Source organism: Micromys minutus (genome assembly GCF_963924665.1).
Source record: "Micromys minutus genome assembly, chromosome: 2".
NCBI classification, from domain to species: domain Eukaryota; kingdom Metazoa; phylum Chordata; class Mammalia; order Rodentia; family Muridae; genus Micromys; species Micromys minutus.
Window position 1 is genome coordinate 29505436 of NC_137971.1, and position 248208 is coordinate 29753643.

At 41.9% G+C, this 248208-nt stretch overlaps 4 protein-coding genes and 1 pseudogene across 7 annotated transcripts; 1 reads left to right on the forward strand and 4 right to left on the reverse strand.

Annotated features, from left to right (window-relative positions):
* Positions 1-15995: 15995 nt before the first annotated feature.
* On the reverse strand, positions 15996-20904 carry MBL2 (mannose binding lectin 2; the record flags this gene model as incomplete). Its single annotated transcript, XM_080913632.1, has 4 exons — positions 15996-16369; positions 17054-17122; positions 20028-20144; positions 20730-20904. The coding sequence occupies 4 exons, from the start codon at positions 20902-20904 to the stop codon at positions 15996-15998; spliced, it is 735 nt and encodes a 244-aa protein (XP_080769758.1).
* A 59548-nt stretch (positions 20905-80452) lies between these two features.
* GLDC (glycine decarboxylase) lies at positions 80453-141995 on the forward strand (the record flags this gene model as incomplete). Its single annotated transcript, XM_080912900.1, has 23 exons — positions 80453-80679; positions 81931-82008; positions 88338-88384; positions 91600-91735; positions 97636-97800; positions 102901-102978; positions 103650-103797; positions 104128-104324; positions 105731-105827; positions 107716-107821; positions 109203-109342; positions 109856-109936; positions 113930-114072; positions 119537-119612; positions 124029-124154; positions 125848-125997; positions 127067-127179; positions 128307-128448; positions 131094-131205; positions 138627-138722; positions 140504-140676; positions 141429-141509; positions 141852-141995. 23 exons carry the CDS (start codon positions 80453-80455, stop codon positions 141993-141995), a joined length of 2856 nt encoding a protein of 951 aa, XP_080769026.1.
* Positions 141996-145472: 3477 nt separating this feature from the next.
* UHRF2 (ubiquitin like with PHD and ring finger domains 2) lies at positions 145473-209790 on the reverse strand. Of its 3 annotated transcripts, XM_080913232.1 has the most exons (16): positions 209363-209790; positions 200085-200315; positions 183054-183313; positions 166911-167129; positions 164233-164342; positions 163120-163306; positions 160237-160360; positions 159896-160003; positions 158290-158394; positions 156483-156589; positions 152606-152768; positions 151541-151681; positions 150116-150212; positions 149349-149506; positions 147187-147285; positions 145473-146389 (listed from the first exon to the last, which is right to left on the reverse strand). In XM_080913232.1, exons 1-16 carry the CDS (start codon positions 209513-209515, stop codon positions 146243-146245), a joined length of 2409 nt encoding a protein of 802 aa, XP_080769358.1. In that variant the 5' UTR covers positions 209516-209790; the 3' UTR covers positions 145473-146242. The 3 variants fall into 3 exon arrangements, with proteins under 3 accessions (XP_080769358.1, XP_080769359.1, XP_080769360.1); XM_080913233.1 differs by lacking the exon at positions 200085-200315; XM_080913234.1 differs by lacking the exons at positions 183054-183313; positions 200085-200315; positions 209363-209790 and adding an exon at positions 170164-170261.
* A 12334-nt stretch (positions 209791-222124) lies between these two features.
* On the reverse strand, positions 222125-222773 carry LOC308417509 (GTP-binding protein Rit1-like; annotated as a pseudogene). Its single transcript has one exon. The product of its transcript is annotated as a GTP-binding protein Rit1-like (transcript).
* Positions 222774-235203: 12430 nt separating this feature from the next.
* On the reverse strand, positions 235204-235896 carry TPD52L3 (TPD52 like 3; the record flags this gene model as incomplete). Its single annotated transcript, XM_080911685.1, has 1 exon — positions 235204-235896. The coding sequence occupies one exon, from the start codon at positions 235894-235896 to the stop codon at positions 235204-235206; it is 693 nt and encodes a 230-aa protein (XP_080767811.1).
* Positions 235897-248208: the final 12312 nt, after the last annotated feature.

Consider the following 248208-nt stretch of genomic DNA (forward strand, 5'->3'; position numbering starts at 1 on the left):
TCTTCATGAAGCACTTAGGATTACCTTGGTTTATAGGAGAGGAAACCTTTACAGAGAATGTCAGTGATTTAGCAAGGAACTCAACAGACACAACTCAAATTTGAACTCTTTGCTTTACTGGGGTATAATGCTGCTTTTCACTGAATTTACTGTTTTGTTTTTTTTTTTTTTAGACTTTGTTGCCTCCTGAAATCATAATATGTAAGCATTTAGGAAAGCAGTGTTTCCTGCCTCTGAATATCCATGGACCCTTCACAGGAAACTTCTATTACATTGAAGTATTGACCACAATAGGAAAAGTAATTTTACTGAACATTTGTTATGAATCATACTATTCCTCTTCAGGCTGAGTAAGTTTAACATGTCTACTGACACACTTACATTGGTGACACTCATTTTTTCATACTTCTAATGACATTTGAGGCATTACATAGTGAGTATCACACCAGTCAACATCATATAATAATGGTTTAAAAAATATTTTCCTTAAAAGAGATGATAAATCAATTTTTTTTAAATTTTGAGGCAGGGTCCTACTATGTAGTCTTGGCTGGTTTTGAACTCATTATGTAGATCAGGCTGGCCTTGAACTCAGAGATCTTGACTCTGCCTCCTGAGTGCTGAGATTAAAGGAATTGGCCACCATGCCTGTCTGGATAAGACAAGCATTTTATTTGATCTTTTTCTTCAGTCACAAAACATGAAAAAATAACATTTTTTATTTCAATAATGGTAGTGGCTTACATTGTTAGAATGTTATCTGTTTTACTATAACAATAAAGATACTGCAATAATCTCTTAATTTACGTCAACAGAAAATTTTTAATATAAATTTATCAAAATTTTAATGTAGATTTATTAAATCTAAGATTATTTTTAAATTTGTTTTATTATTTCATGTGTATGAGTGTTTTGCCTGCATGTGTGTTTGTACACCATGTGCATTCAGTAGCCAAGGAAACCAGAAGAAGGCAAAGAATTCCCTGGAACTCAAGTTACCATGTGGGTGCTAAGAATTAAACCCAGGTCCTCTGAAAAAGCATCCAGAGCTCTTAACCACTGAACCATCTCTACAGCCCCACAAGATGATATTCCTGTAACATGTAAATAAAGGCAAACATCATTGAGTTGATATGACTAAGGAGGACTAGTGTTAATTTTTCCACTCTTAGACTTCAATACAATTTGCTTTACGTGCTATTCAAGTGATGGAAAATACCTAAAACATACATGGTAAACCACTAACTTTGTTGACTATCATTTATCTTAACACAACAATAGATCAATATTAATTACAAATATCATTAATGAGTTTGATACTGACATCTAGGGTAGCAACCAAGAAGACAAGATCAGAACATTTGTGATTATTTCTGAATCCAGGCTCTGGGGTTTGGCTCAATGCTGGCTTTGCCATGTACTAGACTAGTAACTGTAAAAGTCATATTAAACTCTGACCTAAGGTTTTTCACTAATAAATTGGAATTTATGTAATTTGTAACACTGGATATCACTAAATCCAGACACATCGTGCATTAAGATTGACTCCACAGCACTGAAATTCTGATTTCAGGTGGCCAGAATGGGACAAGCATCTCACATTCTTTCTGGAGTTTGGTCCTATCTTTCCTCAGACTTCATAGACAAACATATTTTCTCTGTTTCAAATAATTAAGTCAACGGTGAAATTACACGTGTGAAATAGTTGGAAAATATTCCTCCAGCCAACCATTTAAAACCTGGGATTGAAAAGTGATCAGGGAAGGAGAAAATGAGGAAAGATCTAGAAAGGACTGAGGATAGAAAAGGAGTTTTCCCCAAAATAAGCAAGGAAAATAAATTTAAACACCAGTTTTAAAGAAAACGTTATTGAATACAACTAAAGTGTGTGTTAGACGTGGGCACATAGACAGTGCTCTAACAGGCACCAAGCTCCGATTTCTCTCTAGTTTAAAAGACTGTTTAAGCTCCTGTCTTCAGGCCTGTCTTCATCTTGTGTTTTGTGAAATTTAAAGAGATAGATGGAAGAGGACTTATTAGCATTTCTTTCTAGGCTCCGCACTACAGTTACCTGACAACAGCCAGGTATGCCTGACTCGGTATAAATGGGACTGCTTGCCCCCTCCTTCTCACTTTCTGACTCTCTTGCCCTCTGACCCTCTGACTCTCTTACCCTCTCTGTCCCTTTTCCCCCATTCCCCTCCCCCCTCTCCACTTGTTCATAGTTGGCCTCTACTGCTACTCCTCTTCTCTCTCTCTCTCTCTCTCTCTCTCTCTCTCTCTCTCTCTCTCTCTCTCTCTCTCTCCTTCTCTCTCTCTACTTTCTCCTCACCTCCCCACCCCATGCCCTAAAAAGACTCTATTTCGTACTATATTTGTCATATGGCTGGTACCTCAGAAGGAAGGGATGCCTCTGCATGGTCCAGCCGAGGCACCCCTTCCACCTCATCATACTGTGCCTCTACCAAACATATCCTAGTTCTGTCTTTCTTTTTTATAAAGTGCAACAGGAGTTGTGTTCAAATTTTAAAATCTCATATATTTATTTGGCTTTCAATTTCTATATGAATTTTATTTTAAATGTAACACAGAGACAAGAAAACACCTCCAATCTCTGTTACTAAAAGAAGGAATGCTAGCGTTATCATTCTTTGTGATCCCTTAAATTAATGCACAAAGGTAATGGCTATCAAGAGTTAATAATATTATAGAAAGAGATAAAACTAGTTTCCATTCAAAATAAATGAAGACCCTACAAAGTAGCCCTGCCAGAAAATAATACTTAAATTATATCTATGGTTTAATCATAGTTAGCAAGAGATGCAGGGAACACAAATATATGACAAATGAATTAATAGAGTTAAAATCTGCAAAATTCAAATCTCCCTCTCCCACCCCGCCCTCCCCCCAAAAATCACTAGGGCCTGCAGAGATGGCTCAGCAGTTAACAGCACTTGAAGCTCTTGCAGAGAATTGGGTTCAGTTCCCAGCACCCGCATGATGGCTCACAGCCACCTATAACTTCAGCTTCAAAGAATTCACACTCTTCTCTAGTCTCTGCCAGCAAGCACATGCACGGTGAACTACATATATCCGTCAGACACGTGTGTGTGTGTGTGTGTGTGTGTGTGTGTGTGTGTGTTTAAAAAGCAACCAAGCAAGCAAGAAAGCATTCCAAAAAAATAATGCTTTTCATCAAACTGAAATTTTAACATGTTCTAATGTGCCTATAGCCCTTGTTAAAAGTAGTTGGGCTATTTTTTTGTTGTTGTTCTTGTTTTATTTATTTACATTCCAAATGTTGCCAGCCTCCGCAGTACCCCACTCCAAGAATTCTTCACCTAATCCCCCTGTAGATTGTCCTGAAGCTGTTTGTATTTTAATGTTAATTCCACTTCCCCAAGAAGGGCTGCTCAGTCACATACTCAAGTGGTGACTTCATCTGAACCTTCCCATTTTAGTAAAAAAAAAAAAAAAAAAAAGGAAAGCCAGTGACTGGGCAAGGTGAGAGAGGTGGAGAGGAGGGGTCTGAGGAGGTCAGAGGACAAGGGTGGAGGTTGTCACAACATGGAGGTTCCCAAGGACCAGCTAGACCCAGGTGATATTGATTGGCATTAAATAGTTATGAACATTAAGGATTTTATAGGTCTAATATCTCATATAGAAGGGCAGTTTGTATCTTTGTCTATTGGATGTAATCTTGTTGTGTAGAGGGTTTGTGGATTGAGAGTTGAATATATAAACCTGTATGAAAAGCTATCGGGCTGTAGAGTTGTATCTATGTGGGATTTGGGGGTAGAGAAACACCCCTGGCCAGAGGCAGAGAACAGTTGGTAGAAAACCACCAGGGAAGAGAGTTGTGCAAATAGAGTGAGATCCGGGTGGTGGCTCAGACGGGGTGACAGAACAACTCCGAACTAAAACCGGACCTGAGGAATGAGACCTCGGGGCCGATAAAGAGATAAATCATTTTTGTTTTTTAATATTTACTGCAACATCCCCCTTCCCTTTTGCCTCTGACAGGGTGCTTCCCCAACCCTTACCCCCACTCCCTCACATCCCTCCCCTTCTCCTGTATTACCCTTCCCTCGGGCATCAAGTCACTACAGGATTAGGTTCTTCCTCTCCCACTGAGGCCAGACAAGGCAGTCCTCTGCTACATATGTGCCAGGGGCCACAGACTAGCCCCTGCATGCTCTTTGGTTGGTGGCTGACACTCCAGGAGCTGGCAGGGGTCCAGGTTGGTTGACACTGTTGTTCTCCCAATGGGATTGCCATCCCCTTCAGCTCCTGCAGTTCTAAGCTAGTTGGGGCTTTAATGACATCAGATATGCTTTGAAATTTGTAGTTATAGGATCTTAGGAGTTGTTGCGGATCATGGCACATTGAAATAAAATAAAACTTATTTGTTTACAAGAGAGGAAGTGGTTCTACACATGAACTGCAACTCCAGAGACCTGAGTATCAAGTGCAACAAGCTGGGAAGAAATCATAACAGTATTAGATAATCAGACAGAATTACTTTATTTTAAGTGTTAAAAGAAGTGGTGGTACTGTTTTGTCTTTGTTTGTCTGTTTTTCATTTTGCTTTTGTTTTAAGGAAATGTCTAATCTAGTCCAAGCTGACTCAGACCTGCTATGGAGCCAAGGATGACTTTGAACATCTGGCCCTCTTGCCTCCACCTCCCAAGTGCTAGAATTATGGGGTGTGCCACATCATGCCTTGTTTGTGTGGTATTAGGATTGAACTGAGGGCTTTGTGCACGTTAGACTGGCATTGTGCCAACCGAAATTCATTCCAGCCCCTTGGTTATCATGTATAAAGAAAGGATTCTGTCAGATATGATGGGTCACATCAGGATTTTCAGCATTTGGAGGGCTGAAGCAGGAGGATTATACACTTAGGACCAGCCTGGGCTACATGGTAATCTCAGTTACTATGAGTTAGAAAATGACAGATTGTTTCAAAGGACCAAAAGGGGAGGACAAGATGAGGAGGAGGAAAGGAGAAAAATGGGAGGAAGTTCTTGTTCTGAAATATGTAATTTACGGTAGGATTGATAGGATATAAACTGGAATTAAAAATCATTCAGTTTGGCCAGTGGAGAGAGGTAATGGGGTATCAGTAGAAGTCAGTGAATTCATCATGAATTTAGGGTTTTTTGGCTTTTTGTTTTGAGGGAGGTTGATTTGGGGTTTTGGGTTTGTTTTGTTTTGTTTTCAGGAGGGTTAGTTTGCTTTTTTTACATTATGTTAATATTTTTCCATAATAAAATTTTACCCGAAATATTACTGGACCTATTTGCAACAATCCCAGTTTTTTAGTTTCTCCCAAATTTTTTCAACAATTTTCTCTGGGCATAAATAAGTAATTTATTATTTTGGAATACCTGTAGCTTTCATGTTTCCAAAACCAACTGAGTTAAATATAAATATCACACTAGTTACTTAATTGTCAAAATCTGTTTTCCTTGAAAAGTATCTTTTTGAAGTGTATCACAAAAGTAATTTTACTAAAATACAATTCTTGCTACATAGTGAGCACCTTAAAATGGATTTCCTAGTAGCTTGGGTAATTCTCCGGGAGGAGAGCGCCCTCTGCTGTCTTTATGGAAATTGTCACAACAAATAAGGCACAATCAATCGAGTGCCTCCTTGATCGATTTCCAGTATGAGTCATTCTAAATAATAATATGTAGTCAAGCTTGAGAGCAGAGCTGGTCAATGTTGTGGAGATTAAAAATAAATATACAAATGTTCTACTGTTGTGGAGATTAAAATTAACATATAAATGTTCTAGGTGGTTACACCTCTTCTATATTCTTTATTCCAAACATGCTCCAAAAATGAGAAAACCATTTTTTATTTGAAGAAAGAGTTCAGTAAGTGTTGTTTTTAAATTTCTTATGATAAGGCATCTGAATTTTTGTTATAGTTTTCTTTTGGGTGGGATGAATTGGTTGATTGGTGGGTGGGTTTGATTTTGGTTGTTGTTTTACCAATTTCCCACCTATAACCTTGGGCAACAGGTCAATATATATTTATCAATGTCTGTTAGACCTTTGAGCCTGACAGAACAAAAAAACTGTCAGTAATTAAAAACAGCTACCACTGCTAACCACATTGGATCTCAGAACATTATACTGAATGTCCATGACTATATCAATAAATACACAAAGTCGGATTCCTTGGGAAATAAAGCGTATTAAAAATGATACAAAATGAAGTTTAAAAACAAACAAAACATTGGACAATCCTCCATCACCACCATCAGGAGTCTGGTGACACCGGGGGTCGAACTTAGGGCCTCTCCTATGCTGGGTGAATTTTCTATTACTGAGCTGTATCTCCCACATTCACGAGCAGAGTTTCCACAAACAACATCAAGACCACTTAGGAATCGTGTCTGGAATCATGCTTAAGCACAGACAGAAAGGTTCATGACAAGCAACACAGCCTGGTCACACCGCTCCAGAGCTAGTATGAGCTCGAAATTCCTTCAAATCCTCTCCTGTTCTCCACAGTTGTCAAGGCGCCCACCTTTCTGAAGATGCCCCACTCAGACTCAAACATCACTGTATCGAGTCCTCAAAACTTAGAGTGTATAAACCTAAACTCCACACATACACCTTTCAACCAACTTACTAACCAGTCCTATACAGTAGGTCTCCACTATAAAAAAGGTTTTACCAAAATGAGCTTTGCATCAATACATGTAGATTCTGTTTACAGGTCTTTGATTGATCTCATGTCCGCTGTCTTCATCTTCCACACTACATATCTGGGAGACGCGCCACGGTGATTAGAAACCTTATTTTATGTAAGAGTATGTGGTTTGTCAACCGACTTCATATCGCTACCAAAGGCATGATCACGAGGGGGAGAAAATCTTTACATATCCAGCCCCCTGTTCAAAGCCACGAGTCGGAGAAGCTGCAACTCAGAGGAGTAACATGAATGCAAGCTAGCTCAGCACAAAGTGCAGATCAGCCAAAGTGAAGTGTGGCATGGGGGCGGGGTGGGCAGAAACAATCCACAGTGCAAGCAAAAAGGCTGTGGTGGTCTAATTGGTCGCAGAGACTGATTGGTTCTGTTGGGTAGGTGGGTGGATGAGCCAAGTGGATATCTGGTAAGAGTGGCCAGAAGGAGGCAGCACTGAGCAAAGCTGAAGGGCCTGACCGGTCTGACAGTAACTACAAATGTAAATGAGTTGAGTCAATAACAGCCCGTTAGCAGGCATTTCTTTCCGTGGCAACCATTTATTGGTCATTGTTCGTTGTATTTGCTGGCAGTTCTCAACCTGTGGCGCAAGACCCCTTTGGAGGTTGAACGACCCTTTCACAAGGGTCACCTAGGACTATCGAAAAAGGTAGATATTTATATTATGATTCATAATGGTAGCAAAGCCACAGTTATAAAGTAGCAATGAAATAAATTTATGGTTAGCGGTCACCACAACACGAAGAACTGTATTAAAGGGTCACGGCATTAGGAAGTTGGGAGCCACTGCTCGGAACTTATCACTGGGGCTGATGGTTTATATGACCACCACTCCACAGTCCAATAATTTCAGTACTAGAAATTGGCATGTTCTGGGAAGAATTTGGGACTTAATCTTTTGAAATGTGCTTCACCTTGAGATGAGTCCTAATCACTGAGGCTGGCAAGACAGAGAATTGTGTTCTTCTGTTCACCATGGCCTAAGGTCTGGCTGCAGTACACTGAATGACTCAGGGCCCGTGCAACACACTTAGGAAAGCTCACCTCTGCTCCTGACCAGACCCAGAGCAAGGTTCCACACTTCACACTAGGTGGAGGACAAGCCAATAGAACGAGCTTAGAGCTTATGCGCTCTTCCTTCTTTTTACCACAGGGCTGCAAGTGCTAAGCTAGGCATGGCTTCTGAGATGAACAGGATTCCTTACATGGGTGCTGCTATGATTCTGTATTACTGGTCAGTGAGGCCATTTGTGGAAAGACCAACTTCAGAGTAGAGTGGAACTCTGGGGCAGATCCATTTTCAGGTGGAGCAGAGCCTGGTCTGAAGCCGGGGTCTACCATGCAGGTGCTGATTGAGCTTCTGACCTCTGTCATTTGACTGAATCGATCACCACCATTACCTCATACTCAGAATTCTCATCTCCCACCATGTGCCAACATCCCCTCAGAATCAGGGAGGACACTAAGCCTTGGATCCATTAACAGACACAAAATCCTAACAAGAGAACTCAACAAGAGTCTAAAATTTAGTACTCTCCTCATCCCAAAGGACAAGGCTATAATGCAGCTTTTTTTTCCCTGTTTTCCCCAAATCTTAGCAGCATTGCAAGCCCCAGAACCTGAACTCCAACACCAGTGCCAGAAAAGGAACAATGAGCCAGTAAGAAGGAGACAAGATGAAAGGACTCTGTTACACTCTAAGTGCCACAGCTCCACAAGTCACTAAGACACACCTCAGACAATGCTGTTCAAAACCTTGAACAAAGGTCAAGTGTCAAGCAGAAGCCCGGAGCCCAAAGAGTAAACCTCAAGCAAATCCCACGACCCTTAACTAGAGAGACACAGAACTTGACACTGCCTCTTCTTCAGAAAACCAAGATCACTGTCCAAGCTCAGCTTCCATAAGTGGAACCAAAACCCAGAGCCGGGACCACAGAAGCCAGAGCTACGACCTGAGGTGGCATCATAGCTGCAAGTTCGAAGCTATGATTCTTCTTCCCAGTTTCAACTCCCTAGTCACTGAGGGTACAGATACTGCCCAGAGCTTGTAAGTGAGAGCTGTGCATTTTGGAATCCAGACATCAGAAACACAGACCTAGGGGGATGATAACTTGGACTACTCTGGCTGGAGCTGGACCAACACTGGCGTGATCTTCAACCTGAGACACTCGGTGCCTGCAGGGCTAGTTAATGGATGCCCTTTCATTTATCCCCATTACATCTGTCAGGTATTTTCACAAAGAATCTGGTTTCAAAGACAAGACACACCACACCGATCAAGCTTTGCTGGAATGTATCAAAAGCACAGCCATCTTTAGCAGTTTCTTCAGTAGGTGTTATGTTCTCGGTATCAGAGGAACTGGGTATGTAATAGACACCGCCTGCTGTTGGACCATGTAACTAGCAGAAGGCTGTCTATCAGACTGGGTAGCTGAGGGGCACTTTCATCCTGTGATGTACTGTGTGGAGATTCAGGAGGCTCACAAGGATTATATGGCAAAGTATCAGATGATGTCACACTGTTCCTGGGTAGCAGCAGGAGACACTAGTACATGACAGTGAGGTTTTATGTTAAGTATTCACTACAGCCAAAGGAAACCTTTCCATACAGAGAGACAAGTTGCATGCCAAGAGCCATGCAGCTAGACAAAACAAAACACAATGTCTACATATTTCATTCTGTAATGGAAACAACGAAAACCTAACAATGCTGGCATCCTGTGCCCGCATCATGGATATCTCCCAAATTGTAATTTAAAACCAACTTCAGTGCTGGAGAGATGCCTCAGTGGTTAAGAGCACCTGCTGCTCCTCTGAAGAACCTAGGTTCAGTTCCAACACCCACATGATGGCTCACTACCTCCTGGTCCAGTTCCAGGGGCATCTTACATCCTTTTCTGGTACCCATGGGTACTCTATACACAGGATTCACATACATACACTTGGCCACACATGTACATATAAAATATGTCAGTAAGTCTATAAAACATTCTCTGTTTTATAAAAAGAAAACACACAAATGTTCAGGGGGAAAAAAAAAGAACCAGCATATTTATTAACTGTGGGATAATAAATAGTTATGTCAAAACAAATAAAAAAGGTAAGACATGTTTTTAAAGTACTATAGGCAGCTGGGAAAAGAATTCAAGATTTCAATATCAAACTCTATGTCTGTGTAGAATGCCTGGTGTTGACTTTGTGGCAAAATTAACTCAAGAATGGGGAATTTGCAGCTTCCCAGGAGAGGAAATATTAATTTAGAAGGAGTGGATGGAGATTAGTCAGCTCTGCATCACTGTAACAACACACCTGAGGCTGGATATGAAATAAAGAGGTTTATGTAGATTGTATTTCTAGGCATTTAAGCCATGACTCCACTAATCTGGGCCTCTAATGAGAGTGGCAAGATCCAAAGTATCTCCTCATTGTCATGCTAAGGACCAAGCCTTTACCTTAGGACCTGTGAGAGACAACACCTTAAGTACAGCAGAAATGATGTTGGTGACCGGGCACAAAGACATTGAAAGGAAGTGAAGGTTAATGATCATTAAGTGGCAAGATCTGAGCCTACTTGATCTACATAACAAATTCCAAGTCACCCCGGACTATGCAGAAAGACCTGGGCTCACCACCCTCTCCAAAGGTACAGAGGATAAGGAAGAAGGGTGAACCGCATAACAATGGACTGAGCGTCAGGCACATCTAGGAGCATGAGAGCAGATGGAGAAGAAATAAGTCAGGGCTAATGGGTTGGATGCACTTAGGACTCTTTGGTAATAACTGTCACAGATGACGGCAGAGTTAACTAGGTCAGCTCTCCAAGCTCAAGCAAGGAGATATACAGCAGACTATAAACATGGCTGAGGCCCAATGGTTATAATTAACCGTGCTACCTCTGTGTGTCGAAGGAAAGTAAAGCTATATGGACCACAAGGGACAGTTCCAAGATGAAGGGCTCGAGGCTTGCATGCCTAGGAAGTCTAAAAGCCATTGGAATCTGGTGCCAGCCCAGAGTGTGCTAAATACTAATAGGAGAAAGAACGGGACTGCACGGACTTCTCTATGCGGCAGTCGGTCACTGTACATGGCATTAGAAATCCAGCTCAGCGAACCCCAGGCGCTCCATTGCTAAGTGCTCACCTAACCACCAAGCAGGACTGTGAAGTGCCTAGTCAGTTCCCACCAGAATGCATCCCTATTAGGATCCTACCAGATGGTTCCATCCAACCAGGTAGGACCACAACTTTGGAGGAAGGTTCAGAAGTAGGTTTATATCATATTTCAGGCATGCTTTCTTTGTTTTAAGTTTATAACCTCTTCTTCCTTGAGCACCAGAGAACACTGGATTTAAAAGAGATACTCTATAGGTAAAGTTTCCAAACCCCCACTATCCTACTACTAAAGTTGATGTTAGATTAACTTCCTGGCTCCCTTGGCCTGGAATCCTGATAAACGTACAATGTCAGCTGTGTAGTGACCATGGGGAAAATGGCCTCTCACAAAGGGATACAGAAAATGTGGTACGTTTATGCAATGGAGTACTACTCAGCTATTAGAAATAATGACTTCATGAAAGTTACAGGCAAATGGATGGAATTACAAAATATCCTGAGTGAAGTGACCCAGTCACAAAAAAACACACATGGTAGGTACTCACTGATAAGTGGATATTAGCCAAAAAGCTCAGAATACCCATGACCATATGAAGCTCAAGAAGAAGGAAGGCCAAAGTGTGAAAGCTTCAGTCCTACTTAGGAGGTAGAGGGAGGGAGAAATCTGGGAGGGAGAGAGAAGTGGAGAGAGAAAGGGGGGCAGGATGAGGTGTGGGAGAAGACAGAGGGGAAGAAGTACAGAGGGTCAGGAAATTGAACAGAAATATGTATGGGGGGATGGGGAACTGTGGGTAGCCACTAGAAAGTCCCAGATGCCAGGGACGCAAGAGGTTCCCAGGACCCAACAGGGATAACATTGGATGAAATATCTAACAAAGGAAAGAGAGGATCTGTAGAGACCATATCCAGAGGTTAGGCATGGCCCCCAGTTGGGTGATGGGGCCACTCACCCTTCTCAAAAATATTAACCCAGAATTGCTCCTGTCTAAAGGAAAGATGGAGACAAAGTGTGGAGCAGAGACTGAAGGAAGGGCCATCCAGAGACTGCCTCACCTAGGGATCCATCCCATATACAGTCACCAAACCCAGACACTACTGTGGATGCCAAGAAGTACTTGCTGACAAGAGACTGGTATAGCTCTCTCCTGACAGGCTCTACCAGAGCCTGACCAGTACAGATGCAGATGCTTGCAGCCAACCATTGGACTGAGCACAGGGTCCACAATGGAAGAGTTAGGGGAAGGACTGAAGGAGCTGAAGGGGTTTGGAACTCCATAGGAATAACAACAATATCAACCAACCTGACCCCAGAGCTCCTAAGGACTAAAACACCATCTAAAGAGTACACACAGAGGACCCATGGCTCCAGCTGCAAATGTAGCAGAGGATGGCCTTGTCAGGCATCAATGGGAGGAGAGAGCCTTTGTCCTGTAAAGGTCAATGCCCCAGTGTAGAGGAATGCCAGAGTGGCGAGGCAGGAGGGAGTGGATGAGTGGGTGGGTGAACACTCTCATAGGGGCAGGGGGATGGGAGGGGGTTTTTCTGAGGGGAACCAGGGAAGGGGGTGACATTTTAAATGAAAATAAATAAAATAACCAATAAAAACAAAACGAAACAAAAAACTGACCTCTGACAGGAAGGAGAGAATGAAGTAAAAATATTAGTTTAGGAGCCATAGTTTGGGCTTCCCAAGTGTGACTCTGTGACTCATGGGTTCTTTACAAGTCCTGGGAACTGCTTATAAAGCTGGGGTCAGCTGAAGTCTTGCTAGAAGAACTGCTGTGTAGAGTGTAGTCAGGTGTTGCTTTACTGTAGGACAATTCTCAGTGCTCAGTGGTTCCCTCATGCCAGACTGTCTTTAATCTTTCTCCTTGCTCCTACCCCTCCCGTTTTGCTCTCCCCGCCTCCTCCATCTTTTATAGGCTTTGGTGGTGGTGGTGGGGGTTGATTAGTTGATTTTTTTTTTTTTTTTTTTTGGTTTTGTTTAGGGGGGTGGGAGAAGAAGTGGTGTTTTGTTTTGCTTTTATCTTTGGTTTTGAGACACAGTCTCACTATGTGTCTCTAGCTGGCCTATAACTCACTACGTAGACCAGGATGGCCTCAAACTCATAGAGACCTGATGTTTCTGCCTCTCAAGTGCTGGAATTAAAAACTGTGCATTCCCTTTCGTTCTTTTATTTTTTTTTTTTTTTTCATTTTTTTTTTAGAAAGAACTGGAGTGGTCAAAGGCAGGAATTATATTGGTCTGTGAGGATATATGTGAGGGTTTATATATATTTTCTCATACATGTTGACTTGGTATGTCTCCTTGGATGTTTCATGTGTGCTAGTGTGTGCCAGATGCTGCTGCAAAGGCCTTCTGTGCTGTTTTCCAGCATGAACCATGTATGTGCTCTGATTCTACTTTTTGCATCATAGGAACACTACCCCTGGGGACACTGGGAAAGATGGACGAGGTTATGTGGTGTTCAGCAGGAGGAAACCAGCAGTCACTTAGGTGATCCGGCTGCATTCAGATCACATGGCTATCTGTACAGAAATATCTGTGAGCCTTTATAGTTTTATATATAAATATGTATATATTTAATGACTGCATAAAGTAAACTAACCATGTTTCTACATACAACAGAAAAATAATAATTACTAAAAATGTATTTTTAAAAAAGTTTTAATACCACTAAAATATGTTATGACACCCCGCCCTGGCTAAAACATACAAAATATACCAATAAAAATTCTTTTATATTGTTATATGATATCCTTTTATATTTATTAATATTCCAAAATATAGCAATAAAAATTAGAATCCTGGTTAAATTAAACTATTAATTTGAGACTTAGTAGTACATTGTTAAATCTAAGTTGACTGGAGGATTAATGTTGCAATAGTGAAAACATCGGATTTTTATGGTAATTGAAAAAAACAGTTCTATCATTTACTTTGATCTCTTGTAGCTTTAAAAGAAAAGTCTGAAGGGCCGGGTGCTATTATCTGCCACAGCATCAGCAAACAGAGCAACGTCAAATACACAAAGTCCAAAAACTAGTCCACACATACTCACCTAATCTACAATGTGCCACTTTAATTTTAATGTAGAAAACTGTCAATTAGCAGTGCTTTACCAATGGATACGTATTAGGGACAGTCAGAAAGTTTAACGGTAAAACTTCAGAAGAAACATGGGAAGATATCCTCATGAGAGACAAGAGTTCATCTCTCACAATATTAACCTCAAAGGAAAATATTAATAAATGGGGCTGTTTTAAGAATTAAGGTAAGGAGGTTTGTATAGAAGGAGTTGGAGGGTAGAAAGGGAAAGGGGTTGTGTAATTATATTATAATCTCAAAGAAGGTAGAGTGTTCCTTGGTGTTGGAGCGCTGGCTCAGTGGTTAAGAGCATTAAGTGCTCTTCCAAGAAACTGGAGTCCAACTTCCAACACTTACATGGCAGGTCACAACCATCTGGAGGTCCAGTTCCAGAGGATACTTTAGCCTTTTCTAGCCTCCTTCATCAGCAGGCAGCCGTGTGTGGTATATGTCAGACACACAAAGCAAAACACCCAGACACATTTAGAAAAAATATATTTTTTAATTAAGCTCTTAAATTGATTGAAAAGCAATACTGGGAGAAGTAAAAACCTGAAAAGGTACCTATGATGACTAAACAGAGGAGATTTGTATTCAGGATGAAAAACTTCCTGTCAGCACAGAAAGTACAGCTCGATTGAAACAAACTACAAACACTTTGAACAGGTAGCTCACAGAAGATGTGTAGATTATCAGTCGCCATGTGGAATATTTTCATTGTTATAACACACAGGAGAAATAGAATAAAAAATGCAGGACAATATCACTTTACACCTACGAGAATGGCCAAGGTCAAAAGAATCGATGTGCAGCCTCCTCCCGGAGATGAAGAATGTATACACCAGATGCACACACAGGTTACCGGCATGTGATTCCTTTTCCTCGAATCTAAGTGCCTGCTTTTCCCACCACCACCACCAACCAGCCAGCAAATCCGTGCCCATATCTACCAAAAGAACGTTCATGAGTGCTTCTTTTTTACAATTTGTTTTCACTCTTTTTAACCTTGTATATTTGTGTGGGTTTGTACTCATAAGTGCAAGTGTTCATGGAGTTTGAGTGTCAGACCCCTGTAGCTGGGGTACCAGAGTTTGTGAGCTCCCTGATATCAGTGCAGGAACTTAACTCCGGTCCTCTGCAAGAGCAATGCCTGCTCTTAACAGTGGGGCCCTTTTTCCATCCCCAAAAGGGTTTTTTTCCCTTAATTATAACCAAAATTATAACCCATTCAATTGTGTCCGTTGCCCATAAAAAAAGAAAAACTATGATGTTTTAATACCAGGGAGCTCTTTATAGCAGTAAGAGGCATAAATCACTACTGTCTGTAACATTATGAATGAATATCACATGGTTAAGTATGAAAGAAGTAAATATAAGACATAAAACAGTACATACAGTATGATTCCATCTATATGAAGCTTCTAAACGGATAAAATTAATTTATTTGATACAGATCAAAAATCATGCTTATCTTTGGTAACAGTAACTAGGAGACGTAATTAAGTGGTTTCTAGGGTCAGAGAGGTGTTTTGTGCCTCTACCTACAAGATGGATATTAGACAGACAGACACATAGATGAATGGTGGATATAAGGGTGATATTATACATGTGTGAGTGTGAATTTATTGATCTGTTCACTTGAGACTTATATTCTGTCCATAAGAAGTACGTCTCTGAAATAAAGCTGTAAGTAGACCCATTTAACACTTGAGACTGGGCTGAAAAACTATGGAATTAGATAGGGTGACACCACTACCGAAGGAGGAAAAGAAGACCCCACAGAGCACAAGTTATCAAGTGCTCTGAAGTGAAAAATAAGCTCGCTTTATTTCCACACCTTCAAGATGAACACTATTCTGAAAAGTGTTACAGTTTCACTGGGTGGTCAGTATTGAATCATTTGTTTGTTTTTTTGTTTGTTTGTTTTTTTGTTTTTTGTTTTGTTGTTGTTTTTTTGGGGTTTTTTTTGTTTGTTTGTTTTTTTTTTTTTTTTTTTGCACATTTTATTTTTCAGGACAAGCTGGGGCCTTATCGAGTCCATTAAAGTACCAAGAAGGGCTGAGAAACAAGCACCCTCAGTCGGAGAATTCACAGACGGCCACGAAAGGGTCTGAGCAAGGGATGTCATTCCACTTGCCGCTCGTCAGGAGCACCACACAGTTCTCCCCGGAGCCCGAGTTGTTGGGCTCGCCGTCGTTCCAGTTGGTGTACTGAACTCTCTTTCCTGTCAGATCCTCAAAGACGTTCTCAGTCCTCTCGTCTGTTATGCCCAGGTAGGCGATGTCGCTGACCAAAGTCTGGATGGCCTTGTTTTCCTCATCATTCCTGGGAGTGGCCACAGAGCCCTGGAGTTCGTAGCACAGAGCCTTCACTCTGTTAAGACTCATCTTTGCATCATTTCTCACGAAGTACTTCTTTCCCACTCGTTTGGTCTGAGGGAGGAACACCCCTAAAAGGTAAAAAGGTGGGTGACACCAGCTTACCTTCTAGACCACTCGTTGTGTGACGTTCAAATGGAACCAGGTATACTCCATTTTCTCTGGTGGCATATAACATAACGGGTGTCTTCACTCATGTGACCCACCATGAAATGCTCACACAAACCAACGAACACTCCTTGTCACCTAAAGTTCTAGTTTAACTGTTATCTTCTTGCTATTTTTTTTTTTTTTTTTTTTTTGCCTTTAAAAAAGGAACATCTGCACTGTACAGCACAGGTTATCTAGAATTCTGAATTCTACCGTTCTGTTAACTCTCAATCAGACAAAAAATAATGTCTAGGTATATCTGGCCACAGCTAGAAGAAACATGATTGGTTCCATCCTCTGGTCTAGATCCCAGGATTACAAAGTAGCCCACATTCTATTTTTAGTGAGCAAGATCTGACCCTACAGAACTGGGGTTCTGGAGTCAGACTCATTGAAGCTTATAAACTGGTTCTACCACTGAGCTCTGTGAGGTTGAGAAATAATTTAATTCGAATTGCCTCTGTTCCTGCAAATGATTGTTGGGAGGATCCCAGGGGATGGGAGTGGTTTTCTCAGGCCCTAGGAAATCATACACAGGCAGTGAACCGTCTGCCTTCCACTGTTCCTACACTGTAAGCTGTCAGAAGAATGAGGGGGATACTTACACTTTCTCAGGGCTCTCAGCTCTGATCGCAGGTCTGCAATTTCTGAATTAATTTCGCTAGTATCAAATTCTAGAAAGTTAAACAGTGAAAGGCGGTGTGAGTGTGAGGACCTAGTCTGGGCATTTCAGGAGTGTGGTATCCTTTTCAGAGAAGAAGGAGGAGGAGGAGGAGAAGGAGGAGGAGGAGGAGAAAAAGAAGAAGAAGGAGGAGGAGGAGGAGGAGGAGAAGGAGGAGGAGGAGGAGAAGGAGGAGAAGAAGAAGAAGAAGGAGGAGGAGGAGGAGGAGGAGGAGGAGAAGGAGGAGGAGAAGGAGGAGGAGGAGGAGGAGGAGGAGAAGAAGAAGAAGAAGGAGGAGGAGGAGGAGGAGGAGGAGAAGGAGGAGAAGAAGGAGGAGGAGGAGGAGAAAAAGAAGAAGAAGGAGGAGGAGGAGGAGAAGGAGGAGGAGGAGGAAAGAAAGAAAGAAAGAAAGAAAGAAAGAAAGAAAGAAAGAAAGAAAGAAAGAAAGAAAGAAAGAAGAAAGGTTCGCCTAAAAAGAAAATAATCTGTTTTTATGTGGCCTAAAACATCAATCTTTTCCTTTATGTAAAAGGAAAGGCTAGTGCCTCACACACTGCCTTTCTAACCTATCTCATCCTCTTCAAGGAAGACAGTGCGAAGATGTCCTCATCCAATTCCAGGAAGAGCAAATTCTCTCAAGACGAGGCAGTTACCCATGGCCAGGCAATACTGTGGGAGCAGGAGTGATCACCTTGTAGGAATCAGACTGGTCCCCTCAAGTGATGATGGCAAGAAGGACTTTTAAGACTGCCTCTCTGGGACAATCATCAGTGAGAGCACACACAGCTTAATTGTAAATTCTCTCTGTCCCTTGTTCTCTTTGTTTCTATATGTAAGCTTGAAGACAGATTGAAAAATCAATAATCCCCTTATTTATTCCCCTCTCAAATTCACATGTGTTTAGTTGGCATACGGTAACATGTGACCAATCCTATCTTTTTGGAGCTGTCCAAGCCCAGGCTTTTTATCCTAAAAATTCTAGTCAGAGCCAGAACTGATGACAAACGTCCTTCGGGCAGAGGCAGGTGGATCTCTGTGAGTTCAAGGACGCATAGTCTATATAAATGAGTTCCAGGCCAGCCAGAGATTCACAGTGAGACCCTGCCTCAGAAATTAATAAATTGATGAATTAATTTAATGAAATTCTGGTCCCCTATACAAAGATATTTAATGTACATGTATGTTTCACTAGTACAATCATCTACTCACTCAGTTACATAGTGTGACAGCAATCCAGAAGTGAGATCTTGACTATTTTCCCAAACTGCTTTATTAGGGCTAAAACAGATCTCTGAAGATGTTATCATTGCTTGTCTCAGGGTTTCTATTATCCATGTGAAGAGATGCCATAAACATGGCAACTCTCACAAAGAGAAGCATTTAGTTGGGACTGGCTTACAGTTCAGAGATTCAGTCCATTACTGTCATGGCAGGAAGCATGGTGGCATGCAGGCAGACATGGTGCTGGAGAAGAAGCTGAGAGTTCTACAGCTCGATCTGCAGGCCGAGGGAGGAGACTACCACACGAGGCCTAACTTGAGCATGAGACCTCAAAGCCCAACTGCATGGTGACATGCCTCCTCCAACAAGGTTATACCGCCTAATAGTGCCATTCGCATGTGGGTCTGTGAGGCCAAGTATTTCTGAGGACCATTCTTATTCAAATTCCCACATTGATTAAAGCCATTCAAGAGATTTTTGTCTCTAAGAGATTTTGATTTTTGTTGCCCTTTGGTTGTTTTGTCCGTGGAGGTAGCGGTGTTTGCCGTTTTAGTGGTTAGGGTGTGTGTGTGTGTGTGTGTGTGTGTGTGTGTGTGTGTGCCTGCCAAAAGTGGCTAAGTATATATTCTGAGCTTCACAGAGCCTTGAAGCTTCTGTGCTAAGAGATGTATAATCGCAGGGTAATGGTGGCACATGCCTTTCATTCTAGTACTTGGGAGGCAGAGGCAATCTAATCTCTCTGAGTTTAAGCCTGGTTTACCAAGTGAGCTCTGGGACAGTCAGAGCTATACAGAGAAACCCTATTCTGGAAAAAAAGAAAGAAAGAAAGAAAGAAAGAAAGAAAGAAAGAAAGAAAGAAAGAAAGAAAGAAGGAAGGAAGGAAAAAAGAAAGGAAGGAAGAAGAGGAAAGAAAGAAAGAGAGAAAAAAGAAAGAAGGAAGGAAGGAAGAAAAAAAGAAAGGAAGGAGGGGAAAGAAAGAGAGAAAGAAAGAAAGAAAGAAAGAAAGAAAGAAAGAAAGAAAGAAAAGAAAGAAAGAAAGAAGGAAGGAAGGAAAGAAAGCAAGAAGGAAAAGAAAAAGATTGAATAATTTTTACTACCTAATCAATCCCTGGACAGCCTATAACGTGATAAGAATCTCATGACTGGCCCTCTTTAAGGCAGCTGATCCCCCACCCCCACACAGAAGACAGACTGGGGAGCAGAGCCGCTGACCATCTGTAGAGCACAGGCATAAATGCGCTCAGCTGAAATCAGACCTTTTGTGGCTGATGCACTGGATTATATTTAAATAAATGGTTGTGTTGTTAACCTCCTGAGTTTTGGGTTGGTTTCTTAAAGGTGACAATTTACATGCCTGGCAATGTTAAAACAGTTGTAATAGGTAAGCAGACATAATAATCCCACACTGATACATAGCATTGTCTCCTTGAGGTCAGAAACTCAGCTGAAGGAGACTGTTTAAGAGAAAAGAGAATCTGGACCCCCACTCTTTACAAGGTATCTGGAAACAAGAATTCCTCAAAGATTCGCAAATATATACCTAGCCATTGATGGAAACCCACTTAGGCTCTGCTAAGGGAACTTGACCGGGAAGCTGGGCATCCTCCCATGAGTGAGAGAGCACCACATCCCACCAGCATCCTGTGTTCTAAACCCCAAGTGCCGTCAGCCCAGACATTCTGAAATGATGTCCTCACCTCCTCTCTCTCCAGGGTCTCCTTTCAGCCCCACTTCTCCTTTTGACCCCGGATTTCCCGGGGGTCCTGCAGGTCCTACTTTTCCGGGAGGGCCCTGCAAGCCTCTGAGCCCTTGACCTGAGGAGACAAAGAAAACACGGCTCAGTATCTGTGTTGTTGTTGCTCTTTTTTTAAAGTTTAGTCCCCTGTGATGAGGTAAGTTCCCTGTACTCCGTGAGACAGAGTAGCATGAGATCCACTGTCCTGGACAGGCAGGACAAGCCCACACTTCGGTGTGGCAGCCCGGAGTGCCAGAGAACTGGACCTGTATCTGTTCTGAGTTACAGTACGTAGCTGCTGAAAGTACAATATGCCTAATAAGACTTTACTCACCCGTACCTGTAGTCAACTTCCTCTAGAATGCTGAACCGGAGAAAGGAGCTGGAGAGACTTCTCAGTGGTTAGAGCACCTGCTGTTATTGCAGAGGACCTGAGTTCAGTCCCAGCACCCATGATGAATAATAGCTCACAACTACCTGTAACTTCAGCTCCAGGAGGATACTATGTCTTTGAGCTCCAATGTAACCTGACTTTGAATGCACTTGAGTCTGCGCAGATCCACACACGAGTGCGCTCGCGTGCACACACACACACACACACACACACACACACACAATTAAAACCAAAATATTTTAAAAGTAAAGAAAACAATTTTTTGCACACCTGGTTCTCCCTTTTCTCCCTTGGCACCATCATGTCCATCTTTGCCTGGGAAGCCATTCAGGCCCGGACAACCGCAGGTAATCACAGGGCAGGTACTTTGAGTACCTTCAATTAAGGTCTCTGCATGAACTACTGTCACCACACACAGCAGAAGGAAAGATGTGAACAGGGACATGGTCCTCACCTTGGTGTAAGAAAAATTATGAAAAATTACCTCATCCTTTCAGTATGTATGTACCAACCTTGCCTTTGTCCTGTAAGTTGGGGACAGACATTGTACATATGAATTAGTCACAGTAAAGGTGATGTCCAGATTGGGTATTTTGAAAATTACACATTCCTGGTGATACTGTGTGGTTAGCATATTAACAGAAATAGGCAAAACAGCTTGCATGCAAGAGTGGCCCTCCTGAGGGAAGTCACTAGTGTCCTCTAATGTCATTGCAGGCAGATATCTCTCACAGAAGTGAGAGCAAAACAAGTTCCCACTGCCAACTCACCGGTGTCTGATGGCCTTAGGGATTGAGAATGAACAGAGACACGATGTTCCAAAGGATCTCACATGTATGCCACCGTCTGCAGCCCAAATCCTATTTTCACACTGGAAAAGATGGTTTCTCTCCAAGACCAGTTAGACACCCTTTCCTCAGTTCCCAGCAATGAACTATAGGCTAGTGATTAAAAGAGACAGGGTCTGACCCCAATATCATAGTAAGTCTATTAGCCCAGCCCTGAATAGACTTAAGTGAACTTCCTGATAGTGGGTTTCTAGACTGACTGGTTTGGGGTCAACTTGACACAAGCTGTAGTTATCATAGAGAAAGGAGCCTCCCTTGAGAAAATGCCTCCATGAGATCCAGCTGTAAGGCATTTTCTCAACTAGTGATCAAGGGGGGAGGGCCCAGCCCATTGTGAGTGGTGCCATCCCTGGGCTGGTAGACCTGGGTTCTATAAGAAAGCAGGCTGCGCAAGCCAGGGGAAGCAAGCCAGTAAGCAACATCCCTCTATGGCCTCTACATCAGCTCCTGCTTCCTGACCTGCTTGGTTTCCAGTTCTGACTTTCTTTGGTGATAAAGAGCAATGTGGAAGTGTAAGATGAGTAAACTCTTTCTGCCCCAACTTGCTTCTTGGTCCCAATGTTTGTGCAGGGATATAAACCCTGACTAAGACAGCTTCCATTTAGCAAATCAGAGTTGCCAGGAAAAACAACTTCCCTGTACATTTCTCCCTAGTCGACTCTCTACTCCCTAGACTTCCCCAGGCCCAAATTGCTGTCAATTAGACAAACTGCCTTCAGTCCTTCTCGAGACATTTTATCTGTCCTTCAATATTTTCCTCCAGCTGTTCCTTACTAAAAAATCATTAACAGCCTAGGCTTAAAGTGTCTTAGATTCCATGACATCATCTTCGTAAAGTCATCTTTGCAAACAAATAGTTGAGAAAACTCTCCCATGCCCAGGCAAGCGGAGAAAGTGCTACCAACAACATGATTTCAGGCTGGCATGCCTCTCTCCTCAGGCACACCTCTAGAGTTTAATCAAATCCCTAGACTTTGGGCATAGGAACCCAAATCTACTCACTAAAAATGGTGTTCCAAGGCTTTGGCACAGCAAGAATTCGGGGGCAAGGAAATTTCTCTTCAACCCGGAACTCTAACAGATGCCTCAAAGTGAGGGCAGAGCTGAACCTGACTTTTAAAAGGATAATCGAAGCTGACCTTCAACCCCAGATTAATAAGCAACTCTCATTGGAACTGTGTTACATGCTTTTTAGGAGGATTACCCAGAGTCCTCCAGTGAGTGCAACATGTCTGTCTACCTTAATACAGCACCATCTCCCCTTCAACTGACACCCACTTTGCTAATTTTCATGACTGAGTTTCCCTAATAAGTAGGTTCAAGTGGTTAATCATGTTAATTTCCTTGCTTACCATACAGAAACACACATATACCAAGGCACATATATGTTCTGTGCACACTCACTATATCCACATGCACATGCATACACTCTAAGGGACAGTGGAGATCTTGCTGCTGTGTATAATAAGAAGGCTTCTAGACTCCACATTATTGTCCTCAGCCTGGGCTATCCTGGTTCTTTAGTACTCTTCTCTCAGACTTTCTCTTCTATTCAAAGATTCTTGTCTCTGAAAAATTTACTGTGATCTTATCTAAAATAGTTATACCCGGTCTACTTACTTTAGGCTGTGTTTGTTTTTATTAATTACAATGTATTGTATATTAGCCATTTTCATTGTAGTAAAATGTATATAGCATGCCATTTTGACAATTATTAAATGTGTAAGTCAGTAAGACCATTTATGTTTGCCAGAACCCATCTCCAACAATACTTCATCATCCCAAACTAAAATGCTACACGTCAAACAATCAAACTACCCAATTCTCCACTCCTTACCACCACTGATAATAGCCATTCTATTTTCTGTCTCTAAAAAGTTAAATATTTTAGTTGGGGCACATTGTTGGAATCATGCAATAATTACATATGGGTCTGGTTCATTATTTTTAGGATACTGTCTTCCAAATTTATCTGTCACATGATTTCACTCTTTTCTTTTTGGAAGCAAAGTAATATTCTATGTGTGTACCATACCATTGGAAGCTTCAGTTTTGTAGCCCAAAATACTAATAACAACGCAATCTTCTTTCACCTGTGAATGAGAAGCTGATGTGTTATACAATGGAAAAAAAAATAACTTACTCATACAATGAAGGACAAATCTCATGGGCCCTATGTTAAACTAAAGATGCTCAACTTTAAGTATCTATAAACTCTATTACTCTATAAAATTATTAAATTAAATCCATGGAGAGCAAACTATTGGTTGACATAGATCTCTGGATGGTGTAAGTTTAAAGGTGTATAATCAGAACGGTTTATAGGTGAGGGAACAACTCATATCTTAGCTGTGGTTGCTACATAAACCTATGACTTAATTTTTTAAGTTTCATAGAACTGAATACCAAGAACAAGGGGCACATCAATAATTAACCCCCAAAATCCATATCCAATTATTTTATTGTCCCAATGCACTTTGTAGTATTGATATTTGTCCTACATGTCATATATTAGAACCCGTGGGTAACTGATAGATGAAGGAACAATGGGAATTTTCTGTAATAATTTCTCAACTTGTGTGAGATTAAGATGATTTCAAAAGAAGGGGATTTCAAAAAGAAGGGCTATAAAAAGGATCTGTGAGTTTCATGATCCCTTTAGGTTCAGTTTTCTTCACATTTCAAAGTGTGACTAACCGGGCACATGGACTGAAAGGGAGAAAAAAAATCTCAACACTATAAAGTCACCATGGACTCAGACAGGGACATCTGTCTGACAAGGGACAAAATATCCGCCAACCAGCAGAGCTTATAAACTGGGTGGACTAAAGACTTCAGATGTTCTCCAGGGTTTTCAGAGAAACACCCCCACCTCCCGCAAACAAGAAAAGAGAGATGTCCTTTTTTTTTTTTTTTTTTTTTAATTTGTAAGATTAGTTCTGGCTGTAGTGAGGAGAAAGATCAAGTAGAGACAGAACTGGACACTACACCAGAGACAGAAAGTTCACGACCCTCTAAGTGGCAGATCAGAGTGGCCAGTTGACCAATTTTAGGATCATCTAGGAAGTATAAATGGTTGCTCTTGGGAACTGACTCAGTGTCAAATGACAAAAGATGAGAAATTTATATACAAGATTTTGACTTGAGTGTCTAAGGCCGCTCAGTGGAGCTGGAAACCAAGGCAATGAAAGAGCTGTTAGGGAAAGACAATGAATGTCTTGTGAAAAGGTCTTGTTTCATTGGCCAATTGGGACAGTAGAGTAGATACGGCACAATACTTTAATGAAGTATGTTCTGAAATACATTTATGATTTTCTCATTTATGTATTCATGTGTGCCTGTGTGTATACACGCATGTGTGTGTGCACACATAGAAGCCAGAAGACACTAGATAGTTTGTAGAAGTCTTTTGCCCGCCCCCTCCATATGGGTACTGGGAATCAAATTCATGTAATCAGATTTGGTTACAAGTACCTCCAGCCACTGAGCCATCTCACTGGCCCCTGAACTACAATGTAGCTGTTTTTCTGTGTCACTCCACTTCTCCCTGCTCCAAGAAAATACATGAAATAACTAACTGGTAAAGAGGAATGAACATCTGTCCCTCTTGCTTCTGTGCCTATGATGGGGCAATGTCTCATATAGAGACTTAAAGCAGAAGGGAGCTTATCTGACAACCAGAGAGAAAGAGGGAAAGGCCAGCTTCCCACAACCTACCTAGAAACATTCCTCCAGTTTCCTAAAACCACTTACCAGGCTCCCTCTCTTAATGATTTCGCCACATGTCAATGGTGCCACAGGCTGGATACTAAGTCTACTTAGTAGTAAACTACAAGAACCTTTGGAGACATCCTAAATCTAAATACAGCAGTTACTGTGGAAAAGCTTTGTTCACTTGGAGAATTCAGGGAGCCCCCATGAAAGCGACATATAGAGACTGGGGGTGGTGTGGTGGAGGGTCACAGAACAGCAGAAGTATGGTTGAGATACCATTACAGGCCCCTTTCTATCAGACTTGTGTTTGTGAAGGGCCTAGTTTCCTTATTTCCTGTTGACACATTCCTTGTAAAACTGTTCAGAGTGGTAAACAGCCAAATGTCTGTTGCTTCTGGGCATAGAAAAGGCAGAAGGCATCTTGTCTTATGACTCTTTGGTATTCTTCTGTTTCTTCATTATTTTCTGTAGCCAGAACTTCCCCCCGATGCTGATGCAGTGACTGAGGTAAAATCAATAGTTGATACCAGGTCACACTGCTGTCTTTGATTATGGTGTCTTTTTTTTTTTTTCTTTTGTGTACACTTAGACCCAAGGTCAGAAAACTGCCCTTCAGACCCTGACCCTACCATTCCAGGAAACATCCTATGAAGTGGTGGACGTCTGGACGGGCCGTCAACCTGCCAGCTAACTATACAGCTAAGTGTTATTCCCACGGACAGCTTTTCCTCCAGCCTTTCTTTCTTTTTATCAGATATTCTCTGCATTTACATTCCAGATGTTATCCCTTTCCCCCAATCCCATCTCCCCCTCCCTCCTCCAGTCTTTCATGCGGCTGTTCTGCCACAAGAGTTCCCTGTCCACATATATTACCAGCTGCTTATTCACAGACAAGGTGTGTGTTTGTTCTGGATCCCAGGACCTTTCTGACATTGCTTCCACTCTGGTGGCCCCACCAGAAGTCTACCTCACCCCAACAGGCTACAAAGACAATAACCCTACACGAAAACTGCCTGCTCATCCTCTCTTTACTACAGTGTGATCCCAGCTCTGACATTTCTGGTTGTGTTACTGTGGCCAAGTTCTTTCAACTTAAATACTTCATTCTGTGACAGAGGACACCACCTTGGCTGGCATGTGCACTTGTTGGGTCCCTTACAGGGACAGCCTATGAAGATGGAGTCTTCACCTCCTCCAGGATGACTGAGCAATTTTAGAGACTACCTGAAAGGTCCTGCTTGAGACCTAGGATCAGAAGACTTGGTTTTGACTCATGCCTAAAAGTTTAGACAGATGAAGTATTCTCGATGAACTTTCATTTTTGCATTAAAAAAAATAAGATTTTGAGCTTTGATCTCTTTCTACAGATTCGTGTCCTCTAAGCAGAGATCATTAAGAATACACATATACTCAGAGTTTAAAAAGCTATTTAGTTTGGGGTTTTAGTTCTTCTTTTCTCGAGCTTGATACGGCAGGGGTACTATGCACAGTGATTTACATTGGGGCTTCTCAGCTACGAATTCTCAAAAGATCTTTGTGGGATTTGGCTTTGTTCTAGGTGCTCTTTAGGGGTAAGTTTAAGAAGAGAGCCTGCTCTGTATGGGCTCTGGTAAGAAGCTAGACACTGTGTGGTCGAGGATCTCAATTTTACCTAGGACAAAGCAAAGTGAAAAGGAAGTTTTTGTACTTTGTAAAACAGTGGCAGATGTTCACACCTAACAGGACAGGGTTGTTTCCATGTATGTGATGCACAGGATGGCCCCTTGTTTGCTTGTGTAAAGTGATTTCAGAATGCTTTTGTGGCTCATAGCAGAATGGTTTTGATTTGCATTGCTGTTCGGTGGGAAATCACTGTTGTTTGGCTTTGAGAGACAGCAGACAGAGGTGCTCTTCCTGTCAGTGGGGTACAGTAGGTATACCCATCTCATCTCCACACATTCTGTCTTGTATTCTTTTAAGTCTCCATTTTAGGAGAATACGGTGAAGTTAGAGATGCTGCAGACCCCTTCCGCAAAGACAAATAACACAGCCACACCTTCTGAGTTCAGCCATGGGTTCCCATGTCCCTATTCCTGTGAACTGGGAGCGATTGCATGTGCCCATAATGGGAGACCATACCTGCCTGCAGCATGGATCTGAACCTCACAGGGTGATTGTAATACAGGGAAGCTTTGAAGGCAGAACAGCAAAGGCCTGCCCCATTGCCATAGCAATGGATCTTTGACCTCTCTCAGACATTCATTCTCCGTGCCCTGCCCAAGGGACTCTACCACGGTGACATCTTCTCTTGGCAAGGGCATCTGCTTCTCTCAAAAATATTGAGAGCTTTCTGGCAAGTAGCAACATACATTCAACTCATTTATCTGTCTCCATAACCAGGGGCATTCCTCATCCTGCCTCATCTGGAAGATTACAGAGCAAGACCTGACAGAGGGCATCAGGCAGATGCTGACACCTTTGAAACACAAAGGTCACTGATGTGAGAGGCGAAAGGGATGCATTCAGCACAGCAGAAAGGAAAGGGCCAGAAACTCTCACTAACTGAAACAAAATCCTTAGAAAGGACTGACTAGTAACATAATTAACATTGACCAAGAAATAAGTGAAGATCCTGGTCAGCCAAAACAGGCAGGAGATGACATAAAAGCAATGGATGAGAAATATCAAGATGAACAATAAAACAACTGAAATCCTAATCATAACCAGGGTGGATTTAGCTGAAGAACATATCGGGAAAATGGGGCTTAGTGCAGAGCGAGATATGTTCCAGGCTTACACACTTGGACAGGTGAAAGTTGGGTGGTGAGTATTAATGAAAAAGGTAACAGTGGGGATGGGGCTACACACCTTTGATCCCATAACTCGGGATGGGGAGACAGGCAGATCTCTGTGAGTCCAAGTTCAGTCTGGTCTACATAATGAGTTCCAGGATGGCCTGGGCTATGGAAAGAGGCCCTGTCATAGATAGATAGATAGATAGATAGATAGATAGATAGATAGATAGATAGATAGATAGATAGATAGATAGATATAGATATATAAGAAAGGAAAAAGAAAAATAATAAGAAACACACACACATACACACACACACAAACTGAACTGTACAATTTGTATTCAGCACCTTAAACAGTCAGAGGCAAGTGGGAATGAAAGAAACAGGGTGGTCAGTGCAATGTGCCTGGTGCCAGAATGCCAAGTAGATGCCTCAAAGGTGCATTGGCCTTCCTTTAAAAAAAAAAAAAAAGTATTTATTCCAGAGGTCCTGAGTTCAATTCCCAACAACCACATGGTGGCTCACAACCACCTGTAATGAGATCTGATGGCCCCTTCTGGTGTGTCTGAAGACAACTACAGTGTACTCAAGTACAAAAAATAAATAAATAAACCTTTTAAGGATTTACTTACTACGTATACACTGGATGGGAAAATTAACACACACCCAAAGCATCTTCCAGTATCATTCAGCATCATACGGTCTTCCTTTCACCTCCATCATCCCAGGACCAGAAGCACAGCATTTACCATAGCACTATTGGACTAAGTGAATCATTAATGTGTGAAACCTCATACTGGAGACTTAGCAGATATTCTCCTTCTGTAGCTCAGAGTCTGTGTGAGAACACCCACTTGTATGCACAGGCATACACAGTGCATGGTTAAGTCTAGGACTTTTCATACACGGTACCCCCACTGTGAGTGTACATATAAAATGCAGCTTCACGCCTATGAAAACATTCAGCACAGTGGTGCCATTTAGAAGCTAATGATCTAAACTGGTTAAATTTTAATATGGAGAATTATGAAACTGTGATAAAAGTAACTATAAGACATGACAAAAATTTCTATGACTCAGACACGATTGAACGTGTGCAAGGACTGGAGCAATGTTCCAATGATTAAGAGCCATGGCAGAAAAGGTTCCGAGGGAAGAAATGAAGGAGGGAATTATATAATTGTTTTACATTATATGGTGTAATTATGTAACTATATTCCATTATATTATGTAATATATGTGTATTGTGTGATTATGTAATTCTATTACATTATATCATATAATTATGTAATTATATTATAATTTCACAAAATAAAATGTTATCTAAAATTTTTAAAACAAAAAAAAGGTGCAGTTAAAATCTTAAGATTCATATGAAAGCACAGAATATCCCAGACAGCCAAAGCAATGTTCAACAAAAACAATACTGCTGGCAGTATCACCACATGAGATTACATAACAGAGCCATAGTAACCAAAACAGCATGGTACTGCCCAAAAACAAACACACAAATCAACAGTTCAGAATAGTGAACCAAGATATAAGCCCACACTATAATCACATGATATTTGACAAGGATGTTAAAAGTTCATACTGAAAAGAAAAACAACTTCTTCACAAATGGGGCTGTGAAAACTAGATTTCAACACACAGAAGAATGAAACTCTGTCCTTATTACTCACCCTACCCAAACCCATCAACTCCAGACAAAAATAAAAAACAAAATAAAATAAAAGACCTCAGCACTAGATATGAAACTCTGTAACTCCTAGAGGAAAATGTAGAAAGTACATGTCAACCTCTAAGCAAAGTAAAGACTTTCAAAACAGGACTCCAGTTACTCAGGAAGTAAGACTGGCAATCAATAAATAGAACCTCATCAAATAAAATGCTTCTGTATAGCAGCCAAAACGATCAAGTGAAGAGGCAGCCTATAGAGTGGGAGAAAATCTTCATCATCCACATATCTGACAGAGGATTAATTTATAGAACATCCAAGGAACTTAAAAGACTAACAGAAAGAAATCAATTTTAAAATTGGATATGGGCCTGAGAAAAGAGTTTTCAAAAGAAGAAATAAAAACAGCTAATAAATTCCTTTGTGTCTGGGTCACCTCACCCCATCCATTTGTCTGCGAATTTCATGAGATCATTGTTTTTAATGGCTGAGTAGTACTCCACTGTGTAAATGTACCACACTTTCTCTATCCATTTGAGTCAGCTCAGTCAGTCAAGTTCTCCAGGGCAGGAGCGATGATTAAAAAGAAGAAAAGACAACTAGACAACACTGTAGCATGACCCCAGCCAGTTCAGAGGCTGAGGCAGATTTCTTTTTTCCTAATCTTTTGTACCATTTTAATTACATGCAGATAATAAGATCAATTCTAGGTTAAGGAACAAGCAAGACAATAAGCACAAATAGTCAAGGAGCAAGCCAGGCCAGAAACAAAGTTCTGAGATCACTGTTTCTAAGGGCTTATCAGGATGACCAAGACATCTGAGCCTACTTCCTGTCCTAGCCCAAAGTCATATTCTTGCCTGAAGCCTACTTCTTTGTGCTAGCCCCAAATTAGATTCCTGCCTGAGCTTACTTCATTGTCCTGTCCTAGCCCAAAGTCATATTGTTGCCTGAAGCCTACTTCTTTGTCCTGGCCTAATGTCAAATTCCTGCAAAACTGCCCCAAAAGCTCTCCACATCTGATGGCTTTCAGCTCCCTCCCCATCTCCCCACCCCTTCACCCCCGCCGTTGAGTCCCCCAGCTAAGTCAAGCACTTAGCAGCCACTTGTTCTCAGCATCCAGGTCAGTCGGCAGTCTCTGTACTAACCATTCCCTATGCAACAAGAAGTTTTTCTAGCAGAGAAAGACAGACCTCAGAACTGATTGATGGAAAAGTTAGCTCTTTAAAGACAATCCCTTAGCAAAGACATGTCCCTTAGCAAGGCATCATTGTTCACTGCCAACTTGACAGACTAGAGTGACTGAGACAAGGACTTGCGGGCATCTCTCCTGGCTATCAACATGCAAAGCAGTTTTCCGGTATTAGCCGCCTCCATCTCAGATTGCAGGCTCTCTGAATAAACAGTGACATAAAGATGTGGTTCCTCTCTCTGTTCATTGGCCTTTGTGGCAGCAAGGATCATAGCTCTAGTTTTCTAGGTGTAAGTATTTGTTTATTTATTATATGTGCATGTATGTGTTTAGGTGTGCAGTCGTGTGGGAGGCGCACATACTTGTGGCTCACCCATGGAGGTCAGAAGGTAATTTGGTCGGTCCTCAAGGGTTTCCATCTTTGGCTAGAGACAGGATCTCTCATTGGCCTGGACATGACACCATAAAGACCAGGCTAGCTGGCCAAGAAGTTTCCAGGCATCTGCCTGTTCTGTCTCCCATCTAGGCATCCCCTGGGTTACAGACTCATGCTTCCATCCCTGTCTTCTTCTGGGTAGCAATGGGGAGTGGGATCTGAGCATCTTAGCTCATCTCCTAATGCTTATGAGAAAAGCATTGACAAGCTGAGTCACCTCCTCAGCCTCACTCAGGGTTATAAGTTGAATCTGTTATACCCCGAGAAATTATGATACAGAAAGGATATTTTACACTGATCTCCATCATTAGCCAGTAAAATGGGTTTAAAGAGAACATTCAGCATCTAGAGATGTCTTAAGAGGAAGGACTATTCCCCCTGCTCCCAAGAAAAGCACACCCTTGTAAGTCAAAAAAGATTGCTCTCTGGGATGGAAGTGCCTGGGTGGACTGACCAAGAAATACTTATCTGTGTTCTGTGTTGATTCCTTTGTTAAAGGACCTATAGAACAGTGGCAAGGAAAAATTTTTGTCCTCACATGCTGCTTTGTATTGGCTCTGGGAGGCAGGGTAAGGGGTGAGTGTCCCTGCCCTACAAAGCCCTTTGAAGAAACAAACTTGGTTAGTGTGCTTCACAGGATGCTATGAGTCAAGCCTGCCATCTTCTGGCCACATTGAGAGCTGCACTAGGCCAAAGATTACGGAGAGCATTTATTAAGTACCTAATACGTCTTTCTTTGCTGTTTAATTTGGGAGCAATGTATCATTTAATTCATGCAACACCATGAAATGGTGCATAGTACATCACATTCATCCCTAATTTCTGGAACCCACAGAATTACTTACATGATCCAATACGTATAATATTTGTGGCCATAATTTGTAGACAGATACAAAACAAAATGAGCAATGAGAAATAGCACATAGGGTAAAGTCCAAAGGAAACCAGGAGCCCCCTTCTGAAAGCCATTTCCTGTGTAGTTAGAAACTACATTTCTCGAACAATAAACTGAGAACTGTACCCTAGGGAAAGTCATTAGTCTCGGTGTCCACAGGGTTTATTGATAAACTGACATCAGAGGCGTTGTGACAAGATACTTGTTAAACCAACTTAAGGAAGAAGTATTGATTTTGGCTTGCAGCTTAAGAAGAGATAAAATCGGGCGGGGGGGTGGCTCTGTGGTTAAGAGCACTGACTGCTCTTCCAGAGGTCCTGAGTTCAATTCCCAGCAACCACATGGGGGCTCACAACCATCTGCAATGGGATCTGATGTGTGTCTGAAGATAGCTACTGTATTGTACAAACATACATAAAATAAATAAATTTTAAAAGAGGGAGAAGAAACGGAAGAAGGGATAACATCCGCCACAATGGGAGGTAGCCATTCACACTATATCCTGGTTCCGGAAGTCGGTCAGGGTTCCGGAAGCAGGAAGAGAAGAGTGCTGGTGCTCTTCCGGTGCCTTCTTTCTTTTCTCCATTTTGTTTATTGTAGTACCCCAGCCGATGGGGAGGTGCCACCTCCACTCAATACAGGTCTTCCTTCAACTAAACCTCTGGAAACTCCCTCACAGTCGTGCCCAGAATGTGTCTTGAAATCCAATCACGATGATCAAATCAAGTCACGAGGAAGATCAAGCACCTCGGCATGACAGACACCTTCCGTATGGCATGTACCAAAATCCCGAACTCCTGGAGGGACAAGAGGACTTTAGCATGTCCCATTGTTCACAGACAGTTTAAGTTCAGTAAAACATTTTTCTAAACTCTGGGGATGACGAGAACTCTAAAAATTCAGGTTCCTGGTGGGAAGATTCTTGATGGGGTTTTGTTAGTTGGTTTGTTTAAGATGTGGGGGTTGTTTGTTTGCTTGCATTGTTTTGTTTTGTTTTTTGAGGGAGGATTGGTTTTTCCAAGACAGGGAGTCTCTGTATATCCCTGGCTGTCCTAGAACACACTCTAGACCTGGCTGGCCTTGAACTCAGAGATCTATCTGCCTCTGCCTCCCAAGTGCTGGGATTAAAAGAGTGTACCACCACCACCCGGCCCTGGTGAAGTTTTGATAGCAGCAACCAAAGTGGGTCACAGACAGACCTAAATTAGCAGAGTGGTCACTGATCCACTGCTGTAGCCTGGTCAAGCAGAGCTATGGGGACATCAGTAACACCAGACACTGCCTGACAGCTATGGGAGGACTTTACACATGCAGAGTCCACTTTTGTGAACTGAGGTCTTGAGTACCTGGGATTGAAATGGCCCGAGGATAATGAGCTGCAGGCCTCTGCCTCTGCTGTCAACAGAAGCATGGCCACAGTCGAGGGAGAACATGGCAGTGTGCTTGGGTACATTGCAGGGGGTAGCTGAAGTGCTGAACCTTCCTCTGGACCCAGGAGAAACCACTCAGTAGGGAGAACAAAGACCTTCTTAAAGAGACAGTATCTCTTGGGACTCTGAAGTGCATGGGGAGAGCACTGAGTGCCTCTGTGAGGCTGTGACCATGTGCCCCAAATGCCTGGCTCCCTTCAACTCAATAATGTGATCTGTTAGGGTTTGACATTACTGCGACACTCCTGTCATTAGTGTGAACTGCGGGTGCAGGTGTGAACTGGGGATGTAAGTGTGAACTAGGGGTCCAAGTGTGAAACAGGGGTGCAGGCATGAACTAGGGTTTTCAGGTGTGAAGTGGGGGTGCAGGCGTGAACTGGAGGTACAGGTATGAGCTGGGGTGCAGTTGTGAACTGGGGGTGCTAGTGTGAACTAGGGGAGCAGTCCTTATGAGGATTAGCGGAAAGGTGAGAACAGAGAGGTCTTCCCAAACTGAGAACACTCTGGGAATTGGCTTTCTGAAACCAGAATAAAGAATTAAATGGCCACTGTGGAACCTTCTTTGTGCCCAGCCCAGTGCTAAGCCACCAGAGTTTTTTTCATCTTTAATCTTCACAACTCTGCAAAAAGGAGGGAGTTGGAGTCTCTATTTCATAAAATGAGACCCTATCTCTAAAACTGAAGCAAACAAATAGAAAAACAAAAACAAAACAAAAAAAAAAAAAAACAAAAGCAAAAACAGAAACAAAAACACCAGAAGCTGGGGCTGGAGAGATAACTCTGAGCTTAAGAGCACTGGCTGCTTTTCAATGGGACCCACGTTCAATTCCCAGCATCCACATGGCAGCTAGCAACCACCTGTCACTCCATTCCATGGGATCTGTTGCCTTCTTCTGGCCTCCACAGGAACTGCATGCACATGGTACACAGACATATCACACAGGTAAAACACCCACACATAAAATAGAAACAGTAATTTTAAAAAACAGCCTAGAACACAGAGTCTGTCAAAAACACTTACAGGACTGGTTATTTTGTTTGTCTTAAAACCTTTCTGAAAAGGATTCCAATGACACAGGACACAACCCCAAGAGCTGACACTTGAGAGTACATTAGAAGGCTTTCCCAGAGCAAGCAAAGACGGCCTCTAAGACTGGTATGGTGGTGCACACCTTTAATCCCAGCACTCAGAAAGCAGAGGCAGACATATTTCTGTCAGTTCAAGGCTACTCTGGTCTATATAGGGAATTGCTGGCCAGCCAGGGATACATAGTGAGAAAACCTCAGAAAAAAAGAAAGTGGAGAGGGGAAAGATTTCTAGTTATTACTTCAGACAAGGAGTTAAAATCTAGATAAGGATTTTTTTTTCTTGAGGGTTAGAGAGATGGCTCAGCAGTTAAGAGCACTGCCTGCTCTTCCAGAGATCTCGAGTTCAATTCCCAACAACCACTTGATGGATCACAACCATCTGTGATGGGATTCTATGCCCTCTTCTGATGTGTCTGAAGACAGTGACAGTGTACTCACATACATGAAATAAATAAATAAATCTTTAAAAAAAACTTTATGAAAATATTTTAAAAATTATTTTTGAACCATAAACCCTAGAAAAACAAAGTTGCTATTCAATAAATAGGCAACTGAACAGAACAGATGGTTCTCAAAAGAAACACAAATGGCTGGTAATTTTTAAAATGTTTGATGGCCTTAGCCATTTGTCAAATGCAAGTTAAAATTACCTTAAGATTCCATCTCACCCACAAAGACAATGAAATTTTATCCAGCCAAACATAAAATTGAAATTATGAAATTTGCAAAAAGATGAATGAATCTGGAAATTTTTACATTGAGTAAAGTAGCCCAGATTCAGAAAGAAAATAATACATGTTCTCTCTCAAATACCGATCTTAGATTTTAATTTTTATATGTGTGCATATATGTGGGGGGTATATAGCATGAAACTCAAAAGGAGACCAAGAAAAGAGAAGTCAGGGTTTGAGGAAGCAGGTAGGGATGAAAACCTGGCAAAGAGAATACATGTGACATGAAATCGAAGAGGAGACAAGGGAAAAAGAGGGAGGGGAGATTACAGGGGGGAGGAGGGGGAAGGGAGACTACAGGGGGAGGAGGGGTAAGGGAGACTACAGAGGGAGGACAGGAAGGGAAGACTACAGAAGGAAGAGGGGGAGGGGAGACTACAGAGGGAGGAGGGAGAGGGGAGACCACAGGGGAAGGAGGGGTGCAGGTGGGGGCTAAGAACAAGGGAAAGGATGGACTGATGAGGGTCATGGGAAATTCAGTAATAAAACTTATGACTCTATACTAATCAAGAAGCAAAGAGGGCTGGAGAGGTGGCTCAGCAACAAGATAAGGCTCACAACCAAAAATACAAGAATCAAAAAGAATGATCATTGGAAAGTGTCTTAGTCAGGGTTTCTATTCCTGCACAAAACATCATGACTAAGAAGCAAGTTGGGGAGGAAAGGGTTTGTTCAGCTTACACTTCCACATTGCTATTCATCACCAAAGGAAGTCAGGACTAGAACTCAAGTAGGTCAGGAAGCAGGAGCTGATGCAGAGGCCATGAAGGGATGTTACTCACTGACTTGCTTCCCCTGGCTTGCTCAGCCTGCTTTCTTATAGAACCCAGATCTACCAGCCCAGGGATGGCACCACCCACAATGGGCTGGCCCTCCCCCCTTGATCACTACTTGAGAAAATGTCTAACAGCTGGATCTCATGGAGGCATTTCCTCAACTGAGGGTCCTTTCTCTGTGACAACTCCAGCTGTGTCAAGTAGACAGAAACCAGCCGGTATAGTAGGGAAAGGCTGAATTGGGTGTTGGAGCCATCACTTTATCACCTTCCAGAGTTAAATCCCACGGTGTGAGGTAGGAAAGACTCCAGAGACTCTGGGCTTTGCGATGGAGCATTGCCCCTGCCTGACAATTATCTCTCGCCTTGTTTTGAAAAGATGTTCTATTCAAATTGTATTGGAACACTGTCTAGCAACAAGCAAGGGTGATCACTGATTTGTTTCACAAAATGAAAATTCTAAAGACAACTCGTATAGAATACCTCTAGAAGATCACAGTAAAGTTTTATATGATGGGGGAGGTTCTGTCCTTCCTTTTAATCTTTTTTTTCTATCTTTGTTTGGAGAAAGTTTAAGTAGATGTTTCAATGTCCAGCCTTCAGTTAGAAGTTTCCCTCTTCTCTAGAAAAATAGGTTTAATGGAGATCAGCAATATGTTGGAACACTCTGTTACTAAAAGGCTTCACAAGAAAACAGCAAGTTGGGGGAAATGTCTCACCCTGATGGTACAACTAAATGCTCTCTGTGGCTTCTGTTCCACTTTTGTTTAAAGAGTTAAATGTATTTCCTGGATCTTTGTTGCCATTTAGAGATAAATAAATTATTGGCTTTTTAACATGAGAGAGAATAATTGTATAACTTATATTTTAAAATGTATGCCTTAGTCAGGGTTTCTATTCCTGCACAAAACATCGTAACCAAGAGGCAAGTTGGGGAGGAAAGGGTTTATTCAGCTTACACTTCCACATTGCTGTTCATCACCAAAGGAAGTCAGGACAGGAACTCAAGCAGGTCAGGAAGCAGGAGCTGATGCAGAGGCCATGGAGGGATGATACTTAGTGGCTTACTTCCCCTGGCTTGCTCAGCTTGCTTTGCTATAGAACTCAGGTCTACCAGCCCAGGAATGGCATCACCCACAATGGGCTGGGACCTTCCCCACTTGATCACTAGTTGAGAAAATGCCTTACAGCTGGATCTCATGGAGGCATTTCCTCAGGGAGGCACCTTTCTCTGTGAGTAACTCTAGCTTGTGTCAAGTTGACACAAAATCAGCCAGTACAATTGACCCCTTGTCAACTTGACACACAAACATATTTCCATTAAGCCTCAACCCTTACTTTCTTATTCATCCCCAAGATCTAAATAATCTCAGTCTTTACAAAATCTTAAATATTAAAATTTCAGTCCCTTTAAAATATCTAATCTCTTTTAAAATTCAAAGTCTTTTTTCAAATTAAAGTGGGCTCCACTTCTTCCTTCCAGAGGGAAAAATATCAGGGAACAGTCACATTCAAAAGCAAAATCACATTCTAACCATCCAATGTCTGGGATCCACTCATGAACTTCTGGGTTCCTGCAAGGCCTTGAGTCACTTCTCCAGCTCTGCCCTTTGTAGCACATGCCTTGTCTAGGCTCCAGCTGCCTGTTCTCCACTACAGCTACTGTTCTTGGTGGTCTTCTCATGGTACTGGCATCTCCAAAACACTACTGTCAGTCCTGGGGCACTAATTGCCTCTGAAACTGTACCTTCACCCGTGGCCTTCCATGGCTTCTCACAGTGCCAAGCCTCACCTGCTCTTCATGACCCCTTCATGTCTACAAAGCCACCTGGGTGACTCACACATTACCAAGTACAGCTGCAGCATGAGGTACAACCTTGGTTATCTCTGGAACAAAGCTTCTTTGTGCTCTCAGAAAACACTTCCCAGAAGATTTCACCTCAATGATGCTGCTCACTTCTTAATTGCCACTAACTTTTTAGCTCCAGCTAACCAGCACCAGTGGTCCTGAAAGACTCCTGGACTGGGGAAGCCCCTCACTCTAGTACCAGGAGAACAAGAACCCAAGAACTCACAGAGAGCCTATCTTGCTGCAATCAGGCAAGAGGTTTTATTCAAGGGGATGGGGGAAGCCAGAGCTCTGGGGACAACACGTATCTCACGCAGGAGATAGAGGAGTCGACCCCAAACTCAATTAGGGGGACAAATTTATAGATAAAATTACATAGGCAGTTAGCAACAGGCACATAACAATTTCATTGGTTCATTAAAATTGGCACGCTCTGTCTGCTTTTGGATATGATTCAACTCCAGATCACCCTGTTTTGGGGCACTCTGATCTTCATACTAGTTTTTCTCAGGACTGCAGGGTCAGACCTTATCAAGACCAGGTGGTCTGTGGTTTTTGTTCTCAGCCTTGAGACATACTTGTCCTCAAGGCAGAGTTAGTGGGGGCTAACTTGAAATTTTAACTCGTTCAGTCCCAGTAATGCAATGATTTTGCTTTAGTAATTCTGGTATCTTGTTAATCACAACTGATTCTTCAGCCCCAGCTAACCAAAACCACAGACTCTTCACAATCAAAACAGCAACAGCCCTGACAAAAGTCTTTAATTTTCCCTTTGAAATTTCACAAGCCAGGCCTTCATCTTCTGCACTGTTCTCACCATTATCTTCCAAGCTCCTTCTAAACATCCCACAGTGCTCTTAATATCTCAATGCCTCTTCTAGCTCAAAGTTCCAAAGTCTTTTCACAGTCCTCCACAAAGCATGGTCAGGTTGTCTCAGGAATACTCCACTCCCAGTACCAATTTGTCTACCACCTGTTCTCCACCTCTGTCCCAGGGTATTTCTGTACCCCAAAATTTTACATAAACACAACTCTACAGCCCAATAGCTTTTCATACAGGTTTATATGTTCAGCTCTCAATCCACAAACCCACTACACAACAATATTACATCAAATAGACAAAGATACAAACTGCCCTTCATATAAGATGCTAGACCTATAAAATTCTTAATGTTTATAGCTATGTAATGCCAATTAGTATCACCTGGGTCCAGCTAGTCCTTGGGAACTTCCATGTTGCCATGACGTCCTTCGCCCTCTGTCCTCTGACCTCCACTGAGCTCCCAACCCTCTCTACTTCCCTCACCCCACCCAGTCACTGACTTTCCTTTATTTTACTAATTAAAATGGGAAGGTTCAGTTGAAGTCAAGTGACTTTGAGAAGTGGAATTAACATTAAAATACAACAGCTTCAGGAAATCTACACTCCCTCACCCGGTGATCACTAGTTGAGAAAATGCCTTACAGCTGGATCTCATGGAGGCATTTCTTCAAGGGAGGCTCCTTTCTCTGTGATAACTCCAGCTTGTGTCAAGTTGACACAAAACAAGCCAGTAAAATGTATTACCCTAAAATTATTTAAAATTATAATATAAATTAAGTCATAAGCCCAAAATATAATATTTATGATAAGTTAATGCAATAGTGAGTTCCTATCCATTTCATAATATTGAAAGAGTTAAAATTTCAAGCTAGTCCCACTAACCCTGCCTTGAGGAAGAGTATGTCTCAAGGCTGAGAACAAAAACCACAGACCACCTGGCCTCGATAAGGTCTGGCTCTGCAGTCCTGAGAAAAACTAGTATGAAGGTCAGTATGCCCCAAAACAGGGTGATCTAGAGTTGAATCATATCCAAAAGCAGACAGAGTATGCCAATTTGAATGAACCAATGAAATTGTTGTGTGCCTATTGCTAACTGCCTATGTAATTTTATCTATAAATATGACCCCCTAATTGAGTTCGGGGTTGACTCCTTTGTCTCCTGCATGAGATATGTGTCGTCCCCAGAACCCCTTGAATAAACCTCTTGCCTGATTGCAGCAAGATAGGCTTTCTGTGAGTTCTTGGGTTCACGTTCTTCCAGGTGAGGGGCTTCCCCAATTCGGGGATCTTTCAATATCAACATAATTCTCATGACAATGTATTTCTGTCCCAGCTATAATCTTATATCACACAAATGTAAAACTGAATTTCTCCAAACCTAATTAAATCATTCCTTTTCTGACATCCTGCCATGAAACTGAAAGCAAATATTTTTCCTATGATACTTATTTTTCTTTTTTTAAGGCAATAGTTGGGCATTGGGAGCACATGTTTTTTATCCCAGCACTTGGGATGCAGAGGCCAGTGGATCTCTGAGTTGGAAGCTAGTCTGTCCTTCTCCAGGACAGCCAGCCTACACAGAGAAGCCTTGACTCAAAACAAACGGGCTGGAGAGATGGCTCAGTGGTTAAGAGCACTTAGAGCTTCTTCTAGAGGTCCCGACTTCAATTCCCAGCAACCACATGGTGGCTCACAACCATCTGTAATGGCATCTGATATCATTTTCTTGTGTGTCTGAAGACAGCTACAGTATACTCATATAAAATAAGTAAATAAAAACTTTTTAAAACAAACAAAGAGCAATATAAAATTATTTGTGTTTCTACACAAATATTATTTGCATGTGTCCCCATATACACATTATATTACCAGATGTATTGTAGTAGCATATTTTATATTAAGATGGTATATAGTATGACAATTCTCAGTCAAAGGAAAATATAAAACACTGTGTTACGGTTGATTCCACTCTTGAAGAACACAGATGCAGTTTTTCAAATGTTGGCAATCGAAGCTTTCTACTGTCCATTCAGATGATTCGGGGATTGAAAGAGATTTGTAGCAAAGAACTTGCAGGTCTTGCTTACCCTTGAAGCTCTAGGTAATTGGCATTGAAAGGTTAAGCAAGTTTTATAAAAACCAGCCAACTTGACTCCTTTGAATAGACATGAATATTTCTAAAGTGGTAAAAGATGAATGATGTTTTAATTTAGAATAATGCTAATGATAGCCAACTTATCTGCCCCCTTTTCCCCTAAATCACTCATTTATTCTTCATAGATAGACATCTGTTCTTTTACAAATGCCCATAAAGAAAAAGAGAAGAAAAAGAATGAATTCATTTGGTTGGAAAAAGCTTTTTTTGCCTGTTCTTGAATTGCAAAATATAAACATTTATATGAAATAAACTAGCAGTTTTGTTCAATGATTTTTTTTCCTGTTTGTTTCTTGTTTTTTTTTTTTTTTTGGGAAGGGTTGTTTTTGGTTTGCTTTGTTTTGTTTTGTTTTTGAGACAAGATTTCTCTGTGAACCCCTGGCTACCCTGGAACTAGCTCTGTAGACTATGCTGACTTTGAACTCAGAGATTTTCCTGTCTCTGCTTTCTAAGTGCTGGGTCTAAAGACTTATATCACCCACCATTCATGGCAACAAACAAGTTTCTTAAGGAAAGCAAAGGCAGGGCTGGAGAGATTGCTCAGTGGTTACAAGCACTGACTGCTCTTCCCGAGGTTCTGAGTTCAAATTCCAGCACCCACATGGTGGCTCACAACCATCTGTAATGAGATCTGATGCCCTCTTCTGGTGTGTCTGAAGACAGCTACAGTGTACTTAGATATAATAAATAAATAATTTTTTTAAAAAGGAAAGCAAAGGCATATCTAAAAAGTTTGAAATAATGTTCTTATGCAAATGTGGTCCTTTTAGAAATCACAAAATTCCTACAGAGGAGCTTTAGTAAGTTTGCTCTCTCTTATCTTCCTCTTGGGAGTAGAAGCCACCACAAAGAGGAATTTACAGCAATCCTCACTCCTTGGATGCTTCTACTATTAGATAAATGAGAAGGCTTAAAGCAGCTGTCTGTATTGTACTGTACAATATAGTATTGTATGTAGAACTCTCTAGTTTGGCAGGGGAGGCTGTTTAGAGTCCCTAAAGGATCATGAATGAATCACTTTCCAAAAATGGTTTCTCACCCATTTTCCTAGGATCCCAGATTCTACCATTACACACAATGGTTTTTCTTCATGTGAATGTCCTTTGACCTCCTGTGGCAATTCTGGACTCTGTAATATCCTGTGGTTATTCAAGCAAACTATTATGGAAAAAAAACATACATATTAGGTAAACTGTGGGCTTGGTTATTGTTTACGTCAGATATAACATGTCGACATACCTCTACTGCATACATACCTGCAACCTGCTCTGTCTACTGAAGGACCTCCACCCCTTTCAGTGACAAGAAGATCTTTAAATCTCCTCCTCACATGTATGGTTATGATTCCCACCTACAATGGAAAAGTCTTGCCCAAGTAACCCAGTGTTGAACACGGCATTGGCAGCCATACCGAACAGTCTTCAGGATAGACCTCTGAAAAAATGAGACCTGAGCAAAGTAGATAAAGAGATTAGATAGAAAGCACTGTATGAGAACGAATGTTCCAGGCAAAGAAGGTGCTGAGGAGACTCCAGGACATAGAGTATGGCCAGTGCAGCCTAAAGAATGGAAGTAGAGGTGAGGGCTGTTTGGAAGGCTGCACTGGGTCCCTAGACTTACCACTCACCTCCTCCACCTTGATGTGTTCTTGTTCAGTGTCCCCTGTGACTTTGAGGCACATTCCCTTGGATATGGTTTCTTCAGCACAGGTCATACTGGGTAGTCACACAGCAGTCTGTGCCTCCCTCACCTCCCTCCTATAAGAACCACATGTGGTGGTTTGAATATGCTTGGCCCAGGGAATGGTACTATTAGTAGGTGTGGCCTTGTTGGAGTGGGTGTGGCCTTGTTGGAGTAGGTGTGGCTTTGTTGGAGTAGGTGTGGCCTTGTTGGAGGAAGTGTGTCAACATGGAGATTGGTTTTGAGACCCTCCTCCTAGCTGCCCATGAGCCAGTCTTCTGTTTGCTTTTGGAACAAGAATTCTCAACTCCTCCTGCACCATGCCTGCCTGGATGTTGCCATGCTCCTACCTTGATGATAATGGACTGAACCTCTGAACCTGTAAGCCAGCCCAAATCAAATGTTGTCCTTATAAGAGTTGCCTTGATCATGTGTCTGTTCACAGCAATGGAACTAGCTAAGACACCACACTCAGTCCAAGTTGTCCATGGCCTTTTCTTTCCTTCACGCTTGAGTTGGTTTGGGGTAGAAGTGCATAACCCACTTACAATTCTTGCCACTTGGTAAGTGCGGACAGTGGCTCTCTTGCAGTGGTCCTTCCTGAAGGAGGAAGTGGCAGAAAAGACAAGGCATCCTTAGCTTACAGTGAGCAGTAATGCTAGAGGAGTAATGGCTGCAGCCACTCTGAAGTCATGGGGAAGTGACACCAACATCCGGTTAGTGATGGAGAGGCAGGTGGCAACTGGACCACTGAAGACAGTGCTGGGCAGCCAAACTAGCAGCTGAGTGTGTCTGGCTCTTGAATGTCTCATCTTTACATGCCTTTGTGAAATGAGCCAGGCTCACACTACAAAGTCCACTAGTGCTCCCAGCCACTGGATTCCTAAATGTGTCGGCCTTTGAGACTCATTATGAATTTTATTACCTCAGCTAGACCCTTGAAAGTCAGGGCGATGTGTACCATTCTTTGCCCAGGGAAGCAGCTCAGCCATGCTGCCTGTCTGATGGTGTCTGTCTGTGTCCCATTTGGAAGCAAACTCTGATGGGCTAGGGCTTTGCGTTCCTGTGTGCCTAGAGCCTCCAAATGGAGTCTTCCGTGTACCCCCGGCTCCCCACATGAACAGGTACTTCAGCCGAATACCTCGGAATTTCTGTAGTGCAGATGCTGTGTCCAAGCCCTAGTGACTTCCCAGCTGTCAGACTTACACACCTACTAGTCCCCGGCTGTTAGTGAGTTCCCTACCTGCCCCCTGCCATGGCTGATATGGGTTCACTACAAAGGGGTGGAAACATCTCAGTGTGCACTCTCTTTCTAACTGGAGTGTGCAAAAGTTGTGGAGCAAGGCTCTGCTCCACCAGAGAGGATTTCAGGAGTGATAAATGCAAGACTCTGACCCTACTCTGTGAATAGGGACTGTCAGTGAAGTCACACAGTGTCTTAGTTTGCTTCCTATTGCTGTGATAAACATCACGACCACAAGCTGCCTGGGAAGGAAAGGGCTTGTTTGGCTTAAAGGTTACATTCCTTCATCAGAAACAGAGGCGTGAACCTGAGGGCAGGACCTGAAACAGAGATCATGAAGGAACATTGCTTAGTGTTTCTCCACCCACATCTTTGGAAGGATGCTTTCTTGTACAACCCAGGACTGCCTGCCAAGGGCCTGACTGTCCACAGTGGGCTAGGCCCTCCCATACCAATCATTACTTAAGAAAAGACTCCACACACTTGCCTCCAGGCCAATCTTATGAGGGAATTTTCTCAGTTAAGGTTCTCTCTTCCCAGATGACCCTAGCTTATGTCGAGATGACAGAAAGCTGAACAGCCCACATGGCGATGAGTCTGTGTAATCAAGCAAAGCGGCCGAGGGGGGAGCTGAGTTTGTATGACTGGGAAAGGCAGGCAAAAGGGAGCATCACAGAAGAAACTCATGCCTCTCTCTTCCCTTGCTTCAGAGCTACCAGTGGCTGCTGAGTCTCACACAGTCCAGTGTCTGGCTATCCAGAACATGCATGGTTCTAGAAAAAGTTGAAGAAACACTTCCGGCTGTTACTGGCAGGGCAATATTCTGAAAATAGCTCTTACATCCCAAGAGAGCAGAACTTCTGCTGGACCTCACAGCCAAAGTCAATGATTTACCTTGAAGTCACTTAAGACTGCTAACCTACTGTGTACTCAGCCTGATTGTCTCACCTGCCTTTAAGAGAACAATGTACCAACCAACCTTACTTGCCTTGAGTTTCCCACATAACCAGCTTTTACAACCTAAGTTAATGTGTAGCTGCAACCTTAAGTCATGTACTCTCTTGCATGCTCCTAACCCAGAACAATGCATGTGTATCAATCTGCTGAAAACAGCAAATAGATAAACTGAAAGCAAACTTCCTAAAATCTACCATCCATCTATGGGCATTGGTGGATAAACAATAGTATCTGTTATCTGGGTCTGTTGGGGCAGTTGGGGCCAGCAACTTAATCCCTGTAAAACTCTGTTAAAGATTTCTGTAAAGTGCCACATTCTTTCCCCATGTGATGCTCTCTGTGGTGTTCAATACAAAGCAAAGGCCTTTGTTAAAGACACACACACACACACACACACACATACACACACAAATAACCACAGACAGATATACACAGCTCATACAACAGACATCATGCTCACAGAGAGACAGGCACAGGGAAATACAGATTCACAAGACAGTCTTTGGGCTGGCCAAGATTCAGACTCATGGAAGAGACAGACAGAAGATGGAGGACAGGGAGCACGAACTAGAAAATGCAAATCTGCACTCCTGTGTAAACCACTCCAAGGGGAAGCGTTTTTTTGTTTCTTTCCATAATGTGACATCAAGGCATTACTGGTTCATCATAATCTGTGCACACCACCGCCCTGCAGACCGGATATGGTTCTCCCTCCCCTGAACCTGATGTAACATATGGAAAGTACCTTCTAACAACATGAGGTTGGAAGCTGACTTCTAGGACTCCAAATCCCACAGCCTCTGTGCCAACACTTACCCTACTGTGAGTGATTAGTGTGAGGATCAAAAACTCTGCATAGAAAATGACCAATGCCCGCCCTGTGCTCACGTGACTTGTTCACTGATAAAACTAGCACAGAAATGAATGCCTAGTATCCACTGTGCAGTAGGTGACAAAATGAGACACGGCTTCAGTTGAAGAAATCAAAGGGAAGAATCTCAAGATTACAGGCTATACTGCAATCTAAAGACCTATTGTATTGGGGTGTGGGGCTCCAGCTCTAGGATGATTCCAGGTCCTCACACATGTTTGGTGAACAAAACCCCCAGTCCTTGGCTTAGTTTTTTTATTAGGAGAGGAAGGGTAAACACAGAGCGTTGAATCCTGGGCCTTATGCATGCAGAGCAAGCACTCTACCTCTGGGCTGCATCCCACAAAGGGTTTTGATGAGCGGTGGGTGGTCTACACAGTGCTGTGAGCTCGGGTTCCCATCTCACTTCAGTGTCTGGTACCCAAAACCGAAATGGTACTAAAACGGTTCTTGCTGGGGATATGCAATTTGAGAAAGCGAACACTAGATGGCAGCATTCCAGCAAGATGCTCTGAATCTGCCCAAATTCCCTGCTCAGGTTGCCCCACAAAGCCCCCCACAAACTCGGGACCCTTTGGTTATCTGGAGTGCTTCAGTTGGAACCTCAACTGAGGGGAATTGCTTCAAAATGCAATTACTATATTATGAGAGAGAGAGAAGGGAGTAATGAAATGTTTCTGACATTTGTGTCCAACACTCACTATTCTAAGCACTTCTTTTTCAAAGTGTAAATTAGGCCTTTGGGGACCCAATAGGACTCAATGAATACGCCTAGATGTAAATGCATACTCCCATATATACAAACATATAAGCATTTCTTCTACCAAGGCAAATAACCAGAGTTAGGTATAACCTCACAGTAGTGAAAGAATCATATATTCTTAATCTCATTTCTCTTATTCTTGTTTATATTTTCAACAATGCTCTTTTCTTTTATATTTCCTTTTATATTTATTTATATTGTTGTATATATGTGATTGTTTTGCCTGAATGTGTGTATGTGAATTGCCTTTATGCCTGGTGCCCAAAACAGCCAGCAGTGGGTGTTGGACCACTTGGAACGAGTTATAAATGGTTGTTAGCAAGCATTTGGGTGCTGGGAACAAAACCCAGGTCTCTGCAAGAACATCAAGTGCTCAAAGCCACTGAGCCATCTTTCCAGTCCCTCAACAACTATTTCTTAAGTATACTGTGATCAAGGTATTAAGTGGGAGCCACTCTGTCTTAAATACAAAAACAAACTTCAGACAGAGGGTGTCTGATCTGCTTTAAAGCCCTTGTTGTAAAACCAATGCTGCAAGGAACAGTGAGGGAAAGGCTCACCCCAAGCCTGAGGCTCTGAGTTTGGTTCCTAGACCCCCCCCCCCATGGTAGAAGGAGAGTACCAACTTCCACTAAATGCCCTTAAACCTCCACATGCACACACACACACACACACACACACACACACACAGATCTCTGTGAGTTTCAGACCAGCCTGTTCTACATAGTGAGTTTCAAGACAGCCAGAGCTACAGAGTGAAACCCTGTCTCAAAAGAAAAGCGGAGAGAGAAGAGAGTACACACAGATTCACATGCACATACATACATATGTGTAAATATGTAAGGGGGCATTGTGATATGATAAGTTTCTGTACTTAATTCCAGAGGTTTTGAAGGTAAAGGCAGGGAGGCAGAAAGATCCTGAGTTCAACACCAACCTGGGAAATATAGTAAGACCTCCACTTTTCTCCCCCAAGACAAACCAGATGTATTTTCCAGAAAGTCAATATTAAATGTGCCTTAGAGGATAGTAGAGTTGTGATGGGCCAGATGAAAATGTATCGAGGCATAGCCTAACAAAACACATGAAGTCCAGAGAGTGTGGGGCTGAATAGCAAGTATTAAGTGTGGTGGGAAAACGTGTAAATAGAGCCTGTTCCTGTTTTGGACAATGTATTGCTAAATAGCCCAGGCTGGCTGTGGCTCATATTGAACTCATGATTCTCCTGTTCTAGTGCCATAGTGTACAGGCTGGTTGTGTGTCAACTTGACACAAGCTGTTGTTAATCACAGAGAAAGGAGCCTCAGTTGGGGAAATGCCTCCATGAGATCCAGCTGTAAGGCATTTTCTCAGCTAGTGATCGAGGGGGGAGGGCCCCGCCCATTGTGGGTGGAGCCATCCCTGGCCCAGCCCATTGTGGGTGGAGCCATCCCAGGGCGTGTAGACTTCAGTTCTATAAGAAAGCAGGCTGAGCAAGCCATGGGAAGCAAGCCAGTGAGTAACATCCCTCCATGGCCTCTGCATCAGCTCCTGATTCCTGACCTGCTTGAGTTCCAGTTCTGACTTCCTTTGGTGATAAAATGCAATGTGGAAGTGTAAGCTGAATAAAATCTTTTCTCCCCAACTTGATCCTTGGTCATGATGTTTTGTGTAGGAATAGAAACCCTGACTAAGACTCATAGCCTTCCAAATACTGGGTTACAGTTACACATCATCATACCAGAATAGCAGCCATTTTAAAATTTTGTGTATTTTGAGATTATAATATAATCATATAATTTCCCACCTTCTCTTTCCTCCCTCCAACCCCTCCTATATAACCCCTGACACTGCTATCTTCCACATCCATGCATTTTTCTTCTTTGTTGTCTCATACATACACATACACATAAACACAGATTATTTATTCCTAAATATATATATAAAAACAAAGCCTGCTCAGTCAATGTAATGCTACTTTGAATCTGTGGTACGAGCTGACCATTTAATATTGGTTAACCAACCGGCATGTTCGTCTTTGGAGAAGACTTTTTCTCCCACTCTAAATGTAGCTTAGTTGCCTAGTTCTTCTTCTAAGGTTAGGCCTGGTGAGCTTTTCCCCTTCCACGTTATCATGTCTGTCAGCGTCCTCTTTGTTCATGTCGTGTTTAGATAGCCATGTTGGTAAGGTTTTATGGGTAGCATCTCTGGCATTTCTGGAAGACACAATCTCACCACCACCACCACCACCACCACCCTGTCCCCCCCCCCCACCGTTTCTCTCGCTCTTACAATCTTTCCACCTCCTCTTACACAATGATCCCCGAGCCCTAGGTCCAGGAACCGTGTCGTAGATGCCTCAATAAAGGCTGGGCTCCACTACTGCGTTTTGGTTGGGTGATGGCTCTCTGTAATGTTGCAGAGAGACACTTCCTTGATGAGGGGTGAGTACTACACTCAAGTGCAAGAGTAAATAGAATATCATTAGGGGTTTTGCTGGCTTTTCTCCAAGATCCATAACTTCATTAGCCCTGGGTATTTATTTGGCTAGGTTTGCAGAACCAAACATAATTTTTCTCTCTTTGAGCAGGCCTTAAGTCCAATTAGAGAAAAGTTAGTTATAACCAAGGCATACATGCCACTACTGTACCCTTGGGGTTTTCATGCTGTGCTGGTCACTGCTGTGGCTCATATGCATCAAAGATAGGGAGGTCTATTGGTTCCTTCCCTCCTTAGGAAGTTTGCATGGCTAATGACCTCTTTTCTTTTTAAGCAGAAAAAACATTTTAAAAAAATATCCCCTAAGCCAGATGTGAAATTGCATGCCTATAATTTCAGTGCTCTAGACCTGATGCAAGAATTGGCAGCTCGAGATTAGCCTGGGCTATGTTAGAGAGACTATCTCGAAAGCAAACAAATAACAAAACTTCTCAGAGGCAAGGGGATGCCTACAAAGTACACCACGCCTGGCCTTATGTGCACTGTCTTAATGTTTTCCTTTTGCTTTCAACAAGCTAAGATAGAAGAAGCCTGAGTGGTTTGACTCACTGGTTGAGAGTTATTTGATTCTCTGGTACCCCATCGATCTTGAGTGAAGGATTGTCAGCCAGGCAGCCAGCAAGACTGCCTGCATACCTGGACTGACTGTTTCAAACACTCCATAGCCATCTTGAGGAAGCAATACAATAAGTACAGGTACTTACTGCTGAAGAACATCTTCCAATAGATACTAACACTGTCTCAAAACAGCTTGCTTCATTCTTTTTCTTTTCTTTTTTTTTTTTTTTTTTTTTTTTTTTTCATTGCAAGGCTCAGGGATATCTAGATGACCTAGAATACCTTGTAGTTACTTTCCCCACCACACTAGAAGGAAAGTAATTGGTCTGATACACCAACAAAAGACCCATGGTTAGCACTAGAACCCTCTCTCTTTTGCATTGAGAAACTCTTCCCAGATAGATGCAAACAGTCCTTCTAAGAACTGCTGTGTCTTGTGCATCTGCCTAGCCACATTCTCCCTGCTGGCTGGAGCCAGCTGGAAGCTGAGTGAATTAGCACACATCTGCAACACCTAGTGGTGGAGACCCCTACCTCCCAAGGCTTGATGCTGTAAGCTTCTAAACCCACCAGTCTTGTCCCAAGCCCAGAACACTAAAGAATCTGAGTTTCCAGCCATGAAGGGCTTCTCCTGGTTTCTCTGTCCATGATTCCTCTCTACACAGAACAAAGGGACCCAAAGCAGCTGCCTGGTAACACCGGAATAGTTTCAATTTCCTCAGACGTACACATCTTACTCTGAAGGAAACACATCCAAGTTCAGAACTGTGAGGTTTATGTATAATACAAATGCCAACTGTGGAGGGGGCTCTCTGCTGTCAACCCTTCCCTCTGGACTGGAGGTTCCAAGAGAAGAACATTGGGACCATCTCCTTGTCATTTTGTTGTACACACAAACTGCTGAAAGTGTGGAGTTTCCAGTGTGTCTGAGGAAATTGAGCATAAGAGCTGTGAGACTCCCCACCCCCAAGGCCGTGCAGCTGCTTTGGAAGATGCAGCAACAAACACTGTGCCGGCCACTCAACAGACACTGAACACTCACATACCGTTCAGTTACTGCCTGGGCACAACCTGATGCGGTGGAAGTCTTAAGGTGCAGAGTCTCTGCTCTATCTGGAAGGATTGTGTTCAGTCTCTGACCAGCCTTTTGCCCTTGTGATCCTGAGCTTTGATGACCCTCAGTTGCCTCTCCTGCAGGGCTGATTGACTTGGAGGGGATAGAGTGTTGTGAATGATTAATAGAAAGGGATTTGGGGTGCCACTGCCTATAAACTGTTGCTGGAACAGGGCCCTACAGACAGTAAATGAAGTCTGCACTGAGGGACAAACCTTAACTTTAAAGAAAGAACTTCATACGCCAGCACTCAAGAATTTCTGCAGAGGGTAGAGCTGAGGAAAAGATTTTTTTTCTCTGTTTTTTGTTTTTATGTTTTGTTTTAAGACAAAGTCACAGGTTGGCCTCTACCCTCTGCCTCCCAAATGCTGGTACTACAGGTGTGTGCCACCACTCCCAGCCTTATGGGTTTGGTTATGGATATTGTTTGAGTCAAGTTTTTGCCCTATATTCCAAGCTGGCTTCAAACCTAAGACAATCCTATCTAAGCCTCTTCCATACTGGGATTGTTTGTGTGTGTGTGTGTGGAAGCACACACGAGATAGATAGATAGATAGATAGATAGATAGATAGATAGATAGATAGATAGATAGAGAGAGAGAGATCTTACCTAGCTGGAAAACTATGCTTAGACTCTGAGTTCATTTCCTGCTATTTCATCAAGAGAGAGGGTTTGGGAGGATTAAGAAAGCTTTTGGCTTCACAGTAATTACAAATAATAATGAAATACCTTGGTGTGACCCTAACAAAGCAAGTGAAAGATCTATATGACAAGAACTTGAAAGTCTCTAAAGAAAGAAATTGAAGATCTCAGAAGATCTCCCATGCTCATGGATTGGCAGGGTTAATATAGTAAAAATGGCCACCTTGCTAAAAGCAGTCTACAGATTCAATGCAATCCCCATCAAAATTCCAGCTCAGTTCTTCACAGGGAGCCCACCTCCCCAAGAAGCAGTGAGGAGCTCCTAATGGAAATTTGCTCCATTCCTAAGGGGTGCTTTTGTAAGAGCTTAATAGACCCCTGCAAATTAAAAGTCCTCTGGGAAATCTCAGTCAAGGTTAGAATAGCCTGGAGCTCAAATAAAAGAACTAAGGTAGGAAGAGATCCTGCCTCTCTCCCAGGTCTATCTACAAGTGCATGTTGGTTGCTGATTCATCTTTTTTACAGAGACTGTAACAGTGCCTCAGACAGGTAGAAAAAAGTTCTGACTCAGTTGAGATCCCCAAACTGTCCCTTTTTCTCTCTTAAGACTCTGTGATTTATAATTAAGTCTAGCTTATGCATGTGTTTTAGTTGATGGCTTAGTCTCTGTGAGCCCCCATGGGCCCATGTTAGTTGACCCTGTAGGTCTTCTGTGGTGTCCTTGACCCCTCTGGCTCCCTCAATCCTTTCCCTGACTCTTTCACAAGTCTTCCAGGTTGTACCTGATATTTGGCTGTGGTTCTGCATCTGTTTCTATCAGCTGCTCGATGGAGCCTCTCAGGAGACAGTTATGCTGGGCTTCTGTCTGCAAGCATAACAGAGTATCATTAATAGTGTCAGGCATTGGCTAACTCCCATTGAATGGGTCTCAAGTTGGGCCAGTCATTGGTTGGCCATTCCCTCAACCTCTACTCCATCTTTATCCTCACATATCTTGTAGGCAGGGCAAATTTTGGGTTGAAGGGTGGGTTGGTGTCCCCCTACCTCCACTGGAAGTCCTGCCTGGCCACAGGAGGTGGCCACTTCAGTTTCCATATCTACACATCTATCTTCTGTCAGCTGAGTTTTTGATCTTAGCCTTTCTGACTGGTGTGAGGTGGAATCTCAGGGTCGTTTTGATTTGCATTTCCCTAATGACTAAGGACGTTAAATGTTTCTTTAGGTGTTTTTCAGCCATTTGATAATCCTCAGTTGAGAATTCTTTATCCCTGTACAACATTTTTAATAGGGTGATTTTGTTCTCTGGAGTCTAACTTCTTGAGTTCTTTGTATATATTGGATATTAGCCATCTATTGGATGTAGGATTGGTAAAGATCTTTTCCCAATCTGTAGGTTGCCATTTTGTCCTATAGATAGTGTCCTTTGCCTTACAGAAGCTTTGCAATTTTATGAGGTCCTATTTGTTGATTGTTGATCTTAGAGTCCTAGTTTCTAAATAGGAGATCAGCTCTTTGGAGCTTAATTTCCTTGCTCAGTATGGGGTACTGGAGGGGAAGGGACAATTTACAAGCCTTATTCTCTGGCTCTAATTGATGTCTACAGTTTGATATGAATTTTAAATAAACATTTATTCTTGGCTTATGTGTATGGGTATTTGCCTCCATGTATAATCTGTGCACCACACACATTCAGTACCTACAAGGACAGAAGAGGCCACTGAATCCTTTGAAACTGGAATTGGAGAGTGTCGTTAGCTCCAGTGCTGTGCTGGGAACAGAACCCAAGTCCTCTACAAGAGCAACAAGTGCTCTTAACCCAACTCTCTAGCCCCTTGTTACTGTAAGACTCAAAGTGAGCCTTAGCTACCGGGAGACCCCCAAATGAGACTCAAGAAGAGAGTTCAAGGGGTTGGAGAGATGGCTCAGTGGTTAAAAGCACCGACTGCTCTTCCAGAGGTCTTGTGTTCAAATCCTAGCAACCACATGGTGGCTCACAACCATCTGTAATGGGATCTGATGCTTTCTTCTGGTGTGTCTGAAGACAGTGAAACATACTCATATACATTAAATAAATCATTAAAAAAAAACATATTTCAACGCAATAGCAAGAGGTTTATTGTTCCAGCATGCTGGGGTATCCTGCACTCAGAGAAGAGGCAACCCCTTCTCTTTCTTTCATAAACTTTTTATACAATTATTTTTAGGGCAGATTATAGCAACAACAACTAGGCACCTAGTGATTGGTGGTCCTGGTGAGCTTTACACTAATTGGCTGGGCAGGGAGGGAGACTCAAGGACCTTTCCTAAGTCCTGGTGGGAAGTTCCAAATTGGGGTTCTCTCTCATTACATTTTTTTCCTTTTTTAGTCTCAAACTTCCATCTTTCCTCTCTCACAATTCTAGCACTTACAGCAAGACTGAGTATTGGTTGACCTGTGAGAGATTTTTATTCTAGGCCAAGAATAGAAGTGATGGGCTGGAGGATGTAGGGCTGTGACCACTTGGGGAGGCAGAACACAGGGAATTTGACCACACTTACCCCACGCTGCCTCCAGGGTGGGTGCTAGGCTATAGGGAAGAACAGAGACACTGCTTCAGGGATGGGAAAACACAGTCTTAGGTGTGGGAAGCCAGAGCTGGTTTTGGGTCCCTATGGCCCTAAAGTAATGGGCCCTTGAGTAGTCTTCTGTGGCCAGTTGTCAACCCGGAAACCAAATCCTCTAAGCTGTACTACCGTTTCTTCAGCCAATCTGCATGGCTCCTTATTTTCCATACATTGGATAAGAAGACCAGAATCTGGAGACTGTCTATGGGACACTGGGCACTGATAACAATAAGGCTGAAGCTTTCCTTTTGTAAAGAAGATTTAGTTTTATAAATGAGATTAGCGTTTGTAAAGGTATCCCAGAGTTTCTCTAAAGGCTTGTCCACAGGGAAAGAGCAGCTTAGAACTCATAACCTTTCTGAACAATCCTGTCCACGGCACTGCCCCTGGTCAGCTCCCACTGCTTCCCCCAGATGCCTTAGTTTATCACAGGATACTTCAGAAGACCTCATTTCTAACTACCCCTTTGCATTATTCGGTTTTCCGGTGAGTTCTAGGGAGATGTTAATGTTAATAAACCAGTTTGTTCTTGCTGGTTTGTGAGGCTCCAGCTGGAGAACCTAAAACCAAAGGAGAAAGAAAAAAACAGGATCCACAATGTGAAAGGAAAGAACTGGTTCTCTCACATTGTCCCCTGACTTCTAAAAACAAACTATAGCATGTGTACTCATGTGCATGTGCGTGTGTATGCACATGTGCAAGTGCACATTAATTCAATGTAATTTTTATTTTCTTATAAAAATAAGATAAAATAAAGTCTCTAAATCTAAAGTGCATGGATTCTAAAACACGCAGAAGAGGCCCAGGCGCTCTTCCCGAGGTCGTGGAGATCATGGGCCATCTATGTTTTATTTGTTCTTTTCACAAGCTGGCTACAAATGACCTTTGGAGTTGACTCCCTGGGACCTGTTGGTGTAAAGTTCTGGCCAGTGAGTACTAACTTACATCACAGGCCAGCAGCAGCCGTGACACCCCATGTGGAGATGAGTCCAGTTAGAATGGAACATCGAGAAGACACGGGAAAGGACATTCTCCCTCCAGAGTTTTGTTGAAGCATCTCCAGCTGATTTTCTGTGAAGAGGCAACATTTCTTTTATGTAGCTAGAGTTTTAAATGGGTCAGAGAAAATTTCAACAAGCTATGCTTTGGCCTGAGTGCTATCCTTACTCCATTCCCACATTTAAACCTGAAATCTTCTGGGATTCTCGCAAATAAATCTGGAAACATTGCTTGCCATAAAAAATGTCTTGTCTTTTGCATCTCTTCTGACTTTAGTTTGGATTTATCAGTTATCATCTTATCCAATATATCTTAGGGACCACAATACAACTTTTTGCAGGACTCAGGGTCACAGACTGGTCTCCAATAAGCTAAGTTCAGGATAAGCCTTAATTAAAAGAGTCAAACTAATAGTAAAAAGCAGAAAAGGGAGAATTATTCAATGTGGATATATGGGAGGGGAGACAAAGAGACCCAATGACCCCCATGAGTCCATCTTCAGGATGCTAAGAGTAAGGTTAAATAGGTGAGAAATCTGTATCCCTAAACGGTCCTGCCAAGATGTGCCCCCGCCCCATTGTCTCAAGTCTTTCTTGCATAATCATCTGACAAATTGTAAATGTCCTAGAGGCAACTTATTCCTCTGGTGACCCACTAGTGTTTTCTTCTTCCAGCTAGCAAATCTATTGTTGGACTAGCCTGACAACCAAAGAAGGGCACACATGTTTTAAAACCCAGTGTAGGTGCTGTAGAGGTAGCTCAGTGGTTAAGAGCACTGACTGTTCTTCCAGAGGTTCTAAGTTCAAATCCCAGCAATCATGTGGTGGCTCACAACCATCTAGATCTGATTACTTCTTTTGGTGTGTCTGAAGACAGCTACAGTGTACTTATATATAATAAATAAATAAATAAATCTTTTAAAAAATAAAAAGTGTGCAGAGTGAGAGACCTTGGAGCACTCAGAGTTAAGTGATATGTCTTTATCAAAGCTCTCCCCTCATGGCTCTAGGAACCGTGTAGAAGAAGTAGAAATATTGTAAGGCCCAGAAGGGATAGATAATATCAAGGAAGCAGTATCTTCCAGACACAGCATGCCTGAAGCATGTAGTTTACACGAGCTCTCATTCCTAATCAGGAAGGAATCTCCAACTGATAATTCCTCACAGGAAAAATTAGTTTCTTCTAGGGTGTCTTTCTTTGGGTGTACAAATCACACCTAAGGGCAGGCCCCATGCCCAGCAGTAAATGACCAACAGAAGATGAACACTAAGATACTTTTGAAGATTTTTTTTACTACTTTTGTATTTTTATGGGTCTTGTGTATGTGTTTGTGTCTTTGCAATGTGTCTATACATCACGTATGTGTGCATTTCCCAAGCTCCGTATGGCTTTGTTCACTTTGCTGTGTTCTGTGTTCTTGTTTGTCTGTTTCTATTTGCTTGTTTGTTTTAAGGGAGAAGTGATTGAAAAGGTAGAGAGAGGGGGAAAAAGAAGGGGAATGATGAGGGACAGGGAATCATGATCAGATTGTAGTATGGACAATCCTTTGGTTTGAATTTTAAAATTTTAAATTCACTTTGTGTGTATGTTTGTGTCTGAGTATATGTATGGATGTATCTTACCTGAGTGCAGGGAGCCCACAGAGGTCTGAAGATCCCCTGGAACTGGAATTGTACACGGTTGGGAGCTACCATGTAGGTACTGGGAACTGAACCAAGATCCTCAACAAAAGCAGTAAGTGCTCTTAACCACAGACTAATCCTTCAACCTAAAGAGACATGTGTCTCTTTACCAAAAAAGAAAAGAAGAAAGTTCCGTAGCAAACTTTTGATGCTTTACAATTTTTTTCTTTACTTATATGTATTTATATGTTTGTGGGCTGTGTGTGTGTGTGTGTGTGTGTGTGTGTGTGAAGCTTCAAATCTTTTTTATGTGGCTTATGTGTATGAATGACTTGCCTGTGTGTGAATCAAACCTGGATTCTCCAAAAGAGCTGCAAGTGCTTTTTACTGCTAAACCATCTCTCCAGTCCTTGAAGCTGGGATTCCTGACTCTGCTACACAAAAAGAATTTCAGGATGGAGCAGAATTGCAGTTTATTATGAAGAGATTCTAAACTATCTTAAGAATGGAAATTTAAAAGAAACAGTTAGGGAAAGGATAAACCCAAGTGTGAGCAGGTGCTTCTCAAACAAAAAAAAAAAAAACAAAAACAAAACTGATCAAGCCCCCTCCGGGTTCTCCAGCATTGGAGCAAGGATTAAAAAGAGACAATTAGACAATACATGACCCCTAGCCAGTTCTGAGGCTGAAAGGCAGGTTGAAATTTTCCTAGTCTGCTTTTATACCATTTTAACTACATGCCAGTAAGAATAAGTTCAGTTCTAGGTTAAGGGAACAAGCAAGACAATAAACACAAATAGTCAAGAAACAAGCAAGGCAATAAACAAAGTCCTGTGCTCACTGTTTCTAAGGGCTTGTAAAGAGGATAGGATTATCTGAATCTAATTGCATCATAGGCCAAAGTGCCAAAGTCATACTCTTGCCTGAAGCCTACTTCTTTGGTCCTGGCCTAAAATCAGATTCTTCCTGAGCTTACTTTTCTGTCCTAGCCCAATGCCAAATTCCTGTCTGGAGTAGCCCTACTTCCTTGTTCTGTCCCAATGTCAAATTCTTGCCAAGTGACCCCAAAAGCTCTTCACACAAAACAAATGAACAAAAAACTAGATTAAAATGTCTTTGCAATAACCACATATATAATTTTGGTGGCTTCTAAAGTTATATCTCAAAAGATTGCTTAAAAGAGGAAATGGTATCTTACACCTGTAATCCAAGCACTGAGAAGGTTGAGACAGGAGGATTGCTGTGGGTTTAAAGCCAAAACTGGTGCTATAAAGTGAGTTTCAGAACAGCCTGGGACTCATAAAATGAAAACAACAAAAAACAGCAGATTGGGGAGCTGAGATGGCTCAGCTGGTAAAGGGCTTGCCTTCAAGCCCAGTGACCCATGATTCATCCTGGGGACTGACGTGGTAGAGGGAGAAAACCAAATCCTGCATACACACACACACACACACACACACACAAATAAATGAATAAATAAATAAATAAATAAATAAATAAATAAATAAACACAACAAAAATAATAACCTTGTTTTCCCAAGGTTGAGCACAGTGCTCACAGCACTTTGATTTTCAAGTCTCACTCCTTTCAGAGCCAGACAGTTCATGTGTCTTCCTGCTTCATCATCAATATGGAGTGTCACAGAGAGGCACATGGTCAGGAGCACTAGCTTCCAGTTTATCCCATCAAACATTCCACAATCTCTCCACATTTTTTAATTCTCATTTGTTTTACACATATGAGTGTTTTGCCTACTTGAGTGTGCCAGAGCAGCAGTATTCCTAACTGATGAGACTTTTCTCCAGGCCCCCTCTCCACTTTTCAAACTACTTTAGCACTCCATTGGTTCAATTTGAGGCTGCAGTTAAAAGGTAGGAGACTATCTGCAAACCTTGGTTAGAGAATTTTCATCCTCATCCTGATAGAAAGAGTGAATAATCATGTTGCTCCAACAAACTTTAGGGCCCAGAGTTCTCTTTCCCTTCCTCCCTGCCTCACTCCGTTACATTCATCTTCTTTTTTTCTACCTCTAGCTCCTAAAGACTAGAGTTACAGAAATGCCTCACCACGCTTGGCTTTATATCTGTTTCTTTTTCCCATTTTAAGGCTGTCTCAACACCCTTCTCTTTGTCCTGGTTCTAAGGATCCAGGCTGAAAAGGAAGAGTTTCCATGACTTGCAGATGTAATTGTGTAATGTAGCTCTGACCACACCAACCAAGATGCACCAAACAGGTAACAGCTTAAATATATGATTCCTTAGTTTCTTAACCCTAGTCCTACTTTATAAATATTGTTTTATATTTGCCTGAATCAAGTCATTAGTAAAAAGGTTTTAATATAGACTTAAGCACAGGTATTGGAGCCCAGAGAGGTCTTTTAGGAGAAGGACAGTGTTAAATAGGTTCAGGCATGGTCGGAAAGGTAATTTCAGGGGTGGGCATCCACCCAGCTAGCTTATTGTCTGTGTTTGTGCTTGCTGTTTCTTCCTCAGAGTCAAGGGGCTAAGGTCATGAAATGTTGGTTTGTGGGATGGTCAAGAGGGAACCTGGAAGAAATTAATGAATTGATTTGTAAATAAAGGTTTCTGGTCTTATGAGATGAGCTGGCAGTGAAGGATAGCAGTTCTTCAGAATTTTTTCCTAGCAAGAGCTGAGCTGTCTGGAGATCTCTGGAGAGAAAAAGAGCTCTTGGTCAGAAATCCCAAGAATGGCTTTAGAGCTAAAGCCACTCTTTTAGAATGCTTTCTAGCAGCCGTCCAGAGAAGGATGCCTGAAGAACAAACACAGCTCTCTTAAAATTTTTCTGGCTTTCTGATTTTGATCAGAAATCCCAAGAATTAATTTTAGAATTTCTAACAGGATTTCTGACTTGCTCAGAAGATTAAAATAAAATTATAGCAACTTTTCTGACGCTGGTCATGGTCAGAAAACCTATGAACTATCCAGAGAGCATTTAGAATTGTCTCAAGCGAGAGAGTGGGACATCTGGCTAAGAGGCTGAACAGTTGTGGTGTTGACCAGCCTGGGTGGAATTTAAAATGGAGGATGCTGAAAAAGACCAGAAGATTTTTGTTCAGAATGTGCCCAGTGCCACACTGTGGAAAAGGGAGACAAGCATGAGACTGGACCGAATCTTCATGGTCTGTTTAGGCAGAAGACAGGTCAGGCTGCTGGATTCTCTTACACAGATGCCAACAAGAACAAAGGCATCACATGGGGAGAGGATACCCTGATGGAGTATTTGGAGGATCCCAAGAAGTACATCCCTGGGACAAAAATGATCTTCACTGGCATTAAGAAGGGGAGAAAGGGCAGATCTAATAGCTTATCTTAAAAAGACTACTAATGAGTAATTTCACTGCCTTATTTATTACAAAACAAATGTCTCATGACTTTTAATGTATACTATAATTTAATTCATACACCAAATTCAGATCATGAATGGCTAACAATGTTTTTGATGGACAGTCCTGATTTAACTAAAACTGACTTGTGGTTTAAAAAAAAAAAAAAAAAAAAAAAAAAGAATTGTCTCAAGCAGAGAGAGCTGTCTGGAGCAGACTACAGATCCAAGAACTATTTTCAGAGAGCTATCTAGGGATCCATCTGGAGCAAAACACAGGCCATCAGCTTCTAAAGCACAATTTGACCCCAAGTAATTTGTTTGTGCAGCTCCCAGACACCCCTTCCTCAGAACCCCTCTCCAAGGTGAGGCTGGTCCTTGGCAGGAATTAAAGACGTTCATCACATTCTGCTCAAAAGACCATTTTAAAACATATCTATGCATGCCAAAAGGGAGGTCCAGACTGAGCATGAATGTGTCTTTTTTATTCACAGCTCAGCATGGAACCTTAATCTCGGTGACATTTCTAGAGCTTAGAAAGGCAGCAGAGTCTGTTGGAGGCAGGGAATCCACATAATTAACAAACTGAAGTTGTTTTCCTGTTTGCTTGTCTTTGCTTCAATTCTTCTAAAGAGTTGGTACTCAAGCTTGTTGCTCTTTCACTCTGTGGAGGGAGTAAAAGACCCTGAGTTCAGGTCTGGAGAGATGGCTCAGCCGTTATGAGCATGGACTGCTCTTCCAGAGGTCCTGAGTTCAAATCCCAGCAACCACATGGTGGCTCACAACCATCTAGTAATGAAATCTGATGCCCTCTTCTGGTGTGTCTGAGGACAGCTACAGTGTACTTATATACAATAAATAAGTATTTTTTTTTAAAAAGAAGCTGAGGTCAGCTGATGTTTAGGGCTAACAGACAAGTTGTATTAGTCGGGGTTCTCTAGAGTCACAGAACTTATGGGTAGTCTCTATATAGCAAGGAATTTGTTGGTGACTTCCAGTCTAACTCCCTAACAATGGTCAGCAGCAGCTGTAAAGTTCCAGGATCTAGCAGATGCTCAGTTTCACAGGGCAAGCAGACAAAGAGAAACAGCCTTCCTTGTTCCAATGTCCTTATGTAGGTTTCCAACTGAAGGTCCTTTCCACTTATGTAGTGGCTATTTCTGGTTGTCATCTTGACTATATCTGGAATGAACCACAATCCAAAATTGGGAGGCCCATCTGATCTTGAAGCATAGAGGCTATGAATCTCAGGACTCTAAGGCAAGGAGATTGCTGAGCTCAAGGTCATCTGGGTCATCATGATGGCTTGTGTCCTAGGATTGGCACCTTGAGCGAAATGACAGTAGTCAACTCCCAATCTGGGTATTACAAGAGGAATTTGGGGAGGTGTTTGCATCTTGTTAACTACTGAAATGGCCAGCCACCAAGTCATCATTACAGCTGCCCTTCCATGTGAGGTAATGATAAATTGGGGTTCAAAGGTAAGAAAACACCTGAGTGTCCTACGCTGGTTTTTCAGCATCCCATACCTGACATTACTCAGCTTCACCATAGCTCTGGATCTTTGTAATGATACAGTTTTTGCCATTCTGTATCCTTGGCACTTATAACAAGATTTGGGCTCAGCAAATGACCAGAAAGGTCTGTCCTAATTGCATCATGTTCAGTCACCCAAGCTAGGAAAGTGTTGTGAAAGCTAATAGAAACAGTAACCTGTTCAAATATTTGGCATCCTGAAGCCTAGCACGTTTATAGAAATAGAAAAAGAAGGGGAATGAAAATGTATGTGTAACTCAATGTTATTCTTTTATTAGCATGTATCAATTATACATAGCACACTTAAATAGTGGATATAATGCATTTGACAATATCCACTTCTTTACTTTCTTTTGTCCCTCCCCTCCCACTCAATGATCCTCCTCATCTTTCCAACCAGTTCCTGTTCCACTTTTATGGTTTTTCTTCTTTATTATTTATTTTTCATTTATTAGTATTTGTGTGTGTGTGTGTGTGTGTGTGTGTGTATGTGTTGAGGGGTGACATACATGTCACAGCTAACATACGGAAGTCAGTTGTGGGATCAGTCCTTACCATCCACTTTTGTATTAGTTCCGGGAATTGAACTCATCAGCAGGCTTTGGTGGTAAGGGTCTTTACCCAGAGTCATCTTGCTGACCGTTCATTTTGCTTTTTAAAAATCCACTGAATTTACATAGGATTGCTAGAATGGGTATGGGTGAGGGAACGTGGACTAGCTATACCACTGAAAGAAATGTTTCCCCCTCCTCTCAGCAAGTGTTACCTGCCAGTGTGGATCTGCAGGAGGAGTGGCCCTCGGAGCCCCTTTCTCAGCTGTGATACTATGTTGATAGGCTCAATCTTACACAGGTAACATAGCCCTGGGAGTTCCTCAGTGCATTGGAAGATGGTGATCCACACCATTCCACCATTTGTTGTGTCTCCTCTTTGGCAACATTCTCTTGCTGTAGGGAATCCATCAGAGAAGTGTACTGGGATGCACACGTTTAAACCAATAAAAAGTCTCTATTGGCCGGCCAGTGACTACACTGGGTGTTTAAGATTCCAATATAGTCCGCAAGATTTTCTCAGAATGAGCTTTTAAGAACAAAAGCCATATCCTGAGCTGACACAATTCAGCAAACAAGAACATTTAATTAATTAAAACTAATGCAGATTCAACAACAACAAAATACAAAAGGGAAAAATAATACAAAAAGAATTGGTTTTCTTTTTGTGTGCATATATAGTTTTTTTTTGTGTATGTGTGGGTGTGTTACACATGTACTACAGCATACTTGTGTCTATCAAAGAACAATTTGCAGGATTCACTTTTCCTCAGCTACCATGTGGGTCCCAGGAATCAAACTTAGGTTTGCAGGCCGGCAGCAAGCACCTTAGTCACTGAGCCACAAGAAGAGTCAATTTCCTGCTGGCTCTGCAGATGGAGCACTGAATGTTCTCCATGGGTTCGTGTATTTGAACACTTGGTCTCCAGTTGGTGGCAGTCCATACCTGTAGAAGGAAGAACCTCACTGGAAGAACTGGGTCACTGGTGTGTAAGAGTGGAAGTCTTATATTCTGACCTAATTTTCGGATTGCTAACTGCAGACAAAATGTCACTGGCACCTCACGTGTCTGCTAGTGTGCTTTCTCCATCGTGATGGGCTGCATCACTCACTCTGTAGATCAGGCTGACCTCAAACTCAGAGACCTGTCTGCCTCTGCCTCTGGGTGCTGGGATTAAAGGTGTTCACCACGGGGTCCACCTTGAGATATTCCTTCTGCTCCTGATGTGGAGGAATAAATCTACTTCCCACTTATAATTAGCATGTATTGTCCAGATGGTACAAACAATCTGCTTCTGTGTTTATTGATCCAGTGATATCCTGCTGGCTTAATGTCCAGTTCAACAGAGTCATTGTACCTCCTCGAAGACTTCTAAAATGATGGGGTTAAGGCCAGACATGATGACACGTGCCTTTAATCCTAGCACTTGAGAGACAGAGGCAGGAGGATGTCTTTTAGGCAGCCTGTCTACATCGTGAATTCCAGGACAGGCGGGACTACAGAGAAACTCTGCCTCAAAACACCAAAATAATAATAATAATAATAATAATAATAATAATAATAATAATAATAATAAGTAAATTAATAAAAATGTGCAGCCAAAAATTTTAAATGAAGATAGTTTTAAGTTACTAAGCCCATACTTAATCACATGACCTTTTGTTAATTGAAAAAAATTACTACATTGCTATTTATTTATTTATTTATTTATTTATTCATATGTGTACATATTAGTGTGCACATCTGTATGTAAAGTGCGAAGACAACTTCTGGAAGTCAGTTCTCTCTCTCTACCATGTGAGTCCTAAAGCTGAAACTCTACCTGCTCCCTTCATGGTTTTTGAAGTGGGTTTCTACTCTGTGGTCCAGATAGTCCTGGAATCACAAAGACCCAATGGCCTATGACTCCATAAATGCAGACGTTTGTGCGCTACGGAATGAGCATGGACGTCGGAGGACAAATATTGGGAGCTAGTTCTCTCTTGTCACTTTATGGAATCCCAGGATAAGAAACTCAGATTGTCAGGCCTGCACTGCAAGCTCCTCTACCTGCAAAGTATTTACTCTTTTAAAGTTATTCATTTATTTATTTTTAACAGGTGTAGGTGTTTTGTCTGCATGTGTGTCTGTATAACATGTGTGCCTCTTGCCTGTAGAAGCCATAAGGGAGAACTGGATTCTCTGGGATGGAAGCCACAGACAGTTGTGAGCTGCCCTGTGAATGCTGGGACTCAAACCCAGGTCCTCTGGAAGTGAGCTATGTTCCAGCCCTATATTTCATTTTTAAATTTAATTCTTTCCCTCCCCACAACTGACTCTATGAGGTGAATTTTCTATTAGCAGCAGCTTGTGACTAATACACGTTTTTCTGGAAATGGATAACTAATAGAGAAAAGCTGCTTCCAAGCAATCACACTGCCAGGACCCAGGTCAAAGGGCACCTTGGAGCAGAGAATAGTGTGCAGCCCATATGGTATGTGGGGAATTGAATGAGAATGGCCTCTAAAGGCTTCTCATTTGAGTGCTTGGTCCCCAGTTGGTCAAATTAAGGATGGGAAGGATTAAGAGATGTGGCCTGGTTGGAAGAGGTGTGTCACTGGGGGTGGGTTTCGAGGTTTCAGTTGCCTCTCTCTGCCTTAGTGTTTGTGGACTACTTGAAAGCTCTCAACTATTGCTCTATAACTATTCCTACTTGCCTGTCTGCGGCCATGCTTCCTGTCACGATGCTCATGAAACTATAAACAAGCGCCCAATAAATTCCTACTTCTACAAGTTGCCTTGGTCATGGTGTCTCTTCACAGCAGTAGAACATGGTGTGTCTCAAAGCTGGATCTCCCACTTCAGCATGTGGGCTGGCTCTGGAGGGGCAGAATCAGAAGTGTCCATCTCAGAGTACATCTAGGGCCCTAAACTTAACTTCCCGCACTTTCCTGCCAGCTCTGTGCTCCTCTGTAATGAGTGTATATTTCATCTTCTCATGGGCACATATAGCTCACACGGAGTCACCACATGCCCTGTGGATATTTCTGTTTTAGGCAAACTTGCAGGAGCTTTCAGAGACAGCAGGAACCCCTTCAAGTGTGCGTGGGCCTGCATCACATGGGGATTTGGTGCTTTTCTGACTTTGCTTTGTATGGGGTTTTGTTTCTTTGAGACCTGTATATGTCACTTGTACTTCCTCAGCTGGAGGGATTCGATGAGAGCCATACCCAAGCTGTGAAAACTCACAGATGAGAGCATTTCCTTCTCTGTTCTAAGAGTTTCTAGGCCTAGGCCTGGCAGCTTCTAGCCTACATACAAACTAATCTTCCAAGCTGGCTGGTTCAAACCGGCTTCTCTTGGCTTCTCACTGAATTGCTGTGCTTGAACTCATACTAACTTCGGCAATATGTTTGAATCTTCTGGCTCATTCTCATTTTCTGGCTTGTTCTGTCTTCACCTGAATCTAGCTTGTTCTTTCTGCAATCTGTCTCTGTAAAACTGTCCCCAGAAAACTGCCATATACATCCACCACACACCCAGGCCTCTCTTTCTTTCTGTCTGTCTGTCTCTCCCTCTGTCTCCTGGGCCATTCTCCTGTGAGTTGGGCATATCCTGTGTCTGATTCATTCTGTCAAATCTTTCTCTGATTTGTCACTTTGTCTGTCCCTCAATTACATTTTCAAATATGGCATCTTTTTTTTCTTTTATCTTTCTTTCTTTCTTTCTTTCTTCTTCTTCTTCTTCTTCTTCTTCTTCTTCTTCTTCTTCTTCTTCTTCTTCTTCTTCTTCTTCTTCTTCTTCTTCTTCTTCTTTTGGCAGCTTCTCTCTACAAACTAACTTTATCTTCATTGTCAGAGATTAAAGCGTGTACTAAGGTGTGTCTGTATTCCATCCAAACCATGCTGCAATCCAGGGCATATCTGCATTCCGGCTGGATTATATGGATCTAGAAAGTACTTGGATATAATCCCTTGTCAGAGCATCCAGGCTACTGGATTAAAATTCCTACACAGGGTCTCCTATAGCCCAGGCTGGTTTCAAAGTCACTGTGATCATTCTTGGTGCTTCTGAAACCACCTCCAGAGTATAGGGTGGATAGATATCCTTGCCCCCTCCCCTCATTGGCTCTATTAAAGTCTGTAACATTAGAATTACAGGTGTTCTGTTTCTTGACATGTGATATCCTGATACGTATGTCACTTCAGAATCTAGTTCAATTTTTATTGGTTATTTATATTTAAAATTTTCCCCTTCCCAGTTTTCCCTCCACCCCCCATGCCACTTCTCTCCCCCCCCCCAGCTTCTATGAGGGTGCTCCTCCCTACCCACTTACACCAAAGGCCTTCCCTTCCATTGATGCCCGATAAGGCCATCCTCTGCTACATATGTGGGTGCAGCCATGGGTCCCTCCATGTGTACTCTTTGGTTAGTCCCTGGGAGCTCTGGGAGGTCTGGATGGTTGATATAGTTGTTCTTCCTATGGGGTTGCAAACCCCTTCAGCTCCTTCAGTCCTTCCCCTAACTCCTCTATTGGGGTCCCTGTGCTCAGGCCAATGGTTGGCTGAGAGAATCTGCATCTGTATTGGTCAGGTTCTGGCAAAACCTCCCAGGAGACAGCTGTATCAGGCTCCTGTCAGCAAGCACTTCTTGGTCTGTGTTTGGGATGGATCTCTAGGTAGGGCACTGTTTAGATGGCCTTTCCTTCAGTCTCTGCTCCACACTTTGTCTCCATATTTCCTTTAGACAGGAGCAATTCTGGGTTAATATCTTTGAGAAGGGTGGTTGACCCCATCCCTCAGCTGGTGGTTGTGCCTAACCTCTGAGTGTGGTCTCTACAGGTTCTCTCCCCCTTTGTTAGATATTTCATCTAATGTCATCTCTGCTGGGTCCTGGGAGTCTAGTTCTAAAATTTTTTTTAAGATTTATTTATTGTATATGAGTACATTGTAGCTGTTTTCAGACACACCAGAAGAGGGCATCAGATCTCATTACAGATGGTTGTGAACCACCCTGTGGTTACTGGGATTTGAACTCAGGACCTCTGGAAGAGTAGTCAGAGCTCCTAACCACAGCCCTCTAAAAATGGCTTATTTTTTTAAGCTATGCTGTTCTGTGGGCATTTCTAACCTTATACTTTGTCACCAAAAGTCTGGCGTGATGCTTTGGGAAGAAGTGGCATAAGGACCGTGGCACAGTGGTTAAAGTACTTTCTGCTTCTATAGGAAAGTTCCTGGCACCTGTGTGCCAGCTCACAACTCTGCAACTCCAGTCCTAGGGGATCTGACATCTCTTCAGACCTCTGTATATGCTAGGCATGTTTATGATGCACACACACATATATGCAGACACACTTAGACACAGAGTAAAGTAAAAGACATTACTTCCTTTTGGAAGGGGATCTCTTTATGTAACCTGGGCTGGCCTGGGATTCTCATCACGTAGACCAGGCTAGTCTTGAACTCAGAGAATTCATTCGGTCTTGGATGCTGGAATTAAAGACACCAAAAATATGTGTTTTTGAAAAGCACCTATTTATAACATATATATGTATATGTTTCATATACATCATATATCTTATATACAAACATGTTATATGTGCATGTATGTTATATGTGTAACACACACACACTCACACACTTGCACACACACACACACACACACTCACACACACATCTTCCTGAATTTTGGGACTAAATAATGACAACAGAAGATAGAAATTGGCTAAGTTCAGGCTAAAAAGTTCAGGGTGAAAAAACTCCAAAGAAAAGCAACCAATTTATTTCTAAACTAAAGCCAGATACATATGATTATAATGTAAAACCCAGATTAAAGATTTATTTTAATTTTGCTGGGCAGTTAGGCTGTGCTTAGTTTTCTGTGGGCAAAAGTGATGAGTGCTTCCATTTCTTACAGTGACCTTGGTTTTTGAACTCCTTTGATATTCTGAATGGTTTCCTGCAGATTCCTCCGGCGAATCCATACAGTATATCCAACAGCTGCTGTTATTGGAGCCGTACTGAATTTGTGGCAATTCTGAGGGGACAGTGAGTGTTCTGTAACGTTCTGGTCACATATCTGTGTTTTCATATTTCTGAACTGAGACAACTTTTCAACTTCACCTCCTACTCTTTCCCTGGCCACAGAGTTTACGTGGATTTTACACTTATCCTGTTGAGTTTGTGCCTTTATTCTATTATGTCTGGAGAAGAGGGAACAGAAGGGAGTTCCTCAGTGTGAACAAAGTTCCAGGCAAAGTGCTTTCTTTTGGAGAGCAGGCTATTGTTATGATGTAAATTCTAGGGTGTGGTGATAGAAACTGAGATTTCACGTTTTGGCCGGGGTAGGTGGGAGGTCCGGGAGTTCAAAGCCAGTCTTAGTTACACAGGGAACTTGAGGCTTGCCTGGGTTACCAGACACCTTATCTCAAAAAGACAAAAACCAACCAAACAAACAAAAAACAGGAAACGGGGGGAGGGGAAGGGAGGGAGAGGAAAATCAGGCCAGCAATTCACCAAAAGTACCATTTATATATTCTTACACATTTGTAGCTCCAAAAGTTTTCATTTTGATTAAGTGGATCTTGGCTGAGTTTGTCTGGATTGACCTTGTGTTTGTAGAAATAGTGGTGCTATTTTTCTCTGGTATCTTGGTTTGCTGGTGTGTGTGTGTGTGTGTGTGTGTGTGTGTGTGTGTGTGTGAAATAGTGATGATTTTTGTTTTTTCAGGCCATGGAAGATAGAAGGAGAGAACTGTTACCTTCTGACCTCTACAAATGTGCTGTGACGTGAGCATGCGTGTGCACACACACACAGGTAATACATGTCTTTTTGAGACAGAGCATCATCTCTATGTAGCCCTGGGTGGCTGGGAACTCACAGTGGAGACCAGGCTGCCTGGAACTCACAGAGATTCCTCTACCTCCGCCTCCCAAGTGCTGGGGTTAAATAATGCAGCAGGAAGTAGAAACCGGTTGACTCAGTTCAGAGTAAAAACAACTTCCAAGAAGGTTTTTTCTAAACTTAAGCTAGAAATATCTTGGGTCTCTCCATGCTCTTGTTTTTGCCAGAGGCCAACAATGTTAAAAATATTTGGGGGCTTTGACCTCTTGCCTGGTTTCATAAAATGATTCTGGGGTTGTGTTTTAGGGTGGGGGTGGGCTGTTGAGGTTAAAGTAAGAAAACTCCCTCTAGCAAGACTGTAATCTCTGGTCTGGGTGGAGACCTACCATTCCAGTCGGTTCACTTTGGCTAAAGGACCACCTCAGGGAAGCTTCTGTCAGGCTTGCCTGACCTGAGGGTCTTCTTTTAAACTCTAATAACTGCCTTGCCACTTTCATTTGAGTTCATTCTTAAATTTTTTTATTAATGAGACTAAGAACCTCCAAAGGGAACCCTAATTTCCTTCATATCATAAAAATATGAGCCACCACACCTTGTAATTTTTTTAAATTTATTTTTCTGTGTATAAATATTTTGCCTGCATACATGTCTGTGTGCCATGTGTACACCTGAAGAAACTACCAGATCTAAAACTGGAGTTGTAGGTGATGTGGTTGTGGGTGCTGGAAATCAAACCTCAGGCCTCTAGAAGTGTAGCCTGTGTTTTAGCCGCTAAATCATATCTCCAGCCCCTAATTAGAATATTATATATATAATAATGTGCTTACATTATGGCATATACTACAATTTGATAGATACAGAGGTTTGCATAGTTTTTGTGCAAGGTTGACATGCAAATTTCACAAAGCATTCCATATTTTGAGACCCATAAGTGCCCTGTGACATCACTGGGTCTATGTGATACTACTCTATTCTGTCACCTTGGAGGTAGGCAATTACACCTCTGCTGTGTTCCCTGCTGCTGTCATTTTACAAAAATTAATTAATTAACTGTTTCTTTTAAAGTATGAATAGCCTTTTCTTGTTATAAGGTTGAGTGTAATGATCTCATGCTCCTAATACACTGGAATTGAAACTGTAAGTCCCGGCCTCCATTGGTGAGCTGTCTTTCATAGCTCACTATAGACTGTGGTCTGTTTCTACAGGTCTACAGAGCTCGGGATCATCATAGAACCAGGTAATAGTAATCCACCCAGAGCCGATTATCGTTTCCTTGGTAGGTAGGTAGGTTGTGTAGAACAGAAGAAAGGTGTTCAGTATATCTGTAGTAGGATCCTTTTTCAAGATCTCTACACCAAGAGCCACCCATCGACTGGGTTGTAGTTTAAATGAGATCTCTTGTTTTAGTGACTTTTCAAATTTTAGTTTATCTGCTCAAGTAACATGTTAGTAGGTTGTACACCCCTATAAATCATCCAGGTCACTTTTCTGTTGACTAGTGCTGCCATGGGGTTTTACAATTCTGGGATTGCACTATTACTATTGGATCTTAGTTAGGGTTTTCCTTGTTATGAAAAGACACTATGACCAAGGCACCTTTTATAAAGGCAAAGATTTCATTTGACTGGCAATTTCAGAGGTTTAGTTCATTATCATAACAGGAAGCATGGCAGCATGCAGCCAGACATGTAGTAGAGAAGGAGCTGGGAGTTCTGCATCTTGACTCAAAGACAATCAGGAGAGACTGGCATCCTCAGAAAGTAGCTAGGAGAAAGATCTCTTCCTCAGTGGGTAGAGCCTGAGCATAGGAGGAGACCTCCAAAGTCCATGCTCCCAGAGACACACTTCCTCCGATAAGGCCAAACCTTCTAACAGCACCACTCCCTATGGGCCAAGCATTTCCAAACCACCACATACTGTAACACAGGAACCTATACCAGTACTGCCTTCTCACACCACAGTCATCACACTTGCAGAGGACAGCAAGGACAGGGCTTCCAAACCCACTGGTGCTCCTGTTACCAGTGGACTTCCCAATGCTTTGGTGAAAGGAAGACGGTGTTGCTCATGGGAAGTTCTTTGTTTATGTCAATTTCTTATCAAACCTTAGGCTCTTCCCTTCTCAACTGTGCCAACAACGATCAGCTACGTTAGCCCAATTTACCAAAGAGATCGTTGTGCTGGGTTACATCAGCCAATTTAGCAGACTGAGAGCCACTCCTGTTTGAGGTTATGTTTTGCCTTTGTTTCTTTTTTCATAGCTGGGATAAAGCGCTCTGATAGAGGCAACTTAAGGGAGAAAGGGTTTCTTTGGCTCACAGTTGCAGGTTACTATGCATCCTGGTGGGAAAGTAAAAGTACCAAGAGCTGGAAGCAGCTGGTTACATTGTCTACAGTCAGAAGAACAGTGAAATGCATGCATGCTTCTGCTCAGCTTACTCGCTCCATTTTATAGTTTAGGGAACTAGCCCTGGAAAATAGCTGCAAATCACAGTACAATGATCTTTCCATTTTAATCAAGATACTCCATCTCCAACAGCCATGCCAAGAGGCCCCTTTTCCAAGTGATTCTAGATTCTGTCAAGTTGATAATTAATACTAACCATTTCATAACTGAGTACATAATCTCTGCTACCACAAACATCAGCAATTTTCATTTAACCTCAATTTTCACTTGGTCAGGAATTCAATGTCAGGCAGAAATCTTGTTATGAGCAACGTGTTGTGATTTGTTCCCTGTAAAAGCTTCTTCTCTGACATCAAATGTCTTATTCGCCTTCCTGGAGTATGATTTGGGCTATGGGCCTAGAAGCTAAGAGATGTTGACAGCTCCTTGCATAATTAACATCTTTATGGAGAAATTATAGGACCTTCAAGGAAGGTATGTTAATAAAGGAGGAGCTAGGGCTGGAGAGATGGCTCAGTGGTTAAGAGCTCTGACTGCTCTTCCAGAGGTCCTGAGTAAACTTCCCAGCAATCACATGGTGGCTTTCAACCGTCTGTAATAGAATCAGATGCCCTCTTCTGGTGGGTCTGAAGACAGCTACTGTGTACTCATATAAAATAAATAAATAAATCTTTTTAAAAAAAGGAGGAGCTTGTTTATAGAGGGAGAATGGGGGGTGTATTACATGGGTGGGGAGGGGTGAGACAAAGTCACATACAACCTCATCTGTCTACAAATCTCCCATGTATCCAAGATTGACTTTGAACTCCTGATCCTCCTGCCTTTACCTCCCAAGTACAGTGATTTCTGAAAGTACTACGGCATGCAGCTTATCTCAGTAGAATCTGCTGTTCAGAATAGTCATGTACATTCCAAACTACTAAAATCTTCTCCTTCTGATGTTTAGACAGAAGACCAGGTAAAGTTATGAAGTCAACTTGTGTAGAAATTTGGCAATCCAACACTGGATCTAAGTGATTTGTTAAATATACTCATCCTATAGCAACAGAAATGAAGAGATACTTTCAGAACACTGAAGTCTTCTTCTTTTCTGACCTGTCATTTTAACCTGAAAACTCATGACTGTAGTTAGCCCTTCCCTGAAAGTCTTTCCCCTGGAAGGGCCTAACTTAGCAACTATTTGGGTCTAGCAAAGACCTGTCTGCAACAGATACATTAGTAGTCCTTCATAGTTCAGGCAACACTGTTTCTAGTGCCTTTCCCAAGACCCAGTTTCTCTTTCCTTCTAACTCTAAGGTCATTGTTAAGGGTGTAAAGGTCAGATAGGCCAATCCCAGGTTCCTGTCTTTGGGTGTCAGCTTCCTGAAGATGCTTTTGCTTCCGTTATAGTATCTGTTTGGGTTTACTTAGGAAATCAAAATATATTCAGTATACCAACAGCATACTCATGCATTCCATATAAATGAAGATTAAATTTCAGAAATGAGTGCATATCAAATTGTTGCAGAAGGAAGGAAGGAGACAAAGAAAGGAGGGAGAGAAAGGGAGAAAAAGGTGCTTGGTTGTAGTTCAGTGCTGGATGGAGGCTGGGGTTTTGATTCCCATCACATCTCAAAACAAGTGGAGTCAGGAGGATGGCTCAATGGTGGAGAGCACTTGCTGCTCTTACAGCTGGGTTATCAGCACTCACATAATAGCTCACCACAGCCTATAACTCCATCTGTAGGGAATCTGATGTCCACTTCTAACTTCTGCAAGCATAATGGTTCTCTTGAGACATGACCCTAAAGTCAAGGAGTAGAGAGAGACCAGCTAACTATTGGAGTCTTCCTTCAGTAGGGGACTGTCTTCTGTCTCAGTGAATTGGTCCAGGAACTTCACTAACTTTAGGGCTGCCCTCACTGTTTCTGTGCCCCAGAGGGCCCTACAACCCTGCCAGCGAGCCCAGGGAGCATCCTGAACCTCGTGTGAGAAACACTGGGGCCCTCAGACTGGGGACCTTAGACTCCCCACTATCAGGCAGGGGACTCCACCCTAAGGCTGAAGAGGGGAAAGAAGCGGGAGGAGGTGGGAGAAGAGGAGAGAGAAGGGGAGGGCCCTGCCTCGTCCCCGCCCACAACCCCTTCCCATTGGCTACAGGCGTCCTGGTCCCATCCCACCACCCGCCTTCGGGCTACGCTTAAAGTGTGCGGAGCAGGTGCCTCCCGGGGCGGAGGAACTTTGCCGGAGTTAGTGCAGTTCGTTGCACCCATTCATTGCCCACAAGTCCCCGTCCTCCGGTCCGGCCCGCAGCGGTCGGGAAGGGGACCCAGGGACTGCAGCGGCCACTCGCGGGGCATTGGGACCAGAGGAGGGCCGGAGAGCGCCGTTGACCCTCGTGGGCTGGGGAGGTGACAGCGTCCATGCAGCTGTGTGCCAGGGCATGGGGGCTGCGCCTGGGCCGCGGAGCCGGGGGCGGCCACCGCCTGGCTCGGGGCACCAGCTTGAGTTGGGCGCCGCGGAGCCGGGACAGCAGCGGCGGTGGCGGCGGTGGCGGTGGCGGCGGGGACCGCGGCGAGGCTGGGGCCTCGCGCCTTCTGGAGCGCCTCCTGCCCAGACACGATGACTTCGCCCGGAGACACATCGGCCCGGGAGACAAAGACCAGAGGGAGATGCTGCAGGCGCTGGGGCTGGCGGTAAGGCCCTCCACCCTCCACCCTGCCGGGGCTCTGCCCGCCGGGCCTCCGGGCTCCCACCTTGCCTTCCTCCTGCGTCCCGGGCCCCAGCTTGGAAGCGAGCTCACTCTTGGTGCCTCCTCCTCTCTTAACTTTTCTGCTGTTCCCGCTCTTCGGAAGTGCATTTAAAAAATACCCCCAACTCCAGACGAACCCCAATTTAGCCGGAAAAGGAGGAGGATTCCCTACTTTAGAGTACATTAATCCGGTCAGCTCCAGTTGCTGCTCCCGAACCCGGAGTAGCGGATTTACCGTCCAGCTCCATCATTTTTTTTTCTCCAGAAGATTTCTGTTTCCTGAAGTTTCACTTTAAAAAGGACGCCTAATTAGACGATTTAAATAAAGTTCCTACCAGCCTTTGAAGATGAAAATTGAGATGGCTCTCCTAACTCGGGCATTTTCTCTGCCTGCCGTGTTCACCAGCTTGCGTTTTTTAATTTTAGAGCATTGATGAACTCATCGAGAAGACGGTCCCCGCCAGCATCCGCTTGAAGAGACCCTTGAAAATGGAAGACCCTGTATGTAAGTAGCCGGGAGAACTCCCCGGGGCTCCGTTTGCTTTGCCGGCCATGATCTCTAATGGTCCAGCTTTGGGATTGGATTGCTCAGTATTGGACAGGCCCTAAGACGCTGGAATTTTTCTTCCCCGAGAAGAATCTATATAGCCCCTTTCATTTTCCCTGGGTTGCAGGCGAGACACCTAGAGCTTTTCCAAAGAAGGCCTTGCCAAGAGACACGTGTTGGATTAGGACTCTCCACCTTATGCACGCCCACCGGAAGGGCTTTTTTCCTGCGGAGCTGGGAGGGTTGTTATCTCCCTAGGTCAGGTGAGACTGAAAGGAAGAAGGAATCACCTGAGGTCGTGCTGCTAGAGTAGAGACTTTTTTTGGGAGGGAACTTAGACTTCTCAAGAGTCACCAGAGTTTCAAATTCTTCTGTGTTACTGTGTTTCCCCTCTCACACTCAACCGAATTTGCAAACCGGAATGTTTTTTTTTTTCCTGAAAAGTTCACAAAAACAATTTGTGCTTGGTTAAGAAATTTCAGGCTGTTTATAGGCTTTTCTTTTTAATTATTATTTTTTTTAAGATTGGTTTACGTTTGTTTGTGCACCACATGGGCTGTTGGGTCCTCTAGAACTGGAGTTCCCCACAGTTGTGGGGAGTGATGACTGTTCTGAGAGCCAAACCTGGGTTCTCTGCAAGAGCAACACATGCTCTTAACTGTTGAGCACATCTCTTCACCGCCTCTTAGTAAGAATGGTTTTAATGGTCCAAATACTGTCTTTGGGCATTTTGACTTTTAGGAGTCAGGGAAGAATCCAGACGTTAAGGGCGCGGTCAGAGCTGAAGAATTCTTTCAGAAAACCACCAAGCTCCTTCGCCTGGCTACTCAGATCTTAGAGATACTTCCCTAGGGCGAATGTTTTTGTTTGCTTGCTTGCTGTTGCTTGTTTGGTTTGTTTTTCTGTGAGAAGGAATTCTAGATGCGAACGTGATTTTTGTTTAGGAAGAATACCTGAGCCAGTTCTGGCCGGAGCTGGGGAATGCTTTACCTCCAGCTCTACTGAGGGTCGCTGCCCTCATTGCTGTCAAATTCTGATTGCAAGGAGCTTGCTCAACAAGAACACCACCTGAGACTTAGACAGAGGGTTATAAGGTGTATCTATCTCACTTTCCAGACACCAAAATTTTGAGCCATCAACTATGAGAAAAAACAATGAGGTTGGCTTACTTGGTTTTCAAGTAAGGTCTTTTCAGGCAGCTCAGGCAGCCTCAAACTTGTGACTTTCTGGTCCTTATTGAGTAAAGTTTCTATCATGTGTACACCAGAATGAGGAAAAACTGTATTTTTGAAAACAATTTTGTGTTTATGACTTTCCTTCCTTCCTTCCTCCATTCCTACTTTCTTTTTAGAAGAGAGGGTCTCACTGTTGCCCTGGCTAGCCCAGCTTTGGAGACCAGCTGAGATTTAAGAAGGGCACATCCGGCCCCAGTTGTTTATTTGTCAAGGAAGCTACTGGTGAATATTTGTGCAAATAATGGCCTTCCTGAGACTTTCAAAGCAGAATGTCTAGATTAGCCCCTTGTACAACATCAATCAATGTCCCCTCTCCCCTCTCTATCTCTCTCTTTCTCTATGTCTCTCTCTCTTGAAATAGGCTCTCCCTGTCCCTGTAGCTGGCCTGGAACTTTGTAGACCAGGCTTTCCTTAAAGGCAGAGAGCGATCCACCTGCCTCTGTCTCCCTCCTGAGTGCTGGGGTTAAAAATGACTTGTTTAGTTCAGATTTTTCTAGCAAGACATTTCATCGTGTCCCTTGGAACACATTCCTAAGACTTTGAAGTCCCTTGGAGAAAATATTCTACAGTCAAACTTCTCACTTCCTACCTCCCCTCTCCTATATAGCTTACTTATTGAGATAAGGAGCAAAGGTGGAGGGTTAGGGATGTTGTGTTTACAAATATAAAGGCTTGGATGTTTTACACCACTGTGTCATGGCTAGTAATGGTCTCTTCGAGGACAGCAGGTTTTTTGTCACCCCCAACAGGAGCATTTAGGAGTGGAGCAGCCTCACTCAAACTTGACTTCCCCGGTGTACTAATATTCTTCTGTAGTAAAGATTTGTTTGATGTGGTACCTTAAGAGCAGGATGCTGTCTTTACCATCCTCATTGAAAGTGAAGAGTAGATACTTGGGTTAGTACTTCTGCGTAACAATATAATGGTAAACATCTATGTAGTGCCCCAATGGGCACTTTTGAAAAGTGTTTTCTGTGTATTTATTTAATCTTCAAGCCAGTCAGTCTTTCTCCCCCTCTGCCCTCTGTTTTAGAGACAAGGGTCTCAATTTTGTTGCCCTGGCTGGTCACATTCATGGACTCTTTCCTTCCCAGATACTGGAACTATAGACCCACACCACCAACCATCGCACCGAACTACACACCACACCGCACCACCACTGCACTACCATTGCACCACACTACCAACCACCACACCGCCCTACCATCGCGCAGCTATCATCCCCTCTTTAACTCGCCAGGGTCGCCAGGGTCGTAGCCTTTGGGTGGGGGCAGGATGCAAACTCAGGTGCCCGGCTCCGTCGCCCCTCTCTAGTCGTGGCATTGCGGCGTCCGAGGCAAAGCAGGAAAGTCCTGCCTGACTCTTGTAAGGTGCACGAGCCAGTCACCCTGGAGTAGCCACTTTTGTCACAAACGGCCCTGGCGGGGATGAGAGACTCCTTGATGAGGCTGTCCGTGTGGGGCTCTGGGGCCGCCACTGGGATGAAGGGAGTGCGGTGGGGATGGGTGAGAGACAGTCCGTTACCTGGAGGATGCTGCCGCAGACTGGGACCACGGGACACAAGGGATCCGTCAGTCTGGAAAGAGATTTCTTCTCCTTCAGAAAGTGAAATTATTTATTCACATTCCTAATGCTGCTCCCCATCCCCCCCCCAAAAGTACTTTTATAAATTAGTCTCATTCAGTCATTACTCCGAGAAGCAAGCAATACCTCTCAGCTCAAAATCCGGCCACTTTAATTCCACTCGGATGAATTTCCCTCCTCAGTCACAACCTTGCTCCAAAATAATAAATCCGGTAAATAAGTCAGTTAAGAACTCTATTTTAGTGGGGGCATTGGTTTCCTCTGAACAGTATGCGCTGTCTTTTAATTATTTTGTTTCTTCTATTAATGTTCTAGTTAATTACAAAGTACTTCAGCAACCAAACTGATGAGTTTTTAGTCGCACTGTTCTATTTTGCTGTGTAAATCTTTCCAGTCACGTCATCTCTAAGGAGCCAGATTAAACTAGTCCAAGCTAACCAACCAAATGCCACAGAGATTAAAGTTTACACAAACCCACACACTGCTTTTCCTGGGCGTGCTTTGGGAGAGAGGAGAGCAAGGCTCCCAGGGCTCAGACCGTTCAGCTGGAGCCGAGGCGCTGAGCTGTCAGAATGAGAGTTTGGATGAGGCTCCTGAGAACTGAATGTTCTAAGGTGTGCTCGTCAGAATGATTTTTTAAATAAATGTTTAATGGAGGGCAGTGATGGGGGAGGGACGTTGTGCAATGCCGATGCAAGTGATAACTTTTTCACCCGGGGGGTTGTGTAGTCTCCAGCTGATCTGAGCACTCAGAATGAGGCAGCTCTCCTTTTCCAAGTCAGTCCTATCTGGAGGGCCCGAGGCCCCGAGGCCCTCTTAAGTATTTCTGGCTCCTCCTAATCCTTCCCAACTGAGATACATCTGCCTCATTTACTACTAGGATTGTGGACTAACCAAATGATAAAGTCAAGGTTATTGATTCTGAACTTGAAGTAGCAAAAATTAGACTTGAGTTTTGGAAAAAAAACAAACTTTAGAGTGGGGGGCAGTGAGGGGGCCTCAGGCATGGTTCCAACAGGGGCTATTGGTTATGTACATATTTATGGCTCCCTCTGATCCTGAGCTAGAAGTGGTATTTGAATTGCTAGGACTTGAACCCACAGCCTCAGGACTGCTAGGAAGCCCATAAATCGCAGTCTTTATAACATTTATTTTTAGCATTAAAATATTTTAAGGTTTCTTGGACTTTGTTTGACATATCAAACTACACTGATCACGCTGTTGATAGAAATCTTTAAATTTTTTTTTTTTTTAAAATAATTACATGTGAGTAGCAGAGGCAGGAGTGTATTTGAGTGCAGGTGCCCATGGAGTATAAAGAAGGAGTCCTTGGAACTAGACTTAGTGGGTGTGAGCTCGCTGACCAGGGTGCTGGGAGTTGGACTGTCTTCCCCAGTCCCAATCCCTTCTCAAAGGGTAATGGAATCCATCTAGCATCAATAAAGATATCTAATTTTTTTTTTTTTTTTTTTTTTTTTTTTTTTTTGTTTTATTGGCTGGTGAGAGGCTGAGAGTTTGAGTACTTGGAACTAAGTGTGATAAATCCCCAGAGCCTACAAGATAGAAGGAGAAAATGAACTGCCCAGATCGTTCCCTGACACTCACGAGTGTGTGCACATACACAGAGTACAGACTAGTCTTTTAGAAACACACCTGTAATCCCAGCACTTGGGAGGCAGACTGGCAGGTCTTTTACTGCAAGGCTAGCCTGGTCTACAGAGAGCTAGTTCTAGCATAGCCAAAGCTACACCGAGAAATTATGTCTTAAAAAAAAACACACACAAATAGAACTATATATAAAAATAAAGAAAAATCATTTTGCATATAACATTCCTTAATTTTGTTTGTTTGAAGTGGACTGTCTAGAAAAGCTATAGGCTGTCTACTGCTAGTTAGAAATTTTTGCCAAAAAATTTCTCTAAAACCGTAATAAGCTACAGTCCCCACAAGCTGCCATGAGGTTTGATTAGGTCTATCCTTTTCTTCATTCTTAGTGTCTACTTGCTAAGAAGAGTGTGCAGAGCCTAGTGGGTAAGGGCACCTGTGGCTTCGGAGAGAATGGAGTTTGGTTCTCGGCACCCTTTGCAACTGAACCTCCTGTAACTCCAGTTCCCAGGGTCTAACTGATGTCTTCTGGCCTCTGGCTACCAGGCATGCATGTGCTACACAGGCAAAAATATTAATACACATACATTTCTAAAAAGTATTTTAAAGATATTTAGAGATTTAGCTTTTTATAAACATTTCAGTGTAGTATCCACACATTTCCTTTACACTTCCGGCCTCGCCTCCCACCAGATTGGTTGATTTGTTACAGTTAATGGAACATTTTTTCCTTTCTCCCTCCCCTTCATCTTAAGCAACCCATGGCCTCATCTTTGTGGTTATCATAGTTCCAGCTTCCTGCATGCTAGACTTGATGTGCACCGTCATGTCTGGCTGATGGATATGTATTAACTCATGTTTGCTCATGGTTCATAGCTAACTCAGGAACTAGCATAATGTCTTAGTCAATAGTGGATAATGATGTTGTATGTTCTAGGAGTTTGGAACTATACAATGACCTGTATTGACCATTGTATTAGAATAGTTCACTGCCTTAAAAAAAATGCTGCCTCTTCCCCAATGTGTACATATTCCCTACATAATGTGAATTTTTAAATAGCATCAAAAATAGTCAATGCTATCATAATCACTTATTATGCGGCATTGTAGATACAGTGTTACCCTTGGAGATCACTAAGGTGGGAAGGACCCTTGGTCCCTACATGAAATTCCCCCCGGACTATTTAGCGTTTTAGGTTTTGAATTGGTGTTTCCTATGGCCTTTGTTAGCAGTGGTTTGTTTTGAGTTTGTCGTTGTAGGTCTGCTTCCATGGTTTCCTCTGTCAGCTTTCCATCCTCGAGTTCTGAGAGGCTTGTTTAAATTTTCTTGGGCTTTGCTACATAAAACTACCGCTGACCACACTGTTGAGAGAAATGTCGAAATATAATGTTTTTCTTTTTAAATAATCACATGTGAATGTGGGGAGGGGTTGGAGTGTATTTGAGTGAGGATGCCCTTGGAATATAAAGTGGGGTTTTGGAAGGCGGAAGATGACACACAGGCACTGTATACACTAAAGCCAAGTGGTAATAAAGATCAGGTCCCTGACAGCAACGTACATACTGAATGCTCTGCAAATGGGATGGACACCGACCGAGATGATGGCGTCGGCAGAGGAGAACGTGTAGAAACACATGGCTGTTTGAGGAGTGATGGGTAAACTGTAAACAAACCTTCATAGTCAGGGAGTAAGGAAAACAAGGTATGAGATGTCACTCCGGAGGATTCAGAGCCAAAGCGCCTACGTTGCGTGCATTAAATGTGAGCTAGTTCAGTTCTTCCTGGAAGCAGGCACCAAGACTGTGCTAAATGCACAAGGTGGAAGCAGGGATGAGAGGTGCCCTCAGACTGCTGCAGTTCTGATCCTGGGAGAATGGAACAGAGCTAGGAAGACCGAACCCAGCGACTCTGAGATGACTGAGCAAATCTGGGAACGGTAAGAGTTGAAAAGCGTAGGGAGCTCCGCAGCTCCGCAGTGACTTCGTGGGAAAGAGGGACTTCCCCAGTGGACAGACAGAGGCAGAATGTGGGAAGATGAACACGTGGAGTGGAACAGTCGGGTAGTCAGCAGGGTCAGGAAGACAATTTTCCTCAAGTGTTCTGTCCCTGTGTTGGATTTTGGACCTCTCTCCTGTCTACGGAGGAAAAATGTCCGCAGAATCAAGAGCGCCCTCTAGGGTGGTAGGAGTTTGGGAGCTGCCTGCCCGTATTCTCTTTGCACGGTAATTTGAAAAGCATCAGCATGTTTATCTTGGTGGTAAACTTGGAGGTCACCCCTCAGACAGCCTGCTGAGGTTGAATGGTGTCAAGTCAGTCATCATTTACCATCTAGGAGCACGAATGAGTCACTAAGTGTTCAGCTGAGGCTGAGGATTGAAAGCATCAAGTGCCAAAGACTTCAAGGTCTGCCGGTCAGCTCAGGTCACTGGGTTTGGAAAGAGATGGAAAGGCTCATCCACCTTGCACCTAGAGGTTCAACGACCAACTTCATGCAACAGGGAGCAAGGCACGGGCATCGCACTGATTCTGAAGGCAGAAGCATTGGGGCAAGTTATACGCAGCTCTTCCTGTCTTCTGACTTCTGCGTGCTAAACCGTCCGCCCAGAGGAGCTGTGCCTTGCTTTCTGTATGTTGTGTTGTGGATAAAGACTTAGATCTCCTTATTTATAAGTTATGGCAGACATCGTGTCCTGTGCCTTTAATCCCAGTACTTGGGAGGCGGAGGCAGGTGGATTTCTGTGAGTTGAGGCCAGCCTGGTCTACATAGTGAGTTTCAGGACAGCCAGAGTTGCTTAGTGAGACCCTGCCTCAAAGCCAAAACTAAAACAACAAAACATTTGTTGTTAATTTATGTGTACATGTACTTGTGGGTGCCCTTGGAGGCTAGAGGGTTTCCTAGAAGCTGAGTGTGGGTGATGGGATTTGAACACTGGTCCTTTGCAAGAGCAGCAGGTGTCTGTAATGAACTGAGCCATCATTCTAGCCCCATAAATCTCATTTTCTCCGCTTAGGCCTGTTTTGCTTATTCCCAGGATGTCCTTATAGTACAAATGGAGAGCTTAAGTATGCATTCTCACTGCTGATTATTAAACTCTGAAAAGGTGACATCTCTGAGTCTAAAGTTATTGTAGGCAGTGTAGGGCTTTTCCGATTGCGTCCAATTTCCATTTCTAAATGTTCTCCCCAGAGCTTTTGCTTGTAGGAATATAACCGAATCGTTTAGGAAAACAATTTTTGTAGCAGCCGACTATGGACCCTGTGATAGGTAAGTTATTACACTGTAACACAGCTCTTCTTAATCCATGCCCCTGTCTGCAAAGAGATTACAGTTCATTACTTGGTGAGAGTATAAATTCAACCACAGGTCTCGCCTTAGGCAGGGTGAGTTGTTTGAGTTAAGCTCTCAGAACACACACTTCCCCTGTGCTCTTGCTCGGCAGGACATAGCAGCGTGCGTGCCCTGGGCAGAGAGGAGGAAAAACAAACTGCAGACTTTCATTTCAGCCTCAGCATCTGCCCTGAGTACGAACACGTAGGTCATCTGGTGTTCTGGGTAAATATTAGGAGTTGCAGTGTTTCTCTATGTTTGCTTTCTAAAAAGTAAAACGGAGAGGCCATGACCGAGGCCTCCCCACAGAAGGAGAGATTTGGGTTTGAGGAACAAAAGCACAGATAACGCTATCCCTCAAGTTCCTCTCTCTCTACCACTGTGGCTGCTATTCTGTTGATCTGGAAGCTGCGTGGCTTTTCGTAGAGCAGGGTTTGCTGCAGAGGACTCTGTACTGTGAAGGAAGGGGCCATCAGAACACAGGAGAAACATGCCTCCACTCCTTCAGGTGGCAGTGGTGATTTGAGGAGTTACAATGGCTTGCTAACTGGAATCTGGTCTGACCAGATCTGGAGAAGAGAAGGAAGTTGGGATAGGGTGAAGGAAGTCAGACCTCTGTGTTGCTTCTATTGCCCTGACCACATAGTAACTTGTGATTTTTGTTTTATTTACTATTTTTAATTTTATTTACTTAATGTATGAGTGCTCTGCTGAGTTCTCTGCTGCATCTGCCTGCCTGAAGAGGGCATCAGATCTCCTTAAAGATGGATGTGAGCCACCATGTGGTTGCTGGGAATCGAACTCAGCCTCTGGAAGAGCAGCCGGTGCCCTTAACCACTGAGCCATCTCACTAGCCCTATGGTTTTTACTTTAATTGTCAACTTGACACTGTTTAGAATCACCTGGGAAAGGGATGTCTTGGGTCAGAGATCATCTTGATTGCCTTATCTGGAAGTTGAAAGGTCCACCGATGACTGGCACCTGGGCAGGAAGTCCTGTACTGTTGAAGAGGGAGGTGCTGCTATGCCACCATCATTGAATTGCTCCCTGTTCTTGACTGTTGATGGAAGGAGATTGGTTCTTCCTAGTCCCTGCTGCCTTGACTTCCCTGCAGTGGCTGCAGCTGGAATTGTAGGCCAGATTTACGTATCTCCTTAAAGCTGCATTTAAAATTCACAGTGTTTTGTTTTTTTTTTTTTTTTTTTTCCTTACTAGTGTAACAAGAAATGGGTCTAAGGCCAGTAGTTAAGGGCCTTCCATCAGTTTCTGCTGCACAGTAGACAGGATCTGGTTTGGTTTGGTTTCCTTTAGTGAAAAAGTCTATGATTGAACAGAAGTTGATGGAAAATCCTCCACTTCCCAGGGAGGAAACTTGACACCAATTAGGAACTCAGAAAATCATAACAGAAACTATCTCTCATAAAGCACTAATCGTGGTCAACACTTACCGTCCCCCCTCCCCTCATGATCCCCACACAATTCTGAAGCCAGGGATATATAAGCATGATGGCAAGAAAAATCTGCCAAGACAATTTCCACCCTTGCAGTCTGTCCCCAGCTTTTCCCTTCAGCCTCTGGCAGAGGAAGACCTTTCTCCAACTCGTGACATTGAGTGGACAAACTCAAATATGAGCATGTTGGTTTTCGGTCCTCTTGGAAGACTCTTAATGCCTTGCCAAGTGTACGAGGGTGACAAACTGGGAGAGGTTGTGACACTGCTTACCATCTGTGCAGATGCTGCTAGCTGGGCTGCCGGGAAAGTGTCATTCAGAAACTGCCACACCTGTCCACTTCCCAACTGCGCCCCGGGAATGGTGTCGTCACATAATTGTTATCATAAGTAATATAAATGCATTGTCCAAAACTCAGACGCATAAGATTTTCAAGGGAAAGTGAGACTCAGCTCTTCCTCTGACCTCAGCTTTCTATTCAGAGGTGTTCTATGTGCAAGCAAGTGCATGTTTCTTTCATTGCTATTACATGTATTTGTGTTGTATATAAGAATGTGTATGGAGGCTAGCTGGTTCTTTCCTTCCATGGGGGTCCCAGGGATTGAACTCAAGCAGACTTGACACACTTGGCAGCAAGCACCTTTGCTGGCTGAGCCATTTTACCAGCCCAGTTGTTTTGTTTCCTTGAGACTCTGGCTAGTTCAGGTTGGCCTCCAAAGCAGGGCAGGGCAATCTTCCTGTCTCAGCTCAAGTGCTAGGATTATATATAAGCATGCACTACTACACTCTGTCTTGTATTTGTGTAAAAATATAGATAAACATTTAGGGTGTGGCTCAGGTTGAGTGCTTGCTTAACATACGAGGATATTGTTTAATCCCTCATGACAAAAAGAAAGGAAGGAAGACATTGAGAAAGGAAGAGAAATAGCATATGAGTGGTGTATATGAATACTGTATAGGACCACAGGAATCTTATCTTCAGATTAGGGGGTTACAGTGAATCCCAAATGCATCTTCCTATATTGTTTAATCCCTCATGACAAAAAGAAAGGAAGGAAGACATTGAGAAAGGAAGAGAAATAGCATATGAGTGGTGTATATGAATACTGTATAGGATCACAGGAATCTTATCTTCAGATTAGGGGGTTACAGTGAATCCCAAATGCATCTTCCTATATAATTAAGACCGAAATCGAGGGTTCTGTCAGGGATTACAAATGGAGAGCATGTATTGAAAAAGGCAGTATGCATGTTGACTCACATAGCCTGCCCATTTCAGAGTGTTTTTCTTGTACAGATTCATTCATCTGAGAAATCTCAGTAACCACAGCCATGTGCCAGGTGTTTAAGCCCAACGCTGTTGTTAAAACATTTATTTGAACCAGGTGTGTTGGCACACCTTTCATCCCAGCTCCTGAAAGGCAGAAACAGGCATCTCTCTGAATCTGAGGCCAGCCTGGTCTGTACAGCAAGAGTTCCAGGTCAGCCAGAGCTACATAGTGAGACCCTGTCTCCACAGAAAGATGTGTTTGGTGCAAGGTTCTGGGTATTTTAGGCACATGGCAAGGAAGCTGCTTTTTAGAAAGTCTCTGTCCTGTGGAGTTACATAAGGAGGAAGGAGGTGTGCTCAGTGAATTCCAAGATCAGATGCAGTCCCCTCCCTCTCCGCCTAGAGACTAAGAAGCAGAGCCCAGAGGGCACTGAACTCTGTTCTCTGTCCATTAGGACCAGCCCATTATGTAATTCCCTGAGGCAAGGGAATAAACAGGTCAGAAGCAGGTGCTTGTTTCACAGGGGAAGAACCTGCTGCTCGGAAGTGAGAAAGATTGCTTAAACTGCTGCAGGGTTGGAAGCACACAGTTGGGAGTGTGGTGTCCAGCAGCCCTGCAGGGCTGAAGGCATAAGGGAAAAAAAACAGCTTGTCCCCAACTGGTTCTTTCTGGTTTTTTGAGAACAGAATCTCACTGTGCAGCTCAGGCTGGCCTCTGACTCAATTATGTGTCCCAAATTATCCTTGAACTCATGGTAATCCTTCTGTCTCAGTCTCCCAAGTGTTAGCATCAAGGGCACAGAGCACTGTGCCTGGCCTTCTCATGGTTTTTAATAGATGTCTGCTCCCCGGTTCTGTCTTCATTTCTTTCCTAGTTACTTAATTGTAATTTCCAAGGCAGATGAGCAGTGACACGTGGGCACCGTTCTTCTGATGGGAGTTTTACTTGGGTTTGATTGTAGTCCAGATTATAGAGTTTGAGGCCTGGTTCTTCTTGGTTCCATTTCAACTGGCCTGGGCTCAGCATATACATTGCTGACGATGAACCTATGAACTTTCCCTTTTCTCTCCTTTCCTTCCATTGCTATGTGGACATGTCAAGATGGCAGCTAACTGGGATTCTCAGTACACTTGGTTGCCCCTTCTGTGCATGTACCCAGGTGACTTTTTCTGAATAGATAAGAGACATAAGCAGCCATTGAGAAGACATCTGAAACTGTGTACACACCAAGCTTGGCGTTTATAGAGCAGCTTTTATTATGCATGGGTGAGGAAGCCTGAGGTCTTAGATTTTTATCTTAGCAATGTCCTCCTAGTTGGGGAGTTCAGGTATGCTAAGTGGCTGCTGAGAGAGTGGGAACAGCTCCTCACAGCATTCACACTTTAGGAAGCATGACCAAGAACTTGCTGTCTTAGTTTTGCTTCCAGATGCTGTAATAAATACTTGTTTGCCTCACAATTCTGGGTCACATCCCATCATTGCGCATAAGTCGAGGCAGCAGGAGCGTGAAGATGCAGAGTCACATTAGATAGAGTGAAGAGCAGAGAGCGGTGAATCAGTGTAGGCCTCATTAATGCTCCCTTACCACAGGAGTCAAGATTGTGTCAAGTTACCAACACCCTGTGCTGGGCATAGAATCCAGCGTTGCTGTATGACTGAGCTATGTCCCCAGCCGTTTGCTTTTGGAGACAAGGTCTTGCCTCAAACTTAAACCTCCTGCCTCTGCCCTCTGAGAGCTAGTAATCACAAGCCACATCGTAGCTGGCTTTCCACACTCACCAGGCTACAAGTGATGTGCAGGGAAAGGCTCATTCTATGACCTCCCTAAGTGTTCAAAAAAAAAAAAAAAAAGAGCATGAAGACCATGGGGAAGAATTTATGATAAGAGCAGAATCAACATGAATATAAATTTGGCTTTTTCTGTGGGTAGCTGAGAGGATACAGAAGGAAGAGATGGGAATTATAGTCTAACAATTAGAGTTTGACATTCCCCATCACATCTAGAAGTATAGCAAAGGTTTTGTTTTCTTCTGAGGTGATCTTGCTATACAGCTCTGGCTGGCCTAGAACTTGCTCTGTAGACCAGGCTGCCCTTGAATTTACAGAGATCCACCTGCCTCTGCCTCCTGATCAATGGGATTAAAGGCGTGCATCACCAATAGCCATTGAAAAGGAGTTTTCATGCTTCCAAGTATAGTGAATTTGTTCCTCACCTATGCTGAATTGCCTGCTAGGAATCAAACATTATGAGCTTCTTTACGTGCAGCTTCCTGCTCTCTTTCAAGTGTCAGACACCATCTTAGTTCCTATTTCCATTTCTCAATCAAAAAGACAGCCCTACCTCTTATCCCCTGTAAGACTGTCATTGGATTTAGACTTAGCCAGTCTTGTCTGTTAAGCTACTTATTAGAGAATGGGAGTGCTGCCTTCTTCCAGGGATTCTAGACTATTCTCCCTGAAGAAACTGGCCCGTCTGTCTTGCTCCTCAGGAGGGTCCATTGCAGATCTATAATAAAAGCTGTCTTACATTATTGGGAATGACCACACACAGCCAGGGCCATCACCATAGGACTAGAAAACTGAAGCCCTTATGGAAATAGAAAATGAATGTAAAGAAAGAATGACTGCTGTTCTGATAGCAAAATCCAAACAGCACAGCTGTGGTCACAGTTTTGGAGTTTTGGTTTCTTTAAAAAAACATAGACATATTTGTTATAAGAATGGGCTTTCCTTTTAATCCCAGGTGTGGGGACAGGAGGCCGCTTTGGACTGTCTCCAGCAGCTGACTGTGATTTGCCTCGTGTTCTAGCAGAGGCGAGGTTTAGCCAGCCGCAGATTTGTGTGAAGTTTGGGATCCTGGGATCTTATCAGAGGGTATATAAATGCAAGGGCCCTGAGAGGTGAGGGTGGTGGTTGCTGTTCTTCATGGGGGTTGGTTGCAGTTTGTTAGTAGTGCTCAAACAGGAAACAAGAGGAAACATTTAGGTTCAAAGCCCTGACACTTCTATCTAGTGATGGGGCTGGAATCAGGGAGGAGGATAAAGAGTAGGAAAACGAAGAACTCACAAAGTAGCACTGGCCAGCTAGAAGAAGAAACAAGAAGAAATTATGATTTAAGGATCTTTATCTCCCCTCTATCCTTTCTCTCCTAGACAGGGAGTGAAATCAGGGTGGGGGTGAAGGGTGGGAAAAAGGAGACCCCACAAAGTAGCTAAGACCAGCTACAGAGAGTGGAGCTCCTTCTAGGAAGAGGTCAATGAGTTGGTTGTAGTTTAGCAGTCTTCTTGGCTTCTATACTGAACCCCAAAGCTCCTGTTGCTGTCCTGACCTGCTTGTGACTTTCTGACTCTGAGTTTTAAAATGCGTTTTTGGGGACAGCAAGATGGCTCCAAAAAGTAAGCATCCTTGTGCCCTGGGTTTGCTCCCAAGAACCCATGTAAAGGGAGAGAACTGAGTCCATAAATGACCTCTAACCCCCATACATGTTGTGTTATCTGGGCACAGTAGCCATTTTCCTATTTGTGAGACTTGTGTGTCCCCACAGAGGCTCCCTGCTCCTGCTAAAGGAGTCCACTGCACTGAAAGACTCACGTTGGTAGATGTGATACCTAGAAGGTTTCCTGAGTTTGAAACCACACTGGCCAAATTTGAAACTGTTTATTTGATGCAGTTCTTATAAGACTCCCCTGAGAAAACTGAAATGTGGGGCTTTGCCCAGGTCTTTGCTGACTATGTCAAAACCTAACTCACCAGGAGAAACCAGGAAGGATCCCTTGGCCAGCATCTTGTGTGTGAGTGTAGGGTCATGCATGCTATGGTGCATTGTAATGGTCAGTGAACACCTTTCACGGATCACTTCCCTCCTCCTACCGTGGCCACCTTCTGGAGATCTTACGTCTTCAGGCTGTGAGAGAAGCACTTGTCAGCCTTATCCTAACTATTTCTAACCAAGTCAATTAACAGTGTATTGTTTTTGCCAGACATGGAGTCAGATAGAATTAGTTATCTTGATTCAGCCATTTGTGGAACACGAATTCAAGTATCTCCTGTATCCCCAACATTGGACTATGAGGATGAATGGGCAATGCTCAGGCTGTTCTTGTTTGTCTTGAGGCAGGGTCTTCTATGTAGCCTTGGATGTCCTAGAACTTACTACATAGACCAGGTTGGCCTCAAACTCAGAGATCCTCCTGCCTCTGTCTCTAGGATGTTGGAGTTAAAGTCATGTACCATTATGCTAGAGACGAGGCAGATGTTTGGGCTGAATAATTGACTGTGACATTTGTCCAAGTCACCTTGAGGTGGTGTAACAAATTGCTGCACCTCTGTATTGGTTGAATTTTTCTTGGTTTTGGTTTTTATTTCCTTTTGAGTTGCACTGTGCAGCCTAGGTTAGCTTCAAACTCTGATCCTCTTGCCCTAGCCTCTCCAGATGTGCACTACTATGCCTGGCTTTTTGTTTTTTTTTTTTTGTTTTTTTTTTTTTTTTGTTTTTTTTTTAATACATTCGGAAACATGCAGCAACTATAAATAGTACCAGTAGATAAACCCCCTTTAAACCATCTGGGTTGGTAGAGTCTTCACATTGCATGGATTTTTTTTTTTTTTTTTTTTTTTTTTGGTCTGGTGAGGTAAGACCTAGCTGTGGTTTCAGTGTCCAGAAAGGACAACTGTCCTGTAGCCTCTCTAGAAAATGTCTGAGCCTGTATTGATCAGCTAGGGTCACTGAAATGTCCTTTTGCGGTCTGGATGGTTCAAGCAAAAGGCTTGTTCTCTTAGGCTGAGTTCAGATGAAAACAATTCTGACAGATTGGTTTCATCTTGGAGCTCTGAGGAAGAATTTCTTCCATCCCTCTCTGGCTTCTGGTCATTGCTGGCATCCCTTCGCTTGTAGATACATCATTATGGTCCACACATAACATGGTGCTCTCTTTGAATGACTTGTCAAACGTGCCCAAATTCCCATGTTTTTGTAAAACCAAGTTATTAGATGAAAATTATCGAGTATGACCTTGTTTTAATTTGAGTATTTATATCTATCTGTGAAGTCTCAATACCCAAGCAATGTCACATTCAAAAATAACAAGGATTCTGATCTCAGTGTATTGTTGCTTTAGGAAACACAATTCACTTGACAGCACTGTTTCTCCTGTGTTTCTCTTGGCTCTGGTGCGAACTGGTGACCCCAATCTTCTCTCTGTTGACTCTCCACACCTTATATAGAACAATCTTCCCATGGAACAGAGTCATATTCTCCCACTAGAAAATACTCTATAGCATCTAAGAGCTAAGCTCTTTTTTGACCAGCACATCCTTTCAGACTGTTCTCATTTGAGAGCTGGACCTTTGTCCAGATGGCACAATGTGGAGCAGGGACCTGTCCATCTTGCACAGGATCTTAATTGAAGCTTGGCTGGCCTGCTAGGCACTGCTAATTAATCTCGCCTCCTACTGGGCTTTTGAATCACTCCGTTCCTAAGATTATTTGGGAGGTGATTGGATTTCCCGAATTCAAGAATTTTATAATTCCTTTCTAACTAGGTCCCTTTATGGGAACACTAGTTGAGAGTTCATGTGAGTCTTTTATTATGATTGTAACTTTATGTTGTTGAATTCTAGGTTTTGGTTTTTGTTTTTAATAGCCCTTCAAATGACAAAGAAAATAACCAGTTCAGTAAAACAATTCTAAACACAATATAAGCTGTGTGTGTGTGTGTGTGTGTGCGCACACACACACACACACACACACACACACACACACACATATAGCTATAGCCTTGCCTGTCTCTAGAGACTGTTAGACAACTGAAAGAAAGAAGCAAGAGAAGTGACCCAGTACTTAGGAGCACTTACTGCTTTTGCAGAGAGACTGAAGTTTCATACAAAGCACCCAAAACAGGGCAGCTCACAACTGCCTGCAGCTCCCAGAAGGTCAATGAGCTACTTGTAAGAGTACCTTTTTACACACACACACACACACACACACACACACACACACACACACACACACACAATGTATAAAAGGAAAATACTACTAAGAGAAAATACTTTATTTAGAGGAAATAAAGCATATATTTAAAAATACAGCCCCTCCCCCCATGGATTAGGCAACTGTTAAAGAGTTGGATAAAGAGGCCGTGCATGCACACTGTTAACCCCAGTTCAGGGAGGTTGGTAGATGGTCTAAATTCTGAGTTCCAAGCCAGTAGAGGCTACATAGTGAGATGCTGTCTCAGAGAGACAGAACTGAATGGAGCTCAATGGGTGGGAGGGGGATTGGGAGAGGGGATAAGAGGGGGCTAGGGAGGGAGGGAGGGGGGAGAGTGAGTGTACTGAATGAACTAGAGTTAAGTAAGAATCAGGGTCTGGGAATGACTTTGTGGGTAAAGTGTCTGTCACAGAAGCATGGGGACCTGTGTTTGATCCCTAGCATCTACATAAAAGCTAACCATGATCAAGCATGTCCCAGAGGCTGAGACACGCAGATCTCTAGGGCTTGCTGCCCAGGAAGTCTAGCTGAATTAATGAGTCCCAGGGTCAGTATGAGGCCCTGTCTCAAGCTGGAGAGTGATCAAGGAAAGTATCAACCTCTGGCTTCTATTCATGAGGGGTTAATATTGAGGAATCTGTGGGCCTCCTATCAGGTTTCCACATGCAGTATTATTTAATGGTTGGGTGGATGACTATATTTTTCTATATATCTCCTGATATAAACACTCAGAGAACAGGAGGCTTTTAAACTGTAAGCAGAGCTCCCTGTGGGGGCATTTTCTCAAGTAACCTGTTTCCTTTTCCCCCACAACCAGGTGAGAATGAAATCCTCGAAACTCTGCACACCATTGCAAGCAAAAACCAGATCTGGAGATCGTACATTGGCATGGGCTATTATAACTGCTCGGTGCCCCAGGCCATTTTGCGGAACTTGCTGGAGAATTCTGGATGGTAATGTATCTCCTTGCTAGAGAACAGGCACACTAGATATGTGTGCCCGGTAGTCCATGGCGCACACTGACAGCTGCCCCCTGCTGCCCTCGAAACTCCAGGAATCCACATGCTTTCTGATTGGGAAATTTCTTTTTGGATGTTGAAATAGATTCTTTCCCCTTCTATTTGCATAAAGTCCAGATCTAGTGATCTGTTCATGAATCAGCCTGAATCTCTATGCTGTTTTGGACAAGGCTTTGTTCCTCTTCGGTGAGATCCTGGGGCATTTTAGGCTGTGTCTGAACTTCGTAAATGTCGCATCTCAGATTTTTGTCTTTTGCCAGGGTTTTTAAGTCTCAATGTTCATGTCCCTCTCATCCCCACATTTCTTGGTCCGAAGCTGACAGGAAGGAAGTCATGGTGTCCAAAGAGCGAGGACTGTAACATCAGCTTTACTGCTGACCTTCACTGAGAATGTGAACATGTGTGTTCTGGGCAGGCCTGTGCTTGGCATTACCAGCTTCTTGGTCCCATTGCCCTTGCCAATTTCTCTGCTCGGCCATCTTGCTGGTCTTGTCCCATCTTCCCAGGAACTGGGTTTGTTAGCACCTCCGTGTCTACTCTCTACCCCTGTGTGGAGATTTTCACAGCGAAACACACTACTTTCATCTTAATAAGAGAACAGGAAACCAGGCCCATCAACAGAGAAAGTGTTTTCATTGTATGAATGTGCTTGCCAATGTGTTTGATTAGCTGAGGGCTTGTTTTCCACTGTGGCTCTGGTAAAGTTTGCATGGGAAACGCTAAGGTTGATTTCATTCTCTGCCGCCGGAGGTCTGGCTTGTGGCCTTTGCTCTTAGTGACCATACAGAATGTCTGCCATATTTCTCTGTGCCCGTGAGCTGGCATGCTAATTCATTTGGGGGCAGCCCGTGTTTTCAGAGGGAGATAATAGTCTGTTTTTTGGCCTCCGGCTTTGGGTGCATTTTAAATATTGTTTTGCATTATCCAAAAGCTGGCCGGGACCCCAGAGCGATACTGCGCCCTGCTCATGCTGATAGGGAGGGCCGTGAACACGCGGGTGGTGCACTTCACATTATACTTCTGAATGGTTACCATAGCGATGGAGCCAACAAATTCCGGTGACGTGAGGTGAAAATAAATGGGTCACATAGACTCGAGAGAACACAGACATTTGGGCTCCTAAGAGAAACTGTACGCTGGATCTAGAACTTGTTTCGTGGGACCCACTGTCCCAAAGTATCAATAACGAATCTCGACCCTTGTGTTTGCCTCGTGGCTTTCTGGTGTTCGTAATCTTGGCAGTGAGATCAGAATGGGCTTTTTATGAGTTTTATGAGCCCTTCTGAAAGCCCCCTATGTTTTCCCTGATTCCAAAAGAAAATCATAACCAAAATAATAGAGGAAACTGGTTATTTAGGAATGAATGCCAACATCGTGTTGAATATATTACCAAGTAACCTACTTCAGAACTATTTTTAGATGTGTAGATACTTTTAAGAAATATATATTAAAATGCATCTAGAAAAAAAAAAGATAGCATTTGAATTAGTGTCAATTAAGACACACTTATGGATCATTTATTTTTCCCTCTTTTAATTCCTCTTGGTATCTGATATTAAACTCATGTGTCTACGCCACCAAGGAACCTCTGTAGTTCCTCAGATAAATGGTTTTAAACACTTTTCCCCCCATGACTGAGGCAAACTTATGTATATATAACAGCAGCCCTTTCATGACAAGGTTGAAAACCTGTTTTGAAAGTTTTAATTGTATGTGTATGGGCATTTGCCCGTATGCACCTCTCTGCTCCACATACATGTCTGCTGCCCAGAGAAGCCAGAGAAGGCATAAAGTCCCTCTGGAACTGGAGTTACAGATAGTTGTGGCCACCAGATAGATGTGGAGAATCAAACCCTGGTCCTCTGAAAAAGCAGTGGTGCTTTTAACTGCAGAACTATCTCTCCAGCTACTCTTCGATAGCTTCTTTCCTTCCTTCCTTCCTGCCTGCCTTCCTTCCATCCCTCCCTTTCTCCCTTTCTCCTTCCCTCCCCCACTCCTCTCTCTCTCTTCTCTCTTTCTGTTTTTGAGATAGGATCTCACTGTAATTCCCCTGGCTGTTGTAGGATTTGCTTTGTAGGCTAAGCTGGCCTGAACCTCTCAGATCCCTACCCCTGCCTCCTGAGTGTTGGGATTAAATGAGCATCACCATGCCTGACTTGGTAGCAATTTTGAACCATGAAGTAGGGTTATTCTTTACTTCCTTTCACAGGCCATTGCTAATAAGAACATTTATTTATGCCTGTTATATTTTTACAGTGTTGAAAAAAAAAAACAAAACAACCTGTAACTACTTTAAAACCTTGAAACAAGTGACTTTCAAAGCAGCGGGGGTTACCTCAACCTTAGATTATAAAGGGAGCTAACAGCAGGAAGTCTAGTCATGCAAAAGTTGGAGTAAGTAAACCCCACTGACAGAGGTCATGGGGTCATTGCAACTCAGACTGAGCAACTGTGGTCAGGAAGTTTAATGCTTTTTCCCATGGGTAGTAGAAAGCCACAGTGATCTTTAGATTTTGTTTTGTTCCTTGTGTGCACATGTGTTTATGGGTATGAATGTGCTGTGGAGCAAGTGTGGAGCTCAGAGGACACCCATGTGGGTTCTGGGGACCAAACTTAGGTCTTTTGGCTGGATGGCAAGTGCTCCTACCCAGTGAGCTCTCTTGCCAGCCTCAGAGATATTTGAATGGGGAGTCAAACACACATTTGCACCTCAAATATTTGACCATTTCATTTAAGAATTGCCAGATTAGTAAGGCAACAAAGAAAGGCTAGGCAGGTACAGATGCCATTGGAAGACTGATGGTCCTTATTTGGATTTAAATTATGTAATTTCATTTTAGGCTTTTTTGAAATAGGGTCTGGAGTGGTCCAGGCTAACTTCAAACTCTCATGTAGCAGAGGGTAATTTTGAACCCCCCCCCCCCCAAAGCTGGTATCAAATCCATACACCACCATACCTGGTCTTTTTTTTCCCTCCTTGTTCTTTTTAAATAAATGTGAAATTGAAGATTCTAAAGTTTTTCTATGTATGTGCATGTTACCGGTGTATGCATGTGTCCTTCACAGAGACCAAAGGACATTAGAGTGATCTGGAGGTGTGGGGTGCCCTGAATCTGGAGTTACGGGGTGGGGGGTTATGAGCATCCCTAGAGATTATGAGTATGAGACACTATGTCCCACTGCCTTGTAGATTTTAAGTCCCAAACTCATAAACTCTACGCTCTCCCTCCCTCCCTCTCTCACTCCTTCCCTCTTTCTCCTCCCTCTTTCCCTTCCTCCCTCTCTCTCCCTCTCTCCCTACCTCTCCCTCCTTTCCTCCCCTCCTCCTTTGCTCCCTTATTTTAGAGACAGGGTTCTTGCTGTCTAATCCAGGCAGCCTCTAACTTTTAATCCTTCTGCCTCAGCCTCCCAAGTGCTGAGATTACAGCATGTGCCACCATATCTATTTTTTAACAGCCTCTCATTATTTAGCCCCAGCCGGCCTGGAATTTGCTATGGAAATAGCAACTGTTGCTTACTGTTCTTCAAGAACAGCAGCTCTTAAGGTAGGACTGCACATGCTTCTGAATGAGAAAGAACACTTGGGTGGCTGGCTTTTTTTTTTTTTTTTTCTTGCTCAACTCTATGTGTGTAGGCCTCACGTGACCTGTGTGTGACGGTCCTGTCCGGCTGGAGATCCCTGCTCATTGTCTACGGGTTCCTATGATCTCATTTCTCCCACGTTCCCATTCACTTTCCTGTGCTGTGCATTGTATTGCACGCGTCCTTCCTTCCAGTTCACCACTCACTTAGAATTTGCCTTTACAATTGCTAATCCAGGCTGTGCAGAGAATTAAGTCCAGTGACAATGTGTGCTGCCGTGCATAAGCACACGGTCATAGCAGTAAAAAAAAAAAAAAATTGTAAACTTATTTCAGTGTGCTGATGTAGTACTGTGTGCTGAGATGGTCTTCAAAATAAATCATTTTAAAGAAAGCTTTCTATACAGCAGTGCTTTCAAAGCCTGAATGTGATTGCCAGGGCAGGAGAGAGAGAGAGAGAGAGAGAGAGAGAGAGAGAGGGAGAGAGAGAAAGAGAGAGAGAGAGAGAGAGAGAGTAAAAATCATAGCCATAAATACTCACTTCTTTTGGCTTGGTGTATTAGTTAATTTTTTTATTGCTATGATAAGATACCATGAGAAGGGAACTTAGAGAAGAATTTATTTGGAGGCTTAATCATTTCAGAAGGTGAGTCTGTGATTCTCATCAGGGAACAGGGCAGCAGGCAGGCAGGCATGGATTTTAAGAGGTAGCTTATAATAAATCACGTGCGGATGCCTTGGGTCCAATGTTTGCTGAGGGCCCGAGTTCAGATCCCTGACATCCACATTCCATCGGCAATCCTTGTGCTGAGGAAGAGGTGGATGGCTGCAGCTCCTGGATCCTAGCTGACTTGATGAACTCCAGTTTCAGTGAGAGTCGCTGTCTCAGAAGATGAGCTGGAGGGGGCTGCAGAGGCAGCTCAGAAGTTGAGAGCACTGGTTGCCCTTACAGAGGACTCAGGTCTGATTCCCAGCAGCCACACGGCAGCTGATAACTGTAACATCAGATCCAGGGAATCCGATACCCTCACACATGTAGGCAAAACAACAATGCATGTGAGAGACAAAATAATTTTTTAAAAAGAGGTAAGCTGGAGCACAATTGAAGAAGATCCCAGCATCAGCCTTTGCCCTCCACACACATGCACATACGGTGCTTATACAAAATACATGCGTACAATAACACGATTAAAATAGTAATAAAACAAAAAAAAATGTAAAGAACTGGGTATGGTGGTATATTCCTATAATCCTAACCTCCAGAGGCCAGCCTGATCTACTGAGTGAATGGCGGGTAGCCTGTGGTTAAAATATAATAATAAGAAGGCAGGAGGCTCAGTAGTTAAGCACTTGATCTTGCAAAGGGCCTGGATTTGGTTCCCAGTACCTACACGGTGGTTCACAATGATCTGTGGCTTCAGTTTCTGCCCTCCATGGGCACTAGGCACACATAATGAATGCACATGCGCACATGCAGGTAACATATTCATTGACGTAAAGTGAAATAAGCAAATCTAAAAGATGCAGGGGCGGAGTTAAATAAGTACTGGTTGTGTCCAGAGAATAATTTTTCTCGGTGACAATCCTGTTCTTCCCCATTAAGATCCAAAGAAAAGACGTATTAGCTGGCTTTTTATTGCTGTGATCAAATTACTCAGCGTAAGTAATTTTGAGGTGAAAGACTTATTTTGGATAAGGTTTTGTTTACTTATTGGGGGGTTGTGCTTTCCGGGGACCTCCACAGTGTGCACATAGAGGTCAGAGGACAACCTAAAGTAGCTCTCATCTATCATTTGGGTGTCAGGGTTTGAACTCAGGTCGTCAGGTTTAGTGGCAGTCACCTTCCTCTGCTGAGCTGCCACCTGCCAGGTCCACCACCCATGTCAGTGTCATCGGGAGGGAAGGGGACCACGGGAGTTCATGACCTGGCAACCAGGAACTCGGCCTTTTTCAATCCATTGGACCTCTCACCTGCTGCATGGTATGTCCACCTCAGGGTGAGTCTGTCTGTCCACATTCTGGCTGGGTTTTCTACCTCAGTTTATCCTTGCTAGAAATGTCTACACAGATGCACTCAGAAATGTATTTCATTGATCTCCTAAGCAGGTTTAACTCCAATCAAATCAGTCATCTATGGGTCTTACCAATGTGTTACCTAATTCTCAAGAGATTCGGGTGTTGAATTGGAAAGGAAAAGGGATTTGCCGAGCTTTTCATGTCAGGTTTGGACATAGTCTTCTGTTTCCCTCTCAGGGTCACCCAGTACACTCCGTATCAGCCTGAGGTGTCTCAGGGGAGGTTGGAGAGTTTACTCAACTACCAGACCATGGTGACCGACATCACAGGCTTGGACATGGCCAATGCCTCCCTGCTGGACGAGGCGACCGCGGCTGCGGAGGCAATGCAACTGTGTCACAGGTGAGAGTTCCCCGGGTGCCAGCCTCCCGAACTATGGGTGGACACCATAGTTTCCACCTGGGATTTTTACAGCTGAATGTAGGGTTTGCCAAAAGAAAATTTTGACAACAGTAAAAAATGATTTTCTGAATGCGTAGCAACCAAAGATTAATTTAAAATAGAACACTAATGGATCTGAGGTGTTTCTGGCAGACTTTGTGTCCTTTGACTTCATTCTAGCTTTGGTCTCTTAGGCACATGACACAGGTACACACTTTGCATCTCATGTGCTTTCTTCATGTTACACACACCAGCAATGCTGCCTGATGTTCAAAATCATTGCATGCTATGAATTTCAGGAGTGGGTTTTTGTTTTGGTCAGGTCTCATGCATCACAGGCTGGCTGCATAGTTGAGGGTGGCCTTGAACTCCTGATCCCCTGCCTCTACTATGAGCATGAGCCACCATGTCCGACTAAACTATGGTTTCCCATACATAGTCTTATGCTCTCTTACATAAAAACAAATACTTAATACTTTCTTTACCACCATAATCCCTCAGAATGTACACGTCAACTTAGCATGTCTTTGTTTTACACTGTCTTAGAATGCTTGCTTTCAAAAATTTGCTGTTTGGTTGCTGATGTTACATGGAATTTGGCTGGGGTAAAGACAATTTCATTTTAAAATGTTATATGGATTTTGGTTTGGTAAAGACAATGCCAAACAATTCCTGAATGGCTCTAGATGTATTTCTGCCGTGTTGTACTATATTTATATCAAGAAGTATCTTAGAATTGACACATAAAATCAAAAGTGGCCATCAACTTGAAAAATCTGAAGATGCTTTATAACTTTTCCAATCAAGCATTCAGCCGAGATTTAATTCTTTAAGTAAAAAAATAAAGCCTATCTCATTAATATGCAAATTTTCCTCAACAGCTGGTCCAGGCATGCCAATCAATCAATAAACAAATTGGCTCTTCTTCAAAGGGTTGTTCTAAAATACATGCCTTTATACTCTATCCTCAGCAAATGTTTGACTTGGATGATTTTGAGATATATATTCCTTCTGTCCTAGTTAAGGTTTCTATTGCTGTTACAGAACGCCATGACCAAAAACCAAGTTGGGGAGAAAAGAGTTTATTTGGCTTATATTTCCATATTGTTGTTCTTCATTGAAGGAAGTCAGGACAGGAACTCAAACAGGGCAGGAGGCAGGAGCTGATACAGAAGCTATGGAGGGGTATTGTGCTCTTTACTGGCTTGCTAACCATGGCTTGCTCAGCCTGCTTTCTTATAGAACCCAGGACCACCAGCCCTGGATGGCACCATGTGCAATGGGCTGGGCTGGACCCTCCCCCAGCAGCCATTAATTAAAAAAAAATGCCCCATAGGCTTACCTGCAGCCAGATCTCTCTTTTCTTAAAGATTTATTTATTTTATGTAAGCACACTGTCACCATCTTCAGACATACTAGAAGAGGACATCAGATCCCATGACACATGGTTGTGAGCCACCATGTGGTTGCTGGGAATTGAACTCAGGCCCTCTGGAAGAGCAGTCAGTGCTCTTAACCACTGAGCCATCTTTCCAGCCCCTGAAGCCAGACCTCAGTCGAGGGTCCCTTCTTTCAGATAGCCCTCCTTTGTGTGTCAAGGTGAGGTAAAACTAGTCAGCACACTTTCTTTCCTGGGAAGAATTATCTGATAAAAATGAGTCAGGAATTGGAAAACTCTGCAAAACCCTGCTCTTAGATACTTTCTTGGGGGTATACATTGGTAAAGCTTTCTGTCTTTTCCCTTCTCCCCTCCCTACCCTCCTCCCCCTACAATGTATGTGCATGGGCTCATATATATGTTACAATCATCTTGTAAGCCTCTAATTGTTTGATAGAAAAACACTGTTTCTGACAGAATAACATTGCATAAGTCCAAAGATGACTTATTGGACAACCCTGAGATGCTGTCAAGGACAGGTGTCTCTCTCTGCCTGCCACCTTTCGGGTTATGTTATACCCTCATGCCAGGACATGGCTGTGAGGCTTCTAGCCATAACCTTGACATCTGCACTCGGGAAGAAGCCGAGGCCAGGGACCCAGCGGTGCTTCTAGCCAATTAAAAAGGCCTCACATTGCATTCAACATCTTCTGCAAACATGTCACTAACCACCTTCCTTCACATCATCTGAGAAATATGGGCATAGCCTTGCCCTTGGTGCCTGGAATACAGGAGGAGTGGGGTGTTGGGGGAGCTGACATTGTATCAGGTACTATCAGCGCAAATCGTTCTTAAGAGTTTAATATGTTTAGTGCTTGCCTTGTTTTCATCCCTCCCACAGCCCCCAACCCCCCACTTCTTGTGTAGCACATAATCCATGGCCATGGGTGCCCTCTGACCCTGAGTTGTTTTCTCAGGCCTTGGATTTTTGAGATGAGGACTTGAACTTAGGTCTTCCTGCCCTCACCTCTTAGTGTTGTCATTTCAGGCACACACCTCTCCACCTGCTTTCCCATCCTAGTTCACAGTGTGTTTTGAACACCTTATTCTTACTTAGCTTTCTAGAATAGGACTTTGGGGTTTTGTTGTTTTGTTTTGTGCATTTGTGTGTGTGTGTGTGTGTGTGTGTGTGGTCTGTGTGGTGTGTGTGTGTATGTGATGCGCACATGGAAGTCAGAAAATGCTGGATCCCCTTGGAGTTACCCAGCATCCTAGCATGGCTTTGAGAACTAACTTGGGTCCTCTGGAAGGGAGGGCATCAAGTAAGTGCTCATAATCACTGAGCCATCTCTTCAGCCCCTGGACTAGGCCTTTCCTGTGTCTGGCATGGAGTGCTATGGGTAAATAACCTCACATCTGCCTGTACACATTTACCTTGTCTTCACAATCTTCAGTTACTAGAAATATATTATGCATGTCCTCAGCAATTCTAATTATTTCCCGAGGATCCATTTCCAGAAGTTACCGAGTCATAGGGTACAGGTAACAGTCACTCTACAGTCCCCCTCCTCCATTCTCTGCCTTGGAAGAATATTGGAACATAGCTTCCTGGAAGAATTCACATGTAGGTTGGGCGATATGCCCACATTTGTGGTGTTTCCTAAGAATTGGAGCCTCTGTCCAAGTGCCCATACGGGTTTATTTCTTGGCTTCCGCAGATAATGATGCTGTAGGGTACAGGCAGGTACATGCTCACTCTAAGTATGAAAATCCTTGTAGTGGATCCCACCCGGAGCCCTTCTGATTCCTCAGCAGCATTGAGGGTAAGGTCAGGTTCTTCATGGATGACACACAGGCACGCAGGGTGGCCATCCCACCCGGAGCCCTTCTGATTCCTCAGCAGCATTGAAGGTAAGGTCAGGTTCTTCATGGATGACACACAGGCACGCAGGGTGGCCATCCATGCATGTTCTTGGTTTTTCTTCTCAGCTCTTCACTGACTTTTAATAAATTTTGTTCCATCTTTCAAAATTTTTAAATTACTTTTTTTCTTTTCAGGCAGGCCCTCATAATCCAGGCTGGCCTGGAATTCACTGTATGGCTGAGGGTGAATATTAATATTTCATATATACTATATATTTTATATATTTATTATAAATATTACATATATTCCAAGTATGAAAGTCACAGACACGCCTGAGATTCAAACCCAGGGTCTCTTACAGGCTAGGCAAGCACTCTCTCAGCTAAGACACACCCACAGCCCCTCTGTAACTCTAACATCACACACAGAGAAGTGGAAGCATGTTTTCTTCGATTATTTGATTGTTTGGGCTAAGGGTTTCCTAGCCCTGAAGGGTTGGCCTTGTGATGGGCTGCTCGCCCTCAGTGAATGCTTCTTTCCTCCTTTCTCCTTAGGTCTGCACGTTGATCCGCTTTTGTAAAGCAACTGGAAGAGTTCAAGTGTATTCGTGTGTGTATGTGTGTGTGTGTGTGTGTGTGTGTGTGTGTGTGTGTATGTTTCCAAGTTTGTATACACGCATGCTTTTCCCCTTTAAAAGTCACTGTAAAGTGGGGCAGGTTCTTACCTCAGCTCACTAAGGCCTCCTAACACTTTTCTCCCATTTGTTTTCATTCAAACTGTTGGAAGTATTACACAATGGGTAATTATTTTAATTTTTCCAACTTGACTTATTCCTTTGTTAAATTCATATCTGTGGCAAATGTAGTTTTATGTATATAGATATGAATTTAATATGTGCATAATCCTAGCACACACGCAGGAGGCTACAACAGGAGGCTTGCCGTGAGTTTAAGGTCAGCTTAGACTGAGCTCCTATCTCAAAAGGGCAACAGAAGTAAAATAATATATGTAATGTATATATATGTAATTATAAAAGCAACATCTGTATTGAGTGAAAAAACATTTTTCAAACTGGGTGGGATATAATTCAAGGTAAAACATGCTGTTTTCCTACTCCAAGGCTCCAAAGAAACCATTGTGTATCCCTTGGGTAGCAGTTGTGTAGTGTGATGCACGGTGCACATTCTCTGTGCCTTGTGTTTTTGTTCAGATACACACCTGGTACCTGATGTTTTATTTATTCACATCAGCCTTGTTTCCAAACCCATCAATGAGAGGGATCACCCAGCGCCGGCAACCTAGAGCCCACCCAGCTCCTGGTCTTCCTGTGTGCCTCAGTCCTTCCCCCTGCTGCTGGGGGAAACACTGGCCTAAATCATCTCTAAGTGATCCTCTTCCGTTCTTTTTTGTTTTTGTGAGTGGTTTTTGTGTGTGCTCTTGCATGCCATGATACACACTAGAAGGTCTGAGAGTCAATCTGCCACTTTGTTGAGGCAGGATCTGTCTTGTTTTCGCCCAACTGAGGCTCTAGGCTAAAATACCTCTTGTGACAACAAGATATATTACTTTACTGCAAGATATATATAAACTACATGTGTAGTGGTTTCAACTTTTCCTTATACCTGATATCTCTATGTGTGTGTGTGTGTGTGTGTGTGTGTGTATCTCCAAACTGCAGAGGCAGGAGGATCAGAAGTTCAGTGGAGTTGGAGGCCATGCTGGAATACCCGAGAAGGAAGATATTTGATATTTGGCATTTGATATTGGGGGACTGCTTTGGAAATCTCCAAGTTTAACTGTGCCTTTTTCTTTTCAACAGGCACAACAAGAGGGCGAAATTTTTCATTGATCCTCGTTGCCACCCACAGACAATAGCTGTTGTCCAGACCCGGGCCAAGTAATTGATTTAATTTGTATTTTGAGCCGAGGGTAATATCATATTATCTAGACCCTGTCTCTCTTTCCCACTTCCAGTCTGATTGGAAGTGACCCTGCTTTATACTAAATTTGATGAGTTGTCACCCCACCCCCAACTTTCCCTCTTGGATGCTTCTGCTCATTTCTCTAGTACAGAGGGACAGACACATGGTGAGTGTCTGCCTTTGTGGTATCGTAACTTCTCATGCTGTTCTTTTGGTAGAATATTGAAATCAGCTCAAGGTGATTTGGGAGGATTTCAAGTCTGGCCAGAATAAGCCACATGGTATAAACCTGTCCCAACGTAGAGATTAGGGCGATAGCTCCGCAGTTGCCCCGTTGAGGGTCAGTCCCTGGTACCATGAAGAGTCCGAGGACCTGTCTAACAGTAAATAGATATAACTTCAGCAATGTCTTGGACAATTGGAAGAGCAGAGCTCATACATTCCTGCCATGGCCATGGCTTTGTGTGTGCTTTGTGCAGATGTAGTTGCTAAGGAAACCACACAACACCGGAGGACGTCTACTAGTCCTGTAAGCAACTGAAACATCCCCAGCCCGGCCATTACTGCATCTGCTTTCTGCACACAGAGGTGTATATGCACTCACACACCATTAATAACAAGGACCAATTTTCCCTTGTACTTTCAGATACAGGGGGGTGCTTGTTGAGCTGAAGTTACCCCACGAAATGGATTTCAGTGGCAAAGATGTCAGTGGGGTGCTGTTCCAGTACCCAGACACTGAGGGGAAGGTGGAGGACTTCACAGAACTTGTAGAAAGAGCACATCAGGATGGGGTAGGTAAGCCCCTTGTTGAGGTTCAGCAAGCTATGTCCCCATTTCCATATCTGTCATTTGGTATGTTTGAATTTCTGTACAGTTGTCACGTGGAATGGTAACATCCTCTTCTCCCACTCCTTCCTCCTCATTACAGTCACTCACTAATCCCTGGTCCTCAGTAGGCACTCAGTACATATTCTTTGCATGAATGCACAAGCAAACCGAACTCGCAGAAATGCACCACCCCCACCTGCCCCCAGCCAGTCTGTCTGCAGTAGAGATAACTCCTATGTACTCTCTGCTCAGGATAAGGTGATAATCTTGACCTTTCTCCATTTCCTCCGCAGAGCCTGACTTGCTGTGCTACTGACCTTTTAGCTCTGTGTATTTTGAGGCCACCTGGAGAGTTTGGAGTGGACATTGCCCTGGGCAATTCCCAGAGGTTTGGGGTGCCACTGGGGTATGGGGGACCACATGCAGCCTTTTTTGCTGTCAGAGAGAACCTGGTGAGGATGATGCCTGGAAGGATGGTGGGAGTGACAAGGTAAAGCTTTACCCCTTTACTGTGACCATGACCTTCCCTGTCATCTTGTGTCTGTGCATGTGACTATATGCCATGTGTGCCTAGGAACCCAAGGAGACCAGAAAAGGGTATTGGATCCTCTGAAGCTGGAGCTATGGGCCTTTGTGAACTGCCCAGCAGCTGAGCCCCCTCCCCTCCTCCTGTTCTTTTTCTCTGATGTCTCTCCACATTTAATTGGTCTATATCAAGTAGACTAAAAACAAGTGTAACACAAATTAGGGAGAGGGAATCCATCTGGGTTCAGACAACAGGGAAAGGTGTGTGCATCCTTCCTAAGGTATCGGTGGAGTCATGGACAGGCGTTAGCCTGATTGATTGTGGAGAGGCCTGCATATTTTAAGTGCATTGTGTCTAACCAGTTTCCTTCTTAAATATCATGATGTGGAAGGAAGAACTCATTTTTGCAATAAAAGCACAGATTTAGTGTGACCCATAAGGTTCTGGAGGCTCCTGCCAAGTGGCTTCAAGTCTCCATAGCTATGTAACACTATATGTGCATGTATGCTCTGTGTGTGTGTGTGTGTGTGTTTCAAGGGAACTATGATATGTATATATATATATATATATATGTATATATATATATATACAGGTATATACAGATTATGATATATATACATGTGTATATGTATACAGTTTATATATCTGTATATGTATCTATGTGTATATGTATGTATAAATACATATAATATCTATAAATACACATATAATATATAAATATATAGCTATATAATATGTAAATATATGGTTACATATATATAGAGGGAGAATTTTTATGAGGTCAGTAGTGAGAATTAGCCTTCCTTTCTGTTTCTAGTCAGTCCCTTCAAACCTCCAGCGAAGAAACTGTTTTCTCAGGTCATCGCCCTTCTGCTTTCTGAAGATGAGTGACATAAAGTCCTTGGTCCCCATCCTTCTGTGTGTGGGACAGTGATTCCTGTTACTTTTCCAGGCTTTATCACATTTACCTCAGTGCTTACGTCCTAATCAAAAACCTATAGTGCTGTTATAAGAGGACCACTGGGAAGTCGCTTTATGAACTTTCCCCACACAAACCCACTGCATTCTCTTCAGCTGGGAAAGCAAGCCCACCTGAGGTAGCAGTTCTCAGCCTCCCTAACACCGGGACCTTTACTATAGTTCCCCCCCCACACCATAAAATAATTTCTGATGCCACTTCATAACCTTAACTTTGCTACCATTATGGGTCATAATATAATTGCAAATATGCAGGATATCTGATAGTTGATCCCTGGGAAAAGGCCATGTACCTCAAAGGGGTTGCGACCTACAAGTCGAGAACCTGTTTTAAGGCAATCCTGGTGCTTTGATCAGCTGTGCTGACTGAATGTGTTGTTGTCTTGATCCAGGGATGCCACGGGGAAAGAAGTGTATCGCCTCGCTCTTCAGACCCGAGAACAACACATCCGGAGAGACAAAGCCACCAGCAACATCTGCACGGCTCAGGTAAGTGTCACATCTAGCTGCCTGCCTGCTAAATGCTGTGAGCTCACTCACTCTTTCACTTCCTCGTTCAGTCGCCACCTACTGGCGAGCAAGTGCACTACCGGTGGAAGGATCTTAGCGAAGCCTGGTACTGTAGCTCAGGGCAGTCCTATGTCACGTGGCCTTGCATCACACTGCATTTCCATGTCACTGGCTGTGCCTAGGCATTCATTTTGTCATTAGTAACAAAACAATAAAAACTACACCACTGGGGCCAGAGAGATGGCTCAGTAGTTAAGAATGCGGGCTGCTTCTCCAGAGGATCTAAGTTGGGACCGCTTCTGGCCTCTGAGTATACCCGAACACGTGTGGCATGCATTCACATAGACACAAGACACACACACACACACACACACACACACACACACACACCTACACACACCTACACATAAATAAAAACAAATCTTAAGAAACATTTGTTTTTTTTGTCTAAAACCACACCTTTGATTAAGTTCAAAGAATCATGTCTTGAACTGATTAAGTTCAGAGAAAGGATAAAGGGATGCTCTTTAATTTCCATGTGCTATGGGTGTGTTTATTTTGAAGGATGAGCCTCCTAGTCTCTCAAATTCTTAGCCATGGGCAGTCCATATGGGTGGAAGTGTGGCACTATTTCTTTGAGCTACAATGGTAGATGTCCAAGAAGTAGGCCAGGAGGTCTAGAGGGGAAGTTCCAGTTTGGCATCTTCTGGTAGTTGTGAAACATTTTGAGGGAGTCATGAAAAATGTTTCTGAAATTGACAAAATAAAGGTAGCAATTTTGGGCCTTTTGAACTTGAGTTGCTTCAGGATTTGAGTCGGGTTCCAGAACCTTAGTCAAGGCCCTGCACAAGTAGTACAGACAAAAAAACCATCAAAAGTAGGCAAAGCCAGGCACGGTGCACGCCTTTAATCCCAGCACTCAGGAGGCAGAGGCAGAGGTCTCTGATTCTCTGCAAGAGTAGCCAGTATGCTCTTGACTACTGAGCCATCTCTCCAACACCTACCCCGTTTTGTTGTTGTTGTTTTTCAATTTTGTAATATGGGTATGTACACTGACGTGTGTGTGTGTGTGTGTGTGTGTGTGTGTAAGTACATGTGTGTCATGACACATGTGTGGAGGTCAGAGGACAGCTTGCATGAGTCAGTTCTCTCCCTCCACTGAGGAATCTGGAGATCAAACTCAGGTCATCAGGCCTGTAAGCTCTTCTTCTCCTACCTGCTGAGCCATCCTGCTGGCTCTTCTGAGTCAATGTTTGAAAACCATTTTCCGAGTACACCTGAGTTGTACAGTGAACAAGGTTGTGTGGCTTCTTCATTTATTCTAGCTTATGTGTAGCTCGTTCCATCCTTTTCCTGCATATATTACAGCAGTTACAAAAATGGTGTTTATAAAAAGGCTGAAAGAAAATCATGTTTGCCCCAGGGATGGTAGCTCTCTGTTTTCCCTGGTTTTTATTTTTTTCGTGTTGTGGATGGTCCAGTTCTTTATTCGCTGTTCCTTTTCCTGTTCTGTAAGTCGTTCACGGTTCACAGTTCTCGTCTCAGATCTCAGTTTTCCCCATTGAGGTCTTTCTTGCTGTGCTGTCTCCTAACAGTAGAAATTGCTTAGTACAGATAGCACCCTGCTTTCCCTTAGGACTGACATGATCCCATTGTACCAGTGCGACCCCTTTATAAGGTCTGGTATAGAGCTGTAACCACTGCTCTCCCTCAGGATATATGAGTGGTTGTTATAGAGAATGCAGGAAATTAAATCATTTTTGGCTCATTTTTTCTTCAGCTTGGGTATTCTGAGTCCATAGTTCCTTCTTCCCACCACCTGTCTCCCAACACATTGCTGATTTTGTAACTGTCTGTCTCGTTTCAGGCCCTTTTAGCCAACATGGCTGCCATGTTCGCCATTTACCATGGATCCCACGGGCTGAAGCACATTGCTAAAAGGGTTCATAATGCTACTTTGATTCTGTCTGAAGGTGAGTGGGTTACGTTATGTTCCCAGCATAACAAGACAGACACGTGTGTCTAAGCACATAAAGTCTTGGATACACTGAATACAGACTCAAAGTCAAATAAACAGAGATACTCCTATCTCTCTGTCTCCTGAATACTGGGACCAAAGTCATGTGTCGCCCCACTTAGCGAGTGCAGATGTTTGTAATAGATGAAGTTCTTAATCTTCCACACCCCAAATTCAAAAGGAAGATATAAACATTTTTGTGAGAAAATGATAAAAAGTTATTCTACAATTTAGAAATAAGTAAGTGTACAAATGACCAGCAGACCCATATAATCTCAACTTTATTATTAATCCAGGAGCTATTTTATCTATCTGTCTATCTGTCTGTCTGTCTGTCTGTCTGTCTGTCTGTCTATCTGTCTATTTTTGTTGTTGTTGTTACTTGACAAAGGTATTCTCAAATTTGCGGTGTGACTGAGAAGATCTGTAAGCTCCTTGCATGCCAAGCGATGAGGTTAAAGACATGTACCACCTCACGTGCTGTTTTATTACTTTTTAATTTTTTTGTGTGGTTTTGGACTAAACTACAGAGCCCTCTGCATGTCTACCACTGAGTAAGGCTCTCAGCCCTTGGCCTACTAACAAACAAGGGGATTGAAAAGAAGTAACCCGATACATGTGAAAGGCTTGTCCATTGAAACCTCATCTGCAATAAATGGTCCAGCCTTGGACTAGTAATGGAAGCAGATTAAATAACTCAACAACACATAGTCACATCATGTTGTGTCTATTCAGCTATTGAAGATAGCTATGTGGGACTCGATCTACAGACAAGCAGAAGTGAGAACTTGTATAGTGGCTTCTGTCTGTAATCGTAGGTCTGTAATTAAGTAAAGTTGAGGCAGAAAGATGGCCATAAGTTAAGGCCAGCCTGGTTTTCATAGTGAGCTCCACAACAGCCAATTCTATATAAAAAGAGCCAGATTTTTTAAAAAGGTGTTTATGATGAGTTCCAGACCTATGTAAAATTTGGTATGATCCTCCTGTCTCATCCTCTCAATTTCTAGGGTTCTAGACATAATGTTCTTTTTAAAAGTATAATCACATACATTCACACATGCAGAGACAGACACAAACAGACAGACACAGATAAAGATACACAGTGAGATTACACCCATTTGTAATATGTACATCAAAAAACATAGGTAGTATTGATTTCTGGCTGGTCTTGTGAGTTTTTTTTCTCCCTTGTTTAATACATATTTCATGATTTTCCTATAGCATAGCATTCATCGATGGCCAGTAAGCAACATACAGTGATCACCTCTTGATGTCTGATGTTAGTGGCTATTGTGCAGAGCTCTGTCTGACATGATTCTGTTCCCTATCTTGTCTAGGTCTCAAGCGAGCGGGACACCAGCTCCAGCACGATCTGTTCTTTGACACTTTGAAGGTTCAGTGTGGATGCTCAGTGAAGGAGGTGTTGGGCAGAGCAGCTCAGAGGCAAATCAACTTTCGACTCTTTGATGACGGAACAGTGAGTCAAATGCTTAGTGTTTTTTATCAGTTCTTTGTGTCTCCCTCAGTTCTCTCATGAAGAGCCTTCCAGTTTGTGTATTCAGAGTCTATTTTTTTGTAAACAGTTTCAAATTTCTAGCTTGTTCTACTGTGATCTTTTTGAAGATGCATACATTGTCCTCAGCCTTTCTCAAGATTGTTTTTGTATGTGGGACTGTTCATGGTTAAGGTCTAAGTCAAATAACAAAGAGGATCTTGGGGATGAAGATACTAACCATGTTAGTGTCTGTGGGAGCATCCTGAAATCACTGGACTGTTAGTGTCCACAGTTGGCTTGCCAAACTCATAGCTTGTCAAGTCTTAGACTGGTTACTTTCCCTTAAAGAGCAACTTGCCCCTCACGGTTCCCTGGCATTCTAGAGTAGGTGAGGAGTTTGATCAGAACCTTCTCCCTTTTGGTATCTTGGACAGCTTTCCTCCTGTGGTCTGGAGTTTGGAGCTGATGACTTCCGTTTTGTTTTTGTTCCTGTAGCTTGGCATTTCTTTGGATGAAACAGTCACTGAGAAAGATCTGGATGATTTACTGTGGATCTTTGGCTGTGAGTCATCAGCAGTAAGTAAAGACATGTTCTATTCATAATGATTATTAGATGTGGTGTCAAACGGCTTTGTTCTACCTTTTGTGGGCCTGAATATGAGTTAGGAAGCGCTCAAGTAGGGCAATGGCCAACCTGCTGTTCAAATTATGTCACTGCCTGTCTATCACTTATTCCTGTGACTGCTGATAGCTAAGTCACTGTTATCCAGCTAGGTGGATTATTAGTGGGACCCCACCCTGACCTTAATACAAAGATGTGTGACATTGCATCTCCGTTTCTGTCAATTCTGGGAAAGTGAGGAGCCAGACAAATGATCCCAGCATGGTCAGGGAGGAAACCAGACAGAATGGGTTAGCTTCTTTCTGACCAGGGCTTGAGTCAGTTACCTACCTTAAGATGCAAACGTGAGTATGAGAGAGAAGAGTGGGGTCACATACATAGTCTGTCCTGGTGAAAACAGTCATAAAGGCCAGGAAGAGAGACATTCCTGTGGCACTTGTGTATGAGTGAGTGGGTTTCACAACAGCGAACTATCAGGGATGAGCAAGGCACGAGGTTACCATGCCGTAGGATGGAAGTGAAGGATGTTGGTAGCCCCTAGATTCCTGCAGGGTCTGACCAGAGCACGCTGCCCTGCTTGTTGTATAGACATTACTTCGGTGACAATTTGTTTACTGAGTCAGTGAAAAAAAGCTTTTACAGTAGAAGTTGAAATACCTTCCAGTGTACTGAGTGGTGATCTTTGGTTGTCCGGACTTATCAAGAGCGTTATTCAACTCCAGAGACGAGTTATAGACAGCCATGAAGCTTCACAGTGGTCTCCCAATGTTGAATTTTATTAAATAAAGAGGACCACGTAGACTCCTTTCCTGTAGAGCACCAAACTGAGTTTGCTCAAGCTTATTTATTGGTCTGTATGCATTTGGGGTATGGTTTTTAGTTTTTGGTCTTTTTTTTCTTTCTTTTGCTGCTCATGATTTTTGTATAGTGTTTAAGAAAGCATTGTTAAAGCACACTTTAGTTCCAGCACTTAGGAAGCAGAAGCAGGTGGACCTCTGAGTTTGGGAAATCTTATCTACATTGCAAGTTTCAGGCCAGCCAGGGCATATGAGGCCCTGTCTCGGATAATAAGAAAGAATAAGAAACGCTCTAAATAACAGACCCTACATATCTGTCTCTATATTTTTAAAGTTTAGTAACTTTGGTCTTTACACAAATGTCCATTTTGTTAGATGTGTGATCTAGCCTGGAAGCTTTCAGCCTTGCCCCCTGTCTTTCAGCCTTGATTCTCATTCTCTCTCTCTCTCTCTCTCTCTCTCTCTCTCTCTCTCTCTCTCTCTTTCTCTATCTATCTATCTATCTCAGGAGCTGGTTGCTGAAAGCATGGGAGAGGAATTGAGGGGCCTTCTAGGGTCTTCATTCAAGAGAACCAGCCCGTTCCTCACTCATCAAGTGTTCAACAGGTTTGTGTGGCTTCGGCCCATTCTGCATTTTGTGCTCCGGCAGTGAACCAGGAAGCCCTGGGGAGGATGTTGCTTCTGGTGCTGACTTTGATAGGTCCTGGGTTATGGCCACTCCACTAGGCTCACTAATCTAGTCATGCCAGAAAGACCCCATCCCTGATGTGAGCCAAGCACACCTTGTCTCCTGATAGCTTTGCTGTGATGGTGCTGTTATGTAGAACCACAGTAAGTGGGTCATGGTGATGAGAAGGAGAATTTACAGACATAGTTCATCTCGAACCCTGTGCTCTCTTCTCAGTGGTTTCTCATTGCTAGGGGTGCTCTGAGATCCATTAGAGTCTCTGCTCCCCTGTGAATTAATGAGCCTTCAGAGCTGGGACTCCTTACTTTGCATGAGGATTTACTGGTTCCACCCTTGTGTCTTCTGTTCACAGCTATCACTCAGAAACCAATCTTGTCCGGTACATGAAGAAACTAGAGAACAAAGACATCTCTCTGGTTCACAGCATGATTCCACTGGTAGCTCTTTGTGGCCTTTCTTCTCACTTCTAGCCTGATCCCGATTCCTCCTGTGGATCATATCTGACAGTGCGGGAGGGGAGGAGCAGGACCTTGTGGGAGGCGGGGGTGGGGGGTGGGAGGGAGGACTCATAGACGGGGCATGGGCAGTCACTAATAGATGTCCCTTGGATGTGTGCTTCTTCAAGGGATCCTGCACCATGAAGCTCAATAGCTCCTCCGAACTCACAGTAAGTATGTCTATGACGTGGGTATTTATGGGCAGATTTGCAGCTTGTACAGAAGTGAATGACAGAAACCTACCCAGACTGTGACTCTGTGTCTTAATGATTCTTTACTTTGTCATTCCGCAATTGTGGCAGAGGCCCTGATTTTTCTCGAAACATGGTCAGTTAGATTTATGAATAAAGCTAGGCTTTCACTCTTTCTCATGCATCCAAATAAATACATGGGAATATATGTATGTATGCTTGTGTGTGTGTGTGTGTGTGTGTGTGTATTCATTATATATGAATAATGTGAGCCAAGCATACCTTATCTCCTGGTAGCTCTACTGTGCTGGTTCTGTGATGGGGAGGAGAATTATATATGTATAATATAATGAATATATGGTTAATTTCAGAGCCTGCCAGGTATGGTGGCACATGCCTTTAATCATAGTGTACTCTGGAGGCGGAGACAGGCAGATCTCTAAGTGTAGGGTTAACTGGTCTAAAAAGTGAATTTCAGGATACCCAAGGCTTCAATGACAAACTCTGCTTCAAAAACCAAACCAGAACAGCAAAAATCTATGGCCAACATTTATTATTCTTATTGACAAGGTTTTATCTCTGGATAGTTCTAAAGCCATTGATTGATACAAGCAATCTTCCTGGCTCAGCTACCTGAGTAGCTGGGTCTTCAAGCATGTCCACCATGCCCAGCTATTAAAAACAATAGTTTACTATAATCTTTTACGTTCTGTTTAATATGCAGTGCGTGCGTGCATACGCACTTACACTTGCATGGCACAGTACAGTGGTTCTCTTCTATGTTTGAATCTCGAGGGTCAAAACCAGGTCATAAGCTTTGTGAAAAGCAACTTTATCACTTGAGCCATCTTACCAACTCTTTGAAATTATTTTTTAATTGAAATAATTATGTCACTAGTGTTGTTTTTTTTTTTAAATCTGGACTTTTAAAAACGTCTTAATTTGTATTAGTTTGTAGTTGGCCTCAGAGGTCGGTTTAAGAACATTGAGCGTGTGTTGGAACTTGCTTCAGTGGTAAAATACTTACCCGGCACTCATGGGGTCTGGCGTGCTTCTTAGTTGCAACAACAAAGAAAAATTGACTGGCACCAGCCTGTAATCCCAGCATTGAAAATCAAAGGCAGGACCTTGAGTTCACATATCAAAAAACAAACAAATGAAAATATAGCTCTTTCTAGAAATCCATTCACAATGTCAGAGGTGGAGATTTAAGGGTTACGTTTATTCTTTATGTGAACAGAATTTGACTGACTTGGTGTTGTGATAGACCCTCATTTTTACAAGGCCCAGATCATAACAACAGAGTCAGTTCATTAGGACTTATTTCAGTGCTTGGGATGCTCCTGATGTCACAAGTCATTTCAGGAAAGGAACTGACTTCGTGCTGGGTTAGGAAGGGTCTCTCCTATTTATATTTCGTTCTTGGCTTGTTCTGCTTAGTGAGAAGAATAACATGTACACATATGTGCACATGTAAGAGTTTGCCTAAACTCACTGCTGCGTGGATGACAGTCTGCTTGGGCACCTTTTTGCTCCTGGATAGGTAGAAGAGTATTTCTGTGGCAGTTTTCTTTGTGGCTTTTATGCCCCACTTGTACAGTGTAGGCAGTAATAATTCTTACAACCTTGGGTTGTGCAGAGAAACCAAGTGTGCATTCTGAATGCCTTGAGAGTCGCCGGCTCCTTGGTGCCATCCTTGGTGTTGGTATATTGCCATCCTCAGCATTAGAATCACTGTACAGATGGTTATTTTCCTCTTCTATTAACCCTTCAGCCCATCACCTGGAGAGAATTTGCTAACATCCACCCTTTTGTGCCACTGGACCAAGCCCAGGGATACCAGCAGCTTTTCCAAGAGCTTGAGAAGGATCTGTGTGAGCTCACGGGTTATGACCAAGTCTCATTCCAGCCAAACAGGTAAGAGGCTTTCTTCCCTCTGGCTGCAGCTGTACGGCACCCACATCCAAAAGCAAAGCATGCTTTTAGTGTATTCTATTTTTTTAAAAAAATATATTAATTTTATTTTATAAGCATTGGTGTGAGGGTGTCAGACCCCTTGTAACTGGAGTTACAGACAGTTGTGGGCTCTGGGTGCTGGGAATTGAACCCATACCCTCTGGAAGAGCAGACAGTGTTCTTAACCACTGAGCCATCTCTCCAGCCCCATCAGTGTATTATTCTGTTTTTGTCATTTGTTACCATGTATCATTCTGAGCTGACTGCGTGTTTAGACTTTGTTGGAGGGGTATGGCCAGGCTTACCCCTGGCTTTATATCATTTACATAGATATAAAAGTGGTAATCACTTGTTGGGAGAAAACATAGGAGTGTTGAATAGGCCCTTGGTTGGCCACCATCTTAACCTCCTATTGAGGTTATGAACCCGTTGAGTTCAAAGGTTCTTAACCATTACAAATGTTTCGGGTCCAGCTTCCCAAATTACAGCAGAGTATCGGAAAGAGAGCTGCCCTGCTTCACTTGGGTTAGATTGTCTACAGAACTGGGAGTGAGCATCACAACCAGACAATGTAAACCTTGCTTAATACAAAGAACGTCATCGCTGATCTCTCTGTTTCCCTGGGATATTTAGATCCTAAATGCAGGATGTCGGAAAGTCCATCCCTACTGGGCATGGTGACAGGTATCCGTAGTCATAGCAGATGGATCCCTGTGACTTTGATACCAGCATGGCTCTACATGGTTAATTCCAGGCCAGCCAAGACTATGTAGTGGGTTTTTTCCTAGTTTTGTTTGTTTCATTAAAGCATCAACCCAGAAGACATGTATAGCCTGGGTGGGAAAAGAACCTAATAATATTTAATTAATGAATTGAGACAATTACTCACTATGTAGTCCTGGCTGGCCTGGAGGCTCAGTGTGTAGACCAGGTTGACCTGAAACTCACAAAGATCTACCTGCTTCTACCTCCTGGGTTCCGTGATTAAAGCTGTGGGACACCATGCCTGTGTAATTGTCATTTTGGGGTTTGACTGAGGGCTTCAAGTATCCTGAGTAGGCTGTTTACCATGGCAGTTACTCCTCAACCCATAATACCTTTTGACTTGTAAAAATACAAGATCCAGAGTTAGACATGGTGGTGTGCTCCCATGATCCCAGCATTCGGAGTTCAAAACTAGTCTCAGTCTGGCCAACATGTCTTCAGTGGGAGGTCTGGGAACAGCTGATGCTTAGCATGTTCTGCACTCCTGAGTTCTATGTTGGTGTGTGGGTGTGCATATGTATGTGTGTGTGTGTGTGTGTGTGTGTGTGTGTGTGTGTGTGTAAATCATGTGGGAATATTTCTCATAAAAACATTGGCTAAGGTGGAACCTGTCTCCCAGTATTCTAAAGCAGTCCTCATTTGGCACATTTCTCTGGTGTTCTCGAAATTGGACATTATGTTCTTCATAAGGCACAAATCTAGATAAAACTAAGCTGAGTTTCGGGGCAGGCACTTCTAAATCTCAGGCTTTTCACCCACAATTCCCGGCAGGAAGATTTTTCACTAAAAAAATAAAAAAGATCACTGCGGTTTGCCCTTAAATGTTTGCTCTACTCCGAGGAAAGGGAACTTTGGCTGTATGAATTACCTCCCTGTCTCGGTGTACAATTGCTTTTTATATTTTTATTTTTCTCAGTTCATATTGTCTACCTGGGCTTGTACGCCAGCGCCTGTGCACCCAGATGGGGAGGCTGGAGTCAGAACACTGGGGTCTGTTCCACCACAGCCTCTTGCCAGCTTGACGGTTCTTGACGGGTTATTCTGCTTTTGCCTGAAAGCTTCCATGAAATCATTGGTTTCCCCTTATTCTTCGGTGAACAGTGAAACGCACAGCTGCGCCTTCCTCTGAGAGATGGAGAGGCAGCCCACAGCACTGCTCACCCAGCACCAGTGGGTCTGAGGCCCAGTCTTGCTTAGCGTCACCTCCCTGTAGGCCGTAAGCTCATACCGTCCCCCTTCCACCTCAAATAGATGCTGAAGCCGCTGCCTTAAGTTCCCCTTCGCAGCAGAAACCGGTCTCCAACTGGTTTATACAGATAAGCATTTCTTTATAATAATCCTTTCCCACCAACAGGTGGCACCAATAACCTTACTTAACAATTTCCGCTGAAGTAAGCTTTGTATGGAATCCACACATATTTGCAGTATTTAGGGGAAAAAATGGCTGATAATAAGAGCACACAATGCAAAAACTAGTCAGCATTTCCCATATTGCTCTGATCCCACCGGCTCTTTAGTCCAAACAATGTGATGGCGGCAACGACAAAGTAACGTATATTGTTCATTTGTGTGTGAGAGGGTACATGTGTGTGTGTGTGGATACAAGAGAACAAGATGGGCAAATATAAAATATCTACATCATCTCCCCACCTCACCTCCCTCCAGCTCCTTCCGCACCCTCTTGCTCTCTTTTCAAATCCATGGCCTTTTTCCTTTCATTGTTACACTCTCTCTCTCTCTCTCTCTCTCTCTCTCTCTCTCTCTCTCTCACACACACACACACACACACACACACACACACACACACACACAATCTGATGAGTTCATTAGTGTTGCCTGTGTGCATATGACTTTATGGCTGGCCACTTTATGTTGGATAACTAACAAGGGGGCTCACCCCTAGGGAAGGCTACTTACCCGCTCTCTGCCAACGGGCGGGGCCTCACGAGAAGATAGCCCACTTCCCTGATAGCATACCCATTGGTGTTGCCCGTGTTCATCTCATGCTTAGATAGCCATACCTGGAGGTATCATGGATGTAGCTTCCCAGTCATTTTCCAGAGACACAATCTCACAGCTGTTTTCTTTTTTCTCTTAAAGTCTTTCTGCCCTGTCTTCTTCAGTGTCCCCCAGTGTTAGGTCAAGAGTTGTAGTGTAGATGTCTTCACTGAGGCCAGGCACCCTGTGATCACATGCTCTGTGCATTTTGACAAGTTATGGTTTTCTTCAGTGGCCTCCATCTGCCACAAAGAGAAGTTTCTTTGTTGAGGGGTGAAGGCTACACATATCTGGGGTATAAGGATAAATGGTTAGAATGCAGTTAGGAATTATGCCTGGATTTTGGTAAAGAGGATCCCTGTGTGGTTGGGCTAGGCTCCCAGTATCAGGTAATGGTTTGCTTCTTTTGGGCAGGTCTAATTAGACAGCTATTGATTATTGTGGTGGTTTGAATATGCTTGGCCCAGAGAGTGGCACTATTTGGAGGTGAGGCCTTGTTGGAGTAGGTGTGTCACTATGAATGTGAGCTTTGATACTCTCTTCCTAGCTTCTTGGAAGCCAGTCTTCTCCTAGCTGCCTTCAGATGAATATATAGAGCTTTCAGCTCCTCCTACACCATGCTTGCCTGGCTGTCATATTCCCATCTTGATGATAATGGACTGAACCTCTGAACCTGTAAGCCAGCCCCAACTAAATGTTGTGCTTTGTAAGAGTTGCCTTGGTCATGGTGTCTGTTCACAGCAATGGAAACCCTAAGACAGTTATTTTCAGAAATGAGAGTGTCACAACATATTTTTAAAGTCCCTGACTACAAAGGAAAAGATGGCTTGTGTGTGAATTGCCTGGGCTAATGAGTAGAACTCAATTTGCAACAAATCTCCTAAGCGTTTACTTCAGAGCCCCTTCATATCATAAAGATACAGTTCTTTTAGGTCGCTTGTGGGGAAATGCACAGAACAGCAAGTCTAGCTTGTTGAGGTAAGGCAGTCACATAGCATGAGCATCATAGTAACCTTCCATGCACAGTGGATGTGCCACCTGAACTTGGATCACATGACCATATAAGGTAAAATGCAATGAAGTTTGTTAAAATGATGTATGTGGGGTGTGTGTATGTATGTGGTATGTGTGTGTTGGTGTGGTGTGGTATGGTGTGTGTGTGTGTGTGTGTGTGTGTGTGTTGGTGTGTGGTACCCACCCAAGGATGTGAGAAGAGGGTGTCAGGTTCTCAAGACTGGTGTTTCAGGCAGTTAGTTTTGAGCTTCTCAGCATGGATGCTGACAACTGAACCGTCCTCTGGAAGGAGCCAAAAGGCCCTTGACTGCTGAATTCTTTCTCCAGCCTCTACAGTGAGAGTTTGCTGGAGGAGGAAGGTCATCCGTTCACCAGTTAGTGGTTATTATACATCCTCTTTATCAGTGTTCCTGGTATAGAGAATAAAATTAGGAATAAAGTGGACAAGAACCTTGCTTTCAGGAATAGCCAGCCTCTTTGGTGCCTACTTACTGAAGATAGAGGACCTTGTGTGAAAAACCCCAGGATGAGAATCCGCTTGATGTGGTTCAAGGGTGGCCTGTGCAGCTAAAAGATGGTAGTGGAACTGAGCTGATGTTATCCTGGCAGAGTTGGCTTTGGGAGGGCTCCCAGAGTTGGACTTGGTTATTGGGTAGGATGGGTAGGATTGGGATGATATGATCGTTGTGTGGATTTCCTCAGCACTCAGAATATCTGTATGGTTTTCTATTTCCCTTTTAGTAGATGACAGAGAAGTAGGGGACCACATATGAAGTGGGTAGTGATTTTCCCTGTATTGTGTTCATTTCCTTGTTCTTGAATTAAAAGCCATGAAGTGTGCAGGTGCTTTTGGCGTCAGCTGTAAAATGAGAGCTATATCCCGTGACGTAGAACAGAGGGCAAGGCTCTGTGAAGGAGGCAGACAGACCTGTTACTCACTTCCCCTTCCTTGCCTCATGGTCCCAGGACTCTGACCCATTTGCAGTTGTCTCCGCTTTGCTCACAGGGCCGTGAGTCATTATGAATGTTCTGGAAGTACTGCCTGCAAGAAAATGTCAGGCTTCCTGCAGCCACACAGACACAGCGCAGAAGCCATGAGCGATAAGAATGGGAGGTTTCTGTGGAAACAGTGTGGCCTTTGCATGACTCAATACTTGATGGCATTAGAAAAAGCTTCTTATTCTAGGTGTGACCATTATGCTGTGGTTACATTTTTAAGACTTCTTTCTTTTGACATATACTCATTGGTTTGAGCCTGATGTTTGTTTCATCATTGCTTAGTTCAGCGGAAAGGGGTTTGTTTGGGAGCAGGATGTGTTTAGGAATAAGACCACGAATTGATCCTTATATCTTCTTATAATTTCAAGTTTTCCCCTTGTAAGAGCTGGATAATGGCTTCCTTACATTCTCACCTTTGTCTTAAGCCAGTCAAATTCCCCCTAGTAACACCAGGTTGATTTGACGGTCCTGAGCTGATAACCAAGGCCGATCTTTGGTTCGTACCAAGCTGTTTTCTTCCTGTCAAGGTGCTGAATGATAGGAACTTGGACCATGGTTGCTTAACGTGTGGTTAGTGTCTGGTAATCTTTAATGGACATGGGGAAACCTCCCTAGGACCACAACCCTGACTCTCCTCTTGTCTTGGCAGTGGAGCACAGGGGGAGTATGCTGGACTGGCCACCATCAGAGCCTACTTAGACCAGAAAGGAGAGAGGCACAGAGCGGTGAGTGTGGGCGGGTGGCGCTTGCTCCCGGGAGGATGCAGGCTAGGATCTCAGAGCTTTTGTTCTGTGGGATCTGCCTTTCCAGCCTTTTTGGAAGTGGACAGGGAGACCCTCAATGATCCTTGCCTCCAAGACATCCCACATAATTATCATACGTGCGGGAGAACATTCAGAGATAAAAGGCTTTTGTGCAACCCCAGCATGTGGAGTTAGTCTGTCTGCCATGGAAGTGCTCTCTAGGGAGAGGGAGGCAGGAGCCTGATTGTTCCCATTGCCACCTTTCTCATTGGCTCGGCCCTAGCCCTGGGCCTAAGACTTCGAAATTTTGAGCCCAAGCATAGTCTGGGCCATGTGTATCCTCAAGATACCACGGAATAAATATGTTCCCCCATGGTATTGTTCTTAGCACTTTTCTGCTCCATGTTCTGCTTTGGGCATGGGAGTCAAGTTTGCAAAAGTGACTCCTGGGGACCAGCTGATGCTACTGGGCACCACTACTGTCCCAGAGAGAGGAGTTGTGATCTATCCACAGCCTTTCCTGAAGGCCAAAGGAGGCCTCTGTTCCTGGACCCTTTGTTTTAGAGGCCAGCTCCATGCTAGGGTTTCTACTGAGCTGTGGGAGGGTTACAGGGTAAGTATCAGGAGCAGGATAAAGAGGCCATGACTATTCCAGAGGAGTTCCAGAAGGTTCTTATCTAAGTGGGTCATGTCAGTGAGTGGTAGACCAAGCTCATGTCCTTTTTGAGCTTACAGAAGCTAATTTTTTTTTTTTTCTGGCTAGTCTGAGTTTTACAGTGAACAATTTTAAAACTTTCACCTCTTCTTTGAAAAGTACATGAGAAAGGAATATTCTCTCCCTCTGTAGCCTATCCATCTGATTCTAAAAGTGTGTCTTCCCACTGGGAATAGAATAATAATAATTCTTCCTCTTCCTCCTCCTCCTCCTCCTCTTCTGTTGTTGGAAATGGAGCCCAGGCCTTTTCCATACTTGGGCAGTACTGTATACATGTCCTACACCATCAACAGGTTTTACTTGCCATTATACTGTTGATATTATTACAGACACGTAGCCCAGGCTAGCCTCATACTCTCTGGTCAGCTAAGAATGCCTGGAACTCCTTACTCAACTCCTGCCTCCCACGTCCCAGGAGCTGAGATTGTCTTTCTGAGCACATGGCCCACTTGTTTTGATGTTTGGATATGTTTGTATGTTAGCTAAGGTACATAATTCATGTTGGCCTTGAACTTTCAATTGTTTTGCCTCAGTACCCTAAGCACTAGGTTCACAAAGCTGTCATTTCAGTTGGTTTTTAACAATCTTTGAAATATGCCATTTGTGAACTCAGAAATTACTGAGCCCTGGGCGTACATAGGGAGTGTGGCAGCCAGGGAGACATGACGGTACAGTAGACAGACATGCCAGTGTGGGCTTATTTATTCACTTGGTTTCTTCTGACCTTCATCTCTTAGCTTTATGAGGAAAGGTAGTTTAGATCTATGAATGCTCTTGAATAGAATCAGAAAGGGAACTGAGATGTCCAGTGAGGGAACACCACATGATCCACTCCTTGTTCCTGCAGGGTTTCAATTACCTGTGAGCCTCGAAGCTTCTTGTCCTTGCCTCTCCACCATTGTTCAGTTGAGAACCTGGACAAGGGGCAGGTCTTTCTGTGAGACCATTCACACTGCACAGTCATTGACTGGCAGAGAAACCATCAAACCAATGGATCTCAACCCTCCTAAATCTGACCATTTAATACAGTTCCTCATGCTATGGTGACCCCAACCATAACATTGTTTATGTTGCTACTTCATAACTGAAATTTTGCTCCTGTTATAAATCGTAATGTAAATATTTGTGGACATGGAGGCTTGCTAAAGGCCTCACAATACACAGGTTGAGAACCAACCACTGTGCCAAAACCACATCAGTCTGTTGCAGATGCAGGACCAAGCGTTGATAATGGGGCCAACCAGAACTCAGGTTTTTCCCACTCTGGTCCTTCCCAACCCTCAGTTTTTACCTATCTCTTCATTCTGACACCAAGAAATAGCTGCTTTGATGTAGGAGTTGAGGACCAAGCAGACATTCCAGATGAGAGATCTTATGCATTGAGTGAACACAAGCCTTGGTGATTGGCTGTTGGTGGCTCTTGCTCTCTCTCTGAGCATCCCAGTCCCCCTGCCCTCCCCATCCCCAGGTAGGATATCTTCACTGGCACCACTGTGCACACTGCTATCCCAGGGGGATGAGGCCCTTCTATATGGGAGAGCAGGATTCTGCACTTCGGGACAGTAGAAAAGAAAGACAGGGAAGCCCTCTTAGTCGCTGAGCTGAGAAACGTGGACAGAACCGGTCAGGCTGGAAACACTAGCTGCCTTCTAGACAAACTGCTTTAATTTTAGCCCATTTTTAGAGAAGAGAATGACTTATTATTCAAATAGCTAGGGAAGATTTTCCACATTAGCGATGTCTAAGGCAGCTGCTCCCACACAATAGGCTCTAATGGAGCTCAGTCAATCATACCCTCCTCATTGGAGAAATTATGTGCTACAGAACTGCCCAGGTTCCTGATGGTTCTCTGACTTCAAGCTGTTTTTGGATGTGACTTCACAATTGCTTTGAGTCAGTTTCAGAGGCTCCTGAAATAGAAGGTCCAAGTTTATGATTCATCAGTTTAATTTGAAAAAAAAAAAGTGAATTATTTAACAAACATATTTAGCAATTACCATGTGCCAGACACAAAGCACTTCACTTTGCTGGTCAACTCTCAGCTTGAAAGAGAGAACTCCTATAGAAAGGCTGAACACTGGGCTCTCACATCAATACATCTGAACACCTCTTTAAAGTTCATTTTTGAGAATCATTTCTCTTCCTGAATGCCTGAGGCAGTTACAGCTTTTGTTAGGTTTTAATCCCTGGAAAACAGTTTTAATCTGTCATACAATCAACAACTCTTTGAGGATGAAATCTGCTTCTATACAGGTTTCCTGGATGTTAGGATAAAGCATCTCCCTAAAGGATATGAATAAACCATAGTTGGATTGTCCTGAGAGAATTCAGCACATCAAATCTGGGTTCTGATACTTCTGTATCCAGCAGGACACTGATTTTAAAGTGAGGGGAAATTAACTTTAGGGAGAAAGTAGCTTAAAGTTGCTCAATCTCCTGAGACATGAGTGTCAGAACCTCTCTCCACTGTTCTAAGGTGGGATTGATTTCCCATGGCTGCTTTAACAAGTGACTGTAAACTCAGTGTCTCCTGACAGCACTCAGCCAACTGTCTTATAGCTAGAGTGCAGCTCCAGAAACTGTCTTCATGGTGCTGGCAGATGCCTTCCTCTGGGGGAGCTAAGGAGGTCCTGCTAGCAGGAATCTTCTAGAAGGCACATTTTCCCTTAGGAAGCTCATTTTTACAACCCCTCCCCAGAGGAGATGCCATACTGCTCCTGTGATTTTCAGGATAGGAGAATGTTTGAGTTCTATCGGGAAATGTCTGTCCTGTCCTCTCTCGTGATGTTTCCCCCTGAGAGCCGCAAACTGCAAGTTTCCTGGGGTCATGCCCTGATGTGGAGGAATCAATGGGAACCTGATCTGGCAACTCTGCCCATGCCATACTTAGCAAAATCCTTCGTGGGGCTGCCCCTCAGTGGTGGGCGTTGGTTTCCTGGCACGCAGGCTTTGTACCCATCACCACTCCCCCACTTCAGTTTAAAAAAAAATCCAATAAGGGAATTAGGGATGCAGCTCAGTGGAGGAGTGAAATCCAAAAACCAGATTCAACAGGTCTTTTGGTTACAGTGTCATCTGTGGTCTTGAGACACTGCCCCTTGAATTTTTTTTTTTTTTTCCACTGAAGCCATGTCCCATTTTGTCAGTCACCCACTGCACCGTGGATACGAGGCATTATTTCTCCAGGAGCTAGTATGATTGGTGAACGATGCCTGGGTTAATCATTCTCCCTTCAGAGGTTTTGATCCTCACACTAATCATTCACAGAAGAATAAGGACCCAGTAGGTGTTGGCACAGTTGTGTTGGCCTAGGGATATGTCTGTCATTGTCCTCTGCCCTGGTTCAGCCAAGAGCAGCACAGGATTGGAGTCCTAGAGATCAGCTTCCAACCTCATGTTGTTAGAAGGTGCTTTCCATATGCTGTGTCTAAGATGAGGTTAGAAAAGGCACAGGCCTGTCTTTAGTGCTCTGGGTTCGGGGAAGGCACTCTGAGGTCTTTAGTAAAGTATTTGGGGATTCAAATGGAAATTCCCCTTCAAGACACCAGTGGTCAGTTTTAGTAAAAACATGTGGCATCTAATGTGTGTCATAGGCACATTAGGAGACTTTTCTCTAACTTGAAGTAATATCCTGGCGATTTTCTTTTTTTCTCCTTTTTTGCCTCCTCTCCTTGTGCGTACAGGTTTGTCTCATTCCTAAGTCAGCACATGGAACAAATCCCGCAAGTGCCCACATGGCGGGCATGAAGATCCAGCCTGTGGAGGTGGACAGATACGGGAACATCGACCTTGCTCACCTCAAGGCCATGGTACCCACCCCCTCCCCCATCACAGACTGGAGGGCTCTGGGCTGGGAAGGGACAGAGGATGGGGATTGTTGCCGTTGAAGGGTCTGTGGAGGACTGAGGTGGGGATGGAGGGGTGTGAAACAGGCGGACATTTATTGTGATGTCATGGGGTAAAAACTGCTGGGCCTGCTTCCCTCTCAACCCTCATATTTTTCTGTTCACGGTCAGACGGTCACAGTTGCGTGAAGAATTAAAGTACACACGCAGATTTCCCAGCCGTGCTGTGCTGTTTCCTCCAACCCCCACTCCCAATCTCTCCACCTCCTGGAAGAGAGGTTGCTTAGCAACCGTATCTGTTTTCCACCAGTGGACTGGAGGCTGCATCTTAAGTAGAAGGGAAATTGATGGAATAGCGGTGTGATTCTGTCAGGGTTATTAGGCAGGGGTACTGAGAACCCACGCAAAAGCCCTCAGAGGGATGCTGAGAGCGCACAGCCCTGTTCATCGTTCCCGTCCTCCATTTCCTTCCCATTGCCTCTGTTATTCCCCCCTGGAAATATTCTCAGTCACTAGCAGCTACTAAGATTATCCAATACTAAATATGTGGGATATGGCTTGTATTTCCTCCCGTATCACCCTTGCTCTCCCTTGCTTGCCAAGAAAAACAAGTAGAATTACCTTATTATATACAATAGCTTTTTTTGGGTGGGAGGGGGATGAAAGAAGTAGGCATAGCGGCACACCCTTGTAGCACCAACTATTGAGTTAAAGTTCAAAGCCATCCTTGGCTACATAGAAAGCTGGTAGTAAATTTCAACCAAACTAACCAGCCAAACAGACAAAACAACCCTCTCTCCAAAACAATGAGAGAGAAGGAGATTTTTATAGATACCTTAGCACTTATCAAGTAACTGTGGGAAGGTAGAAACGTGCACACTAAAAATATGGGCAGAAAGGCTAGCTGGAAGATTAGCCATGAACAGAAACACCTCCCCTCACTCTCCAAACAGCCTGGGATAATGTTTCTTAAAAGATTGTTTAATACACATACACACACACATACACACACACACACACACACACACACACACACACACACACAAACACACACTGTTATTCTTGTCAGACACACCAGAAGAGCGCATGGTTTGTGAGCCACCATGTGATTGCTAGGAATTGAACTTTGTACCTCTAGAAGAGCAGTAAATGCTCAACCATTTCTCCAGCCCTGGGATAATTTTTTTGAGGTGGCTTGAATCAAGCAGAATCATTTTACAAAATGGGACCCAAACTATCCAAAAATCTTTTGAGCAGTCTCTTGTTTCTGGCTTAATCTTGTTTAGGCATACTCTCATATAACCCAGGGTTGCAATGTACCCAAGGTTACCCCTGCTTCCCCAGGGCTATGGTTATTGGAGTGTACTGCTCTTATTTGGTACAGGAAGCAAGCCTAGGGCTCTGTGCATGCTAGGCTCACCCCCTGTCAGCGGAGGCATATCCAAAGCCTGGCTTCTTTATCCTGAAAGGACTTTGCTGCCGCTTTTGGGTGATTTATGAAGGACCAATTGGTTGTGGAACACCACAGTTGTAGATTGAGATTGTGAAAAATTCAAACACCAAGATTTCACCTTCCCTCATCCTGTAAAATAACAAACAAAGTCTTGGCTGAAAAAAGATCAGATCACGTCCTCTCATAATTTCCCTCTCTCCACAGGTGGATAAACACAAGGAGAACCTGGCCGCCATCATGATCACGTATCCATCCACCAATGGCGTGTTTGAGGAGAATATCAGTGATGTATGCGCCCTGATTCACCAACATGGAGGACAGGTCTACCTCGACGGGGCAAACATGAATGCCCAGGTGCAGATCTTTGTGCCCATTGAAAAACAGATATATATTTATTTACTTTTTAGTGTTTTAAAGGGTCATATTTTGTTGAAACAAAGTAGCTTATACTGTCAGGACTGCATTCTTCTGGGGACACTACCTGGCAAGTTCTCCATTCCCTAGGTGATGGAGTTTAGATCCAAGTTCTGGGCCAACACTGGTAGATGCTGACCTCCCAACAACCTTGTCCAAACCAATTTACCTGGAGTTTTAACTTCGCCAGGACCCCAAGAGATTCAGTCCTGCCTTCCTGGGTTGTAGGAGTGACTGCCTGCCTGTCCCTGTGATGTGAACTCCTTCCTGCCTCTTAACTCCTTCCTTCCTTAGTTGGATTGTGTTCCGCTGCAGCAGCCTAAAGCAAATGTATCTTTCCACAGTCAAAGTGGCAGGATTAACCGTTGAATATTGCAGCTGGGTATCTGGATTATCTCTGGAAAATTGGCAGCTTAGCTTCCTCTTCCTCAGCCCAGCATCCTCTAGCTCCTAAAGTCTAGGTACACATAATAAATACCCAGTCTTGAATTGGCCAGAGAATGTGGTGCTGATACTGTAAAAGTTGCCTGTTCAGTAGAGAGAACACATTGTAACTGAGGATTAGTGGCACTTCCTTTCCTTTCTCCTAAGGTAGACATTTAGCTATAGACTGCCCCAGTATATGTTTTTAAATCTGAATAGAGCTAAATGGTCAGCTTCTGTTTCCATAGAAACCACAGTCATTTTGACTCTGGGATGCCAGGTTGACCTCAGAACCTTTTAGGAACCCCCCCTTTTTTTAATGGTTAATGGTTAATAGTTAAATTATACTGTATGTGTGTGTGCACATGGACGTCAAAGGACACTTTTATCCATCATGTGGGTCCTGGGGATCAAACTCAGGTATTAAAACTTGGTAACAAGTGCCTTTACTTCCGAGCCATCTCATCTGCCCCAGGACGTTATGGATGTGGCTCTGTGGCTTGCCTTTCCTGGGGAGACAAAGGCACAGAACAGCAGGTGCTTCCCGGTGCTGTGATGCTGACTTTCACTCTTTCCCTTTGGACAGGTGGGACTCTGCCGTCCTGGAGACTTTGGGTCTGATGTCTCTCACCTAAATCTTCACAAGACCTTCTGCATTCCCCATGGAGGAGGTGGTCCTGGCATGGGGCCCATTGGAGTGTGAGTTGTGGGGTGCTGGCTTCGAGAGAGATTGTTTGGGGAGAAGCAGAAATGCCCCAAACTTGTTCTTCCCACCAGAGTCTTCACGTATCAAGAAGACTTTCGTGTCTAGTGCACTTCCAGCAGCTGGGTCCGAAGTAAAACATCATTTACTTAGTAACCATGGTGTCTGTTCAGCCTCTCTGGGCTCCAGAACATGCTTGTTGGGTGTGACGAGCAGGAAGCTGTTCTAAAGTATAAGGGTCAGAACTAGAGTTCTGTTAGTACCTGTTAGCGTCATGGATATGACGTCACATTTCCTAGAGTTATTTATGTATTTATTTATTTATTTAACTTATTTTTACTCTTTTCCTTAAAATTAGAAAGCTTATAAGTACTGGGTGCGGCCAAACTTGGCTTTAATCACAACACTGGGGAGACAGAGGCAGGCAAATGTTTCTGATTTCAAGTTTGGTCTACAAAACTCCTGTTGGCTTTTTCATTACCTCTATGATGAATGAGGAGGAAACAAACTTTATTACTAGAGATAACTGGATGACGTCACTGTGTCTTGTTGTTGAAGTTTTCTCACTATAGTAATGGCCTTATCCAGAGCTTCTGGAGTTTTCAAAAAGTGTGGTGGTGATCTGGGAGGGGCAGTGCTCCGGCTTGCTGGGAGTCTGGTTGTCTTTTCCTTTTGATCTATATTATGCATAGCTAATGAGTGTCCCAGGTGGTTCAGAGGGTGTGTAGTGGGGCAGGGTTCGAGTGTTAGCCTCCAAGTGGAGGGCAGGGGCACCATCTCATCAGCAGGCTTCCGCAGTCAGCAGAAAGCTTTGAAAAAGGCTGTGGGTTGCTAAGAGGGATCTGTGTGGGGTTGCGTCTGCAAGGTCTTCCACCACAGTTCTTGGAAGCTATTAGGCAGGAGGGAGGGAGAGAGGGAGGGAGGGAGGAATGAATGAATGAGTGAATGAATGAGTGAATGAGTGGAGAGATCCTACCTAAGCTGCTTTCTTGTTATTTGTCCCTTGCGAGTATCAGGTCCCTCCCACCATCAGTGTTCCCCTATGAAGTACAGAGCTCCTAGAGAAGGTTCAATTGCATCTTTTCCACATCATTTTTCAATGTGTGCTTTAAAACCAATACAGGAAGAAGCATCTTGTTCCTTTCCTGCCCAGTCATCCCATCGTTTGCATAAACCCAAATGAGGACACCTGGCCTGTGGGGACTGTCAGTGCGGCCCCGTGGGGCTCCAGCTCCATCTTGCCCATTTCCTGGGCTTATATTAAGGTGAGCTTAATAGCATGTGTTACTGTGGAGGGGTGGGACTCACTTTCTCAAAGGGGCTAAAAGTGAAATCTGTGATTTGAGATGGGTGTCGGGGGACACTGTTGAGGGCCGGGATTCCGGCCAATGCTGGGGTGAAGAAAATCTTCTAGAAGGCCACCCAGAACTGTCTCATATGTTCCTTTCGGTTGTCATGATGGCTTTGCATTTTTCCAGACACGATTAAGTTCCATGAGTCATGTGAATGTTCTGGCTGCGTCATTTGGTTTCCTGTTGGGAACAGACAGCTCTACTAAGTGAAAATCACTGCACATGGCCATTATGACACTGCTGAGATCCTGGGGGACAAGATAGGGTGCCTTTCTTGGCAGCTTGGAGGATCAAATGAGATGTAATGGGAATTGGGGGTGTTTTTAGAAGCCCCACACTCAGGACTTGGGGGACTGTGATTTTTAGGGGTAATTGAGTTTTGTCCGAGAACAGGCTTATCCCCCCTTGTCCTTCTTCAAAGAAACATTCAAACCAGAATTGATCTGATGCAGTTCTGGTTCAGACTGGTCTGACCACCTCCTAGACCATCAAATCTGTGAATGGGCACTCTGGCCAGGTTGCCAATCAGAGCAGCTTTTTCAAAGCAATGGCCTCTGGTGAGACAAACCCCAACCCAGCTCTATAAATTGTGCTGGGTAACTGTGGGCTGGTTCTGTTTGAATGTGATGACATTTATGATTCTCTTTTGAAAGTATATTTTCTATTTTGAGACACTGTCTCCTTATATATTCCAGACTGGATACAAGCTTGTGATTCTCTTGTATCAGCCTCCTATGTGTGGGACTATGGGCGTGGATGGTCATGTGGCTATTTATGATTCTTTTTTACATAGTATTTTGAGATTTTGTTTAGTGTATGCGTTTTGTCTGCATGTGTGTCCTTATACTGTGTCTATACAGTGCCTGTTGGGGGTATCAGATTGCCAGGGATTGGAATTACCCAGATAGGTATTAGTCACCGTATGGGTCCTGGAATGGGTCTATTGGAAGAGCAGCCAGTGTTCTTAACTACTAACCCATTTCTCCAGTCCCTGTACTTCTTTTTTTATTTTTATTTTTTCCCCCTTTTGGGTTTGTTTTTGTTTTTGAGACGGGAACCTTTGACTCCTAGCTGCCTCTGTCTTCCAAGTCCTGGCTTTCCCACATCACATCTCCAAGTTTGCTCAGTTTCATTTGTGATTTTTTTAATGAAAAGTTTATTGGAAGCAAAGGCCACTGTTCTCTACCCTGGAGCCTTGAAGCTGCCTTTGAAGTGTTATGCAAGCCATTTGCGAATTAGAGAAACAAACCCAACGAGAATGAAATTGTCTCCTTTGCAAACAACCAAATCCCCGGTTCCCTTTGAGCCATGGATCCTGTAAAACTGGACTATTTGTAAAAACATATTTGGGCTGGAAGTGGCTTCTTACATATAGAAAGCAAACCCCTCAGGCTACTTTGGCCATATGCCCAGAACATCAAGCAGAGTATGACTTTTGAAGCTAAACAAGTAATGTTTATTTGAGCCTTATTTTATTTCAGACTTACTTCTCCCGTAGACACTGGGTGGAGCGTCTACCTTACACTCTGCACTCCACTGTGGATCCTCAGTAAGGAGATTCTCTTCCTGAAGCCCCAGAATCCCTCCTGGCTTCGTACTACCTTCACTGCCTGGTTGGCCCCACCCCACTGAGAATAAAACCCAATTGATGTGGCCTTGTGCTTAGAGCCATGAGCATTTAGAGAGCGGTGCTCTGTGACTCCGACATGTAGGAAGTTGGCTAGACCATGTCCCTGTCAAAGCAAAGACTTAGGATGTGAGATCCTAATCCATGTTGCTGTGGTAACCCCCAGATGACAGTCAGGTGCCTTTCCCACTGTGGGCTTTTGTCAGTCCTCTCACTGGGCAGCCCCCCTCCCTACAAATCCAACCTCCCGTCCTTTGCTCCTTCTCAAGGTTCTGTTTCGGAAGTCTACTCTGACTCGCCCGGGGCCACATTGTTCTCTCTTCACTTTGAACTTTGTACCTGTGTTTTAGTCAGTTGTGCACTGGGATGTGTGGTCCCTCAGCCTTGAACATTGATGTAACATGATTTTTTTAGACCCTTTGCTCTTCTTGTCCTGTACCCAGTATGATGGCAAGGACTCACACAGAATAGGAAAGACTGAAGCTGGCAGTTGGTGCCTGGACATGAATAATGTTTACATTCCTCGTGGTGGACAATGGAAAGACAAACCACACAGAACTAACTGATCAGATGGACTTTGGCCAAGATCTCATCAGATTCTTTATGTCTCAAATTCACAGTAAATGAAAAATGTTACATTTCCACGAAGAGATCTTTTATCTCATTAGGGAGCAGTAGCAGGCCTGCTTTGGGCTTTGTTGCTGTGATGCCAACCCCCCATCACCACCAAACAGAAAAACAAGGAAATTAGCACTTAAAGTAAAACAGTCCCCAAGCGTGGAGATTTGTCAGATCTCCTTTCTTGTTTCCCATTCAGTTTTAATCTGCAGCGATGCTGAGCTGGTGAACTCATTTGAACAAATTGATCCGGGGCATCTCTTAGTTTCTTGACTTTTACCTCTCCCACTCAATGGCTTTTTCTCTGTTGCAGATGATGGGGGGAAAGGGTCTCAAAGAGGCCACCGAGATCGCCATTCTAAATGCCAACTACATGGCCAAACGACTAGAGAAACACTACAGAGTCCTCTTCAGAGGTGCAAGAGGCAAGTACCGATTCTTTTCTTCTCTCTTTCTGTCCCTCTCTGTCTCCGTCTGTCTCTGTCTGCCTCTGTCTGTCTCTGCAGGTGAGGGGTTCCTATATAGAAACCATGCTAGATGTAGATGGGATTTTGAAAGGTGAGAGGGATGCTGTAATTTCTTAGAATGTGCAAATGGGAGTATAGAATTTTTGGAAATATAGTCAACTTACTCTACACAGCAAGGGATCTACACGTGTTCACATAAGCACCACAAACCGTTCATACACTGTGTGTTGTAGAGTTGTCTCAAATAGTGGTACCCCTTAGAACAGGCAGAGTTGCAGTGGGGTAGTTTGACAAAGGCAGCAGTTATTTCATGTGAGCGGTCACACACAGGAACCAGCCTGGTAAGGAGCAGTTGCCGGAAGGGTTGCTTGAAGTGGGGTAGGAAGAGAGACGGCCAGTGAGATGAGGTTGAAGACACAGCTTGGTACCTTCAAGGTCTTGGAAGAATCTAGACTTAACTCTTGAGCCAGTTATAGTCATTAAAGGTTTCCCAGTTTGAGGAATGATGTGATTAGATTCATTAAAAGGCTGAGAATTGTCAAGGTGGTGAAATGGATAGGTTCTTAGATGTCTAATCAGCTGGGCATAGTTTCTCCTTAGTGCAGTGTGTTAGGTAAGCATTTAGGCCTGCATTGGAGATACTAATGGGTAGGAGAAAGAGTCAACCCCGAAGTGATAGGATGTAATGGAAGTAAGAGACAGAGAGGGGCTAGAAAGATGGCTTAGCTTTGTCATTGCTATTCCAGAGGACCTGAGATAGGCTCCCAGCACCCATATTAGGCAGCTCACAACCACCGGTGATTCCAGTTTTAGGGGATCCAATACCCTCTTTTGTCCTCCAAGGGCACCTGGATAGATATAGCATATGCGTGCATGCACATCCACACACACACACACACACACACACACACACACACACACACACACCCCACACTGAGCATGTAAATGTGCATAAGAATAAAAAGGCACCAGGTAGACACTTAGATACCTGGCTACTGGAGTGAGAAACAAGGATAGAACATTGAGGAATGAGCAAAGCCTTGGTAGATGGTAGCGGTAAGAAGGATGATCAGTGGTCCCTGCTTGGGCTCTCAGTTCCTCCTGCCTGGGCAGACCCTGCATCTACATTGTTTATAGTCCTTAATTTAAAGGCTGTTCTGTTGATCTTATAAATATGGATGCAAAGGAGTACTTTGTGAGTTTGGAAATAAAAAGAAGTAAATAACCAGTAGCCCTGGGGAGGATGCTCTCCAGAGAGCAGAGAAGGTTGTGAGGAATACCGTCTCCAAGCAGCACAGCAGAGTGCTTCTGCAGTTACTAATGAATTCAGATATAGCTCCTGTACTGTGAAATCTAGCCTGATGTGTATTTGCTTTAATGAGTGGCTTGAATATTTATGTTGTCTGGTTATATAAATGATGTATATTGTTCAATTCAGAAATGTGGGGAAATAAAAAACAAAACACGAGAGGGAAAATCTAAATGATACTTGCATCTGTCAGCCAGATAAAGCTAACACTGAATATTTTCTGCATTCCCTTTCTTGGACAATTAAGCAAACATCACAGATGGGGGTTGGGAGTTTCTTTGCATCTGTGTGGGAGGGTATGTACAGGAAGGGGCGTGCTCACCCTTATTGATACCTGTGGAAGCCAGAGGTTGACACAGGAATGCCTTCTTTAATAGCTCTTTAATAGTTCTATTTCTTTTTTTTTTTTTTTTTCTTTGAGACAGGGTCTCTCACTGAACCTGAAAGCCCACCATTTCAGCTATCAGCTAGGTTGGCTGACCAGCAAGCCCCTGTCCCCCTAGTTACTCCTACCCCACCACCCAATGTCTTTTTCTGTGGTTACCTGGATCCTCTCCGCCCCACCCCCTCTAACACACAAACACCACCAATGTCTTTTTCTGTGGTTGCTCAGTCTCTAAACATCACCCTCTCCCTCCCTCTTCTCTCTCTCACAAGCACGCATGTATGCACTGGTATCTAATGTCTTTTTTTTCTAATTTTCCCCACAGCTCCACAAATACTATCCATCCCATTTCTGTGAGCTTTTCCCCACGTTACTCAATAGTGTGGCTGCTCTGGGAGTCTGTAGTTAAATCCCCAGATGTTTGCATTGCTACAAGAACAACCCTCCAGTAGTGTGTTTTGTTCTAAGAAATATTTCTATTTCTTTTTAACTTTTTTTTTAAAAAAAGAAGATTTATTCATTTATTTTCAGTACACTGAAGCTCTCTTCAGACACACCAGAAGAGGGCATCAGATCCCATTACAGATGGTTGTGAGCCACCATGTGGTTGCTGGGAATTGAACTCAGGACCTCTGGAAGAGCAGTCAGTGCTTTTAACCACTGAGCCATCTCCCCAGCCCCTGACTATTTCTTTAGGTGACTTATAAAATAGGGTATGTATGGAGGCTTTGAGCTTTATATATGTGTTTCTTCAATTGTTTTCCCAAAGACACTGTGCCAAGTATTCTATGGTAGTGTCATTGAGAGCGTCCACCACACCAAGAAGAGAGAAGAATAGACAAACAACAGAAGTTTAAAAAAACAAAAAAAAACCAAAAAAACAATTGCATGACTGGAAGACATCTTGTTCCCATTTATACTACTAAGCTTTTCTTTGATTTCTTTAGTTAATTATTGGTGGCAGTAATTGGTTTTTAGTCTGGGCTTCATTCTTGCTGGGTATGTATTCTAAGGACGTGCCGTCCCAGCCATTAATGTCTTATGTTAAGTTTTACTTTGAGCATCATTACTGAGATAGAATTAACATACGTTCTCATATAATTTGCTCATTTAAGCTGCACAATTCAGCAATTTTTAATGTGTTTGCTGATTGCAAAGTTTAGGTTTTAAAAGCAGGAATTAATGTGGCTTAGGTTGAATGGGGCTGGTTGGCACCCACGAGAGAAGGCCAGATGTCACCATGCACTTAGCATTTATGTAGTGGCTTTGGGATAGAGCCCTGCTCCATCCTGTGGGACTTAAGAGTACAGAAAGATGGATGGAATTTCCATTTGTTTTTGACAGTTTACCCCCAAATTAAATTGCAAGTAGCAGTTCTCATCCGAAACTGAAATGGATTGCTGATTGTAGACTTTATTACTCAGTCCCAGAGTTAGTCAAACCAAACATTGACTCATGTTGCTCCTCTAAACACATACGTTACACAATTTCAAATTTCGTATTTTGGGGCCTGGAGCCCCAGCACTGTTGTGCTTTGGGGACTCAATAGGAATGTTTTCAATAATCACAGTGCACTATTCGAAGACCCAGCATTGAATCAGACGCTGGAATTACAGATGCCCATGAGGCAGTCATTTTGACGAGCTCCAGGCTTGCCAGTGTGAGCTGATTCTCCGAGATTTGAATATTAACCAAGCTGCCTGGGCTAGTGGGCTTTTAAAGCATACAAGGGTAAGACAGGCAGAAGACAGGTAGAGCAGCTGGAGAAATATTTTACTATGTTACAATGAATATGTTACTTTAGGTAAACTAACGAGTTAGTGGTATTGATCAGTTGGTCCCTTTTGTTTGTGGGGTATTGGGTTTGTTTTTTGTTTCTGTTTTTGTTCGTTTTCTCTCTTGATATAGTATCTCAGTGCATAGCTCAAGTAGACTTTTAATTTGTGACCTGTCTTAACGTTCTCTGGTGCTGGGATTACAGGCTTGGCCCCTTGCCATACCCAGAACTGATGGTAGGTTTGTAAGAGAAGGAATTTAGTAACTTATCAGGCTCCTCATCTTTTGAGCTAGTTTCTCCAAGTGTTCTGAAGGGTGGTTCCTGTGTCTGTGTGTGTGTGTGTGTGTGTGTGTGTGTGTAGACTTTGGCAGCATAATTTTACTAACGTTTCTATCTGCCTCTCATCTTAGACAAGCCAACTGTTGGGCTGGATTCCTGTTCCTGAATAACTTTTCAGGTGGCCCTTCCTTTGACAGTGAGCAGTGGCTACACAGGCTGGCTGGGACATGCTGACCTGGGGCACGATGTGCCAGACCTCATTCCCAGGAAAATGCTGGGAGGCTTTTATTTTTGTCTCAGGGTTACCACAGAACCAGAAGGCCCCTTGATTGCCCACCGGAGCTTGACACAAATTGCTAACTTGTATTATTCTGAGGCAGTCACTTTGAGAATGTCTCAGAAGTGGCACCAGTCTATCTGCTCTCCAGAGGAGCCGGGAGAGTTTTATCTTCCATAGCACAACCCCATTGTCTGAGTTAGGGTTTCTATTGCTATGAAGGGACACCATGACCAAAGCAACTCTTAATAAGGAAAACATCTAATTGGAGCTGGCTTATGGTTTCGGAGATTTAGTCTATTATAGTCATGGTGGAAAATATGGCAGCATGCAGGCAGACATGGTGCTGGAGAAGGAGCTGAGAGGTCTACATCCTGGTCTGCAGGCAGCAGGAAGAGAGCGACATTGGGTCTGGCTTGAGCAACTGAAACCTCAAAGCCCAGCCCCAGTGTCACATTTCCTCCAACAAGGCCACACCTACTTCAACAAGGACACTAGTCCTAATGCTGTCACTCCCTAAGAGCCTGTTTTTATTCAGACCATCACACCCTGTTGTTCAGAAGCCTGGCTACTTCATGTTGTTTTCCTATTGTTCCACCTCCTCACCTTTTTAATATTTTTGTTAACTCTTAAGAATTTCACTCATGCAAATGTAATGTGTTTGGATCATACTTGCTCCCAACTCCTCTCCCAAATCTATCCTGACCTTCCTACCTCCTCCCAGCTTCGGGTCCTTCCCCCACCCCCACCCCCTATTCTTGAATGAATCGGTACCCAGGTTATTGGTATAGTGCCATACAATATTACTGGGTCCCCCACCAGGGCCACATCCTCAGAACTGACTCCCCGGAAGCCGTGGACTGTCAGTAACTCATCAGCTTGAGTGCTGAGTACCTCACTCTTCTGTGAGTCTGTGCAGGCATCCACTGCTGCTGTGAACCCATGGTGCCAATGCTGTGTTTAGAGGACACTGCTGCTCCTCAGTCCTTCACGCCAGTGGCTCTTCCCACCCCCTCCTGTTTCAGGCTCCCCTGACTTGGTGTCCTTCACACTCTTAGCTGCAGTCCTGGTTAGGGCTAGAGGAAACAGCTGCTGTCTTAGCTTGCCCCAGTTTACCACATGTCCAGCAGGTTTGTACATCTCTCTCCTTAAAGCTGTAAACAGAAAAGGGCATCTTGGGCCCTGGCCTCCCATAGCCGCCAAATATAAATAACACTATCTCTTAGAGAGAGGGGTGCTCTTTGGATGAGTGTATGCATTTAGAATATAACATCTGAACCTCTGTTCTTGGAATGGACCTCTTCCCAAACCCTTCGTCTGTGGTGGTGCCTTTGCAGATGGAATCTTGGGTTTAGCAGTGTTGGGTTGACCTGGTTAGATGGACTTGAAGCTGTTGCCACTGAACCCCCACTTGCAAGACTCTCCTAGGCCTGCCAACAAATGACTCTCTCCTGCTGACGTACATTTCCAGCCTCAGGCTAGCCGCATGCTCTGCAGAACAGTAAACATCACTAGCCACCTTCCTACTGGGGTTGTAGTGCCAGGGTAGCAGCCAGACCCTCAGAGGAGAAAGGGCAGAGGCTGATACTGGACTGTAAGAATCCTAAAAGTAGAAAGGATTTTTGTGAATTTTTTTTCCCTTCTCAAATCTTATAATGGTTATGCCATTGGACACATTTTTCTGAGATTACTCACCTAGACATAGACTTTTCTAGACTCTCGTTCGTAACCAATTTCTTTCTCATCGCTGTTAGAAAGTATATCCTAAAACTAGGCAGCTTTAACATATTTAGTCTCACACTTTAGGTTTAGCAAAGTGGCTCAGGCTGCCTTTAGAGGCTGCGGTTCACTTTGAGGGCTAAAGGATTGGAACAGTATTCTCTGTTGGCTGAGTTACTAAAACTGGTTATTTGGTTTGGTTTAATTTGGTGTGCATGCTTCTGTGCTTTATGTGTGTGCTGTGTGCAGGTGAGTGTGTGGGTAGTCCTGCACATGCACAGGGAGGCCATAGCAGAGGCTGAGTCCTTCCTTTGTTGCTCTCTGCATTATTGCCTTGAGACAGTGTTTTTCACCGCTACAAAAGCTCACTGTTTGAGCTAGGCTGGCTGGCCTGTGAGTTCTTGATTGCTACATATACCACACACACACACACACACACACACACACACACACACACACCTGGAGAATACAGGCACACCAGGCACACAATGCTGTGCCCAGATTTTACATGGGTGCTGCAGATCTGAACTAGAGTATTCATATTTCATAGAGTAAATATTCTCACCTACTTACTGGCTCATCTTCCTAGGCTGGTAAAACCAACTAAGGAAACATCAACAGGCGGGCCAGAGAATTTGGGAAGTTCCCAGGAATGTTGATTGGTTATTAAAGCTTTCTTGCTTTCAGTGGTTTAAAGATTTTATTCATATTATTTTTTTAATTATTAATATATGTGAATATCTGGGCATGGCTTTTGCACATGAATTCAGTACCCTCAGAGGCCAGAAGAGGGTGACCGATCCTTGGTGGCTGTATGTGGGCATGAGTGCTGTGCACCAAACGCAGGTCCTCCGGGAGAGCAGGAAATACTCTTAACTGCTTAGCCACCACCACCTGTCTAGCCCCACCACTAGTTTATTCTTGATGGTTGGGTCTTGGTAGGTTCTGAAGGATTTAGGAAGGCAGTCTGTTTAGGAACTAGATGGAAGTGGGCTGACCCCATACATTTCAGTCCCAATGAATCTATGGTGTCTGACAGTGTCCCCTCACCCCCCTCTTTCTTCCCCTTTCTATCCTGCCTCTGTACCACTAATTCTGGCTGGCAGTGCTTATTTCTAATTCTTGGTCTGCAGCCTGATATCAAAAACCTTTGAAGCATCACATTAAATTCTGCCTGTGTACTGTGAGTATATATTTATTGACACATACTCACTGATGCCCAGGAGGAAGTCATTTAACCTTGAAAGGTAAGGTGCTGAACTCACCAGAGTGAATTTTTACCTCTAGAAATAACTTGTCTAAGAAGATCAGGATTGCATTTAACTGTTTCAAGTAGATTTTAGTTCTTCAGGATAAAAATTTCAGAGATCTCCTGCTGATTGTTCTAGTAACTGTCCCCCTCTGCCCCCCACACCTGCCTTCATCCACTGCCAGGTTCACAGGTGTGTGGTAAACCAAGATCAGACATGTGTGCTAGAGTAAACAAGTCTTTACTGCCAGCTCCAACCACATGGGTTTGCTTAGCCCCTTGGTCCCCATGGACGGATGGAAAGAGTTGAAACCTTTACTGTTCATAGGAGTGAAACAACCATCCAATCCAATACTCACCTTCAACTGATACTGTGTTGAACAGGGTATGTGGCTCATGAGTTTATTCTGGACACACGACCCTTCAAAAAGTCTGCCAATATTGAGGCCGTGGATGTTGCCAAGAGGCTCCAGGATTACGGTAAGTGACTTTTGACATTCACACAGTCCATCCTATAGGCTATGGACCATTTACTATAGGCACGTGCACTTTGGTGCATGACTAGACAATATATCCAAGAATGGCACGCCCTGGTCACAAGTGGTCATTACTCAGCCTCTGGTCAGCAGGTGAGCCAGAAGGAAGGGAGGGAGGGACGTTGATGTCAGCTGACAGGGACCCCAAGAAGGGACAGTGAGGAGCTGGTTCTTAATTCACTAATAACCAGTTTTTCTTGCATTCTTCATTTATTGTGTGTAATTCTGCACAATAGTTCACAGGAAGTCATGTGTGGGCCTCCTATTAAGATGTGTAAGACTGTTTATGCAGAGGACCTGGGTTTCATTCCCAGCATGCAGAACCCATGTGTTAGCTTACAACCAACCGTATCTGGGTGCCTCCCTTCCTGAGATAGGGTCAAGATCCAGGAATCAGTTCCTAGAAGAGCACCTGGATGATTCCAAGTGTGGGTGGTTCTAGGTGTGGGGGCCATCAAAGCAGAATATGAATAAAATTTGCTCACACAAGGAACAATTGAGGACAGACCTTAATGAATAATGAAAATCAGTTTGTTTAAAGACCAGAATAACTCCTTGCTGGGTAAGTGACACAGGTGTATGCTTTTGTTAAAGCCCATTAAATGGTGTAGCTAAAACCTGTGTATATCACTCTAAGGTTTATTACAAAATACTTGAATACTGAATTCTTGTTACTGATGGGCATTCTAAACTGTTTATAAAATAAAGTGTTCTGATAGTTGCCGTGTTCTTTGAACTACATAGAAAATAGCCTGGGGCTGGCAACATGGCTCAATGGCAAGTGCTGCCAAGCTTGGTGACCTGAGTTCTATCCCTAGGACCCACACGGTGGAATGAGAGCTAACTCCCCAAAGGCTCCCAATACACAAACACGAATATACACACATATGTTAAAATCACAAAAACAAAATAAAAAGTAACATGGGTGGCGTTATTGAAGAGTCTATAGGGGGTGTGTGGGTACCTTTCTACAGTGCTTTCAGATTACCCACGGACTTGTAAACTTTTATTAAAATAACGTTGGAAAACTAGTCACTTACGGCATGGAGGTGGGCAGCAGGGAATGATGAGGTCTGCCAGACCGTAGCAACCTCTGGTCTCTGCGGCAACAGAGGGGAAGTTGTGTTTGCTTTTGTCCAGAAAAATCTTTCATGTTTTTGTTTCTTAATTCATCTTACAAACAGAAGCTTACTTTGGGGGTGTTTATACTGTGCTCAGGAGAAGGCAAAGATTTCACACATGGTGGCCCAGACCTGGGTCCTTCGCGGGGCAGATGAGGACAGTGAGATTTGCTTGATTTTTCTAAATTTTGATCGTCTGTTTCTCATCATTACAACACACTATCATAAACATTTTGGGTCTTTTGTTGTTGTGTTGTGTTTGTTTGGTGGTGGTTGTTTCATTGTTGTGTTGTGTTTGGTGGTGGTTGTTTCATTGTTGTGTTGTGTTTGTTTGGTGGTGGTTGTTTCATCATTCTGTTTGGTTGTTGCTTTCTTGTGAGGCACCATGGCTTGAATCTAAGGCCTCAGGGATGCTAAGCATATAGTCTGAAGCTACATGTCAACTTCAGTCTAGAAAGATTCTAAAACATGAAGTGAAACAGAAATTCCCCTCTAATTTTGTCATGCATTCCTGCTAATACACATATATACCTTACAGTGATTGTAAAAGCCAAGTTATTAATTATATTTGAATTATACAGATTTCTCTGGTCTCCCTTTGCAGGATTTCATGCCCCTACCATGTCCTGGCCTGTGGCAGGGACTCTCATGATTGAGCCCACTGAGTCAGAAGACAAGGCAGAGCTGGACAGATTCTGTGATGCCATGATCAGCATCCGGCAAGAAATTGCTGACATCGAGGAGGGCCGCATCGACCCGAGGGTCAACCCCCTGAAGGTATGAAACATCCCACAAAATTCAAAATGGTATCTAGGGAGTGTGCCGACCCTCCCTGAGCCCTCTGTGATGATTAGATTCTTGCCCAGAATGAGACAATTATGAGAAACATAGAGGTTTCTATCTTCTTGAATGGCAGTGCTGGCTGCTTGGGTGGACATTGGTTGTAGGGGCTGTAGATGCCACCTGTACCCAAATGATTGTGGAGGGAGTGGAGAGAGGAGGCTCCCTAGTTGGTGAGTTCTTACCATTCTGTGCAATAGCATTTGTTTACTTACTTCATGAGCTCTCTCTCTATACACTCAATTCTTGTGTTGGCATAGCAATCAGACCAACTTAATGAGTATTTGATTCAGCCTGGGAGTTTAGCGGTGCTTATGGCCCATGTAGAGAAAATTCAGCATGTCCCCTGTCTTTTCCAAAATACATACTTTAGAATCCTACCTTTCTGGTTCAAAGTAAACATTAGCTAGGAGGTGGCTTGAGACTACTCTGTGAACTACAGTTGCATCTTTGTGGCTATGAGACACCGAGGTAGGTGCAGTATGTGTTTGGAGATGCTAGAAGGCGAGAACCTTGCTTAAAATACTGCAGCAAAGGGACAATTTCCCTCATAGTATGATGCTACAACTTCCCTGTGGTGTTACTGTGTGCGCAGTGTAGACATATGCAGAGTTAGACATTGGGATGAGATGTGGGAGAATGCAGCACGCTGTTTTGACTGGACCGGCTGCTGCCATTTCTCTGTCCAGATGTCTCCACACTCCCTGACCTGTGTCACGTCCTCCCACTGGGATCGGCCGTATTCTAGAGAGGTAGCAGCATTTCCACTGGTAAGTCCTCTGAGCTCTGCCAACCACGGTGTTATATAGCCCCTGAGGTTTCCCATTTGTGGCAGGTGTGTGTGTGTGTGTGTGTGCGCGCGCGTGCGTGCGTGCAGGGGGTGGAGGTTCTCTCCAGCTTCTAGCCTTTCCATTTTATTCTTATATTGAGGAAGCCTTGTCTAATCCCAGAGGCATACAGACAAGATTCCAAAGTTGAAATTGTCAAGTGTGGGTTTTGGCATGTGTTGGGCTACTGGTGCCTTGGGCTGTGGGAACATCCAAACACCACTACATCTCAGTTTCTCCCAAAGGACTCAGAACATCCTGAAACACCCATCTTTTTCTTTTCAGCCCTTTGTGAAACCAGAGAACAAATTCTGGCCAAGCATTGCTCGGATCGATGACATCTATGGAGACCAGCACCTAGTCTGTACCTGCCCACCCATGGAGGTCTACGAGTCTCCCTTTTCTGAACAGAAAAGGGCCTCTTCCTAGTCCTTCCTCTTAAATTCAAAGGACTGACTTGATGTCTCTTGGTGGAGCATTTGACAAGCAAGGATATTTCTTCACGTGGCTCATACACGTTTTATATGCTGTATAAACACAATTAGCACCGTGAGTGGCGGCTGCCTTCTGGATGGCAGGGCAGTTGCTGTTCCTGTTGCCTTAATTGGGAGCCATTTAGTTTGCAGAGTAGAAAATTTGGGGTGCGCTAGCAATTTTAACTTTTTAATTCAAGAATTTGCAGAGGTCCGAGCCTATGCTGGGAATTCAATAGACATTCTTTTTGTTCCAAATAAGTCCTTGTGGACTGTGCCCTCTGGGGAACCCCAGGGCAAATGTTTACATTTTGTATACACTGAAGAATTCTTCCTCACTAATGTGCCTGATCTGTCACAGCATTTGAGTGTCTTCCTTTCACTATGTGGATTTTTTATCTGCTTTTATTAGTGTCCTAATAAAACTGAGTTTGAATAATGTGTTCCCATATGATTTTACACCCATAACATACAAGACTCAGGGAGCTGAGGGGTAGCGGGAACACTCAGTCTGACAGCTAAGTTTACACTGATTGTCACCCTTGCTTTTGACTGGCTAAGGACAGTCTGTATAGCCTATTTACCAAAAAGGCCACTCTGGACCTCTTAACCATGGGCCATATATAACATAATCTCAATTTATCAAAGTTCAAATAGCAGTTTCTTAACAAACCAAGGGCTGATGGTCCTTTGTGGGGAGAGGCAGAAGCCTTGAAAGAGCATGGAAAGGATGGGTTGAGGTTCCAAGTAAACATGATATTGACAAGGACCGGTGCCTCAGACTCATGGGAACAGGCAAAGCCTTACCCATGTGAAACTCAGGAAACTGGCAGAGTTGCTGGTCCTTGTGCAGATGTTGAGATGTTGGTAGTGTGGTGCAGAACCTAGCAATTCCAATTTCCTTTGTCTGCATGACTGCAACCTGAAATTGTTACCTACACACAGAGATCTCCTACTGAGATAACCTAACTCCTCACACTGAACATAAATAACAAAGTTGCTGAAATTCCAGGTATTGACAGTTGGTCCCACTTTATCAGAAGCATGGCCCACCCGATCCCAGCATTTGTCCTTTCTTCATTCCCTTGTCAGTCAGGTTTCCAGGGCCAGGCAATTCATCATACCCTCTTATATCTTTTGTAGTGCACCTGTTACCTCAAAATGGTCACTCTTTGTCCAAGCATCTTCTGTGCCAGCTAGTCAAGAAAAGGGGGGAATAAAAGCAAAAGGCAGATTCCATCTTCTCTTGAATCCCTTTCCAAACAGTTCCACCTAATAACTTCTGCTTGCTTTTTAGCAAGACCCTCACTCCTAGCTATAAATGTATATGGAGGGTTCTATTTGGGCATGCTGCTGCCCAAGAGGTATTTTTTTTTTTAGTGTAACAGGGAAAGGATGAGTTTGTGGTGGGCAGCTAGCCCACCTCTGAAGTAGCAATCACTTGCCATCTTACTGCCTGACAGTTCCTAAGCGTTGGGTCATCCCAACAATTACGCAATCACTAAGCTTCATGCTACCCGAACGGGTCTGTGTGCTCTTGTGAGAGTCTCCACCACTGCCCATACAGTCACATAAAATGCATAGAGAACAACTTGTTTCGGCCTAATAACAGTACCAAAGTAATGGGGTCCCTGGCTTTTGTTTCCTATCGACCACTTCTCAGGTACTATGTGCCTGTCACAAAATATGTGGAGATTTCGGAGGTCACAGGTTTGGTAAGAATTTGAATCCAGCTCCAGAGCCTAACAGCCAAACAGGAGACCAGGCTGCCATGGCAACAGCAAGCCTGAAGAGCAGGAAATGTAGGCCAGCATCTGAGTGCAGTGTCCTGCTTCCTTAAAGTGCTTGCAGCTGGTTGCTAAGGTCCTTTCTCCAGCTGGAGATCTGATGTAAGTGCATGTCCTGGACTCCCGGCCTGCAGATCTGATGTAAGTGCATGTCCTGGACTTCAGCCCCTCCCATGTGCTTACCTTGTTGGTCCCCTCCCACCTCTGGGTTTTGGCCTGTGGGGATTTTCCACCTGGAGTACTGCCCCTCACTCCGTGTCCTCAACACTGTTTGCTCTCTAGATTTCAGCACCTCATAACAATCTTCCTTGCATCCCTGAGAAATGGGCAACATCTTCTTTTTGACTTCCCCAATGTTTGTTCCTTCATTTTAAAAACCAAGTTTAGTTAATTATTCAGTTTTCTGTTTTTCTGCCTCAGACTAAGTGTCCTGAAAACGACGCTATCTCAGTGATCACAGGATTCCCAGCAGACTAAGGGCTTCCTATGCTGTGTTCAATTAGAACATCATGTGAGTAAAGGACCATGGTCCTGAGTCAGCCTGCATGGGAACTTGCAATGTCTGTGGGAAACAGCTTTTTAAGTGATATGCAAAACCAATCAGCCTTGAAGATAGCCCCTTGCTTTGTGTAGAATGTGCTACTAAAAACAGTTTTGCTTATTCTGGCCAAACACACATCCTGAAGTATAGTCCTGGAGCCATCCTTAGCTGAACAATGGAGTTGCATTAAGTACAAAGCTGTGTAGATGTGCCTTTGAACAGTTTTAGACTAGGACTTTGAGAAAGGCCAGTGCCTGCCTGTGTGTCCTATGCACTAGGATCTCTGTCCTCATGCCCTGGGCTCCAGGCCCTTCCAGAAAAGATGGGATACAAGGACTCTGGCTCATAATGAAACCCATATGTCTTGGAAACATCCCTGGTCCATTATCTGGTCCAGTGCCCTGTAGAGCAACACAAGGATGACAACAAACTGTTGTCAAGAAGACTTTATACCTAGAAGGGGACACTGATCCCATACCTGGCCAGAAGCTACATTCTGTCACTGATTGTATCAATGCCCTTTTCTGGGTAAGACTTCCTTTTCTCTCCTTTTCCTCACACTTTCTGGAACACTAGGTCTTCAGAGGCTGAATTTTGTTCAGTGTTGTGCCTCCAGCATTTCCTTCAACACATGTGTGCTCATGTGTGTATTTGGCCCACTTTCTGAAATACTCTCAACTGAGATAAAGGCCGCACCTAGCAGGATGGAGGCTCAGCAGGCTGGAGCACTTGCCGTCTGTCCCCAGCCCTCACGACGGTGGCACATGACCACCTGCTCCTTTAGTTCCAGGGCCTCTGATGGTCTTTTCTGGTCTCTGGGTTTCTGCATGCATGCACAGAGCATGCATACAGTGTGCAAGAATGTCGTGTCTTTTTGAATAATATCCTTATTTATAATTAAGCCAAAGGTGAAATGTGTCCTTACTGTGTCAGAATGGAAATCAGAATAAAAATGTTTCAATAAGACACAATGAAAACCAAAATTTACAAAAACCCACAGAAGTCAGAAGAATGTAAATAAGTAAAGCTGAATACATCATTTTCTGATCATAAAATATTTATTAAGGTATACTCTTAAGGAATATAGTGAATATAAAATGTAGGATCACAATGTGAAGCAATTTAAATCTCAAAAGCCAGCACAGCCCTCCGAACCTGCAGATGGAGATCACTAGAATTACTGCGTGCCAGATGAGGACAGCGGCTTTTCAGGAGCATTTCAGATACCTCTGTCACTGCAAGACCACACCACACTACACTGACGCAGCAACAATGCATCCATATTGTTCTCTTTAGTCATTAGTAGTCAATTTGCATAAAGCATCAGAAAAAAAAATCACAATGTAGATTACAAATGAGTTAAAAATGGACCTGTTCTTGCAAAACACGCACTGTGGTGGAAATAGACATTAAAAATGTAGTATGCATATTACAGAAGCTGCACTCATCCCAGCAATCTCATCTGCCTTCTTTCCTGGAAAAGCAAAGCACAAGGAACAGGCACAACTAATACTTGGGAGGCAGTGTGTAGCTAAAATTTCATTTAACTAATAGGTCAATGATTTTTAAAGTCCCCATAAATCTTTTCTCTCCTGAGGTAGTTGCAAAATAAATCATAAATTGGGTAAAATCAACTACAGTGGAGGCCCTAACTCTTCATTCATGAAAGTGAGTTGTTACTGAAGAACTACCCTTTGCTATCTAAAAGACAGTTGAGAACGGGCCTCTTACTACACACGCAGGAGGATGGCTGTGGGAAAGATGCTGCTGCTTCCCACCGACAGACATGGCCCAGCATTCCTTTACCCCTCCCCACTCAGTTTTAGACTTGTTATTGTCCAAAACTCCAGCAGGAACAACACAGAAGCACGCAGATCACCGGCCTTTGCTGTAGCCAGGGAAGAAAAGGTCAAGTACAGTTTGGAGGGTCTCATTTAGAATCATGACGTAATTCTGCCCCAGATCATGCCGGCAAGCAGGGCAGGAGAAAACCTGGGCCTTAAAGGAACGCTGTAAGCAATCCTAAGGTAAAAACAAACAAAAAACATACAAGGGGAGGGGGCAGAGAAAGGGAGGCAGGAGAAAACAGGAAAGAAGGAGAAAAACAACTTCAATTATATGGAAAGATTACTCAACAAGTTATGTTCTTAATAAAAATTAGACACTACTGTTTACAAGAGAAAGGTCTAGGGTGAACAGTCATGAGGGCCTGATTCTGTACTAAACTGTCTACAAGTACAGCTTTACTAACAAATACTGTGAGCCTTTAGGTAAATGACTGAAGTATGTTCACGTATACTAAATTTAAATGGTCAGGAATGATCACTTAACGTACATAGAAGATGTACCCACTTCAGAGGAGACCAAGGTGTAAAGTTAGATGAGTACACACACCCACACTTGGTACAGGAAGCTTCTTCCTCTGGTTCAGCTAAAGCTCCATTTTCCTCTTCACTGCAGCCACACAACACTCAATTTACTTGAGCATCCTGACTCAGTAATATTAAGTGCATGTAAGTCTTTCAGGTTGCAGGACAGCGTGTAAAACACATGCTCGCTACCACAGAGAGAACAGCAATGATGCTGTGGCTTATTCACCTCAGTCCTCCTTCCCTCCCAAGGGCAGCAGAAAACCGCAACTGTATGTATGAGAACTACTACTATGCAATTTCACACTCTGGTTATCTTATAAAAAGTTTTCTAACAAGAAAAGTGCCTATACATAACATTCAGGGGGAAAAATGGTTGATTGTATGCTTAAGAAAGAGGGCACCCACTGTTCTATAAGACCTAGCAAGGGAATGTGGATCTGAACTTACCTTACAGACGTTGTGAAAGCATTCTGTTGTGACAGGCTGGTAAACTAGTTCTTGGCAGCACACACACATAAAAGACTGTTCCAATTTCTTCAGAAAATTCTATAGTGGTGCCCAACAGGAGTAAAGAAAAGATTAACAGCTCAAAATATACTAATGAATTCTAAATGACAGAAAATCTGTCTTAGTCACACGTAAGATGTTCTCTATTAAGAAAATCAAGTAGTGACTAAGGGAAACAAACTAAGTGAAAGAAACTAAGGATATTTCATCGAAGTCTCCCAACACTTTTCAGTCTAGTGCTAATAACTACTTTATCTTGTTTGCTCTTATTTTATTTTGGGTGTTGTGCTTTAAGAGAGGGGAGTGTCTTTCCTGACACAGGTCAGGGCTCAAACTAATCTCAGGTTTGCATACTCGCAGCTTCGCCTCTTAAGCTCTGGGATGACAGGAATGGGCTACCATGAGCATATATTTTTTACCTCAAGAAGTGAGGTTGGAGGGAGTTGGGGGCAATGAGATGGCTCAGTGGAGAAGGAACTAACAACTTGAGAGACTCAAAGAGAGAACCAACTCCCAGAAGGCCAGAGGTGTTGCTGTGTACTCAGGAACAAACATGCGCGCGCACACACACACACACACACACACACACACACACACAGAGCAAGGAAGGTTATGGTTCAGTGGTATACCATTTGCTCAGCACTGTAAATAACTAATAAATAAACTAACAAAAACTTCTCATTTGAAGATTTTTCATTTGGTGAGTAAAACTTAACATGAAATTCACACATTAACAACAAAAGCACAATCACCAACAGCACCATTCTCTTCCTCCACCACCATCGCCATCCTACTCCTTTCCTTATCAAACCAGGTCCCTCTATGTAGTCCCAGCTGTCCTGGAACTCAGGAGGTTGTAGAGCAGACTGTGGATTGATGTTAGGGTGATACATGATTGGACAGTGGAGAGGTAGGTGGGGAAGAGGTAAGAAAACAAAAGAGGAGCACTGATTGGGAGGAGAAATGAAGGTGGAACTGGAGAAGGGTTATCTGAACCCAGATGAACTTAACTGACAATAGGAAGATATGAATATTTTAAGGGATTCTATAGGTCCTTTATCTCATATAGAAGGGCAGTTGGTATCTTTGTCCACTGGATATAATCTTATTGTGTAGAGGGTTTGTAGATTGAGAATTTAATATATAAACCTACCATGAAAAGCAATTGGGCTTTGGAGTAATGTCTGTGCTGGGCAGTGGGGCAGAGAGGCACGCCAAGGCAGTCGTATCCACCCAGGACAGAAACAACAGGGCAGCGGAGTGAGCCGCCTTGGAAAGGAATCTCCAGGAGAGGGCGGCTTGTGGACCAAGTGACAGAGTCTGTGCATCCTCGGAGTGAGAGCCGTGGGGGCCGATAAAGAGACAAGCCACCCATTTAATGTTACTGCAACAGCAGACTGTTCTCAAACTCAGGGAGGCCTCTCCTCTAAAGGTATGTGCCACGAGGCCCAGCTTTCCTTTAACATTCAATGATTACAAAATCAACAAGTTAAAGAGAGAAAAACAACTTTAAAAACTAAAATCGTGTATATTTGTATGTGTGTATAAAGTGGGGTGTCTGAGCAGATGTGATGGGGGTCCCTCAGAGATGGAATTACAGGTAGTTGTGGGCTGCCCAAACTGGGTGCTAGGAATCGAACTTAGGTCTTCTGCTCGAGTACTAGAGGCTCTAAACTACAGAGCAATCTCTCCAATCTCAATGTCAAATATTTAAAATAGATGAAGACTGGCTTATTTTACTTCAAGGCAGAAGTTACAAGTTTTGGAAATCATACAGACTATTTAAAACTTACAGTCAGGTTGTCTCATCTCTTAACTATAATCTAACAAAACCTTTCTGCTGAGTTTTAGATTCAGGTGACTGAGTTTTACAATTGAAATTCTCCCTAAAATGAGTGCTTAAGTGTAAGTTAGTTAGTTTAGGATTAAAATCAACATCTAAGAAGTTTAAAACAAACTTGTAGCTGTTTAAATCATTGACTCCTATTCTGAAAGGTCAAGGAGATAGGTTTAAAGCTGCACAGAATAAAGTTTGGACTTGTGAAAATCATTGTTTCCATTTGTACGATCAGAATAGCATCATCTGAGAAAATATTACATACCGGTCCTTCTACAAGAGATGCGAGCACTTCATCCCACAGCTTCTGGTTCTGACTGTCTTCTCTGATCAGCCGTTGCTGCTGAGGCGTGAGCTGGAAAGCCTCTACTGCTTCTGTCGAATCTGATGTCTTCAACACTTTGGAGTCACTTGGAGACTCATCTAGGTTAATTTATAAAATACATCAGTGGACCATCACAGTACTTAGGAACCGCACAAAGGTTCACTGGTGCCAGTAATATTCAAAAGAAAGATGCCCACATGAAGCTGCTTCCCCTTGAGTCTAGGATACTGTGACATTCTGAATATGCTTGACTCAGGGAAGTTAGATTAGTAGGTGTGGCCTTGTTGGAGTAGGTGTGCCACTGTGGGTGTGGGCTCTTGGACCCTCATCCTAGCTGCCTGGAAGCCAGTATTTTCCTAGTAGTCTGCAGATGAAGATGTAGAATTCCCAGCTCCTCCTGCACCATGCCTGCCTGGATGCTGCCATGTTCCCACCTTGATGATAATGGACTGAACCTCTGAACCTGTAAGCCAGCCACAATTAAACGTTGTCCTTTTAAGAGTTGCCTTGGTCACAGCAGTAAAACCCTAACTAAGATAGATACTATAGTTGCTGTTTATATGGCTCTGACTTTATTAAAAAGACAAACACTGCCCCCTGCCCAACAAAATCCTTCTACTCTAATTGCTTATGAACTTCTCAATTTATTCTCTAATACTCTTCATCAAATGTATTATCAGTATAGATGCCCCACAGTTGCTACTTGCCATTTGAAGCTGGCCTCTTGGTGCCTTCACCAGACTGCTTCTTTGACTGCCCCTTGGTCTTCTTCCCTTCCTTATCTGAGGGGTAGCCTGCTGGATACTGTTGGGGGAAAAGAGATAGTGCTGACTTAAATTTCACAGAGTGAGCAGTTCTATTTCCAGAGGAAAGTTTAGAAGAGAAGGGAGGGCTATTTATGCTTTCTCCACACTTAATTTACATAAAGCAAATAGACATTTTCAGAATTAAAAAGGGCAAAAGAGAATTGAAATCTAAATTCTACTTAAAGCCTTATACCCTTAACTGTAACTGTTACAAATTCTACTTAAAGCCTTAAATCCCAAATGTTACAATGCCCCACTTTACAATTTGATTATTTCAGTTTCAGATCTAAGAGAAAAAAAATCTTCATATGCTTTGTTGGTGGCTTAAAAATTTTAAGAGAAACTAGGCATGATAGTCAAATATAGAACACAGGAACTGGTATTCAAATAGACAAGATGAAATTTGTTAGCTCAAATCTCAAAACAAAAAACTGCCAAATTTCTCATTCCCCAAAATTATGGGATGGAAAAAGATTTTTAAAAAACTAAATGGAACTTAATTTTCCATCACCTAAAAGTTAGATTTAAGGGGATACATTCTACCTCTTAACCATTACTGATAGCTATTACAGAGGGATGCTCAAGTTGAAAGCTCCACACATTTCTGGCCTCAACACATTACTATTAATCCGTAAGAGTAGATATACTTTTATGCTTCTGCTCATTTCCAAATGATGAATCTCATTTAGACAACCATTTCTAGGGGTTTGAAGACAAGAAAAACAGGGCTGGAGAAATGGCTCAGCAGTTAAGAGCTCTTACAGAGGTCCTGAGTTCAAATCCCAGGAACCACATGGCAGCTCACAACCATCTGTAATGGGGACCAATGACCTCTTCTGATGTATCTGGAAACAGCTACAATGTACTCATATAAATAAAATAATCTTAAAAAAAAAAAGAAAGAAAGAAAAAGAAAAGGAAACCACTCAGAGGTGCACAGGTGCACATTCCCCTGCATGAGTGGTCAGACACTAGCACAATTCAGACCCCCTATGCAGAACATAGCCAAGTTAAAGGACAATGCTGACCGGCGTCTCTGGAAGAACTGATGGGGACAGTAGCATATTAGCACTACTCTAGAAGCCACCACTCCACCTACCAAAATTCCTCCAAGTTCCACACAGAATTAAAAACATTTTGCTTTTCACTGACAAGTCCAGCTTTTTGCAGCATGATACACAGGAAACCACCCTTTGTCTGGTTTCTTTCTGCATCCTTGTATACTCTTTATCACTGTCTGTCTGCTGGCCAGTTACTGTATATAAGGCATGGAGAGGGTTGTACATTCCTATAACACATGAGCAGTACAGACCAAAGGGATCTAACCTGCAATCGCAGACACAGTCTCCTTGATCGTTCGATTCCTTCTGAGGTCCAAGGAGCAGGCTCAACATCATCTCTTCTTAAAAGGTAACGCCAAACCAAGAAGCCATGGCTGGATGAAATCTCTGGCCAGTATTTCACTACCTAATATCATAATAACCAAACATAAATAAATCTGCCATAATTAAATGCAACCTCCAAAATATTTGATTTGCTGTAAAAAAAAGGTAAATTAATTAAGAATATTATTAACATTGTTATGAGCTTAATTCCTATTAAGATAGCTCTTATATAAGAATATATAAATTTAACATAGCAGGGCTAGAGAGATGACTCAGTGGTTAAGAGAACCAACTGTTCTTACAGAGGTCCTGAGTTCAAATCCCAGCACCACATGGTGGCTCACAACCATCTGTAATGAGATCTGATGCCCTCTTCTGGTGCGCCTGAAGACAGCTACAGTGTACTTAATATATAATAAGTAAATAAATCTTTAAAAAATTTAACATAGCAACAAATAAACAAATTTTATTTTGCAAATTAGATAAAAAAATTGGTGGTAGATGATTTGCTTATTTTTTATCCAAGGATACAAATCCCATTTTTAATATTATATGTATTCTGTCTTGAAAAACTCTATTGTAATTATTAACATTAAAAGCATTTTTAAAAGATATGTAGTAGCCAAGATATATAATGATCAAATTAGTCACATAGTTTTATCACATAGACTATGTACTTTAAGAGAGACCTTGGGATTAAGGTGGAATGCTGGCCTGACTAGTACAAGCCATGGGTTAGAGCCCTATCAGTGCTAAACAAAACAAGCAAAAGGGAAACCACCTGCATCCAAATTACATATAACTCTGCCTTAGGAATTTCAAAGCCCCTTTCCCCCCAAAATATTGAAATTAAAAGTTTAGCTCATTTATTTTTTACATTTACAGAAAAAGTAGAAATGCCAACAAATTAGCAGAACTTTTCTCTAGCCCACACAGAGTAGTTCCCGGTGATAACCTTGTCTTAAAAGCCCCAGAATGACCAAGGAGATGTCATCAGATAGAGCACCTTATAAATGCCATCATATCTGTTGCCTTCTTCTGGAGCATATTTGCTGATCTTCCTCCCTTTAAAACTGCGTATCACTCTGACGGGCTTACCAGCTCTCCAATTCCGAGACTCTGCCCCAATTTTATCATCCAATGGAGCATCACAGTTTAGGGCCAATGCCCTAAAAAAGACAAAACAAAGTCTTTATACCAAGCAATCTTTCTCCAAATATATAATCGAGCCTTGAGCTCAATTAAAAGGTAAATTATGCCTTACCTGAAGATTAATGTTTTACGATTCTTTCCATATTATTCCAGACAATAGGATTATGTTTTCCCCCACCAGCAGAGAAGACATATCAGTTTTCTGATGTCACCCACAAGCCAAAAGATTGGTTCTGAAAGAGCCTGTAGGGTTCTTCTCAAAATAATAACATCTTTGCCATGTATAATAGAAAACAACTAGAAATACATGGGATTTGCTTAAAATAATGTTTGTTGAGAAGAGAGAGCCGTTGGAAACTAAGGCAACTAATTGCTTTAATACTTAATTTTTGATGAAGTAAGGTGAATGGCTGGAATAATGTAGAAAGAAATCTGGAAAATTGTGTCAGCAAGGTACAAATGGCTTGTCTAGGCTTTCTACATTTCAGACAGCAGGGATTCTGTCTAAAGGATATTAAGAATAAGTATGACATGAGAATATTCTTTAAAGACCTCCACGAGATGATAAATTTAGGTGAATCAAAATGCCAGGGAAATCAGAAGCAGAAGGAAATTAATCTGAGATCACTATGGTTTACTGATTAACATACAGTCAAGGAGGATGGCTTTGCCGGAAGGAAAACACTGGCTGAAGCAACCCCCTAGCATGCAGTGGTAAACAGTGAGCACACTTAGATATTTTAAGAACTTGTGAGGAGTATCTAGTTCTACAGATAGCAGTCTACCCAAGTTGGGATATTACTTAAGATACCTACTAACTTCCTCACCTCAGTAACAGAAAATATTGCTAACATGTGAGAGTTAAAAACCTGAGTTGGCTCAGTAGGTAAGCAGCTGCCTTGTGAGCAGGAAGACCTAAGTTTTGATTCCTAGAACGTCCATATAAAACCCAGGTCATGAGCGTGAGCACAGGGAGAGCTCAAGTAGATGAAGTCAACACGGCTGAGAAGATACAGGAACTGAGAGAAGTTAATAGGAAGGGTGGAGAGGGAGTATGATCAAACACTGTGTGCATGTAGAAAATTCTCAAACATTTATAAAAATGTGGCATTTTAAAAAATTACTAGTGTAGTAATGTGTGCTTACAATTCCAGTGCTGTTACATGTCTTCAGACACACCAGAAGAGGACATCAGATTCCATGACAGATGGTTGTGAGCTGCCATGTGGTTGCTGGGAACTGAACTCAGGACCTCTGGAAGAGCAACCTAGCCTACTTTGTGAATTTCATCCAGGCCAGTAAGAGACACACACATACAAAGGCACATAAACAGCCCACTTTATAACGTCAGGTATGATATAAAATATCTTTTCGGGTGTATTTCTCTTTTATAGAATGTGACTGACCTACGACAAGGAATCTCTTAATCATCTTCTTAAAGTAAATGGAATATAACTTTTCCAGCTGTGCACAAAACTTAGCTTGTTGAAGTTATCTCTTTTGGGCTGGGGAGATGGCTCAGTAGTTAAGAGCACTATCTGCTCTTTCAGAGGTCCGGAGTTCAATTCCCAGCAACCACAAGGTAGCTCACAACCATCTGTCATGGGATCTGATGTCCTCTTCTGGTGTGTCTGAAGACAGCTACAGTGTACTCATATAAATAAATAAATGAAATCTTTTTTTAAAGTTATCTCTTTCACTTAAAGGGGAGATATTTTAAAACACCAGGAGGGTGGGATAAAATACAGCCATCATGTCTCACAGCCATCCAATGTCCTCATCTGGCTTCCTCAAGTACAAGACACACACATGGTTGAAAAAAGGTGTAGGAAAAATATCCATACATAGCAAATAAAAAATTTAAATATTAAAATATAGCCATCTAACTAGGGTTATTGTTGTATCTTTTATCGCCCATATTTTTAAAGAAGAATAACCGCTCCCTTCACATCACTGAGTGATAAGCTCGCAGATCCACAGGGGTCATTAATAATGATTACCACCATCACTAAATGACAGTCAACTCAAGTTCTGACTTCATAAGTTTACAGACTTCTCGTCTGAAGGACGAAACAAGACCAACAATAGGCAATGCAGCAGCTCTTTAACACGTCTGTCACTCCAGCACCAGAGAGGACAGCTGAAACACCCCCATGTCCACTTCACTTTCTGAAGTGGAGGAGCTGCTAAGAAATGGGCTCTGCTCAGAAGCAAGAAGGTATCAAACTTCTTGGCAGAGATGCAAGAATGAACTGCACCATACACTATGTGGTGAGGAGCCGTGTTTGTGACCAAGCTAAAGGTCTTTTGTTTAGGTTTTCATGTGCATCATCAGATAATATACTTCTTTTTAAGATGTAAAACTGCAAGGTATATACATAGTTCTGTGCCTAAAGTAACCAACTGGATGGTTAGGTCTACAAGACAGGTCAAATCTGAGTTGCCTTCAGTTTACTTCATTTTCATCATTTTCCTTTTAACCGCATACATTTTTATTGTTGCCAATTATTTTTTAAGGAGTTGTAACAAACATTACTTATTGGACTATGCAAAAATGTAAATGGAACACAATGTATCTATTCTAAGTGTGCATAGTTAGGAAAGAAATTTCAGTAAAGAGTCTTATTATCACAGAAATATATAATTTCCATACTTGATAACTTTCAAAGCCATTGCTAATTTAAGATGCATATTTACTGACAAAAACTGGTCAGGCTATTTCTAACTCCTAAGGTCATTCCTTTTAAAGAGCTGCCTTCTTTGTAGGAAAAGGACAGCAAGAGATTCTACTTCTATCTCAGGAATGAGATTTCACCAGGATATCTGTCCTGTCTCCTCTGCTAATTCAGTAAAACAATCCTATTGTCAGAAATACTATACAAGATATGAAAACAAGATTCTACAAACCTGGTATGCAATAAAGTATTGAAATAATACCAGTGTATTTTTCATTTGACATGGTAATAAAAAATTCAAGTGATAAAATTTAATGCTTTATACTCAGTGGGGAAATAACCATTTTTACTCAATGCCAAAATGTTCTTTATAGAATATTAAAAAAACCCTAATATAATATATATATGTATATATATATTTCACAAAAATCTTTACTATGACAAGTTATAAAGTGATCTTGGCTATCTGGGGTTTGAGTTTTAATTGTTTACATTATCATGCATTTATAAAATAAATTTTATATTCTATGGTAATAAGAATGTCTCTGTTAAAAGTCAATGTAAGGTTGGTCTTTTGTAACATACTGAGGGAATTAAGTTCAAAAAGAGCACTTTTATAATTTGAGAGTTAATTTTTAATACAATCTTAAAAGTGCATGGAGACAGATGGCTATTGCACTTACCATTCACACAAGATTACTGCACATCAGTAAGTCACCTCTAAAGCAAACTTGTCACGTAGAAGCTAACGTGCTGAGGGAAGATCCCTTCAGTTGTGACTTAGAGTGTACTAACTGCGCCACCTCCTCTTCCATTCCACTTAAATCATAAGGTTTCTTTCCTTCAAAAGTGGCAACAGGCTTTAAATGTACTGCAGTTTTCAAGTAAAGGGGAAATTATGCCACTTAAAAAATAACAGTATAGAAAATAAACAATGACATTTTAATTTCATCTAACTCCTATTTGAAGATTCTTCCCTAGAGTTTAAATATCAAGTTCTAATGCTAGGGTCAAGTCTGACGCAAACTCCAGATCGTACGGTCTTTCGAACAGCACCTGTTCATGTTTGTCAGTGTCTGATCAGCCGATGGGGCGCCAATTCTCTTATTACCAGCTAGATTTTTACCACCGCTTCCAGTGTATGTGAACTCATCACCTCGGTCCTACAAGGAAAGATTTGTTTTCAGTAAGATACTTCAACCTTAGTATAATTTCACCAGTTCTCACTTTAGAGCTGGAACATTAGGTTAAGATGTTATCAATATGCTTCTCAGAGAATTTGCCAAAATAAAGCAAAACATAATCATGTGTGCAGTATACCTTAAGTTTTATCTAAAGATTTTGCTTCAAAGTTATAGTTATAATGTCTAAAACAGTTCTTATGCTGTGCATGTATCCAACTCATCCACAACATTTTACAAGGACTAAAGGGTCAGAATAATTCGGTTCCATGGTAACTGACGTATCAACACTAACGTGCAGGTTCTTTATGCACAGTATCACTTTCATGAGCATTTCACTGTGGGATTCTTAGCTTTTTTTTTTACACAATACAGAATTTCTGATAGCTATTCAAAATTTGACATGGTCATTAAACACATTATATAAAGTAAATTTACCTAAAAGCTTCACTGTACAGTTCTAATGGCATAGTAAGTTTTCCATATTTTGTTATTTTGACATTATCTATGGTACACTCAGGTTAAAAAGAATAAGCATTGCCCCTATTAAAAAAAAATCTGGAAAATACACTGAAAATTGAATGCAATACTTGGCATCTCCTAACTTTGATAAATGTGCCCAAAGATGTTATAAAAATCAACAACATAATCATTTTTGAGGTAGCTACAAATTTATACAGGTATAAGTGAATCTCAACTGATTCGAAATTCAAATAATGTAAGAAAAACATCAGTACATAAATTAGCTGGTTAGCGATTTGGGTTTTTTAATTATATTTTCATTAATTTACTTGGTGATAGTGTATACACATGCCACAGCTCATGTATAGAGGTCAGAGGACACCTTGCCGGAGTCAGCTGTTTCCCTCTACCAATGAGTCCTGAAAATCAAATTCAGGATGCCAGGTCTGGTGGTAAGCGCCTCCACCCACTGGCCCAGTATTCTTTTATAATGTGAAATCAGGATGAACTTAAGGCAATGTTATTTTTTTCTACTAAAATGTTACTTCTTTGAAGGTTGCTTGTTCCCATTCCTTGGATTACAGCCTAACTAAACTTGTGCACTAAGTGTTCTTGTAAGGCAGGCAGAGTGGTGTACAGTATAACCCCAGCACTCTCAAAGGCTAAGAAGAAAGACTAGAGTTTAAGTATGGGACAGAACTACATTCTCTATCCATCATCCTCTCGTCTCTCTTCTCCCTCACAAGCTACTTAACGACACCTAAAGATAGACGGGTGTACCAGCTCCTGCCATCAACCAATCACACAAACCAGTATTTTCATCTCAGATTCCCCAGCTAATGATTAGTCCAAGGCTGCCTGGATATGCTTTAATTTATCCCACGACACACTCTACCGTGCCTATAAAACACGCATGGAATGCTGTATGACCCAGAACTCATACTTCCTGATATAAGCACTATACACAACGGTGGACTGCAGCTTTACCCATATCATTTCTAATGCTACCGTGAAACCAAACACCAGAGAATATATTTTTATGCTAGTTATCAACTGTGTAAGCTGAGCCATCATATATAAAAAACAGACACTACTAAATCTTCTAACACATAGAACCAATCACTTCAACAAAACTGGGCTAAAAAAGAGACAGTAGTATGTGATGTATTTTGGGCATAACTTTAGTACTTTTAGAATGATAAAGTCATATCATTACTTACAACTTCATCTTCAAATCCTCCAGCCAGGACAAGAGAGTAAGCCCCATCATTGCTGCGACCATGAATCCCACCAACATGAGGCCTGTGAACCCCTGCTTCGCTCACCTAGGCAAACGGAACAAATGAAGCACATTGTGCATGTATGGAACTGAAAAACAGGTAGAATTAAGAGTAGCAATGGAGTGAGACTTACAAAACACTTTCCCATGCGTATTAAACGTTAAAGCCCAATCACCTAGAGTTCACCCTCTCATTTTAATTTTCTCAAATAAAACCCTGAAAGTGTTGAGGTTTTTCCCCCCCAGTTCTAGCCAGCGATCTTGCTTTGAGACCTGCACACTGATGGACACTTCTGCACTGCCTTGCTCTGTTCCTTTCAAATCCATCCTACCATAAACAGAATGATCTTTTTGTTTGCTTATTTCTGGCACCTGATTGGCATCATACTCCCTGTGTCTATCAGGCTGACCCAAACTTGAGGTCATTCTTTTCCCTTTGCCTCAAAGTGCTGGGATCACAGGCATGAGCAGCATGCACGGTGCAGAACGGTCCTTATATGGGTAATCTTTCATTGGGCTGAGGAGAAGCAAGTGTCTGAGTAGGTAGTGGCCTGCCTGTAATTTCTGATTTAGAAGGCAGGCAGGGAATCCCTGGAGCAAGCCGGCTAGCAAGACCAGTAGTATAATTCTTGATATTATAAAACTGGTCAAAAGCCTATGGTTGTAGAGGTTAAAGATTCTATCAGAAAATTTGCTACATAGATACAATGTACTCATCAAACTGCCTAAATAACTGTATTTATGCCTGCAGATTACTGCTGCTGCTGGCTTTTCACTGCACATAACTAATGGCCAAAGTACCGAGAATAAATTACTGTTAAATGCCCACCCAGAAGTTGGACATCTCTATAACTCAGTCCACGACTGGCAACAGTGCTAGAGAAGGGGTGTAAAGAACATAAGAGCCAGGAAGAGGTGGAGAAAGGCAAAGAGTTTTAGTACTGGATTAACTGATACTAAGTAGCTCAGTATCTTAGAATTCACTCAAGAAGAGTCTCAAAAAAAAAAAAAAAAAATGTCTAAAAGGAAGCCCAAACCTTTAATGACAATAAAGAATCTACCATATAACTTAAAATTATTTCAAATATTAATTTTCTAAAAATGTTCCTGCGAAGCTAGATGGTGGTTCATTCCTCTAATTATGGCACTAGGGAGGCAGAGGCATTCGGTTCTGTGAGTTCAAGACCAGCCTACTCTACAAAGTGAGCTTCAGGACAACCAGGGCTACACACAGAGAAACTGTGTCTTGAAAAGAAAAACAACAACAACAACAACAAAATTCCTGAGAACACTTACCGATAATAGTATGTAGCACGGAACAACATGGCAATAGAGAATAAAGGCAACTAATATGTCTCCCTGAGGCTGTACTTCTGTCTGACCATGTCTGGGGAAAGATACTCATTCCAAAGACCTTTTATTCTAACAAATGAATGGCATGTGCTACTTAGTTGAGACACATTTATAATGAAAAACAAAAGTAAACATCACTTGAATTTTAACTGTATGGATTATGCCCTTCCAACTAAGCTAATTTAAAAGCAAACCTGAACTCTGAATCTCCAAGTTGATCCAACAGGAATACCAGGGATAGGTCCATAATGATTTGATGGGACAATAGTACATTCTTTTGTACGACCAACACAAGCCATTCCCTGTAAGTCACAAAAGAATCCGTTTGAGAATCAATGGTGTAAAAAAGGTCTTTTCAAGATATCAAATTCCCATAAAATGTGAGTAAAACAGCCAGATGAATGAAACTTATTTGCATAATTGTCACTGATACTAACAATTCCATTGTTTAATCTTCCATACACTACCAACAGTGAAACACTATTTACTACCAACTGTGAACAGGAGAATGAGAGGAAGGAAGGCTCGTTCTTACCCTGCCCCAGTCCCTCCGGCTCTCTGTACTGGCTGAGGGCATCTTCGCTTTCTTCTTACTCAGCTTGAGTCTCTCCCCAGCCTTTACCACCTCACTAGAGTCTGTTTTACAGGAAGGACAATACCTTAATGGAATAAAAAGACAAAACAAAGAGTATTTGGTAACTAAGACCAGTAATAAAATAATGGCTACATTAGGACAAGTATTAAGATACACTGGGCTAGACTACAGAGTACCAATTGCTACTAACATCTTAAACTTTTGTTCAAAAGTATTCACACGATAAAAACTATAGTAAAAAAAATTCTTGTTTTGCTTCTAAAGTATTTTAAGTTTTGTATTATACACCCTGAAATTCAGTTCAAAAACCTAGAGTGTGTGTGGGAGGGATAATGCTTAATCTTATTACCAACTCTAATAAAATATCCATTTGAAATTCTTATAATAAAAACTAAAGGAAAAAGAATTCTAGGTCCAACAGTGAAACTGTAATGAATACATCTTCCCATTTAACATGGTTATTAAAATTCTCAAAAGGAAAAATACAGATATGTATTTAAGTGGCCAGTGATATGGCAGTAAGTAAAGGGTCCCTGCCACCAAGATGGCTAACCGGATATCATTCCCCGGGACCCACATGGTAGAAGGAGAGAAACAATTTCCTCAAGTTTTCTCGAATCTTCATCCTTACTCTGTATTACATCAACATACTACATGAAAAGCAATACATATGGAAGATGTGAGTGTGTGTACATAAATGGTACAGCTTTTTGGCAGAGCTATGAACAAAGGCTTTGGTTCAAGTCTCAACATCACAAAGTCTAGTCCACCACAGTAAACACACAGCATCTCTACATCTGCCTCCGTTTTCTGGACTTGTTTGTCCTCTCTCAAAAGCTCCTGTAATACTTTTGAAAAACCTTGTCTAGAGAATGAAATAGGGTCACTCTCCATCAAAAACTGGAAAAGTCAAGAACATACAAACAAAAATATAATTCACTGCCAAATTAGAATTCACCTTAAATTTGTAACTCTTCCTTCATAATTATGTCTTCCATAGAAGTTTTAGATTAAAGAATACAGCTACACCCACACATTACTCCTAGTTATGAGGTGTATCTGCACTACTGGGGAAAAATGAAAATACTTTTTCTTTAAACTTGAAAAAAATCTATCTGAAAAGTCACCAAATATAATCAAGTTTTTTCCACTATACTTCCACCAAAAACAGGGATAGGAGACTTCAGAGGAAACATAGTTACTAGCTATGTGATCATGCAAATCAGTTTAGGAAGAAACAGAAAGGAATCATAGCCCCTCTCCATTTTGTTGTCTTAATTTTAAAAAATGGGATGTGTGTGCCCTCGCACGCTTGCGCGGGTTGTGTACATGCATGGCACACAGGGAGATCAAAAGACAACTTAAGAGAGTTGGTTCTGTCCTACTGTGTGAGTCCCAAGGACTGAATTCAGGTCACCCTTGACATAATACTTTAACCATGTCACCAGCCTCTTCCCTGCTTCCTTATACGCCTGTGGTTTCTGTAGTAACACAGCCATCATGTTTTCAATGAGCCTACAGACTATGGGAAAGAGCTGTTCTTCACCTGAGACTAGCTAGCCACTTGGGTTATCAGTGTTTTTGCTTAAAAACCTTCTGTGGCAGCAGTGAGTGGCCCTGGAGAAACAGCTCAGTTGTTCTGTCAGAAGACCAGAGTTTGATTCCTAGCACTCTCATCAGAAGGCCCTTAACTCTAACTCCAAGAAATCCTACATGCATGCACACAATTTTTAAAAAATACTTTAAAAGATTCCTTAATGTGATTTTTTAAAAGTTTATTATAAATGGGACTAAAAACCTTTCCCCTAATCTTTCATAAGTGCTTTGTTTTTAACTATCAGTGCACAAGTAATTTAGATTGTGTCAAGAATATTCAATCTTGGAGCCTTGTTCTACTTAAGAACTTCCTAAAAATTAGATACAATATCCATAAGACACTGCTGGTGTACATTAAGCATTTAATTACTAAGAACATAACAGGAAATACAACGCCATTATAAAGGCTGACGAGACACACCTAAATGGAAAACTGGAGGATGAATATTACAGTGAAGGCAAGCATAATGCTTCCAAGAACCATCATTTGAAAACAGAGACAAGAATGTGACTTAAAAGACATGAAAGACACTGAATCTAGATAGAATACACAGTATTTAGGGAAATAAGAGAGAAAAATAATATGATAGACAGGCAGGAAAACAACTAAGTGGTGTTACTCCAGGTCCTTAAGGTCTCTAAAGCAAAAGCCTAGTAACCAAGTCTGCACTTCTGCAGGACTTCATACTGGAGCATGACCAGAAATCCAAATCTGTAAACTTACAACCCAGCTCAGAGTTGTGCCGCAAATGAAGCAAGATAGCAGCGCCAAGTGACCACTAGCTGTGGCACCTTAAATACTTGAATGCACCATAGGTCTTTAGAAATCCATGTTTGCCCAGGAGTTCTGTAATTCCAGCTCCTGGGAGGCAGAGGCAGGCAGATTTCTATTGGTTTGAGGCCAGCCTAGTGTACATGCAAGTTCCATGCTAGCCAGGGCTACATAGTAAGAGACTATCTGAAGAAAAAGAGAAAAAAGGAAGAAAGGATGGAAAGAAAGAAGGATGAAAGGAAAGATGGATGGATGGATGGAAGGAAGGATGAAAGGAAAGATGGATGGATGGATGGATGGAAGGAAGGAAGGAAGGAAGGAAGGAAGGAAGAGAGGGAGGGAGGGAGGGAGGAAGGAAGGAAGGAAGGAAGGCAGAAAAATCTACTTTTTGAGGCTCCATTTTGATTATCTACAGAAGGACAAGACAGAAGATGACAACACCCTGGTGAAGATACCAATACTCCTCTTCTGGGACTTTATCCAAAGGTGGGCTCAGGCAGTAAATGTGATAGGCCATATTGCATTCATCACACAGAAGCTGCATGCTGGGATCCCGTTTCTCTCCACACTTATGACAAGAACACATGTGACATGTCTTATCTGGGTCTCCACCACACAAATCACATTCAGGATCATTTTTTCCTATAAAGAACAAAATTATGAAATGTTACTTTTTACATACCTATTAGTCACATAAAGACAGTGCCCATAACCACTGAACCATCTCTCCAGCTATTTACATAAAGAAAAATCCTCTGAAGCAGCATGTAACTTTTTAAAATTCAAAAATAAACATGTGCCAAAAAAAAAAAAAAAAAAAAAAAAACCCTAGGGACTAGAGAAATGGCTCAGTAGGTAAAGGCCCTGCTGCCAAGCCAGGTAACCTAAGTTCAATACCTATAACCCACATGGGTATTGAGAGAACCAACTTAAACTTTTATACTGGTACTGTGGCACACGTACACACACCAAAAAAGAAAGGTAAGAAAGAACATTCTTCACCCCAGATTTTCTAAATCAGAATTTATGAAATGGGCCCATGAGTATACCAGAGTGTGTGTGAGTGAGTGTGAGTGTGTGTGTGTGTGTGTGTGTGTGTGTGTGTGTGTGTGTAGGGGGGGTAATAGCAATAAACACAGGGATAGTGTATATTATTGCCACAAATTACATTATATACATATTGATGTTAAAGACTAAATAAGAACAGAGAGAAATCACCAATCCAGGCTCAACAGGCAAAAAGCACTTATCACTAAGCCTGATAACCTGAGTTCAAATCCCCAGATCCACATGGTAGAAGAGATTCCCTAATTAGTCCTCTGGCATCAACTTATACACTGGCACACACATATAATTTTAAATATATATATATATATATTAAAGAATACACATGGAGAAGCACTTGAAAGACCATTTTACAAACAGCTTACAACATAAGCTATTCACTTATCCTAGAAAGTGAATTTGTATAATCTATTTCATAACTCCTCCAAAAGTATTCACTGGCCAATAAGACTAAATGTGATCACACAGCACATTGAGTCTAAGCCTAACAGAAAAACACGTACTTAAAAACTTTCCATCTGCAAAGGAGAGAGGGTGGGCCCCAGGCTTCTCAATCTTGAAGATGTCGTCCACAGACACTACTCGGCAGTCATTTAACGTGCCTTCAGAACCCCTGGGGAAAACAGGAAGGGACATTTATTTCTCTAAGCAACATTTAAATTATGTGAAAACAAGTCATTGTAGAAATTTTTCTCACTTATAAATTGATTGAGCTTATGGCTATTACAATTATTCTGGTCTACTGTCTTTGGTAGCAGTTAATCCTCAAAGTTAGATATGACTTCAGAGTAATGATCAGAAATGAAGAAATTCAGAGACTTTATATCTTAGATTATCAGGTAAGAAAAAATAGCTGTCATACATTTAGCATAAAGACTAGATAAATGCACCCCTATTACTTAAAATAAGATTCAAACATATTTCTAATACTTCTAGGCAAAACCAAGATGGCCTTTTACTAGGTTTCTTCTCAAATATGAAGCCATACTTACTTTAATGTACTTCCATTTCCTAAAATGACCGTGAACTTGTTCCTCCTTTTAAAAGCTATTATTGTTAACTTCGTGAATATGTGTGGGTTGGTGCAAGTGCCTCACATGAACACAACCTGGAGGAGCTAGCTGCTGTGCAGCCCCTCAGAGCTGGAGTTACAGTGGGTTGTGAACAGTCTGACACGGGTGCTGGGAGTCACATGGGTCCTCCACAAGAGCAACAAGCTCTTAGCCACTGTGCTATTTCTCAATCCATGTTTACTTTCTTAAATCACAGCTTTTGCTTTGTATTTGAAAAACATTTGATATGCATGGGTTTAAGAATTTTATATATTTGCTTTTGGCTCTTGTAGGGAATTCTACATTTACTTAAAATGCTTTCTCCACTTAAATTTCCTACTAAAAATTTACTATCAAATATAATACAGAAACTGCAAGGTAAACCAAGCAGCTGTGAGGATCTCCTGTTATCATCAGTCATTTCAGCAGACAGAACTGTCATGCTACCTTGGAAGTAACCTTTCTTCACATCTTCTCAACCTTCCTAGAGCTGCAACCCTTTAGTACAGTTTCTCATGCTGTGGTGACCACCAACTATAAAATCATCATCACTCTAAGACAGGGTTCCTCCAAGTAGCCCTGGCTGTCTTGGAACTCTTTCTGTAGATTAGGCTGGCTTCGAATTCAGACATCTGCCCGCCTCTGCCTCCCAAGTGCTGGGGGTGTGCTGGGCTTATAAAAATATTTTCATTGCTACTTATCACTGTAATTTTGCTGTTCTGGATCATAATATAAATATAATATGCAGGGTATCTGATAATGTAATCTCTGATTTTAAACTATGAAATATATTCCTATCCTCAAACCATGCCTCTCAGTGCTGTGATTTTAAGGGACCACCATATTCATACTGTTCTTTTTTTTTTTTTTATAAGCTCAATGCTATGACTCAATGCTATGAGTTTCGGTATTTACTATTGTATGGCACATTTTTTATGCTTCCTACAATCAAGTATACCATAAGGTTCCCTATACAGACAAGTAATTCTGGTGGCTTCTTCAGATTTGTATACATATGTAACTTATAATTTATTCAGAAATCTGTAATTCAGTTACATCCTTAGTTGAGTAACAGAATCACATTTGTATTTCTCTAGAAAGGTCTGAAATCGTTTTAATATGTTTAAATATGAGCTTTAATTCTAATACTCTAACACACACACACAAAAAAAAAAAAAAAAAAAAAAAGTAAAAGCTTTCTTCGGCAGGTCCTAATAGTCTTTATCCTTATCTCAGGGTTATCAACTATTGCCATGAGTCAAACAAGAAGCAGTTTAAGCTGTGCAGTCAGATGTCCTCAGTTGCAGATTCACAAACAAAGCTGTTAAAATACAAACCCAGCATAGATAATAATCAACGGGCACTGCTGTGTTCCAATAAAACTTTGTTTACAAGCACAAGCAGCTAGTGGGCTATAGTTTACCTAGCCTTGCTTTCTATTAACCATAATAAATGTTTGCTCCTAGATTTGTCACCTTTTGCCATGAATGCAGTTAAATACAACATGAACAATATATAAATCTGGCTCACTCTTAAGAAGTGAAATCTGTTAGTGGCCTGCTAAATTTCTTCACTGATCAATACAATAAATCTGGTATAAATTCATGATAAAAATACATATAAAATTTAAAATGAAAATTTAGAAACTCCTTAATACATGCTATCTTTTTAAAAGCAAATGAGTGTTTATTCAGTCAATTAAAATTGAGAGGAAGCAGAGAGAGCGGTAACTTCCCCATGTAGAGCTCTGTATAAAATCGTGGCCACTGGTTCCACTTGAGGAAAACCCTGAAATGTCCCAGGCTAGAAAACAAAGGTGAAGCTGTCATCTACAGTAATACACTAATATGTTACAGTTGTGTATTACTGTTTCAACTATAAGAACTCAACGAAGCACAGATTTCCTTAGTAAGATGCTTTTATATCAGTCTCCAAAAGACCTTAGAAATGAAGATATACATTCAGTTTTAGTAAAAATTCTCAGTTTATAAAAATATTCCCCTCTAAGATGAAAATTTCTCTCTAACCCCCTCTTCTTCAATGAGAATATGCACTTCCTATCTGAGAATTACACTCCTTATTGAGTTACAAGAGTAACAGTGATGAGAACCCATGAAAACTTTCCTTACCCCAGGAAAACTTTCACACGAACTTCCTTTTTGGTCCTTGATATTGTCTTCAATGTGGTAATTTCAGCATCATACCAAAATCCTCTTTTTCCTGGATTTTCTACATTATAATTAACCATTACCACATCACCAACATTTAGTTCATTCCATTTTAAAATGGTCCTTGCTCGTGGTCGAATATCCTTAGCATTCATTTCTAGTATACCACTTTCTGGATATCTGAAGGAACAGGAAAAACCCCACACAATAGAGTTTAGGATTATTTCCACAGAAGGGTAAATTTGTATGCACTATATGCAAAGACCTAATTTACAGAGTTGAAAATAAAAACAAAACAAAGTTCCTGGTGGTGGAGGTAGCACATGTTGGTAAGATGTACTGAAGAAATGGAGGTAGAAGGAATTAGAGATCAGCGTAGATCACATCTTTAATAAATGTATACACATATACATACATACAGGCAGCAACATCTTTTATTACTAGGTATACTTCTCACTTGTACTGCAACTCACAGGTGAACACAATGAACTCTCTTCCCCACCAAAGTAAGTAAGCCCTACACAGGTACTTTCATGGCTTATACAGCATCGGGCAAGTACACTCCATGTTTTGTATACATCATCCTATTGAGCTGGGATTTCTTTCCACATTTATTGCTGTGTGTCTGTGCATATGTAAATATATGCCATCCCTGCTGAGGCCATCACCTCAACTGGAGCTGAAGTTGAAGGCAATTTTGACAATTCAAAGTATGGGTGCTGGAAGCCAAACTCAAAATCTCTGTAAAAGCTGAAAGTGCTTTTAACGCTGAGCTACATCTCCAGTCCTGGGTTTGTTTTGTTTTATGTACTAAATTTATTCTGCCAAATATTGCTGTTATAATATCCTAAATGAGATTGTGTGTTTTTTGAAGATACTTAAATTATATGTATTAATGATTTTAATTAACATAGCTAAAAGATGGAATAGTAAAAAATACAAATCCTTGTTTCATACTTAAGAATTATGTCAATAGGGGATAGGGAGATGGCTCATCAGTTCAAGGAAGTGGAGGACCTGGGTTCAATTCCCAGCACCACATGGCAGCTCACAGCCATCTGTAACTCCAGTCCCATGGAATCCCACACCTCCTTCTGGCATCTTTGGGTACACATGGGGCAGGGGCATACATGCGCAAAAAAAGTTAATAGGGTCTGTTGAGATGGTTCAGCTATGAAGAACACTCGGTGCTCTATTGAAGCACTTGCTGCCAGGTCCAGAGTTCAGTTCCCAGCACCCACATGGCCCTTCACAACTGCCTCTAACTCCAGACCCAGGGGACCTGGCTGACACCCTCTTCTGAGATCATGGGTACAAGGTGCATAGACAGTGCACAGACATATAATGTGCAGGCAAAATGCCCAAACACATGAAATAAAAATAAATGTAAAAAAATTTATCCATCATCACCATCATTTTAGCAGGCCTATGTCGGCTTCTCCCAGATCTTAGAGCTAGTTCACCAAGTTTCCTGATTTACTTCATTCATGAATCTAGCTAGTGTGTCCCAACAGGTTCCATTTCCCCAGGAAAATATTCTTGGTAAAACTATTGTTCTTCAATGTAGTGATGCCCCCTAGTAATGCTTAGGACCAAAAACCAAATCAAATAAGCACTCCCACAGGTTTATATGTAGCAGAAAGTAGAACTATGGGGGAGGGCACCTAACAGAACAGAACCTTAATTCCTCAAGGATTTATTTTAAAGGTTTTGGTGTTGGTGCACAGCTTCAATCCCAGCCTTAAAGAGGCAGAAGCAGTTCCAAGATAGCCAAGGCTACACATAGAAACCCTGCCTAGAAAAGAAAACAACAACAACAACAAAAAAAAAAAAATACAAGAGAAGAAAAAGAGTAATTTTAGGCTCAACTTGTTAACATCAACAAGCCAAAGACAGCAAGCAAACACTACACCTGGCTTTTATAAAACTAGGACCAGGCTGCCTTTGTGCACCATTTTAGTTACAGAGAAGTAACTAGTACCTGTTTCCACACTTAAAATATTCAATCAACTGAGATGAGCCACACTGCTATGGCACTTCAGCGTGTAGAGTACAGACCAGGATATCACCACACCTACAGACTAACTGAAAATCACATGCTGGAAATAAGGCTCAGCATCAAAATTTTACAAATCCTTCCTGTCAGTCAAGTTAACTTCATGCTATAGGAATGCAAACATATTCATTATAACCTTGAGAATCAACAGCATTAATAAGGTAGAAATTAATGGAAGAAAATTGATCCTTAGCCAAGACTCTCACAATATACCTAACTTACCCACGAGTACCAATACTGTATGAAACCTTTAATCACCTATTTTAATCAAGTCTCTACACTTCAGTTAATTGGGTGAAGGAAATCCCAGTATTGGTCAGGGGCCCTTGAGACACTTAATCATTTATCCCCAGTGCCATTAGGTCCCTTTGGCAACACTTCCAAATAATTAGCCTCTGCTCAAAGAGTCAATGATGGAAGGAAAGCTTTAACCTGACACAGATCTGATAGAGGAAAGAGAAGACAGATACAGAACCAGAGATAAGTGTTTTGAACTTATGTATATAATGCCATAGAGAAATCCAAACACTGTCTTCAGAACAGAACTAGCAAGACAGCCTTAAATATTGCCTACCACCTCCAATTATTCTATGAGGTACTGTTTTCAGAGGATTTCTTTTAACTCACATAAAGATTTAACTATCCTGTGTCTTCTCAATTTTTATTTTGCCCAGATCTAGAGTCTCACTTTGGTTTCTTGCTGTTGTGTACACTTAGAAAAGCTATTGTGAATCTGTAACAACTCCTAACAACTCCCACTGTCGCTACATACACCGAAGTGATCTTAGTGTTTCACCTACTTTAAAGAACTAAACACAACTAATAAATTTAAGTTGCTACCATTCTGTCATTAAACCTAAGGAAGAAATCTTTGACAAGTACAGCTGCATCTATGGTTCTATTCTTCTAGTTAATGGGCACACCTGGATATAGAAACAACTGACATTTTCTCAGTATATAAAGTGAAAAAGTGAAAAGGTCAGATCTGTTTTATTTTAGAGGAACTCAAAGTGTAATCATAGATGTGAGCCACACGCCAGCAAAACTAGATTTTTTTTAATTCATAAATCCTCCATTTGTCAAAGTCTTTGAAAAAGTACACACTTAGAATGTAAACACTTTAAACAAACAAACAAACAAACAAACAAAGGGTTTTACCTAATTTGGTTGGTTTTGTTCATCTGAAATAGGGTCTTACTTTGTAGCTCAAACTTTTCATCAACTTGCAATCCTCCAGACTTGGCCTCCCAAATGCTGAAATTACAGGTACATACCATCCCACTAGGCTCTTATTTCACATAGACATGAATGAATTCTGACAAACTACTTGCTATTAAAATCATTAAGTTTTGTATAGGATTTGTGATTATACTTAATGTTAAGAGTTCTTAAGGCCATCCATAATCCAAGTGATTCATTAACATGGAACTCATTAGAATACAGCCCATTTACGGCTATGATCTCCTACAGCCAATAAATAAATAATAAAAGACTGACTAGAAGAAACTAGACACACTAGATTCAAACTTTGAGGATCCTGTTCCTCAGAGACATGCCTTCTCCAACCAAAGTGTAACATGTGAAATACATTTTACTATGTCAACATATTCAAGTGTCCAGTCTTGAAAGACTGGTCATATAGGTACACAGTACATACCAAAAGTCCAGACTCTCCAAAGCAGATATTCAACCAAAGTTAAACTAAAAAAAAATTCTCCTAAACCTAAATATCCAAATATCAGCCAAAGCCAGCTATATAACAGACCTTTTAAAGAAAGGCAGTCTGAGATCAGAGGTCAGTTCTTTCCTAGACATGCTCAAGACTCACGTTTTACCAACTTGTGGGCTTATGTTTTGGGAAACAGATATTAAGATGAAGGCTGACAGCAGTTATAAAAGATATGGGAAGGATCTTCACTATTGTTAAGGGCCCTCAACTCATGATGATGGCCAACTGTGTTGAAAGGCAAAAGGAGTGGGGGATATAGGGCATGAAAGGTCTCAGATATCTGGGTAAGTCTTGTCCAAGCCAATACTAAACTTAGGTACAGAAATTAAACAGGTCACTTCACTGGGCAGAAACCTGACAAACCCAGGAAGTCTTCCTACATTTGGTTTTGGGCTGAAGGGCACTCAGAGTATGACCTTGGCTTAAGTGCTGAGCTTACCAGCTATCTCACTCCTAACACTGATGGTAGGATTTTCTGGACTTCTGAACAGCATACCCTCAGGGATAGTAAAGCTGCATATAAAGCCGTTTACTCCTCAAATGACTTACACTCCTCGACTCCCTTCAAAATAATCCTCTCATACTTAAATATGCCGGTCAAAACTGGCCATGAGTTGGTAATGATTGAAGTTTAGCTATTATGTTGTTCTCTCAACCTGCCAACCTGTTTACAGAGTTAACAAAATCAAAAGTACAAGTTAAAAATCTAAACACAAAAGCCTCTCCACATTTTTAAACTCCTCCGTTACATCTGCAGAAAATTCATGCTAAAATTCAAGACTTCTAACATGCAGTCTTCTGTTCCAGTCCACCACACCTCCTGACTTCTAAGTATTTCTCAGAGGCAACTGCTTTGGTAGGTTAGGAGGAACATGCAAAACGACAACAACAATCAAGCCCAGGGCCTTAGGCATAGGCATGCTAGGCAAGCAATCCACCACTGAGTCTCATCTCCACTCCCAAAGCCATCCCCTAACCATCTCAACAGCATTAAATAAGATGCTACACTGTACTGTTTAGATGATTACTTCTTCTCCAGACCTATTTGGCTTATTCTACATAGCATATACCAGGAATTATTTTAAGTTGCTACTATGTTTCATAACAATCCTATGACATACATAGTAGTCATTTTATCTTAATCTGGCAAATGAAGTCCAGAAGTTAAACAACTTAGTGGTAAGAAACAGATGTTTCTAGACTACATACTCTTAAACAAGAGTTGATAAACTTTCTTGCTCTTATTACAAACTATACGATGTGGCTTTTAAAAGGTCAGAATCTTTAGCCAAGTAATGAAGTATAGTTTAATTCCATCTTTTTGTTTTCCTTCTGGTAACTTTTCTTATTGGTTGCTGTTTAATGTTCTAGATTCTTCCAGTTATAAAATTCCTCTATAATTAAATACTTTAGACTATCTATGGGGAATCTTCAGAATTCCTTTCCTAGAATGCTGTCTTTTCCAACCTGAAGGGACAATTTGGTAAGCTTGGAACTATTTCAATATTTATGGTGGTATCTTCTTCCATTGTCTGATGTGCTGAATACTATTTCCTATATACTTTATACCTTCTTTCTTGGGTGAAACACAGCTCAGCAGAAGAGGCTAAACTGCTCTTTAACACACATTAATGAGATCAATCATCCCAGACCCCTATTCATATGCTACTTCCAAAGTAGCAGGTAAACTCAAGTTCTCTCAAATGACGGTTTCTGGTCCATGGGTTCAGGTTTCTCTTGGAATGTTGCCAATTACAACTATGCCTATAATTTCTACTCCATCTTTCTTATTATACACCCTTGACAATGGAGTAATATGTCTACTCTCAAGCCCATTTTCTGCTTCTTCCACTGTTCCTCTTCAAGATCACAGAAACACGCCCTGTTCCTTCTATTGTTAAATGAAATTGTAAATACTTTTATCATAGCACTCACCTGGTACAAACAGCAAGTTTTCAGAGACAGCCTGTGTGAATTTGAGGATGTCTGAGTTATAACACCCTAAAGAATATGTGGAAGAATATGTAAAGAAAATCTGCTTCTATAGAATTAAAGCTCTTTAAAAACTATTTTCTGTGTCTCAGTGTTTAGCCAGTGTGTATGTATGTGGGCCATGTGCAGATAGTCCAGAGGCCTAAAGAGAGCACCTGTGGCTGGAACTGGAGTTATGCATGGCTGTGAGTCACCTTGTAAGTGCTGAGCATCCATCCTATGCAAGAGCAATTCGGTGCCCTGAACCCCTAAGCCACTTCTCCAGCTCCAAGGTCTCTTAATTAAGCATTATACATTGAATTCACCACATCTGAAATCGATTTTGATTGTGCTATGTCTCCTCTTAAAAATCCATGGTCCAAGTATTTTTAGGTGGCAAATACATTAGTCTGTCTTGCATTACTGAAACAAAACAGCTGAGGCTGCCTACCTTTATAAGAGAAGAGGGGTTTTGTTTGTTTGGAATTATTTCTAGTTTGTGGTCTGGTGAGTCATAGTCCTAAACCAGGTGGGCTCCACTGATTTCCCTCTGGTAAAGGACTAAAAGTAGATTTAGCATATAATATAACATAGTTATCACAATGTTGGGAGCACATGTGAGAGGAAGTGAACCTATCTTGGAATATGGAGTCAAAAGATCGGGTCTCATAATAACCTTCCAAGGCAGTTCTGCAACTAAGTTAAAGACTTAAAAGTAGGTTTTGCCTTAAAGGCACCAAAACAGCTCTTAACTCAGTCACAGTAGATATGCTTTAACCACATGAACCCCTGGGTAACACTTACGCCACATCCGAACTACTGTCAGGAACAAAATTCCATAGAGTTAACAACAAATACACTTACTTGAAATTTTGCCTTCAGTGTTCTCAAAATAGCAAGTGAAATATCCGTAAGTAGCTAAACTTTTAATTATATCAGAATTTGATAGAGTCTATTCAAGTGTAAGCAACTAATTCCCTTTCTCATGAAGCTTAACGTACAGTTGAAGTTACTGCAACTGGTCCAGGTAGCCATTTCTTTTAGCATTACACTGAGGAAAACTGCAAACTATACCAAATATTCTTTGAGAAATGTTAGCTTGAACAACTTCTAAAACAAAGCTTAAAGTATTCCTAAAAATCTGGAGCCATGAAGCAAGGTCAAGTTCTTTCTACTGTACCAAGAGGCTAGTCCCTATTCCTACAGAAGGAATCTAGGGACTTCTTTCTCAGAATCCGGAAGTCAAAGCATGATTTTGCAGATCCAAGCTAGAACTTCCTGGATTTTATCCCACTTTGATGCTATTTAGACTCTCAAAAGCTTAAATAAATTAAAAGCTTAAATTTTCCCAATGAAAGTTGCATTGTCCCAAATGTAATAAAATTCTCTGAGTTACCCTTCAGAGTACGTACTTTTGATTACCCATAACTAAATGACATCTCCATCAACTAATAACAACCCATTTTTTGCTAACAGATATTAATGAATAAAGTTTACAGAATTCCATTTCAGGGAAATAGAAATGAATTTGCATACAATACTGAAGCTCACTTTTAGTAAGTGACTTTTAAGCTAAAATCTCCAACACTCAAAACTATTAAACAAGGCAGTTACCAACAAAATTCTTCTAAAAAACAACAACAAAACCATTGCTTCCTGAAGAAATACGTTTAAATAAGGACACCATTCATCTGTAGGCATGTTCTAGTTTAGGAAATCTTTAATGTCAAGCTGCATGCAAAAAGAAAACATTTCATATTCTAATGGAAAATATTATGATATTCTATGACACCTAATGTTTAGAACTTACAAACAGGTTATTCAGAACTGCTTATATGGGGATTTTACAAATTATATGAAAAAACATCTCATTTTCAAACACATTTAGCAATAATGAATTACTGTTTTTTAAAAAGTAAAAACACAACTGGGTTAAAAATATCTAAGCCCCACATACAGTACTTTAAAAATACTTACCAAAATAACCTGAGTTTATTTAACAGTTTTAAAAGGCAGAGCATTCCATTGTTAGGTATTTTTTTCAATGTTATAAAAAAAATGAACATAATAGCAAGTAGATGTTCACAGGAAAAATAAATCAGAAGAGCTTAAGTTTAAAACAAGCAAATCTCATACACATATTAAACTACCCTTTTATACCCTCATTAGAGAAGTGTCTCTTGCACATGGTAATTAATTGAGACCCACAGCTGTTTGAGTGTTAAAAAGTAAGACTGCCCTACTACCCAGTTCTAAATGAACGTGCCTACAAAGCCCAGGCACAGCGATCATCATGGAAGAGAGGATGAAAGAGCTACAAGTAAAAGATATCCACAGCAAAGCAATATAAGCTGACTGAACATGACAGGCCCATTACACAACTAAGCTCAAAGCAGCTGGGAATTCGTAGTAACACTTGCATGAGATCAGTGGATACAGGGGGGCCATTAAGTCCATCCCTGAATGAGGACCACTGGCAACTAATGGATGCTAGGAGAGGAAAAAAACCTTTTCTTTAGGGATGTGCCCCCCAAAAGCTATTCATTTTCCAGCAGATGTTCCTATACTAACGCTTATATAGGCAACACTGGGCTCAGAGCTTCAAAAGAGAGAAAGAACACATGAAGTTGGGAGAGAAATGTGCAAGTAGAAAAGACGTTGTAGGAATGAAATGGAATGTGCATTGTATCAAGACATGCATGTACAGAAGTTCAAATAATTAAAAATAAAATCTTATCAAACTAAAGACTTGCAACTCAAACAAAATACTGAGTTTATTGCATAATATAATATATACTGTTCTTTCTATTTAATAGGTTTTGGAATCTCTATTTGAAGAACAGACCTCTGTTTTCCCAAGAGCTACCTAGTACAGGTATGAGGAAGGAGCACCTCAGTAATATGCATCCTAAACAATTTGTTTGGATAAAATCAACGTTTATTTCTGACCACCTTGCAAGACACACACATGGAAAGAAATGGTGGATTATTTTAAAAGTCTAAACCAACTCATATGTGCAGTGCTTCTTTTTGAGAACAATGTTATCTCACAACTCAAGGCAGTAAAGATGTCACATATACATCTAACGTCTACTTATCCTTGATTATTATAATCCACTCAGAACCTTGCAATTCATTGGAAATCTTTGGTTAACACTTTGGTTAGTCACAAATAAGAAATAGGACAATTAATCATTGTAGCAAGATCGATTCCAGCTCCATATACTCAAGATCAACATGACAAACATTATTTAAGAAAAACCTTTCTATCAAAATCTAGAAATCATTACATTTGACAAGATTTAATTTTTTAAAAGATCACAATACATCAATATTCTCAAAAACAACCCATTTTGCTACTTTATAGAAAAGTTAGCTTCCATCAAAAAGCACTAATGGTTTATTCATAATTGCTTCTCTAGATTCTGTATGCAGTAACCATAACTTAGCGATTACAAACACCACTTCAATTCCTCTTAACATGTTTACTATTAACCTCCAACACTAATTCTTCCGATCTTTCTTACCCATAGCATATTTTGCCTTAAGTGAATGCACATACCTGTGATATCAGGACTCATGAGGCTTGAGCAGCTGGACCTCTGAGTTCCCAAAACACCTGGGCTACAGTGATATACCCTCTACTGACTGCAGCATTTCTATGGATCCAAGTATCCCGCCCTCAACTTCAATATGGCTATTTACATATTATGAAAAAATTTCAACACAACAGCAACCCATATATGACATATCTTTATACCCATTACCATCTTCCCACAAATAAAAGAATGCCTGATGTCAGTTATTTTGGTAAACAGACATCAGACATTAAACATTATTCTAAAGAGAAAGAACTTGAACCTAGATGTGGTGCATGTTTATAACCCCAGCACCTGGGGGATAGATTGGGAATGTAAGTCTGTCTCAGCCACAAAGCAAGCTCAGGGCCAGCCTGAACTATGTGAGACCCCAACTCAATAAAACAGGCTGAAGACATCAATCAGTGGTTAAGAGCACTCTCTTCTTCTAGAGGACCAACATTCAGTTTCCAGCACCCATTTTGGGTGGCTCACAACTACCTCTAATTCCATTGATCTGACCTTCTTCTATTGGATAACTTAGGCTCTGGAGTCATACAATTTCCTGAATGTAATCTTTGAAAAAATACGTAATAGAGTTGGTTTCCTCATGAGTTCATGTAACTACCACTGTGGTACATAAAATTTAACATCATCAAAGGATAGAGAGAGAGCTCAGGTGGTAAAGTGCTCGTCATACAAACATGAGAACCTGAATTCAGGCCCCAGTACCCAGTGAAAAACTGGCTATGATGGCTCAGTTGTATTCCCAACACCAGGGAAGCAGAAACAATGAGATCCCTGGGGCTCATTGGCCAGCCAGTCTAGCCTAAATGGTGAGCTCAAAGACAGTAAGTGACCCTGTCTCAAAGAAGGTGCATGGTGTTTTTAAGGATGATACCCAAGGTTGTCCTCTGAATCAACCAAAACACACATGTGCCCCATACATATAAACATTCAGATGTATTAAAAAAAAAAAAAGCTTGTCATTATCTAACAAGGAATGGAGGTTTGCAAGCCTATAATCCCAGCAATCACATGCAGAGACAGGATGCCTCCTGAGAGTAGTGAGGCCAGTGACTTCTAGATAGGGCTAGAGATACATTGACCCTCTACCCCTCCAACCTCCAAAGGGCACATTTTCTAAAGCACTATGAGACTATATTCTATCCCATTCATATTACTTATTAGAAACAAAGGAAAAATGGCTATCCTCAGAATTCCCACCCCTGTCAGTCTCAGAGGAATCATCAGGAGTATCTAAGGACCTCTATTTACCCAAGATTACTGTCCCAGCTTTGTAATTACCTGTTAGATGACCTTTAAAATGTCATTTGAATTAACATCTTGGTTATTTAAAGAATATATGTCAGGAATAAATAATATTAAAGAAGCCATAAAAATAACTGGGAACAAACTTACCAAAATGAAATAAGGAAAATTTTGTTCATTTCCTTTTCTTTAACACTTAATAATTTGAAATGGCTTGTATTCCTTTGACATATCATTACTTTTAATCTTTCTCCATTTTATTTTCTTCATATAACACCACCGAGAGTTTTCAGGTTGAAGACAGAGTTCAGTTGTCTAAAGAATATGAAGCCCTGTATTTGATTCCCAGTACTATATAAACCAGCATGGTAGCACATGTCTTAGTCCAGCATTCACACTCAAGAGAAGGAAGAAGGAAACTTAGAAGTTCAAGATAATCCTTGACTACATAGCAGTTCAAGGCCAGCTTAGGATATATGAGACTCAGTCCTAAAAAGAGTTTTCCTAGCCTTCATATTTCCCCAGGACTCAGGATTTTATTGAGGAAAGGGAGATAACTTTACTCACAGGTAAATTATGTATGGCCTCTAAGGGTGCTTTTAAAAACACCGTAAGAATTCATTAAAATCTAAATCTCCAAATAATTAATTTCTCTCCAATATACCATGTTGATAAGATTCTAATAAAACAGGTGATACTAATCGAGGGAAGAGAAAACACAACTACTTTTGTGTTAGACACTTTGTTCACCACACATACTTTATTTACATTAGCTGCCATAAGACGTAAATCATTGAAAACAGCCTAAGTTAGGCTATAATACTGACAAGCTACAGATTCTTCACAAGAAGCCTTTAACAATTGAGCTCATACTTAAAAAACATAAGACCTTAAAAACATGCCAACACTAACTTTTCCATGAACACATTTTCTCTAACACACACACACACACATACACATACACGCACACACGCACTTCTGAGTTTTGACAATAGGGTCTCTCCGTGTAGCCCTGGCTGTCCTGGCACTTACTATGTAGAACAAGCTAGTCTTGAACTCAGAGATCCACCTATCTCTGCCTCCCAAGTGCTGAGATTAAAGGCATGTGCCACCACATCTGGCATGTATCTATAATTTTGAGAAAGTGTCAATGATTCCTAATTCAAGTTTTCTTGGGTTGTATTTAAAACCATTTTTTAAAAAACCTTAATTCTGAAACATTTATCATTTTTCTTTTATCCAAAGAATGACTTATTTATGTATTTATGTATGTATTTATTTATTTATGAGTACACTGTAGCTATCTTCAGACACACCAGAAGAGGGCATCAGATTCCATTACAGATGGTTGTGAGCCACCATGTGGTTGCTGGGAATTGAACTCAGAACCTCTGGAAGAGCAGTCAGTGCTCCTAACCACTGAGCCATCTCTCCAGCCCTATCATCTTTCATATAGATTAAAAACTGCTATCTCTGCTGTAAGTAGAAAGGAACTGATGTACAGAATGCCTATGTATCTTGATCTGATTCTCAAGCCAATCTGTTCTTCAATGACTTTCCCTTCCCAAACTGAGAAGGACTTTTATTATAACAGTTTTTCAAAGGGCCAGAGGTTTATGTCAGTAGTAGAGTGGTTTTGCTATAGCCCTGAGTTCAAACCCCAACCACCAATTCAGTGGGAGTGAGGAGTCATTCATCCAGGTACTGTAGTCCTAACACTCTGGAAACTCTCTGGAGGATCACAAATCCAGAAGTTTGAAGACTGCCTCAAAAGTAATTACTAATTGATTAAAATTAAAGCAACTTTTGAGCAATTCTATTTTAAAGTCATAAGCACAGCTTATGTAAGCTATTGCATTTATCCAATCTACACTGCAGCACTTTGAAGCTAAAAATGCAATAAAAAAGCTTAATGTAATAAACAAAAACTTAGGTCACTGAAAAACTGCAGTGCTTAGTATGTAAGTAGGATGACTGATAGCTATTTACAACACCCTAAGTGCTCTGAAAATAAACTATAATGAAGGCTAAAATCATTTAGTGTCAATACTAATTTTACAAATTCTCTTTACAACATTATCTTTTTTATGGATCCACTTCTGGAGCTGAAAAACGACCACCGCTTATTCAACAGCCATGTCTCAAGTCAAACCATTCTTTCTCTTCAGAGATGTGAAGTTTGGGTGCTCCTGTATTATTGTACAGAACCTCTTAGATGAAGCTTTTACAATAAGAGCTTAACATGATTCAAGTTCTCCAAGTTAAAGATGTAGTTCTCCAATGTTTTTCCTGATAGTTTTACAGTCTTACAGTCTTACATTTTAGGTTCTACTTTGAATATGCACCTGGTCATATAGGTGCTGTTTTAAGGCACTGGAGCTGAGACAATATTCCACGCAGGGAACATTCAGTCCAGTACAATTATATCATCATTTGACAGCCATGTAACATTCTATTGCCTCCCTTGAATCTTACAATCCAGCAACAGTGATTTATTATAGTTTGTACAGTGGTATGAGTCAATACCCCTAGATACTTTGGAGGCTGAAAAAAAAAGAGGACTGTATTAGGTCAGAAATTTGGGGCTAAACTGAGCAACAAAGAAGGATCCTGTCTATTTTCCTGTGCTTCCTAGGCTATGTTTTGTTTATTTTAGAAAGAGGAGGTTGAAGCCAGGTGTGGTGGCACATGCCTTTAATATCAGCACTCGGGAGGCAGAAGCAGGGGATCTCTGTGAAGTCAAGGTGAAGCTAGTCTACAAATCGAGTCCAGAACAGTCAAGGATATTATACAGAGAAATGCTGTCTTGGAAAATAGATAGATAGATAGATAGATAGATAGATAGATAGATAGATAAATAGAAAGTAAAATAAAGTAAAAACTTGGCGTGTGGCTCAGGGTGAGCCTAGACTCATGGTTTCTGAGTGCTGATATTCACATGTGCTCCCATGGCTGACTAAATGGGAAAGAGTGGGGAGGGGTAAATCTGTTTATTTGTGCCGTTCCACTAGAGCAATTCTTTTCAGTGCATTCTTCTCCACCAAAAATGGACTTGTCTGATGATGTCTTAAAGTCAACAGGTGGATATTCTACTTTAAAACTCATTCTTCTAAAGGCCACAAAGTTTTAGGAAAATGTAGTTCTCTCCATGTTATATCATGATTCCTCTTATGTGTTTCTACCAGCCTTCTGTTAACAAAGATCTTGTTACAGCTCAACTATTTTTTTAATATGTTGTAAAGAGAATGTTTAAAACAGTTGTTTTCTCTTTGTAAAAGATGTTATGACATCTTCCACTAGTTTCTGGTATCTTTTGTATCACAAAAAAGTCCAGCTATAAAATTATCTTTAAGTTGCCAGAGGTGAAGCATTTAATTCTATCATGTAAAATTTACTGTAGATTTCTTACACATGCTGATTTAGACCAGTGGTTTGCAACATTCCTAACAGTTCCTCACCCCCAACTATAAAATTATTTTTATTGCTTTTTGTAACTAATTTTGCTACAGTTATGATCCATAATGTAAAATCATTTGTATTTTCCAATGACCTTAGGCAACCCCTGTGAAAAGACTGTTCAAGCCCAAAGGATCACAACATGGGTTGAGAATCACTGATTTAACTCATTTTTAACATTGATTCTAATAAAAAATTCAACATTAAAAAAATTCAGCTAAATATGAAAGTTTTGTTTTGTGTTCTAATACCAAAATAAAGTACAAGCCCTATTCATTGGGTAGTGTTGTTTCTAAGCCATCTTCAAAGACGTCTAAAACTGGAAAACTAAACAAGTATTGGCGTATTAAATGTTTAGAGCTTCATGTCCAATTCCTATCTGTGCTTTTTTGTATCATACTTTTTGCCAAATGATAATACTTCTTGGACAGAATAAAACCTCAGGTAGCAATTTTCCTAGCTATTTTTCTAGTTCACCAAAAGATAAACCTTGAGGCTGGAGGGGTGACTCAGAGATTAAGAGCACCTGCTGTTCTTCTAGGAATCTGGGTTTGAGTGCTGGCACCAACACTGCAGATCACAACTAGCTGTCTGTAAGTCCATCTCCAAGGACAACCTTCTGGCCTCCATGGGCACCATAAACACTAGTGGTCTGCATACATACATATAGGCAAAACATCCATACACATATTTTTTTTATTAAGACAAAACTCTTTCAAATCTTAAACATTACATGTTGGCAGTAGCCAAGCTAAGCCTACCGCTCTGTTAACTTGTCTTCATGCTCTCAGGCCCAGGACTCATTAAATCCCGAAACTACTCACCATCATGATGACCCGACTCCAGACCCTCCTACACTAACACCATTTCACCAACAGTACTAGTCCTGGCCACACCTATTATCATTCTATGCACTCTCACTGTTGGTTCTACTACCAAGAACTATGATTAAAATTGAATGTTGAGTCATTTGAGGTAAGTCGTATTGATAAGCTAGCCCAAACCACAAGGATTAGGAAAGTGGAGATTAAAGGTGTCTACTGTTGCTTCCAGTTACCCTGAAAATGAGTTTCTACCAAGTTGCTTGTTGTTGCTTTCTCCTTTAAATTTTTCTTTATTACTACTATTATTGTTATTATTATTTTATGTGTATGGCTGTTTGGGCTACATGTATGTCTGTGTATCACATGCATTCCTGCTTCACAGAGGCCAAAAGAGGGCACTGGATGTCCTTGGAACTGTAGCTACAGACAGTTGTGACTACGTGGGAATTGGAGCTTATCCTCTGGATAAGCAGTCAGTTCTCGTAACCTAAACCATCTTCCAGCCCCTCTACTAAGTTTTCTTATAACCATCTTGTACTATAAAAATGAACAGCCCATTCTAAGATTTGAGGTTACAGAACACAGCAAGAATTTTCTGTGTGCTTAATAATAATTAAGTATGTGCCAATAACTTTTATTCCACAAATTTTAGTAACAAAAATTTAGTGCTAGAATCTAGGCTCTTAAAACCAAGATCCCTCAAAACATTTCGGAACTTTATCTAGAAACACAGACAGGGACATGGCTGTCAACTCATAAGAGATTTCTTATTTTGGGGTGAGAGAAATGGCAAAGTTCTAGGCTTTGTAATAATGCATGATCTTATGGATATACTAAAAAATAAATAAATTATTTTCTTCAAATAGGTAAGATGTTTGAAACTCAATTAAAAGCAGTTTTCAGTATTTGTTATCTTATTCTTATAGCTATCACAAAGTTTCCTAAAATATTAAATATAACCAAAATCTAACAAACAGAAATCTGAACATCCTAAAACAAGCCAATAGAGATGATTAAAAACAAGTCACGTCTAAGCCGGAGATGACAGACAGGTAAAGAGTCCTTACTGTTGGATAACAATCTCTAAACAAGCAGAAACAAAGACTGAACATGACCGCTAAATTATTTCTTCAGAAAGACTATTCAAAATAATCTTGAAATGCAAAGCTTCGCTTCTAGACACGAAAACATGAAGTCCTCAATAATATGAGCACTTACTCATCATACTCGATATGATAAATAACGTCTTCATCAGCAGCAACTGAGTCTGAATTAGACGTAGAGGGTACATTGTCCAATTTATTTGTGTTCTCTTTGGAATTATGATTTACATTTCCATTAGTCCTTTTATAAGAATTGCCATTCTTCAGTGGAGTTTTGCCACGTGAATGTCCATCAGAAGCTCTAGTAACACTATGTATATGTGCTTCAAACCAAGCACCAAGGCCGGCATCTCTGGCATCCACCAATTCATTTACCTAAAAAAAGTTTAAAATTAGTTAATGAAGCTTAATTTCATCTATTGCTTCAAAAACTTTAATATAACTCATATTGTTTGAGAGTTATTAAACAATATTTGTTGCTACTCATCTTTGAAATGATTACAGATTAGATCATAACTATTCTTTTAGATCATATTGTACTATTTTAATCTTGGTATTTACTAATATAATTAAACTTCATCCCAATTTCCTTCAATGAATAGCTGTTTTAATTCTTCCTCACCCATGTCTATGCTCTACTTATAAAAACAATATGTACGCAGGAATCATGTTAAGAATGCCGCCATTACAAAACCAACACTGTACATAATTGAGACAATTGGTTCTATTAATTTCTTTAAAACCCTAAAAATAACTTATACAACCAGTCCAACAGAAAATGCTCCATGAAAATGAAGGAATTATTCATAAAGAACAATAAAGTCAGCTGAACAAGTGCATACTGGGAAGAACTGGGAGGCACTCTGCCATGGATTAGTAACTTGCTAGGCAAACATGCTCATTTACCACTTCACAGAACAGAAGATAAAACAAGGAGAGGCCTAAGACACAAAACAGGAGCCCGGTACTGATCCAGACCCAACCAACAACTTTTACAAACAGAAAACAGTGATTAGAACATACGGATATTAGAGTTAAGAAATAGGCAAGTTTTAAAAATTTCTTCTAAATAATGTGAGGAAATCAGTAAGAAGAAGACAATTTTGTTTGTTATCTCCCCCCAGAATTATTTTCCCCAGGGAAAGAGAGAAATTTCTTAAACCTTTTATCCAATGTCCTTACAAAGAAAATCTGAAATCACCAACACATGATTATCTCACTGATCTAATGTTCCCTTGAAGACAAAGGGACCATTTAATGTACTTAATAATTATAACTCTAACAGATAATGTTGGGTAATTTTTATTGTAAACTTGACACAACCTTAGAGTCACCAGGGAAGAAGGAAACTCAATGCAAGGTTTGCTTCAGATTGGTCTGTAGAAATGTCTGTGATGACTAATGTAGGAGGCCCAGCCCACAGTGGGAGGCACTATCCATAGGCAGGTAGGTCCTGGATTTATAAGATACTCCAACATCTCACAAAGACACATGCTCAACTACATTCATAGCAGCTTTATTCCTAATATTGGAAACAACCTACATGTCCCTCAATTGAAGGATAAGAAAATGTGGCCCATCTAAACAATGAAATACTATTCAGCTATCAAAAACCAAGACAACATGAATTTTGCAGGCAAATGAGAACTTGAGAATATCATCCTGAGTGAGGTAACCCAGTCCCAAAAGGACATACATGGTATGTACTCACTGATAAGTGGATATTATCCGTAAAATACAAGTACCATGTTACACTCCAAAGAAGCTAAACAAGGAAGGCCCAAGCCAGGAAGATTGAATCTCGCTTAGAAGGGGAAATAACATAGTCCTAAGAGGCAGATGAAGGGGGAACTTGGAGGAAGGAACATGGGTAGGAGGATGGGGAGGCGGGGGGGGGGGGTCAGTTTTAAGTATGTGGAAGAACAAGAGAGATGGATAGATGGCCATAAAAATGAATGGAAATCTGCAACTGACAGAGGTGGGAAGGCATGGGGCATCTCCAGGACAAGGACAAAGACCTGGGATAAGGGAGACACCCAAGAATCAATGGGGGTGACCTTAGCTGTGACTCACTACATTGAGGATATGGAACCTGAAGAAGACATCTCCTGCAGCCAGATAGGAACCCCTCTGTTAGCTATAGAGACACTAACCCACCTAAGAGGGCTTAGGGGGAGAGAACAGCCAACCAATAACCAGCCCAACTTGAGACCCATCCCACGGGCAAGCACTAATCCCTAACACTATTAATGATAATCTGTTATGCTTACAGACAGGAGCATTTTGTCTTCTGAGAGGCTCCACCAAGCAGCTTATTCAGACTGATACAGACACCCCTAGCCAACAGTGGATGGAGCTTGGGAACTCTTATAGAATAGGAGGAAAGATTGTGGCCCAGAATGGGATAGGAACTCCACAGGAAGACCAACAGAGTCAACTAACCTGGACCCTTGGACTTCTCAGAGTCTGAACCACCAACCAAAGAACATACTCGGGTTGGACCTAGGCCTCCACATATGGTATGTACTGCTTATATGTAGCAGATGCACAGCTTGGCCTTCATGTGAGTCTGAACAACTAGAACAAGTGCTATCCCAAAAGCTGTTGCCTGTGAGTGGGATACACTCTTCTAGCTGGGCTGCCTTGTCTGGCCTCAGTAGGAAAGGAAGCACCTAACCTCACAGAGACTTGAAGTGCCAGAGTTGGAGGAGTTATCTAGGGTAGATACCCCTACCTATTCAGAGGCAAAGGGTTGGGAATGGGGAAAGTATTGTGGGAGGGGGTGACTAGGAGGGAAGTAGTGAGCAAGATGTAAAGTGAGTAAGTAAAATTTTTAAATTAAATTTAAAAAATAAAAGTTAATAAAGAAAGAAAGCTGACAGAGAAGCCAAAGACGAGTCTAAGCAGCCTTTTCCCACAGTTCCTGCTTGAGTTCTTCCCCACCTTTTCTCAGTAGGGTACTGTGACCTGGAAGTGTAGGCCAAGTCAGCTCTTTCCTCTCCAAGTTGCTTTGATCAGAGTGTTTAAAATTACAGCAAAGGAAAGCAAACTAGAACACAGATAGTATAGCATGAAAGTATGTTCTAAAACACTTACACCCACATGTGCTAGATAATATGCAACGTTCTTTACTTAGGTTTGCCTAATCATAGTGAGCGTATTAATTACTTCTTTATGAAGAAACAAAGGCATTGTTAGCTTGCTGTGGGCAAAACCTAATTAAGATGTAAATCCAGAGAGCTGAAAGCATATTGACCCTGAAAAATTGTGGGGTTTGCCATTATACTAAGAAGCTTGTTAAATCTGACAAGATAGGGAAATATAAACTTAAATAAGTGATAAGCTCAGAAATATATTTTAAGTTTCAAATCACCAAAATAACACAGTATGGACAAAGCACAGATAAGCCAAAAACATTAACTTTCATCTTGGTGTAACAGTCTACAAAGGGTAGTTAGTATGCAAAATGACTACCATAGCAATGAAATAGCTTGGAAGGCATGCTTTAATTCACCATAAGAACATTTAGAAGAGGGGAAACAGAAGAATGTGAGGAAGGGAGAGAGAAAGACAACAACTACTACTAATAATAAAAAAACAATGGTCATATAGGTTAGATATAACAAGGAATCATAAATAAACATGCTATCTACTACTAAGTTGATTTACATATTAAGTGAATACAAGCTTATTTTTTCCACTATAGTAACTGATACATTTAAAGATAATCTCTTGTAAGCAAAAAAGTAAAACAAAAATAATAAATGCTAAAGATAAGAATAAACGTAAATTACTTATTTATTCACAGAATGCCAAACCCAGTGTTTCATTTAGTATGCCTCCTGCATCATTTTTAACAGGGAATGTAATAAATGGTTGATATTAAAACAACAGCAGTAGAAAACATACCTTTAGCCGGAAGTGTGGGATGGTGTAATCTGTAATCCCAGCACTCTGAAAGCTCAGGCTAGAGAATCACAAGTTCAAAACCAGCCTAGGCTGGTTTTGAACAAAACAAAAAGTTAAAAATAAAAATCCCTACACAAATATAAACTCTACTACAGATCAGTAAGCAATCGAAATGAAATGATGAAATTTGCAAGAAGCCAGTATGTAAGGCCACTATTTAGATTAACCTAAATAAAATTTATTAGTTCATAAAAGTAGGGATTATCATTTGAGTACAGTAAATCTAACTCAAGTTTTATTATCCTATTGTTTTATTAGCATACCATTTACAATAATGCAAACAAAAAGGTGGCTGGTGGTGCTTTTAAACTCTACATTGTAAAATACATAGATATGACCAACCATCAAGCACGCATTGAGAGGCCCATGGCTCCAGCTGCACATGTAGCAGGGAATAGCAGTGTCTGGCATCAATGTGGGAAGAGACCTTTGGTCCAGTGAGCTCATGTTTTTCCCAATGTAGGGGAATGCCAAGGCATTGAGGTGGAGAGAGTGATTGGGAGCTAGTGCACCTTAGTGAAGACAAGTAGAGGGGAAGTGAGGATGGGAGCAGGGTGGGCAAAGGGGATAACATTTCAAATGTAAATACAGAGTATCTAATAAAAAAAGTTAAAAATATAGGTATGTAGTGATAATTTTCAAGTTTTGGTTTCTTTTTAAAAAAATACAAAGAAATATTATGAGAATATGTTTTAGCTTTAATCCCAGATGAGGGATATGGGCTGATTCAGATTGTCCACAGCAGCTGATATGATTTGCCTCATGCTCTAGCAGGGGTTTGATTTTGCCAGCAGCAGATACATTTCTGCAATTCTATGCTATTAGATATTCTGGGGACTTTTCAGAAGGGAATATAAATGCTAGGGCCCTGTGAGGTTTTTGGGGTTGTTGGTTCCTGTTTATTAAGCAGTCATGAACAAAGAAGAAACAAGAAATAACATCCTGACAGCAAAGATCAAACTTGCTCCAAGGAACTCAATGCCCTTAATCAGCAGGAAGAAGTCTATCAATAACTTCTTCTTTCTGACTGCTTACTTCATACAGAGATATTTTTCCTTTCCCCTCTATACTTTTTTCTCTTATCTGTTGCCAGGAAGTTGAAATGGGAAAAGAGTATAAGAAGAATATCCCACAAAGTAGTAAAAGTCCAGCCATGTAAACATGCTAAGGAAACATTTAAATAAGTTTAACTTGCATGTAAGAGATGAAACTCTTTTTTTAAAGCCTGGGTTTTGACTGCAGCTCAGAACAAAAAATACTATATTATAAAATTAATATAAAACCAGGATACTGTTATGGTACCCTTTTAAGTAACTTAGGAGAAATTAAAGACAGAAAGAATTAGTCAAAAGAGTGGACATCCAGTAGCATGTGCTTGGGATCCAGCCCAAGAGAGGCTAAGACAGGTCATAAAGAGTTTGATGCCTGTCTCAGTTACATAGTAAACAGTTTCAAAAAAGTCAATATGAAGATAAGAGCGTGACAAAAAGAAGATAGTGTATGACTGGAAATGTTCAAATTATACATATCCACATGATTTTAATTTATAGAATTAAAATGCAAAAAGGAGATGGTCAAGAGGCAAAAGAGCTAGGAGGTGGTGATACATGCCTTTAATTCCAGCACTCAAGAGGGAGAGGCGGGTGGATCTCCAAGCTTGAGGTCAGCCTGGTCTACAAAGTAAGTTCCAAAATAGTCAGGGCTACACAGGAAAAAAAAAAAGGCAAAAACAAAAACAAAGAGGCAGTAGAAACAGGGCAAATCATAGCCCAAAAGCCTTTACTCTCATGGCAGGACAGGGCAGACAATCTAAGACTAGCTGGTGTGAATGTATCACAGTGGGCTTCAAGCTACTGGGGAAGTCTCTAGTCTGACATGACATCTTTGCCACAGACGATCAAAAGAATACTGTCTTAGTGTGTTCAACAGAAATAAGAGATGTGACTAGGGTATGGACTAGGAATTAATCTGTTGTATACTGAAGGCATGCTCTCTGTCAGCATATTATTTCTAGGAATTCACAAAACAAAAAAAGGCATTCACTAGTCTTAGGAAAGGCAATCTAATCTCTCCCAGCCAGCAAGGTTTTTTTTATAGATGTCAAAATATCAAAGAATATAAATACTTCATATATTTAAAAATATATAAATCTGTATGTAAAAATAAGCAGCATGGCTTGGGGCTAGAGTAGTTTTGTGATAGAGTAGATAAGTCACATGAACCTGTAATTAAATCTGACCTTAATTGTTGTTTAAAAACAATAGCTACAAACACAAGTACAGTAGTGCGCACTAGCAATCTCAAAGGGTTTAAAAAAGCATAAATGTTCATTTGCACCTTGCAAGACAAAGACTTAAAAGGCTTAATTAAAACAAACAAACAAAAAAAATGTAGTTTTTAGTCACATAGCCAAAGCCAGTGTTAAGCATGTACATTAATAAAAGGATCATGTATTGGCTGGTTTTGTGTCAACTTGACACAAGCTGGAGTTATCACAGAGAAAGGAGCCTCCCTTGAAGAAATACCTGCATGAGATCCAGCTGTAAGGCATTTTCTCAATTAGTGATCAAGGGGGAAGGGCCCCTTGTGGGTCCCTGGACTGGTAGTCTTGGATTCTATAAGAAGCAAGCTGAGCAAGCCAGAGGAAGCAAGCCAGTAAGTAACATCCCTCCATGGCCTCTGCATCAGCTCCTGCTTCCTGACCTGATTTGGTTCCAGTCCTGACTTTCTTTGGTGAGGAACAGCAATTTGGAAAATGTAAGGCTGTTTAAACCCTTTCCTCCCCAACTTGCTTCTTGTATCTTGTGTTTTGTGCAGGAATAGAAACCCTGACTAAGACAGATCACAAATAAACTGTCTTTTGAAAGAAATTATACAAAAGCCACATGTAAACTCAGCATTATTGTGGTGTATGCTTATAAAACTAGTACTCTTAATACTGAGGTACAAAATGTGCAAGGCAGCCTGGGTTACATATTGAGTTTTTGTCTCCAAAAGTAGAAAAATAAGCAAGAACAAAAGCATGTATGCATACATACATACATACATATACACATATAACACACACACACATATACAAAATCTTCACATACAGAAAAGGTCATGCACATTTAGAAAGGTAGAAAAGCTAAAGGATGAGGAGCAAGATAACTAAAACTTAGACAAGATCTCACTATGTGCCTAGGCCTGAACTAGCAATTTTCCAGCCTCAGGGTTGAGTACCTTAGGTTACAGACCGGAACTACCCGGCCTTACTCTTTGCTTTCATTTCTCCTGTGTCTTTGAGAGTAAGTGTGGAGAACACAATTTACTATGCTGTCAGGCTGCCTGGAACCTGTGATGTAAAATTCAGACTGGCCTTGAACTTGGATTCCTCCTGCCTTTGACTCCCAAGTAGCTCAGATGAAACGTTTCTAAACACATCCTTTGTTCTGTGGAAAACACAGCTCTGTAGATAATGCAGCATTCAAACTTTTCAAATGTATGATCTTGAACAAGTGATCTCGTCCCAGCCTCACACTTTTATGGTTTTAAAACATACCTACCAATACATTTGAGTAAATCCAACCCAACAGGCATGTAACGTGTACAAACTGAAAACTGTCTCTTCACTAAGCATCAGCATATCTAATGCTGACTCATTTAATGCAGCAGCAATCTTCTACTGTCTGCTTAGTAAATATTAGCAGGTTCTGTTTATATAATCACTTCCTTTAATTACTATAATGCAAAATCATTTCCATTTTTCTCAAAAGATAAAGAAAGAAAGAAAGAAAGAAAGAAAGAAAGAAAGAAAGAAAGAAAGAAAGAAAGAAAGGAAAAAAGAAAGAAAGAAAGAAAGAAAGAAAGAAAGGAAAAAAGAAAGAAAGAAAGAAAAAGAAAGACATGAAACCTATCTGTCCTCAAAAGATATAGTAAAGGACTGGGGAGATGACTCGGTGTGCCAGCATGAGGACCAGAACTTGAATATCAAGAATCCACATAAATGCTGGTCACAGTCCCACGGGTCTGTAACACCAGTGCTCCTATGGTAACAAGGGAAACAGAAACAAGAGAATTCCTAGAAATTTGTGAGCCAGCCAGCCTGGGTATACAACAGCAAACAATAAAAAGACTGTCTCAAACAAGACAGAATGGAAAGACCAACACCCAAAGCTGTTTTCGGGGCTCCACACATGTGCCATGGCACCTGCACACAGGTACATGAACATACACACCTGCTATCCTATGTAACACAAAAAAAAAAAAAAAAAAAAAAAAAAAAAACAAAAACAAAAAAAAAAAAAAAACAAAACAAAACAAAACAAAAAAAAACACACATATAGGTAAAATGTAGAGTGAAAACTCCGAACATGGGTTTCTCCAACTCTAAACATGACTCATTTTATTTTGTATTTCATTATAAATACAGATTTTTAAAATGCAATATGCTTTTATATACATAAAACTCAAACAGTTAATTAGGATTGCATAATCAGATGAGATGTTAGTAAGTTATTAAAAATTGTACAGATAGCCAACCAATGACTGGCCCAACTTGAGACCCATCCCATGGTCAAGAACCAATCCACGAGACTATTAATTATACTGATATGCTCTCCGACAGAAGCCTAGCACAACTGTCCTCTGAGAGGCTACACCCAGTAGCCAATAGAAACAGATGCAGAGACCCACTGCCAAACATTAGACACAGCTTAGGAAGTCTTTTGCAAGAGTTGGGAAAGGGACTGAGGTACCTGAAAGAGATAGGAACTCCATAAGACCAAAAGTCAACTAACCTGTACCCCTAGGGCCTCAGAGACTGAATCACCAACTGAAGAGCAACCATGAGCTGGATTTAGGTCCCCTGCACACATGTAGCAGATGTGCAGCTTAGTCTTCCATGCAGGTCCCCCAACATCTGGAGCAGAGACTGTCTCTAAATCTGTTTCCTGCCTGTAGACCCCATTCCCTAACTGGACCACTGTGAGACAATGTTCCTAGTCCTGCAGTGATTTGATATGCCGGGGGAGAGGGGAGTTAAGGGAGATGGGGGGGGCTCTTCTTTCTCAGAGGAAAAGGGTAGGGGGATTGTGGGAGGTGCTATGGGGGGACCTGTAGGGGGCTGCAACCAGGATGTAAAGTCAATATATAAATAAATTAAAAAATTGTATAAAGACCACAGAAAAGAATACTATAGATATTAAGGTAATAGTTTCAAGTAAAGAATATGAAGCTAGGGGCTAGAGAAATGACTCAGCAGTTGAAAGAACTCACTGTTCATATAAATACATATGCATATGTGCATATACATATATATAAATCAGGAAGAAGGACATGGAGAGTTCCTGGGGGTTTACTATTTTGTTTGAAATTTTAGTTTGAAATTTAGAAATATTTACTTTGTAGCAGGTCACTAAGCTGTTTTCTTCATTATTAAGCTGTATTGTACTGAAAACAAAGGAGACAGAACATACTAAAATATCAACACCTTACATGGGTTATTGATCATTTCTCTTTCCTGTATTCCCCAGTGAACATCAAATGACATGCAAAAATATCAACAGCTACATATTCAGCTAAATTTAAATGCTTAGTATTTTAAACACATCATTTGGGCTGGATGACAACTATCTAAAAGATAAAAACATACCTGAATCATAGAAAGTTTTCTTATTCACAAACTAAAATGAATTAATTGATTGTAGTGGTTTGAATATGTTTGGCCCAGAGAGTGGCATTATTCGGAGGTGTCGCTTTAGATTAGGTGTGCCACTGTGGGTGTGGGCTTTAAGACCCTCTCCCTATCTGCTTGGAAGCTAGTCTTTTCCTGTTTGCCTTTGGATGAAGATGTAAAACTCTCAGCTCCTCCTGCACCATGTCTGCCTGGACGCTACCATGTTCCTGCCTTGATCATAATGGACTAAAACTTTGAACCTGAAAGCCAGACCCAATTGAATATTGTTTTTATAAGATAATGCCTTGGTCATGGTATCTGTTCTCCGCAGAAACCCAAACTAAGACATTGATTTATATATCAAAAGTTCACATTTCAGAAAATAAATTTATTTCATAACCTAATTTCAGTGATTCAATACATTTACAATGTATAGTAGGAATGGATAAACCTGGTTCTTGCTCAAACATCTCCAGGCTCTTCAAACAGAATTGGTAATAACTAGCTCTTCAAAGTGACATGCAGCAAGCTGAAAGGTCAATAGCGTGTCACTCAACCTTATGCCAGCTTTAAATTTCACTGCTTTTTTTGCTGCACAAACAGTATTTTAGTCAAAGAAGGGAAAAAACAAAGATGTGTTTCTAAGCCACAAAGTGGTAGATCAAGTCCTAAAAATCCACAAGGTCGTAGGTTAAGTTCCTAATACTGTCACCTTCTCCCCTTTAAAAAAAAAAAAAAAAAATCCTTACAAAATAAAATGACATAGATTTTTCCAAAACTCAAAATAAAGGGAAGATTCTAAATTGTTTGTTTTCTTGTTTGGAGATAGGGTCTCATTACATAACCCTTGCTGTCCAGAAACTCGTTATGTAAACTAGGCTGACTTTGAACTTACAGTGATCCACCTGCCTCTGCGCCTCTCTCTCTGCCTCTGGGATTAAAAGTATAGATAGACTACCATGTCCAGATGCTTCCCAGTTTTTAAAAATTTTTAATCAAAATTTCATTACAAAAAAGAGGAAATTCAGAAATAAAGACAATAGCTGTTTTCCAAGTTTATTTTCATGTGTATGAGTAGTAGCTTGCCTATTTGTTTTTGTGTATACCGTATAAGTACAGTTCTCACTAAGGCCAGAATAGGGCATCAAGCTCCTGAAATTAGAGCTACCATGTGGAAGCTAAGAACCAAACCCAGTCCTCTGCAAATCAGCAAGTACTCTTACCAGCTAAGCCATCCTTCTAGCCCAAACTAGTAGCATTTAAAAGGACTTTGAGTTTACCTTCAAAATTAGCACTTAGAAGTTCGAAGGGGGGAGGAAAGAATATCATGTTTACTTACTTCTCTGTCCCTAATACTAATACCTAAGTGAATGTGCACTAAATACACAATTATTTATGGAATAAACTATCCAGAAATAAGCACTTCTAAAGCTTTAGATAAAATTTCAAAAATTCATTAACAGTAACTTCATTTTAAACTGAAAATGGAAACAAACCCATGTAAATGCATCAAGTAAATTTAATTAAATATAAGTTTAAAAATTACAGTGTGAATAACAGTAGATTCTTTAGAGTTAAGTATCAGGTCCACAATATTCCTAATTGGAAAAATAGAGCAAATTCTCTTGCAAGTTTATACAACTAACAATTTAACTAGAATTTGAAACCAGCTTTGACAGTGAAGTCTCTTTTTGGTACCAAATGGCCAGACCTTGAAGTAACAAATTTTAAAAAGTTAGCATCTATATTATATATGAACATAAAATATATAAACTATTAAACAAAGCCAGGCAAGGTAGTACAATGAGCCTGTAACACCAGAACGTAGGTGTGCTAAAACAAGAAGATGACAAATTCAAGGCCAATCTAGACTAAACAGTGAAGACTCTATCTCTAAACAAACTAGTTGACAGCCATACATGGAAAATAATAAGAAACCCCTGCCAAGAAAACCAGTTTTCTTAAGTTCTTCTGGGATAGTTTGGAAAAGAAATAAAGAAGTCTGCTAGTCTTCTATGAAAATAATTTATTCCTTCATTGCCTTCAACAGTAGCAGCTTCTGACCAAGTGTGACAACGCGCATCTGTAACACCAGCATTTGGGAGGGAGGCAGGAGGATCTGGACTCAAGGCCAGCCTCAACTACAACCTGTTTCAATACAAATAGAAAACTGAACAAAATAGCCTACAGTGTCTCTAACTCTCATCCCTCCAAAAGCAAGTAAGAAAGGAGCACAAGATTTAGTTTGGCAGTTAAGAGCTCTCCTGCTCTTGCAATGGATCATGCTTTGGTTCCTAATACACACATGATGGCATAACAGTTTGTTGATTCCAGTGCCAGGGCTTCTGATGCCCTCTTCTGGCCTTTGTGGGACACTGCATACACATGGCACACATACATGCAAGGTAAACACCCTTCCTTACTCATAAAATAGAAATAAATAAAAATATTTTTCAAAAGATAATGAAAGTTTAATATAAACATCACTAGTGGCATATATATTCATATATATATATATATATATATATATATATATATATATATATATATATATATATATATACAAAAATTCCTATGTGTGACTATATACATAAGCAAAACATTCCTTAAAAAATTTCCTTGCTCAGTTCAGGGCCTTTGATAATCTAGGAACGAGTATATACCTGCAGGGACTGAAAAGCTGGCTTACTTGGCAAAGTACTTGAGCATGAGAACCTAAGTTCAGATCCCTAAGACCTATGTAAAAACCCAGGCAAGTGGTACATGTGTGTAACCCCAACACTGGTAGGGAAGTGATGGGGGAGATAGTAAGGAAACAACTGGATCCCAGTGAGTTAAAAAGACAGATCATGATTGTATAGAATATCCTACTTCAACCTTTGGCTTACTCACACATACACACACACACACACAAAGGGGGGCACATCTAGAGCAGACCGTTGTTTCTAATATCATTCTCTAGTCAAATAAACGAATATGGCTAAGTTAGCAAAGTGCCAGCTGTATAAGCATAAAGACCTGAGTTCAGATTCCATTAGAACTAGGGCACAGCGGCAGGCATTTGTAAGTACAGTGCTTGGGGTAGGGCAGCAACAGGCAGATCTTGTATGCTTGCAGTGAGCAAGCCTACTCAATCATTGGGCTCTAGGCTAAGGGAGAGATTCTGTCTTGAATGAGGTTGAAAAACATATCTAACACGACTTCTGGCCTCAATACACAAATGCACACATATATAGGCATGACCACAAAATCTTATACACACAATCTGAGGAGGAAAGAAAAAGAGAGAAGAGAAACCAATGCCCCGTGGAGAATGACTCATTACAGTACAAGAGCAGGAAATTAGCGAGTTTACTTTGAAACATCTTAAAATACCAGAAACAGAAAGAAACATCACAATAGTATAATAAGAAAACATAAGAGCCATGTTTTGTTTTTTAAAGCTTCCATTGGCCAAATCTACAATAATCTTTAGTATGCAGTGCATAGTGATATAAATAACTGAATATATAAACAGATGAGAAAAGAAAACCTCCCATGTTTAGGGTTTTTTTTTTTTTAATTTATTCTGTCCTTAAATGGAATGAAATACACAACTTCTATCTTCAACACAGGCTATACATAGTGACTTCTCAAAAAGCACAGGATGGAAAAAGAGGGAACAGAAAGATTAACAGTGGAAAAACTTGAGGAACAGTACCTTGGCCATGTTATTAAGGTTCATCAATAGGATTAGCAAAATCAAACTCATACTGATGCAAAGTACAAGTTATATTTAATAGCATGTTCACAATGACAATCCTAAATGAGATAAAAAAGCACTATTTTTCATCTCTGTAGTCTATCTAAAAAACAAATGTAATCCATCGATGAGAAAAATAAGAGATAAATCCTGAAAAAGACAAACTATAAAAAATGCTTGACCAGGCCTTACAGCTTTCAAAGTAATTTTAAAAGGAGAAGGAGGAAGAGAAAGAAAAGGAAAAGGGAAGGAAGGGATGGGGGTGGGAGAGAGGGAAGGAGGGAGAAGGAGGAGGAGGAAGAATTAGGTATTCTAACAGGATATGGTGGTGCACAGCCTCTAACCACAGCATTTGGGAAGCAGAGGCAGTTGAGTGAGTACCTGGCCAGCCTGTTCTACATGGGAAGTTCAGGTCAGCAAAGGCTACAGAGATAAAGAGTCTCAAATTAATAAGTAAATACATAAACACAAGAGATGTGGTGCCGCAGCCTGAATAGGTGGCAGTAGCGGCAGCATGTGTGTGTATGTGTGTGTGTGTGTTTGTGTGTGTTTGTGTATATGTATTAAAAGGTAGTAAGTAAAACCTAAAGAAATGTAGTTTATTTATTATAACAAATGTGCCATACTATAAGACATTAATTGGAGACTGTGAGTATAGTATATAAATAAATAATATATATCAGGTCCACATTTCCCACCTTACTCTGGTCCCTGTCTTCACACAAGTGAAGAAACTCTTTTCCCACAGCAATGACACTCTGTCAAGGTGCATGGAGCCAAACAACCATGAACTGAACATCCTAAAACTACTGGTTAATAAATCTTTCTTCATTGAAACTGTTGGTTAGGCACTGGGCCAAAGTAATAAAACATAACTAATACCTGTTCTAAAATAAGTCCACTTTAAAAGTAGCAACATGAAAAAATTCAGATCTTCATGTTGCTGTGGTTTAAGTATGGTTTGTCCCTTCAAAGCTGGTATTAGAGTTCAATCTTCATTAAGGGTGAAATATGAAGAATGTAAAAACTTAAACAAGCATGTTGTGTCTACAGTCTAAGCTACTTCTGCTGAAACAAAAGGATTAATTGAGTCCAGGAGTTCCTGGACAGTGTGGGCAACATAGCAAGATTCATCTCTCATAAATAATTGTGGATGCTTAAATTATAAGAGCAAAAAAGACCACATATAAACTGCCTCTTTTGTGTTGCATGGGGACCACTAGCAAGAAAGGCATTACTAGATGCAGCTAGCTCATCATCAATCTTTGACCACAGCCATAGCCTCTCTATACATTACCTGTCCTATACTACTACCTTATGAGCAAAGAAAACAAACTAAGATAGATGTCTACAAGAAATAAAATGAATGAAAGGGTAGTGTAGACAAAATGGCAAGCTGGCTTTTAGTGCTTTAAATACAACTGAGGCAGTTCTTTTGAAGTCCCTATAAACTAAACAACTCAGTTGTTTGCCATTGTAACTGCAGCACATGGAATAGCAAATTTATACTGTATGCTCTAAGAGAAACATTGGTTGAAGAGAACACAAGGAAGAAGAGGACAGAAAGAGGGAGAGAAGATAATGCATGGCACTGTTTTCCCATACTAATTAACTATAGAAAAGAAATGTACTTGGATTACAATATTAGCTTTGGAAATGACTACCTTATTGGTGGCTCATGCTTTAAAACATTTATCTTCTCCAGCTTTACCAATAAACAGTACCTTTGCTTGGTCTCATGTTGATTTTGCTTTCCTGCTTTATTATCTTATATAGCACTTCCAAAGTGATGTCAAGTACTAGCACACTGGTTAGCTTTCCTTTCTGTGCTTTCTCTATTCCCCATGAGCCTGTCTCACTAGCTCAGAATGACCCTGGACTTCCTACATTCACCTCCCACGTGCGGGAACTACAGGTATACACTACCATGGCAACCCAGCACTGGCTTTCTGACTGGCTGTTTCTTAGCTTTTCCCCATGATTGAAAATGATGCCAAGTATGGCTTAAGATATTCATCTATTTTATCTATTCAAAATCATGAACAGACTCAAATTTGTATTTAGATGCAGAAAATATATTGTGTAAATTTTCTCTTGTTTATTACAATATTGTATTTATATTAAAACATTTTCTATTAATTTAACTATCTTGACTTTCTGACAATCCCTATTTTGTCAAGATATTACTTAATACATAATCATAATTCTACTTGTTAAATATAACTTGTGATTCAAATAGTATTAGGATACCAAATTGCTCCTGGCTATGTTTTAGTAATAGTGCTTCATATCATTTAAGGAGCAAAAAAGAGCTTCCTTCTTTCCTCATGCTGTGGGTCAATTCATGTACCACCAGAATCATCTATTCTGTAAATGTTTGAAACAATTTACCACTACAGATACTTGGTACACAAGTCTCATATTCCTTGGTAGCAAAGCTCTTTACTAATTTCTTGATTACTTCTATTCTTATGAACATTTGCATTTCCCCATAGATTCTAAATTATTTCTGCTTGCATTTTCTTAATGTGTTTTACCAACCAATTTCTTATTTTGAAAATGCTAAGTCGAGGTACCCCTTTACCCATAAGAAAATGAGTTAAGGACTAGAAAGGGTAAAACTGTCCTTTCATTTACTAACAGAATTTGAAAAACTTGGGATACAAGTCAATAAATAAGCCAACTGAATTTTTATGTACCAGTAAATAAAGACCATTTAAAGAGCATCGAAATTATAGTTATCAACCTAAGTCAAATATTCACTAAACAATGTCGAAGACATAAACTAATGGAGAGAGCTATGTCTATGAATTTAAAAGTCATAAACACATTAATTCTATAAACTGATCTCTAGAGATAATCCTCATTAAAATTGTAGTAGTCATTTGTAGTTTTATATAAGATAATTCTAACACTTTTTATTCCAAGTATATAGAAATACATAAAGCCAAAAACAAAAAGCAAAAACCAGGAGTCGCCTTTGGGATATAGGAGAAGGGAAGTATCAAAAAAATTCTGTAGAGCTACAGTACTGGAAACAGTGTGGGCACAGGGACAGACAAACAGACCTATGAAACCATAGAAAAATCTTCACAGCATACTTTAAGTGAGTAATCAGTACCTTTTTTAAAAAATAGAAATTCCTAAAATTCTAGAATATGTGTACCAGGGTATATACGGGTTAACCAACATTGCTAAAAGCTGAAGGTGGAACACTGCCCAGGCATCTAATAAATACACACTAGACATATGACAGCACTGTCAATAAAGTAGAATGTAATGATGTGAAGGAATAAAATACAACTATATACACCAGAGCCATCAATGTTGAGGAAAGGCAGAACTTCATTATGAAGAGATCTAGCTACACATAAAACAACATATTGTTTAGACAAATATTCATAAGTAAAAAAAAAAAAAAAAGAGGCAAGCAATGCCCTTAAAAGTGCTAACTAGCACCACCCACTTCCTCACCTGGGTGGAATTACACAGGTGTGTTTGTTTTATTATTCTTTGAACTGAACATACACAGTTTACATTTTTCTACCACATTTTGTTTTTTGGTAGCACTGAGAATCAAAACAAGAGTATTTATATGAAAAAAAGTATTCACCAGCTAAGCTATCCCCAGCCCCATGGCAAATTTTCGAAGACTACTTCTGACAGAATATGGACAGCTGCAACCTTTACTTAGTGGAAATCAATGCTTGCTTACTCACAGCATCCCACGAGAACAGACATTTGTATTCTCACAACTAGTAAGTCTGAAGACAACATACCTTATAGAGTCCAAAGCCAGGGTCAATCAGACAAGTACGAGCTGATGTGGATGGCTGGCTGGAAGATCCCCCTCTTGCTGTTTTCTTTACTTTAGTTGGATTAGAAGAGGGTTTAACCTGAACATCATTCTGCTTAGATGTGCTAGGAAGACTGGAGTCAGGACGAACTAGCAGCTGAATTATATCATTCAGTCCAACGTCGTAGTCAAATAAAGTATATCCATTTTCCAACTACAAAAAGAATAGAAACTATATTGAAGTACTTACTCAAAACTTTTATTCTGACATGTTTAGTTTGTCCAAATATCCTAGATAAACTATTAAAATTGGCAGCATTACATCTTAATGATCTTGAAATGACACTAAATGTTTTATGGCTTTTAATATTAGCATCTTCTCTAGACCCCAATAAATTCTTAAGAGCCACTCCAACCCAACTAAGGCAACACTACTTGCTATTAAAAACCTTTTTAGCTGCTGCAATCTCATGCCATAGCCATCCCCTCCCAAACAGCCCCTCTACACTGTATCTGACCCTAAATAGCCCCACTACACTGTATCTGACCCCCAAATAGCCCCTCTACAATGTATCTGACACCCCCCCTATAACCCCTCTACACTGTATCTGACCACTCACCATTTTTGTTTGTTTCCTAGTCTTTGAGAATCTCTTTCTACAGCCCAGGCTTCCAAGGGCTAGGATTACACAAGTATACAACACCAAAGCTCTTTCAACAAATTTTATTTTAGTCAACAGTACCTAAATTCACTACAACTGTAGGGAGATGAATTTTGAAAGCAAGAAGTTTCTATTAACTTTTTTACAACCCATATGTAATAATGGTCATTAAGCACCTTATCTTTCTGAAGCACTACTAATAATTCTTTTTAAGTGAAGCCAAGATTTAGAAAAATAAATCAGAAATGTCTTCCAATTATACTATATTCCATTTCTCTAAGGTTCTCTAATTCTATCCATCTGCAAATATTAGCAAGTTTTGTCACAAAGTCATCTAAGATAAATAGCACATCAACTATCTTGCAATTCATCCACATTTCCAGGTTCAGGACTAATTTATCTGTGCTCACCAACACCACTACTCCCACCTCAAAGGGCTGAGAGTGTATCTCAGTAGTAGAGATCTTACCTGATACACTAAGACCCAGGGATTCCATTTCTATCATCAAGGAAATGAGGTACTTTCAGGACCTAATTTTATCTAAAAATTGGGTCTTTAGATGTAATGCAAGACTTTTTGTTATGGATTAATTTGGATCTTCTAAACACTAAAGTCCTAACCTTTAATGCCCCAGAATATGATTCAATTTGGACACAGGGTATTTAAACAAATAACAGATTTAAAATGAGTTCATTAGGTGAACCTCTAATCCAGTCTGATTGGTGTTTTGTAAACACAAAAATGAAAAGACAGAAAGGGCAGGAGGACAATGGGAAGAGACACATAGAAGATAAAGTCATATAACTGAAGCCAAAGCAACTTCAAGCTAATAAACACTATTCCCCATAAATAGAAGCCTCGAGTCAGTTCCCTGTGAGCCAGCTATTAGAGCATGTTCCCACTGATGACACCTTGAATCCTAACCTTTACAACTGCACTAAATTTTTGTGGTTTTAAGCCATATCATTTGGTACTGTTACAGCAGCCCTAGGAAACCAATCTTATATTTTGTTTCTTCATGAAGTATTATTAACAGTTTACTATTTCACTGATAATAGCAAGAAAATCCAACCCCTTCAAGATCAAAACTGCCATTTATTCAGAAATATAGTTTAAGCATTGCATTCACCATTCTTATATCTAATATCCATCACCATTCACAACTGTGTGATACAGGAACATATTTAAGAACTCATCCACAGAGAAAGGTCAAAGAAAAACATCTGTCTTTTAATTATGAACTCACTGATGAGACCTATTAGGTGGACCCAAGACCATAACTAACACAATTTCACAGATTATGAGTATTCGTGTTTGTCAAATAGAACAAGAGATCAAGAATTTTACAAGCTTTTCAGTAAAGAAATTAAGGAATTAAATTAGGTACTATCTCACTGTAGAGTGTATTTATATATTGTGTGGAAGAATCACCTGTCCAAAAAAAAAAAAAAAAAAAAAAAAGCGTATGACCAATGAGCTGAGGCAGAATTAAAGGTGGGACACAGACATACAGCAAAGAGATAGGATTCTGGGAAATAGTTAGGCATGAGAGATTTGCCCCTGAAGACAGAGATAGTAGCATGAAGAACTAAGGAGAGGTAACTAACCACATGGTGAGACTTAGAAGAAACAGGTAATTAAGGTATGACCTAGTCAGGGAATAAACCAAAGCTTTAGGCTTAGGCATTTACTCATGAAATATTAAGTCTCAAAGTCATTATATCTAGGAACAAAGAGGCCAGGTAGAAAAGCCCAATTAGATCTCACTACATTGTTAACATATTTAACCTGAAGGTCTAAAAGTAGCTTACAGGCAGTCCTGGGCTCAGTCCTTAACAACAGATACACCATACTCAGTACCCCAAAGCAGGAAGCAAATAAACCTTCATATAAATAGAAATATTAATATATTAAAAACATAAACACCAACCCAGCCACAAGCCCTCTTGTAGGTTTATGTTAAGGTAGAGAGGTAGGTGGAGAAAGGTCTAGGAAGGAGGAAGAGGAGGCAGGAGGCAAAGAGGAAGAAGATGAAGGCAGACATTTATGTTTCTCTAGCTTGATAAAGTTGTTATTATTTCTGAGAGTTTCTAATGGGCAGTTTATATCTTTGTTTATTGGTTGTAAGCTTATTGTGTAGAGGGGTTTGTGGATTGAGAATTTAATATATAAACCTGTTTGATAAGTTACTGGCTGTGGAGCCACGTTTGTACCAGGTAGGGGAGGAAAGGAACACTCCAGGGTGCTCTATCCACCCAGGGCAGAAGCAGCAAGGGTGACAGAGTGAACCAAGCCTGAGTTCTTAGAGGCAGCATAGAGCACCAAGTTAGAGTTCCCCACAGGCCCCAGATGGCCCCTCAGGAGCCATCAAAGAATGGGATAAAAGGTTAAGCCACTTTTTAATATTTATCACAACACCCTCTAATTACGATATGTTAGGGCAATGGTGGCAAATCTCCTGGGAATAACCTAACATCTAATTTGATTTAATGCCCACTCCATAATATAGAAGCAATAACCAACACTGCTTGGGTGACCAAGAACCTAAGACTGGATAGCCCAGAAACCTAGGGTGAAACCAAATAATGGTCTAAAATATGGGGGAAATACATAGTATGGATATATTAATGACATTCTGCAATAACCATAGATCAGTACCTTGTTTATCACAAGAGAAGTTTCCTCCTGTAGCAAATGGAACAAATACAGTCCCACAGACAGACATTACTCAGTAAGAAACCTTGGAACACCCAGCCATAAATGGGATGTCACCACCAAATCCCTCCCTCAGCGCCCAGGGAGCCCTATGGAAGAGAAGGCGGGTGTTTTAGAGCTTGGGGGGAAGGGAGGACACCAAGAAAACAAAGCTCCTTAAGTCAGCATGATCAGAGCTCATATGCACAAGTCTGAAACAACAGACAGCACCTGCAGCAGGTTCTCTTCCCATGTATTATGGCTTCCAATTTAGTGTTTTTACAGGATTCCTGAGTACAGGAATGAGTGGGTCTCTAAATCTTGTACCTCAATTGGACTCTCCCTTCTGTTGGTCTGTCTTGCCGAACTTTGATGTGATAGATTTGCTTTATCTCATCTGCATTTTGTTGGGTTTTTTTTTTTTGTTTGTTTGTTTAAATAAATCAATGAATGAATGAAAACCCAGCCATTGGAGTAAAAGGTTAACAACGGAACTATCCATTATAACTGCTGTGAGAGGCAAAATCAGTTTTCTCCGAGAGTGTAACACTGGGTATATCAGGCACTCCAGGACAGGCCTCATGTTAAGAGTGGTTAACCTATAATGAGCTCAGCAGGGTTTTTAATGTGCTTTTGTTTTCTTTTTTTGTTTGTTTGTTTGCTTTTTCTTGTTTTATTTTTTTCTTTTGAGTGTGTTTTTTGTTTTCTTGATTTTGAAGGGTTTGCTGTTGTATTAGGTTTTTGAGAGAGAACTTAAAGTTGGGTGGGAAAGGAGAGGATCTGGATGGACTTGGAGGAGGGGAAGAATATCAAAAGATGTTAAAATGTTTTATTGGATATTTTATTCATTTACATCTCAAATGTTATCCCCTTTCCCGTATTTTACTCTGAAAATCCCCTATCCCATCCCCCCCTGCTTCTGAGGGTGCTCCCCCACCCACTTACCCATACATACCAGCTTCCCCACCCAGTATTTCCCTACACTGGGGCATCGAGCCTTCCACTTGTTCAAATGAAGGGTGCAGGGCTTTGAGATAGATTAGAGGGCAGCAGTTTGGCTGCCAGACCTGAGGACTGATTTCATCCCTAGGGTCCACATGGTAAACTGACCCCTGAAAGTAGTTCTCTGACCTCCAAACAAGCTACAGCACGTGCACACAAACAAATAAATGTAAGAAGAATTAAAACACAAGAAGAAGGGACTCTTCCTGTCCTAAACCTTCCCTAGGAAGAGAAGCACCTAAAGAATAAAATGTGCATTTATACCTTCATTTTGACATTCTTCAAGAGCTAAAGAAACACCCTCATTCTGAAAGAACCTAAACAATGCAATAAACATTATGCCAATTACCTTAAATTTTTAAGTGTTTAAAGTAGAAAATCAAAACTAAAATAGTGTAAAATATCCAAACATGCTAGTAACCCATTCCCCCAAATACAGGTAAACATAAAAGTAAAATTAAGTATTATGGCAAATACAGATAAGCTTTCTACTCAGAAGAATAAGGCAGATCAGCTTAGGTTACACAGTGAGACCTAGTCTAACGGGTTGGTAGGTGGGGGTATAGAAAATTATAAAATTGAAGATGTTTCTATTACTTTTCTTTTTAATGTTTGTGGCACAAGAGTCCGAGAGACCTTAGAAGTATTCCAACAAAACAAAAAGACTGACTTGACAGTTATTTTCCTTTCAGTGATGCTTTCTGAACTTAGTTTGATAGGCAAAGTAACACCTGAAGCTAGAGTAGAGCACTAAGCATGCATACCATGGCATGAAACTTAAAGAAAGTCATCTTCCTTCATGTTAATTATAATACCCCTCACTATATGCTATTTCCTATTTCATAGAAAACCTTCCCGTCCTTTTAGAACAGTCACTATTACTCACTGCTAAGAGCCAGTTTTACTCAGCAAGGCCTCACATTCTAACAAGTCAATAAGAATAGTAGAATAAATCACCCAGACCATTGAAGTTCCTCTATATTTAATCCAGTCATCTGCTATTCAAATTATGCTCTGGAAGAGGGAGAAGGGATGAGGTCATCTAGAACCCAGCTTCTTAAACTGTTGATTGTGAATCCACATGGGACCCCGTATCTGATTATGGAACCCTGAGCAAAAACTAGACAAGTTTTTGAATGTGCAATTTCCCAAAATTAATTCAAAATAAAAAATGTGATGCACTTGAGTTGCCTCTGGCATGAGTCCATGATTCACTGCATAACAGTGACTCCACTGCAGCCTCGGTACCAGAACCATGTTCCCTTTGTGTGCCACCACAACAGACAACACCAATAAACACATTACCTAGAGCACACTCACTCAGATTCAAACCTAGGTCATATGTTGCATGTTTATTTTACCTATAAGGTCTTCAGCTTTCCCGGAAACATAATGCGTACATAATATGCTTAACTGTAGAAAAGCGACTTTTGGTATTTTCCTGCAGTCATTCTTCAGCAGGTAAATATCAAATTAGTGTATCTTTATGCTGTTATTTTAAATGTTTAAAGACTTCTATCTGAATTTTACTAGCCTGATTCATTTTAAAGTATAGAATAAATTAATGATTAAGACAGTTTCCAACATTTTCTGAAAAAGCCCTAAACACACCTGCCATTTTGTACTACATATTTATGCAAAGCAGCCTTCTCATTCTTGACTTTAGAATCAAAATTATTCATCAACTCTAAAGAATGCTGATTCTTGTTCTATGTCCTGAAATACCAAATATTCAACCCAGATTTAATCTTTATATAAAAATAAGTACAAATCCATCTTGTTTTTTTTAAACTGATTTTATTGGATATATTTTATTTACATTTCAAATGTTATCCTCTTTCCTGGATTCCCCTCTCCCTGCTTCTATGAGGGTGTTCACCCACCCACCCCTCCCACAAATCTATCTTGTAAACCTGCTAATTTGCTTTTGTCTTTAACAAATCATAAGTTCAGAGAGCTAGAAAGACAGCTCAGAAGTTAAGAGTACTAGTTGCTCTTCCAGAGATCTTGAGTTCGGTTCTCAGTACCTACATGGAGGCTCACAACCAACTGTATAGGGATCAGATTCTCTCTTCTGGTGTACATGAAAACAGCACTCATATGCATAAAATAAAACTTTAAAGGCCAATAAAAGTAATAAAATGATAAATTTATATGAACAAATAATTTCAAAATACATTGTGATTTATTTTCAGTACATTTGACTGACATACCTCAGAGTTGCATAAAAAGTTCTTGGGCCTAAAGAAGCTACAAGTAGAAGTTTTAAAAGCACTGATCTAAAAATTACAAATACCTGTGGATTTAAAATATGTAACTCCAGGCCACCAATGTCTCATAAAACTAAATAGTTGAGAGGTGCCATATTAAAATTCAAGGTACAAGATTTTCAATTCTAAACAAAGAGAAATGGGTGGGACGTTGTCAGAATATACTAGTGAATATTTATTGCATTAAGGAAGAAATTCTAGAAAACAGAAAGGGTTGCACCAACGATGCAAAGAAAACCAAGGGGGAAACAACTGAAGTGGCAGAGACCAAAATAAGCCAGGGGGAATCACTGACAGAACTCAGGGTACAGCGGAGGAAGCACTGATGCTGCATTTCTCAGTCGTATAATAGAGGTAAATACATAAACACTTTTAAAAAGAAAATTACTCCATGTGAAAACAAAGAATTTGAAGGTGGGTATTAACTGTTTAGTTTTTCTTCCAGTATGTTCATATTCCACATCTACAATCTATTTAAGGCTATCCCAAATTGATGACAAGAGAAGGCAGGGAAACTGAAATTCTTTTCTAAGTCTCAGGAGCTCACATTCTGAGATTTAAAGATCAAAGCCCAGTGTGTGGTACATAAGATCCAACAATGCAAGTCTTATCATGTCCATCTGAAGAGATGGCTTAGTGGTTAAGGGCACTGACTGCTTTTGAGAGGACAAGGGTTGATTCCCAGCACTACAGAGGTTCCAGGAGATCTGATGCCTAAAGTCCTCTTCCAGCCTTTGCAGCAACCAGGCATGCATATGGTGCAAAGATATCAATGTGTGCAAAACCACCACACACACTGAAAGGAAAAAAGTATAGAGTTCCTTTCACTGCTTTACAAATTCCACTGTTTTACTTAGAACATTTGGCAATAAAGCATAAGAAAGAACTCCCCCTTTCTATTACACATAAACTCATTTCACACGAAATGTCTAGCCTTGTGGTACCAACTTAATTATATGCCTGCTAAAGACTTGCTCTGCTATCTCCATCATCTGGACAACATCAAAGACAAAAGATGGTAACTACTGCCCTGGCTAGTTATCATTCATAAAAAAGTAAATCGTTTTCCTTTTCTGGTGCTCAAGTCAACGGCTGGCACTGGAACTCTTTTTTTTTTTTTTTTTTTTTTTTTAAATCCTTAATGGTTCATTATATGGGCTGAGGAGAGAGAAATAGTGACTCACTAGGAAGTGGGGTGAGGAGAGGCCACTACAGTTCCCTCAACCAGGAACCATTTTCTGATTATTCGTGTAAGTCTATTTTGTAAGTCCTGAATTTAAAGCAATGTTTACATAATTTCAATACAATACTTTTGGGCTGTTGTCCACTAACACATTCTCATCTTTCATTTCTATCTCTTCTTTGGAATCACCCAGGTAAGTACTCTAGGAATCAATGTACAATATTATTATTTGCATAGCTTTCACTGATAGCCAAAAGGAAAAGGTATCAGCCACTGAGGCACAGCAACACAATGGTACACACTATTTAATATAGATAATACTGTTCTAAAAACCTTCCAGTCAAGTGAACACTTTACTAGTCAAACACTGAAGAATCAATATAAAACTGGATACAACAGGAGCAGAAAGTGCTGTGGTTTTCTGAGGCCTTCCGAACACTTTAACAAAACCTTGCCTTTTTTTTTCCCATTGTATAATCAGTCTTAGAAGTTGTAAATCTGTGAAGGGAACAAAAATATCCCTTCCAAATCCTTTGTGCCTTATAGGCTACTTCCACCAAATCAGAGAGAACTGCTTTTAATTCAAAACTCAGGACTAAAGCCAAACTGTAGTCTATCGACTTCAGTATGCCAACTTTTTTAGTGGACTAAAGACAAAGGCAAGAAAAACAATATGGGTCTGGGTGTCTCATCAAGACTCTTGAGACTTACTGGATAGAAAAAGTCTGATCAGGCAGGGCCATAATTAAAATTGACGGAGATGCCCACAAGCACCCTCCCTTGTGGCCCAAAACTACTTTCTGGGTTTTTTGAATTACTGCGGATTATGCTTAAGGGCTTGAGTTGAAAGCCCGAACTTGGGAAACACATAAAGATGAGAAGTCTATGCCTATACTCAACAGATTTAAACCTGACTTTAGGTTACAGACATCGATCCTTAAATTAAGGTCTCTAATCTTTTGCAGAACAAATTCCCAACCTGAGACTGACAACGAGGATGAAGGGGCACGCATTCTCCCACCGTTCGGGGCTTCAGTGTGTTTAAATCCTTCTAGTGAGGGAACAGGGTTAAGGTACCTCCTTTTCCATACCGGATCTAGGAGCCCGGGGGCAGGGAAGAGAGGCAAGTCCTTATAGGAGTCGAGACAGCGCTGCGAATAAAGCCAGCTCGTCCCTCCCGCGACCCGGCATGGCTGCCGGAGCCCGTTGCCTTTCCAGGCACCGATCCCCCCCCCCCAAAGGCGGGAAGAGAGCCCCCCCCAGGACCCTCGAAGGCTGTGCCTGTGGCCGTTGCCCCGCTACACACCGCGCCTTCCGACCCGCTAGGCGCGCTTGTAGGTGGGGGCCCCACAGCCGCAGGCCCGGACCCAGCATCCCGCCAGCGGCCCGTCCGGAGCGCAGCCCTGGACACCCGCTGCTCGCGCCCGGGCTCCCCGCGGGGCGCCTCACCTGCTTGCCCCGGTAGAACAGGCGCTGGCACTCGGGCCTTACGTCGAAGAGCGCCCACACCCTCTCGCGCAGCTCCTCGATGGTGGCTTTGCGAGAAACGTCCTCGATGGTGCGCGTCTGGGAGCCGTCGATGGTGCGGACCTGGATCCACATCGCGGCACGGGGACAGGGGACCGACCCCCTTTGTCTGCCCCTGCGCTCCGGCCGCCGCGCCCCGCCCGGCCCCTACCGCCTCCTCCGGAGGATCCGGTTCTCTGCGGCGGCTCGGCGAACGCGGGTGCGAGTGAGGACTGACGCTCTAGACCGTTCGATCGCCCACCACTCCGAGGTGGAAGGAAACCGGAACCCGCCTGAGGTGCCAGGACAGCCTGCGCCTCACAAATAGGAAGAAGCCATGTCTCGGCGGCGCGGAGTGTTTACTTATAGAGATGCAGCTCCCACATGGAGGTCACGGCGCCAACCCGGATCTCGCGAGATCCACGCGGGGCTCCGCCCCACGCACGGCCCAGGGCGCTAATATAGGGAGGGGCGGGGCTTCCAGAGCCGCTACTCGGGGGAGGGAGGAGCGGGGCGAGGTGGGGCAGGCTCGCCGAGTCTAGCTCGCCCTCTTCCCTCGCGTGTCGCCATGCAGTCTCTTGAGGCCGAGGCTCTATGGTCTCAAAAACCCACTAACAGTAGATACCCCTGCTGTGCTCTGGGGTGTGCAAGAAATGGGGGCGCAGCCTACAGTCCCGAAACTTCACACAAGGATGTGCGCCGGCCACGCGGTCTGGCGAGGCCTCTCCCGGGGCGCTTCGTGGACTAGCTTCCGTGCGGCCCTCCCTCGGAAACCCGCTTCCGGGAGGCCCCAGGGCAGAGGCCTCGCACTCACGCTTCCCGACGGTGGAGCAGGAACTGGACGTGACCGAGTAGGCCTTCTGCGCTGAGTGCGCCTTCGGCCGCAGGGATCCTGGGTTTGCAGAACTATACTCCTCCGATCCAGAAAGTCCGAAGATCCCAGGGCGGGGATGTGGGCCCCCCACACACTGGGGGACTATCTAGAAATAAATGAAAGGCTTATGAGGCAAAGCAAAGCAAACGCATATCTTACATTCACCAATACCCAGAATGTAGATATTCCATCCAGTGCTAACCAAGCTCATGAAGAGGTGCAACTTTGTAACAACCAAAATAATTAGTCAAGATGGCCTAATAGGAAATACAGGAAACTTACATACTGCATCTCTGTCAGCTTGCGGAATATATTCACCTAGATAGGGCCTCTAAGACACCTTGTCTGCTTCTTAATTAAAACATTTAGTAGACGAAGCCACAAATACCTGAGAACATCTAATCTGACCCTGGAAGGGATCAACTACTTGTTAAAAGGTTGTGGTGGCGCTGTTAAAGTATTCATGATGCTTTGAAGCCCGCCTTCTGTATTGGGCTCATGGGTTGAGATGTGCAAGAATTGTAACGTTTTTCTGTTGCTTCTTCAGTTTCCTCGAGGTAAAATAATACACATAAATACCTAGAGAATGTTAGCTTCCTGCCACTCTCTTAGTAGTACACAGTAAGGTATTTTAGAGCATTTGTTATAGAATTTAGATAACCTGGGAGTATTCAATAGAGATGGGGTGCCTAAGCAAAGCCAGGGGGTGTGCATTTTCACAGAAGATACTGCATAGCAGAGGGGTTTACTAAATAATGAAGGGCAATGTGTGAACATTAGCATTCAAAGATTTTTGTACGCCTTGGGGAAACCTGGGCTTTTTGAGCCGTGTGTTGATATATTTAAGTATTTAGAATGACAGTGTGTGGAAGGAGGCCTTAGGGGAGAAGCAAGCTGAGGGGAGATGAGAGGCTGAAATTTAGCCAAGAGGTAACTGTCGTCCATTTTAGAAAATTTGGAGACAGTGAGAAGAATATATTCTTGAGTGTTGTAGGAAACTGAACTCCTGAAACTTGTAGAATCTGTGAATGTGAAGAGGGGCGACAATGGAATGAGTTCCATTTGAGTTGTGTTGCTTTTAAAATACAAGCCAAATGTACCTAAGATTGAGATGCTTGGTTGCTGAAAAGTGAAATGTTATGACCTGGAGAGTTGACCACGTCAGCTGAGGGAGTATATGTAAAACTGTTTATTTACATGTTATATATTTTTAAACATTTATTAATTATTTATTTTATGTATGTGAGTACACTGTAGCTGTCTTCAGACACACCAGAAGAGGGTGGCAGAGTTTATACAGATGGTTGTGAGCCACCATGTGCTTGCTGGGATTTGAACTCAGGAAGAGCAGTCAGTGCTCTTAAGCCAGTTCTACAGTCAGCCCAACATGTCATATTTTTATATGCTTACAATCATGTAATTATACAGATATCCTTTTAAGAAAGAGCGGGGCTTTATTTTTTACCTATTGGTGGTATAAATGAAAGCATCAATCCCATCTATGTTTTTAGGACTGATCTGTACAGAGATACCACAAAGGAAGTTTCTTCTGTCCTCTTAGAGATTAATTAGGACGAAAGCTCAATGTAAGACTTGACCTGGTTAAAGTTTGATTGTTGTTGTTTTTCATTCTTTGTGCTTACTTGAAAATCTCACATAACCTGACTGTCCTCAAATTCATCGTGTCGTGCTGGGATTGTACCCAGTATTTTATTCAGCTTGGAGAGCACAATTTAAAACCTACGGGTTATGCCGTTAGTACTGACTGGCAAAGGATCAGTGACTTTGGGAAGGTAGTGTTTGTGCATGCATATGCTCATGTGTATGGGTATACACAGACACATCTATCTGTCATTTGCACAAACATGTTCATATATGTACGTGATGGTGCCGTGTGTGTGTGTGTGTGTGTGTGTGTGTGTGTGTTTTCAGCAAAAGGGGACTTTAAATGAGCAAAGGTTTCACAAAAGGATAAAGCTTTCAGTCACAAAATGGGACTGTTATACTGGAGTCTCTGTGTTCTCTTGGACTAGCTAGAACAATGAGATCTGAAGAAATGTTCAGTGTCAGGCAGTTTGTTCTAGGGGAAGGTAGGATACAGTGCTCAAAACTTGGAAAAAGTATATAGCTCCTATGTCAGGGCATATTTGTAAAATATATGGAGTACATACATAGAGTATAGAATCTCACTGTGAAGAATACAGAACGTCTTCGATGTCATACTGTGTACTTTGAAGGGAGAATGTTGAAGCAAGTGCAGAAACCGTTGCTAACCCAGAGGGATCCATTCAAAAGGCTTTATTCTTTTCCTCTGGACTCATAGCACCCAGTTCTATGCTATTGCTTTTGCATTTTTTTAAAAGTAGGGTCTCATTCTATAGTCCCAGCTAATCTGGAACTCAGTTGATCCAAAAACTATTCCTCTGAAAGCATGAGATTGGGAGACAAATTAGAGCAGCTTTGTTTGTTTTGTTAGACATACAGTCTCATATATTCCATGCTGGCTTTGAACTTGGTATGTGGTTGAAGACAGTCTGGAACTTCTAATCCTCCAATGCTGGACTTCAGGCATGTCTCACCATAGTGGGTTTTATGGTGTGCCAGAAACTGAACTCCGGATTTCCTAAAGGAGAGGCAAGCACATCTCCAGCTTAAGATACTTTTGTTTTGTTTTGTTTTGTTTTTAGAGATAGAGCCTCTTTGTGTAGCCCTGGCTGTCCTAGAACTAACTTGTAGACCATGCTGACCTCGAACTTAGAGATGCCTCTGCCACTACCTCTGGAGTGCTGGAATTAAAGGTGTACACCACCATCACTGGGCAAGACAGTTTTCAAAATGCCTTCCGTTGTTTGTGTTTCACTTGATGTCACAGCACTCACGTGGAGGTGGGATGACAACTTGGAGAAGTCAGTGCCCTCCTTCTGTGGTTGGATTCTGGGGCCCAACTCAGTTATAAGGCTTGCTGGAAAGTGAGTTTACCCTGAGCCATCTTTCCAGACACAAAAGACAGAATTTTTAAGAAACACATCCCCTGAATGTTGCAGTCATTCTCAATTATTCACGGACTCTCTGGAAAAAGTCATGGGTTGCAAAGGGAATGTGGTGGTCCAGGGTCTCGGGACTTAGTCTGACAGTAGAGTCTTTGTGTCTCATGAGGACTGGGAGTCTCCCCCAACACCACTGGGGGGAATAAAGTGTGGCTGAAACTGCTACACATCTTATAACGCCAGCAACTATGCCAGATGAATTTTAACTGCAAAGCGCATTCGGAGAGACTGAGTACCCCCATGAGACGCTGCGTCCCGCCATTTCTGCTCAGCAGCTTTCTCTATCAAAATTTTAGTAAAAGGTTTTGATAGGTCTCATGGCTTGGTCTGTAAGTAGACAGAACAGAGCCCCACCCTACCGCCCACACTGTTTCCTTTGAAGCAGGAAGTGTAGCCAGGCCGGCCCTGGAAACAACGATGATAGAGGAAGCATGGTCTTGTTCTCTCTTCCAGGGTCAGACTCAGGCCTGACAGAGATGTCAGATGGTAACCACATAGAGACTGGTCTTCAAGCAGTCAGTTCAACCCAGCTCTGTCATTAAGGCAGCCACACCTGGACGTTCTTTTTAAATTTTTATGTTTATTTACTTTACTAAAATATAATTTCAGTATTTCCATCTTTTTATAAATACATCAATAGCAAACCGTTGGTTATATAAGACTTTATGGTATAGTCACATCTTTTTGGAAAAAAAAAAACATTTTTCTTTTTCAGACAGGGTTTCTCTGTGTAGCTCTGCCTGTTGTGGAACTCACTCTGTAGACCAGGCTGGCCTCAGAGATCTGCCTGCCTCTGCTGAGATTAAAGGTACATGCTACCATGCCCAGCAAATTCTTTCTACCTTACTATATTTTATTTTTGAAATTTTTCTGTTTTTAATTTATTTTAAGTCTATGAGCACTTTGCTTTCTTGCTTGTATGTGCACCGATGAATGCCTGGTGCCCTTAGAGATCAAAAGAGTGTGTCAGATCCCTTGGAACTGGCGTTACAGTAGTTGTAAGCTACCATAGAGGTGCTGGTAACCAAAACGTGAGTCCTAAGAGCAGCAAGTACTTTTAAACCACCAAAACATCTCTCTAGCCCCTAATTATATATTTTAAATGAAGCTTACTCTGATGATTTCATTGATATGTGCCATGTATTTTGATCGCATACATTTCCATTTCCTTCTCCAACTCCTCTAAGACACTTTCCCCAATATATCCCTCTCCCAATTTCCTGTCCTTTTTTTAAATCATTGTGAGTGTGTATGTGTTGAGGGGGGAGTGTGTATGTGTGTACACAGTGTGTATATCTGTGTGTGTGTGTTTGTATGTGGATATCTGTGTGTGTGTGTCTGTGTGTGTGAAAGAGTATATATATCACAGGGTGTATGTCTCTGTGTGTGTGCTTGTATGTGTGCATGAGACAGAGAGTGTGTGTGAGTGTGTATGTGTACCACAGTGTATATGTCTGTGTATATGTAAAAGTGTGCATTGTATCACAGTATGTATGTCATGTGTGTGAGTGTGTGTACCACAGTGTGTGTATGAAGGTCAGAGGACAACTTTGTGTTTCCTTCCTTCCACATTTAAGTGAATTCTGGGGATCCACCTTTAGCCTTCTGGCCTGTATCATTCCCTCAAGTACCTTTACTAGCTAAGCCATCTTGACCAGCTCCTTATTTTACTTTTTGTGCTTCTGTAATGTGCCTGTCTGTGTACTAGATGCTATCTGTGGAGCAGCCAAAGGGTTGCTCTTTCCAAAGGGGAGGGAGAGTCACTCTTTCAAGGCTGCTGCTCCAAGAGGCTGCTACTCTGCAGGCTGGCTGCCGAGAGCGGGTCAGCTCTGGGTCTGCCGGGTCTCTTCAGCAGCCTCAGCTGCTGCTCTAGTCAAGAAGATCCAGGTCAGAAACCTGTGCCTTCCAGCCTCAAGATCTGGATCACAGGTGAGCCCTCCAATTCTGGATTGTGGTTCATTCCAGATATAGTCAAGTTGACAACCAGGAATAGCCACTACACCCACGCACCCACAGGTCTGCCTCTCTGTGAGAAGTTAGTTGTGTTAAAAATAGCATGGTTCCCAGATCTTGCCCCTTCTAGCATGGATAGCAGTCGTATTGAACTAGGAGCCCACCCTGATAACTTTATATAACCTTACCTGTCTCATTAAAGCCTCTATTCCCATACATAGTCATACCAGGATCTAGGTTTCAAAGCATGAATTTCAATATACTAATATGTAAACAGGGGGCACTAAGAAGTCCACATCCTATTTCTAAGACCATTCCGTCTGATGTAATCTATTTTTCCATCTATTTATTTTGTATGTTTGCTATAGCATACATATGGAAGTAAAAGAACAATCCTTCCTCACTACCTGGAGTTGGCTCTTTCTTTCCAACAAACAACCTCACACACACTGAGCAACCTCTGACAAGGGCATGCTCTCTGCCACAGCACGCTCACTCTTCTGAATTGCTTTTCTTTTTGACAATTAAATTTCATTTGGCACATCTGCTAGCATTAGAGAATATGGGTATCAATTTCAACCAACTTTATTGCCTCGGTGGTGCTGGGATGAACTCCAAGCCCTTATGGAGGCCAGTGCTGTGCCGTCAAGCTGCATCCCCAGCCCCTGGACCACATTCCTTTTCTAACCCATGATTTTCTCCCATGGACAATTCACAATGATTGCAAACTTCATGGAGCCTATTTTGGATGCAACAAGATCTATCTTGATCTTTTAAACTTGATCTGTGGAGTGTGTGTGTGTGTGTGTGTGTGTGTGTGTAAAAGGCTTAGGTACTTGGGTACACAAGCTTCCACCAAATTTGCACAGCTGTAATAGAGATACCGTCGTCTTCCCATTTGTTTGAATAGCTATACCAAACCTAGCTCTTACAGCTTCATGCCTGCCCATAGCTCCCAGAATCACAGGAACTCTAGGGTCCCACCTGACTCATCTGGATCCAGTGGATAAGGAAGTTCAGCAGTACCATTTTACAGGAGGCAAAGATGACTATGGAGAGGTGGACGATGAGAGAACTGCCAAGCCATTTCCTATCCGTTGTTTTCCTGACCACCACTCCAAGACACAAGCTAAGGCATCTGTCCTAGAGAGAGCCACAGCACCGGGCAGCTCTACACCTCACTCAGCTGACTGTGCCATCTTTGTCAGCTTTATCACTTCTACTTCTTTCCCCTGCTCCCCTTCTTTTTCTTCCTTTTTGCTTCCTTCCCCCACCACTCAAATTACCACAGATGATTTGCCACGGTTTGGTGGCAGCAGTGGGAGAAACTGAAGTTAAGAAAATGGTTTCAGGAATTAGCAGACTTTTGGGTTGGGATTTCAGTTCCCTTCTTAACTGAAGGCAATAGATTCATTGTTGACAGTGAACCCTTTATAACCCCACGGAAGACCACAACTGATTAGCCTGTGCTTATCTGGGAAGTTGTGTCAAGGAACTAAGAAATCCGTAAGTGGGAAATAATCATAAGGCTTATGAGATAGGTGGCTGCATTTGTAAGTCCTATAAAAAGAAAACAGTACATTAAGCACAGCTAACAGCCTGCTGAAATACCCTCTGGAAACTAAGTCTCAATAGCAGTCTGGTCCCAGGGTAGAAGGGCTAGAAAATTATATCCAAATTTAATTCTAAAGACATTGCTGATGCATAAAATACATTTGCACCTTGAATGAATATGTCACATGGCAGCTAACATCGGCATGGCGAGGATCCCGTGTAGAGCTGGGATAAGGGTGTCTGAATGGACAAAACTAAGCATGGTAAACTGAAATGTCCTTGAATGTTTCTGGGCTACTGGCTTTTCTCTGCTCCCTCTCGTCAATGGAAAGTAGAGCCCCCTTGCCTTGAGACTGTGAACCCCAACTAAGGATGACAGGATGATAACTGTACTATTCAAAAACTGCCTCCACTAACTACGGTTTTCGTTTCGTTTTTGTTTTCTGCTGTTGTTTTGTTTTGGGGTTTTTGCTTTTTTGTTTTGAGACTAGATTTCTTAGCATAGCCCTGGCTATCCCAAAACTCTGCCGACCAGTCTGGCCTTTAACTCAGAGATTCCCCCTGCCTCTGCCAGGTTCCTAAGTGTTGGGATTAAGCATGTGTACCACCATTGCTTGGCTCCAATTCTTATTCTTTCCAGGCTAATAACCTGGATCGGTACAGTACAGCCTGAGAGGGAAGGTGCAGGCTCTGCCTGGGAAATAAATAGCTTACCTATAAAACAAGTAACGAATCTGGCAGCTATGTGTGGTAGGAAACAGAAACCTGTGGGGTGGATTTCAAAGATGCCGGATTGGGGGATAATCACAGCGCTGGAATGGGGAGAGTTCCCTGACAGGATACTCTCCATGACTAAGGACTCAATGTTCTAGGACCTAGAGATTCTTCAAATATGCTTCTAGTTTCTAGTCATTGACACTTAAACATAATGGTGGCTTAGAGTCTATGAACTAAAATTACCAGACATCTTGACATAACACTGAGCAAAAGAAACCTGGACCAAGGACATAGCAATATCAGAATGGATTTACCTGGAAACACATTACTATGCTCCCTTGGAAGGAACAGAGGAGCATTTTCATCCCTAAGGCAATGGAAAAAAATTCTAGTGCTAGGTACATTAGTTTATTTAAAACACCAGGGATACATGTTTTCTGCAAGTGAGGCTTATAGATTTCACCATGGGATTGGCTGCCTAATATCAACAGGACCACAGGGTTCCAGAGTGGCAGAGACCAGTGTCAGTCAGCACTTAATTTTTTTCTTTTTCTTTTTTTATTGGGTATTCTCTGTATTTACATTTCAAATGTTATCCCCTTTCCCCCCACTCTCATCCCCCCTCCACCTCCACTTGCTTCCATGAAGAAGCTTCCTCTCCCAATTACCCTCTCCACCTCAGCACTTTGACATTCCCCTACACTGGGAAAATAAGCCTTCACTGGACCAAAGGCCTCTCCTCCCATTGACGCCAGACAATGCTATCCTCTGCTACATATGGGACTGGAGCCAGGAGTCTCTCCATGTGTGCTCATTGTTGGTGTTTTAGTCTCTGGGAGCTGTGGAGGGTTTGGTTGGTTGATAATGTTGTTCTTCCTATGGGGTTGCAGACTCAGCTCCTTCAGTCCTTTCTCTAGCTCTCCCTTTGGGGTCACTGTGCTCAGTCCGATGGTTAGTTGCAAGCATCCTCAACTGTATCTGTATGACTTTGGCAGAGCCTCTGAGGAGGCATCCATATCTGGCTCCTGTCAATAAGCACTTCTTTGCATCAGCAATAGTGCTTGGGTTTGGTGGCTGCATTTGGAGTGGATCTCCAGGTGAGGAAGTCTCTGGATGATCTTTTCTTCAATCCCTGCTCCTCTATTTGTCCCTATATTTCCTCCTGTGAGTGTTTTGTTCTCACTTCTAAGAAGGACCGAGACATCTACATTCGGGCCTTCCTTCTTTTTGAGCTTCATAAGGTTCGTTAATCGTTTCTTGAGTATTCAGAGCTTTTGGGGGCTAGTATCCACTTATCAGTGAGTTCATACCATGTGTGTTTTTGTGACTGGGTTACCTCACTCAGGATGATAGCTTCTAGTTCCATCCATTTGTCTAAGAATTTCATAAAGTCACTGTTTCTAATAGCTGAGTAATACTTCATTGTGTAAATGTACCACACTTTCTGTATCCATTCCTCTGTTGAAGGACATCTGGGTTCTTTAGCACTTAATTTTGATAGGCAAAACAGCTGTAATTATTATAACAGGCATCAATACCAGAGTAGAAACTAGAGTGCTTTAATCTACATAGATTTATGGCTATTTTAGGGAAAAGGCAGGTAGAAAACAGTGTATTACTTAATTTGTAAGATGAAAGAAAATTAAGAGGTAGAAAGAAGAAAGCTGATATCAGAATTGCATTGGAGACACAATCCAGTTTCAAGAGCTAGACCAAGTGACATACACCCAAAGTCTTATGACCAAGTGAGAGAACAGAATCCCCCTGAGAAGACTCTTGATACTGCATCCCAAGAAAGTACTCTAAACTCTCCTAAACAGACTCTAGACATTTGCAAGAATAACTGTGCTAGGGTCTGCCAGCTTGTTCTAGGGTTATTCTGCTAGTCCTTGCGTATATCTATACACTAAGGTTTCCATTTGGAAACAGCAGTGGGGGAACGTGAAACTAAGAATATGGCTTCAGGAATCAGTCCTAAAAAGCAAACTTCCAAGATGGGATTTCAGTTACCTTCTTGACTGAATAACCATGGTCCCATATTCTAAAGGTTCCACAACTTCCCAAAACATTGCCACAAGTGTTCAAACACTTAAGTCTCTAACAATAGTTCACATCTTCCCTTTAAAAACTATGAACACATCCGGAAATATACAGTATTACATCTTTTTGAGCTTTAATATCGTTAACCCCTTATATGTGACAACTCACTATGGGATCTCCAATGACTAGCAGCAAGATTGCTTTGTGTTTGGTATTCTTGGAAATCTCAGCTTTAAAAAATGGTCTTTACACCCTCTTTATCCAACTAAATAGATGTAAAGGTGAACATAAATATGTAGGAAAACTGAAGTCAGTTTTGGGAGACATCTTTCCACTGTTTATATAAATGTTAATAAAATTAAATGGAAACCAAGCAGATAGTGTTGAAAGTTGCCTGTAGTGATAGACATTTTAAGTACCTAGCAATCTAGTTATTACTAGATTGACTAGCATATCTAGTTATTTTAATTTATCTTAAGTAATAATCAGCAAACTGGTATTTGAACATGAACATTCTTTTCAAGGTAACAAGTAGTAAATATTCAACTCTCTACACCAGAATTGACCTATAGTTGTAATCGGTCTTCTGACTTGTAAATAGTTTAAGGAAGGAGACCTTTCTCTTAATTATTGTGTTCTATTGCTCTGAAAAGACACTGTGACCAAGTCAACTCTTCCAAAAGAAAGCATTTAATTCAAGGATTACTTGCAGTTTCAGAGCGTTAGTTAGTTTATGGTCAGCATGGGAGAAAACATGTGGCCTAGAGCTTACATCCTGACATCCTGATCCCCAGGCAGGAAGCAGACAGTGGGGAGGGGGGCAGGAAGCAAGGGAGATGGAGGGAGGAGGAGGAGAGGGAGAGAGGGAGAGGGAGAGAGATACTGGATCTGACATAAACTTTTGAAACCTCAAAGCCCACCTCCAGTGGCACATCCTCCAAAAAGGACACACCTCCTAATCCTTCCCTTACAGTTCCACTAACTAGTGACCAAGAATGCAAACTTATAAGTGTATGAGTGCCATTCTCATTCAAACTACAACTATCAATGGCAAAGGTTATGTTGTCAACTTTAACAGCCAAGTTGTGAAACCCTGGGTTTAATCCTTAAACTTGTGAGGGGATAGGAATGTTATAAGCCCTGGGTCAAAGTGTTAGGGTTATTTAATGAGTAGATTGTGCCCCTACTCTATCCTGTATAGCTCCCGAATAAAAGACACAGGAACTTGGTGTCATTTTTACAAGCTATTTGCATTATGCTGGACAGGTTCTGAGCTAGTCTAATCTACATCTCAGCCGTAAGCCTCATGTTACTTTGCTGTTTGAGTTTCGCCTGACTAGCTCTGTTTCTTCTGTGTCCTGGGGCTGCACTTCGCTTGGCCACATGCTCCTGGTCTATCCCATCTGATGACAACCTCTCCTTCTATCTTCTCTCTCCTTCTCTGCATGGTCTCTCCTGAAACACCTAATTTGATTCCTTTCTTTTCTGCCCAGTCATTTATTGACAAATCAGGGATGATTGGGTAGAATTCTTTATAGTACATTGCCCCAGGATCAGTTTGCAGTCTGGACAGAGACACAGAGCTCAGCTTCTGAATACACAGCACACAAGTCTAACCCCAACACCAAAGTTCTGGATTTTCAACAAAACAGGAACTAAAGGCTCCACCTGAAGTGTGAAATTCCCTGAGTGATTCTGCTATGTTTTTTGAGACAAGTCCTCACTGTGCAGCTCAGCATGGCCTCAAACTCCAGATTCCCTTAACTCAGCTTCCCAAAGGATGAACGTTAGCAAAGTTTCCATGAGCTGACCTTTCAGGAAGGTGCTGCTTTGAATTCTTTTGTATTTTTCCTATACAGGGTTTTCCAATCACGTCGAGCACTTTTAGTTCTCTGTTCAATAATTGTTTTTTCTTTCTCAGAGAGAAAGACACTTGTGTCTGTTTTTTACCACTTGAGTGCCTTTGGGTCAGATGTGCAGTTCTTGGGCTCACTGTAGGAACGCCATTCTGACCCTGCATGCTTCTGATCACGTCTACTTGTGTGAGCACACAGTAGGACCTCCCTAAACCTCTGCTCTCCACAGTCCACCACAGGAGTCTGCTCCACAGACACCCACTCATCTTCCACAGCAGTTTCCCTACTCAGTCTCTGCTGTCTTCAGGATACACAGTGTGGCAACACAAGGCAGGGATCCTTCTGTGAGACAGTACCAGGAGGCTCAAGTTGAATCGTGGTGGGGAGAATACAATACAAAGTTCCTTTCGTTACATCAGCAACATAACAGAACCAATGATGATCAAATTCTAATGTGACGATTAAGGAGTAGACAGTGCCCTGATGAGTTCATGAGTCAGTCACCTAGCACAGGGCTTTATACAACTCCCAGTAGGCAAGTCCTCTCGCAGTGACATTGAGAATAGCCACGTAGCAGGAGAACAAACAGCACGCTCGCTATTGCCGATGACTGGACTGCTTGGAGAAGCACTGCAGCTCACAGCAGACACTTCCCTCAGGTTCATCAGCCACGTTTGTCTTTCCTCCTCCTGAATGGTGACTTCAGTGTCTTCCATACGCTGCTGTTGGGTTTAGCCTTTTTCTCCATGGCCAGTACTAACTCCTTTCCTTTCTTACGTATCTCCCGTACAAGAGCATGGAAAACATCATCATTGTAGTAGCGACAGGCAGCAGAAGTCTCAAAAAAGGGACAACTGATTTCTCGAGCCAGAAACAATCCCTCTTCCTTGGAGACCTGCCTTGGCTGCTTTAGGTCAGACTTGTTTCCCACAAGAACCGCCGGTGTATCGTCAGTGCGTCGGACCCGATAAATCAGTTGTTTAAACTCCCGAACTTCATGGAAACTTCGACCATCCGTGACGGAGTAACAGATAATGAATCCTTCTCCCGCCCTCATATACTGATCCCGCATGGCTGCAAACTCTGCCTGTCCTGCTGTGTCCGGGATGTCCAGATTGGCAGGCTCATCATCGATGCAGATCCGGATCTCATAAGCATCTTCAACGGTGGGGTCATGATCTGGGAATCGATGGCTGATGAACTGCATTGCCATGGCAAACTCCCCAACTCACCCAGCATCACTAATTTGCATTCTTGTGACAGTGCTGCAGGGCTGCTAAGCTGCTACCACTTGGGTGAGATCCAGACTTCATTGTCCTCTTGGGCCGTCCTGGTCCCCTGGGAAAGGCCTCCTCAGAAACAAGTCCTGGCGGTAAACCTCGTTCGTTCCGCAGCTGCGCCCCATCTCAACAATTCTTTTCAGTTTTGCTTCGGGCCATGATGTGCTGTGTAGAGCAAAGATTAGAAGATATCCATACCGGTGCCATGGTTTCCCCAGGAGGATGGACCAAAAGAAGTTCTGAAAGGCGCACAGTGTTGAACCTACTTTAGTAAGCTTCCTTCTGGCCCCAAAAATCTGAAATGGACTTTGAAGAAATGAATTCTTAATATAATATTAAGAATTTCTCTTCTCTTATAGTGGTCATTCGAGAGAGGGAATTTAGGAAAGGAAGGTTAGGTGAGTTGCCAGAGGTTAGCACCGTCAGGGACAAGAAGGACTCGTGACTCTGGATGGACACTTATGGTGATAAAATGGACTTTTGAGTCAAGCGCTGAAGAACATGGCATGGTATTGGGGTTTCTGGTTTGTTTGCTTATTTGTTTGTTTTTAAGCATTGTCATTGGCTATTCAGATTGTTCTTAATTCCATAGGACCATAAGAAAGAGATAACTTAAGACCTTGTTTGAATTTTGGAACAGAAAGAGATTCTTCAAGAAGTTTGAGACTCCAACTAAACTTGGTCAAGTAAAGGACAGAGTGGGTCCAAGTATGAAATACAGCCAGGCTGATATCACAGCGCTGAGCAAGATAACCCACTATACCACAATTCACAGATGCATACCCCTGGACCGGGAACCGAAACAGGACCTGTTCTAAGTCATCCAAGCAAGAGGAGGCGGGAAGCTTCACAACTGTTAAGAGAACAAACAAATCTGTCCACGTAACCTCGTGTTTCATTAGGTGCCGTCACCTTCCTCACCAACACTCTGAGAGTGTCTGCAGCACTGCCTTTGGCACCTTCACTTGCTCTCAATTTTTAGGAAATCGAATGTCACTTTCTCTGATTCCCAACTCAGTCCTGTAATCTCCCAATCTGTCTTCGGGCCTTCGAATGCCAGTCTGTTTCGACAGCTTTCAAATGTAAGACTTTTTTTTTTCTAACCAATTATGACTTAGTTGGTCCATGTGACTTATTAATGCTTTACATTAGTCTTCCTGAGCCTAAGGAATGTGACTTTAGGTATAAAGTTCAGAGTCCTAAGAGCAGGTTTCTGTGGGTTTCCCTCAATCTTCTATGGTTGGGATGCAAATATAAACCTCATGCTTTTTTCAAAGATGCTGAGGACAGCAGATGCTCCAGGAAGTTAAATCTATCCTATTCACCCATCCAGGGAATGTAGGCACACTTCAGCAAAAGTCTCTGAAATGACTCAAAACAATTCATGACCTGATACTATGGTTGGGAATGGGAGTGGGGGGTTACAAAGTCTGTTTCTAATAGACTTCATACGAGGAGCCATGGAACATAATGGCTCAGCTCCTGGAACCCAATTGCCTTTTTATAGGGGAAATGGGGGTACCTTCGTGGGAACAGTCATCATTCTCTGCTGGAAGGAAGACTTTATCTTCTAGAGCCTTATCAGTTAACCTGATAAGTATCACAGTCCATGCCTGAGAATCAGCCTCAAAAGAGGAGTCTGTGACAACCTGCTCAGGTCAGCAAGCTTGAGTCTCCCAACACTAACAAGCCTCTATACAAGGATAGAGGTGAGGTCCACACATAACCCAGCCTCCTCTGTTTTTCTTGGCTGAAACTGGAGTGGTGACTATGTGTGTAGGAAGGTTCATGAATCTGTCTAGCCTGCTCTCTCTATGTTTGTCACCATCACCCATGATACCTAGCTCCCTGTAAGACCAGTCTTTTATGCAGACTGAAGTGTTCTTCCTTTGCTTCTACAAGCTACTTTCATAGAGTCTGCTGTACAACATGTGTTATTTTAAGTTTAAACGTTGACCCTGGGTCGTCCTTGGTAATAGTGGCTAATGTTTAATAGTAACAATATCAACGTGGCTCTGAGTCCCATGGTCTTAAATCCAAATGTTCTTACTGCCATGGGTATGCTGTGAAGACTTGAATGAAGGCCTCCATCTTTATGCTTCATTTTTATAACTTGTAAAATGGGAATATTAATTTGCTCTCAAAGGGCATTATTAAGATTGAACACAGTAATGTATGTGAACTCCTTGACACACAGCAAATATATTGGGTTTTATTACTGTTCTTAATAATTTTTAGACGTCTCCAGAACATCATTTATACATAAAAATGTTATACAAGTGTCATATAAGAAAACATGTATCAACTCTTGCCGTCCAAAAGGAGAGTGGTTGCAGTAGTATTTTCAGTGGGTTGCTACACCCCTCCTGCTCCCAAATAACTGCAGGACATTGTCACACCCTCTTCAGCCCATTCTAGCTCCCAAACAATAGACACAGAGACCTGGCATTTTTATGAACAAGCTGTAGGCCTGAGCTGAGCAGGTTCTGAGCTGTTCTAACACTCTAAGCTATTTCCTTCCCAGACACAGGGCCCCTGTCACTTGCATCTAGTCTCATTCTGGCTCGCACTGCTCCGTGTGTTTCTTCACGGTGAATTCTTCAGTGGCCTGCTCCTCACAACTCCTCCTTGACCTTCTGTTGACCACCTCTCCTCTTCCTTCCTCACTGTTCTCTCTCTTCCCATCCCTCTCCCTCCCTCTCTTCCTCCCCCCTCCCTTTCCCATCCTAATCTCTTCTGCCCAGCTAATTGGCTGATCAACTCTTTATTAACCAATCAGAAGGTGATAGAGAAGAATATTTAGAAAACACTAAGACAGGTGATGCTTCATAAAAATATCATTACCTAAGTCCAGCCTGTACTCAACTCTTTGCCAGAAATCAGCACTTGAATAACACAAAGACAATCTTTACACACTGCACAAAAGACTATCCCAAGATATAAAAGTGTGGTATGCTGCGAACCTGCATGAAAACAGTGGCTAGAGCTCATTTAAAAGGCATTTTTCAGAATCAGCTTTCAGCTGCATCAGTTACCTTGTCTGTCTTTCTCTTCCATGTGGAAAGAATATTAAAGATGCTAAAATGAAGTTTGTAATCTGAGTTTAGATAAATTTTACTTTACTAAAATAAACTCATGTTTATTTTTTTCCCTTTTAAAGTTTATTTTACTTTTAATTAGGATGTGTTTTTGAATAAGGGTGTGATTACATGAGCACAGGTGGGTGCCAGAAGGGGTGTGGTTCCCTGAAACTGCAGTTCTGGGCAGCTGTGAGCCACCTGATGTTGGTACTAGGAACCTGTCAGGGTCCAAGAAGAAATATGAAGGAAGACCCAGATTCAGATAGGATGCAAAGGCAAAGAGCATCTATTCTGCAGAAATGGCCAGCATGTAGGGGTCAACCATTTGTCAACAATGGTGACTCCAGACAAAGGTGTACAAGCCTTTTATAGAAAACTAAGGGAACTTTACTTAGGATTAGAAATCTAAAACCCAATTGGTGGGTGCTGGGAAAATTACATAGGTCAGTTTCTGATTAGCTGCTATATTCATTCTTCTACATTTGGTGAGGCCTTGAGAAAACTCCAGGAATTGACTCAGGTCAGAGCTTACAGAGCCATCAATGAACAACAGCCCAATTCCCAATCTGTTTCCCTGGGAAACCAAAACTTTTCCATTTCTTAGGGGACCTCTCAGACCGAACTCATATCCTTTGTAAGAACAGCAAGTGCTTTTAACTCTTGGGACATCTTTCCAGCCATTTTAAGATAAAGTTTCACACTGTAGCTGACTCGAGCTTCCTACTCATAAAGATCCTCCTGTCTCCCTCTTGAGTGCTGGAATTGCTGAGATGAGCCATTATGCCTAGTTAAATCATGAGTTTTTATTAGATACATTCTAATAGGGTGCGTGTGTGAGGGGGGTGATCAAAAAGGCAAATAAGTAACATTAAACTTCCTTATTGGCAGGTATTATATACCCGTGATTATAGCCCTTAGGAGGCCAAGGTAAGAGAATTATGAGCATGACGACTTTAGTCTACATAGCAAATGTTAGCATTCTTTCTAGGCTCCGCCCCACAGTTACCGGGCAAGAGCCAGGTATGCCTGGTTTCCCTGCATTGTTTCTAAATCTGTGTCTCAGCCTCAATGTTGTGTTTTATAAAAAAGAAAAGGGGGCATGATATGTTTTGATAGAGACACAGTATGGTGAGGTAGGGGCCTAGAAGCAATGCTAACATTCCTCCATTTTGCTTTAATTTAAAAAAGGAAAAATTAGAAAGAGGTGATGGTGAAGCAGGAATAGGATTGTATCAGTCTTTAGCTCTGTGGGACCATCTGTGGATATGAAGGAACAGATCTGTGAGAACGGATTGGAGCATCTGTGGGTTGCTTCTCTGGATGTAGATTTTGAGTGAATGCTGAAACACACACACATACATACACACACACACACACACACATGGGGGGTGGAAAAAGAGAGAGAGGGAGGGAGGCTGAGGTAGAGATTAGCATTGAGTATGTCTGGGAGAAAAAAAGGAATACATTTGAAACCTTTAGGTCTTGGTGTTTGGGGTGAGGAGAGTTTTAATCCCAGGGAACAGGAGAGGAATCCCACCTCTGAGATAGGCAGCAAGTGGTAACTTAGGCTATTGATTGGCAAGTATACTTATCTGGAATGAGTCTTTTTAGTCCACAGGAGGTAGATCTGAGTGGGTTTCTTAGAGCTTATAATTTTACAAAAGACATACATTTGTCAACAACATGAACAAATGAACATGAACAAAAGTCTTTAAGATGAGTTTAGGGGAGACAAAAACCTTTCGTGGAGCAGAAGGAGCAAGAAGGACTTTTTCTTCTGTCTAGGAGATTGAAATTATATATATTTCATATATGAAATATATATATATATGTATATATATATATACATAGTGAGAGAGAGAGAGAGAGAGAGAGAGAGAGAGAGAGAGAGAGAGAGAAACAATTTAATGTTTACATTTAAAAGACAATTAAAGGAAATTCAAAACCTTGACCTGGTGACTTTGATAGTTGATCATATAGATTTAGCATGAGGAACACCTTAAGTCTATAGTAAAAAGACAACCAAAGGAAGCTTACATCCCTCTGTGCTTCTCTTTCTAATGTTTTTCCCCTGCATGCATTGAGATGATCTTTATCATATACTTGATTCTATTTACCAGCTCATTTTTGTGCTTACTAATTTTTTTTTTTGTTAAACATCTCTAAATCCCTAGAATATAACATCAACTTGGTTATGGTGTTCAGTCTCTCTCTACCCTTCCCTCCTTCCCTCTTTCCTCCATGTCTGCCTCTCCCCCACACCACACCCCCTTGATAGTGAACAGGTGAGCTACCTTCAGAGGGTCCACAGCTCCCTCAAGATCTGCTACTGACTTCGAGGAACAGTGCTCAGTCTTCCACACTGTTTCTGTTGGCCTTTCAGATACGGTTTTACTTTATTGGGTAATTTTATTTTATTCCTAATTTTTTGAGGTGTTTTCTTAAACCACTGAAAGACATTGAATTTTGTCACATGTAAATTTTTTTGGCATTAGTTGAGGTGAATATTGACAAAGTTTTCCATATTGAACCAAATCCCTGTAGTTCAGAAATAAATCCCACTTGATCATAGTACATATCCTGTAATATACTATTTAATTCATTTCATCACAGTTTTGTTGAGGATATTACATCAGTGTCAACAAGAATATTGGTCTGCAGTTTGTTCTGGGTTTTCTCTCTCTCTCTCTCTGTGTGTGTGTGTGTGTGTGTGTGTGTGTGTATGTATGTGTGTGTGTGTGTGTGTGTGTGTGTGTGTGTGTGTGTGTGTGTGTATTGGATTTAGTACCAGGAGTAAATTCATCCAAGGAGTTAATTAAGGACTGTTTGCTCCTCTTAATTTTTTTTTTTTTTTTTAATTCGAGATGATTGCAATTTAGGTGAGGCCATTATTTCCTGAGCTCTTTTTTTGTTGAGAGTTTCTTGTAGTTTTAAAATTACATTTATTTATTTTGTGTGTGGGTGTATGTAAGTGAATGAGTCTCCATGGCAAACATGTAGAGGTCAAAGGCCAACTTGTGGGAGTGGGTTCTTTCTTTCCACCATGTGGGTTCTAGGAATCAAACTTAGGTCATCAACTTGGCAGCAAGCCCTGCTACCCACTGAGCTGTCTCGTCAGCCCTTAATGTTATTTTTAAAGCATGGGCTTTCTGACCTCCAGAGTTCTTGATTAGAAAACTCTGATGATTTTATTATGTCCCCTGTATGTAATGAGCTGCCAACTTACTTTTTTCAACAGTCTCTGGGGTTTTGAAAAGTTTGAGGATAATGTGTTTTGGGGTGAACTTCTGAGAATTCACCTACTTTGAAGCTGTGGATCTTGGATGCAAGCTCGTGTGTTTCCCGTCATTCCTGACTCTTGTCTTCCCTCTAACCGTTCCCTTCTGCTCCTTCTCCTTCTGATGGGTTGTTCTGCAGGGACTAAGGTGGTTTGTGGTCTTACACTTGATTCTCCTCACATGCTGTTTCATGTTGAACATCTCTGAATCCCTGGAATATAACACCAACTTTATCATGGTGTTCAATGTTCTCTAGAATTATTTTCAAGAATTTTGTTGAGGAATTTTTGCCTGGACACGGCATCTCTTCCTCTGCTTTTCCTCTTTTCCCTGTTCCTTTTCCATCTTTTGTTCTTGTGGGATTCCCATATTGTGCGTATTGGTTTTACCTGATGACATCCTGAACCTCTGGGCTCTGTTCACTTCCCCTCAGAGTCAGCAATAGTTTTATTCTTCAGACAGATTTTTTTTTTTCATGGCAGATCTTTCTTTGATCTCTGTAATTCATTTTAACTCTGTTTACAGAACAGTTCAGCACCAGATTTCTTGTCTTTTAGGTTTTCCTTTGTTCCTACTACTTCTTGCATTGTGCCCCTGTGTCTCCCTCCAACCTCCCCTTACGTCCTTGAGCATCTTGACAAGTTGTTTTATGTTGAGTGTAATTTTAAAAAGTGCACCTCTGCCTTTCCTGGAGCTCGGCCTGTGCTCCGGCCCCTCCTGGTTTAGCTCTGAGATCAGCTGCTGACAGCCTCACTCTCAGCTTGTCCTGGAGCTGCTGCCATCAGTCTGGCCACTCTCGCTTCCTCCTGGATGGCTTCACCAACCACCAGCTGCCGCCCTGGCTTCTCTCTTTCTCTGCCCACCTTTGTTCTGAGGAAAATAACCACCCAGAAAGCTTTATTATTTCAGAACTTGCCAGATAGCACAATTGTTGAATGCAGAACCGCCTGCCCAACCTTATCAGCTAGTCTCTATCAGCCAGCCTCTCACAGAGGCAGAGGCCTCCAGTTCTAGCTACCTCAAGACCTTACATGGTTGTTTTGTGCTTCTCATTCCAAAGCCTGGCTGAAAACCCCTTTCTCTTTCCTCACATCTTTTTCCTCCTGGGACCTGGAAGTCCCACCTTTACCCTTCACCCAGCAATTGGCTCCCACCATCTTTATTGACCAAATCAAAAAACAATCAGGCAACCAGAGCTTACTATCAGCACCTTCCTCCTACAGTTTTAAAAAATGCTTGCTTAGTAAATCTCCACTGGATCTTCTTCAAGGAGCTTCTTTCGCCTTAGTCACCCTTTGAATGTGCTGTAGTTACTTGTTTCTTCATATGCCTTATGGTTGTTGCTTGGTTGTCACTGAAAAGCTGTCATTTGCCATAATATGATAGCTGTGGAAATCAGATTCCTCTCTCTCTCTCTCTCTCTCTCCCCTCCCTCCTCCACTTTGTGTGTGTGTGTGTGTGTGTGTGTGTGTGTGTGTGTTCATGGTTTTGACACTTTATTTTTCTTTTTGACTCTCATAGCCTGTCCTGTTGATCAGTCTAATATGCAAAGTTTTTTCTGGACATATACAATCAATCATTTGGTACTCTTCTGTATACACAAGGGGGGAAAATAACATTTTCTGGTGATTTTGTTTTTACTTTTTCTTCATATCTTCCTTTACTACTATCATTATTTCCCGTCTTTCCTTCTCTTTGTGCTGCTGGTGATCAACTCCAGAACAGTACTTGTCAGCTTACCCACCAATGAGCTGCACCCCTGGTCTCTACGCATTGGCCGTTAAATACCCAAGAGGAAGAGGCCAGAGCAATGATGGAGAGGTACAAAGAGGTTGGCTGCCCATTTCCTCGTGTGCATATTTGTGATTAGAAACAACCACCAACAATCAAACTACAGGCATTCAATATTTGGAAGACAGCATCTTCTGTGTCAAACCCGGATCCTCTAAGGTGTATCCTGAGCACACACAATGAGCACGCCCATAGCTGCCTGGCACAAAGTTAAGGCACAGATGCTAGGAATTAACGTTGACCAGAGTTAACCACATTTTACAGTCCAAGTTTTACCCGTAAGGTTGCAGTACTTCAGCAGCTCCCAGAATCCTGAAATTATGTCATCAGACTGACTTTGTCAATGAAATCTGTGTCTGGGCCAGAGACAGAATCGCTGTACCTTTTTAACGGCTTACCTCAGTCATCTCTCTACAGTCATTTCGAGGATGTATGGCTTGCCCTTTTTTCCTGCAAGAACTGCTGTTCTGTAACTCAGGTGCGACTGGCCCTAGTCCTTAGCAGCATCAATGTATGGCATCATTACTCCTTCAGTGAGTAAGCCCATCAGATCCATGACCTAGTGTCTGTGCAGTTCTGGGCCAGTGGTCGCTGCCTACCTCTCAGTACCTATATAAAAATGAAGTGTTGAGTATAGGTTTTCCTCAAATCCAGAATTTACCGTTTTTAACAGATCATGTAGTAGAAGCAAGCACTACAGGAGCCTCCGGCAGTTTCTGGCGAATTTTTCTGAAAGTGATGCTGTGGTTCGTAGGACATGCATGATGCTACTGCTCGAAAGGCTTGGTGATCTAGTTCTGCCTTTGCCATCAACATGGGGCATGTAGCCCGTGAGACAGAACATTCAACTCTTATGCTTTGGTTTATTCAAGCTGCTATAATGAATCATTGTAAACTGGCTTATAAACAACAGGACTATATTCCTCATTGTTTTGGAGGTCAAGAAATCCAAAATTGAGGCAGAAGGCAAACCATTTCTTAATCCATGAATGGTGCCTTTTTACTGTGTTTTCTCACAGTGGAAAGGGAAACATGTGTCCCTGATCCCAATTACAAGATATTCATGAGAGTTAATTACCTTCCTACAGTATCATCTTCATGTCAGTTAGGGTTTCAACTTATGATAGGGGAGGCCATGGTCGTTTAGGCTGCCTGCTAACCTCTACGCTCTAATCTAATACTGCTGCTTTTCTGGGTGATGCAAGGGCAAGGAGTGGAAAGCCCCGGGGCATCTGGTCCAGTAGTCTGCAGCCAGGGCTTTTCATGCTTGAGCAAATTTAGCAATAGGAATCTTCGAGTGTACATATATTCCAGAGATTGTTGGAAATTGCATCTTAAAATGAACAATTTCAGTTAAACGTACATAAACTACAAAATCCAAAGGCCTAAGAGGGGATTATGAAGGTACATAATACAAAGAACCGAGAGGACCAACAATGTGGTCGAAGCAGAGGGGGAAATGGAAATGGAGAAAAACCTTTATAAACTGAACCCATGTTTGTGAAGGCATTTTATTCCATGACCCTTCACTGTTACAGCGATGTTGAAATCCATTTAAAAGCAAAATGAATGTGCCACGCCCATTCCGTAGTTATAAATTCTTATTATCTTGCAAACATATTCATCTATCTCTTCCAGGATGCTGGCTTGCAAGATTTTCTTAAATGTTTTTTTAATGTACTTCTCTGGTGACCATTACCTTCTAACTGAAGTGCTACGCTCCTTCCTGCCTTCTTTCCTCCATAGTTCTCCAGGGCCTGGACACAGCTCCTAACAAACAGGAAAGCCGTTTATCTTAGAATACCTAAAATGCCTCAAATAAAGAGGATCCTGTCAGCCAGTTAGTTATTAATGATTTTTTGGATCCAAGATTTGATAGTTAAATTTTGTGATGTTCTCTCATTACTTTAATAAAAATTTATCCAAGTTTTACTTTAATTTAAACATGGCAGGATAATGGGAAATATGCTCTACTGTTGTCATAGAATTGAGACTTTCGTGGAGGTGTTCAGGCACAGTGGTACGTGTAGGGATGGGGAACTGTGAGACTCAGGCCTGGAGCAAGAGTGGGGTGGAGGCATGTCCAAACTCCAGAAGCCCTGAGATCAGCAGAAGAAGGATCGCTGTGTCCCAACCTCTGGCCTTTTTATCCTGGCACCAGCAGCAGCCCCACCCCCACCCCCGCCCTCCATCTTTGCCCACCAGAGAAGGTCACAAAGGTTAAACATCCTCTCCCAGTCTAAGCTCATGTCCAGCAGGACTTGGAGTTCCTCCTTACTCAAATGAGGCATCCCAAGCACCCTGGCCCTGGCCAGTGATGTGTGTTCACCCTGACAGCCCCTACTCATCCCACAGAGGTTTAAATAGCCTTTGTTCCTGAAGTGAGCTGTCTCACTGAAGCTGCTTCCAGAGAGATTCTGTTCTCACAGCACTCACCGGCTGCCTGAGCTCCTGCCTGAGCTTCTGCCTTGTTTCCCCTCTCTGGCTGATCGGGTTGCTATGAAGGGAAGCTTGAGCAGCAGGTACATGCCTGTAGGGCAGGTAAATCACAAGTTTGAGGATAGCCTGGGCTATTATATAGTGAGACTCCATTTTGGAAAAAAAATATTTGGAAAAAATTTCTATCATTCTTATGAGCTATTAAATAAAAGAGAATGTATTTTAGGTTCGGCCCACAGTATTGATAAGACTGTTTACAACTCAAGCCTTTCTGACATAAAGGTCGGTGCGTATTGGCCAACTTTCACTTTTTCTTGTTGATTTGTCTATTATTCTCCAGCACAATTATAATTATAATAAATAAAGAAATGAACATGCGAAAGACTTGTATAACTTGTTTTAATCCAAGCAAACTGTGGCCTTGGCACTCTGTTGAAGGCTGGGATTTATGGCTTTACATCGACAAGAACGTCTACATGGACAGCAGTATTTAGTTTCACTTTAGAGGACAAACGGGATGTAAGAGAAACATTCACGAGACAGAAAAATAGGATTGAGTGCTTGGACTCAAGGGACAACTGGTAGGCAGCAACAGGTTACTGTAATGTCCTCGAGCAGACAGTGGACTGCTGCGATTCAAGGTTATACCAGCTCCTGTTTCAGACCGTGAGGTGGGAGGGAAGAGGGAAGCTGCTGGGATGGAGATTTTGAGAAAGGAACATAAGGAACGAAATACAAACATAAAACAAAAAACAAAACACAGTTCCTGTGAAAATGAGATAAAGGGAAGCCTGACCAAGCTCAAACCAAGTTCCTACAGGTTCCTCTTGATCTTGGGAGGGTTGGGTTCTTCTTCCTTCCTAGTTGAAGTTAAAAATAGGCAGGTTTAGAGTCAACCAGAATGATGTATATCCAGTGAGGCAAGTTCAAAGTCATAGCAGTCAGTATCACAGGGTCTGGTGTTCTTTCCAAAACATTTAAGGTCGGTGGAGGCTTACATTTCTTAAAGCTGGACACACTGTGTCCCTCCTGTCCCTTAGCTGACGGTCATTACTAATTGTCAACTGCTGCGGAGTAAGATGCTACCTCAAGGTGAAACTTTAAACCACAACTGCAATATTCAAGCAAAGAGAGCAAAGGTACAGGCAATGTGAATTAGCATTTTCATGTTGAGTCCAAAATAGTAGTCTCCCGAATTAAAGCTACGTTGATTTGATGAATTGGCCACTTTGAAAACTGAAAGTTTTCTAAAATGTATAGTTTTAGAGTAACAATCAGTGGCTACTATTTTTTCTCTTTTCCGGAAGCTTTAAGATGGGCAGTTTTCTTAACTGTTTTAAAAATAAAAGCTGCAACGACAGGGATGTGGTTCAGGTCTTCGGATAGAATATGTGAATCATTGGACTGCATCCCCAACACCGCAATAAAACAAAGGCTGTAGGTCACGTGGTGCTTGTAAAAAAATGGTGCTTGTAGATTGTAGGTTACTTCACACTTTTTTCCCAATCCCAGATAGAAATTTCACTGGTGTTCTAATCAACTAATGTTTCAAAGAGTTAAGGATCTGGTCTAAGACGCCCTTGGAATCAATTAAAAGGAAACACAGAAGAGATAACACAGAAATGTGTTTCTTGTACAAACTTCAGGATTAATAACTAGCATAAAACCTGGGCTTCTTTCTCATTTAAGGGCAGCAAATATCTATGCAGACTGGGTATTCTTGTTATCAAAACTGGACTGTACCTATGACCAGAGTCATAATAGCTTCACCGTTGTTGGCTGTTTGCTTGTTTTTGTTTGGCAAGTATGATGACAGGAGAAGGAATATATATATACACACACAGGTTCGGCAGCCAAGCAAGGCGAACCAAGGGCTTACTCTGGCTTCAGGACAGAAAACAGTTGATCGTCAAGCCCTGTAACAGTTTCATATCCACTCCCCAGAACCGTGTGTGGATCACTGCCACTCGCTGGTGAAGGAAGGCCACTGCCAAGCTCTCTGCCACCCGCAACCCTTGACTTGACTGTCCCCACCAGCCCTTCAAGGGATCGGAATGTAGACGACTTCTTCACGTCCCCAAGCTTCCGGCAGATGGCAGAACCCACGGAGGCCAGGGCAGTTGACGTCTTCTGCTTCATGTAGGTGTTGGAGACTTGAACATCATGCCAGCTCTTGGACAGGTTCTGCCTCAGTCCCACCAAGGCCACGCAGCCTAACTTCCTCTTGAGTTCGCTGCATCGCTTCTCTTTGGCTGCAAGCAGGTCGCGTAAGTTTAAGATCTCTTCCTCCAATTTAGTAAGCTCAGATTTGAGCTCCATTTGCTCAGTCTCCGTCAGATCTGGTTCTGAAGCTGGGTGGGATTCATTTGTGGACGCAGAGGTCTCTGTCACGGCATCTGGAACAGACACAGGAAGATCTTCGTTCAGGGAGTCCAGGTCCAGTTCTTGGTAGACAGAGTCCAGTCTTTGGTTTGAGGAGAAACTCTTGGGGCTGGTGGAGCTGACATCTAGGCCTGCAGTCTCAGACTTCTGGCCAGTGGGATAGGACTCGAGGTGAGATGGGTCCATATCTTGGATAGCAAAATTTAGGCACTGGTTGATGCACGTCCTGTCCAGAGGAGTGGACGCTTTTGATGGGGATCCACTTCCGGGTGGTAGGGGTTGGATGTGGGTGAGATGAAAGCCTAAGGGGCGGGACTTCCGGCCCAAAGGGCTGGCGGTCATTGATTGGCACCTATCTCTATTTCTGAATGCTCTACGGAGGTTTCGGGAGATGGTTTCTGCATCACAAGGATCTTGTGAGGCAGGCAGAGCCCAGATTATCGCCGAGAGACACTTCTTTTCCTCTGGCAGTAATGTCCACTCCAAATTATCTGGCGCCCCTTGTGATTTTCAAATCCTTGGAGATCAATAAGTGAAACTTAAGAGGAAACCCAAAATACAAGACAACTAACTACTTAGGATGGGGTATGGAGCTCAAAACTTCCAGGCTTCCCCACCTTCCTATCTTCCTGGCCCAGGCTTCCAAAGGGGCTCCGAGAAACTCCAAGGATTTTAAAAGTACCACAGAAATCAGTAGTGTGTGATACAATGCCAGAAGGTAGCAAAGCTTTATGTCTGGGCAGCCACGATTGGCGAAGATAGTGGGGGTTTGTTTGGGTTGGGTTGGGTTCTACTTTGTTTTAGAGTTAAGCTGATTGAGAGGAAAGACGATTGCCCCCTGAGAATTTACTTATAAAACATTTGCAACAGACAGCATAGATTTTTAATACTACAGTTTTGTTTTCTTGCCTCAACCTGCATCTATCCATATTCTGAAAGCATGTCGGTCTACATTAATGTTTGCCAGTTGCGGGAGCTGTTTTTGCCAAGCAGACCAGGGCCGATTAGATGGAATCCCTCAATTCACCCAGAGTGTGTAATTCAAAGGCAGAGGAATCAGGATGCTAATCCAGGGAGGGTATGGGTCAGGTTGTCATATAGATCCTTGTTTGGCTGCCTGACCCCAGGAAATATCCTTGATGAAATCTTAGACTTAGTGATCTTAGATATTCTAGTCATCCTTGCAAGCTCTACATTGTGGAACACCACACAACCCTCCACACACTTCAGAAATTCGCTGTACTCATGTCTGTGTCTGCATCTAAGGCAACTGGAGCCCTCTATCAAGTTTGTATTCAATAACCCTTTCTCACAACCCAATAGAGCTTACTATTGTATTACCTCAGAGGTGAGGATAACTTATATATATATATATATATATATATGATTATAAAATAAATAATAAATTAAAAATATTAGTTGTTCCTGCTGGAAGTAGGAAGGATGGTGGGATCCGGCTGTGCATATGAAGGTCTGAACATCGAAAGCACAGCAACATCTCCCCAGAAGCCATTTTGTTCCTGGATAGACTTTCCCTGCTTTGCCTGTTCAAACTCCAGTGGTTTGAGGAATATGTCCAGACTCTGAGACTGCATGCTGTTTGCTCCCAACTGCTAATTAACAGTTAAAAAAATTTCCCTGGATTAAGTAGCTAATGTGGACTGAACAATGATCATTTAGAATTGATATTTTAAATTACTGGGTATAAACTGCCATTTGATATTCTTTCTTTGGGTTGTTTTGACCACTATCCTTGCTGTCCTTCCTTCTCCTTGTCTATATGTTTCCTGGTTCTTCAATTAAAAATATGAATTCTTTGTTAGCTTTGATTCTATTTGATGCAGTATATTTTTCCCTCATATCAAAGCTGAGTTGGCCCATTTCTAACCCTTGGTTTCCAAATCCCGTATCAAGACTTGGCATCTTAAAGGAGGGTCCTAGTTGGAGTGTTCTTACCTTATTAATCTAAACCAAGATAAGTAAGTGGCATAGTGGAACAGTTTTTTTTTATTAGGCCTTATTGAAAACATTTACATTTTGAAATAGCTCTATCAGACAAAACTTCATTTAATTTATAGGGATCCTAATCGGTTGTTTCCAAAAGATTTTTTTTAAGGTATAAAAATCCCAAACAGCAAAGTAACCTGTGTGATATACAAAGAAAGGACACTGCAAACTTTTTAAATCTGTTTTGGCAACAACAACAAAATCAACTCAGGAACTTGTGGTTTTCCTATTTTCTGTTTATAACAAAGCTGAAGCTGCTAATGACCTACGTTTATTAAAGAAAAAGCTCCGAAGTATTTACCCAGCATGAGGGGTGGGTTTACAAAGCCTCTCCAAATGTAAAATATAAATGAAATTTTAAAGAAAAAAGACTTTTGTCGTGCATAGAATCCTCTACCTTTTATTAATAAAAAATCTTGAATATAAATGTAAAGCAATAGCCTCAACTAGAGCTCCTGCCTCCCCAGAAGTTTTGGCATGCCTTTCCTCTTTGCATACTGGATATGTATGGCAGATATCATTGCTGGGAATAAGCCCTGGGGCTAGTACAAAGAGGCTGTGGATAAAGCTGGCCTGTGAGTAGAAAAGGCTTGCTTTATGAGCTGCGGGTAGATATAGGTGGTCTGCCTCTGCCAAGGCGGAAAACGAGAATGAAACATTTCTCTACTTAGGATCTTGAAATTCAGAGGACATCTTAGAAGGGAGCAGGGGTCGGCCATGTTGAACTTGCTATAGGGTTCCCAATATTCTCTCCAAACTACACTTTGCCTGAACGGCATGCCTTTCCAGTGAAGGCACAGCCCATACTGCTGGAATGCCTGCAGAGGGCCAGAGGCATTCAAGGGAGCTAGTGGCATGTTTCTGTATGTATGACCCATTAGTTACAAAAAAAAAAAAAAAAAGAGTTTATCTAGGGGCTATGAATACCAGGAGGCTGGGGTTCTGTCAGGGCAGGGTTCAGAGTGTCTTTAAGTGACTGCGTACAGGGTGTTTATCTGCTTAGAGAAGAGAACTGAAAGGGTTAATGGACATGGAAGGGTTAATCCTGAGTGTAGAGGACTCCCAGACGTTAACTAGGAAATTCAGAGTGGGGGTTGTATGCATGCATGCGTGAACAGCATTTACATTATGCCTGTATGCTGAGGTCCGGAGGCTCTGCATGGAGAGGTTAGAGCCAACAAATTGGGGCCAAAGCAATCTGATTTCCTTGTATCTAAGGCTGCAGGTGCACAAAGATATAAAGGCTATTATTCCCCCAATTTTTTTATTGGATATTCTCTGCATTTACATTTCAGATGTTACCCCCTTCCCACAATCCCATTCCCCCTCCCCTCCCATTGCATCCATGAAGGTGCTCCCTCTCCCAACCACCCTCTCCCACCTCAGTACCTTAGCGTTCCCCTGCACTGGGAAAATGAACCTTCACTGGACCAAAGGCCTCTCCTCCCATTGATGTCAGACAATGCTGTCCTGTGCTGCATATGTCAGCAGAGGATAGAATGGCTATTAATGGAACTTCCAACCAAGGGTTATGATCATTGTGGCAGATTTGCTGGAATACAGAAATCAAAGACAAAGGTGCACTGCGTCCTGGACCAGGGTCCCTAGCAGCTTAGCTATTCTTGACTTAAAGCAATCATGCATGCGGTGACAACAGCGTGATAATTATTTTACTTCCTCCGTCCTGGGGCTCAGTCAGTTACAAGGCACACCTTCATTTTAATAAGAGGTCTCTAGAAGGAAAATCCAACAATTTTAAGTTGCACATTGATTTTTTTTAAAGATGAAATTCCAATAATAAAACACTAAAATGCCACAAAGTGTATTTTTTAAAATGGCAAAATCCGGTAGTGATGCTGCCGTCACAGAGACATCAACACCTTTGTTTGGGTCCTGCTACAATGTAGCTCATACTTTCATTTCTCTTCCTAATCTAAGAGAAAAGACAGGTTAGGAATTTGGATTTTTTTTGTTAATATCTGCTCTAATAATAAAACTAAGGGATGAAGAACAGAATATATCGATATTTCTGTATTGGAAATGCCTCCATGAAATCCAACTTTAGAAAGAAAACAACAGCAAATTGTGACAGTTAGCATCTACCGACTGTGTCCCAGGAATTGTTAATATTTTCACATTACTTCAACCTCAATATTCTTGAGAGGGAAGTACAGAATCACTATTAGGTACTCAGCGAGAGCTCAACAGATAAAGTACTTGCTGAACAAATTTGAGGACCTGACTCTAATCCCCAGAACCCACATAAAAGCTGAGATCAGTGTTCCTACAGCAAGATGAGAGATGGAGACAGGAGAATGCCCTGGTTTGTGGGCCAGCTAACTGGGTATATGCAATAATGAGGAAAAGGATACTCTGTCTCAAACAAGGTGGAAGACAAAGACTGACCTCCAAGGTGGTCTTGTGACTGCCACATGGGTCTTGACATGCACACACCTATACTCACATGAATGTGCACACAAACACACACATACGGCATACATAAATACACATACCATATGCATATATACATTATACTTAGTTGCACACATAAAGAATATCTACTTTTCTAGCTTCATTTTTGTTTCAGTAGCAAATGCCATGACCAAAAGTTACGTTGTGGAAGAAAGGACTTACTTGGCTTACAATTCCAGGTCACAGTGCATTATTAAAGGAAATTAAAAAGCAGGCCTGCTTGACTTCATACAACATTACCTCTGACCAAGAAACTTACTTTGCAACAAAGGAAGCACAGCAGGAAGCACAGAAGGTTTTAATGGCCAGCTGGAAGGCAGGTTTATGCTCATCTAGCGTTTATACACAGTTCAGGACCACCTGCCTAGGGCATGGAGTTGCCCACAGTGGGCTGAGTCCTTCTACACCAACTAACAGTCAAAACATACAAGTCAATCTGATCTAGACAATGCATCTGTTTAGTTTCTTTTCCCAGATAACTTTAGATAATGCCAAATTGACAAGGCTAACCAGGACACACACACACACACACACACACACACACACACACACACACACACATACACGATGGGGTGGAGACTTGGAGAGATAAGAATAGGAAATGAATATTATGACGGTTAAGTACTGGCTCTGGTTTTGAAGTCCAGCCTTGCAAACATACAAAAAGCTATTAACTTCTGTGGGGCTGAGTCTTTCCAGTTTTAGAGGTCATGATGGGATGTTACCTCGAGGACAAGTGTCTGAGGTCACAGCAGTCTCGGGATATTAGTCTCCTAAACTAGATTTCTTTAAAAAAAAAAAACCCTCATTAAAAATACTTTGTAGATTTTCTGAACTGTATCATACGTACAATGTATGCATGTTCCGTTGATAGTTATTGGCTATCACCAAGATATTAGCTGCTGTTTGCTTGCCTAAGGAAATGGTATGCTTCAATGATGTCACAGTTCTTTTCTTGTCCTTCTCTCTCTCCAGTTAACTGTCACCAAAACTTTAGATTACCTATCCCTCTATGCTTATCAGATTTTATCACCTGTGTACCAGTAGAAAATGTACTATTTAGTCGTGTCTGCTTTTGAACCTGAGAGAAATTGAATCAGGCCGAGGTATTCTTCCCTGACTTGCCCACTGTTGTTAAGATCCATGCATGTTGATAGTATTACTGCAGCTTAATCGCTTGCCCTGATGTATGGTATTTTATGAGGTGTTTAAATCTCAACATGCGTGTGCCTTTGTTATTGATTCAGGTTTACTGAGACACTGGGTGCCTCAAAGGTCAGCATCTGCAATGTGTCACCCTAAGGTGGCTCCATCTACAGCATAGCCTATACATACACTTAATGTCTTAAGGCATAAGTGATTTATTCACAGTTAGGCTCCCTTTCCTGAACTATGTCCTGACGCTCATTTAAGATATTCCTTCCCTAGCCCCATTTCTTACCCCTTCCCAGGACTCATACTGTACTTCTGGCCTACGGCTGGTTGCATTTCTACAAAACTATAGGTTCATTCACACTCTCCTGCCTCAGAGCTTTTGCCTGTGACTTTTGCTTGCTCTGCCTGAGTCCCTTACTCCCCCACTACTCAGTTGTCTCCTGGGTAGTGAGGCCTTTTGCTAGTTTGGGGTGTTCCTTGACCTAGCTGAGTTCCTGCTGTCAAAATCTCATTTGGCTTTCAGAAGTGCCAGCTATCTCAGGAAATAAAGCCTCACAGCTGTTCTCAGTGCCTGGAAAAACCTCACAGCTCTGCGTGGTGTGGCTATAAGTGTAACGGGCAGGAACTATGGAAATGTCACTGGGCATTGTCCATGTCAATCTCTGCAAACTCTCTGGGTTAGGCTGAGTAGTTAGCCTTTTGTAAGTAGACACCAACTGCATTCTCGTCAGTTAAAAAGGAGATGCATTTTTATTTGGACTTAAGGCCCACTCAACAGTAGGAAAATTGCGCCTTGTACTAAAACCTAGCCAGCAACCCAGGGCTGGTGAAGTCATGGATCTTGGAGGAGAACGCACAACCACCACTTGACTAAGCCAACTTAATCCCTAACAACATTCTAAATATTTATCCTTCTTTTTATAACAAATGGAAACCATTACAGAAAGCCACAACCAATCAAAATGCAGAGTTGTAGGGCCCAGTCCCAACTGATACATCTACAACACATATCCTGCTCCTAAGGCTCTGGGATCATTTTGGAAAAGGGGGTGGAAGGAGACCTCAACCCTGTGCAATTATAGGCAATGAAAGAATGCTGAGGACAAGAGAAATTGCCTTCCATAAGGAAGGGCACACCGACTAGTTATATAACACTAAATAGTTCTGAAAACATATATTATATAGACTTTTATATAATTATATAATTTATATAATTATAAAAAAACATTATACAGACTGAGCAGGTTGTATTTTTATACTTAAAATTATACCCACACAACAACAATTAAAGAAAAAGAGGTGATGAACAGGGGTTGGGGGATACTTGCGAGGGGTGGTAGAGGGGAGAGAAGAGGAAACTGATAAAATTATATACTAATATGAATTTTTTGGAGATAGACAAATCACTTGTTATTTTTACTTTCTTTCAGGTCAAGAGCTCCCAGGAGACTTTCTCCAAATAACAAGGTAAATTCAACCCTTGTGTAGTAGTTAGTTTGATTGCCTTAGAAAGGAAATCCCCCACTTGGTTTCCTCTGCATTTATTCTGTGATGGCTGCTCATCTGCAGGACACCTCTCTAAGAAGTACTGGAAGGATAGGTAGAGACAGAAAGCAAAACCAAGCTTGCTGGCTGTTTTATTTATTTTTTAATGCTGCTTGATATTTAGAGTGTACTGAGGGATTATGCTGGTTTAGTTAAGTGGTGGGTATAGGTTCTCCTCCAAGAGCCATGTTCAAGTAGTTTAGGGCTTACAGGAGAGCTCAGAGAGCACAGAGACTCCTTTTAGCTTCTCACTTAATTGATGTCTTATCTACGAGGAACATTTGTCACAGCTAAAATATAGTTCAGATACTGCTGTTCACTGAGCTCTAGATTCACTGCTTAGGCCCTCACTTGTAGATTTGTGTTCTGACATCCCATCCGCCATACTTCGATGCATTCACTCTCAGTGTGTCCTCTCCTACTGTGTGACAGCTTTCCACACTTTCCTCATCTTTGATGTCTGTGGAGTGCTGAGGAATTCACGTCAGGTGTTTTTATACAACAATTTGAAGTTATCTGATGCTCCCGTGTGAAGAAAGGAGTGCTGGGTTTGGGAGATGATCAGAGAGGTGAGTTAGTACTCTTTGCACTGGGTTTACTTCAGTTTTTGTCCTGGTAGTAAAGCCCCACAGGAGCTCGAAGGCCAGATTCAAACAGGAGCCCAGCCCTTTGTCATCTGTGTATTTTCAGAAAGTTACTCCATCTCTCTTTTCCTTGGCTCTGATCTATAAAGTACAGGTAGTAAGCAATTCATTAAGTTATTCAGTGTAGAAAAGGCACTTGGAATAGTGCTTGGTGAGTGGAAAATACAGTGTCTATGTGTGTGTGTGTGTGTGTGCATTCCCTTGTTAATTGTGTTGGCTAGTCTTATGTCAACTTGACACACAAGCTAAGGTTACCTGGAAGGAGAGACCCTCAATTGAGGAAATGCCTCCATAAGATCCGGCTGTAGGTAAGCATGTAGGGCAATGTCTTAGTTAATGATTGATGGGGGGGCACTGTGGGTGGTGTCATGTCTGGGCTGGTGGTCTGGGTTCTATAAAAAAATGGGCTGAGCAAGCCATGGTGAGAAAACCAGCAAGCAGCACCCCTCTATGGCTTCTGCATCAGCTCCTACCTCCAGGTTCCTTTTCTGCTTGAGTTCCTGCCCTGACTTCCTTCAACGATGAACAGCAATGTGGAAGCATAAGCCAGGTAAACACTTACCCCTCAACTTCCTTTTTGGTCATGATGATTTTTTTTGTCACAGCAATAGAAACCCTAAGTCATTCATGTTCCCATCTGGCATGAGAGTGACATGATTCTATTATGTACAGCTATTAGCTCTCTTTATCCCAGAGAAATAGGATAGTTTTCATTTAGTGGTGAAAATTTTAAGTTGTAAGCAGTGAGTGTGAAAGATCTTTGTATTGCTCTTTCTGAGAACTTTGAATTTTCCCTCAAACAGTTTCCCTTACAAATTGTGTTGTCAGGACTGGAAAAACAACTCAGTAGTTGTGAATGCTTGTTGGCAATCATGAGGATTGGGGTTTGAATCCCGGGACTCATGTAACAATCCAGCCATCCTGCAAACACCTGTAGCTCCAGCTCTGAGAGGTCTGATGTACATTTCTCACCACCATATGTTCACAGGCACCGCCCCCTCCACAATGTGTGTACATTCACAAATATGCCACACATGCACACACAGACACACACACACAGACACACAGACACACAGACACACACACACACACACACACACTGGTGCTTCTGCAGAGGCTACCTTGTGTGTTTTCATTGTCACTGCAGACAGTTCACACATCATCGTTTGTAGACTCACTTTAGAATTCGGGCTCCTCTAGCCATTGATCTATTGACAAGCTTTGGTTGCCTAGGCCAGGAGATCATCTCTGACTAATAATCTATAATCAAATTATTACTACTTTCCTGTCTTTGCCCAAGCAGAAGAATCCTCAGAGCTTCCTAGTATTAGAAACACACTTAGCATTATTTACTGATTGTACTGGTTGGTGTGGACACCCCACAAAGGGAAGACAACTGCATCTGTAATTCCGTTTGTTTTCTGATGTGCTTTCCAGGTTTCCCATCTGTGATTCTAAATAATTGTGTGAAATACTGGTTCCCAATGTGAAAATATTCCTTAGTTCTTTGGGTTTCTGAAAATTCCATTAGAAACTTCTTTAAAATGTTGGTGCAAATCCAAATGTGCATGTCTCTAGGAGTTTTAAAAAAGATGTAAGTTTCACTGTCTAACCAAGGCAGGCCTTGAACTCACTACATATCCCAAGGTGGCTTTAGACTCAAGATGATCCTCCAGCCTCTGCCTCCCAAATCCTGGGATTACAGGTATGAACTACTATGCTTGAGAAAAATATGCATATATCAATATATTTTGTATCTAAGTATTGCTTTATTGTTTTCTTAAATTCTGGCTTTTTTAATCCTTTTTTTTTTTCTGTTTCTTGGTAAACTGGACCAATGGCTACAATGGAGACATTTGTGAAGACTTTTATGTACTCTACATGTGTACAAGTATGTGCAAGTAGGTGCCCACAGGTGAGCATTTCATGTGTTGAATCAACAAAGAGAATTTCTGTGCTTTCCTTTGGCAGAAAGAACTTTAACTGAACACTTAGTGCAACCCACAGATACTTTAAAGCACATCACATACACCATGTTTACAGTATTGCTGTGGGGAGAACTGTTGTTTTTCCCATTTTACGGATAAGCAGATTAAACAGTTTGCTCATAATCACAGAACTTATAAATGGCAGGATTGGAATCCAAATCCAGGCCTATCTGAGTCGAGAGTCGTCTCTTTGCTGTTGCCGAATCTCAGTATAATATGCGTGTATGACCCTTATAATACCTTCCCGTGTATGTGTGTGGGCATAAATCCTTCACGAAGTACCTTGAAAAGGAAGAGGTATGTAAATTGCCAACTCAAGTATAGACGATGAGGAACTTGGAGATATGTACTCGTTCAGATCACCATTCCCAGATGAAGGCACAAGTGTTTCTGTCACCCAGAACACTGTCCAATGCCTATTTCCAATCATAACCTGCCCCCTGTGCACACCGAACTAGCAGCTGTCCAGGTTCCGGTTTTGTAGTAACACACAGCCTTTTCACTTAGTGAGCGTGTGTGGACTTGGCAATAAACACTCCTCTGTGGCTTCTTTTGAAAAATTTCATTACATTATTTATATGAGTGTATGTATCTTGCTTTGTGGTGTGTGTGTGTGTGTGTGTGTGTGTGTGTGTGTGTACAACTTACAAGATGTGAATCTCTCCTTAGCCATGTGGGACCCGTGGGTTGTCAAATGTAGTGGCAAAGTGCCATCACCCCTGAGCATTCTCACCGGCCCTGCTCCTTTTGTTTGTGACAATTACTATGGAGATTATTGTGTTGCTCTTCCGGGGCTTTTCTGTATGTTTATAAACAGACAGGAGGACACGTCTCTATCGTATATCGGTCAGTGTTGAGGATTGAATCCAGAGCCTTGGGCATACCGAGTGAGCACTCTGCTGCTGAGCCACCACCCCAGCCATGTGGGATAGCTTCTCAAAGCTCGCATTCCCTTTTGGCTTTGAAAGTAATATTTTCAAAGCAGACCATTTGGAAAGTGAGGAGAGCTCACAAAGGAATTCTGCTACCCAGAGATAATCATGAAAAAGCTTGAGTATACCCTCCCAGCATGCTTTCCCTCTGAGCGTGCGGTTGCTAGCTTTGGATTAAATGGACAATTTTTTAAAAATAAGCTGTTATTTTCTCCCAGTAGTTTACATCAACATTCCCCATGTCATTAAATATCCACTCTTTCAAAATGATTTATGAATATTTTAAGTGCCTTTATTTTTCAAAATTATTCTTTCTCTCTCTTTTTTTTAATGCTGATTGTAGGGAAATATGTAAAGCAGTCACCAGACAGAACAGCGTGACAGAAACCCTGTCTGTGCCCCAGCTCCAGGCTTCCCAGAGCTCGAGGCCTTCCCTTCCAGTGTTCTACTCTGAGGCCATTCTCTACAGATATAAATAGATACGGGACAAAGTGCTTTCTCTTCCTTATGCACAAATGCTGGCACTGAGCTAATTTCACCCTCTGCTTTCTTTGCTTGAGGTTTCTGGGAGAGAATGCTTTGTATTAGTATTTAAAGAGCTTTTTTAAAGCATACGATTCAATGCTTGCATGATTCCAGAGCACAGTTACATTGAGAGGCCATTTTTCATTTGATCGGCAAAACCAAAATGCAGTTCTGCGTCGTCAATGACAGCGCTCACACGACAGAGGGACGGCAGGCTGCTCTTATCTCTGCAGAGAGAAGTTAGGCAGTGCTTATCAAAGCGTACATGAGCCCTGACAAGCATCTTCACGTCTAAGACCCTATTTCCCTATGTACTACCCTCACATGTAACATGTAACATGGTGTCCAACATGGGTTTTGTTGCTTTCGTTTTTCTTAGAAACGTTGTTATACCTGTACAAAGCCGTGTTCAATGCATACACACATTTCAGTGTGAGTTATTTTTATTTGTTGTTGTTTGCTTGAGATGGCTGGCCATCTTCCCGTCCCCGAAGAGCTGGGATGACAGACATGTGTCACAGTGCTCAACATCTTATTTTGAAAAGCAACAAAGTACCACACACAAAAATTTCTAACGTAGACAACAAATACACAGAGAAAGGTGTGAATACCATCCCCCATACCACGAACAATGGAGTCATAATGCCCGAGTTTGGGGAAATTGCAGACATATCAGATTTGGAGTGCAGCGGGGGTGAGCTTCAGAGTGGGAAGACCACCATGATGAACCTAGTACCTCCCTTGCCCCGTAAGGACAGCACTTCAGTGTCTAAAAGAAAAACACTGCTTAATAGACTTTGAGAACCATCTTCAAAATATTCCCCATGGCCTGAAAGTTACAAGTGTAACATTGTCAAAGAAGCAATGCTTCTAGCTTCTGTGAAGACCATTAGAAACAAACACCAAACAGTTGCTGCCCAGTCTAAAGATCTGAGCTTGATCCCCGAGTCCCACCTGAAGGAAGAAAAGAACTGGTTCCAGCAAGCTGTTCTCTGGTTCACACACTCATGCTGTGGCACATGCCACCCTCCCTTCCCCCAGGTAAACAGATAAAATCTGATGACGATGATGATGATGAGGAGGACGGTGACAGTGATGGTGATGATGACAACGGTGATGGTGATAAACCAAATGGGGTGGGACGATGGCACAGAGACTTAGATATTTTGCTGTTCAAGCACGAGGAACTGAGTCTGAAATCCAGACATGGGTGTGCAAGCCTGTAGCCCC

Excerpts from the sequence above, each read along its gene's own strand:
- UHRF2 (XM_080913232.1), bottom strand. The coding sequence starts at position 209,515 with ATGTGGATCCAGGTCCGCACCATCGACGGCTCCCAGACGCGCACCATC. Across the intron at positions 152,769-156,482 it reads ACACTGACAAACATGAACAG|GGCATTGGCCCTAAACTGTG; the intron begins GTGCTGTTCGAA and ends TGTCTTTTTTAG. Across the intron at positions 151,682-152,605 it reads GATATGATGGCATTTATAAG|GTAGTGAAATACTGGCCAGA; the intron begins GTGCTCTATCTG and ends TTATGATATTAG.